The following is a 288358-nucleotide window of genomic DNA, read 5'->3' as shown; positions in this document are numbered from 1 at the left end:
TTATAGAAAAATAAAAGACAATTAAAGCCGCAAGCCGCGTTGGGAGGGGTCCAAGCATTAGCACCATCGCGCCCCCTATGGAGCGATGTTCAAATGGCTTTTTCCTCATGATCATATGCCTTCACCCAACATATCTACTGAATATCATGATGATTGTATAAAATATTGATGACTTGTGGCCAATTTTGTACTAAGAGACGCTGTCGGAAGACTTAGTTGCGTCGCCATGGATTTGTCCTGGCCGCTTCTTGTAAAGGCCTTTACTATGTCGTAACACAGATGGGATGTGGTAACACTTAGATGGGATGTCGTAACACATATATGGCCCAGCGTGTATGTACAGCTGCAGCACTTCCATGCCGCAACTAAAAAAGGTGTCACACTAGTGTTGTCACGATACCAAAATTTTTGAAAAATTTTTTTTTTTGACTTTGATACCGATACCAGGTTTAGTATCACGATAATTGATACTGAAACGATTCAATACTCGGTACCTAAAGATACTGAAATTACCTTAATAGATCAGAAACGTAATGTCCACAAGGGTTGACCTCATTTTCAAATTCACGGTTTATTAAAAACCTGGTTTATTAACAACCTTTAAGTTGAAGCCTGTTGAACATATCAATAAGCATAGGCCTATAGGGTTACAACAGTAAACCATAGAAAACTATATTAAATATATTTAAAAAATTAAACAATTGTAAAGTAAATTATCTTTAAACAGGTCTTTCACTTTAAAATAGATCTAAAAACAGCATGTTTCAATAACAATGCAGCATCTTCCTATAATAAAATATTTACAAATTAGAACAGCTATTGCTACTGAAGTGAACTAAGTCTAAGCTTGCGCTGTATCAACGACGGCGAATGCACAAGCGCAGGTCACCTCACTTGCCAACCTTAGTTGCTACTGCCATCTAGCGAAGATTCTGACGAATTACACTTGTCATCCTCTCAATTGGTAATGCAGGAGACACATTTCCCTGGCTTTTACATTTGACGCAAAACTACCGAACGTCGGAAAATTCTAATACCGAACCGTTTCTTTTTTTTTTTTAAGTACCGAAAAAGTGCTGAAGTTTCGGTATACCGTGCAACATTACGTCAGACACATACCTATTCCAATCCATTGCTCAACTTAGCAGAAAATGCACATTTCAGAGCGCCTCAGAGACAGATAGAATAATAATACACATTTCAAATAATAGATAGGACATTGAGAAAAAACGAAACAAAAGACAAAATATCAACTCGCGACCTGCGTGCTGCTCGCAGAGTAGCCTACCATATTATTTATTTAGACACTGGCATATAAGAACATTTTTGGTTACGCTGACCGATAAAACGCTATTCCAAAAGCAAAATGAGACATGTTATACATTGTTAGAAAGCTTATACTCTCACCTACCGAATAAATGAATTGTCAATCAAGCCAAATTGTACTAGAAATGGCGACAATGCCGTAAGCAACAGGTGTGGTATTATGCACAGCTATTTTTGAAGGTAGCCGACCCAGGCGTCACAAATGCGCGTATATTTCACAAATGGATTGTCCAAGACAATATATGACCACTCAGTCGCAAAAGGGACATCTCTACACGTAAAACCAATGGTAAGATTGTATATTTATTCAATGTTTAGTCCCAGATATTGACTGTAGAATGACATGGTATAATTTTAAAAAACTTTGTCTCGTTTATTTCGTTATTCAGTGAGCAGCGTTTTCACTGCTGTATTGGCATATTTTAGGGCTAATGTCGGATTTATCTTGTTGCTACGGAATATTACATTACATTACATTACAGGCATTTGGCAGACGCTCTTATCCGACGTACAACAAAGTGTATAATCATAATCAGGAACAAGTGTGTCGAAAAACCTAGAGAGAATTACCGTTCCAAGTGCAGGGAACAACCGCATAGTTCAACTTGGACCCTGTAGGTTAAACTGATTAACACAAACAAGAACAGCAACAACGCAGTCTATGCAAAAATACAAGCAATAGTTTTTTTATTTTTTTATTTATTTTTTATTAAGTAAGCAAAAACAAACAAAACAAAAGGGCAAAGGAGGTAACAAAGTCATACAATAAAATGACCTAAGCAAACCAGAACAAAACAGTAGGGAGAGTGCCCTGAGGACAACAAAAAAGAAACTAAAGAAACAAAAAAAAAAAAAAAGAAAGAGGGAAGTGATAGATTAGAGAATGCTGGGAGGGGTCTGAATGAGTGTATGTTTGTTGGGTGTAGGTTTGTGATGTCTGTGTGTGTGCAAGTGTATGTCAGATTCTAAATTTGGTAGGGATTGTGGTGTAGGTATAATGGCGGATATGTTTATGTGAGTGACGGTGAGCATGTTTATTGTGGATGGTGGACAGTCAAAAAGGGGTGATGAGTGAAGTCAGTGCAAGAATTAAGAATGTAGGGTATTAATGAATGGATTCCAGATTATGTCACAGTCAGCGGTTTGTATTTTAATGGAGGCAGATAATTTTTCCATTGATATGTATTCGATTAGTAGGTTTTTCCAAAGTGCAATATTGATTTTTTTCCTTGATTTCCAGTTCATGGGGATAGTTTTCTTGGCGATGATTAGGGCTATGGGGAGTATTCTACTGGATGTGTTGTTTAGGTTGATGTTGGACATGTCTCCTAGTAAGCAGAGTGGAGGGGTTAGTGGGATGTGGCAGCCTAAAAGAAGAGAGAAGTTGTCAGTGATGTCCCGCCAGAATTGTTTTATTGGTGTGCAGTCCCATGTGGCATGCATATAGCCGTCTGTGGTGTTCTGTGTGCAGTGCGGACAAATTTCAGAATCTATAAAGCCCATTTTAAACATCCTTTCCTCTGTGTAATGTACTCTATGAATAATCTTGTATTGTATGAGTTGTATGTTTGTGTTGGTGGATATAGAGAAGATGCTTTTACAGATTTGAGTCCAGAAGTCGGCACCTGGGGTGATCTGTAGGTCTTGTTCCCATTTATTTGAAGGGATGGATATTGTTAAATCGGATGTGGAAATTGTCTTGTAGAATTTGGATAGTAGTTTTTTATTAGTAGTGATGTTGATCAGATTTGATGTTAATGGGGGAAGATCTAAGTTAGATGATTTGATGTTGATTTTGGTCTGAATAGAAGATTTAATCTGGAGAAATTCTAAAAAGTGATTCTGCCCAATGCCGTACTTCTGGACCAAATGAGAGAATGCACTTGTTGTACGTCGCTCTGGATAAGAGCGTCTGCTAAATGCCTATAATGTAATGTAATGTAATGAGACCAGAGTGTTATTATGGAATATATGTTTGAGGTGCGTGATACCTTTACTAATCCAGAAAGGGAAGTTTAGTGGTTTTCTGTTAACTAAGAAATCAGGATTGTTCCAGATGGGAGTGTGTTTTGTGGGTGAGAATGTGGTGTTAGTTATTTGATGAAATTTCCACCAGGCTGTCAGAGTTGTAGCTATGGTAGGGTTTTTGAAACAAGGATGGTGTGCAATGGAGCGACTTATGAATGGTAAGTCTGATATATGGATTTCATTACATAATGTTTGTTCTATGTCTGTCCAGGAGTTGTCGGATTGATTTGAATTGGTCCATTTATGAATGTATTGGAGTTGGTGGGCAATGAAGTAATGGAGAAAATTTGGTGCTTCCAGACCTCCCTTGGTTTTGGATTTTTGTAAAATGGCTAGTTTGATTCTAGGTGTTTTGTTTTTCCAGTAGAATTTTGTGATGATGGAGTCTAGGGATTTGAACCAGGAGGGTGGGGGCTTGATGGGGATCATTGAGAATAGGTAGTTTATCATGGGTAGTATGGTCATTTTGATTGTGGCAATTCTGCCTATGAGGGATATTGGTAGATTCATCCAGCGCTGAAGGTTGTCCTCTACTGTTTTGAAAAGTGGGGTGAAATTGAGATTAACTAACTCTGACAGCCTAGGGGAAATGTTGACTCCTAAATATGTGATATTCCCAGTGCGCAGAGGAAGAGGTGGTGTTTGGACTGCCACATCCCAGCTATTAGGGCTGAGTGGGAGAATGGTGGATTTAGACCAGTTGATAGTGTAGTCTGAGATTTTAGAGAAAGTGTTTATGAGGCGGATGGTATCAGGTAATGAAGAGGAAGGATTTTGTAGGTACAGTAGAATGTCATTTGCGTAGAGACTGATCTTATGGTGTATACTTTTTGTTTGGATTCCTGTGATGTTTACTTTTTGACGGATAGCTACTGCGAGTGGTTCAATGAATATGACAAATGAAGATGGGGAGATTGGGCATCCTTGCCTAGTGCCCCTGTGCAAAGTAAAGCGTTGTGATATTAGTCCGTTGGTGGTGATCGTGGCCATTGGTGATGTGTGCAAAATCCTCACCCAGTGGATAAATGATTCACCAAAAACGAATTTTTTTTAGTGCAGAAAATAAAAATTCCCAATTTACTTTATCAAATGCTTTTTCTGCGTCCAGTGAGACTATGGCTGTTGGTGAGTTTGTGTGAGATGTGTAATGGATTAGGTTAAATAGTCTACGTAGGTTGTTAGATGAGTATCTTCCTCTAATAAAGCCAGTTTGGTCTGAGTGGATGATAAATGAAGTAACTGTGCCGATTCGTGATGCCAGAGCTTTGCTAATGATTTTTGTGTCTGTGTTAATGAGAGGAAGGGGGCGATAGCTTGATGGGGAGGTGGGGTCTTTATTGGGTTTTATTAAAAGAGAAATTGTAGCAGTGTTCATGTCTATGGGCATTTTGGATTTTTGTTTAATTTCTGTAGTTAGTCTGTTGAAAACGGGAGCTAGAATGTTCCAAAAGTGTTTATAGAACTCAGCAGGGAAACCGTCAGGTCCTGGTGATCTATTTTTAGGCATGAGTTTGAGTGCGTTGTGGAATTCTGTTATTGTAAACGGTTTCTCAAGTGCATTTGCTTGGTCTTCAGTAAGTTGTGGTAAATCAATATTGGTTAGGAAAGTGTCAATGTCTTCTTGGGTTGGTTTATGTGTTGATGAGTATAAGTTGGTGTAAAAATCTTGAAAAATCTTATTTATTTCTTCAGGCGTCTGCACGATCTTCCTTGCTGAGTTCACAATCGTTGAGATAGTTGTTTTTTCTTTGTTTCACTTGATTTGATTGGCCAGGTATTTTCCAGATTTATTACTGTATTCAAAATGTTCATGTCTGAGTCTTTGTAGGAGGAATTGAGTTCTTCTATTTGTGTGTTCATTAAGCTGTAAATTGTATTTCCGTAGGTCATTCTGGGTTTGTGCTGTGGGGTTATTTGCGTTGATGTTCTCTAGTTCTTTAATTTTTTGTTCTAAGTACGTTTCCTGTTCGTTGTCTTTTTTTTTCTTGTGAGTGGAATATGATATGATTTTTCCTCTTAATACCGCTTTCCCTGTTTCCCAAAGTAGTGATAGTACTATTTCCGGTGAATCATTTATTTCAAGGAAGAAAGCCCACTCTCTTTTAATATAATTATCAAAGTCGGGGTCATCAAGTAAGGATGTATTAAGTCGCCATCTGTTGGATGGTTTGCGAGAACGATTGGTATTCCAGGTGAGTGAGACGGGTGCATGATCGCTAATGGCAATGGGGTGTATTAGCACATCTGATATTTTGGAAATAATTGAGTTACTGGTTAAAAAGAAGTCAATGCGAGAGTAGGAGTGATGGACCGGTGAAAAGAATGAATATTTTCTATCATTCGGGTGTTTTAATCGCCAACAATCGCCAAGACCAAAATCACTCATGAACTGTTTAATTGTTTCTATGGATTGGCAGTTACGTGTACTGTTAGAATTGTTAGATCTGTCTAAAGATGGGTTCAAGACTGTGTTGAAATCTCCTCCGATTATTATTGGGGGAGTCAGACAGATTGGAGAGAGATGTAAAAAAAGTATGAAAAAAGAAAGTCATCTTTTTTTGGGCCATAGATACATGCAATAGTAGTAGGGGTGTTGTGTATTGTGATATTTATTATGATAAATCGTCCTTCAGGATCTGTGATGGTGTTGTTGTGAATAAATGAAATGTTTTTGTGTATTAAAATGGCTACCCCTCTTTGCCTGGAGTTGAAATGGGTGGATAAGATTTGATTGAATTGTGGTGTTCTTAATTTATGACAGTCAGATTCAGATGTGTGAGTTTCTTGTAAAAGGCATAGGCCTATATCTGCTTGTAGTTTGTTTATGTGGTTGAGTACCTTAAGTCTTTTTGCCTGTGAACCAATTCCACGTATGTTCCAAGTTACAAATTTAAGTGAATTAATGGTGGCAGGATGTGGGAATCTGTTGTTTGAATGGTTTTTGTGTTTTGTGCATGTTTATGTGTGTGTATGGGCATATGCACGTGTGTCTGGGTATGTTTGTGGGTGGATGGGTGGGCAAGTGTTCCTCCATTAGTGTGGAGCATGAGTGGAATGTGTGTGTGTGTGCGTGCGTCGTGCGTGCGTGTACATGCGCGTGAGAGAGAGGGTAGATATGGGCCCTCCCAGAGATATAGTACATGGGTGTGTTTTGGATGATTTTATGGAGAAGAGAAGAGAGACAAAGAAAACAGAGAGTAGACAAAAAACAAAAAAAATGAAAACATAAAATACAATGACATAAACTGTTTTTTTCTTCCCTTTTTTTCATGTGTAATTTTTATAGTTTAAGTGCAAAGGTGCCTGGTGAAACCAAAGTGCATTTTTATAAATACATATCAGCGTTGTTGAGTGAACAGAGAGGAATTAAGGAGTCAAGGGGTGGAAAGAGAGAGTGATTATGCTGGGTGTAGTGGATTAGAATAGCCAGGGGGTTGTTTTTTTGTCACGGAATAGTTTGCCATCAATGTACAACTTGTCGACTGAAATGACTGCTTTTTTTCCTTCTTGCATATTCTGTTTTCTGATTGGGAGTAGTATTTTGCGTCTGTCCATGATTTCTCGGGGGAATTGGTCGTTAAGTCCATAGTCCGTGCCTTTCAGTTGTCTGCCGTGACGTTGTACCAGTTGTTTTTGTTTGAAATGTTCGAATTTTGCTACTATGGGTCGTGGGCGTTTGTTTGCGGGGTTTTTTGCTCCTATGCGGTGTACTCGGTTGTGTCCGGGGATATTTTGAGGTGAGTAATCATAAATTCCTGTATTAATTGTTCTGGATTGTCGTTATGCGTTTGCTCTGGGATACCGGAAGAAACGAGGTTGTCTCTCATGCTGCGTGATTGTAGATCGAGTATGGTTTCTTTCATGTCCTTGTTTTCTTTAGTAACAGAGGCGAACTGGGTTGTGAGGGAGGTAACGGAGTGTTGGAGGGATTTATTTTCTTTAGCCAGTGTAATTTGTTCTTGGCTGAATTCCAGGCTCTCGCGTAGCTGCTGGAATTCCTTATGAAGCACTTCGATAAGCGCAATCCTTGCATCTAGTCCAGAGAGTTTATTGTCGATTGAAAGCAAAATGTCACTGACCTCGGTACAGCATGAATTGCCTGGAGAGCTATGAATGGAGTCTGATGGCCGGCATCTCTTGGACTTTGGTGTGGAGGCGGAATTGTCCTTCTCTCTGGCTTTTTTGGTGTCGCTCATAGTGCAGAGTCGGTTGTAATATTGATCGATGTAGTCCTCAAGGTCTTCCAGATCGAAACGTTGAATTATTCCAATTATTAGGCTAATAAAAAAGGGTATATTTCATGGGAGAAATTAGTTTTTGTTGTTTGCAATCTAGCAGCTGCGGGCTGCCATCATGAATCTCGCACCGGTCTCGTCAGATCTCGCGGTCACAGACGCATCTCCCCTCCGCAGCCCGCAGAATCATACAAGCAATAGTTAAGACAAGTGCATTAACAAAGTCACCTACGAAACAGCTACCTAGTTACAACCCTAAGCTTACAGTTAATTTCGAGATTAAATTGAGAATACGATTTCTCTCAGCATAATGACGGATTTAAAGACTAAACAAACTCACCCGATATTGTCTTCAAATGGATCCATGCCAAAGAAAAGTAATGATTCATCCTCTCAAGGCTTTTACTAACAAACTTTTAGTAGCAAAAAATATCAACTCGCCATCCATGCTACCTGCTTCCTACGCTCAGAGTACCGTATTATTTATTTAGACATTGGCAGAGTACAGCATAAATTGCATCTTTTGTTTATATTCAATATTAGTAATTGCAGCGAGAAACTGCAGCTGTAGACACAAGATAGTTTGTTATGTTATGGTAGCAACGGAACGAAGCGGACTATACATGTATTGCCATCATTGTTTTATTATACCAGCGTGTTTTCGCGCATTTGCACAGAAACTCAAATACTATAAATAAAATGGTTTAGCTATTTCTCAGCATAATGACAGATTCAAAGACTAAACAAACTCACCCGATACTGTCTTCAAATGGATCCATGCCAAAGAAAAGTAATTATTCATCCTCTCAAAAAGCTTTTACTAACAAACCTTTAATAGCCTAGCATGCACTCTAGTTGGCACTGTCTTCCATTGCTTCCCCGACGTTCAGACCCTCCCCTCACTGATAAAAACTAGACCCTACGGTATCGGATTACTTGCGTCGCCATGGATGTCGCTTGCCGTAAAGATGTTTACTAGATGTCGTAAAACCTAGATTTGGAGCTCCAGCTTTTCCGCACCGCAACTAATAAAAAAGTCCAAATGGTGGGCAAAAAATATGGCGGACATAGGTGCTCCCAATGTGGGAGTTATGACCTTTTAAACATGACCCTTTGTTATAGCGCCACCATCTGGCCGACATAGATTATTTTTAGTGCCTGAGTAGTGGGGGGCCATAGGAACCCACCTGCCAAATTTGGTTTCTCTAGGACTTATGGTTGCTGAGCCTCAGACACTTTTAGCGGAGAAAAATAATAAGAATAATAATAATAATAATAATAATCCTAACAAATACAATAGGGTTCCACCAGCTTCGCTGCTTGGACCCCTAATAATAATCCTAACAGATACAATAGGGTTCCACCAGCTTCGCTGCTTGGACCCCTAATAATCCTAACAAATACAATAGGGTTCCACCAGCTTCGCTGCTTGGACCCCTAATAATCCTAACAGATACAATAGGGTTCCACCAGCTTCGCTGCTTGGACCCCTAATAATCCTAACAGATACAATAGGGTTCCACCAGCTTCGCTGCTTGGACCCCTAATAATAATAATAATAATACGAACAGATACAATAGGGTTCCACCAGCTTCACTGCTTGGACCCCTAATAGTAATCCTAACAAATACAATAGGGTTCCACCAGCTTCGCTGCTTGGACCCCTAATAATCCTAACAGATACAATAGGGTTCCACCAGCTTCGCTGCTTGGACCCCTAATAATAATAATAATAATACGAACAGATACAATAGGGTTCCACCAGCTTCACTGCTTGGACCCCTAATAATAATCCTAACAAATACAATAGGGTTCCACCAGCTTCGCTGCTTGGACCCCTAATAATAATAATCCTAACAGATACAATAGGGTTCCACCAGCTTCGCTGCTTGGACCCCTAATTATTAGTTAGTAAATCAGCATGCTTAAGAAATAAGATATTTGCCCAAGGTGGGATTCAATCCTGTGACTTAGTGGTCTGAAGGCCGCAACGTTAACAGTGAGCCACAAACTTACTAGCTGTACTGAGTGGGAATTTTCTTGGGGAAAAAGGTAGAAGTCCATTTTGCGTGTGTATGTGACATTTTGATCGGCTGATATTGGTAAATGATTGGCAGGTGCAGGTAAATTTCGAAGGGGGAGACATATTGTTTGTGGGCTTGTTGCATTGTGAAGATGTAACCGGGCAGGAAAAATAAGAAGGCGAAGGAGAAAACGCGAAATACCCTTAGTTTGGGGCTTTATTGTGCAGACATGTGACGTTTTTGTGAATTCTATCTGTTGAAATTGGGTCAGAAGGTACAGAAATTAATGTTTTTAAGGGCTGATAGTCTGTGGTCATTTTGGTTATTTCTGTAGGAAACCCTGAAAAGTAGAAAACTCTCAGTGCTCTATATGTATGTGGCATGCTGCCCCGCCAAGGTATAACTTGGCGGGATGGCATACCTGCCATCCCAATATATCAGCCTGCCAACACTGTATCTGATTCTGAACCGGATGAAGAAGACAAAGATTCAGGATGTCACATTTACAGACCTTACAGACGTCTCCACTGACTCTGCAGTCCAGTTTGCTCTTCCCACAAATTACAGGTGTGTGTAGCAGCTGTAGCTTGGCCAGTTCACTAGTGAATGACTGTAAAGATGCGGTAAAGCGAATGTCTTGTTGCAGGTTACCTTGAATCTGGGTGGATCACTAGATTAAAATTTTAAAAAGTAAAATATAAGCATTGCTACATTTTTTCCAGAATGATTGTATCCTGCTTTGTTCACTGCACAGGATAACACATGACCCAATCTTTAATGAGGTGGAAACTCATAGACCCAGTATAGTTAGGGCTGCACACACATATGGTTATCACAACATTGACAGAGAAAGGTGGCTGTTTCACTTCATTCAAGTTGAGCTGTGATGGTTTTTTGAGCTGTGAGGCAGATTAAAATCATAGATGTTGAGGTGTGGTATGCAAATTTGGCAGCACATATGTTGCGCTGAATATTTAGCACATATCTTTCATTAAGCTTTTCAAAATCATTCCACGTGGCACTCTTGCAAGCTGGCCATATTTTCAATTGACAGTAAGTAACATTAATGTGAATGACAACAAGCCCCGCCTGCCCCCTCTATTACCCATTCATAGCAGTAGCCTAGGTAACATTGGTGATCTTTATTTTGAATGGTATACATATTTGATTATCTAATTTTACGTTCAACGTGTGCATGCAACAATCATTGAATCAACAAATTGTTCACATCCCTAACCAAAATTCCCATCTGCGAGCTCAATAGCCTGTGCCTCAAACTGGGAACAAAGTGTTTATCTGACAAGGGGGAGCACCTGTTCCTGCAAGAGTATTGTATCACCACAAAGCCCCTTACAACAGCATTAGACAACTTACAGTGCCTTCAGAAAGTATTCAGACCCCTTCATTTTTTCCACATTTTGTTACGTTACAGCCTTATATTCTAGAATTGATTAAATTCATTTTTATTCTCATCAGTCTACACACAATACCCCATAATGACGAAGTAAAAACAGGTTTTTAGAAATTGGACATGATTTGGAAAGGCACACACCTGTTTATATAAGGTCCCACAGTTGACAGTGCATGTCAGAGCAAAAGCTAACCCATGAAGTCGAAGGAATTGCCCGTAGACCTCCAAGACATGATTGTGGCGAGGTACAGATCTTGGGAAGGGTACAAAAAAAATTCTGCTGCATTAAAGGTTCTGAAGAACACAGTGGCACAATGAACACATCATTCTTAAATGGCAGAAGTCTGAAACCACCAGGACACTTCCTAGAGCTGGTTTCCCGGCCAAACTGAGCAATTGAGGTAGAAGGGCCTTGGTCAGGGAGGTGACGAAGGTGACCTGAGGGCCACTCTGACAGAGCTCCAGAGTTCCTCTGTGGAGATGGGAGAACCTTCCAGAAGGACAACCATCTCTGCAGCAATCTACCAATCAGGCCTTTATGGTACAGTGGCCAGATGGAAGCCACTCCTCAGTAAAAGGCACATGACAGCTCGCTTGGAGTTTGCCAAAAGGCACCTAAAGGACCATGGTGGCAGCATCATGCTGTGGGGATGTTTTTCAGAGGCAGGGACTGGGAGACTAGTCAAGATTGAGGGAAAGATGAATGGAGGAAAGTACAGAGAGATCCTTGTGAAAACCTGTGCCTGAGTGCTCAGGACCTCGGACTGTGGTGAAGGTTCACCTTCCAACAGGACAACGACCCTAAGCACACAGCCAGGACAATGCAAGTGTGGCTTTGGGACAAGTCTGTGAATGTCCTTGAGTGGGCTTAGCCAGAGCCCGGACTTGAACTCAATCGAACATCTCTGGAGAGACCTGATAATAGCTGTGCAGCAACGCTCCCCATTCAACCTGACAGCTTGAGAGGATCTGCAGAGAAGAAAGGGAGAAATACCCCAAATACAGGTATGCCAAGCTTGTAGCGTCATACCCAAGATGACTCAAGCCTATAATTGCTGCCAAAGGTGCCTCATCAAAGTACTGAGTAAAGTAAAGAGTCAGTTATTAATAAATTTTTATTAAAATTTGCAATACATTTTTAATAAATTTGCAAAAGATTCTAAACCTGATTTCACTTTGTCATTATGGGGTATTGTGTGTAGATTGATGAGAATAAAAATTAATTTAATCTATTTTATAGTAAGGCTGTTACGTAACAAAATGTGGAAAAAGTGAAGGAGTCTGAATGCTATCCGAAAGGCACTGTATATGGGGATATCTGTTTTAATGGAACCTTACTACTGACCCTTTCAGTCCTGATGTCAAATGAAAGTCACCCTCTCAAGGATGACAGGAAACCTTCCAGATGTTTTTTTTAAAGGTGCATATATTTTTAACCTGCTAACTAGCACTGGCCTGAACTTGAGCCAGAATGGGATTATATGCATTCATTGTGTCTGTGCAATGAAATTCTCAATCAATATATCGTTTGAAAGTGTTAAGACTCATGATTCTATATATATAAACAATTTTACAACTTGTATTGAGTGGACACAAAACTGGCCCGATTGAAATGACAACTCCAGGGCTTGACATTATCATCTGCCACCCGCCAAATGCGGGTAGAATTCGGCAGTGTTGTGTAACTCACCAGCATCTGAAACAATTAAATCAATTTGACGTGATGAGCACTGGGTGCATATTGTGTGCTCATCCTATTACCCAAACCAGGTTACTCTCTCGTGTCTGGCCTCCTCAGTGGAGCTGGGAGTAGGGGAAAGCAGGGAAATAATAATCATACCATTCACTAGCAATCTGACCGTAAGTAAGAGAGTGAAATGTTACATTTAACCCTGAGGTACGGGGTTTATCTAACAGTCTTAATAGTTTTAAAAGTTAACACAAAGTACGGAAATTCAGTACCGTTCCATGTTGTATGATACAAACCGTCTTTAATTTATTTGTTGATTACATTTATATGTTTTTTGTGGCCTATCTATATCAGTGAACATCTATCACAAGACATGTTCAACGTGGATTTGCAATTGTTATTTTGTGTCAGGTATGTTGGATTTTTGGATAAAATCATACCTTAATTTATGTGCTTGGCTAGCTAACACTACCATCCCCCCTTTGTTTGTAGAATACAAGGCTCATCATCATGGATGTTTTTTAATAAATGCTGACAAAAACTTTACAGTTACACAGAATATAAATGAAAGATGCTAAATATTTAATTGATGAGTAGTCAATACAGTACATAACTATGACCTGACACAAAATGACAACCGCAAATTCGGTGCCTGGATTCCAGTTGTTTCTGCGAATTGCAGCGATCCATTTGCTTCTCTTTTCTTTAGCTTTCGGCAGTCTGTAAAAAGATAGCTCCGATTTTTTGTTGAATCTATTTGTACAGTCAATCGCACAACAGCTCTTTCCCATTTTAGATGTGTTTTTTTGTGTTTTCGCGGCATTCAAGCTGAATGCTAACGCTGCCACTCAATAGTCTTTCTGCCACTCAGTGGGTGTAACCGCAGTGACTTCCACTTACTGTGACGTCATGTGCATACCCTCTATTCCCTGGTTCCAGTCTATTGTCTGTTCAATCCAAACAGCTGTATCAGTCGATGTCACATGCCACCATGTAGCCTAAAGTTAAGCCTGAGTTAAATATATGTATGAAGATCTGGTCTGAGTTGAACAAATCCAATCAATTGTTTAAGTAATAGTCTACTGACAACAGGCTAACAACTCCAAGGGGGTGTCTGCACTTTTGCCTGGCTAGCAATCTCAGCAAGCATTCAGCAATTGCATACTGCATCAAAACTATGCGATCTGTTAGTCACTAAACTGTTTACGATTACATACATTTGGATTCCTTGACATACACACACAATACTGTAGCTGAAAAACACTTCCAGTAAAAAAATGCACTTACATATAGCCAAAACAGACTGTTTGCAATATCTCCCAAAATGGTTATTGAATTCTCCCACCATTTGTTGGCACTAAAGAAATGGTAGTTCTGCGTGTTTTACCTGAACTACGTCATTCAAGCTCGATTGCATCTACCTAAAAAGTCTGTGTTACATTTTAGTCCATGTTAGGTTTTGCCCCGCACTCCCCTATAATTGATAAAAAGAAGAACTTGGCCGAAATTGAAACACTGGTAAACATGGCCCCACAAACAAACTGTATACTCATTGTGGTTTTAACTTTTTGTTTAGTGACACTCCACGGTAGTGGAGAGCACAGATTAAGATTCTGTGGCTGTGATGGGAAAACATTGGGCCTCATTCACCAACCATTCTTAAGAAGAATTTTCTTCTTAAAACCCACTTACGCAGTTTTCACGAAGATTCTGACATTCACCAATGTTGTCTTATTTGGGATTTGTTCTTAGGTAAGAACAGAATCTACGCACACTCAAGAGCACACTTAACCACATTAGAGCGCTGACATGTTTGTGCAAAATAATTGGTTATTGCGTTTTCTTCAATTCTACAGTTGTATAATATTATAGGATTTAAATTATAATAATATTTTTATCATTTATAATATTTTTAAATAATTATTTCCATTATTTTACAAAGCATTATGGTTGTGGCAAACAAGCCTGCCACTGGCCACCGAAGTGGCTTTCCAAGGGGCCCTCCAGCACAGAGACACAGGGAAACGATGTTCCAACAGTCCACATTTATTTACAAGGGTCAGCAAGATGTTACAGCCAACTGAGCAGATGTAAAACAGTCATGACAGAGGCTCCCTTTGTGTGAGTGGGGATGGCAGATTTAACCTGTGCGCACTGATTACCTCACTACACACAGGTGCAGCCACTCCTGTTCCTGGGTCCAAATAGCCTAGCCATTTATCTAATTCTTAACCAATTATCCAATTGGCCAGGTCTAATTAGCTTGACCCAGGGCAGGTGTGGCTGCTTAAACCAGCCATCCCCACACCACAATGGTCTTTTAAAATAAACAAACACTACACTAGCACTTCATGGTGGACAACTGGCAAACACAGAAACAATGTACCAGGTTAAATATATCTGTATAATTTTCATTTCTCGATCATAATGTGTGTAAATGATTGTTAACAGTTAGCCTACATGTAACAAGTACCTTCTGTTAAAGGCATGCCGCTAATACTGTAACTACAAACAACAGAGTTTATGCCTCGCTTCCATTGTCGTGCGTTCGGCAGGTCCTCGTCAACTTGTAATGTCAGAAATTTATCTTGTGACCAACAGTGGGTGATCTCATTGGTCCACCTCCTTTACATCCCCAGCGGACATACGTACTGTTCATGTGATAAATTTACCAGCTGCCATGACCGCCCGAACGCAAGCACCTCGTAAATACGACTTGGTCACGTGATAAATTTCCGACTTTACAAGTTGACGAATACCGTCCGAATGCACGATCTGTGTGCACACACGGCCCTGCGGTCTCATGCCCTTTTATGGGGATTGGCGGGCCGTTTACCTATGCTAATTAGAAACAACTGGCATGCGCTTTCAATTTACAAGGACAGTGGGATTCATCATAAGAACACAGGTACAAACAATTCTGCGGTTTAAGAACACGTCATGAATCTGACGTAGACTTTTCTTAGGACCTTTCTCAAGAACAAATTTAAGAAAAAACCAGGAAGATACTGGTGAATGAGGCCCATTGACGATTGCCGTACCGAACGCAGAAAACAACAAGGGCTCAATAAAGGAGAATAAACTTGACAGATGGATGTCCATGATTTCAGAGGCACTTTAGTTTATTTAGTGCTGCGAAAAAAAGAAAATAAGAAAGTAAGCTTGTCGCAGTGTTTGGGTTTAACTCATAAGGTACATGACCCTATGCAGGCGTAGTTTAGTTCTTTTCTAACACCCAATGGTAATTTGCAATTGCAATTTAAGACTAAGTTAAATGTAAAAAAAAATAAACAGTGCATTTGCAGAGCTTCAACGTTGATGTTATTAAATTAATATCAGCACATTATATTCACACAATGCTCAATACCATCAGAAATAGCCAGTTCTCCTCAATTAGGCTATAGATGAGTAATAAAATAATTTTTATTTGCATCGCAAAATTGCACACATTTTATCGCCATTATTTAAAATTGTGATTATGTACTCTTCGTTCTCTGACACTGACACGTGGAGAATATATTAGTGGTAATGATCTGCAATACAGAGATTTTGTAAGTCAAACAATCTTGAAGTGCATGTTTGGTTAAAGATAACATTTATTGTCAGTTGTGTTTTTCTTAAGTGTAGGCTAGTGATTAAAACTGACTTGTCTACTCTACCATCAAATTGACTTTTTTGCATTTCACCCAGAGCCCAAGGTTAGCTAGTCAGCAGAAAAAGAAGTAATGGATTATTTAACGTCAGGAGGATATGAGATTGAGGTCCTCAACCAGTTCTCAAACTTCAAAAAGATTTACATTAAGTACAGTACCCCAACCCCATCTAGCGCACATGTGGAATGGCTGTTCAGTTTGGGAAGATTGATGCTCACCCCAGAAGGAAAAGACGGCCTGTCAAGAGGTTTAAGAAGCTTCTCTTCAATCGTTGTTTTACTTCTGAACAGAAGCTTAATGTGGGGAGATCACTAGCATAGTTAGCTTACCAAATTTCTTTTTACAGTGCCATTAAGTTTGGTGTTATTGGAGACATTTCATGTCACTGAAGCTTACTGATATTGATAATTTGTTATCCTTTGCATTTGGATATATTGGCTGGACATTTTGCTGATTTATTCTTGTCGTTGTTTTTCCTGTGTGCAGCTGTCCTTTATTTGCTTTTGAAATGTGTGCAGTTGTGTGGTTGGGCTGACTCATGGCCACTACTTTGTAGGCTATGGTTCAATACAGGTAACTGCAGGTATCTATTGGTCTTGCTGCGGCCAGGAGATCAGCTTTTCCTAGTTCTCCTAATTGTTTTAATAAAGGGGATATATTTAAAAACATTTTTGTGTCCTTCATCATTTCATGTAGCTGTTGTAGATCTTGGTCTGCTAATAATGGGGTGGACTAGGCTAGACTAGAGGTGGACTCCTCAGTTCAGTTTTTAGTTGGGGGGTTGGGGGGCTTGGGGTTGTGAGTAACAGAATTTAATGTGACAAGCAATGTAATGAAGTAATCTGATTACTTTTCAAATGACTAATAAGTAAAGAGTGCTTAATTACATTTTCAGAGTAACTTGCCCAACTTGCTTTTAAGTGGCTTTGAAAAGATGTTTCTGCCAAATAAACAAATGTGATTTTAAAAAATAAAAAATAATAATAATGTGGGGTGAAAAGAAATGCCCACTGGAAAATATTGGAAGATAGGTAGCAACGAATGCTAATCATACTTTTTTTTCATAAACTAAATGAAATAATCATTTAAAAAAAACTGTTTTGTGTTTTCTCAGATCCCCTTTGTGTAATATTACGTTTTGTATAAAGATCTGAAACCATTCAGTGTGACGAATGTGCAGTAATAGAGGTCATCAGGTAGGGGGCAAATGCTATTTCATGGCACTGTATGTATGTATGTATGTATGTATGTATCGAAGATAATAATGTTTTTAAACATTTGAATTCACACCTCACAAATTCAAAACTAAATGTATTGAATTCACAGAAAAATTCTAATCAGTTAAATTCAATGTGTTCTTAAATTCAAATATTTTTCAACCTTATGTTCTTGCATAGCTCTGACTTGAATTAGGCGTAAGTCCACAAAATGTGATGTGAGCATGAGTCCTCTATAAACACATGCATGACTGTACTGTGATGTGAGCACGAGTCCTCTATAAACACATGCATGACTGTACTGTGATGTGAGCACGAGTCCTCTATAAACACATGCATGACTGTACTGTGATGTGAGCACGAGTCCTCTATAAACACATGCATGACTGTACTGTGATGTGAGCATGAGTCCTCTATAAACGCATGCAGGACTGTACTATAAAATGTGTCAAAGCTGTTCTAATATGCACACTTGATCACACTTGCACGCTTGGGCACTTGGCATGTACGTTCAGTACTTAGCTTAAGTGCGCACGTGTGCCCCATTTCTTGAATAGTCATGCGGTTGCCGGTTTGTATGTTTACTGTAGGAAACTGCCACTGAAGAAATATTAATGTAAGAAATATGTTTGTAAAGATGCAAATGTTTTACTTATATTTTATTCATATGTGAGCATCATGGTGGTATTGTTCATGTGATTATAACATTAGCAGGCTAGGTTAATTTGTCTGTAGTTAGCAAGCCCACATCAAGCTTTGCAGAGCTATTGCCAGCTATTAATAGCAGTATGACTACAATAAATTATTTGAAATAGGGAGCACGGAACTAAAAGTGTTGTCCCAATTGTTTTAAAAATCACCACCCACTTGGGCACTTAATACATACCTGAACATTATATGCAAATTTGCATTCCACATCACAATATGTCACTGAAGTGTGTAAGTACCCAAGCACACTTAGCCAAGTGTGGAGAAATGGGACAGTCCATAAAACTGGTAACATAAAAATGGCTTGCTAACAATGCGCACATTTGTTTAAGGATTCCCGCTATGCTGGGTTCTGCACCTGCCCATTTCTAATTAGCATCACACATTCCCCTGTGACATAACTGGAGGTGGTCTGGGAGGTCTTAAATGGATATACACATATTATCTAGGTAGCATACATGAACTAGCCTAGCAGAACTGGGTAGCCGTAGTTAGCTAGAACTTACCTGACTAGTTACAGAAGTGCTTGACACATGAATATAAAGTACAACTGGCTGCACTCACCCTTTATGCCTCGCTTGGTAGACAGTTGCTATATGTGTCTGCTGCAGGTTGCTCAGATCTCAGGTTATCAACTGGTATCTTTTTGCATTGCCCCTTTTCACAGAGATTGATGATGATTGGCTACAGGTAGAATCGATTGTGTCCACATTCTACTCCTTTTTCTGAATAACCCAGATGCTCTGTGCACATTTGGAAACTGAATTTTTACAAAGTGAACTTTTAACTGTATTTGGGGGATTGGAAAAATGGAACCTGAATTTTTGTGAGCCTGGTGTTTTTTAATATTTGAATTTTTGGAAGCTAAGTTTTTGAGATGTGAATTTTGAGAACCAAAATTTTTTAAATATGTTTTTTAAACATTTGAATTCACACCCAACAAATTAAAAACTATAAAATTCCAAGTGAATTAATTCAAATGAATTTAATTCACAGTTACAAGATTCAAATCAGTTAAACTGATCAATTTGTTCTTAAATTCAAATCTTTTTAAACCTAATTTTCCTCCATATATACAGTTGAAGTCAAAAGTTTACATACACCTCAGCCAAATCCATTTAAACTCAGTTTTTCACAATTCCTGACATTTAATCCTAGTAAACATTCCCTGTCTTAGGTCAGTTGGGATCACAACTTTATTTTAAGAATGTGAAATGTCAGAATAATAGTAGAGAGAATGATTTATTTCAGCTTTTATTTCTTTCATCACATTCCCAGTGGGTAAGAAGTTTACATACACTCTGTTAGTATTTGGTAGCATTGCCTATAAATTGTTTAACTTTTAAATTGTTAAATTAACAATTAAATTGTTAGGGCGACATAGCTCAGGAGGTAAGACCGGTTATCTGGCAGTCGGAGGGTTGCCGGTTCAAACCCCGCCCTGAGCGTGTCGAAGTGTCCTTGAGCAAGACACCTAACCCCTAACTGCTCTGGCGAATGAGAGGCATCAATTGTAAAGCGCTTTGGATAAAAGCACTATATAAATGCAGTCCATTTACCATTTACCATTTAACTTGGGTCAAACATTTCGGGTAGCCTTCCACAAGCTTCTCACAATAGGTTTCTGGAATTGTGGCCCATTCCTCCTGACAGAACTGGTGTAACTGAGTCAGGTTTGTAGGCCTCCTTGCTCGCACATGCTTTTTCAGTTCTGCCCACAAATTTTCGATTGGATTGAGGTCAGGACTTTGTGATGGCCACTCCAATACCTTGACTTTGTTGTCCTTAAGCCATTTTGCCACAACTTTGGATGTATGCTTTGGGTCATTGTCCATTTGGAAGAGCCATTTGCTACCAAGCTTTAACTTCCTGGCAAACATAACGATGGTCATTATGGCCAAACAGTTAAATTTTTGTTTCATCAGACCAGAGGACATTTCTCCAAAAAGTAAGATCTTTGTCCCCATGTGCAGTTGCAAACTGTGTTCTGGCTTTTTTATGGCGGTTTTGGAGTAGTGGCTTTTTCCTTGCTGAGCAGCCTTTCAGGTTATGTCGATGTACTGTAGGACTCGTTTTACTGTGGATATAGATACTTTTGTACCTGTTCCCTTCACAAGGTCCTTTGCTGTTGTTCTGGGATTGATTTGCACTTTTCGCACCAAAGCACATTCATCTCTAGGAGACAGAACGCGTCTCCTTCCTGAGCGGTATGACGGCTGCGTGGTCCCATGGTGTTTATACTTGCGTACTATTGTTTGTACAGACAAACGTGGTACCTTCAGGCGTTTGGAAATTGCTCCCAAGGATGAACCAGACTTGTAGAGGTCCACAATTTTCTTTCTGAGGTCTTGGCTGATTTCTTTTGATTTTCCCATGATGTCAAGCAAACAGGCAGTGCTGAGCAAGTACTTTTGGAACCAGGATGAAAACGTTCCAGGATTTGTTGCATGCCGTGGCTGTGTGTGTGTGCGTGTGCAAGTGCCCTACTGTACATGATGTGTGTGGTAATGCTTCTGGGTGATTTGCTTCTTTATTGGTATCTATTTAATGTAATTAGCTTGCCAGCAGGGGTAGTGCACATTTGGCACTGATGTCAGACTTCTAGTTAATAATTTACTCTACACTAGTCAGATTTATCAATGAAAAAGGAATGCAGTGTACACAAACTCTGAAATTGCATTGTCGAATATACCGTCTGTTTTCAGTTCATATTGCTTACTGTTGTGTTTGTGCAATAGTCACATGCAATCACAATGCCAACCCAATAACCCAGGCCTGCTATGAAATTGGACTTGCTACAAACTCATTCTAGCGTAAAATAAATCTTCCCTACAGCTCTGAGACGTGACATTTAAAGCTGGTGGGTTTCCAGTCACTTAGCACTCATTCACTACCCCCCCCCCCCCCACTCTGTCTTTCTCCCAATCCCTTTTTCTCACTGCTCTCTCTATCCCTCTCTTCTTCCCAATCCTTCTGTCTCCCACTCCCTGTCACTTTCTGTCCCTCTCCCTCTTTCTCAGAAGATGCTGGATGAGTGCCAGGATAAGAGGAGCTGTCAGGTCCTTGTCAACAGCCGCCTATTTGGGACAGACCCATGCCCAGGCAGAAGCAAATACCTCATTGTGTGGTACAAATGCCGGCCAAGTAAGTGCCCCCCTACCCTCTCACTCTTAGTCTGCCTGTCTGCATCACTCGTCTCACTGGAATCCTTGCCCTAATCCTTCCAGTGCACCGTGTTCCATGCCGTGCATTGTCACTCCTGCCTAATCTTTTCTTTGCCTCTCCCATTTTGTCAGGATGCTCAAGGCATTATTCTGGGGAAAGAATAACAAATTTGAAAACTCCCTCCTCTCACTTCCTCACCCATCATTAACACCTCCTTTCTTCCCTTTTATTCACTTGAATAGAACAGGCTGAATAGAAGTGAGAACTGAATATTCCATCCTGGTACTTTATTTACACTTTGTCTGCATGCTCGATCTTGCATTTTTCAGCAGGCCTTTGTTCTTCCTCTCCAATGGAATCTGGCCAACAAAGTTTAAGCATTTTGGTGAGATTTAAATAACAGGTGTCAGTGCTTACACGCATGCAAAAAGCTTGGACCTGCTATTGATAGCTCCTCCTCTCTCTCCCTATCTCTCTCTTTCTGCACTTTGGGTTCCGGGGAGGTTTTACTGAAATTTCCTCCCTTCAACTCTGCATTCTCCCCATTGTCCTTCACTGTGGAGCTGCAGATTAAAGGAATGTTTGGGTTTGTCTGAGGACAACCACTGTACTATTGTGTCTTGTTTGTTTATTAGGGGTCCAAGCAGCGAAGCTGGTGGAACCCTATTGTATCTGTTCGGATTATTATTATTAGGGGTCCAAGCAGCGAAGCTGGTGGAACCCTATTGTATCTGTTAGGATTATTAGGGGTCCAAGCAGCGAAGCTGGTGGAACCCTATTGTATCTGTTAGGATTATTATTATTCTTATTTTTTTTAGGGGTCCAAGCAGCGAAGCTGGTGGAACCCTATTGTATCTGTTAGGATTATTATTATTCTTATTTTTTTCCGCTAAAAGTGTCTGAGGCTCAGCAACCATAGGTCCTGGAGCAACCAAATTTGGCAGGTGGGTTCCTATGAGCCCCCACTACTCAGGCACTAAAAATCACGTACGTCGGCCAGATGGTGGCGCTATAACAAAGGGTTTTGCGTAAAAGGCCATAACTCCCACACCATAAGTTAGATGAACACAAAACTTCATCGACCTATGCATCTGAACATGCTCTACAACTTTGCCATTGGCACTACCTATGTCCGCCATATTGTTTTCCCGCCATTTTAACTTTATCGTTGGGGCGTGGCAGCTTTCTCCACTAAAATGTCAGAGGCTCAGCAACCATAAGTCCTAGAGCAACCAAATTTGGCAGGTGGGTTCCTATGGCCCCCCACTACTCAAGCACTAAAAATCACCCATGTCGGCCAGATGGTGGCGCTATAACAAAGGGTCATACTTTTAAAGGCCATAACTGCCACACCGTAAGTCCGATCAACACAAAACTTCATCGACCGATGCATCTGAATGTGCTCTACAACTTTCCTATTGGGAGCACCTATGTCCGCCATATGGTTTGCACAGCATTTGGACTTTTTCATTAGGTGGGGTGCGGAAAAGCTGGAGCTCCAAATCTAAACGATTACGACATCGAGTAAACTTCTTTACGGCAAGCGACAACCATGGCGACGCAAGTAATCCGACACCGTAGGTCTAGTTTTTAGCAGTGAGGAGACGGTCTGACAGTGCTACCTAGCGTGCATGCTAGGATAGGCTACCCAAAGTTTCTTAGTAAAAGCTTTCTGAGAGGATGAATAATTACTTTTCTTTGGCATGGATCCATTTGAAGACAGTATCGGGTGAGTTTGTTAAGTCTTTAAATCTGTCATTATGCTGAGAAATAGCTAAACCATTTCATTGATAGGTTCTGAGTTTCTGTGCAAACGCGCGAAAACACGCTGGTATAATGAAACAATGACGGTAGCCTAATACATATATAGTCCGCTTCGTTCCGTTGCTACCATAACATAACGACCTACAGCTGCAGTTTCTCGCTGCAATTACTAATATTGAATATAAACAAAAGACGCAATTTATGCTGTAGTCTTCCAATGTCTAAATAAATAATACGGTCCATTTGAAGACAATATCGGGTGAGTTTGTTTAGTCTTTAAATCCGTCATTATGCTGAGAGAAATCGTATTCTCAATTTAATTTCTAAATTGACTGTAAGCTTAGGGTTGTAACTAGGTAGTTGTTTCGTAGGTGACTTCGTTTTAACTCGTCTTAACTATTGCTTGAATGTTTTCATAGACTGCGTTGTTGCTGTTCTTGTTTGTGTTAGCGTTAATCAGGTTAACCTACTGGGTCCAAGTTGAACTATGCGTTTGTTCCCCGCACTTGGAACGGTATTTCTCTCTAGGGTTTTCGGCACACTTATTCCTGGTTATGTTTATACACTTTGTTGTACGTCGCTCTGGATATGAGCGTCTGCTAAATGCCTGTAATGTAATGTAATATTCCGTAGCAACAAGATAAACCTGACATTAGCCCTAAAATATTCCAATACAGCAGTGAAAACGCTCACTGAATGCTCACTGAATAACGAAATAAACGAGACAAAGTTTTTAAAAAAATACCACGTCATTCTACAGTCAATATCTGGGACTAAACATTGAATATATATATACAATCTTACCATTGGTTTTACGCGTAGAGATGTCCCTTTTGCGACTGAGTGGTCATATATTGTCTTGGATAATCCGTTTGTGAAATGTCGGATATTTTCAAAAATAGCTGTGCCTAATACCACACCTGTTGCTTACGGCGTGGTCGCCCTTCTTAGTGCAATTTGGCTTTATTGACAATTCATTTATTCAGTAGGTGAGATTATAAGCTTTCTAACGATGTATGACATGTCTGATTTTGCTTTTGGAATAGCGTTTTCTAGGTCAACGTAACTAAAACTTTTCTTATCTGCCAATGTCTAAATAAATAAAACGGCAGTCTACTTCGCGGGCACCACGCAATTCGCGAGTTGATGTAACGTCTTTTTCCCGTTTTTTCTCAATGTCATATTTATTATTTGAAATGTGCATTCATGTGTTATTATTCTATCTGTCTCTGTGGCGCTCTGAAATGTGCATTCTCTGCTAAACTGAGCAATGGATTGGAATATGTGTCTGACGTAGTGCTGCACGGTATACCAAAACTTCAGCACTTTCTCGGTACTTAAAAAAAAAAAAAAAAAACGGTTTCGTATTTGAATTTTCCGACGTTCAGTAGTTCTGCGTCAAATGTAAAAGCCAGGGAAATGTGTCTCCCGCATTACTGATTTAGAGGATGAAAAGTGTAGTTTGTCAGAATCTTCGCTAGATGGCAGCAGCAACTAAGGTTGCCAAGTGAGGTGACCTGCGCTTGTGCATTCACTTCCCTGATACAGCGCAAGCTTTGACTCAGTTCACTTCAGTAGCAATAGGTGTTCCAAGTTGGAAATATTGTATTATAGATGAATGCTGTATTGTTATTAAAATATGCTGTTTTTAAATCTATTTAAAGGTGAAAGACCTGTTTTAAAGATTATTTAGTTTACAACTGTTTAATTTTTGAAATATTTTTAACATATTTTTCTATTGTTCAGTGTTGTAACACTATAGGCCTATGCATATTAATATGTTGCAGAGGCTTCAACTTAAAGGTTGTTAATGAACCAGGTTGTTAATAAACCATGAATTCGAAAATGAGGCCAACCCTTGTGGACATTACGTTTCTGATCTATTAAGGTAATTTCAGTATCGTTAGGTACCGAGTATCGATTTAGCATTGTTTAAGTTTCAAGTATCATTTCAGTATTGAGCATCGTAATACTAAACCTGGTATCAGTATCAAAGTAACAATTTCGGTATCGTGACAACACTAGCATGACGCCTTTTTTAGTTGCGGCGCAGAAACACTGCAGCTGCGCACACACGCCGGACCATCAAAGTGTTACAACATGCCATCTAAGTGTTATGACATAGTACAGGCCTTGACGGGAAGCGGCCAGGACGTATCCATGGCGACGTAACTAAGTCATCCGACAGCGTCTCTTAGCACAAAATTGGCCATAAGTCATCAACATTTTATACGATCATCATGATATTCAGTAGATATGTTGGGTGAAGGCATATGATCATGAGGACAAAGCCATTTTAAAATCGCTCCATAAGGGGCGCGATGGTGCCAATGCTTGGACCCCTCCCAACGCCGCTTGCGGCTTTAATTATTATTATTATTATTAGGGGTCCAAGCAGCGAAGCTGGTGGAACCCTATTGTATCTGTTAGGATTATTATTATTCTTATTTTTTTCTGCTAAAAGTGTCTGAGGCTCAGCAACCATAAGTCCTAGAGCAACCAAATTTGGCAGGTGGGTTCCTATGGTCCCCCACTACTCAGGCAATAAAAATCACCTATGTCGGCCAGATGGTGGCGCTATAACAAAGGGTTTTGCGTAAAAGGCCATAACTCCCACACCATACATTAGATCAACACAAAACGTCATGGACCTATGTATCTGAACATGCTCTACAACTTTGCTTTTGGGACCACCTATGTCCGCCATATTGTTTGCCTGCCATTTTGACTTGTTCGTTGGGGCGTGGAAGCTTTCTCCGCTAAAATGTCTGAGGCTCAGCAACCATAATTTGTAGTCCAACCAAATTTGGTAGGTCGGTTCCTATGGCCCCCCACTACTCAGGTACTACAAATCACCTATGTCGGCCAGATGGTGGCGCTATAACAAAGGGTCATGTTTAAAAGGTCATAACTCCCACACCGTAAGTCAGATCAACACAAAACTTAATCGACTGATGCATCTGAATGTGCTCTACAACTTGTCTATTGGGACCACCTATGTCCGCCATATGGTTTGCCCACCATTTGGACTTTTTCATTAGGTGGGGTGCGGAAGAGCTGGAGCTCCAAATCTAAGTGCTACGACATCTTCTTTACGGCAAGCGACATCCATGGCGACGCAAGTAATCCGACACCGTAGGGTCTAGTTTTTAGCAGTGAGGGGAGGATCTGAGCGTCGCAGAAGCAATGGAACACAGTGCCAGCCAGAGTGCATGCTAGGCTACCAAGAGTTTGTTAGTAAAAGCTTTTTGAGAGGATGTATAATTACTTTTCTTGAGCATGGATCCATTTGAAGACAGTATCGGGTGAGTTTGTTTAGTCTTTGAATCTGTCATTATGCTGAGAAATAGCTAAACCATTTTATTTATAGGTTCTGAGTTTCTGTGCAAACACGCGAAAACACGCTGGTATAATGAAACAATGACGGTAGCCTAATACATATATCGTCCGCTTCGTTCCGTTGCTACCATAACATAACGACCTACAGCTGCAGTTTCTCGCTGCAATTACTATATTACAATATACTAATTTATGCTGTAGTCTGCCAATGTCTAAATAAATAATACGGTCCATTTGAAGACAATATCGGGTGAGTTCGTTTAGTCTTTAAATCCGTCATTATGCTGAGAGAAATCGTATTCTCAATTTAATCTCTAAATTGCCTGTATGCCTAGGGTTGTAACTAGGTAGCTGTTTCGTAGGTGACTTAGTCTTAACTCGTCTTAACTATTGCTTGTATTTTTGCATAGACTGCGTTGTTGCTGTTCTTGTTTGTGTTAGTGTTAATCAGTTTAACCTACTGGGTCCAAGTTGAACTATGCGGTTGTTCCCTGCACTTGGAACGGTACTTCTCTAGGGTTTTCGACACACTTGTTCCTGATTATGATTATACACTTTGTTGTACGTCACTCTGGATAAGAGCGTCTGCCAAATGCCTGTAATGTAATGTAATGTAATATTCCGTAGCAACAAGATAAACCCGACATTAGCCCTAAAATATGCCAATACAGCAGTGAAAACGCTGCTCACTCAAATAAACGAGACAAAGTTTTTTCTTTAAATTATACCATGCCATTCTACAGTCAATATATGGGACTAAACATTGAATAAATATATAATCTTACCATTGGTATTACGTCTTTTTTTTTCGTTTTTTCTCAATGTCGTATTTATTATTTGAAATGTGTATTTATGTGTTATTATTCTATCTGTCTCTGTGGCGCTCTGAAATGTGCATTCTCTGCTAAGCTGAGCAATGGATTGGAATATGTGTCTGACGTATTGTTGCACAGTATACCAAAACTTCAGCACTTTCTCGGTACTAAAAAAAAAAAAAGAAATGGGTCGGTATTAGAATATTCCGACGTTCGGTAGTTTTGAGTCAAATGTAAAAGCCAGGGAAAATTGTCTCCCGCATTACTGATTGAGAAGATGAAAAGTGTAATTTGTCAGCATCTTCGCTAGAAGGCAGTAGCAACTAAGGTTGCCAAGTGAGGTGACTTGCGCTTGCGCACTCAGCTCCTTGATACAGCGCAAGCTTTGACTCAGTTCACTTCAGTAGCAATAGGTGTTCCAATTTGGAAATATTTTATTATAGATAGATGCTGTATTGTTATTAAATTTGCTGTTTTTAAATCTATTTAAAGGTGAAAAACCTGTTTTAAAGATTATTTAGTTTACAACTTTAATTTTTGAAATATATTTAACATATTTTTCTATTGTTCAGTGTTGTAACACTATAGGCCTATGCATATTAATATGTTGAAGAGGCTTCAACTTAAAGGTTGTTAATGAACCAGGTTGTTAACCCTCTGGGGTCGAGAGCTTCGCCGGCGGAGCTCGACAAGATGAAATTAACTTTCGTTTCTATTTGGATGATTAACTTCACGTGCTGTTATCATACAGACGCAACAAAAACATTGACAGAAACCTTAGAATCGCGACTTTCCAATGCGCCCATTGGCAAATAATATAAATTGTTTTAAATGTTCCAAATTTGATGAATTAGATCATGTATGCTTCGCTAAACTTTACTCATTACTATGTGAATTTCGCTCAGCAGGAAGTCCGCCCAAATCGCATTCACATGTTAACAACATTATAATTACTCTCCATAGAAGGAGACTAAAGGAGGGGCGATGCGAGATCCATGTGAGAAATGCCAAGTCTGCGAAAGCGGGATAGAATGTCACAGAGTGTCGCCTAATTCACTTCTTTTGAGGTGAACATTTCGTTTAATTTTGGAAAATGGTCCGTCCGGAAGCCGACACTGATGAAGAGCGGTGTCATTTCGAACAGCGAACTGATCCAGCTGAGGATCAACTTCATGCGTAAGTATATTTCTTATGATCATATTGGTAAATATGTGTACTGTATTGCAACGTATCTGTGTGTTTGTAGGAATATCCAGCAATGTGCGCGTTTGTAAATTCCCACACTACGAACGATTCGAACTATTGCATCTCAAAATTATAGGCTAGGCTCTCTGCGTCTGGTTGTGTTAGAAGTATCAGGTAGACTGTATGTTTTTCGATCATATTCGTAATAAATAGCTCATGCCTGGCGTGTAGTGGCGTGGCTAGGATTCTAAAACTGATGTCCTTGCACAATCGATATTAGCATACTCTAAGTAAGTTCGGGAAATAGCAATAAAATAACCACTTAGCTAAACAGACCTAGCCTAGTTCAGATTGAGGCATTGTTATTGATGAGTTGCTTGTAGTTTAGTTGGAATATCAGTGTTTATTTAGTTAAGCTAATGTTTTTTCGTTGATAGCTTGCATTGTTTGTAAATGTGTGCTGTATTACATTCTCTGTGTGTTTGTAAGAATATTCACTAATATGCGCGCTTGTAAATTCCCACACTACGAATGATTCTAACCATTGCTTCTCAAAATTATAGGCTACCTCTCTGCGTCTGGTTGTGTTTGTTTGGTTCTTTGTATATGATGTCACATTTCATAAATTTTGTTTTCACTAGTTAGTGGTTTGTCCCTTTTTTGTAAAGCACATTTAATTTTCACCTGTTGAAGGAAATGTGCTATATAAATAAAGTTTGATTTGATTTCACATTTCCTAACAATTTTGTTTTTATTATATTTGCAGAGATGTTGATCAGGAAACACGGCCTAGTTCACCACTAGCTAAGAGGCCAGGCAGACGTTGCAAGAGTACACCAGTCTCATCTCATCTTCCATGCAGTTTACTTCAATAAATGTTCTAAAATCAAAAGTTGTCTTTGTTTCTGTCTTCTAAATGGCTCACTGAGTTTTTGTCTTAGTGGTGGGGAGGCATGCGGCCAGGTGTGAATAGCCTACTTAGCTGGCAGGTATTCCTACCCAATGCATATTCATTACAGAAAGGCCATTTGCCCTCCCATTCTCACCTGTTGTTGAAAAATAGTAGTCACAACACTAACTTTTAGCAATTTATTTTATATTTCTCATTGGATTTGCTAAAATATTTTGTCATCTTTTGATACCCAAGACCTTGAAGAACACATTTCAGTGACCAAAAGTCTTATTCACAATTGTTTAGTGTGTTTTATTTCAACATTCCTGTGCATGTTCAAAACTACTGTTTACAGTTTGTGTGTTTTTAGAGCAGTTTACAATCCACACATGATTATGACCTACTTACTGCTGCCATATTATTGTAGCTGAGTGTGTGCTGAAAACAAAGATATGAAACACTTTGGAATCACTGTATATAAAGTTGATGAAATTTACACAAATGTCAGAGCATCGCACAATCACCAGTGTGCCTCATTTTACCCTTAGACCCCAGAGAGTTAATAAACCATGAATTCGAAAATGAGGTCAACCCTTGTGGACATTACGTTTCTGATCTATTAAGGTAATTTCAGTATCGTTAGGTACCGAGTATCGAATTAGCATCGTTTAAGTTTCAAGTATCATTTCAGTATTGAGTATCGTAATACTAAACCTGGTATCAGTATCAAAGTCAAAATTTTGGTATCGTGACAACACTAGTGTGACGCCTTTTTTAGTTGCGGCGCAGCAACACTGCAGCTGTGCATACACGCCGGACCATCTAAGTGTTACGACATGCTATCTAAGTGTTACGACAAAGTAAAGGCCTTTACGGGAAGCGGCCAGGACGTATCCATGGCGACGTAAATAAGTCATCCGCCAGCGTCTCTTAGCACAAATCTGGCCATAAGTCATCAATATTTTATACGATCATCATGATATTCAGTAGATATGTTGGGTGAAGGCTTATGATCATGAGGACAAAGCCATTTTAAAATCACTCCATAGGGGTCGCGATGGTGCCAATGCTTGGACCCCTCCCAACGCCGCTTGCGGCTTTAATTATTAATTTATTTGTTTACCCATAAAGCATGATTCATTTATTAATAAATCAACAGCCAATTCAGATTCAAGAAATCAAGTGATGTGTTGTAAGTTAATTGTGTCATCGCCTGCTTTCATTTATCAATGAAATTCTCAGTAACAATGGAAGCCAGGACACCCTGTGGCTCTCCAGGGTTTTAGCTGGGGAACCGCCAGTGTAAGGACAAGCCACAAATGGTGCTGTCTTTTGGAATAATAATTGACATGAATGCATTTTATTCAGTATTTTCAGAATTTCCTTTCACAGAAAAGACTTAGAAAGTGCACACTGGAAAAATCATGTGCTTTAACCCCCGATAGGAGATTATGAGGTAAAGTTAGTTTGTGTCCTTTTTTTAAATGTAATTGTACGGTATGTATCCAACATTTTGCTGTAAGGGAAAAGGGATAGCTCGTGATGGATCATTTCTTTCACAGATAAGTATAAGAGCAAGGTGGTCTGTGAGGGGGACTGGCTGAGGCTGAATTGCAAGCAGAGCATGCGGATTGCCATCTACTCCGCCATTTTTGGCAGGTCCCAGCCAGGTGCCCTGGAATGTCCACCCTATGACCAGAAGGCACCAGCTGTAGGTGAGATCTTGGGTATCCTCCTCTTTGCCTTGCCTACCTGCAGCACCTAAATGCAATCTTCTCTCCTGTTTTTCCAAACTACAGCTCCACTGCTTGAATTCATTGTTATTCATTCACTGTATATATGAATTTACTACATACCCTATATGTAACACACTAATGGTAATTCAGTGTGCAGCACATTATACTGTATAACAGGTAAATAAGTACAGTACATATTTCAATGTCATTAAGGGGTGATAGGACTCAGACTGGATGTTCAATGTGTTTGTAAAGAGTCTCAAAAAGGAAATGGGTTAATTTTGGAGAAGGGGAATTACTATTGGTCAGTTGGCACCACTAATGAGGAGATTCATGAGGACAAGGTGGCACAATTAGTTTGTCACAGAGGGTGCATGAAATTGTTGAAGCAAGAATAGGTTTTGCTTTAATAGATCCTGGAAAGCGTGTTGGCTTATACCAGAGTATAGAGTCCCCCCCATTCAGATGGCTGTCAGACCTGGGTTTTAATCAAAGTGAGGTTGATTGTTACATTCCTGAAGAATATCTGAAGAACATTGTTCAATCAGGTCCTGGGGAGATGTCTCTTGGATGGAGGCCTACAAGTATATCGGGTTCCCATCAGCCCTAGCATCTGGGGTGATGCTGGAACAACAGGGGAGAATGGCTGAATGTGGTTGGGTGTCACTCAACCCTGACGCCAGACAATGCGAGGGGACATGCCCTAGAGTGGATCAGTGACATTGCACCTTGAATATGTTTCATAGCTACATCGGGTTTCATTATTTGAGCAATGGAGGGGAAAGCAGTGTTGCATTTCCCTTTATGATGCCGGTGAGCATTCAGGTCTTGACTTTGAAAAGGGGGATGCTGTCCTTCACCCTGTTTTAAAAAGAGACCATTTCAAAAAGATACAAAAAAAACTGCACATTTCAGTCTATTTTTTTTATTACTGGTTCACATGATATTCTTGTTAAATGTATAAGATCTGTCAGTTAAGTTATTCTTATTCGGAAGGGTTTCATTTGTTTTGCATGAAAGTACATCAAAGGGAAAGTCTTTTGTTTGGTGATGTTAAGGGTTCATCAATGAGCTAAGAAAGGTTCACGCATGTGGTGCCTGGATGTTGGTATGAACACACATCCCATGGTTTTTTTTTCAGAAACATTACAGTGTCTCTAATGTAATGCTCATCTTAAACAATAATTGTAAGCTGATAACGACTCAGCCTGAGGTGCCCTAATGATGATTACTGTGTTTCTCTTGGGGTTCCCAGAATGTGCTAGGAGCTGTCAGCATGCAGTTAAGTCGGGGCTTTACCAGCATCCACGCCTTCTATGCAGTCTGATCTGTGATGACAGAGGCTTTTCGTACCCAACAGACAAGCACAAGTTACTGTACATGCAGCCAAACTCCTGAATGAATGGATGCTGCCACCCGGCTTTATCTCAACCTAATACTGCAAGCTGTATTAAAAACAAACAAAGCTAAGAACTCCTAAAAACAAACCAATTGATTCTGGCAGAAAAGACACCCACAATTTCGCATTTGCATGAGCTGCAGGATAATCAGTTTGAAATGGTGACATAAAAATAAATTACAAACCCTTGCTATCTCTCACTGATGTTATGAACGATGAAACGTAATAGCCACGTTAAGAACAATGGGAAGAGAGCTAAAAAAGTGTGAAAGTGTGTATCGTATATACAACATAGAATAGGGTTTTTTCATAACCATGTATTTATACCACCCAAATACATCAGATATTGTAGTAATGGGAAAAGACTGGTAGTTTTTCAAACGAAAGCATAATTATAGAAATTTTATTATTATCCCTCTGGCATTAGGGCAAAATTTACAATTATGTGCATGCATCGTGTAAAACTAGTCATAATGTTATTAAATATGGCTGCATTATCAATCTTCTGTATTATACATAAAGTTTATGCAGGGACATAGGAGTGAGTTTGACATTGGGGGGGATACCAAAGCCAGCTATGGGTATTAAAATGTAGACACATACTAGTCTCATGCATTCTCATCTGCAAGAGCTGGCTTTGTTTTTTATTTATTGTTCTGTATGTATGTGAGATAGCCTATCTCCTAGTCAGTAATCGCCCAACAGTAGACACCCTCAAGTCGGCACAATAATGAAAGTATCATGTTTAATCAACTTAAACCTTATTTAACCCTCTGATATGGAAATGCATGAATTAAATTAATCACAAACAGTTTGTTTTTAGACACATAACTAAATGCATGTGTAGTAAATGTGCAATAAATGTGCCAACTGAACAAGGCTGAATAAGAGCTACTCTACACCTCAACATCGCCTCTCTCTACCCATCCAAAGCCTCTACTGATACTTATAGAATCTATCAAATATATCAAAACCTATTTATTTTCTGACAGTATGACATAAAGAAAGATGGAAAGATAAAATGGATAGTTTGTTCTCAACAGGAAATTATTTTCAGTTAGGTGCAGGCATATGAGAACATTCCAAAAACAAACACATACAGTATATAAAAAAGTCTTTGAATTCCCATTTCTCCCTACCAAAATGTCACTCTCAAGAATAAAGAAAAATATTTGGAACTTCATCATGGAAATTCTGTTCAGTGCAACATTATGTTAATACGAAACGTGTGTCAAACATGGTAATACGATGCATTGCGCCAGATTAAACGATGGACTGGATCTGTTTTTTGGCTGCTTTTGTTGGCTTATTTTTGGATGAAAGGATGCTGGAAATAAATTAAATGAAGACCACCAACTCAGCTACTGGGTCGTCCATCTTTCTAGATTTTACCGTAGATTCATGAATGAACCAAAAGGTTCTATTTTTTTGACATACATAAGACACCCAAAACGGAGTTGATTAATGCATTTTCAATTAATGACGTTGAACAATACATATAAAATTATAATAACTACATATTACAATTTGAACAATGCAAGCAACTTATTTGAATATATTATTAGTAATGGCATAGTATTCACCTTACCTTCCTCCCATACGCCTGCAAACTTCCTTGCAAAATCTCATGATGCACAATTTGAATGGGGTGATTTTTTAAAGATTGGGCTCCATTCAAAAGAATGATATTTGCTGTATTGGGCAAACTTGTTGACTGCATTCCTGCAACATGCCTTTCAAAATAGAAGTACACAGAAAGGGTTTTACAATTATTGGGGGTTTAACTGGGCAAGTTTATCTGCTTCCAATATTGGGGGAGCATGTCCCCCCTGTCCCCCCACTTCCTATGCCCCTGAGTTTATGTGCTCTAACATGCATTTAAGGGTATACAGAGTGGTATACACTTTGAGAACAATTTGTTACCCTGGCAATTATATGGAGAGCTCCATGTAGCTGAAAGATGCCCTTGAGTGATCTGAGGTCCGTTATCAATTTTTCTTGTGAATGGAAGCCTAGAGATATAGATGGAAGATTTACTGAAAAAATGTCAGATTGCACTCGTTCAAGTGAGATCACATCTTATCGCTGTCTGCAATAAAGAAACTAAAATTGACACATGACATTTGCAGTAGCCCCTATTGCAAAATAAATTTGCTGATTTCCTGTCAGCTATGATGCTATAATGCCCTATCACAACATGCTAAGAAAGTAGAGAAAATAGTCTAGTAATACACCATAATTACAGGCTGAATCTTGATAAATCATTAATGTTGACTAATGCTTTCTATCATTACAGTGGTCTTATATTGCAATTGACAGCATATTTTTCAGTATCGCCATCACTGGAATTGTCATCTTAAAATTAAATTAGCCCCTTGGGCTCTATTTTCCAGATTCAATGTCACATGGCATATGGGTGCAGTCAATGGACTGTGCATGCAGTGCATGGGCACCCTGGGCGTGGCTAGTGAACATTTGTATTTTTGTTACCAGAGGTGAGGAGCGTACTGCTCAAAGCACACAGTGGACCTGGAAAATGGGCTGGATTATACTGAATATTTTATCAGTCGGTGAGGTGCAACTGGATTTATTACTAACCAATAAAATTGCCTTTTTTCATTCCCTATAAGAGCTGTGCGCATTGCATAGGATGTACTGCCAATTTCCATACATCTACATCTGCAACGAAGTATGAGGATAAGGCTATACTAATCAGATGTTTCTCATTCAAGTTGTGTTGCGGGAGGTGCAGACTTAGGCTGTCACTTTTTTCAAAGATTGAGTTTGAACAAATCTGATAAATAAGAGTAATTTGTTCAAACTTGTTCAAATTTTCTTCCATCAGAATTAAAATAAAACTAAACATTTATTATGGGCCAGTTTAAATTGTCTGTTAAACCTGTAGCTAAATAGTTTATCACGCTATGCTATAATTACTGTATGTCTTATTAAACAAAATAAAACCAGGGAAGATCATAAAATGCCAGCGATCTGTTCACAACAGTAAAATGACTCAGTGTTGCTCAAATGAAAGAAAGAAAAATGATAACGCATGAGTCCATCATTAATTCACAACAATGGCATGGCTTAAATGAACTGAGTGGAATTGGATTTGGATGTGGCGTTGTCATTTCATCATGTTTTAAATACATTTATTTCAATCCATTGTCTACTTGTTGTCTCCTGTTCAACATTGATTGGACATTGATTACTCATAGACATTGCTAAGCAATGACAGAGTAAGTATATCCCCATGCAGCATGGTTTAACATGTACATATAGAATGTAAATAGATGTAGACGAAGTAGAACCAGGTTTTCACCTCACACATGATTAGCAACTGGCCAACAAATGATGTAAAGCCTACAGAAAATCAGAATGAGTTGAAATAGGTTTCTTTTCTCTTCCCCATTGACATGACTACATAGACAAAAAAGTGTGTTTAATACATGACAAAACCATGACTCATCCAATCCCGAATATATACCATTTTGGCAATAAAACAAAAAAGAAAACATGACCTTCCTAATTGGTTGTACCAACCTGAATTTTGTGCTGTAAATATTGAAGATATTAATGATTTATGCAGTTATTTTTTGTTGGAAAATTGTACTGCATCTCTGTTACAACTGCCCCACACATACTTCACAGTTGTAACATCGGATTATGTTAATGTTTGTTTAAATGGAACCCTTTGTGATCACCTCAAACTTTATGTGACTTATTAGTAGCAGACAAGTTACTCAGACAAGTAATTCAGTAAAATATGAAAATGTATCCCCTATTTGAAATATCTTCTTGACCACAAATGGTAATGACATTCTGTGACCATCAATAATTAGAAATATAGATACTGCTTTATTTAAGTTAGTAATGGATGTGGATGTAATCCATCTACTGCTTGTTTGTTTTACATGCTGTCTGTATTCCTTTAGTCATATTAGAATTTGGTTACATCGTTTTGGAGTTGTGCTAAATTAGGAGGTCGTTGTATGCCGGCTAGTGGAACATGATATAATACACCGGCCGACCAATGGTGTAACTTCATCACTCAGTCACAGACATTTGCGTTTGTAGGCCTGGCCCCACTGTTGCGGTCCAGCCAAAAACCGACTTCATACATATATATTTAGTTATATCAATACAGCCTTATTTACAATATCAACTTTAAGACCAGCAACACGCTCGGAATTATCTCATCACGACCCATTAAATGCAATGGCGCAGACGTTGCTTCACAATTTCAAACTGCTATAACTGCTATTTTGCGTCCTGCAACTTGGGTTACAACAGTGAATATGCACGGATTCCTAGACCTGCTGATAGCGACCACCCTTTCTAATATGAACCTCAAATACGCAAGACAGGACACTTATATGCTAGTAGGACACTTATATGCTTGGTATGCCAGTATGCTAGCAAATTTATGTGAAGTTCCATTCATTTAGGCTATATGGGGTGGTCGATACACGTCCCCTTAGCAAGCAAAAGGTAGCGCTGGACCACCTCTGACTTATTTGCCGGCACAGAAAAAAATTGCGAAAGTACTGAAAAATAACCACTGGAGGATAACAAGGACATTTTTTTCCTACATAAGTATGCAGGTTATTACCGATATTTCGCCTATTTCATATATAGTTGCAAATCAGTTTACCTTTTCCGGTCTGTCGAACAAAGGTGGTCGATAATAGGTGCTCTCACTGTACATTGAAGCTGGGATGTTAGCTAGTTAGCTAGCATCATGCCGAAGTAGGGGAAACACAAGAAATTGTACAGGAAGGAATGGGAGACCAAAAACTTGGATCGCCCCGGTTTTACACCACCCGGTTTCTGGCAAGGTTATGATTTGGGCTGGTTTTTATTGAATTGGGCGTGTTTTAAGTTGTGATTAGGCTGGAAACTGTCAGTCTGATCTAGCAACACTGCCCGGTGCGTATGTAGAGCTGCAGCGCTTCTGCGCCGCAACTAAACCAGGTCAAAACCTAGTATATGGCTGAACCTAACACATGTGATCCGGCCGACCGATGGTGTAACTTCATCACTCACTCAGTCAGCCAGTCACAGACATTCACGTTTGTAGGGCTGGCCCCGCTGTTGCGGTCCAGCCAAAAGAATTAGGCAATCCTTGGCCAAAATGTCTGCAGTACTTGACTAGTTTATACTTTCTTTTGTGAAGATGCTGTTGAACTGAACATGGTGAGAAATGTTTGGCAGAATAGAAAAAAAAAACCTGTTTTAGTTCTAGATGGTTACTTTCTTTCTCTCCCTCTTGACTTGTACCTTAATGTGATCACCATTAGAGTTTTATGACAGAGATACTTGACTGACAGATCATGTGAACAAAATAGGCTGATTCTGGAGAACACAGACTGGGGCCGTGTGCAAGTACTGGGAAAGGGGTGCTTCGGAAGGGGATATGAAAGTTCACAGTGTGCAAAACATGATGGCACAGACTGCTATTTTTTTTTTTACAGCCAGTTAAAATTTATCAGTCAAATTAACTAAGCTGAATTAGTATTTTCTGTGAAAGCCATTAAAAACTTGTGTTTTTGTGTAATAAAGCTTAAACTGGAAGGAACATTCAGTATTTTGAAATATTAAAGCTGATAAAGATATTTACAAGAACATTCTCTTTTACTATATTTATATAATATATTATATATAAATACAATGAAGCCATTCACAATAAATTATATGTTTATTTAAGAAGTAATTAATAATATGAAAGGCTCACTCAGTAATTTGGGTTGCTAATAAAGTACTAATGGCTTACAATGAGAAAAAAGACAAGGATATGGCACTATGTTATAAAATTAGTCTCCTAATTAAAAGAATGATAAAGATCCTTATGAAAAGCACTTCAAGGGGAAAAATAGATATAAAAAAATAAGTGCAGGTCTGACACTACTTGTTCATTTTCCGTCTTCTACATTTCATTCTTATTCTTTGTTTTTGGTATCTGAGTGTTTTATAGCCCTTGCGCAGCTCATCACCATGGGAACAAACTCTTATCTTACTCTGGATAGACTTCGATATCTTACTGATAATTCACTTATCAGTAAGATATCGAAAAGGAATAGTTAGCTATCGTTTTGCAACATATAGTTGAGGCCAAAAGTTTACATACACCAAGGCTAAAGACATTCAAACTCAATTTTTCACAACTCCGCACATTTCATGTTACCATACATTGCCTGTGTTAAGTCAATTAGGGTATCTACCTTATTTCCGTAAGAGGTCCATCCATCCATCCATCCATCCATCCATTCTCTAAACCACTTAATCCAGGTCAGAGTTGCAGTGGCAAAGGGGCAAGCAGAGCAGCCCAGACGTCCCTCCCCCCAGCAACTTCCGCTAACTCATCCCGGTAGATCCCCAGGAAATCCCAGGCCAGCCTTTGGATATAATCCCTCTAGCGTGTCCTAGGTCTACCCCTGGGTCTCCTTCCCAGTAGCCGAGCCCGGAACACCTCCAGAGGGAGGCGCCCAGGAGGCATCCTTGTCAGATGCACAAACCACCTCAGCTGACTCCTTTCAATGCGGAGGAGCAGCGGTTCTACTCTGAGGTCCTCCCGGATAGCTCAGCTCCTCATTCTATCAAGGAGAGTAAGCCCTGCCACCCTACGGCGAAACCCAATTTTGGCCGCTTGTATTCGCGATCTCAGTCTTTCGGTCACTACCCATAGCTCATGATCATAGGTGAGAGTAGGGACGAAGATCGACTGGTAAATCGAGAGCTTTGCCTTGCGGCTCAGTTCCTTCCTCACCACCACCGTCCAATACAATGCCCACATTACTGTGGCCACTGCACCTAGACGGCTGTTGATCTCCGAATCCCTTTTTCCCTACTTGAACTCCTCCACCTGGGGCAGTTGCTCCTCCCTTACTTGAAGAGGGCAAACCATCTTTTTCCAGGAGAGGACCATAGCCACAGACTTGGAGGTGCTGATCCTCATCCCGACCGCATCACACTCAGCTGCAGACCGCTCTACTGCGCATCAAAGGTCACAGTATGATGAGGCCAAGAGAACGACGTCATCTGCAAACAGCAGAGATACCACTCCGTTGTCCACTGGACACACTCAAACTCAATTTTTCACAACTCCACACATTTCATGTTACCATGAAATGACTTCCTGTTTGTGGTGGAAAGAGTGACGAGTGTTTGAAAAAGTTTGTTACAGGATTGTATTGCTTTCAAGTGTATATTTGATATTATTTTGGGCTTTTTGTTAAAACAAAATCCCCATATTAAGTTGAAAGGTGAAGAGGACTGATATCCCTGAGCACCGTGTTTATTCGGCTAATTCTACCTAATCAGCCAGATAAAACGTAAGTCACTTACGAGGTCTAATGGCTGTTTTCTGCCCTCCAGTATCCCCTCTTTCTCAACCTCTCTCTCCCTCTTGGGCTGTCTCCTGCTCTGTGTGCGATATGTTTAGTTACTCTTTCTCCGCCGTTAACGACAGCTTTACCTGTGATAAGTGTAGGTTAAATGCTAGGCTAACAGAGAATATTGCTGAATTGGAAACTTGCATCCGTACCTTACATGAAATTCGAGATAGTGAGAAGTTTATAGAATCCTTCTTGGTTCCGGATGCACCAGCTAGTCTGTCTACAGTTAGCACCCCGGCTAAGCCTTTGCAGCAAGGCGGGTGGATTACAGTTCGAGAACATAGTCGAAAATTTAAGCCACCAGTGCTCCAACGTCCTATTCACGTTTCAAACAGGTTCTCCCCCCTCAGCAACACACCAGCTGTAAAACCTGTTGAAAAAACTCTGGTAATTGGCGACTCTATTTTAAGAAATGTGATCTTAGCGACTCCAGCGACCATAGTACAATGCATTCCTAGAGCTAGAGCGACCAACATCGAGGCAAATTTAGAAGTGCTGGCTAAGGCTAAACGTAAGTTTTCTAAAATTGTTATTCATGTCGGTGCTAACGATATCCGGTTGAAGCAATCGGAAATAACCAAAGATAATTTTAAATCGGTGTGTGAATTGGCGAGACAGATGTCTGGGTCGGTTATTTGCTCTGGGCCCATTCCCTCTTGGCGTGGTGACGAAATCTACAGCAGATCGACATCACTAAATCGCTGGTTGTCTGTTTGGTGCCCTGAAAATAGTGTTGGCTTTATAGACCACTGGAATACTTTCTGGGGGAGGCCTGGCCTTTTGAAAATGGATGGTATTCACCCCTCGTGGGAGGGTGCCACTCTTATCTCTAGTAATTTATTGTATATTCTTAGAAATTCCATTTCCTGACACACCAGCACCATGGCCAGGCAGCAGACTTACTGTCTTACACAGATTTCTGCTTGTTCCCAAAAACTGCTGCCCAGATTATATGCTATTGAGATAGTGTCTGTCCCTCGACCAAAATTAAGCCTTGCTAAGAAGCCCATTAGGGGTGTTTGTATGGCTAATCTGCAAAAAATCAGACCTGTTTATTCTACTAATAATGCGGCTGACCAAACTCAGCTAAAAACTTTGCTAAAAATTGGATTAATTAATATCAGATCACTAGCCCTCAACTCTTGTAAATGAATTAATTACTGATCACCAAATCTTATGTGTAACTGAATCTTGGCTTAAAACTGATTAATATATTGCCTTAAATGAATCCACCCCTCCTGGCTACAGCTATACTCACGTTCCCTGTCTGACGTGTCGTGGCAGTGGTGTTCCAGCTGTATATAATTCAAATATTTTTGCTACTTTGAAATCTGGCTTCAAATGTAACTTTTTTAAAGTGCTTGTCCTAAGTTTTGCACATCCGGACAAAAAAGCAGTCAGTTTTATCCTTGCAATTGTATACAGGCCACCAGGGCCATACAGTGGCTTTTTACTTGAGTTTGCTGATTTTCTTTCCAGCCTGGTTGTTAATTCAGATAAAGTAGTAATTGTAGGGGACTTCACATGGATAGTGAAGGCGATCCTCTCAGATCAGCATTCTTGTCTATCATTGAACCTATTGGCTTCGATCAACATATACATCAGTCCACACATTCTCATAACCATACTCTTGATCTGGTCTTAACTTATGATACAGAAATAGCAAATATAGCAGTTATGCCTAATAACCCTGTGCTATCTGACCATTATTTAATTACTTTCCAACTTTCACAAGTCTGTCATGTGTCACCAGATCCTTCATTCTACCTTAGCCGTAAGTCTTCCTCCAGGACTGCAAAAGCTTTTATTAATGAGCTCCCAGGCTCATTTGAGCACTGTGGGGATTTTCTTGGCTCCCGCCCAAACACATACAAAGATGCAAGCATTAGCTCAATTGATTAGCTGGCAGACAACATAAATTACGTACTTTCCAGAACCCTGGATACTATTGCACCTCTTAAGAAGAGGAAATTCCACTATGAGAAATTAGCACCCTGGTACAATGATCATACTCGTGCTCTCGCCAACTTGAGCGCAAATGGCTTTCTACTAAATTGCAGGTATTCCTCCAGGACTGGAAAGACAGTCTATTAACTTATAAACATGCCCACTCCACATACTTCTCTACTTTAAAGGAGTACCATGGTGGTTGAACGTGACACTTCCCAGTTGTCTTCAGGCAACAACAAAACAAATGTGCATAATTTTTTTATTCTTCAGTCATTTCAATGTACTTTAAAACGTATTTTTCTAAGCCTAAATTTCCCACTATAAAAATTCACCCAAACCGTCTGGGCGTGGTAATGAGAACTGTCAGTTAGCTATGATTGACAGACCGTTCCCCGTTACCATAGCTACCCCCATGATACGCGCTCTCTTTGGGAGACTGAATTTTCACAAGCTAGCTAGCTTAGTAGTATATCAAGTATCGATAGATAGCTAAGGTAAGGACGTTGACTTGTATCCAGTTACAATTTTTGCTATCTAGCTAGCTAAGTTAAGATAAAAGCACAACTATAACGTCCTCATAAAAGCGAACTAGCAAGCTAACGTTATCGATAACATTGCCTTATGAAAGCAAACCTCCTAGCTAGCTAACGTTAGCTAGCTAGCTAAATGAATATAACCAGAAATAATCTAAAGGAACTCTAATTTAAGTGAACCTAACGTTAGTCAAATATTTGCATTCTCTGAACAGCAGGACGGTGTGTCCTGTCAGATTTCTTTACGGGGCGTGGAAATAGGAGTGGTTACTGTATTCGTGACGTAGAAAAATGACAACTTTCTCAACCGGTTGAAAATGGGACGATGAATTTAAAACGCATATTTCTCCAAAAATACAGAACAGACATATTTAATACTTTGCTCATTGTGTTTCTTCAATGCCTCTTGTGCAAATAGCACATAAAACAGAGAAAGTGTGAAAATCACCATGGTACTCCTTTAATAGATGAACATAGAAACAATCCTAGGCACCTGTTTAACTGTTGCCAGACGGACCAAGACTCAAGTTGATCCATGTGTCTCAATATCATTTAGTAGCAATGACTTTATGAATTTCTTTGATGACAAAATGATAAAAATCAGGGACAAGATTCAAAGTTCACCTACCACCCCTCATATAGGGTCTGCCCTTCCATCCGCTCAACACATGGATGCAGAATCTTCAGAAGAATCTTCAGAAAGACGGGTGGCCTATCTGAACTCTTTTGCTCCAATAGATCTCATGGAGTTTAATGCCATAGTTAATTCCTCAAAATCTTCTACTTGTCTTCTAGACCCTATCTCTACGAAGCATTTCAAGGAGCTACTTCCAGTGATTGGAACACCAATGTTACATATTGTCAATGCGTCTTTAGCATCTGGACACATACCACAGACTCTTAAACTTGCAGTCATCAAACCCGTTCTTAAGAAGCAAAACTTGGATGTGAATCTCGAATCTCCCGTTCCTTTCTAAGATACTAGAAAAGGCAATTTCAAAACAACTTGGTTCATTTTTGCACTCTAATCATATATTGGAAGTTTTTCAATCTGGTTTTAGACCCTCTCACAGCACTGAAACAGCCCTGGTCAAAGTACTCAATGACCTACTCCTCGCTTCAGACAATGGCTGCATCTCTGTACTTGTGCTTTTAGACTTAAGTGCAGCATTTGACACAGTTGATCACCTCATCCTTCTGGATAGACTTGAAAATCTTGTGGGCCTTTGTGGACAGGCACTCTCTTTGTTCAGATCATACCTATCAGACCGATATCAATTTGTGCATTTTAATAATGATTCCTCTTATCAATCCAGGGTTAGATGTGGAGTACCACAAGGATCTGTGCTTGGTCCTTTGCTCTTCTCTCTTTATATGCTCCCCCTGGGACAAGTTATTCACAAACATGGCATTAATTTCCACTGCTATGCAGATGACACCCAGTTGTATCTATCAGTTAAACCTGATGAAGTTGTCCAGCTGTCAAAGATCAAAGCCTGTCTTATAGACATAAAGAAATGGATGGCCCAAAATTTTCTCTTGCTAAACTCCAATAAGACCGAGATAATGGTAGTGGGGCCCAAGTCCCTGAGATGCAAACTATCTGACTATATGCTTAAGTGCTGTAATCAAAGATCTTGTTGTTACCTTTGATCCAGATCTTGCATTTGATATACATATTAAAAACATCTCTAGGGTTGCTTTTTATCACTTGAGAAATATCGCAAAAATTCGGAAAATACTGTCCTTACATGATGCAGAAAAGCTAGTTCATGGTTTTGTTACTTCAAGATTAGATTACTGCAATGCTCTTTTGTCTGGATGTGCAAATTCCTCTCTGAAAGGGCTCCAGCTAATTCAAAATGCAGCCGCTCGTATTCTCACTAGAACAAGGAGATTCGAGCACATCAGCCCAGTGTTAGCATCACTTCACTGGTTGCCAGTTAAATTCCGAATAGACTATAAGATACTACTTCTTACCTTTAAAGCCTTACATGGGCTTTCCCCTTTGTACTTTGTACATTTCCGGACAAGTCTCATCCATCCCTGGTGCTCTGCAGCTGAGGAGCTCTCCAACTACCCCAGTGACTTCTGCCACAAAGATGGACTCTGATCCCCCGGATTGCTCCAGCTCCACCTCCAAAAAGAAGGGCGTGCCTGTTGGATTCAGGAGGTCCTCAAAGTGTTCCTTCCACCTTTTGACAATATTCCCAGTTGAGGTCAGAGTTTCACCATTCCTGCTGACAACAACCTGAATGGTGTCCTGCTTTCCCCTCCTGAGGTGCCAAATAGTTTTCCAGAACCACTTTTGGGCTGACCGAAATTCCTTCTCCAAGGCCTCTCTAAACTCCTCCCATGCCCTGGCTTTTGCTTCTGCCACTGCCACAGCTGTGGCCTTTTTCGCCTGCTGGTACCTGTCTGCTGAATCAGAGGTTCCCAGAGCCCACCAGGCCTGGAATAGCCTCTTACTTCAGCTTGAAAACCTCCCTGACCGCTGGAGTCCACCGATGGGTCCTTGGGTTGCCACCAGGACTTGCACCGGTCAGGTTTTGACCACAACCTGTAGCAGCAGCTTCCACAATAGAGGTTTTGAACAGGGTCCATTCAGACTCCATGTCCCCAACCTCCCCCGGGATACAGGAAAAGCTCTTTCGGAGGTGAGAGTTGAAATCGTTCCGGACGGAGTCTTCTGCCAGGTGTTCCCAGCAGACCTTCAATACATGTTTAGGCCTACCTGGTCTGTCCGCTAACTTTCCCTGCCATCTGATCCAACTCACCACCAAATGGTGATCAGTTGGCAACTCTGTTCAAGTCTTCACCCGAGTATTCACAACAAATGGTCGCAGGTCTGATGAAACAACTACAAAGTCGATCATCAACCTTTAGCCTAAGGTGTTCTGGTACCATGTACACTTATGAACATCTTTGTGTTCGTTATGGACAAACCATGACTAGCACAGAAGGCCAATAACATAACACAGCTCGGGTTCAGATCAGAGAGGTCGTTCCTCCCAATCACGCCCCTCCAAGTTTCCCAGTCATTGCCAATGTGAGCATTGAAGTCTCCCAGTAGGACAATGGAGTCAGTAGGTAGGGCCTTTTCCAGCACCCTTCCCACCTTCTCCAAGAGAGCCAAATACTCTGAACTGCTATTAGGCGCATAAGCGCAAATAACAGTCAACGTTCTCCTCTCTGCCACACGCAGTCGCATCAAGGCGACCCTCTCATCCACTGCAATATACTCCAACTGAGTGGCCACCAGCTGGGGACTTGTGAGTATCCCCACTCCCGCCTGACGCCTCTCACCCTGAACAACTCCCGAGTAGGAGAGAGACCACCACCTATCCAGGAGTTTGGTTCCAGAGCCAACACTGTGTGTAGTGGTGAGCCCAACTATATTTAGTTACTACTTCTCATCTCCATCGGACACACAGGTCCCCGCCCGCATCTCCGCTTGCCTGAGGGACATACAGAGCTGGATGGACAATCACCACCTGAAGCTCAACCCGGGAAAGACGGAGCTAATCTTTATTCCTGCTCTATCCTCTCCCCTCCTCGACTTTTCCATTTCCTTAGGGGACACCGTAGTGACATCATCACCCTGCGCCAAGAATCTCGGAGTGATGATGGACAACAGGCTGTACCTCTCCAACAACATTGCAGCAGTAACCCGGGCATGCAGATTTTTCCTATACAACATCCGCAGAATCCGCCCCTTTCTCACCACCTACTCAACCCAGCTCCTGGTCCAAGCAATGGTTCTATCCCGCCTGGACTACTGCAACTCTCTTCTGGCTGGACTACCGGCATCTGCCACCAGACCCCTGCAGCTCATCCAGAATGCTGCGGCTCGTCTGGTCTTCAACCTCCCCAGACACTCCCACGTAACTCCCCTGCTCACTACCCTCCACTGGCTGCCTGTTATAGCTCGCATCAAATTCAAAACATTGGTTCTAGCATACCAGGCAGTCAAGGGATCAGCCCCAGCATACCTTCACAAGATTTTCAAACCCTACATGCCAGCCAGATCCCTCCGTTCTGCTACCTCAGGACGCCTAGCACCTCCCCCTCTTCGCACCTGCACTTCCAGAACACGTCTCCTGTCTGTTCTGGCCCCACAATGGTGGAATGACCTCCCTGTGGAGGTCAGAACAGCTGAGACTGTGACCCATTTCAAACGACGACTGAAGACCCACCTCTTCAGGCTGCACCTCTCCCCATCCCTCCCTTCCCCCCCTGTAAATGACTAAACTTAGGGGTGTAACTAGGCAGCTGTTTAATACGTGACTTAGTTGATGCGCCAGTCTTAACGACTACTTGTATTTTTATTTATTCTTATTTTTCCATAGATTGCGTTGTTGCCGTTCTCGCTGTTAGTGTTAATCAGTTTAACCACCAGGGTCCAAGTTGAACTATACGGTTGTTCCCTGTACTTGGACCGGTACTTCTCTCTAGGGGTTTCGTCATACTTGTTCCTGGTTATGGTTATACACTTTGTTGTACGTCGCTCTGGATAAGAGCGTCTGCCAAATGCCTGTAATGTAATGTAATCACCCTCACACACCAGCTCCGGCTCCTCCCCCACCAGAGAGGTAATGTTCCACATGCTAAGAATCAGTTTCTGTTCACTCGGCAGATGGTGCACGGATCTACCCTGTTCTTGCCCCCTGCCCATTGGGCATTGCACCCGACCCCTACCCTGAACCTTGCGGATGGTGGGCCCACACGTAAGAGGTCATTTCAAAATAATAACTAAGAGACATACTGTCAGGTTACGGGGGGTTAGGACCCAAACGCAGAGTGAGGGAAAACAGAGCCAAATCCTGACTGTACCCCCCCCCCCCCCCCAAAGGGACATCCCCCCCTGGACTGGAACACAGACGGGACAGGGCACAGGCACTGGACTGGAACGCAGATGGGACCGGGCACAGGATGAGAACCCGGACGGGAAGCCGGGCACAGGAACAGAACTCAGATGGGAGCCGGGAGCAGGAACAGAACCTGGACTGGGAGCCGGACGCAGGAACAGAACCCGGACAGGGAGCCGGATGCAGGAATAGAACCCGGACAGGGAGCCGGGCACAGGAACAGAACCCGGACGGGAGCCAGGCACAGGAACAGAACCCGGACGGGAAGCCGGGCGCAGGAACAGAACCCGGACGGGAGCCGGGCACAGGAACAGAATGAGACAGGGACTAGACTAGACTGGAATTGGACAGGACAGGAACTGAAGTGGGACTGGACTCGACAGCAACGGGACTGAGACAGGACTCAGACAGGAACGGACTGGACAAGAGCGGAAACGGACTGGACTAGATAGGAGCGGACTGGACAAGACTGGACAGGAGCGGACTGGACAAGACAGGACAGGAACAGACTGGGCTAGACAAGACAGAACACTGGACTGGACAAAGACAAGACAGAACACTGGCCTGGACTAAGACCTCACACTGGACTGGACTCACCACACGGAACGGACTAACACACAGACACGAAGCAGACTCAAGACACCACATTGGAACGGACTCAGACGGACACTGGAATGGACTAACACACAGACACGGAACGGATTGACACAGGTAGGGAACGGGCTGAGACACAGACAGGGAACGAGCTAACACAGGCAGGGAGAACTAACAGAAGGGCAGACGGAGAGACAAGCAGTCGGGGAGACACACAACAAGACTAACAGATGCACCAAGGGGCAGACAGACAGGGAAGAAGAAAGGGGAACGCAATGACTGGCACAAGGACTGACAGATAGGCAAACAAGATAACAGACAGGCGGACTGACATACAGACAGACAGGTGGACAGGCGGGTAAGCAGCCTGGACAACGGGTCAACAACCTGGGGGGCAGACACACAGGCCAACACACTGGCCGACAAACACGCGGGCAGACAGGCAGGCCCTGGGATGGGGCAACGACGGCTCGGAAACACTAGGGGGCACGGGCACACTAGGGGGTGCAAGAACACTGGGCAGGACAGGCGACCCCTGCTGGAGTCTGCGCAGGACAGGCGGCCCCTGCTGGAGCCTGGGCAGGGCGGACTGCCTCTGCGGGACAACAGGCGGAGCAGGCGGCCCCTGCAGGACAACAGGCGGAGCAGGCGGACCCTGCGGAATAACAGGTGGAGCAGGCGGCCCCTGTGGGACAACAGGCACAGCAGGTGGCTTCTCCGGAGCTCTGGGCGGAGCAGGACGCTTCTCTGAGGCTCTGGGCAGAGCAGGAGGCTTCTCCGGGGCTCTGGGTGGAACAGGAGGCTTCTCCTAGGCGCTGGGAGGAGCAGGAGGCTGCTGCTGCATTCTCGGCTGGGCAGGCAGCTCCTACGGGGCAGCAGGCTGGGCAGGCTGGACAGGCAGCTCCGGCGGGACAGCGGGCTGGGCAGGCAGCTCCTGCGGGGTAGCGGACTGAGCAGGCAGCTCCTGCGGGGCAGCGGGCTCTGGCGCACTGGGCCTGGAGTACTTCTCGGCCAGAGTACTTCTCCCAGTGAAACGCCGTAATAACTCGGCAAGCCCAGAGCAAATCAGCCTACCATGGAGGGAGTCCTTCATGCCGTCCTGAAATAGCTGGCACACAACGGACTGGGGCAGGTCCGTCTGTGCAGCCACAGCGCTAAACTCAGTCGCGTAATCCAACAATTTACGCGACCCTTGGCATGTGTCAAAAAATTTGTCTGCCATATGCCTGCTGGACAGGGGAGCCTGTCCGACGGCAGGACTGGACCCGGAAGCCCTCCCAGCACCCACCGGCTTGCTCTAGACCGGTGGCATGTTGACACAAAAAAACCAAAAAACCCCAGGGAGAACGAAAAGGAAAGAAAAAAAAATTCTCTGCTGGGTCCAGTACTGGCTGGTTCCTTCTGTCAGGTTACGGGGTGTTATGACCCAAACGCAAAGTGAGGGAAAAAACTCCAAACGGTAAATTGAAACGAAGACTTTACTTCTTAATTCAGGAAACAAAAGCAGGGAACAAAAAAGGCCTCATAGGGCAACTCTCAAAAAACACAAAGCAATTCTTCAAAAACAGAAAACAGAAGAGAATCCAAAAATCCCCAAAAAATGCAGAACAGAACTTGGGTAGGGCAGAACACAGGAAAGAGCGCGGGCAGAAACACACAGGCGGAAACACAGAGTCAGAAACACAGTGGCAGAAACATGTGGAAACACAAGGAACCAGCACCCGAGTCAGGGAAGCAGAGAACTTAAATAGGCACAGAGATAAGATAATAAGACTCAGGTGAACGGAGAGACTCACTTTGCTGTCTTTAAGCCATTTTGTTACAACTTTGGAGGTATGCTTAGGATCATTGTCCTGCTGGAAGCCCAAGTTGCGACTAAGTTTCTAGCTGATATCTTGAGGTGTTGCTTCAGTATTTCTAGATAACCCTCTTTCTTCATGATGCCATCTATTTTCTGAAGTGCACCAATCCCTTTTCCAGCAAAACACCTCCACAACATGATGCTGCCACCCCATGCTTCACAGTTGGGATGGTGTTCTTTGGATTAAAAACCTCACACTTTTTCCTCCATAAATAGTGCTTATCATTATGGCCGAACAGTTCAATTTTTATTTCATCTGACCAGAGAACACTAATCCAAAAGGCTATTCTGGCTTTTTATGCAGGTCTTGGAGTAGGGGCTTATTCCTTGCGTGACAGCCTTTCAGGCCATGGTGATATAGGATTCTCTTAATGGTTGATGTAGATACTTTGGTACCTGATGCCTCCAACTCCTTCACCAGTTCCTTTGTTGTTGTCTTGGGGTTCAGTTGAACCTTTCGGACCAAAGTTCGTTTAAACCTGGGAGTTAATTTGTGCCTCCTTCCTGAACGATGCAGTGCCTTTGTGGTCCTAAGATTTTTATATTTGCATACATTTGTTTGTACAAATGTATGCACACTGTTTGTCTTAGAGGTCTTGGCTGAGTTGTTTGGATTTTCCCATGATATCGAGTGCAAAAAGGTAGTGGCTCTAAAGGTAGGCCCTTAAATACAGCCACAGGTTCCAATTAACTCCTAATTAACTCCTAATTATGACAATTGGTCAATCAGAAGCTTCTAAAAAATCATTACATCAATTGGAATCTTCCAGACTGTTTAAAGAGACAGTCAACTTGGTGTATGTTAACTTTTGACCCACTGGAATTCTGATATAGTGAATTAAAGCTGAAATAAATCTGTCTCTAATTGATTGTTTTAAAATTACCCCTGATGTGAACAAAGTAGAAGCCCTAATTGACTTGCCAAAAGAAATGTATGCTAACGAAATGTGCGGAGTTGTGAATAACTGAGTTTTAATATCTTTAGCCTAGTTGTATGTAAACTTTTGGCCTCAACTATAAGTTTTGCCTAACTACCTCAGACATACTTGACATTGCCACCATAGCGTTATGCAAAGTGCAACTATACTAAAGATTGTTGCTGAGGTTACCATGACGCTATTGAAATATGTTAAAAACTACCATGATCCACAAGGAACTTGGTTGTGATTTTGCAGCCAAAATTACTGAATCAGCCTTTAAGGTGTAAGGTCACAAATATGTGATTGGAATGTTCTTAATTGAACATTTGATTGCTAATGTAAAAATCACTAATGGTAACTGAAATAAATTTATATCTAGGACACTCACAGAATAATTTAAAAAATTGAATTCAGTTATCATTTAAATAGGTACTAATTAGGCGATGGAAAGTTGTACTTTTAATTGTGCTTGGTCGGCTGTCAGGCTTTAAAAAAAATTACCATGGTAAAAAAGTAGAGTTTGTTGAGGATGCAGGGATGGAGTTGCTCAAGCTCCTTAATAGGTCTTTCATAGCTACATGAATAATTCCAGCCTCTGATTTGAATGGATGCCGAAAGGTGTCTTCTTCAGAAGATGCACACTCTACCAGGACTGCCATGCAACTACACTAACATCGTCCAAGCCCTGAAAGAATAACATCATGATGCACCAAGCCACACTCTGTAACAGGATCACAGTAACAACGTCTGTTTATGTATTTATCCTGAAAGTCATAGGGGAGACATGACTCACATTGTATGGCAGGTTTTGGCTCTGTTCCCTTAAACAAAAGTCCCAGAGGAGAGCTAAATTTCCTCTATAATAACTCTGAAGTAAATTTAGCAGACCCAGTAGTAGAGTAAATTAACTCACATTAGAGGACATTTTTGTACCCTGTCTTGCACAAAGTGCTGAATGGGAGAAGACTGTAAAGAATGGAATTTTTTTTCAAAGTAAATACTCTCATGCATAACAAGTGAGCTATGAAGATTATGTAAGGGGTAATATACAGCCTCCGAGTGATTTGTTTCTAAATAAATCCTGACAATCTCACAGATGAGTCTTAGTCACCCTGAAGGGGCTTGTTTTGAGAAGACTGACATGCTTGCATATTATCATGCCCGTACCATTGCTACTTGGCAAAAAATGAATTATCAGACACAAAATCAATTAATTTATTTTGCATATTTGTTGCTAACATTGTTAACTTCTGGCACAAATATAATTCTAACAAACAACTGTACAAACAAGGACTAACAAATTGGCCCGCAATGTTTTTAATTTTGAATAGTTCACACTAATTACAAAAATTTAATTGGAAGTTTTTCATGTTCAATGAGGTATTTTTGGGATGTTGTTATCCAGGGTTTGGAGTGTCAGCTGTTCCTGTAGCATGACAGCTTGTAATACATTTCTTTACTTCTTTTCAAGCTTTTTTGCCATATTGCCTAATCAATATTAATAATTACCCACTGATATGAGAGTGCATTCTGACCAGACTATTTGGCTACAGAGAGTATGGACGAGTATAATTGTGGCAGGGCTCGGTTTGCGGGAGGAATTCAGGGCAATTAGAGACCACGCCTACTGGTTAAGTAGGCACACACCTGGATGATATTAAGAATCGATTGAGGATTTAAAAATGTGCTTCTTTCCACAGTAGGCGTAGTCCTCTAATTGCCCTGAATTCCTCCCTCTAACTGAGCCCTGCCACAATAATCAACAGCCATCATAAAATAATTGTCATTATACAGAATTTATAATTTGTGATTTTTGAATTTATCTTTGACCAATCACAGTCAAATATTTGTTACAATTGGACATAATATATTGCCACAAAAACTATCCTTTAACTTAGTGCAGAATGGACAGCCTCCACACTATGCTGGAAGTGTATTTCTTACATCGTTGATACTGACATCATTCACTGGTCAGTCTCTGTCCTAATGCGCTGATCCACCCCTCCTCCTGGGTCAGATTCAGGAATCATAGGGGGAGAAGGGTGATAGGCAGAACGGGAATCCAACAAGACATTTGAGCCTCTGTTGGCAGTCCGGCATGCTTTTGACTGTGGGAATGCCATTAACGGACTCCGGAGAGAGGTCAGATTCCCAGGCCTACTCCAGGAATGTGGCTTTAATCTGCAGAAATCCTCTCATGGTGTATCTATTACAGGTGACAGCCTAGCTTACAGCTGGCCACTTTCTCCCTGACCAGTTTCCACCTGACTAATTGCTGAGGCGGGAAATCAAAGAGCAGGTTAATGGGTACTGTCGCAGAAGATGAGGCCATAACTTCCTGATGCAGGTCTCATTCATGTGAGGGGTTTAAAGTTGTCTAAAAGAGAAAGGATCCTTTTGGAACAGGGTAGAGAAACAGCACCACGGGTCAGGTCCTCTGTTTAGAAGGGCCAACATAGTGTGCCTCGTGATGAGTACTGTGTTTTTGTCAGTACATTTTTGAACCTCCAGAGCTGCTGTTCACATGTGGTGACAAGCAGATGGTATATTGCCATGCAGTTGCATATTAGAAAGGAGTAGGGGAGATTGGGACTGGTTGGCACAACTGCACAACAGGACTGTTATCATTAGTCACCTCATTTTAGAAAACATTTGTGGACATTTGTGGCACTCTGGTGTGCCGTCAGGCGAGGTCAGGTGTGCCGTGTGAAAAATCCTTTAAAAAAATTTTAATGTTCAAATTAATTAAAAAAACCTAAATGAACAAATCACATTCACAAAAGCCAAAAAAAATTAAAACCCCAAAAATGAGGTTCTGGAGCTGAAAAATAATGAAAGATCTGCAGTAAAATGCCTTTTTGGTCATATGGGGCATTCTTTCTTGAACTTTACGTGTTGTTTGCCATTTGCAGTGGCATTAAATGACTGATGCAGCTGCAGCCTCAATATTTATCATGAAAGATTTTTTTATCTGTCATCCATATGCTATCCATGTTATATCCATATGCTGCAATTATCAGCTCAGTATCAGACACCATGAATATAATAATTTGAATACCTTTCCAGGATGGATTCATTGACTTTATAATTCCATTTTTTTAAAAGATTTGAGATTTGTTTTATTTTCTTTATTTATGCATTCAACCACACACATTCACACACATATAAATGGCAGTAACATACAGCGCTTGTGGCTTTTCAGGGTCTTTGATATTTTATGTTTATATTGAAATAACCAAGAAATGCAGTAACATGCGAATGGGGGTTTTAAAGTAGACAACAATACCAAAGCCAAACCACAAAACAGAAGCATGTAGTATGTTCCTATTGAAAAACCATCTCTTGCAGCAAGAGCTCTCTGACAGTGTTTGGACTTAAAAAAAAAAAAAAGATTAGCAGGCTGCGTGTTAGTGATTTGGATAACCGAAGCAAATAAATTCAGAGTGTCCAATTTGCTGATTGATGCAAGGAGACTTGGACAACAATTCCAAAAATGTAGTGTTACAAAAAAAGACTCCACCATTACTTAGTTTCCCTTTGATCTGTAGTCCTTTTCAGTCTTCATTTCTAATAGACAACATCGTCTGCCTTGGGACTCAACATATTGTGGGGCAGCACTGTAGTGTAATGGGTAATGACCTGGTCTTGTAACCTATAAAGGTCCCAGGTTCAATTCCCGGGTAGGACACTGCCGTTGTACCCTTGAGCAAGGTACTTAACCTGCATTGCTTCCGTATATATCCAGCTGTATAAATGGATGCAATGTAAATGCTATGTAAAAAAAAAAAAAGAAGAAGTTGTATAAGTCGCTCTGGATAAGAGCGTCTGCTAAAATGCCTTGTCACACGCCGTGACTACAGCTGGCAGTATACTAAGTAAGAAGAAAGAACTTCAGGATTGAGAACCACCGGCGAACATGTCCACGAACACTGTTGTCGGTATACTCAGCGAGAACACCGCACCGTTTAAAGTCACTCCACGCCGCTGGGGCGTGAATAATTACGAATAAATTACGAGGCAGCTATTAACCGGGGCTGGAATCTCGCCCAGACCTCCGTCTCGCGGCTAAGCCATGGATGTAAAAAGAGAAGGACTATGCAAGATCACAACACAAAACAAAAGGTTTAAAGAGGCTTTAGTTTATCTAGCTATGCAAAACAAGAAAAAAAGGTGAAGGAGATGGTATGTTCGCCCTCTAAATTAGAGTAGGACGGAGAATGAAGAGTTTTGTCTGTACATTCGGCAAATGCGGAGTTTAGGCGAGGGGGTCCACTTTCTCTTATTTCCGAATGTGTGCTAGGCATTTTGATGACTTGCTGAAACGAGCAGCACTATTTATCAAACATGCAGGAACTCACAGAATTCCCATCTCTACAGAAGAGAGATTGGCGTTGATTCTTTGTACATTAGCATGTGAAGCCTGCCGTCTGAACTCTAAACCGTGACGTAACCAACCATGTGATATTTGGACCAATAGCTGAGAGGGGGAGGTCGGAGAACAAGAAAGAAGTTTTCCAAAAGTTCTCCCTGGAGGCCATCGCACACTGCACCGTACGAACCCACAACACCGCGTCTTTTTGTTCTTCAGTTGTTCTCATTGCTTCGTTTTGCTCAAAAAGTTCTACTTCTTACGAAGTATACTGCCTACTTAACCTGGAAGGGACAGAAGAGCTGGACACGGAGATGCGGAAATTCCGGATATCTCCAGCGTTTTATTGCGAGTGAGAGAGAGCAATCAGCACAAACACAAACGAAAAACCTATCTACCTATTTACCTGTCACGCTCACGGGATCTGGGCAAAAACAATAAACTAAAACAACGAAGATAAAATAAATGGAATTATATGTGTCGCTTTTCAGCTTCATATGTGGTACGGGCTCTCTCTCACCGTCATAGGGGATCCCCAGACTCAGACACCTATGGAAAGAAGCACACTTTTAAATCCTGGACTGATTCGTAACATCATCCAGGTGTGTGCCTACTTAACCAGTAGGCGTGGTCCTCTAATTGCCTTGAATTCCTCCCGCAAACTGAGCCCTGCCACATGCCTGTAATGTAATGTAAATATTGGTCTGGAGATAATCAGAACAGCATTCTTTTGGAAAGTTATACTTATTTGGCATAATTTGTCTCACGTTGCTACTGCGTTTTGACTTACTAACCCCATGGACTCGATTATTTACAGAAAATTCCAGACCACATACCACACCAAAAATCATTTGCAGTTTTGCTGAATTAAAGCCATATTCACATATTCATGGCGTGTTTTTCAGATGTGTCTGGCAATTACAGTACACATTTTACAAAGGCAAGAGAGGTGTAGTTCAGGCAGAATAGAGTTCTTGTGCAGAATTTCTGTCTGCTGGAAGGACTATGGTTGTATGTTTGATGCTCTGGCCTCTTGGGTTATGGGGTTGTAATACCTGAAAAACTAAAGATGAATGTGTCACTGAGCATGTGACTTGTTACAGAGAATGTCTTTTTCCATGTATCAGTGAGCATGTGAGTTGGTTTCTTATGTCTGTCAGCCATGTCTTGGTTCGCTATGTCAGTGACTTGTGTCTTGGTTCCATTTCTCAATGAGAATATGTCTTGAGTCCTATTGCAGTGAGCATGCATCTTGGTTCCCTGTGTCAGTGAACATGTGTCTTTGTTCCCTTTGTCAGTGAACATGTGTCTTTGTTCCCTGTGTCAGTGAGCATGGGTGTTTGTTCCCTGTGTCAGTGAGCATGTCTTTGTTCCCTGTGTCAGTGAGCATGTGTGTTTGTTCCCTGAGTCATTGAGCATGTGTCTTTGTTCCCTGTGTCAGTGAGCATGTCTTTGTTCCCTGTGTCATTGAGCATGTGTCTTTGTTCTCTGTGTCAGTGAGCATGTCTTTGTTCCCTGTGTCACTGAGCATGTCTTTGTTCCCTGTGTCAGTGAGCATGTGTGTTTGTTTCCTGTGTCAGTGAGCATGTGTGTTTGTTTCCTGTGTCAGTGAGCATGTGTGTTTGTTCCCTGTGTCGGTGAGCATGTGTGTTTGTTCCCTGTGTCGGTGAGCATGTGTCTTTGTTCCCTGTGTCGGTGAGCATGTGTCTTTGTTCCCTGTGTCGGTGAGCATGTGTCTTTGTTCCCTGTGTCGGTGAGCATGTGTCTTTGTTCCCTGAGTCATTGAGCATGTGTCTTTGTTCCCTGTGTCAGTGAGCATGTCTTTGTTCCCTGTGTCATTGAGCATGTGTCTTTGTTCTCTGTGTCAGTGAGCATGTCTTTGTTTCCTGTGTCAGTGAGCATGTCTTTGTTCCCTGTGTCGGTGAGCATGTGTCTTTGTTCCCTGTGTCGGTGAGCATGTGTCTTTGTTCCCTGTGTCGGTGAGCATGTGTCTTTGTTCCCTGAGTCATTGAGCATGTGTCTTTGTTCTCTGTGTCAGTGAGCATGTCTTTGTTCCCTGTGTCATTGAGCATGTGTCTTTGTTCTCTGTGTCAGTGAGCATGTCTTTGTTTCCTGTGTCAGTGAGCATGTCTTTGTTCCCTGTGTCGGTGAGCATGTGTCTTTGTTCCCTGTGTCAGTGAGCATGTGTTTTTGTTCTTTGTATTAGGGAACCCTCAGAAATGTACCTCCACCTTCACCTTGCCCTGCAGAAAGTGTCCAGGGCTGTAAACCCTAAGAATCTTTATTTTGCTAGAGTATTGTTTTGGCATACCAAGTGTTTTATGAAATAGTGGAACTTTACTCATGGAGTTCAAGTCATGACCCATGAACACTTTACAGTGCAGAACCATCATCAGCTGTTATTGTGCTTTATCATCTGGCACAGAACATGTCTTAGAGTGTATTCCTGTGTTACTGCAGAGTGCCAGTCAATGGGCGCCCTCCAGGTGCTAACATCCCGTTGCCAGGGTCAGAGGAGCTGTTCTGTCCACGCCACCACCCAGGAGTTTGGGGACCCCTGCTACTCTGGCACCCGCAAATACCTCAGGGTCATCTACACCTGTGGTGAGTGCAAAACAAAACCCCTCCTGACACTGGTTCAGTGGGAAGAAAATACAGGCCACACACTATAATGAGGTCATGGGGGACCCTTAAAATAAGGAAAATCAATAGGGAGCAGACGTGCAAGAGCACTTTTGTACACTAGATGGCGACAATCACACAGCAAAGCACACTTGCATCTGGGAAGAGGGATCAACCTTCCCATCGCTTGCTCTCTTTCTCTCTCCTCCAATTTGTGTAAAACCATTAATTTTTTCAAAGGGAAAGTTAATCAAAACAGCAGACACACAGGTGGAAAAGGATTACTCAAAACCCAAATAACCTATTTGAAATTGCACAGATAATGCATTATAAACACATATTTTTTTGTCCTGAAGTTGATCAATGATTTTTCAGGAATTTTTCTGTTTCTCCTTTCTACTTTTTAAACAAAAATGATCACACATTTACAGTAATAAGACCACTTTTCACTAACTCCTCTTACTCTTCATACCACTTTTTAGTCAATGACTATTTGTTGGGTCCATCTGGAATCATAATGAAATGAATACAATGCCATTTCTTTTGCACAATATAGCATGCATGTTAAATTCTTTCTTGACACGGCATTTATTTATTAGCAGTGCTAGAAGCTATGCTACCAGAAGCTGCATTATCTGTTCACCGCCTTCTGCTCACCTTCTCTGAATCTCAATATTCCCTCGCTAAGGCCATGTTTTAGCTTAAGGACGAGTTGTCAGCTAGCATATTGATAAGAAGCAGAATATATATGGACAAAATGGAAAACAAAATTCTGAGTGACTGAATGCACCAGTATCCACCTGGTACACTGCACACAGATGGAGATATTCTGCATGGTTTGCAGTTTATCCATACGTGCACACAGTACAATCGTTCAACATTTACACTGTTGGAGATTAACAGCAGTCATCTGTTAACAGGGCCAGAGAGAGCTCAGCGGCAGGTAGATGTAATCTATGATTCCTGGAAAGGTCACTGGGAGGTCTCCATGTCAGGACACTGCACTGGCTATGGCCCTTGCATTAGTGTGTGCAATGTTCAATTGCGGCAGAGGTGGTAGGCTTGACATCTGCTTAAGATTCCTGTCAGGCAACTAAGAAATGGGTATACCCTGGAATCTCTGCAACAGTATCTACTGTATGCCTGGAAGATAAGGGCTGTGAATTTTCCCTTGAGTTTGTTGCATGCAGGTGTAGGGCCCAGAGGGCTGTGTGGCATCTTCCCAGAAATATCCTCATCTGGGAGTGCCATTGTCACCATCATGGAGTCTATTGGAGAGGACTAGCTAGTGCCTTGAGCCTCCAAGGATGTCATGAACAGCCAAAGCCTAGCCTGGGGCAGACAAGAAATTTGTTGCCCCACCTTGGCCCAGGAGCGTCTTCAAGAATTCAGGGTAAGCTAGGACCAGCTCAGGCTATGCACTGCATTCTCTGGCCTGATACCAAGACCAGCCAACGTTTTGGAGACGAGGGTACTCTTCTCCTCTGAGTCTGCTGTAACCAGTGCTCAGGTAGCAGAGGGTGCTGATCTGGAGTCATGGCACACTATAGACACACTACCTTGTGGGCCCAGATTGTGAACAGTGAAACAGAGTCCTCAGTATTGTTGCACAGGGTGGCCACAGGCTGACAGAGCTGCAATCTGGCTGAGGGGCGGCTTTGCTTGACAGAAGGGGTGCCCAAAGCTGTGGAGAGAGCATTGCCGGGACACATGGCGTTTCTCTCGGTGCCCTGACAAAGCCTGTAATTTAGCCAAGCATGCTAAACATAAGTGGCCATTTAGAATAAGGCCAGGTGCACAGTTGTATGGGGCCTCCACAGTCTGGATGGCATGTTTCAGCCCAAACTGTGGGTCTATATTGTACCAGAAGTGCATCAATGCTGCCAATCATGCAATATGAACTCACACATGAGACATAAGAGAGCAAGGTAGGAGTGAGCTTAGGACAGAATTGTACAGGACACTGTCTGTCTCGCAGCATTAGACATAGGTGTATGGAAACACTCATGAGAAAAATTGGTTCGTCGTCACTCTGTGTGGCAAGCATCTTGCTGAGGTAACAAACAGGGAGCAATTTTGTCAGGTTGCAAACAGGCCTTTGGAAGTGCAAGTGTGATTTAAGACTTTTTACAAAATAGCTATTTATAGGGAGGGGTGGGTTGATGAGCTCTTTTATAACAAAATTACATAAAAAACACTGCTGCAATATTGTTATGCCCGGCCCTAAATAAGTTTACTGCAACAATTAAATATTATCAGAACCTTTTGTTCTAGATGTCTCCCTATCGATTTTTATGAAATAATCCTCCAACACTTTTTGTAGACCTGATTAATTTGTTCCTGCTTTTGTCTGCAGCCTCTCAGATGAAACATGTCTGCAACTATCTGACTCCTCCCCCCCATGCCTCTACTCTCAACTCCCATCCCCCATCGGCTATAAACCCAAAATGTGTGTGCATTTTGCTTTATTTTTTGGCATAGCATTTTTTTCCCCCTTAGAAATTAGATCAGGGGAATCGGGGTGTAGTCCCACCATCTGTTACTTTAATAAAATGCCTATACTGAACATTTATTTTAAATGAATGTGTGCTACATATTTTTTAACATTTTGTTGAATACAAACATAAAAATCTGCACATTGTTTCATCAGTGATCAGCATGTGAGCCCAAAGAATGTTGGCTTCTTTCCAGCCATTCAGCAAAAGTGACTTCCGCCATTGACCCACTTATAATAATGGGCCCCTCTTAAATAATAACATTAGTCTTCAAGCTCAGAATCAAATAAAAACGCCATTAGTATGTGGTTAGTAATTTGCAGGTTTGCTTATTTTTTATGTGCTGCATACCTTTATTTGTTTTAATCGCTCATGGTGTTTTGTGAGGTAAAAGGCAGCTTATTGGCAAAGAATTGTTTGGGGATGTTTAGCCTGGAACATGCTTGAGCCCGCGGCCATCGGCAAAGCCTCCATGGTTCCGGTGTCATTCCTGACCATGAGAGATACCCGCATAACAAATGCTGAATCTGTTCTGGAACTCAGGGAGAGTGCCTTGGAGTCAAAAGCCGCGTTTCCACCAAAATTACCCGGAACTTTCAGTCCCAGGAACTACTTTACCAGGAACTAAAAGGTTCCTTCAGCCAATGGTTGTCTGCGTTTCCACCGGGGTCTAAAGTACCGCGAAGATTAGGCAAATTAGCCCACTGACGTTGTCGTCGGTCCATCTGTCATATGATTTCTTCTGTAACCCCATACTACCACCGAAGTAGCCTACATTATTTTCTAATAACCGGGACAGCCCGGAGGGGTTTATTCCACTTATATACAACGGGTTACCAACAACAAATATGGTTACTTTTGTATTTATTGATTTTCATATATCCTCTCAAACACATTCATTAACAGCAGAAAACATGCACACGTTGTAAACAATTTGCTGTTTTATTACTTTCTCGTTGTCAATTCCATATAGGCTAATCGCAAAATGACAAGAATAGAACGAAAACTCGGACTTGCGTGAAAATGTAAATTAGTAGTGGTACAGCCACCGTTTGCTTTCCTTCGAAGTTACTGCTAGCCGAGCAGCAAAGTGTGCCCTCCAGATGCGAACCATGCACCATAAATGAGTCCATAGTCTTCCTGGTCTTTTCGTGGAATTGAAAAATGGCAGTAAAATTGAGTAAAATTACGGCAGTCTGAAAAAGCTAAAGCGAAGATTACTAGAATTAACCTGTTATTTTACCCGGATAAAAAGTGCGGAAGGTGATTTCCAGTTTGCTTGTACTGTATCACCAATGTTAATTATGCAGAACTACCGCATACCTCACATAACTGTATCAAACGTTTTGAGTCAATTACAACGGGCTAACAAAGAAAATCCGGAAGAAAATATTCAGCAACCGAATTAATTCGTTTGAATGTTTTGGTAGCCTACGTAATATGCTGTCCCAGCACGAATGCTTAGCATTTTATAAAACGAATACTAAAGCAAGAAAAGAACAGAAGAGCACACGTTATAATTCCAAGACGTTGACAGGTTATAACCAAAAGTAGGCTACTGCGCCGCATAACATACAAGTTTGATTTGAAGTTATTATGAAAATAAATTGGTTTGCCGCTGCATATTTTCAAACATGGCGGGTAATGGCGGAAAATAAATACAACACAAATGCTACGAGTACTCGACCAATCAGAAATGTTCAGCGCTGCAAGCTCCACCCAAAAGGTTCCTGTACTTTCGGAAAGTACTACCCCCCGAGCAGGAACGTTTTGGGGGGTAAAACAAAGCCCCCAGAACTAAATTTAGACCCTAGTTCCTGCGGTGGAAACGCACTGAGTTCCTCAAAAGGTTCCTAGTTCCGGGGTATAGTTCCTGCGGTGGAAACGCGGCTAAAGTGTTTGTGCTCTGTTTCATTGACATTAGAATTCTGTTCGAACACTAAGAGTCACGCCCCCTGTCAGCGTGACGTTAATCAAACACCACCCCCCTGCCCTGCCCACGAAATCCCACCACAAGTTGGAAACAAGCACTCATTTCTGTCGGGCCACACAGATAACAGAGGAAGGGAGATCTGGGAAAGAGGAAATTACACAAGCAAACACCGATATTAAGTTGCTGAATTATTGGTGTGGTACAGGAAGTAATGCTTGTGCCCAGTTTTTAAGTTTATTTTTTTTAGTGGCATTGTGGAAGTGTGAGCCTCTGGCTAGTGTTTGCTTAAAAAGCAACCAATTGGAGTTAACACAAGAGAAGATTTTGGTTTTCCAATATTTTATTTTTGAATAATTATTTTTTTCAAACGTTATCATTATTCCTGTCCAAAATTCCATCCAAAATGTAGCCAGGTACATGTCTTTTGTTCTTGGTATCAGAACTATAGGAGCATTGCTAATCCACCTTAACTGATGCAGTCCAAACAAACATCAGCCACAATGTAGACCACGCACAAATGCAAGTAAACAGTCAGACCAGACGTCAAAATCAGGCACCATGAGAGTGGTTCAGAACAGAATCATTTTTTGTGGTATATTATGGAATACCATAAAAAGTATGATGGAAAATTAAGGGTAACATATGCATGACATTTTTGGCAAGAGACAGTGAATAAAGGAACTGCATTTTTGTTCTCTTTGGATCAAAATGTAATGAAAAGAATAACAGTTACAGATTGTATATGCACATATACCGTAGATGTAGAAAATATAGATTGGCAGAGGATGTGTTCATACCAGGCCGGTTTTGAACTATTTCAGAAGATGCATTAATCGAGACAAATTCAGTCTGGGTTTTGGTTTGTGAGCGAGGGACCTACCAGCGGTTACCTTGCTCTTTCTGAAGTTTCTGGAAGCAAAACCCTTCAGCTAAAAATTGACTCTTTCTTGTATCTTTAGCCTTGGGTTTGGAGTCAGTGTGTGGCATTCTGCTGTTACCTCACATCCATGTGAATGTGGCAGCTAGAGCTGCATTTTTTAGCTGGTGAAAAGAGAAGATTTGTCCTCTGGATGAACACATTGCTTTGGAAAGTAGAGGACCTGAGTTGGTGGCTTCAGACAATGGTCTATTCCCTTAGGCACATTGGTCTAGGGGAATGACTGAATTGGAGATTGCCAAAACTAACTTTAAAACTGTGCTTAAGTTAAGGAAAAATGTTGTTTAAATTTAGTCTGCTGAAGAATGTGTCAGAGAAGTAAGGGACTTGAAAGCCTGTGTATCTCTGGGCCTCTGGCTTCCCAACAAAGGCTCTGACTAAACTAACAGGAATGTGTGAATACTTCTCTGGGCAGTTCTTCTTGCCAAAAGGCAGAATAAAACCAACATAGCGCAAAAGTAAACAAGCAGGTGACAGGGACACTACCAAGCCCTGTTTGGTGCTTCCTAGGGAGGCCTAGCCTATCCAGACTGCCTTCCTTGTGGCTGAAATGCAGGCAAAAAGAAGTGTACTGCTTGGTTTCCTGTCTGATTTTTGGATGTACCGCTCATACACTCAAAGCAGTCTGTGCCATCTATTTATTACCAAGATTATTTATTCAGTTCCAGCTTTAAGCTTTAAAAAGCAAATGTTTCAGACAGATTACCTGTGAAGACACCCAAGCCGAGATTGTCTTCAGAAAAAATTGCTGGAATAAATGTAAATGTAAAAGGCACTTAAATGAAACCATGCAGACAGCAGAATGGGAATTCTCAGGGGGTCTAAGAGTAATTGGGCCTGACTAAGGTTTGTGTGATGTTTTGGTTTGATAAGATGGAAGCGAGCCGAAAAAATGGAAAGCCGCCCCTGCTTCCCCAAGACAGCTCTCCATGGTGATTAATCACACTCTGCTGTGGGGCATCTAAACAGGGTTGCCCCTACTGAGTGGCTTTTCATGTCTCTGAATTTACACCCTAAACGTTCCTGGTGAGTTGGCTGATGTTCTGTTCTGGGGCCCACTGGGGGCCCCTCTCCTGCTGCAGTTGCTCAGCCCTTCCTCGGCCGCACTCCCCAAAATCTCTCTGTTTCTCATACACACGCATGCACACAAACACAAATTTGAAATTGGTCTCTGCTTCAGCAAATGCTGCCGTTTATTCTGGAACTGGCACGTGTGCTTTGTGGCTGCTTTCCACTGTTAGGCTCTCCCGGTGTCTGCTTTGTTGGTTCACCACCATGCATAATTACTGCTCTGATTCCCCTAACTTTTGTGTGTGTGTGTGTGTGTGTGTGTGTGTGCCAAACTGTTTCCATCTACCACTTAATTTCCTTAATGCCTTTTATTGGTGGGGCTCTTAGATTTAGCCTACGTTTGTTCTGATCCCTAGAACAAGGTTTGTGCTTAATGATGCCAAAGATTAAAACTAGCAGATGTAAATATTATTTTGTTCCCCCAGTCATCAGTTTACTAAACAAATTGTAATGAAGAAATCCTGTTGAACACTAAGCACTTTTATAGGTATGTGTGTTTTCTGTATTTTATATTACCATGTGATTATTTTATGTTTTTGTATTGTACACAGTTTTAATGCTGGAGGACAAAGTACTGTTTGTGGGGGGGGGGGGGGGGGGGGGGGGGGGGGGGGGGGGTAGCAAATCCCTGTTGTTTTTATGTAAAGAAAAGTTTAATCATGTTTCACTGTTCTCTCTAACTGAAATGAAAACCACAAATTACACTTACTTAGACAAATTATAATATCGCTGCTTGAATAATATCGGCAACGAGACTATTGAGAACTTGTATCTGTAGTAGGATAATGTTTTGTGCTAGCTGGGTATACTGTGAAAAATAAATGACAAAGTAGAGAGGTATGTACCATTGTACTGGTATTTAATTAATTAATTTATTTTTTCCATATTCTCCCCTGTTTAGTCGTTATAACAATTTCCCGTGTGTATCACACAGTCCTGGTCGATGCGCTATCCTCTGTTGGTCTGGGGAGGCTGTAGACTACCGAATGCCTCCTCTGATACATGTGGAGTCGCCAGCGGCTCCTTTTCACATGACAGCGAGGAGGTTCACTGGGAGAGTGTAACGCGCGCGGAGGTTCACGCTATCTCTCCCAGATCCCCTCCCCACTGAACAGGTGCCCCAACCAACCAGTAGGAGTCGCTAATGCAACGATCAGGACTCATATCCTCACCGGCTTCCCACCCGCGAACACTGCCAATTGTGTTCGTAGGAACGTCTGACCAAGCCGGAAGTACCGCTGCCAGGGATTGAACCCAGGTCTCTGCAGTGGTAGGCGAGTGCTTATACCGCTACAAAACCCAGACGGCCATGTACTGGTATTTTTGACTAGATATAGAAGAGGAATTGCTCAGATGTTATTTTCTGCCTTGCTAAAGGCTGCAGTTTGAACCAGCTGCCAGGAAAAGGGTACTAGTAGTGTTCCTTGCTTCGGCCGCTTCTGGGCGTCTTGGGGAGAAACATAATCCAGGCCTGCAATCACAATTCAGTCATAACATATACTAAACCATGCAAAAGTCCTCAAATAACATCCTTTCACTGTGATGGTCTCAGAAAAAAGGAAAGAAATCACATGGCATTCTGACCAAATATCCTACTATGTTCAGCGTGCTTTTGCCCTTAAAAGGCAGCAGTTTTTGAGAGTGAAAACCCTACCTACCTCATTTGCCTTCTGAGTTATATTGAGCTAGGTCTCAAGGCTTTCTAAATTGGGGACAATGGAGGTACTTTATTTTAGCATAATTACAAATAAACAGAGACCTATAATAGCCTAGTGAAGCTCCCTTGGTTATTATAATCACACAGCATGACCCGTCAATGCAAGTTACTCATACCCAAGCTGAGCAAGACCCAAAGTGTTGAATGGCAATAAGCCCTCCTGCTGTCAACTTTATAGGGATGGCTTGGTGTTGGCCTGTTTCCTTGGAGCACCAGAGCCCCATTTTCTATTTTTGTCTGTAAAACAGAGGGGCGTCGCTGTGGTAAAGGCCCGTGCATGGGGGTTTGGCCCCCAGGAGAACTGCTCCGCTGGTGAAGTGCTGATGCTGGTCTCGGGATTGTGCCTCTTCAGCAGATCCGCGGGTTCTGTTGTCATACCAATGCAAGCTGGCAACAGGGACTGGTGGGCTATGGGCACAGAGGGCTATGGACTCGGACTTACGGCTCCCACAGAATTACACCCTGTTGAAAAAGACTGGATTCTGATGAGAGTGTACAGCTAAACGTACTGGTAATCAACAGGTTATTAGTGTTTCCTTATTTTATTCTGCCTGGTGACAAACTGCTACAGTGGAATATAAAAATGTACTTTCCTTCCAGTATTTACCAGATAAGGATAGAGGCAATAGGACAGTTGAATGAGTAGAAAGTTGTTTGAACTTCATGACCTAGTCTGTGTTACTGACCTTTGCTGAAAGCTACAGTAAAAACAGGGTTCCTAATTATGGTTATGTCCTAATCCCTCTCCAAGGCAAGAAGGGTAATCCACTGTGGTTTTTGTGTTGCAAGGTTATTTCATTGTGCCTATTCATTTATGACATAAAAATGGATTTGATGATGTTTCTTTTCCTTCTGATGGCTCAAAATGTTTCATTGGTTCTTCTTAAAACAAAAATCAGGCGCTAACATTTTGCTAGCTAACTTCATTCTACTACAACAGAAAATGTGGCCATAGACCATACCTATACCAAGATGGTGGTGACAAATAAGGTGCAGACGTATGTTGCAGATGAGGAAATTGATCACTTCTGTAAAGTTATCCCTAAAAGAGAACAGTGATTTTATGTGAATTTCTGAATTAAAAAAACATATATAGTGGTACCATATGTTTCAATTGTAGTGCCAATATAGCTACCAAATTTAATCAATCTGTCAACCAGCATTTGTGTAATAAGCCACACCCACATTGATTTTTATCCACCTACTCTGACCATGTTTTTTGGATTATCAACTTTCTTTGCATAACTTTTTTAGAGGACCTTCGAATGAACAAAATGATAAGTTTAATATTGCCATGTGTCTAGGAGACAGTTTAGGGGGACAGGTTTAAAGGCGCACAACAGGCAGCAGAAGATCATTTATTCCCACAAGGAATCTCCCAGGTTTATTTTGTGTCCTGCGTGAATAGCCCAAATATGCCACCATTTCTGGTTTATGGGTGTATCTGAAATGCCGGCATCCCAGGAATTTTCGGCTTGACTGGCCTGCACAGAGCCCTGATCTCAACCCCATCCAACACCTTTGGGATTAATTGGCTTTCCCAATCAGTGCCCATTCTCACTAATGCTCTTCTGGCTGAATCCCTACTGCAATGTTGCAACACCTAGTATAAAGTCTTCCCAGAAGAGTGGAGGTGATTATAGCATTAAAGGATGGTCCTAATCCATATTAATGCCCAGGTGTCCACATATATTTGGCCATGTAGTGTAGCTAAAAATTAGTTGAATATGCAGATAAAAACCAAATGCCGGCGAATATCTTAGTTGCAACACATTGCATATAGCATTTCTGTGGTTAGGGGTGTGTTTTTTATTAAGTTAGAAGATATTAATGTAGCATAGTTGGGTCTACATAGGCTAAATTACAGTGACACAGCCAATTGCCCCCCCGCCCCTTGATACCAGTCGCTAAATGCTGTTTTAATGCAACTGCATGCCAATTTGCAAATGAAAATCCAGTTTTGTACCTGTGTGTTGTCATATTGTTGTTACATTGCCACTATTATAAGTATATGGTTGTTATGAATAATCTTGGTGGCTTGCTTCGCAGGCACATAATAGCATCTTTTCAATGTGTCCTACCTATCCTATTGGCTGCTTTTGTAATTATGACTAGCCAACTGTCTTCAGTTGTCTTTTGTCATAGCTTTAAATTTCCTTCATGATGAAGTTACCATCTCCAAGAACTGGAGATGTTTTCGCATATTGGGCATCTTGGCTTGTGGATCAGATAGGAAGGAAAGATTCTCCACAGTGGTATGTTTTTGTCCTCTTTCTGAAAAACTATGTCATAATAGTAGATGAACATATATGAATTGTGGTTTGTCTGATGGGAAAACTGTTTGTAAAATTTCTGGTATGTATAAGGCTAAGGATGTAAAGGTATACACATATTGCATTACTTGTAAATTTGCAAATGAGGAGTGTGTCTTATTAGCGTATACTGTAAGAGCTGGATGTAATGCAGCATAAAACATATTAATAAAATATTCGTTCATTTACCTGAGCCATAGCTAAGCACTTGACTGTCGTGTGGATCAGTAATGATCTGATTCTTCATATTGTTAAACCAGTGGGAATGGTAGCAATTTAGTGGTCACAGAGGTTGCAGGGAAGCCCCCATTTCCACAAGAGACAGAGTGGGGCCTCCCCTTTGTTGTTTTTGGGTTACCCGCTTTGATCGTTTTGCTCAAAGGCCCCTGCGTTCACATTCTTTCTCTTTGGCAATAATTCATGTGAACAGGCACATGTCTGTCAAATGTGTTCTAGGTGTTTGTTTTGTCTGCTTTGCAAAGCTCACTTTGTTTAGTTTGTTATTGTTTTCTGCTTTTAACCTTTTGAAATGGTACAAAAGGAGAGCTCACAGAGTCACAAAGTTCTTTCTTACTGTCCGTAAGCATGTTCTGGTCAGTGGTAGGCTACATACAGTAAAGCATATGTGTGGTATATGAATGAATATTCTAGATTGATATTATTTGTGTCATCTGTCTTATTCCGACAGCATCTGGGACGGTTCAAAGAAAAAACAGTACATTTTTATTTTATTATTTTTTATTTTATCACTGTACATTTCTGTCTAGTTATAGTGTAATGAAAATTTCAAATGTCCTGTAATATAACAAGTATTTGAATGTTGAACCCTGGGAGGTGTTTTGATGGATGTACCAATTACACAATACTCTAAATACTGCGAATTTTTACCACATTTCAGTGAATAATTTCAATTTCGGATTTTGTGAACCATTTCAGGGGTATTTCCAAAAGCATGTAGAAGAAGCCAGCTTATTTTTGTTTAAATAAACTGTTTGGGCTTTCTGGTTTTATGAAGATAAAGTTTCTATCTTGCTAGGCTCCTTAGCATACATCCAGTACTGAAACTCTGCTGCATAGCAGGTTAACTTTAAATATGTCACATTGTCCCAACCAATCAAATGTTTGTTTTTTTTTGTTAAAAAATATGAAATTGCCCATTGGCATTGGGACTTAAGGGTAGTTTGTGCACAAATTACAAACTGTCATGTGGTGGGTGTTGTTTGGAGAATTTCACACTTGCTGATTGAATTAAGCCATTAATGAATGTACTGTACATAAACACTGTGATTTATATTTTAAATGTAGTTTGTGCCTTGTGAACATTATCAAAGTTTCCACTGACATAGGTAATGTAGTAAAATATTTTGAAATGTTACTATTGTAAGACATTTTTTAACACTGTTACAAGATGATTGGGTCTCATTCACCAATCGTTCTTAAGAAGAATTCTCTTCTTAAAACCCACTTACGCAGTTTTCATGAAGATTCTGACATTCATCAATGTTTTCTTATTTGGGATTTGTTCTTAGTTAAGAACAGAATCTATGCACACTCAAGAGCACACTTACGCACATTTGAGTCCTGACATGTTTGTGCAAAATAATTGGTTATTGCGTTTTCTTCAATTCTACAGTTGTATAATATTATAGGATTTTAATTACAATAGTATTTTTATCATTTATATTTAATAATAAATAATAATAATTTTCATTATTTTACAAAGCATTAAGGTGGCAGGTTCCACCTCAGACGGTGGTTGCCTCAGCGGGAGTTCATCTGTAAATAAATGATAAGAATCAAACCATTGTAGTGACCTTTTATTTTTGGGGGTTTCAATTATGCAATGTTTGGTCTATACTGCAAAAGCAAATGTTTAAATTTTGAATACAAACTAAGCACTTAAGTAACACTTTTTAAACACATGGACATGTTGAAGAAAAGAACGTCACTAGGGGGGTGACACCAAAATGACTGGCAATAATTTTTTTGTGCAGTGTTTTGTGAAGCGATGGGTTTACTCCGATGCAGTTTACTGCCGGTTGATTCAATTAGCGGTATTAATGTGACGAGAAGCGCTCTGTTGTTTGAATGCATAATACGCGCCCTTGCGCCCACTCCCACCAGTATTTTTTTTTTTTTTTTTTGCCTCAGATTTGACATAAAACCATTTTTTTTTACTTCAGCAGTTGTGCGCCCTTCTCCGGATACAGCGTTCACTGAACGAGTAATATCATCCCATGCATCTTTTTTTGTGTTATTTTATATCTACTACTGATGCTACTAAATATGACAGGTCGTTTGCTGTTCACTTCCCGCAGCAAAACCTCCACTTCAGAACTACTGAAGTTTTTCTTACGTTTGGAGTCCGGTGCTCCACCGTCTTTAGATTTTCGTTTGGGAATTATTGACTTTGTTCGCTCTCAACTTTTCTTTTCGATTTCTGTGTGTGCATACGGCCCTCCAGTCTCATGCCCTTTTATGGGGATTGGCGGGGCGTTTACCTGTGCTAATTAGGAATAACTGGCACGCACTTTACACTTACGAGGACGATGGGATTCATCATTTTAAGAACACGTGTGCGAACAATTCTGCGGTTTAAGAACACGTCGTGAATCTGACGTAGACTTTTTTTTTGGAATTTTCTCAAGAACAAATTCAAGACAAAACTTAGGAAGATATTAGTGAATGAGGCCCAATGTTCATATATTACTGCGTATATTCTTAAATTATAATGAAGAGGCAGATGAGCCTGGATTCAATCAACATTTATTCTTAACTAATTCACAATTAAATGCGAGTGTTCTTCTTCAGTTTGACAAGTTCCGTGATCACCAGCAAAAACTGAGTGTAGAAAATATATCATGAGTCAGAATTAAAGACAAATGCTGAATTCAGGTTGCTGTTTTACAATTAAAATGAGAGTATGTGGCTTTGCCATTAATATACACGTTGTTGAATTTTTAAGTAGACACACGAAGCCCTATAATTGTTGAACTTCTCATATGTTTTTCTTCGGAAAACTTAATAGCTTATTTGCCATACATTACCATACATTCATTTAAATATCCTAAATATACTTATATCTCTGTTTCATTTAATTCTCACACCAGCCTAAGCATTGCCTTCCTTTTCCACATTTTACTTTTTAACTTGCTTGTATCCAGTCGGCTTTATCAATCTACAATGCCTTTTAAGGTGTGACATGCAACATGCACTTATCAAGACAACAAACTGGGCTCTAGTTTGCTTTAATATATAAAATTGTGTCATTAAACTTACGTTAGTTGAGCTAAACCATGTTTATGAATTAATCATCAGGTGCTCCTTGAGGAATTCCACTTTCAAAAGGAAAATAAAATATAGCCACCACATTTTTATTTGTAAGTGCATTTTTTTCAGATGGGGAAAAAACCTTGTAAGGATGTCCATTTTGTCATTTTTTCTGTTTTCTTTTTTTAAGAAAGATAGGGGCTAGATTCCCACTTGCAGCTGAATAAAATTCTCATGTAATTTCCTGTAGCTGCCTTCTAACATTCCACCCTCCTTCTTCTCCATCTCCTTCTCTCTGTCTTACTGTAGTTCTCTCTAAACACTGTTGCTCTCTGACACCCCCCTGCTGATTTCAGCCTCATATTTTTGGAGTACTGGGGTGATCAGTCCATGCTCCCTGACTGTTTCTCTTGCATTCCAGCTCTGTAGTAACTTGGGGCTAACTCTATCTTTAAGCTTGGCATGACTAACAAGGGGGAGAGAGTAAGTCAGTGGCAGCACTCTGGAGTCGTCTGAGGCCAGCCTTAACTTTAGGCTCAGCATGAGTAGGGCTCTGCATGACCTGCCACCCTCTCCACTCCTCCCACAGACTGTGAAAAGGCATGGCTGTGCTTTGTTTACACAGAGGTGTAGTCACAGAGCATACCTCCTTAAAGGGATGATCCTTTTTCTCCTCCCCCTCTTTTTTGCACTGGATCCTCCCATCCTCGTTCTCTCTCTCTCTGTCTCTCCCTCCACCCCTTCCCACCATACACATACTTCTGTCTGTGAACACTTTATAACACACAGCGGATTGCTCGAACATGGGTTTGTTTGCGGTGTTTCAGCCCAGGCGCAATGTTCATTCTTCAGAGTATCAAAGAAAGTTTGAGAAAAAGACCCCGGGGGATTCACAACAGTAGACATGAGCCCGTAAGTGTTGCACTTTAGTCATATTCTCCACTCCCTGCCTTTCCTCAAAAGCGGTGCAAAAGAGGGCAGCAATGGGACATTGTTACAAATCATTTGATTGAAAATTTCTTTGATCAAGCTGTATGAAGAATTTGTCTTTGAGAGGGCTGTTAGAAAAAAGATAATGGTCTGTGAATGGTGAGAGTTTTGTATGTTCCTGATTATTTGTTCCATTTCAATTCATTGTTTGGTAAAAAGAAAGAGTCTGTATGTCTAATGACATGAAACCTATATGAATTCCATATATGTTTATAGATGCAATAGATACATAGATAGAACAAGCAAGGACAAGTGTTGTAGCAGAGTGAGATTTACACACGTGCATATTGGAGTAAGGCTCCTGTTGGCTCATAGGACAGATTTTCATTATGAAAGGAGAAAACGGCGCAGTTCCTGCATTTGTTTTCCCCAGATGGGGGTAGTCAGGGCAGGCAGGCTCCAGGGACTCAGTGGGTAGAGAGGTGGTTATTTTGGGGAGTAGAGTGTTAATCCAAGCGGGTTTTGCTTTCCTTTGGCACTCTGTGGAGTTTGTAAATGAGAAGTAAACATCTCTGCTTGGTTCGCTCATCAAGAGGCCAGCAGTGAGCCTTGGATCCGGCATACTGTGGCCATTACTAGCCGATCTGCAGTATGCCAGGACTCATGCTTGAATTTCCCCTGTGTGTGTTTATTTAATGTGACCCCTCCCCCCACTTCCTGCACAAATACACACATTGAACAACACAAACATCTTATGCATGGATTCAATCAACATTTATCTTTAAGTCTGACTCAAAATTAAATATGAACATTAATTGTTTTTTTTCCTCAAACATAGTCAACTCTCATGATGACCAAAAAAAGACAAAACTTGCAAAACTCCATTTGTAAAGGGAAAAACGTCAGGGACAAATTTTGATTGAATCCAGGCCTTAGTCTGAAGGTATGACAGGCAGGCCGAAAAAAGCAAGCAGCAGTAATGTTTAAAGGGCTTGATTGTTTAGAGCAAAGGATTGTAAACTTAAGATCAGAAACCCAACACCCTGCAGTTTTTTTAAATGTTCCTTAAGTACAAACTTTAGATGGAAAGATGCATGGCTGTGGTTTATTTTGATTTGTGGGGTTGGCCCCTTTTTGTATTTCATTTTGTATTCCTGCTTTTATACTCCGGTAAACCTGCAGAGATTGTTGTACTTGGCTCACTTGATTTTAATGTGTCATTGGTCTCTCACCAAACAAGGCAACAGTTAAAAAGAGTACTCTTGCTTCTGAGTGTCAAGTAAAAGTGTGCATTAGTCCTTGCCTAGTTCATGGGCTTGCCTTCAGTGTATTCACCAGGCATCCATCATTGTTTCTTCCAACAGTGTTTCTTCTGTCTGTCTGCTACACATTTTTTTTTTAGATTTAGTAAAAATCACTCTGAAAACACAAGGTAGCGGTTATTTAATTTACGGTTAAAAGGAAAGAGGATGGATACGTGTTATAGTACAGCAGTAATCTGGAGTGTTTGTGCACATTGATTTTTGCTCTAAGATAGGTTTTGTGCAGTTAAACACCGAGAAGTATTACTAATTTGTTCATAGTGCATCTATGATATGCAACATGTCTGAGAATCACCTTTACATTTTGTCTTATTATACGAGGTACACCTACAAGAGCACATTTCATTCACAAATAACATTTATCTGATAATGCAGAATATGTCTTAGCTTGCAGCCTAGTCAAGCTGTTTGGTGGTGAAAAAGAAAGGTGTTTACTCGTTTGGTGTCCTGGTTCATGTTTTAGAAGAAGAGTGGAAAAAAGACAGGGCATCAGCTGTTTCTACAGTGGAAAAAGTAACTTGGAAAAGCAATGTGTAAAACTGTTACAGTTGGCACAAAGTTGACCCAGAGGAAGGGAGGGAGGGGGGGGAGGAGAGAGAGAGAGAGAGAGAGAGAGAGAGAGAGAGAGAGAGAGAGTGAGAGAGAGAGAACGGGTAGGCTATGACCAGGAATCTCTGTCGTGTCTCTGATAACAGAAGTCGCTAGTTGGCTAGTTCATTTTCCTCCCCGTCAGCACCCAACAATGTCTGTGAGGGAGAGGAAATGTACCTTATCGGACCTGTGTTTTGTAGTTGTTCCAATGACCTTTGGTGTGCATTTTTGTACATTGCTTTGGATAAAAGCGTCTGCCAAATAAATGTAATGTAAAATGAGCCCTCCTTTCTTTTTACTCTCTCTCTCTCTCTCTCTCTCTCTCTCTCTCTCTCTCTCTCTCTCTCTCTCTCTCTCTCTCTCTCTCTCTCTCTCTCTCTCTCTCTCTCTCTCTCTCTCTCTCTCTCTCTCTGTCTCTCTTCTCTCTCTCTCTCTCTCTCTCTCTCTCTCTCTCTCCCACGACTGAGCTCCCTCCCACCTTTTGATCTTTTTCTTGAGTCCAGGCAAGCATTTCTTCTCTTTTTTCCTTCTCCCCCCAAGGCTCCCTCATTCTCTCGCGCTCCTGATCGCTCGCTGGGTTGTCTCTTTGCTGCTCTCGCCACAGCCTGCTATAAAGTTTTTTGGGGGAGTTCTTAATAGAAAGAGCAGATGTGGAGCTACTTCCTGCCGCTCTGTGGGTAATAAGCAGCTGCTTTGTGGCAGGTCCCACTCTCCCACCCTGGGCCAGGCTGTCATTAGCCACAGGGCTGGTGGCTAGGGGAACGCACACTGGGTGATCATTGTTTTAGGATTACATGCCTCAGGACTGAGGCTGAAACTGTTGTAAGAGGAGTCAGGAGTGAGCTGCAGTGACCTGACTGTATGGACGTTATGTATCTCGCGTTTCAGAGCTGAAGGGGTAAGGTCTGCATTTCTTTTTGGTTGTTGTTGAGTTGTTTAAAAAGAAAAAAAAAGTTGCTCACATGTTCTGTGTGTAATATGAAAAATTTTACAGAGGACGAGGCAACTGTATGCAGCAGATGTCTCGTTCATCTTAAACTGCCATATTCCCACTACAAAAATAAGTTTATAGGGTATTGTAAGCCTCTCGTTTTGGGCTTTAGGTAGATTAGGACCTGGTTTTCCACGGTTGCACTGTTTGGAGGTAAGAGATGTATGCTATAGGTTGAATGTTCTTGATAGAAATTTTCACCAGTGAGGCACTCAGGATAAGCATTGTGAGTCATTTCCTGCAATTTTAAAACGTGCTCTTTTATGCTCTTCTTTTGCATTTTATTTGCCCATTAAAATCTAAAATATTAATACTTTCTCTTCAGTACTGTCCTTCAGTTATCACCTCTCCCGCCTCTCTCTGCCTCACAGTAATGCTGTCCTTTAAGTACACTGGCTGAGAAAGATAAACAGGCTAATATGATGAAAATATAATACTACAGGGGGGGAAAGAGGTCAGTGTTCAAATGAATGATTCTGAAGTCACAATTTGTTAGAAAAACCAGCAATTAAGTGGAGTTTGATTCTTCTCATCACCCTACCCTCATGAGACTCAATTTCTTCTGAAATCCACAGACCATTTTGTGTTCAACAAGACGTAATTATCAAAAAATGAAGGCAGAAAGTCTGTAATGATGCCTATAATATTTTGTCAAAGTGTTTTTTTGGATCAGCATGCATGAGCCATACCATATAGCCATAATAATAAAAAAGTATAATCAAATTTTTACAACGGTACAAAACGTATATTAATACCAGCTGTAATTTGTGCTGTTTTGAATGTAAAATAATATATATAAACTGTATTTAAAATTTTGCCTCTCTACCCCAATTAATATGATTATTGAATATGCTACACTTAATGGGAAAACATTTGTATGTGTTTTTGCAAAAACATTTGGTTTTCAACAGCCCGTGAGGTCCAGGCATTTGTTACTTTACTGTACACTGGCCTGCTTCTTTTTAAGTCACAGGTCAGGCTGATGAGTTCTGATTTAGTGGTACAAGTGCCCGCTATGTTAAGTTATGGATGAGAGTTATGGACGAGTTCAAAACGAGTGTGTGTCATTGTCTTTGAGGCTATTGTGTGGATTGGACTTTCAACCGACTAGATTTTCAGTTTCTAACATTTTTTTAACATGTGTAATATAATTGGAAATTGATGTTTTAAGTTTTCTAGAACATAGTTCCTAGATAGGTATTTACAATTCTGCTTTTGCTGACTCCTAAAAAGTTATTTTTTCTTTATATCTTCAGCTGACTTTCAGCATGGCAAAAGCACAGTCCACTGATTAATTTCAGAATGCAAAATGTGAAATTAGCAATTTAAACTTCCACTACACGTTTCTCACCATAACAAACTTTTGTGCTTCTTAGGGCCTTGTTTGCTGGAAGCAAAGATCTCTTCGGAGTCCAGTTCTGTAACTGTTTTCGAAGGGACCTTGGTAATGCAACTTAAGTTCACTCTAATGAAAACTGATCTCGGTTCTAATAAAAAGGACTTTCTCAAAGGTGAAGGTAACCAATTGAAATATCTCATGGCATTTGATTGTTTGATGGTGGAGCAGAAAGCTTTTTCCTTGCTTGAGCTGTACATCCTCCTGCTGTGGAGTTTCACCGCATACCCATGTGTGCTCTGTTGGATGGCCTGGCTTTTAAATAACTGCTGCAATCAGGATGGTTTGTTTTCTTTAAAGATCTCAAACAGCTCAGTAATATTTAATATCAGGCCAGAACCTACTGAGGCAGAAACTTGTACTATAACGTTTTATGTACTATGATTTTGTTCATAGCATAGAGAGGGGTTGTTTTGAAGTTTGTTGGCTGTTCAAGAGCCATTTGACACAGTACCCAAGTGTTAATTAAAATTTTGTTTCCACATCCTTGAGGTGGTAGAGCCATGGGCTACATTCTGAAAATTAGGCTGGAGTGGCTTCAGTGCCATCCAGAGTTGGATAGAATGTATCCTAAAATGTAACGACAATCAAAATGGCTACTTTGCAGAGGTATAAGCCATGCAAAAAAAGAGAAAAAGGTGAGCAGCCTGTGCAATACAAAATACTTACAGTGAGCTGCAGAATTTTTGAGACAAAAACTTTTTAATTTGGCCACAATTTTACATTTGTAATCATACAGTGCACATATGTTTAGAGTGCATACTCTCAGCTTTTATTTAAGGGTATTTTTATATGCTTGGGTTTCACCATGTATACATTATCACACTTTTTTAGCTCTGCTAGGTGTGTACTGCAGCCATCTTGCAGCTCCTGCTTGTTTCAGGGGATAGTTGCCTTAAGTTTCCTCTTTTGTATATTTAGTGCATGTTCAATGGGATTTATATCATGCGACTGATTTAGCCAGTCAAGAATTTTTGAGTTTTTGGCTGTTAAAAACTGCCTTGCTGCTTCAGCAGTACATTTTGAATCATTGTCTTGCTGTTGTCTTGCTTTGGAGCCTGTGATTGGTGACAAACACCAATAACAGGCTCCAAAGCCTAGAATCAATGCTAAATACGGAAAGCTACCCTATACTTGCACTAAAGATGCAATTGAACTCACCTGACTGATCAGAACACCTGCAAAGCCATTTGTCCCACATTATGGTGCTCTGAAATGAGAGGACTATGTATAAAAAGTACAGTAGTTTCTACCTGATGAAACCAAAATGTATAAAAATACCTTTATTAAATATCCAATGAGTTTGGAGGCATTTGGTTGAACTTGAGCAGATAAGATGATTCTTTAGACTTGAAAATTAATTTTGCTGCTCCTATCAGCAGTTACATTATCAATGAAGACAAGTGAGCCAGTACCTGTGGCAGCCATACATGCCCAAACCATAACGCCTCCACCCTGTTTCACAGATGGGGGGCGGGGGTGTGCTTTGGATCTTGGGCAGTTTATTTGACGTGCACACTTCCTTTTGCCATCTCTCTGATACAAGTTAATCTTGGTCTCATCTGTCTACATGACCCATTTCCAGAACTCTGCTGGTTCTTTTAGGTACGTCTTAGCAAACTGTAACCTGGCCATCCTGTTTTTATGGCTAACTAGTGGTTTGCATCTTGCTGTGTAGTCACTGCAGTTCTGCTCATGAAGTCACTGACACAACCATGCCTGCCTCCTGAAGAGTGTTTCAGGTCTGTCAGACAGGTGTTTGGAGGTTTTTTTCTTAATTCTTCTGTCCATCAACTGTGGAGGTCTTCTGTAGCCTACCAGGCCCTTTGCGATTGCTGAGCTTACCAATGCTTTCTTTCTTCTGAATGATACTCCAAACATTTGATTTTGGTTAGCCTAAGGTTTGGCCTATGTTGCCAAATCTTTTTTCTTATTTCTCAGCCTCATAATTCCTTAACTTTCATTGAAACAACTCTGGTCCTCTTGTTGACAAACACCAATAACAGGCTCCTAAGCCTAGAATCAATGCTAGATACTGAAAGCTACCCTATACTTGCACTAAAGATGCAATTGAACTCACCTGACTGATCAGAACACCTGCGAAGCCATTTGTCCCACATTATGGTGCTCTGAAATGGGAGGACTATGTATAAAAGTACAGTAGCTTCTACATGATGAAACCAAAATGTATAAAAATACCTTTAAATAAAAGCTGAGAGCTCACTGTATATGGGTCAAAGATGTAATGTGTCCAAATGCAATTTATTCCTGGTATAACAATGAATACGTACACATTTTGTTTTCTGTAACTGTACACGTTCTCCTTTATTGAACCACAAAAATGTTAATGGTGGTTCATGATAGATTTGGGGCTTTCACTTTGATAAAGACATAAATTCTTGGCTCTCTCGATGCAGATTGTGTTCTGTAACTGTACTCTCTCATGCTTTGAACCACATAAGTGTTAATGGTGGCTTATGATATGTTTTGGGATTTTACTGTTTTTAAGTGCTAGTTGGGGAGTAAATGTAATTTCCATCTATCAATCCATCCATCCATCCATCCATTATTTATACTTGCTTATCCTGGGCACAGGGGGTGCTGGAGCCAATCCCAGTGTGCGTTGGGAAAGAGGCAGGAATAAATGTCATTTCGTTTTTTAATTTTGTTTTTATTCAGACTTTTTCTTGTTTTCAAGTTGTTTTCATTTGCCTACAGAAAGTTGTTGAACAACATCAAAAACAAAAAGACAGGCATTACATAATTACATTATTCATGGTACTATATAACATTTCAGCCAGTCTAAATATTGATGTTGAATCAGTTTCAGTCATGGGAAATACACAGAAAATACATAATTTCAAAAACAATTATGATCACTGAATGACATTTTTGGGGAGTGTTGTGTACACATTATTATTACTATCCTGAATCAAACATGAATGCATAGGGAACCTATCAAGGGAGCATTTAATATTATAATATATATAATTCTATATTTTGCCCCTTTGAAATCCTTATGCAGCATTGACCTACATATAGTACAAACACTGAAAAACTGCCTGTCCCTGGTTCCATCTCACACTGATATGTTATGCTGGATTCCAGACAATTTGGTATTTACACTTTACCTTGATGTTTCCAAATTATTTATAACACACTTGAGGGAAAAGCTTTTGCATTTCTAACGTACGGACAATTATCATGTTTCAGTTTCTCGGGCCTTCGCGTTTGTTTTATTCAGATTTATGCTATTCAAGGGCGCAACAATCAAAAGCTGGTAAGTCAATGTATATTATGTTTTCATATTGCCCTATAAAACAAGAAAAATAAAGAATGTATCATAACTGCGCACCACTTAAGCTCATTATTCTCTGTTCTATCCAGTATAGTTCTTTACATCTAAAACAAAATTGGCTTTGTTTCCAGGTCATTGATGTTTCCATATATTAAAAAAAAAAAGTATTAAATGGCCCCAAGCATAAAGAGAAGCATTTCAGTTATGTCCTTGGCAGCTTGTTTCCATGCCCCAGCCATTGATTTGTTATTATGTTAATTTTGCAGTATCGCCTGACTGACTTCTTTTCTGGATGCTAGGTCCACCACATTGACCTAGCTAACCATTTCCTATTGAATGCTGACTATCTGCTCTCCTCTTCGAGAAGCCAGAACTATGAGTCACTTTAGCAGTGAAGCCAAGAAGCCAGAACTGTGAACCATTTCAAGTAGTGAATGGCATTCTCCCTTAATGGGGATAAAGAAGGCATCCTTACAGGATCTGGGTGGTCCTGTCACTGTGCTATATTTACAGGTGATTCATTTGCTTTCCTCACTGTTGTAACAACTGTTTTAATTATTTCGCACACTTTATGAAAGCAATAGCTTGTGTTTTGCTCAGTGTGCATGTGAACACTGCAATTAAACAGGATCCTCTAAATGACTTGCTGCTATTGTCATAGCGTGTGTTTACAAATACATTGTTTGATCAAAATCAGCGCTGGAGGTGTGCCCACATGCTAAACCACTATCTGCTGCTTAGCTTTCACTGATAGAATTTTGCAGAACTTTGCAGGAATTTCTTTAATTAGTGCAGAATACCATATCTAATCGTTTCCTCCTTTATTTTGTCAGAGACACTCTTTTTTGTTTTGTCATCACTGTGCCTTTGTAATCGGTGCCGTTAAGACCTGAAATTTCACACAGTTCATTTCTGCTCATCAAGATAATCGTTCTTTGAATATTTTGTTGACATTTAATACTTAAGGAAAACTCATGGTGCTGGCATAGGCTAAATTTGAAACCAGACAAAGGAACTCAGTTGTAGCCACCAAGGGTAGTCATGAAACATCATTCTATTACATCATTATTGGCTCAGGGCCTTTTAGTCTGGAACTCTGATGTACCACACTTTCACTTGCAATGGCTCAGAGTTATTGTTCTCTAACTAAATAGTTATTTGTTATTATTATTATTGTTATTATTATTATTATTATTATTATTATTATTATTATTATTATTATTATTATTAACAACAACAACAATAAGAACAATAATAATAAATCAAATTTAGAAAAATGTACATAGGTCAACACTTTACAGCAGGCTATTTAATTATTTACTCTTAATTCTTAATTTGATTCCCCTTTAATGTATTTTTCTGAATGTAAGTAACACAGTTTTTTCTCTGTTTGTTTTTGGACAAAATCTAAATCCACAGCTTGCCAACTGAAAGCTTCAGATGACAGAATATATGCACAGTGTATGTATGTGATGTGACAGAAATAGCCACCTGTGGCCATGGTCTCCTCCACTGTGTTCAAGGCAGGGACATTTTCATATATCACCTTGTGCCTTTTATATTCAAGCAGCCACTAAAATAAAATGAGACTGACATTTGTTCATTTAAATCTCATCCTTTTGTCATATGGAAAAATCAGTGGCGCATTCCATACAATTAGATAAGCAACTTTAGTTTATTTTTGACAATGTCCACATGTTTCCTGCTTTACAGCTTGTTTTTATATCTGGGCTGTGAGTATAGGTCCTGCAGCACAGTACTTAGGAATTTAATCAAGGGAGAACTTTCCAGAAGGTGAAGCTGGCCCCAGGTCTAGAAGTTTCTTGAATACTGAGGCGAAAAAGAAAAGGGGAAATTCAGGGCTCACTCCAGTGAGCAGAAAAATAACAACAACAACAAAATGGAGTAGATTTCAGGTAAAGAGGAAAGCAGGAAACTGTATTTATAAAATATAACTGTGTCTAGTGTGTTTAGTCTAGTACAAAATGATGCCCTTGTTCTGGAGGATGGAACATTTTTCGAAAGCTTTCACATTTGTGAGTTTGGAGAGTGCTGAGTATGGTTTTAATCATACTGCTGCTTACTACAGAGTGCATTTCTGCCAAGGAAAAGGGCAGTAATCTATTGGTTTTTATCATTTGCCACTTGTGACAGAGATGCAGGATATGGCTGTGGACCATTTTCTTGCTACACACAGCCTCACCTTATATGTTAGTCAATCCTTATGATCTGGTGAGACCATTAGAGAAGTTCTTGAAGTACTCTGGGATCAAACACCTTTTAACTTCTAGCTGTGTTTGTGTGTGTGTGTGTGTGTGTGTGTGTGTGTGTGTGTCTGTCTGTCTGTGTGAGTGTAGGTGTGTATAGGAGAGTGTGCACACGTATGTGCGTGTGTGGTGGCCACACATTATTTGAGTGTTCATCATATTTCTTCAAAAACAGCTTCGTTACTGAACTGTGCCTACCATCGGACCAACCCAGGCTCAACTTCATGCTTGTCTGACACTGTGGGGTGTCTATGCACCTGAATCAGAGCTGGTCAGACAAGCTCCTCACCCCATCCTCTTCTTTGCAGATATCCTGGTAGCATTCAGGGTTAACAGGAACATGACAGTATTATGACATTTATGACGTGCGGAGCTCTACCAGGCACAATGATAATATGCAACGGAACAATACCAGTGGTGACTGGATTAACATTTTCTGGCTATACTCTCTAGCTAACCTACTGTGGGCAGTAGTCTCAACATGGCAAATAGAAATGCTATTCATTTTTGCGCCATTACATTTTTTTTTTTGCGACACATTTTTTTTACCTAATGTTTTTTTACCAACATACTCAACTATTGGGGAGCTATTTTCTGTTTTCTGGTCATTAGGTGACTCCCTGGTTGTTTAGCCCCTGTTTAGTGTGACATGTAGAGAGGAAATTTTACAGAATCGTGACTGTTAGAGTCCCACTCCAGTGCTGAACATAAACAAAGGCTGAATTAATGTAATGGGAATTCTTAGAGAGCTTGTTAAAGTTGTTATTATAAAAAAAAACATTGTCAAGACAGTAATTGAAAACTGGATTATGTTTTCTTTCTCATCTTATTTTTAGAAATACCCTGACCTAGATAAGCGGGTATAGATAATGAATGGATGAGTTGTTCATTCTCAAAAAACCTTGCAGTGCGTCTCAACTACTATTTTCGTGACTGCAAGTGTCTTCAAATCAGTTTCTATACATTTATACAGTGACACATTAAAATCAACCATATTTGATTACTAGTGAGTAATTTCTTCTGATAGAGGTTTGGTTTATAAAGGGTTAACTGTTTTTTTTAACAGGTAGACCCAGGTCTATCAGTAGATACATTTCAGTCTTGTACCATGGCTTGCTCATTATTGTACACTTATTTGTTTCAACAGTGGAGAACATTAGAGCCTCTTTTTGTATGGGTTAACTTGAAAGCTGAAGAAATCTATTATTAGAGTAAGCACTTAAAAATAGCTTTCTCTGAGCATGCTCTGAGCATGCTGTATTCCAGCAGCTGTTTTTGATAAAGAAACTCTTGCTCAGTTCTGGAGTGGTGGAGTCAGATCCGCTTACATCACCTCCTCCCTCACAGTGAAGAGAAAACACACACTGCTTCTCCGATGTCCCTCCCCTGATCACTACCCTGTCTGACACACACACATACAGATACACGTGCATGCATGCAGACTCACATATGTAAAGATTAGCTCTTGCAAAGACAATCAGGGAGACACAAATGGACAGAAATGCAAACAAATGGTAGGGCACACACCCTCTCAGACACACAAATACATATGCAAACACACACAGGTATGCACACGTACACACACTCACAGCACAAACACACACTTGCGCAAGACCTACAGAGACACCGACTCACGCACTCACAATCAAATACACAGCATGTATCTCAGCCTCAGAATTCTGTCCATTCTGATCCATCCACGGCTGCTTGTATCACCCCGTGGGACTCTCATTACGAATATCACACCAGTCAGAAGAGAGGTTTGCATGCAACTGGCTCGTAGGCCACTTGCCCCAAGAGATCCTGAAATATTTCAGACTCGCTCCAGGGATGGCCTGGACCCTGCAAGCTCTTCTCACCCATTAAAACAAATGGATCCTGTGCCCAGCCAGATTTTATTCTCTCTCGCAATTTGGATTGTATGAAGTTGATCAGTGCTTTGCGGCATTGTTAGGCACAGATGAACATTTTGCAGGCCTCTGCTTGCATTGCAGTCTTCATCCCAGACCAAGGGAGTATGCCACGGCATTACAAAAGATGCCCACTTCCCTAAGCTTGGGTTTTATTATGGTCTAAACACCAGGGTGGCATGTGCATCTGCTGGTATTCAGACTCAACAGACAGACATGTTTTCCTGGCCCACTTCAAATAAACACCTGATTAGTCCCTGTGATCTGCTGCCTTCAGTCACAACTTCATTTATATAAGAAAACTGCTCACGTGAAGACAAAAGCAGAAAAAAATATGGCCTTATGAAAGAACTGCTGTACTAGTGAAACTGCTCTGGATCAGACTTTACCTGAACGCATACTCTCAAGATCAGTCTCAATTTTCAGATAGGTTAAGCAACTGGATAAGGATTTAAGAATATATAATAACAACCCATTCATCCCATCTAGGCTTGTGAGGGTATTTCTTGAACTTTTGATTTTCTAGATTAAAAAGAACAGTTTAAAAGATTAAGTTTTGTATTAAAAGTAATATATTTCAAAATAAAAATACAGAGCCCTTGGGACATTTTTACTTATCTGAAAATATAGTGTGAGTTCTTAAAAAGCCATCAACACTAGTTATAGCTTTCACTGAACATTTGCTGTTGAATATCTTGTCAAGTTGCATATTTGTGAAGTATATTCTGAAATGTATACATTGTTACGACTAATTTTGGTGCGGCTGCAAAAATGAATGGGAATGAATTGGGAGCCAGACAACCGAGGGGAACGGTGATGCCGTTAATGGTCAACAGGGACAGCTGATGTTGTGATGCTGATGCTAGTGTTCACACTATGCAAATTAAATGGGGTAAGCTCCTTAAAATTACTTGTGTTATACCAAAGTGAAACATCCCTTTGAAGTAGTGAGTGTTAGTACTGACTCAGTGCATTCTTCCAGTGATCCTCTCCCACAAAATGCAATTAAGTTTAGAAAACAAACAGTTGAGCAGGCAGGGGTGTATCTTAGTGGTTAGGGGACTGGACTTAAATTATGGGTTTTCGAATTGTTAGGAAAACTGATGTTGTGTACATAAGCAGGGGGCTTGTTTTGGTTTGCCCTCTCACTGTATGCAGTGTGCACAAAGCAAGCAATGCACTATTAAATCTAGAAAGTACAATATAGTTTTTGGTACATGTAGCCAAGACTACTATGAGTGCACTTGCCATTCTATTTGAGTAGAGTTTGAGTGTGAACAAGCATATTCTTTTTCTTCTTCGAGCTGACAAACCACATTAGTTGGGGAATGTATCACTACATTCAGGAAACTCTTACTGCAGCCAACCAATGGTGGGCCTCAGCAATCACATATTCATCAATTTCCATACTCAACCAATCACCTACATGCCACACATTTTCTCATATCCATCCAATCACATACAAACCTCACCAGTGGAGCACTCCAGTGCTGCTGATTACCTGTGCTGCTTTTGAATGTTGCACAGAATTGCGCTCACCCTCTACTGCCTGAGCTACTACCTGTTGTTTGGATCTGCTTCTAGGTGCTGGTGCGTGCATTTTAGTACCTGAAGCAGATCCATTCGGCCCCAAACCAAAATAATTTATTTACATATTCATTAAAATATTCTAAATATGTGAGTTGTCCTGACTGAAATACTGTAAATGGTAATGGGTGGGTGAGGGAGCGAAGGAAAACTGAATACTAACGGGTGTTTGGTGAAGAGAGAGAATAAATACTAGTGGTAATGGGTGGGGTGGGGGAGTAGGAATACTGTAAATGGTAACAGTGGAGGAGAGAGTAGAAATACTGTAAATTGTAATTGGTGGGTAAGTGGGAGTAGGAATATTATAATTGGTAATAGATGAAAGAGAAAGAGAGAGAGAGAAGGAATACTGTAAATGGTAATGGGTGTTGAATGAAGAGTATGAATACTGTAAATGGTAACAGGACGGAGAAAGAAAGTAGGAATACTGTAAATGGTAATCTCAACAACAGCATGTTTTCGACTTACAAAAATGCCATGTTACTCACACATACAATTAAGGCCAAAAGTTTACATACACCTAGGCTAAAGATATTCAAACTCAATTTTTCACAACTCTGCACATTTCATGTTACCATACATTTCTTTTGTCAAGTCAATTAGGGCATCTACTTTGTTTACATCAGAGGTAATTTTAAACAATCGATTAGAGACAGATTTATTTCTGCTTTAATTCACTTAATTGGAAATTAATTGGCACCTGTGGCTGTATTTAAGGGCCTACCTTTAGAACCACTGCCTTTTTGTCCTTGATACCGTGGGGAAATCCAAACAACTCAGCCAAGACCTCAAAAAAAAAATTGTGGACCTCCACAAGTCCGGTTCCTCCTTAGGAGCTATTTCCAAACAACTGCAGATACCACAATCATCTATACAAACTGAGCCCCAAGACAACAACAAAGGAACTGGTGAAGGAGTTGGAGGCATCAGGTACCAAAGTATCTACATCCACCATTAAGAGAACCCTACATCGCCATGGCCTGAAAGGCTGTCGTGCAAGGAAGAAGCCCCTACTCCAAGATGGACATAAAAAAGCCAGAATTAAGTTTGCAGGTGATCACCAGGAAGAAGACCTAGCCTTTGGGAGGAGTGTTCTCTGGTCAGATGAAACAAAAATTGAACTGTTTGCCCATAATGATCAGCGCTATTTATGGAGGAAAAAGGGTGAGGCTTTTAGTCCGAAGAACACCATCCCAACTATGAACCATGGGGGTGGCAGCATCATGTTGTGGGGGTGTTTTGCTGGAAAAGGGATTGGTGCACTGCAGAAAATAGATGGCATCATGAGAAAGGAGGGTCATCTAGAAATACTGAAGCAATACCTCAAGACATCAGCTAGAAAGTTAAAACGTGGTCTTCCAGCAGGACAATGATCCTAAGCATACCTCCAAAGTTGTAACAAAATGGCTTAAAGACGGAGTTACACCAGTTCTGTCAGGAGGAATGGGCAAAAATTCCAGCAAAGTATTGTGAGAAGCTTGTGGAAGGCTACCCCAAGCATTTAATTCCAGTTAAGCAATTAAAAGGCAATGCCACAAAATACTAAATGTATGTAAACGTTTGACCCACTGAAAATCTGATATAATACATAAAAGCTTAAATAAATCTGTCTTTTAGCTATTATGTTGAAATGGTAAATGGACTGCATTTATATAGCACTTTTATCCAAAGCGCTTTACAATTGATGCCTCTCATTCACCCATTCACACATACACTCACACACCAACAGTGAAAGGCTGCCATGCAAGGTACCAATCAGCTCATTGGGAGCAATTAGGGGTTAGGTGTCTTGCTGAGGGACACTTCGACACGCCCAGGGCGGGAGATCGAACCGGCAACCCTCTGACTGCCAGACAAACGCTCTTACCTCCTGAGCTATGTCGAAATTACCTCTTATGGAAATAAAGTAGATACCCTAATTGACCCTAATTGGCAATGTATGGTAACATGAAATGTGTGTTGTGAAAAATAGAGTTTGAATGTCTTCAGCCTAGGTGTATGTAAACGTTTGGCCTCAACTGTACAAAACACTGTCTAGTCATTACAAACTTATCCAGACATATGTTTGCCCCATACTGTACTGTACTATACTGTACTGTATAGTTTTGGGTCAGATAAAGTTTAAGCAAAGGAGTACTATAGCATAATTTATTTTACGATGTAAAATAATAAAACATTTTTTACTAGTGAACAATTGTCTAAACAACATAATAGTAATAATAATAACAACAACAACTATAATAATAATAATAATAATAACGCATTTTATTCATTCTGTGCTTTTCAACACCCAGAGCACTGGATGGACAGAAATGTTCGAACGTAGACTAGTTTTCTAAAAATTATTATTATTTTTTTTACAATTTTTAAGTGTAACACGGCTCAATTGCAGATTATTTTGTATGATTTGCATTTCACACTTTCATGTGACACTTAAACTTTGGATGGCAACATTATTTACAGATGATAAGATGAAAAAAAACAGGGCCAGATCACATTAAATAATTTAGGAAACATTGGGTAGTATTGCTTTGGAATAGAGCTTTAATTTCTTAGCCAGTACTGTTTGTTGTAACTTGGCCTCATTTTAATATCAATTAACGGCAGGCCTAGATTTTGGAAATTTTAATGACTTATAGACAGTGCTTTGTAGGTGTGAGCAACTTGGTATTTTTGTGCATTGAAAGAGAAATTTCTTTTTGTAGGGAATCCTGAAAAGTACCAAACTCTCAGTGCTGTATAGGTATGGGGCATGCCGCCCCACCAAGCTGTAACTTGGCGGGATGGCATACATGCCCTCCCAATAGGTGGGAGAGTGAGTAGGAATACTGTAAATGGTGGTGAAGGGAGAGTATGAATGGGCTACTGTGTAAGTGATAATGGATAGGGGAGGGAGAGCATGAATACAATAAATGGCAATGGGGGTAGTAGATGGATAATCATTTCCCAGTTGCCAGTTTCTCAGTGCTTGGCTCAGGAGTTAGTGTATTCAGTCCAGGTATTTGATTTACCACCAGTTGGCTGGTTAAGTCAAGGGTTTACCAAGTTCCACCGGGGTCCATAAAATCAAATGTTTGCAAAAGTTGTTTTCAATAAAACCCAACAAGTATGTTTTGATTTGATTTCAAATTTTATTCTCTAGCCCAAAAACGAAACCTCAGGGCAAAGTCAGCAGGGTCCTCATAAAATTCCCAGCGCCTCTGTACATACACTTACAACCTTCAGGACTGTACTGTATATCTAAATGCACTATAAAACTGTACTTATAGTGCATTTCCTGTCTTTCGGATGAGACGTTAAACCGAGGTCCTGACTCACTGTGGTCATTAAAGATCCCATGACACTTATCACAAAGAGTAGGGGGTTCCCCGGTGTCCTGGCTAAAATCCCAGATCTGGCTCTCACAAAAAAACTTGCCATCTAATCATCCCCTGATTCAATTGGCTAAAAAAAACGTCCTCTCCCTCCAGTGGAGCTGCTCAGTGGCCAACACTAGAGGATTGTGGTTTTACTGGGCAGCTCCCAGATGTGAATGTGTATGAGTTTGAAGCAGGGCATTCCTGCAAAAGAGCATCCGTACCCAGCAAACCTACCCTGGGTAAATAAAGGTTAAATAAAAATTAAATTAAAAAAAGACATAATGATAACTATGGGCCATTTTATAACAGTTAATGTCAGTGAGATTAAGAGCTCCCTAGGTTCATTGTAACACTTGGTCAGTTCTAATATACTTTTATTGATATCTGCAAGGTTTTATATCATTCTGTTATAGAAAGCACAGTGTATTCATCTTGCATCTTACGTCACTTAAGATCATTTCTGTTGAATCAAATTATCTCTAATGGGCAGTGTTGTCATATTTGCTTACTGCTTACTGATAGACATTGTTTTTTTCATCAAACACAGTCTGTGATGCACTGAATTAAAACAAGATGGGGAGAAAATGTCAGAGAGCGGAATTCATTCCAACACCAAAACTATTGACCGGTTCATCACATCTTTCTTTCATAAGCTTGCCTGGAGTCATAATAGGTGCTGTTTGTTGGACTTTGCTGTCCCAGTTTAAATTGAGTCTGGCTGGGAAATGATTGAAGCCAGGCCTGCTTGGTCAAGCCATTGAAATACTAGTGGTGCATGGCACATTGTTTTAATATGCTTCTGCCAAATTCAGTTCCCCCTGTGTCACTCATGTTATGTTATATAAGGCTAATCCATTTTTTTATTAAGCCAAAAACCTAATATTTTACTTGTCAATGCCCACTGGAGAATATGTTGTTTTGCTCGCGAGTCGGCTAGTTTATTACTCTTACCGCATGCCACTCAGCCAGTGAAAACAAGCACAATCGCATCGGCCTCCAGTGGACTTGAATGCACTTCCTGCTTTGTGCTGCAGACTCCTCATGGCAGCCTCTTCTCCCACAGAACTAAATACATCTGCTCCCCATGCTGATTTCTGTGAAGATCAGAATGGAGCTCTGGATTCATTCGTTAATATTGAGAAATAATTAGCTAAATTATTTCTGACTTATCAAAAAAGTGCCGTCTGCTTCTTCAGATTTATTTCTCTCTGGTCTTTACAAAGTAGGATCATACTAAAAGCCTGTATTGTGTGCTTTCAGTAATAAGAGTAATCCCCAAAATTCTCTGAACCAAAGACTAAAGGAATATAGTCCTAAGGAGTAACCTTCTCAGCTTTTCTTTAATTTAACTAAGATTCCTTCCCAGAATTGCTATGACAAATGAAGTCACCGTCACTAAGTTTTTTCTCATTCATTCATGAATAGTTTTGACACAATTGGCAGATAAACGTATGTTCTAAGGCAAGAATGCTTGTTCCTGTCGTTTCCATCTTGGTTATTTTTCACCCACTGTTTAAATTTTCCATCTTTAAGTCTTTGTGGATTGTGAAAAAGTTACGTGTTTTCTATGATGAAATGTCTGTGCACTCTACAGATGCATGTCTTTTATTACTGGGCAGCTAACATGGCAGTCGTCAGACACGATACCCTGGAACATGTGCAGACAATTAGCCCCAATCAGTGGCCTGTAATCGCTGTGGAGTGGGCGGTCGGCACGTTACGACCGGTGATTAGTGTGTCATTCCGATGAAAGTAGACTCCACGGCTGCCAGTACATCCTTTATTTGCCCCAGTCTGTTTTTTTTGTTTGTTTTTTTGTTGAAGGAAGGCCTTGCCCCTCCTACATCAGGGCAGAGCACCATTAACAGGGAGCTTCAAATTGTAGGCTTTTTCTTCTGTTCTTTCTTTATAGTTCATGTTTGCTCTAGTTAATAAATCTGCCTCAGTCTGAGAACAGCATTGTGTCTTCCAGAAAAGCAGAACAGGCTGTCCAGATGAGTGGTACACCTGTTCTGCCTGTAGGCCATAAATTAGTCTGGTCTTGTGGCTTTGATCTCCCCTCCATGCACCAATATCCTTTTTCTGTCAGAGAACTGGAAATGTATTATTTATGCGCCAGCACAAGACATGCGTCATTTCAGTTTAACAGCTCTTAATCTGAAACAATTCTGTTGTTTTACGCAATATATCCAAGCATTTTGGGTGCAAGTTTCCATGAAGTGCTCTGTATAAGCCTGGTCTTTGAGAGTATGTCATGTTGCTGCACTGGAGTTGAGGCTGTCCCATCTGGTTACAAGTGATTTTGTCCTCATGCTGTTCTGGGGTCTGCCCTGGGGTTCTGTGGGGACAGCAGTCTAAAATGATTACAAATATTTGGAAGAAGGTGAAAGGTAAGGTGTTTTTTCTCTTACCAGTTCTATACAATAGGATTTCAGGACACTGCATAAGCCATCTGCAGTGTTTGCTGTGTAAGCCATAAATTAGTCTGGTCTTGTGGCTTTGATCTCCCCTCCATGCACCAATATCCTTTTTCTGTCAGAGAACTGGAAATGTATTATTTATGCGCCAGCACAAGACATGCGTCATTTCAGTTTAACAGCTCTTAATCTGAAACAATTCTGTTGTTTTACGCAATATATCCAAGCATTTTGGGTGCAAGTTTCCATGAAGTGCTCTGTATAAGCCTGGTCTTTGAGAGTATGTCATGTTGCTGCACTGGAGTTGAGGCTGTCCCATCTGGTTACAAGTGATTTTGTCCTCATGCTGTTCTGGGGTCTGCCCTGGGGTTCTGTGGGGACAGCAGTCTAAAATGATTACAAATATTTGGAAGAAGGTGAAAGGTAAGGTGTTTTTTCTCTTACCAGTTCTATACAATAGGATTTCAGGACACTGCATAAGCCATCTGCAGTGTTTGCTGTGCTGCCTTAGGCACTATGCATTGATAATTTATATCTAAAATCTCATACAGCTTCAGAGTAAATATTAATGATCATTTTGTATACATCCAAACAATTCACCCTGGCCGGAAAAAATGGTAGCTAAGTTTGGGCAGTTTGTACTTTAACCTGAGTCACATATTACGTGGTGGAGGGGGCTGAGGGTATTTTGTGAGAGAAGCGGGGAGTAGCTGGAGCATTTACTATTTAAGACAAAGCTTTTAATACTTTTTTGTCTTTTTGTCTCTTCATTGAGTTCAGTGCAATGAAATTCACAACTCATCTGAAGACCTTTTCATATGGCACAGGCACATAGCTAGGCATAAGCCGATATGGAAAATTTTACCATCAAACTGAGGCAGCTGATTTAAATTAAGTATGTGGGCTTTGTGGTATGTAGGAGAGTCACAATATTCCCAGAATATGACTATCGTAACAGCCACTTATTACAGTTTCCCAGTGCATGTAGACACTACCATTCCATTTCCCTCTCATGTACCTCTCCCATTCAATAAAAGTGGATCATTCAAAAATGTCCAGTAATCCAACTTCTGATCAAACCAACTGCTTTCTAATTTCAAAACAAATGCAGTCCAAATAAGATTCTGCAACGGTATAGTCAACCTTCTTAGCAAAGTCCAGGGAGCTAAATATTTATTGTGCTAATGTAATACATTTTTCGCAGTTGTGTTTTCTTCCTTCATATTTAACTGGGCAATAAATAATGGTCATTAATTCATCATATGCAAACTGAAATTATAACAAACTTTCCAACTGCTACTATTTGCAACATGCACTGGTTTCTTTTTCGCATTAAATGGTTTATTGATAGCAGATGGGTTGTTGGGAAACCAACAAGACAGTTAGCTGGAACCTGCAATTTAACTGGAAATTCATGTTGTTCTGTTCAGTGCATGTATTCTTATAAGTTAATTGATTTAATTGTGTTGCAATTAAAGTGGATAAGCGTGGCCATTGAGGTGAAATTTAAATAATTTATGATGTATAATTTATTATTTTTTAATGTGATGGTATCATAAAAAACACTGTTTTATGTTTCTTCTCTATTTTACTTTTTGAGGCTTTGGAATAAATATTTTCATTTAGGTGTTTATTAGATATTCTTATCCAAAGCAACTTACATAGATTACATTTCTGCAAACAATCCTTTCAGCTGGATATTTATTGATGCAAGTCAAAGATAAGGGAGCAACTGCAGTGCTCTACCTGGGAACTGAACTTCTGGGTTGCAAGCCCAGTTCCTCTAACCTTTATGTCCTGTGTTTTCCGTCATCTGTCTGTGTCTAACCCAGTGTACCACCTGACCACATCCCTCTGAACAAGGAAATTGGCAGGCTTGTGACATCACTCATACTGTATGTTGTGTATTATTCATAGAAAAGAAAATAGGGATCAAAGAACTGAGATCAAATACAGTGTTTGGATTTCAGTTACTCATATTGTATTGTTACATTACATTACATTACAGGCATTTTGTTCCCAGGGTGATAAAAATAGTAAAACACAGCCCCTGGCAAAATGGCACTGTGAGGTTATTTTAGGTCTGCACTTGGGTTTGGAGCAGAGCCTGACTTTGTCTTGGGAAATTTGGTTTGTATGCTTGTTCACTAAGGGACGGAAAAGAACTGCTTGCTTTTCAAAATCTGATTGCATTTCACCATTCTGCACAGTATTCCCAACTCTCTCCAAGCTGTTAGTTGTTTTTCAGATAAAAACATTAAACTGCTGGACAGTGAAACAAATGTGATAAGTCACATGCAGGCTGGACATGGCCCCCCCATGTCCAGCCTGCATGTGACTTATCACATTTGTTTCACTGTGGGGGGGGGGCTCTGTCACATTTGTTTCACTGGGGGGGGGCTCTGTTAATGCAATACACATGAAGGAGGAGAATGCAGCATCCCACCCCCGCAATGTCTGAGCATGAGTCCTGAGTCACAGTACATGTGGAGGTGAAACACAGGAAGAGTAGCAGCATTTTCGGGAAAAGGGCCCTATCAATGATTATTCAGGGTCACAGACCTGTGATTCAGCTCCACATGATTCATCGGCAAGATTGTATTGCCACTCTAACTTTCCACCTTCACTCTCCTCTTCAGTTCCAAAGAAGCTTCTGAAGGAGGCCTCCACCAAGCAAGCTGTGTACCCTCTGCCACCAAGTCTCCATGACCCAAATGTTGTAGGAGACAGTGCACTTCCTGAGGGATCCACACTTGTGACCTCGGACTCTCTGCCAGGTAATAGCCCCTGTGCATCTCTGCAGGTTAACCAAAACCGTGTGGAAAAAATGACGTGTGTCACTATACTGTAAAATCTGGAATCCAAAATACAGTACAGAGAAATTATTTTTGTAATATGTCCAAATAAACATATGCATCACAAAACTGTATGTTTTTGAAGATTAATTGCATGAAAGTTGTTGCAATTAATGTATTTGGAATATACTTTGAAATGTATTTTGATAGGTTCTATATTTTGGATTTTATACTTTGTACTTTTATACTTTGACTTTTTTTCCTTTGAGCAAATAAAATGATGACAACATTTTATTGTTGCTGTGATAGTAATTGTAGTGCTCAGTACATTTGTTGGTTTCATTTAATGTGCTTAACTCATTTAAGATAAAATTGTATGTAAAATGTAACTGGTACAGAAGTAGTCAAATACATTTTATTAATAATATGGAGAGGTATATTAAAAATATTTTAAAAAGTGGTGCATGTCATGAACTGCTTAAATTAAAATTTAATTTAATTTAAACTCTTAATTGTAAACTCTCCAATTAAATTTGATCATGATCACTTGTCTTTGAGTTGTTTACAAAGGACACCCATCATTTGGCCTTTCAAGATTTGGAAATATTTCTTCTCAGAACTCACCCAATGACAGTGTAATTACTCTGCTTGAAGCTACATTTTTCATTGAAACGTGGTATTAAGTCCAGTGGGAGGACTTAAGCGTCAAGACTCCATATTTGCTTTGGATCACCTTAAGAAATTTGATGAATGCAGATCCCTTACTGAACCCTCCCATACTCTGGGTGAAGCAGTCACCAATTATATCTTGCCCTTTGGAGCTACCGGCCACTGCCGACACTGGCATAGTCTGGATTTGATCTGAGACCATGGGGCTCATCCATGCACCACAGCTGGATGCCATAACTGAATGAGCCACCCAACACCCCCCTGATTTTTATTTTTTATTGTATTTCAACAAGTGTACCAGACCAGACTATTGCATGTGTATTTATTTGACGTTCCATCATCCATGTTCACTTTCCTACCTTTCACTCTCACTGTATTAGGTCAACTAATTGTTTTTTATATATAAACTCACTTTTAGCCAATCATCTGTGAAATCAGTAATTTGACTGTGTCAGGATATACAAATTGAAATAAGGTTAAGGCTCTGGGGTCGTGTGACAGAGGGTAATTAGTGCCCCTGATTATATATTCAGAAAACATAATTATGCTGGATGTGTAGGGTGAATATGCTTTTACCATCATATGAGATTTTGCTGGTAGCCAAACGTTTTGTTAAAGCAAAAGTGTTTCCCACCAATTCATGAGCCATTTACAAAATTCACAAGTCTTTTCTTTTAAAATTGCATAGATGACAGGAATTCTTTCTGTCACCTTATTCTTTGCTGGTGTTAGGTGCTGTTTACAAAAAACATTTTCTTTTTTCCCTGTAGATATAACAAAGTTTTAAATATTGAAAAGTTTTTTTCATGATATATCCAATATGAAGCAGCCAGTGTTATGTGTGGTTTGTAAGTAATTTATACAAAACAGATAGGTCAATACAACAATTTTGAAAATTTTTTTAAAAAGTCATTAAATAATGCTGTTTTTCATCACTGACTATAGACATAATAAACTTAACACCAAATATGTGTATACTCTAGTTGCAGATATACTGTAGCCATATGCAGTGCCAGTAGACAGATGTGCTTACTTTACGTGTGTGTGTGTGTGTGTGTGTTTGGGATTTACAGGGAAGAAAAAGAGAGGGAGGGAGTCTGGCTTGTACTCCTTAGAAGACAAGGCCTTTCCAGAAGGCACGTATGACGGCCCTCTCTGGACCCTGAGACCCCCCGTAGATGCCCAGGCAGTGAATGTGGAGATGGCTCTGATCAGCAATGCTCTAGCAGCCTACAACTTCATAGCAGGTATGCATTGACCAGCAATAGGCAAAAGCACACTAAAAGCACCCAGTTTCAATCAAAGCTCAACATGAGAATTTCAGCTGGAACCAGGTGTTATGGTCACAAGACCAAAACTTAGCCCTTTTTCGCCACACACACCAGTGGTGGATTTGGTGTCAGAACAATGATGCCTTGTTTGAAGAAAAGCATCCGGTTCCAATCAAAGTTCTACATTGGAGCTTCAGTTGGAATCAGGTACTATGGTCACATGAGATCAAAATTGAGCTTTTTGGTCACGCATACCAGCAGTGGGTTTGGTGTCAGTAAAAGGATGCTTATGTTGATAAGGATGTCATACCTGGTGTATATATGGGTTTTTGATATTATGGAATGGTTTTGCATCTATGAATCCTGGGGCTCTTAAGTTTAAAATTAACTAAAACTTGTCCTCAAATGGATCTTTCCACAAGACAATGATACCAAGCGTATCTCAATATCAATTAAATTAACCACAATATTACTGTTTTGCAATGGCTATCTCATCTTCCAGAATTGAACCTTAAAATGTAATGCATGAATTTAAAAGGACAGTCCACAAGTGAGACTGAAGGATCTGAAGGATTTTGAAAATTCTGTATGGACAAGTGGTCAAAGATGTTCACTAATATCATAAAACACAAGAAAATACAATACAGTTGTGTTATCCTTGTGGAGAGTGCACAAAATACTGAAAACAGGGCAGGGGGCAATAATATTTTTGGGAAATAGAATTATTACTTGTTAAAAAGTAATTCTCTGAGCAATTGTATTGGTGTGAAAAATCTCCATATCCTACCCTTTTGAGTATATAATACAGCTAATTATCTGTGTTGTTTATTTTATACACTTTTTTGCTTATCTTTATCAAGATAATGACAAAGTGGCGATCACTGAGTTTCTGCACACAATATAGCAAACTACGCACTGATGAGCTATAAGGCAATGATGAGCTATTGCAATGGACTGAATTGGAATTTATTTTAGGTTAATTAAATTTAGTGGTGCACTGAAGTTGGAAGCAGGTAATCCCCCTTCCTCCCTCCCTCTCTCTCTCTCTCTCAAAAGTTTGGGTAATGTCACTCTCTTTTCCACACTGAACCCATTTATATGACATTTATTTAAGGTTCGCACATTATCTTAACTTACCCAAGTGGACTAATGATGAATATAGTTAAATATCTAAACATACCATAAGTGGGAAGACATTTCTAATTTTCACGGTTCCCCTTTCTCGCCACTAGAGGCCACTCTCTCCATGTCCCTAGTGTTTCCCATGCCATTTGAGTTGTAAATATGTGTGTCTTTAACTGCGTTTCCACCAAAAGTACCTGGAACTTTTAGTCCCAGGAACTTTTCAAGGAACTAAAAGGTTCCTTCAGCCCATTGTTGTTTGCGTTTCCACCGCGGTCTAAAATCCTGCGAAGATTAGGCAAATTAGCCCACTGACGTATGAAAAAGCGACGTTGTCGTCGGTCCACCTGTCCTATGATTTCTTCTGTAACCCCATACTACCACCAAAGTAGCCTACATTATTTTCTAATAACCGGGGCAGCCCGGAGGGGTTTATTCCACTTATATACAACGAGTTACCAACAATGACTATATATGTTTACTTTTGTATTTATCGATTTTTATCAATTTAATCACCTGAAATTGAAATATTCTTCCGCGGCCGTTTGGGCACATTTTACCGTTGTCAAGCAAAACTGTCGTTGGTAGTTGGACTTGGACCATTGTTATGCAACAAATAGGATATAACAGGCCAATAGTCAGATTGTAACTGTTTTATATATCCTCTCAAACACATTCATTATGTTTTTATGCGAACATTCACTTTCATGTCTTGACATTTGAGGCGACAGAATGCATTCACATTCCACAAATAACTGGCAACAACAGCAGAAAACATGCACACGTCGTAAACAATTAGCTGTTGAATTGATTACATTCTCATCGTCAATTCCATATAGGCTAATCGCAAAATGACAAGAATAGAACGAAAACTCGGACTTGCGTTAAAATTTAAATTAGCAGTGGTACAGCCACCGTTTGCCTTCCTTCAAAGTTACTGCTAGCCGAGCAGCGAAGTGTGCCCTCCAGATGTGAACCATGCACCATAAATTAGTCCATAGTCTTCCTGGTCTTTTTGTGGAGTTGAAGAATGGCGTAAATGGAGTAAAATTATGGCAGTCTGAAAAAGCAAAAGGGACGATTACTAGAATTAACCTGTTATTTTACCCTGACAAAAAGTGCGGAAGGTGATTTCCAGTTTGCTTTTACTGTATCACCAATGTAAATTACGCAGAACTACCGCATACCTCACATAACTGTATCAAACATTTTGAGTCAATTACAACGGGCTAACAAAGAAAATCCGGAAGAAAATATTCAGCAACCGAATTAAACCGTTTGAATGTTTTGGTACGTAATATGCTGTCCCAGAACGAATGCTTAACATTTTATAAAACGAATACTAAAGCAAGAAAAGAACAGAAGAGCACACGTTATAATTCCAAGACGTTGGCAGGCTATAACCAAAAGTGCGCCGCATAAGTGCGCCGCATAACATACAAGTTTGATTTCAAGTTATTCTGAAAATAAATCGGTTTGCGGCTGCAGATTTTTTTAAATGGCGGTTGAAATAAAACACTGCAAGTAGTCGACCAAACAGAAATGTTCAGCACTTGCGCCCCACCCCAAAGGTTCTGGTACTTTTGGAAAGTACTACCCCCTGAGCAGGGACTTTTTTGGGGGTAAAATAAAGTCTTAATTTAGACCCTAGTTCCTGCGGTCCTCAAAAGGTTCCTAGTCCCGGGGTAAAGTTCCTGCGGTGGAAACGCGGCTTTTGTGTGAGGGTGGGCCTGCGTGCATTTGTGTGTGAGTGTGTCAAAAAGGGTGGCCTGGTATTCCTCATATTCATACGATTCTGTATCTTAAATTGGTTAATATACCTACTGGCACTGTGTTTCTGGTCAGGTCATACCAGAATAGAGCGGGAATCAGAGTGTCACTACTGACTTTGTAACTTGCTTTAATTGTTGCAAATTAGCCATGCTGGCTAAACTGGCACATTTACAGAAATGTTTATTAATGTGCACTGTCCCTGTAAAAATAAACTGAATAAAGTAAAGCTGCCTGATCTAGTGTCTCCATATAGTAGCTCACCAACATTCCCATAATAACCAAAAGCTGTACCTCCCAAAATGAAAATCCTTAATATGTAATGTCTACATAATGCTCTCTATGAGAGAGGGTTCCGCATGGGTTTCCTTCAGGTACTCCGGTTTCCTCCCACAGTCCAAAGACAGTAGATAGGCTAATTGGAGATTCTAAATTGCCCATAGGTATGAGTGTATGACTCGTGAGTGAATGGTGTGTGTGCCCTGCGATAGATTGGCAGCATGTCCAAGGTATATTCTTGCTTCTTGTTCAATGCATGCTGGGATAGGCTCCAGCACCCTTCGTGACCCTGCCCAGGATAGGTGGGTATAGATAATGGATGGATGGATCTCCAAGAGATATTGAGGGTAAAAATGTTTTTAAAAATGACCAATGTCCAATCTACAACACTAATTTGCATAGGATTGAATGTGTCAAAGTTATAATGAATAAGATACATATTTCAAGTAAGATAAGACAATAAGATGCATAAGTCACATGTATTTGCATGTATTGAAATATATGTAACATGCTGTGACACATATTGGCATGTGCTGTATATTTTGGTCTGTTTCAGAGCACCCGGAGAGAGCGGCCCTGTATTTTGTTTGTGGCGTGTGCCTTGGCCTTCTCCTTACGCTGTTTGCCCTGGTGGTCCAGATCTCTTGCCGCACAGACTGCCAGGCCAAGCCTCACAGGAAGCGAGGGGCACGGGGGCGAGGGGCAGAAAGTGCCAGTGATAGCAGCGATGACAGTGACTCCTCAGACTGGGACACAACCTCTGACCTGTCAGCCCGCCGCCATCGCCGCTTCGAGCGGACGCTTCACACCAATGTCTTCACCTCAGCTGAGGAGCTGGAGCGGGCCCAGAGGCTGGAGGAGCGCGAGCGCATCATTCGTGAGATCTGGATGAATGGACAGCCTGACGTACCAGGGACTCGCAGTCTCAACCGCTACTACTAAGCCCGTCCCCAAAACCCCCTTCCTCAGGGAGGCTAATGGATGTGCGGCGATCCTGCAGTTGGCCTGGGGGGGGGGGGGGGGGGTGCCGGCTTTGTGCTCCAAAGGCCATTGTTTGCCAGACCTACAATAGCGGTGGCACCCTCAGATTTTTTGCAGTGAGAATAAGCTGTTCAGCATGTGAAGCTTGGCCTGAAAACTGTGGCTTTGAGGCAGAGATGTGTGCCACCCTTTCATCCCCCCCCCTCTTTATTTTTCCTAATGAAGTGAGGGTCTGTTGGGGGTTTTTTCACTATAGCTATAGGTCAAATTCTGAAGGAGGACTTAAAGTTCAAGGTCAGATTCACTGACCTTAGTAGAGATGGGTGAGTATGGGCCTATCCATTATTAGAGTGCAGGCTCTTGCCCACCACTGCTTTGATCCAGTATTCAAGAGACTGTTTACAGAGACTGGAGACCCATTTATAAACTGTTGTTGGAAAATTGACTGGAGAAATAGATTTTAAAGGACCATTTAAAACTTGCCAAACTTTGAACCAAAAATCTTTTAAATTCATCTCAGCCCTTATGAAATCAATTTTATTTTTTCTTCATATTTAATAGTTTTATTGTAATTTTTGTTATGAAATATTTTTGTACAACGGCAAAGCTTTGTCTGGCACCTCAGGGATGGAATCCTATTGTTTCATTGTATGAACATTTTATTAAGAAGGGGATTATTACATTGCCTGAGTTGTGTCAGCATTTAAATAAGATATTAAAAAACCTCAAAGAGGGTAACATATTTTGTAATTTTTTGGAAACATGCACAGTGTTGTGCCTTAACCAGCTTTTTTAATTTCTTTGGCTGCGTATGTACATTTGTTAAACACACAATCAAACCTGAATTAGGTTTAATTTAATTTTTTGTGAGGACAAGGCATAGCTGAGCCATTCTTTTCAGAAAAAAATGCTTAGTGTTCATGAATCATTCCTCCATTTCACCTGGACATATTTCAGCCAGTGGTTGTCTTGAAAATACATAAAATTCCCTTCTCTTAGAAGGGTTGGTTTAAGGATGGCATCTCTATAAAAGGTTTGTTGTCAAAATTGAACAGTACAATTGCGGTGGCTTAAATGCTGTTGTCACATACACTTCCATAATAGCTCATCCACCCATAGGTGTCCATGGCAGAATGTGAAGATTTTTCTGTCGGACTGCTGTAATCCTTGATTTATACAGTGTTGAACACACTGTATGAATCAAGTGCTGAAATGTTTGAGTCTGGGCTTACTCCTGTTTCTGATCTGCCCAATAAACATGACTTATCACATTTACAGTTGAGTCTACATACACCTAGGCTTAAGATATTCACACTCAATTTTTCACAACTCTGCACATTTCATGTTACCATACATTTCTTTTGGCAAGTCAATTAAGGCATCTACTTTGTTCACATCAAAGGTAATTTTAAAACAATCGATTAGAGACAGATTTACAGTCTTTCAGCTTTAATTCACTTATATCAGAATTCCAGTGGGTCAAAAGTTTACATACCCCAAGTTGACAGTTTCTTTAAATAGTCTGGAAGATTCCAGAAATTGATGTAATGACTTTTTAGAAGCTTCTGACTGGCCAATTGTCATAATTAGGAGTTAATCAGCACCTGTGGCTGTATTTAAGAGCCTACCTTTAGAGCCACTGCCTTTTTGCCCTTTATACCATGGGAAAATCCTAGCAACTCAGCCAAGAAAATTGTGGACCTCCACAAGTTCGGTTTCTCCTTAGGAGCAATTTCCTAGCAAGTGAAGGTACCACAAGCATCTGTACAAACAATTCTATGCAAATATATAAATCTTGGGACCACACAGACACTGCATCGTTCAGGAAGGAGGGACAAATTAACTCCCAGGGCTGAACAAACTTTGCTTCGAAAGGTTCAACTGAACCTGAAGCATAAAAAATACAATGAAGTTTGCAGGTGATCACCAGGACAAAGACCAAGCCTTTTGCAGGAGTGTTCTCTGGTCAGATGAAATAAAAATTGAACTGTTTGGCCATAATGATCAGCGCTATGTATGGAGGAAAAAGGGTGAGGCTTTTAGTCTGAAAAATACCATCCCAACTCCATTTTGCTGGAAAAGGGACTGGTGCACTTCAGAAAATAGATGGCATCATGAGGAAGGAGGATTATCTAGAAATACTGAAGCAACACCTCAAGACATCAGCTAGAAAGTTAAAACTTGGTCACAACTGGGTCTTCCAGCAGGATAAAGCAGCAGGATCCTAAGCATACCTCCAAAGTTGTAACAAAATGGCTTAAAGACAACAAAGTGAAATTACTGGAAGGCTACCCCAAGTGTTTGATTCAAGTTAAACAATTAAAAGACAATGCCACCAAATACTAACAAAGTGTATGTAAACTTTTGACCCATTGAAAATCTGGTATAGTACATAAAAGCTGACATAAATCTGTCGCTTATGTTATTTTGAAATGACCTCTTATGGAAATAAAGTAGATACCCTAACTGACTTATCACAGAAAATGCATGATAACATGAAATGTGTGGAGTTGTGAAAAATTGAGTTTAAATATCTTTACCTAGATGTATGTAAAGTTTTGGCCTCAACTGTAATTAACATAAATGCATTGTAATTAATTCAGTTATCCTGAATAATGGAATGGATTGAATTGTAAAAAAACAAAACAAAAAAAAAGGTCAAAGTATTAACTAGAATCTACAGTTTCTGAATTAGCATTCATGTCGCAAAAATGATCTCGTTATTTTTTTCCAAGGTAAGCTTTTTAAAACCCTGAAGTTTCTATTTGCAAGTACATTTTTTTGCTGTATTTGGCCAGGGGTCATGAGTTTTATATTATTTCTGTATTTTCAACAATGAGATGAGGAGAAAAGGTACATTGTAACAAAATTCTTTAAAAAGTCAGACCTCCAGCATATCATTTTAAAAGAGAAAGCTTTGTGTTTAAAGTGGAGTGGGATGTAAGATATGCCAACGGCCGGTAAACGAGACCAAATATAACATCTGTGCCTAAAATAAATTGTTTAAAAAATAAAGACTTCAGTTAATGTTTGTTTAGCTAACAAAACAACCAATGTGTTTTTCAAAGAAAGATGTCAAGAGACATTTTACTGGGGAGAGAAGGACAGCTAACCTCACTGCACCTTGTCAGGTAATAAGATCATCACACATTCTGCTTTAGAGAGGTAAAGATTATTAATTGGCTTATCAGACTTTCCCAAGTTTACTGCTATAGCTTTGTCTCTAGGACTGGTTTTGGGAAGGGGGAAAAATGCCTCTGGAGAGACAGTTCTACCTGTACTTCACATATCTGTCATAACACAGATAGAATTTACTCCCCTGATAAATTTGATCCTCTGATGGCACTGGTAATTTATGAGGATAACAGCTGGAAGAACTTGACAATTCTTGACCTAATTTTTTTTAAATTTTAGTCTTCTGATCCGAGCCGAAGATTCATTCTGTGTCAGAATAGTGACCACATACGTTACTGTCACAGGATAAGGATTTTAACTATCTAATTATTTATTTTTATTTTTTTAATTATTTGAGGATTTTCTACCAGGCTGAACATTTAGGGATGAGAAGCAACTATCTTTTCTTCATAAACGCAAGAACTTTTCAAAGAACACAGTGAGTTAACATTTTAGTTTATTATTATCATTGTTACTTTTGTTCTCAGAGTGAAAAACTGTCATTGAAACCTCCCCAGCTAAGTAATATGGTTATGCAAGAACATAATCAGGCAAAATGAAAGTGAAAAGTTAATTTGACCTCAATGGTTCAGAGATTAAGTTGTTTGTTGTAATGTGTGAATCCTTTAAGTCTGAGAGCATGCACACATTGTAGCTCACATTGGTTATGTTTACACGCACATCAATATCCTGATTATTGGGAGTAATCAGTATAGGACTATTTTTAGATTAAGTGATTTGGAATAACATGATTTCACTAATAACTGTGTTTACTTTTCATAGTTGTGCTAAGGTCTATGGAATTGATGTAATAAGCCACTCTTGCAATTTGATTAAGCATGAAGAGAGTTTCTTCATCTTTCCAAAAATGATTACTTATAATTGCACCACCACTCCTCACGCTGCTTTGTGTGTTACTGTTCACCATGCTGGTTTAAATGGGAATTGTACAAACAACATCAGACTCTGGGGACCTTTTGCATGCACATTTTTAAAAAGCTAAACGAAATTCAACTGAAAGGTTTGCATGGACCAATAAAAGATTGAGCAGAAATCTGGGTGTCCTAATTAAGTCAAATTTACTTTGATTTTGACCTTACATCGATTAAGATTATCAGATTATAAAGTGATTACATGACAGCTTTCATAATCCAAGTATTGTCATAATTGGGGTAATCAAATAATCAGTGTACATGTAAATATAGCCATTATAAGTCACTAGATAACTGTCTGCTAAAACAATATAATGTAATGTATTGAGTATCAGGTGACTACTGTTTAGTGTCTTTTGGCTACTAAGCTAGAAAACAATCCATTGATTTAAAAAAATCTCTAGAATACATTACCATCTACTTTTCTCAATGGTCTCTCTTGAGGTCCCATATTTTGAATGGACTTTTTGCTTACATTGTTCCGTGTGCATTTTGCAGTCTGATATTTTCTTTAGGCTACATTCAAGCTTCTTGACAATAGACAATTAGAGCTACCCATGCCAGGTATTCAGGCTTAGACCCTGCTTCTGATGTACATTTGTTTATTCGATTTCTATTTGTTTATTCTAGGGGCAACATAGCTCAGGAAGTAAGAGCGGTTGACTGGCAGTCGGAGGGTTTCCGGTTCAATCCCCCGCCCTGGGCGTGTCGAAGTGTCCCTGAGCAAGACACCGAACCCCTAATTTCTCCCAATGAGTTGATTGGTACCTTGCATGGCAGCCTTTCACCATTGGTGTGTGTGTGGGTGAATGAGAGGCATCAGTTGTAAAGTGCTTTGGATAAAAGCGCTAGCCTATATAAATGCAGCCAGTTTACTATTCCAATTTTCCCCATAGTTTCTATGTTATGTAAACATTGAATTGCACCATCACATAGGAAGACATTACAGATATTATTTAAAAAAGAAGACACATGTAGCGTAAAGAAGACCTGGATTGTTATACTGTAAACACTGAATTTGTAACAGCAGAACCATTTAGCAATGTTTTCCAGATTTGTAAATTCAGTTTACTGAAACAAAAAATGTAAAATTCCCTGTTCTTATTTTGCCAAAGCCAAATAATTCCTAAAGAAATTACACCGCACGTCAAGGTTTGTTAAATAGCCAACATCAAGTTACATTATAATATTTTTGTTTTACTACACGAATTATGGAGTTTGGTGCACGCATGATCGTACTAGCTCTCACCTACCGACAAATACTACTGACAGTGTAGCTTAATGAGCAATTATGAAATAAGTCTTTGAAAGTCGCGTTTTTCCTCTTGGCGAAGCTCTGCATGCCCGAATTGTTTGTATACTGTGTTGTAAGGAGATTCTTCCCTATTTAGTGTCATTGGCTGTGTTAGTGTTAGCGGAGACTAGTGGAATTACCTGGCAGCCATCTTTCAATTGTGTCTTTAACCGAAGATCTTCAAATAGTGCTTTGCTGAGAAGCTTCAGAAAGGTAAGTTTTACTTGAAACAAAATAGCGTTAGTGAAACGTAGAAATATCATGAAGACATCGAGCATGCTTTTGAGTTTATGGAAAATGTAATTTCTGATTGTAAACTATGCAGTTCAAAGTTTCGGGCAGGAGAGATTTTGGAATTGCAAGCAAAATGTAGCAAGCTAAAAGGGATGACTGAATCCAGCAAGCATTGGTTCCCATTATGTGAATGATTTGCCGTCCCTATGACAGTCGGCAGGAATTAAAAACATGTCTTGGTATTGCAAGTAGTTCATTTAGCGTTATCGCATCGATTTAAGAATTTGGTGATGCAAAATGTATATTTTGATGTTACGTTGGGGTATTTATATTCTTATCTGTTTTATGCTGCCCTACGTACTGCAAGACATTCACCATTTTGTGTTATCGTGTCTAATACGCTACAGTGTTTAGGAATCCCTGCTAACTAGCTGGACCTGGCTGTGGAATTCTGGATGTGTGATATTGCAGACCGTAGGCCGTATGTGATGCCACTGCAATTGTGGTCTTTGCTTGAATTCTTATTTTGCATTTGAGAGTGGGCTAATATCAATTTCACGCTTTATACTTTGTTCTTGTACACATGACTGTGCCGTCACTTGCTATTTTCGCGATTACTATGGGGACAAAAGTAGCCGGCATTTATAGTTGAAATTTATGTAAAAATGCTGATATTGGCTAATCGTGGATAAAACAGCTGAATAAACTAATTTTTACACGATCATTTTTGGGCCAAAAGTAATATAACTCAAATCACTTTTTGATAAAGGATATCGCAGACTGCATTTTAAATGTAATTGTTGCGCTTAGAGTTTCTCAACGGGTCTGAAAATTAAAGCCCGACCCGACCCGAAGAAAACCCGATTGTCCGAAAACTGCGCAACTTGCATAGGCTCAGACTGCGCGGCACACACAGGGGTGCAGCTAGGTGAGCAGGAACGCCACACCACTGAGCAAAACACGCACTCGAATCAGAAACTCTCGAGGATGCCCTTAATGAAACAGAATGCTTTATATTAAAACATTCACATTACCTATCTTTAATTATTTCGTCCTTTGTCTGTTTTGTGTGCATTTAAAACTGATCGGTTTTGCTTTCAGCGGTCTCAGTGAAGTAAACCGATGTTGCCCACAGCAAGCAATTGGAATTTACTTCTGTTTTTAAAGTTTGTCATGATGTAGGTAATAACATTTTTAGGATGTGTTTTTCATTAGAACGGTCTTAAAATTGTTTACTGTTGTGTAGTTTGCTTATTCTTGTCGAATCGTTGTATTCATATGGTTATTATTAGCATATCATTAGGGTATTCATCACATAGCATACAGAACTTATAGTTGATAGGATATCCTCCCACCCCTGTTCTGTTCCTATATATCATAATCCAAATGATCAACTTAGTAAGTAAGTGCTAGTGGTGTGTCGATCCATGAAGGAACTGGACAGTCTGTCTTGGGTCCAGGTCCAGATCCAGAAAGAGTTAGACTACGTACAGTTGAGGCCAAAAGTTTACATACACCTAGGCTGAAGTGTGCAGAGTTGTGAAAAACTGAGTTTGAATATCTGTAGCCTATGTGTACGTAAACTTTTGGCCTCAACTGTAGCTGCTGCAGCCCTACGTGTCTCCATTCTCATAATGCCTTCGTATTGCAATGATGAACTTGCCTGTAATGAGTAAAGAATTAAACACAATTGGCTTACACTAGTTGGTTAGCCCAGCTACAGCTAAGAAACACTATAGCTTATCGGTAGCATACTCTCTGGTTACGTGATGTAAATAAAGCTTGAATGAAAGGCCATCAGTATGTTATTTCCCAATGGAGACATCGTATTTTTTAGGCAGAGTCGCTAGGTCTGGTCTCAACTCGAGCGATTAAACTGCAGTCACATTCCTTTATTCAAACATAGTATGCTAGGCTATCACCACATTGTTGATAATTCTGGAGGGCAACACTGGTGCTGGACAATGTTGCTGGAAACAGACACAACAATAAATACAAATATAGTCTAGATGGCACGTATGCTAATTTTATTAATGGACGTGTCAGTCCACGTGAATGATCATGTTTCTTGTGATTTGAGAAATTAGCCTAGCTGTGAAGGTTAGGCCCATTTGATCCATGTTACCAATGAAATGTTATTGCTGACATTATGTTTTTCTTAGTTTTATTGAGCATATTGTAATAAAGGTCCTTTAAAATTAATCGTAATTTAAATGGAATATAATAATAATATTTATAAATAACTTTTTTTCTTATGTAAATTCACTTTACGAGCAACGCGTATAGGCTCAATCATTTTAGATGGAGGGGTGGCATAAATTTTCAAGATCCACATAAATAGGCTATTGAATTAAAAAATTGACTGTAAATTTTAGATCACCCCTCCAACTGATTATTTCAACCCTTTGGGTTATTTTCTCTACGATTCTCTCCCAACTTTTTGGTATGTCTAAGTAAATATGAGATTGATAGATCTAAGTTACTTTGATGAGGACAGCATCAAGATGAGTGACTCTTGAAAGAGGAACAATATTTGGACTCATTTTAATCAGGTGTCAGCAACAATTGCCTCAATTTGCAAGAGTCAGATCTCAATAAAAGGGGCGCCCACTGAAAATCTTCAGACGTAAAAAGAAAACATCCTATGCAGCTGACACAGGTCAGAGAAGAACCTGTACCTACTGAAGAAGATAGCAGCACCAGCACTACTTCAGTTAGTGTTGCCACACTGGGAACAGGTAGGGCCACACAGAGCACTTTGACTCATTTTGTCTCAAGGCCCATTTGTCCGTAAAGACTAAGTGCTGTGGATGAGGAGCTGGCAATAATGATTGTCCTTGATTTTCAGCCTTTTACTTTTGTTGAAGACAAGGGGTTTAGAGGCTACAAAAAGGCATTAAACCCCTCCTATGTACTTCCAAGCTGGAAAACGCTTTCCAAAACAGTCATTCCTGAAATGTTCCAGAAGAACTGTGAGAAAATGTAAGAAAAAGATAAAGGTGTGATAAAAGTGCTTCTGAAGTGTATCTTATTACAGACTGCTGGACATCCAGGGCCACAACCAGCTTCATTTCTGTAACATGCCATTTTATGGAGGATTTTAAAATGACTTATTGCCTGCTTGACTGTGTTGAGGTCAGGGGAAAGGCATGCAGCAGACAATCTGGAAGACCAACTTCTGAGGATTGCCTAGGAGTGGAATATCACTGATAAAAGCCGCGTTTCCACCGCAGGAACTATACCCCGGAACTAGGAACCTTTTGAGGAACTCGGTGCGTTTCCACCGCAGGAACTAGGGTCTAAATTTAGTTCTGGGGGCTTTGTTTTACCCCCCAAAAGGTTCCTGCTCGGGGGGTAGTACTTTCCGAAAGTACAGGAACCTTTTGGGTGGAGCTTGCAGCGCTGAACATTTCTGATTGGTCGAGTACTCACAGGATTTTTTTGTGTCTATTTTCAGGCGCCATGTTTGAAAATATGCAGGCGCAAACCAATTTATTTTCATAATAACTTCAAATCAAACTTGTATGTTATGCGGCGCAGTAGCCTACTTTTGGTTATAGCCTGCCAACGTCTTGGAATTATAACGTGTGCTCTTCTGTTCTTTTCTTGCTTTAGTATTCGTTTTATAAAATGCTAAGCATTCGTGCTGGGACAGCATATTACATACTAAAACATTCAAACGGATTAATTCGGTTGCTGAATATTTTCTTCCGGATTTTCTTAGCCCGTTGTAATTGACTCAAAACGTTTGATACGGTTATGTGAGGTATGCGGTAGTTCTGCGTAATTCACATTGGTGATACAGTAAAAGCAAACTGGAAATCACCTTCCGCACTTTTTGTCAGGGTAAAATAACAGGATAATTCTAGTAATCGTACCTTTAGCTTTTTCAGACTGCCGTAATTTTACTCTGCCATTCTTCAATTCCACAAAAAGAACAGGAAGACTATGGACTAATTTATGGTGCATGGTTCGCATCTGGAGGGCACACTTCGCTGCTCGGCTAGCAGTAACTTCGAAGGAAAACAAACGGTGGCTGTACCACTACTAATTTAAATTTTCACGCAAGTCCGAGTTTTCGTTCTATTCTTGTCATTTTGCGATTAGCCTATATGGAATTGACGATGAGAAAGTAATCAAACAGCAAATTGTTTACAACGTGTGCATTTTTTCTGCTGTTGTTGCCAGTTAGGCTATATTGGAAATGTGAATGCATTCTGTCGCTTCGGATGTCAAGACATGAAAGCGAATGTTCGCATAAAAACATAATGAATGTGTTTGAGAGGATATATAAAACAGTTACAATCTGACTATTGGTCTGTTATATCCTATTTGTTGCATAACGGTCCAAGTTCAACTACCAACGACAGTTTTGCTTGACAGCGGTAAAATATGCCCAAACGGCTGCAGAAGAATATTTCAATTCCATGTGATTAAATCGATAAAAATCAATAAATACTAAAGTAACCATATATAGTCATTGTTGGTAACCCGTTGTATATAAGTGGAATAAACCCCTCCGGGCTGTCCCGGTTATTAGAAAATAATGTAGGCTACTTCGGTAGTATGGGGGTTACAGAAGAAATCATATGACAGATGGACCGACGACAACGTCGCTTTTTCATACATCAGTGGGCTAATTTGCCTAATCTTCGCGGGACTTTAGACCCCGGTGGAAACGCAGACAACCATTGGCTGAAGGAACCTTTTAGTTCCTGGTAAAGTAGTTCCTGGGACTGAAAGTTCCGGGTAATTTTGGTGGAAACGCGGCTAAAGTTGCTGCCTGTGTCATTGACAATGCTGCCAATCTAATGCTGGCCATCAAGAAAACAGGCTGGAAACACCTTCCTTGCTTTGCTCACACACTAAATCTGACTGTAAAGAGGTCCTTGGACAAGTAAAAGGTATAGTTGAATACCTACACCGGAGCACAGTTGCCTCTGAGAAACTGAGGAGCACTCCGCTTCAGATGGGGTGGCCAGAGCTGTGTCTCAAACAAGACTGTCCAACCCATTATAATTCCTCATATGACATGCTCAAAAGGATCTTAGAAAATAAAGACCTCATCATCACCACCCTGGCCTTAGTCAATCGCCATCTGTTTACCCTATCCCCAGATGAGTAGGAAGAAGTGGGAGGGGCCTGCGATGTGCTAAAGCCCTTTGAAGAGGTCACTGTTGAAAATAGTGGTGAAAGGTATGTGAAACCTCATGATTGTGAGAGTTTTAAAACATATTATCATAGTTTATATTATTAGTTAAATGCTCTGATTCTGAAGGCCTGGTTTTCACTTTCACAAGCATATCAAAACAAAGTCGTAAAACCTGTCAGTCAAGGGCGCAATTAATCCTCTTGACCTAGGTTGTTACTATGGGAACAAGATGTGACATAGTAGTAGTGGTAGTATCAGGAGTAATAATAATAATAACAACAACAAGAATAATAACACATTTTCTGTGAGGCCTAATTCCTCTTTCATTCTCTTAGTTATGTGACTGTCTCAAAGGTAATACAACTGGCAAGGGGTATTCAAAATATCACAGCAGACAATCAAAGAGTTGGTGGAAACCTCAGAAGGCCTGTGAGAGATATGGTGGAAGCCCTGGGCAAAAACATGGTAAACAGATTCCACAAAATGGAGTACCATTTACTGCTCTCAGAAGCCGCAGCTGTAGACCCCACATTCAAAAAAAGGGCTTTCCATGATGAGCAGCAGATGAGGCCTATCAGCGAATTTCAAATGCTGCAGCGAAGGTGACAATCACCAACCAGCAGGCTGAGGAGGAGGAACAGGGAGCAGCAGCAGAAGCAGCGGGCACCACACGGGAGAGTGCTGTGTGGAGTGATTTTGATGAGCAGGTCTCTGGGCTTATGACCACCAGGTGCAACCCAAATACAGAAGCCATAATGGAGGCCCACGCATTCCTAGAGAACCCTCTGCTTCCCAGGTCTTGCAGCCACATCTGTCCCATCAGAAAGGGTTTTTAGGAAAACCGTGCAGATAATCTCTGAACGAAGAAGCCGCATAAACCCTTCAAAGGTGCGCCAGATTGTATTGCTGAATGCACACCTGCAGGCTTAACTGATTACCTGCAGCTTTTGTCATTCTGTTGCACTATTTTATTTTATGTACTAAATTTTGTTTATTATTTATGCCTGTTCTGGGCGGCACGGTGATGCAGTGGGTAGCACTGTCGCCTCACAGCAAGAAGTTCATGGGTTCGAATCTCGGCTTGGGGCCTTTTTGTGTGGAGTTTGCGTGTTCTCCCAGTGTCCGCATGGGTTTCCTCCGGGTACTCCGGTTTCCTCCCACAGTCCAAAGACATGCAGGTAGGCTGATTGGAGACCCTAAATTGCCCATAGGTATGAGTGTGTGAGTGAATGGTGTGTGTGCCCTGCGATAGATTGGTGGCCTGTCCAGGGTGTATTTCTGCCTCTCGCCCAATGCACGCTGGGATAGGCTCCAGCACCCCCTACGACCCTGCTCAGGATAAGCAGGTATAGATAATGGATGGATGATTTATGCCTGTTCTTTTGATTTTATTTTTGTTTTGTACAATTTGTTCCTTTTGCTATTCACTTTAATTAATGTTAATATTTTCTTGTAATTGTAATATTTCTTGTTTGCATTTTATTTCAGTAAAATAAAACAAAAATATATGTCTCACCACCTCTCTCACAACAAATAGTGATGTATAATGCAAATGACATTAAACTGAGGGAGTGAGTAACATTTTAATTGAATATGAACAAGCTTTAAAACATGTGAAGACAGTAGTTTGCAAGCTGAATGGGTTTTGGAACTTTTGAGATGGTCTAGTAGATGGAGTTATTCAGGATGAAGAGGATAGTGTAGCATGTCACTACATTAAATAACTGCTCACACTCTCCAACCAGCTTAAACAGGAAGGTGCAGAATTAACCAAAGGTGAGCGGTGATGCTTAAGTGGAGGAATTGGCTAGGTTACAGAGGCAGTCCTCAGACCACCAAATCAAGCTTCTACTAAAGCGCTAGAGGATAAAATATTAAGGCTGAGAGACAAACTAAAAAGCAATGAAGCTACAGCCAGCCCAAGCTTAGCACCACCGCTTAGGCACATAACCAGAGTACCAGAAGTAACAATGAGGCGTGAGTTCAAAATCTGTGGTCAGATTGTGGAGAGAGGTCAGAAAGACAAACTGTCTTATACAAATTTGATGCATCAAATTGAGAGTGGAGTGCATAAAGGCTACTGTGAAGAGGAAATTACTGATGCCATTGTAAGAGCTATCCGCCCAGGTCTGAACATTCGGGATATGCTGGAAATAAAGAACGACCTCACTCTCCCCAGCTGAGAACTATTCTTAAGGGGCACTTTAAAGAAGACAGTTCCACTGATCTGTATCACAAGCTTATTAATGTCACCCAAGACAACCGTGAGTTCCTCCAAAACTTCCTATTCAGGGCTATTGAGCTCAAATAGTGGCTGTTTGTTGCTGCTAGAGACGGCAGGTCAGATGAACAGTATAGCCCTGAGCTCATATAGAAAAAGTTTTTGAGGTCAGTTAGTACTGGGCTGTTGAGTGACCACATTTAAGTTCCAGCTGAAGTACTATCTAGAGCAGTGGTGTCAAACTCGTTGCCATGGAGGGCCGTGTGTATGCAGGTTTTCATTCCAACCAATTAATGCTGCCTTAATTGTCCAATTACTCATTCAGCCATATGCGTTTAACTGCATTGAAGCACAGAATATAAGAAAATTTTTATTTAGACAATGCGGGTCACCATAGACGTCGGGTCACCGTTGTGCACAAACCTGCATCCCTAATTCAGCAAATAATTTAACTAATTATATAATCAAGATCTGAGGCTGGAATGAAAACCTGCATACACACGGCCCTCCATGGCAATGAGTTTGACACCACTGATCTAGAGGATCAGACCATCACAGATGAGGTGCTCATTGAGAAAATGAATGAGGCAGCTAGCTTTGAGAGTGAAAGGCAACAAAAGCTGAGAAAGAACACATGCAGCAAAATTACCAAAATGTGTGAATTACAGACTGAAGTGCAGGTACACCAGCAAAGCCATGAGAGGTCAGTAGAGCAGATAGAGTTGCGTGACCACGCTGCTGACACGGATAACAAAGAGAAAGGACGGAAGGCACCAACGGTAAGCACGAAGAAAGAGTCTGAGCTTTATGAAGTGGTGAAGCAGCTTAAGAAAGAGGTAGCAGAAATGAGAAAAGCCATACGTGAGTCACCACAGCCATATCGTCACTCCCAACCAATGGCAAAGTGAGGGTGCAAGGCCTATCAGGAAAACAGCATCGGTGACCAGTGTGACCACTGTTTTAAGTGTGGGCAAGAGGGGCACTTCTCTAAAGGCTGCAGAGCACAAAAGAGAACAAGTAATGCTGACCAGGTAGCCATTAGGGGGCACACTATAATTCACCCATCCATAACACCTCAGAGCCAGGAAGAAAAATGTAGCAGTGTTCACAAGCTGATATGTGACAGCATTAAACACGTAGAACAGCGTGAGGCAGCCACACAGCAGCATTGGGCATCTGTGGAAGAGCTAGAGGGATCCACTTACGTTAGTCACCTTCTCCTAAACGTCATGCCCAGCTTCTAAACCTCATTGGCAGAAAATGCATGGTGAACTGTCTCTTTGATGGTATAGCTACACAGGCTTTGTGGGATACAGGTTCTTAGGTCTGTCTAATTAATGAAGACTGGAGGAAAAAGCATCTTCCACACAGACGTACGGAGCACCGAGGAGATTTTGGGATTCGGAACGCTGATTGGAAAAGCTGTGAACCAGACAGCCATCCCATTCTCCGGATGGATCTAGGTAAGATTCCAGCTTAGGTCAGACGATGCCCCACAACCAGAGCTGTTGGTTTCAGTGCTTGTTGCTCATGACCCTGACGTTGCAGAGGAGCCTATCATCGGCTACAATGTAATAGAACACCTACTGAGGAGCGGGAAAGAGATGCAACCAGATGCTATAACAAGGGCCATGGGCACCGCATTCTCTGTTGACTGTAGGAAGGCAGAGGTGTCTGTGAAGCTCACACAGCATGAGGACACTGAGGTGAGTGAAGGAGCAGTGCAAGTGGGCTGGCAAAGGACAAGCATTCCAGCTGGTCAGACAAAGGCATTGAAGTGTACAGTAAGAACAGGCTTCATATCAACGAATCAGGAAGTGCTGTTCGTTCCAGCTGACAATCCAAGATGGCCAGATGGACTGCGGGTCAACAAAACCATCTGCCTCAGCTGACAATCTAAGATGGCCAGATGGACTGCGGGTCAACGAAACCATCTGCCTCCCAAAAGGTACGTGGTCCAGATTCAGCATCCCTGTCATGATTGACACATGGCATGACACCACCCTGAGTCCACACACTGTCCTAGGCCAGATTGAGAGTGTCAAAGTGGTCTACCCAGCAGAGGCAAAGCCTATTGGAGTGGATGTAGCTGTAAACCACAGCTCAGCAGAGGTGTCAGAGGACATGAGCCGTAGTACAACACGGACAGAGGAGGATGTTGGACCCACAACACACCAGGATGAAGAATTATGGGAGCCTCCAGTGTCCATCAGCCATCTGACGCCAGAGCAACAGACAAGTGTGAGACAGGTGTTGAGAGAGGGAAGGGGTACATTCTCCCGTGATGACAGCGATGTAGGATGCGTTCCATCTCTGGAACTCAAGATCCGACTGAAAGACACCACCCCGGTGCTACCAACAGCATGTAATAAAACTGACAGCAAAGAAACCAAGTACGGTTCCTGGGAAAGCTTGTGTCCAAAGACGGGTACACAACTGACCCTATCGACATAGCACCGGTGCAAGCCTTTCGAGAGAGAAAACCAGCAACAGTGGGCGACCTGCGGAAGTTGTTAGGATTCATCTCCTACTATTGTCCTTACATCCCGAATTTCTCACGGATCGCTAAGCCGCTATCTGACTTATTGAGCATGGATAAGACTACAGCGAGTGGGCGCCAAAGCTAAAAGGAAAGAACAAAGCTGGAAAAAAGAGCCAACAACTAAGGCCAACTTCCATCTTATCACCCTGTTACATGAATGACAAAACATCAGGAAGTACTCTGTGAGCTCATCAAGTTTTTGTCTCAGCCTCCTGTTATACGATATTCAGACTGCACCATTCATCATGCACTGTGATGCATTACATTACATTACAGGCATTTGGCAGATGCTCTCATCCAGAGCGACGTACAACAAAGTGTATAACCATAACCAGGAACAAGTGTGTCGAAAACCCTAGAGAGAAGTACTGTTCCAAGTGCAGGGAACAACAGCATAGTTCAACTTGGACCCTGTAGGTTAAACTGATTAGCACTAACACAAATGAGAACAGCAACAACGCAGTCTATGCAAAAATACAAGCAGTAGTTAAGACGAGTGCATTAACTAAGTCACCTACGAAACCGCTACCTAGTTACAGCCCTAAGCTTACAGTCAATTTAGAGATTACAGGTAGGTAGGGAGGGATAGGGAGAGGTGCAGCCTGAAGAGGTGAGTCTTCACTTGTCGCTTGAAGTGGGTCAGTGTCTCAGCTGTTCTGACCTCCATGGGGAGGTCAATGAGATAAAGAGTTGTGTGTCGTCGGCATAACAGTGATAGGACAAGCTATGGGCAGAGATTACAGGGCCAAGGGATCTGGTGTATAAAGAGAAGAGAAGGGGACCGAAGACTGAGCCCTGGGGAACTTCGGTGGCGAGGGGACGGGGCGGCGATACTTTACCAGCCCAGGCAACCTGGAAGGAACGATCGGAGAGGTAAGACTCGATCCAGTCAAGGACTGTGCCGCAGATCCCTGTTGCTGCCAGGGAGGACAGGAGGATGGAGTGCTCCACAGTGTCGAATGCAGCGGAGAGGTCTAGAAGAATCAGGACAGAGGAGAGGGAGGCTGCTCGTGCGGCATGGAGTGACTCACTGACCGAGAGGAGTGCAGTCTCTGTCGAGTGGCCAGGCCTGAAGCCGGACTGGTGGGGGTCAAGCAGGTTATTCTGAGAGAAGAAAGCAGAGAGTTGGTTAGATGCAGCTCGTTCAAGTGTTTTGGATAGAAAAGGAAGGAGAGATTCCCGGGTGGTAGTTCTGAATGACTGAGGGATCTAGTGTTGGCTTCTTCAGCAGCGGGGTGATGTGGGCCCTCTTGAAGGATGAGGGGAAACATCCAGAAGATAGGGAGGAGTTCACGAGGGAGGTGACAAATGGGAGGATGTCTGGTGTGATTGCCTGAAGGAGAGATGAGGGGATAGGGTCGAGGGCGCAGGTGGTAGGGCGGTGGGAGAGCAGGAGCTGGGAAATTTCAGAGTCTGTGAGGAGAGAAAATGTGGAGAAACGGGGTGGAGGGGGTGGAGGGCCGCAGAGGTGGCGGAGGGCGCAGAGAGGGCAAAGGAGCTGCGGATGTCTGTGATCTTCTCAAAGAATGCTGCAAAGTCATCTGCAGTGAAGGAAGACTGGGGTGGGGGAGGTGGCACGCTGAGGAGAGAGGAGAAAATAGAGAACAGTTGATGAGGGTTAGAAATTGAGTTATAAATTTTAGTTTGATAGAAATTTGCCTTAGCGGCAGTGACAGCAGAAGAAAACTGTCAGGAGAGACTGATAGGCTGAAAGGTTGGATGGATCCCTGGATTTTCCCCACTTCCTCACAGCAGCGCGGAGGCTGGCCCTGGAGGTGCGTAGGATGTCAGACATCCATGGACTGGGAGGGGATGAGCGTGCTGGCCTAAGGTCAAGAGGACAGAGGGAGTTGAGTGCTGAGGAGAGAGATGCTTGCTTCCCAAGAAGGCCTTGGAGCAGTCTTATACCAGAGACATGAAGGCAAGCTTAGAGTCATCGCTTATGGATTGAGAACGCTAACAGCCCCGGAGAAGAACTACCACATTCACTCTGGAAAATTAGAGTTCCTCGCCATGAAGTGGGCGATTTGCGATCGATTCAGAGATTACTTGTACTACGCCCCTTCATTCAGTGTGTACACGGACAACAATCCATTAACTTATGTGCTCACCACAGGCAAGCTTAATGCAACCACTCACCGCAGGGTAGCTGAGTTAGTGGACTTTAATTTATAGACTAGGGAAGGCAAATGCAGATGCGGATGGCTTGTCAACGATGCCTTTGGGTATGGAGCAGTATATGCAGAGGTGCTCACAAGAAGTGAATCCTGAGGTCATAACTCACTCACCAAATCACTATCGCTGCAGTCCGAAGAGCAGGAACCTTGGATGTGTCCAGTCACCATTGCAACAGCATTGACAGAAGAGAAGAACAGCCAGTTACCATCGACAGTTGCAGAGTTATCAAGAGAGGCCTTGAGAAAAGCACAAGAGGAGGATCCAGTGATCAGCAAAGTACTCCAGAGCATGACCACCCAGAAATGGTCAAAGAGGAGGGCGCTGGAGTGCCATGATGAAAGCACTGCTCTCATGAGAGAGAAGAACAGGCTGTTCACAGACTAAGATGGTATCTTGTACAGAGGAACAGCGACCCATTCCCAACTGGTACTACCCAAGCAGTTTCACCAGCTGATCTTCAAGGAGCTGCATGAAGAGATGGGGCATCTGGGAGTAGAGCGGACTTTCCATCTACTCCGAGACTGATTCTACTGGCCTCATATGCAGAGAGACGTGGAGCATTACATCGCAAAAGCGTGTAGCTGTCTGAAGCGTAAGCGTCCCAACAAACAAAGGAGAGCACCACTCCAGAGTATAGTAACCACCTATCCCTTTGAGATGGTCTCCATAGATTTTCTACATCTGGAGAAATGCAGAGGCGGATATGAGTATATCTTGGTTGTGATGGACTATTTCACAGGCTTCGCACAGGCATACCCATGCACTAACAAGTCTGCAAAAACAGCTGCAGAGAAGATCTTCGGTGACTTTGTGCTCAAGTTTGGCTTTTCCTGCTAAATTCCACCATGACCAAGGCAAGGAGTTTGAAAACCAGCTGTTCGCCAAACTTCAAGAATACTGCGAGATCAGAGGCTCCCGAACAAGGGGAACAGCCAGGTCGAACGCTTCAACAGAATGCGTCTGTCCATGCTCAGAAACCTCACAGATGAAGCTTAAAGCAGACTGGAATAGTTCCTTCACTAAAGTGGTCCATGCTTACAACTGTACATGCAGCGAAGCGACTGGATTTGCTCCGTACTACCTTCTCTATGGCAGAAACCCAAGGCTTCTGATTGACATCATGTTTGGCAGAACACCAAGTGGCCAGGGCTCATCCCATCAAGATTACGTGAGAAAGTGGAGAAAACGGATGGACAAGGCCTATCAACTGGCATCAAAATCTGCACAGACAGAAGGAAACAGAGGAAAAGCCCTTTATGACAGGAATATTCAAGGAGCTGAACTGGAACCAGGTTGCAGAGTCCTAATCCGCAATATGAATGAGAGGGGAGGGCCTGGAAAGCTCAGATCCTACTCGGAAGAACGAGCCCATATCGTGCGAGAGAAGAAACTGGACTGTCCGGTCTATGAAGTGCAACCTGAAAATGGCCAGGGCCGGATCGGAATTCTCCATAGGAACCTTCTGCTACCCTGCGACTTCCTTCCACTGGAGGAACAGCCACCAGAAAAACCTGAAAAACCAGGAGTGAAGAAAAGAAAGGGCTAGAAATGGAAATCACTAATCAGAGAACTCGAGAGTAGTTCCGATGATGAAGAGGTATGAAGAGTCTTTACTGGACCATCCTGGATGGAGACTCAGGAACAAGGCAGTTCCCAGATCAGCCTGGATGCAGAGGAATTCCACCCACAGCAGGCCGCTGCAGCGACAGAGCCAAATGAAGAGGCAGATATGGAACAGAACCCTGTGGCACGTGAAGATGGAATAGCATCAGAGAGAGAGGCTGATAAAATGCAGAGAGTTGAGCCTGGTGAAGAGCTTGTCTATAGCCGCGTTTCCACCAAAAGTACCCGGAACTTTTAGTCCCAGGAACTACTTTTCAAGGAACTAAAAGGTTCCTTCAGCCCATTGTTGTTTGCGTTTCCACCGCGGTCTAAAATCCCGCGAAGATTAGGCAAATTAGCCCACTGACATATGAAAAAGCGACGTTGTCGTCAGTCCATCTGTCCTATGATTTCTTCTCTAACCCCATACTACCACCGAAGTAGCCTACATTATTTTCTAATAACCGGGACAGCCCGGAGGGGTTTATTCCACTTATATACAACGGGTTACCAACAATGACTATATATGTTTACTTTTGTATTTATCGATTTTTTCGATTTAATCACCTGAAATTGAAATATTCTTCCGCGGCCGTTTGGGCATATTTTACCGTTGTCAAGCAAAACTGTCGTTGGTAGTTGGACTTGGACCGTTGTTATGCAACAAATAGGGTATAACAGACCAATAGTCAAATTGTAACTGTTTTATATATCCTCTCAAACACATTCATTATGTTTTTATGCGAACATTCACTTTCATGTCTTGACATCCGAGGCGAGAGAATGCATTCACATTCCACAAATAACTGGCAACAACAGCAGAAAACATGCACACGTCGTAAACAATTTGCTGTTGAATTTATTACATTCTCATCATCAATTCCATATAGGCTAATCGCAAAATGACAAGAATAGAACGAAAACTCGGACTTGCGTGAAAATTTAAATTAGCAGTGCTACAGCCACCGTTTGCTTTCCTTCAAAGTTACTGCTAGCCAAGCAGCGAAGTGTGCCCTCCAGATGCGAACCATGCACCATAAATTAGTCCATAGTCTTCCTGGTCTTTTTGTGGAATTGAAGAATGGCAGAGTAAAATTATGGCAGTCTGAATAAGCAAAAGGGACGATTACTAGAATTAACCTGTTATTTTACCCAGACGAAAAGTGCGGAAGGTGATTTCCAGTTTGCTTTTACTGTATCACCAATGTAAATTACACAGAACTACCGCATACCTCACATAACTGTATCAAACGTTTTGAGTCAATTACAATGGGCTAACAAAGAAAATCCGGAAGAAAATATTCAGCAACCGAATTAAACCATTTGAATGTTTTGGTAACGTAATATGCTGTCTCAGCACGAATGCTTAACATTTTATAAAACGAATACTAAAGCAAGAAAAGAACAGAAGAGCACACGTTATAATTGCAAGTCGTTGGCAGGCTATAACCAGAAGTAGGCTACTGCGCCACATAATATACAAGTTTGATTTCAAGTTATTATGAAAATAAATCGGTTTGCGGCTGCAGATTTTTAAAAATTGTGGTTGAAATTAAACACTGCGAGTAGCCTAGTCGACCAATCAGAAATTTTCAGCAATTGCGCCTCACCCCAAAAGTTCCGGTAGCCTACTTTTGGAAAGTACTACCCCCCGAGCAGGGACGTTTTTGGGGGTAAAATAAAGTCTCCGGAACTTAATTTAGACCATAGTTCCTGCGGTCGAAACGCACTGAGTTCCTCAAAAGGTTCCTAGTTCCGGGGTAAAGTTCCTGCGGTGGAAACGCGGCTTATGGCAACAACCAGGAGGAACTGTCCAGTCATGAAGATGACCAGACTATATCCTTTGGGAAAGAGAAAACAAACTCAAACATATACATACTACCCTCTAGGGCAGCCTACAGTCACGTAGATATACTTACCTTGCTCTTTCACACACACACACACGTTCAGGTAGTTAATGTAAATATGAGGGAATGAAAAGATAAGGGGGAAAGCTCCAGTGTAACCTGCTAGTGGGAAGAGAAGTTAAGAGTCCAAGACTTAGGTTAATGAGAGAGGTTGAGTTTTCCATTGACCCAGTAACCAGAGACACTGACACAGAACGGTGACCAAGAAAGAGCAGTCAACGGGAATGCAGAAGAGTTGAAAAGTCTTTAGTTATCAGCAAATGGGACTGAATGCATTGGGGACACTTACCTGTGGTCGATGTCAAAATCATAGATTTTAGTTAATAGTTAATAGGTACAATGGGCCTTCAGTTAGAATACTATACCCGTATATGATGACGGAGAGTGTATCATAGTGCACGATACCAGCCACGGACACAGAAAACACAGGAGATATATGTTGTGTGTGGTCACTGACTTAGTTCAGCAGAGTATCCTGATCCAGTAAAAGCTGTAACTGACTCCTGTGACTAGCTATATCTATTTAATGTTTAAGACATGCTGGGAAATGTGTGATGCCAGGATGACAAGTTTTTGAGAGGAGAGTGTAGGAGACATGAACCCCCCCCCCCCCTTTTATTTTTCTATAGTTGTATATATTGGTAAGGTATTATGTTAATTATCACTATGTAATCAGTTGTGAATATTTATGCACAGGCAGACAGTAGGGCAGATGGGCCAGCTCAGATACACAGGGGTCCTTATCGAATCAGTTAATGTTATTAGCTTCCTAGCTAACGCAAGCTGCGCTGTCTGTAATGTTATTTGAATTGTTGTTTTACAGGTATGTAAGCTACTGCAGTATGGTTAAAACTATTCACAACATTATAGGGATTAACTATATATATTGTAATTTGTTTTGTTGAACATTAACTATGATATTAATCGTTTTGTGTAACTGTATATATAACGTTAGCTGTCATAGCGAAGACGAAGATCTGACAGTTGAGTAACGTCCTTGGTTACCATGACTACCATAGCTAGCTAGCTAGCTACACAGCTAACGTTAATGTTTTCAGCTTTCTAGCTGACGCAAGCTGCATGGTCTGTAACGTTATTTGAATTGTTGTTTTACAGACATGTTAATAAACCCCTTCAAACTACACTTTGGTGTTGATGAGTGTTACATAGACATGTCCCAAACATTACATTACATTACAACTACATTACATGTAATGTCCCAAACCTAAGTCATCAAAAATGTGTCCTTCTAAGGTATCTTATTTGGGTGAAATTCGAAGGCAACGTCTGATCCATCCTTCAGCTAGGCTATCCCACAGGTCTTTGCGATTTCCTCAGACATCTCACTGCTACTAAATTAATGGTGGCTCAGGGGTCATCTGGGTAGAGGTATAAGCACTCGCCTACCACCGCAGAGACCCGGGTTCAATCCCCAGCAGCAGTACTTCCGGCTTGGTCAGACGATCCTACGAACACAATTGGGAGTGTTCGCGGGTGGGAAGCTGGTGAGGGTATGAGTCCTGATCGTTGCATTAGTGACTCCTACTGGTTGGTCTGGGCGCCTGTTCAGCAGGGAGGGGATCTGGGGGAGATAGCGTGAACCTCCACACGCGTTACACTCTCCCAGTGATACTCCTCGCTGTGAGGTGAAAAGAAGCGGCTGGCGACTTTACATGTATCGGAGGAGGCATGTGGTAGTCTACACCCTCCCCAGACCAACAGAGGATAACGTATCGACCAGGACCGTGATTCACATGGGGAATTAGTATAATGACTAAATTGGGGAGAAAACGGGAGAAAAATAGCAACAACAAAAGAAAAAAATTAATGGCGGCTCAAACCAGCGAAGAGGTAGAAATGTGAATATACAGTGAACACGGTCATTTGTTATAGTCACATCTAAAAGTACATTTTAATTATTTAATACACTGGAATAATGCATTTAATGTTTTTAAACCTCGGTCAGTGAAATTGAACTAGCCAGCTAACTTGCTTGTAATCACGTTACTTCCCAATAGAACAACGTAGCTAGCGTTAATTTGGCTTAAAACATACAGCAAACAACTGAAATCATGATAATCTGGTTAAAACCAAAAAAGATAGCCGAACTAGTGGCTAATTATGTAGTGAGCTGAACATAAATCAAAATTTGTTTTCCCTTAAATAGAGAAGCAGAACAATTATGGCTACAAGGACAGAATCCATATTTATTTGTGTAGAGCAGGGGTGCACAACTCCAGTCCTGGAGGGCTGGTCTGCATGTTGGTTTTAGTTCCAGTCGATTGTCTTAGTTTTTCTTTTCTGACAGCTCTACAAACTATGCTGGTTCAGTCGTGTACTTGAGCTCAGTAAAATCTTTAGGATGCACTCGCTTTATGCAGCTGTAGCTAGTGCTTATACAAATGTCAGATCTAAATATGATTGAGATAATTAAATAATTAACATTACATTACATTCATTTGGCAGCCGCTTTTATCCAAAGCGACATACATTAAGAGCCCAAGTTGCCACAAAATCTTGAAACAGATTGGCCCTTGTTGTGCACCCCTGGCGTACAGTCTGTCAGTTGGAAAATTAAAGACGTCAGCTGTGACAGTAAACACTGATCTCGAGCGGGCGCACAAACTTTCTGTGACGTCGTCCTGCCTTCAAAGTGCGTCCCAAATTTGCCTTTTGAGGTTCCTTTACGTTAGGATAATCCCTGCAGAGGGAGCTGCATTCTAAGGACGCAGACAGTGAGGCAGCTTACTTCATATTGGGACACAGCCATTGTCTGCAGTGCTGCCCCAGTAAAGCAACACATTCATAAGCAATCGTCCCACTGCTAAATATTGTGCTTTTTAAAATAAAATAATATTGCTTTACCAATAGATTATATGGCTATCATCAACCCTTTTTGTCGTTTGCAAATGTTATAACAAGCTGACTAACTCAGCGTATTTGCAAGCTAATAGGCTACTTGAGTAAATTGCACAAAAACATGCCCATATAGGTTATTCATTTTTAAATCTAAAATGTTTCGAAAGCCAAAATGTTTTGAAAATATCAGTGAATGGCATAACATTTATTTAGCTAGGAACTAGAGTCTGATGTCGGAATCAGTCACTGCATGACACTTGTTCTTGTTGACAACGAACTGGAGTCAGTGAACGAAGCGTCAGAAGTTGGAGGAATGAAGGAACTGGTGAACGATTCCAGGAATGAATCCTTTTAGGGAACAGAATGAAAGGATTCGTGTCCCTGAAAGGAACTGGAATGCCCACCACTAGTGTGTGAGCAGTGTCCAAAAAACAATTCAAGCTGAAGCTGTATATTTGCGATCTAGTTAGTAACAGCGAATGGGAGTTCTTGTTTGATTAAACATGAATTTTTACAAGTAGGGAGTGCTTGATAGTAAGTCTGAGTGCTTGATAGACTCAAAAAGTTTCAATGAACACAATGGGTAGTGCTCACATGTAAAAATGTGAGTTGAATACACACACAAACCAACTTAAAAAAAAAATTTAAAACCCAAATCAATTATAAATTCTTGGGCCAAATCCAGTCGGGTCGAGTCCGGGCATCGACAGGCTCTGGCTGACTTTGAGAACTGTAATTGTGCTCTCTATGGAGTAAACAATTTCTTGGATTTTAGAAAATAATAATAATAATAATAATAATAATAAGCTGTAACACATGTTGGATGATTGGTAAAAATAACTTCAGTCTCAAAATTTGACATGATATCTCACAGTTTAGAGGTTCATGATGATCAACCATGTGTACACACAACACAGGCTCCAGAGGGCTTCTGTATATTACCCATGCTTGTCCAGGCCCGTCTGTATTATGACTCCTAACAGAGAGCCACTTGATCCAACAAAAACTTGGTTCAACTGCTGACTGTCAAAAGCTCAAGAAATTATTGAAAGGGCTTTCAGGGTCATGAAAACAACGTGACATTTTCTTTAAGGAATTTTAGCAGACCGCAGCAAAATAACGTTGCAGATGTCAATTTTGTAAATGTTATCTGTACATGTATATATGAAATTCTTGGTTAAATATTTATTATGGTGGCATCGACTAAATGTTTAACAATTATTTCAAGTAACTTGGCCCTGAGTTTTTTAATCTAGGATTTGAGTTTCAAGTTAGGATTCAAAGTGGAACCTGTCAGTCATTTAACCCCTTTGCGCAATGCCAAATCTGGCCAATCTTTGCCGATTTAGGGGGTACCCTATTTAAAGCTTTATAACTCCAGATGTGAGCATCACAGAGACTTGAAAAATGGCTTAAATGAAGCAAGACTTTGCACAATTTACAATACTAAGATTTGTTTATATTCACAATTTAGGAAAAACTAAAGTGCCACAAATTCAATTGTCTAGGCAAAAAATAAAAAATGAAATTGCTCTTTTTTAGTTTGCAATGAACTACTGAGATATTGCATATATACAGCAGGTTAAACTATACATGTCCTGGACCAAAAACTCATTGACCACAAGTGTGGATATAAAAATGTGTGAAGCAAAAAGTAAGCAGTGTACCCAAATATATCCAAAATGTCTAAATTATGCATTGCTGTAAATCACAATATAATCATGTATTTCACTACGAATCTACTGTTTTGACTCAAGAAACTCACTTTTACATAATTTTCGAGTGGGAATTACAAGCTTTCCATCAGTACAGTGGCCTAAAATATCTACGGGTCCAGAATCATATCCAAAATATCTCCAAAAATGAGTAAAATGCTTTTTATCCATTATCAAGGAAATACGTGTAACCTATTTAAAGACACTCAAATTTAAAAATAACGTAAATAACAGAAATATTTTCAACAGTAACACTTACATTTGGATGATGAAATCTTGTCTGTGTTCAGTAGATAGAGGCAGAGACAGAATCAATGCTGTCATTCCCCAGTTCTAACTTAGTCCAGAAAACAGTATATCAGCTAGGTCTATCAGCAAACATATGCCTTAGCCATGCTCGTAATTTCTCAAGAATAATATTTTCCAAGAAATGATGAAAGTCATCAATAAAATTTTGCCACGTGCAGTGTCTTTTACTGCTACCACAGACTGAATGCGTAATGCAGCTATAATAAGACAAAACATTTGGTTACAGTGAGCTATATGTAGGTGCCATGGACTACAAAAGACACTAGAACTACAAAGCTCACATGTCCACCTCCTCATTTAACCACGCCTCCTACCACAGCTTTCCTGTTACAGTATTGGCTTACTGTAAATTCGAAATGCGCAACCTTCAATAAAACGAAGGTTGCCGTTGTTTCGCACTCTCTTTGCCATTTTCCTCTCCCTGGATTCGCCTCCCGTCTCCCTCTCGAGTCCACATACCAGGAAGAGTTTGTAAGGCCTGCAACGGAGCAAGGTGCGTATATCATCAGCTACTGGCTGCAGGAGGAACGAGGCACTCCGAAGCGCTCCTATGATTAGCGGTGGTCGAAGAACCGGGAGAGCCACGCACGACCGACACATCCTGCAGAGAAATCTCACGAAGCAAGTGACCTGCAACCCGGATCAGGCTGCGTGTTTTGGAACCATGAGGAAAGGGCGAACAGCTTCCCCTTTTTCAGACTTTGCACTGGAAACCAGGAGACATTTCTAACAACTAACCAAAAGCAAAGGACACTCAAGTAAGGCTGTAACTCTGGGCATAGCACAACTTGCAACAGACTGATTATATTTATGACTAAATGACTAAATGTACATGACGATGCTAACGGTTATTGTGTTTTAATGATAAATGTAAACGTTTGATGTACCTTAACGTTCTACGAAGGTTTCTAAGGTATACCTTTTAAAGGGAAACCGCTTTTTTATGACTATACCTTAACAGTTGCCTTAAGGGACACTTCCAAAGGTACGTCGTAAGTTGGAGCTGGCCTTCACTGTGGTGCTGAAAAGTTTATCAATCGATGCCAAGCGAATCGATTGTCTCACTTGTAAAGGCTTATGAATGACGTTTTAATATAAGAAGTGTTGTCATAATTATTTTACATCAATCTAATATTGCAGAAGAGGAAACTATGCCTACTAAAGATCATCTGCTAATCTCTTTAAGAGTCAAAACGAGACCTTGTGATAGTTTCAACAAATACATGTAGGCTACAAAAGATAAAATAAAGAGCATCAATCTGGACATATAAGCCATAGTCTGGGACTTCTTGGAAGCCCAGGAAAAGGGATATAGGCTACATGTGGGTGAATTATTTTGTTCTGATTGAAACAAAGGTCTAATGTTAATATGTTTTTGTCACACAATATATAGGCAGTAGCAGCATATCCACTAATTCTTGCAGACTTTTCTCTTCAGTGCAAAAATGATCGAAGATGAAACGCAAAAGCGCGTGCGTCTGTGGAAATTGATCATGATTAATTCTATACCGGGTATGCCTTATGAATAGGCCTACCTGTTAAAGTGATATGTTCATCCACCTTGATTTGCTGTTGGATAGTCTTAAGTTTAACCAAGAATATCTTTATTGGGTTGTTTACTGAAAATCGTAAAACAACATGGTAAGAAAGAAATGTTCTGTAATGTTGATATTTACCCAGTGCTATTTTGTTTTATATAGGAGGTGTGAGCTAAAGGAAAGGGATGTAGATAATTTGTCCTGTTTGTTCATTATGAGCCACCGTACCTGTATGTGCGTTTATGGCTGGGCCAATCAACATGCTTTAGTTCCGTCTAGTTCGGTCATGCAAGTATGCTCACTCAATGTCGGCTTTGCTCACACGGGTTTTATATTCTTAATAAACCGGCGGTTTGTTCCAGTGTAATCAGTGTAATCATTGACTCACACACAAACAAACTAATTTCTACAGGGTATGCAGTCAGAAAAGCCTCAGTAAGCTCCACTACGTAAAAATAATATACGCTTATTTTTTTCACAAATTGGATTAGTATTATGGATAGGCCCTATACTTTATTACCATCATGATGGGAATAGACAGGTGAAACGACAACATTCTCATGATGTGCTATGCACAAAAACGTTGTTTGGCTAATAAATTTTCATAAAGTTAATATTAAACTATCTATGTCATTTGTGCCTTTCAGAAGGTATACCTTAGCTGAGGAGGTGCTGGGAAACAGCTCAACAACTAAAGGAAGACCTTAAGGTATACCTTACGATGCACGTAGCGCTAAGGAGGCTCTGGGAAATGCAGCCCTGTATGTTTGGTTGGCTCTAAGCCATCCACTGTGCTGCGTTAGTTTTAATATATGTCACACACAGAACATATCTTGCATGTGATCTATTTTAATTACTAACTGGTCTTAGCACGGCATCTTGTAAAACATACACCCATAGCCATATAGCAAATATCCTTCATCTGTTTGGTATGCTTCATGCGACATTGTTTTTTCACTAACATTGTCTAAGCTTCAAAAGCCCCTCCATACATACTCCATCTTGTCCCTTTTGTTCTCCGTGAACACATGTCCGCGGTTCACAACCCCCACGTAGGAAAACATCCAACACTCCTCAATCTCATACTCACACATACACACGCACACACAACACTTACACACACGTCCACTCACATAGTTTATTATACATCATTGTAAAGAATTGTGCTTTGCCATTTTTGGTACTTTGTGTTTAATAAACTTTATTATATTTACACGGTTGTCTGTATTTGTATTACTCTTGTGTTGAATTGAGTCAGCTGCTGCTAATCAAAAGAACTTAGTAGAATATCTTCACCTCTTAGCTGAATCATTTACATTAATTTACTATTAGCTGAATGTATGAAATTATGATTTGGTTGAGATTGACTATGAATGTGTAATTTTAATAATAATTCATTTAATTATTAATTTAAATTGTCAATTTATAGTTCGTATACTTAATTTATGAGACTGATTATTATATGCTGGCACCACCTGTGAGGATATTGATGTATAACCTCTACATTTTGGTGCCCCACTATGAGAAGTAGCGGGATGTCCCCTACATATAAAATGCTATTCATAAAGTATAATTAGACATATTATACATCAGTATAAAGCTTAAAGCTCTGTCACCTATTAGATCGATTAATTGTCGATCAGGCCAGATTGCACTACAAATGGAGGACAACACTGTAAACAACATGTGGTATTTTGGAAGGTACCTAGGCATCACAAATGAGCGTATATTTCACTAATGGATTGTCTAAGACAATATATGATCACTCAGTCTCGAAAGGGACATCTCTACGCGTAAAACCAATGGTAAGGGTGAATATTAATTCCATATTTAGTTGCAGATATTGACAGTAGAATGACATGGTATAATTTTTGAAAAACTCCTCTTGTTTATTTCAGTGTTCAGTGAGCAGAGTTTTTCACAGCTGTACTGGTATACCTTCAGCTATTGTTGGCTTTATCTTGTTTCTATGACGGAATACAATTTTTTAGTGGTAAAAGCATGTTTTCATATATGCCCAGATAGACACTGTTGTCCAGTGTAACATGCATGGGGGGTGTAGTCACAGATGAGACTACAGGGAGGGGGTGCTTAGTAAATGGACAACCAGCACGACAATGGTGGCGCTTAGAAACCTTTTTACCTGTCAGTTCATAATCAGTTAGAAAATTGTGTGGCATTAAGGCAGTTAATCATCTGTCATTAAACCTTAAAAGTTTAGAACAATTAATATTGGATTTCTGGGGTGCAATTTTTGGTGGGCCAGCAGCCAGAACACACGAGGGGACCCCAGCCCTTATCATACAGGACATAGTAACTCTACGCATGTGTGCCTTCTGAGTAAGGAGTTTTTCTTCCAGAGAATTTCATAGGAAATGCTATAGTGAACTAATTGTAGTACACTTCATTGTTGCACATCTCTCTTGTCCTAATCCTACATCAATTTGTGAGGTCACAGACTAGCATGTACCATCTGAAACATGTGACCCCACCTGCCACTTTTTTGATTCTGTCATACACCAGGTGAGGTGGAACGTCATTTTTCCAGGGGACCACACCTCTTAAGCAGCTGGTGCAGGTAGGTTGGTGATGCTTCACCAGTGATTTAGCTGGATATTTGCAGATTCAGCTATAAGTAATTTTACAAATTAAATGGCAGAGAATTTTAATAGCACACATATTCAAGCTTGAAGATTGTTTTGAGGGATAAAAGGCCATAAAATTGCCTCAGTTGAAGAATTTTTAATATTTTCATTGGCTCATAGAGTTCCTCCAAGGACAAAACAATCCATGACAAATTCATGAAAAAAAATATTTGTCAAAAAAGTGATGTATAACTCACTTAAAAATGATATGTAGTGAGCTTTGCAGATCAAAACATTCCTTCAGTATTTCAGGATGATTGTTGAAAAATCCAATAAAGATTTTGTTTCTGAGGAATTCATGTGGTGCACTTAAAGGAGGCCCAGACGGAGGCAGACTCTCAACTTGTATATAAATCCTCCTCTGCAGCTGAAGGTTTAGCCTAATTCTCTGCCATAGCACTTTCTGTACAGTGGTTCCATCTCTGTCTGTAACCCTCTCTGTTTCCCTCTATCTGAATAAAGTGAAAGAATCCATAAGGAGCAGACAATCCTCTAATTTTATATAAATAAAGGGCTTTTATTTCTGTGTGGTGTCCCCAGTGTAGCAGGCCATGGCACGTACAAAGCAGACTGCTCGCAAGTCCACTGGTGGGAAGGCACCAAGGAAGCAGCTGGCTACTAAAGCTGCCCGCAAGAGTGCCCCCTCCACCGGTGGGGTGAAGAAACCCCATCGCTACAGGTGTGTGTCACCCATTTATTGCACTCTTCATGGGGACATTGCGTTAGCCATTGTTCCATGTTTCATAAGACACTCCAGACTATTGTAAATGCATATATTTTTCTGTCTTCAAACTAGTGAATGAGAATTCTTACCTAAATCTAGAATTATATGAAAATTATGCAAAAAAAGAACAATGTCCCCATAAATTGCCATTTTCAAAGTCAGGCTTGTTTACGAATAGTGAAAGATGTTACCACTGTTTGTGGTGATATTGACGAGCAAGACTTGGCACATTCTCCTAGTGCTGAGCCTCTCTGAAATACTATGATGAAAGAAATGTTCCCGATGATGGTGCTCTTTTAATGTTCCTGAAAGCTACCAGAAATTTTGAGGTGATTCGCCTCACCTCCCTCTTCCCAGGCCTGGTACAGTGGCCCTGCGTGAGATCAGGCGTTACCAAAAGTCCACTGAGCTGCTTATCCGCAAGCTTCCTTTCCAGCGCCTGGTGCGTGAGATCGCCCAGGACTTCAAGACCGACCTACGCTTCCAAGGGGCTGCCATAGGGGCCTTGCAGGCAAGTATACCAATGTCTATTTACACACTCTAGAGCTGGACCATAGACTCCTTGCAGGTGAGTATACCAATGCGTAATCACCCTCCTATGATAAATGTGGACCATAGGCACCTTGCAGTCAGGCAAGTATACTAATGTCTAATCACCCCTTCCTCTTGTATATTTTGACCGTAGGTGCCCTGAAAGTAAGTATGCTAATGCCTAATCACCCTTTCCAACTGCAGAGCTGGACCATAGGCACCCTGCAGGTGAGTATACAAATGTTTAATCACCCTTTCCTACAGCACAGCTGGACCATGGGCACGCTGCAGGTGAGTATACTAATGTCTAACCACCCTTTCCCACTGTAGAGCTGGACCATAGGCACCCTGCAGGTGTGTATACTCATTTTTAATCAACCTTACCTACAGCACACCTGGACCATAGGCACCCTGCAGGTAAGTATACAAATGTTAAACCACTCTTTTGTACAGCACAGCTGGAACATAGGCACCCTGTAGGTGAGTATACAAATGTCTAAGCACCCTTTCCTACTGTAGTGTTGGACCATAGGCACCATGCAGGCACGTATACTGATGTCAAACTTTAATCTTAGCTTTAAAAAAGAAAAAACTGTCTTCCTAAACTGTCCCCTAAAACTCTGAGGGGAGAAATAGGCAATGTAGTTGATTATTGGTTAATATTTAATCTGCAACACCTAGTTTGAAAGTTTGATCCAAGTTTCTTGAACCAGAGGCAGCTATGTTGGACGCTTAATTTGCATAGAACAAAAACAGAGTACATTCTATAAAGGACCGGCGACAGCACCACACCACTCGCCGGACCGCTTCTATCATGCACTGTTCAGCCTGTCCACAGAAAATGAATAGCATACGTTGAGTGCCGGATCTGGTGTGAACCCCCTTTCATAGCCAACCAAAAGAGAATGGTAACACACAGAACGTTTATAATAACCATTGAAAGACAATAACCATTAGCACAGTTATATACATTCAATCATAAAGTTGTTACATTCAGTCTGCTGCTAAATTATTCGGTATGCCCAGAGTTACAGCCTTACTTGAGTCCTTTGGATTGGTTCCATTGTCAGAATGCTTTCTGGTTTCCAGTGTGAAATCTGTAGGAGTTTGATGTGGAAACGAGGCAGCCATTCACCCCGTTCTTCAGTTCCAAGACTTCAGTTCCAAGACTTGTCTCAGGCCACTTGCTTTGTGGGGCTTACTGGAACCACAAGATCCATAGCTTTTGGTGCATGGTAGTTCTTGGTCCACCGCTAATCACGTAGGCTCTGGGGCATCTCATCCCTTTTGCGGCCGATAGCCGAGGGTATACAGAAGATAGCCTTGCTCGGTAGCCGGCCTTGCGAACTCTTCCCGGCCTGTGGGCTGCATGTGACGAGAGAAGGGTGGCGAGGCCAGAGAGAGAGGAAATGGAACAAAGAGCGAGTAAAATGAAACAGTGTGAAACAATGGCGACCTCTGTTTCATTCAAGGTCGTGTGTTTCAAATTTACTGTAAGCTAATACTGTGGTAGCGGGCATGGTTGAATGTGTCACCCTTTGAAGTGGACATATGGGCTTTGTAGTTTTCTGGAGTGTATTTTGTAGTCCATGGTACTGGACTTTGTACAAATGTACTTTTTCCACATAGACTACTAGTAGTTATAATTATGAATGAGTCATGTTTTGAAGTGGAATGTTTTTAATGGGGTGTTGCAGACAGTACAGACGTACTAATTGTTTGTTTGTCGGTAGAATGGGTAGATAGAAAACAGGGCAAGATAACATGAATATAGAAACGTGGTGTTTGCTGTTAAGAACGTTTTTTTAGTAGCCAAGTAAAGAAGTAGTTAGTAGAAATGGTCAGCTGTTGTAACTGTTTAAGAAAATCAACAAATGTGCCGTCATGAAATGCATATGGCTGGCCGTGCATAACTTATGCTAAACATATGCAGTGAAGATTCTGATAAGTGCAAAAACAATAGTTTAAAAGCAGTAGACAATAATTAGTTATCAAATATGTGTGCATGAGATATTAAAGGTTCGAGATTAAAGATCGAGTCGGGATTCGATCCTCCGACTTTGCAATTCTGAGGCAAAGGTGTTAGCAGTGAGCCACCAAGAAAGTAGCTGTCCAAGGTGTGAATTTTCTTGGTGAAATGTGTTTTTAAGTAAGGCAGACTCAGCTCTGGTTGTATTCCATGTGGCCTGGCTATATTGTAGCCGGCTAGAAAATATTCACATTGAAAGCAAATGTAGCCAGTTAACTGAATAATAGAGCCCGACTGATGCCAGATTTTTGGGTCCGATGCCAATACCGATTTTGGAGAGTCCTAGCCCACCGATTACCGATGTTTTGACCGATATTTTGTCAAAAAGGGCAACATTTTCCAGTCAATTTGAAAAATGTATATTTTATTAAAGTTTCTATATTTAAGAACATTTAACTTATAAGCAAACAAATACAAATAAAAATAAACACACAAAGAACTTTTTAGATAAAAAAGTAAAAGATGATATTAAATTAAATATATATATTAACACCATCTTTAAGTGTGTGAAATCAAAATAACTCCACACCTTGCTTTTACTCCTTTCTTTTCCAGCCATCTATAAAAAATAAATTTAAAAAAATCAGTTTTCCAGTTTCAAACATGTATTTTATGAATATTATTATTATTGTTGTTGTTGTTATTAATTTGTTATTATTATTTCTTAGTATCTATTCTCAGTACATTCATTATATTTTCTTATTTTATTCCTACTACATGATCTCAAAGAGTAAGACTATCTAGCGAGCTTCCCTGTCCATAAGAATTTGGTGGTGAAAATAACTACAATGCGCTCTGACGTGTGACTAGATGACACACTCGCTCGCAATAACACATTAGCAATTGACACAGCCTGATTATTATTTCTTCTTATATATTCTCAGTAAGTTAAATGAATTATATTTTATTTTATTTCTACTACATGATCTCAAAGAGTAAGACATTATCTAGCGGAGCTGTAGAGTGAATCAAGTGTAACGTTAGATTAAATTAAATTGACTGGATGAAATAGGCCTACGTGAAAAAAACTACAATGCGCTTTCGTGCAGGTTACCCACGCTAACTGTTGGTTGATTCACTTCTCCAACAGCAATCCTTCTCTCATGTTATCACGACAAAGCTAGATAACATGGCTTAAAATGATCCATGTTAGAAGTGTTTTATCTGCGTTTTTACTGTCTGGTTAGCTTGCTACGATGACGCGTGACTAGATGACGCACTCGCTTGCAATATTGGCTATTGACACAGCATCATATAGTAGCTAATATCATTATCTCAGATGAAAAAACAAATGTGTGATGCATTCAATCACCATTTTATTTTGGCTGGTTATTTATTTGAGAATACAGCGATGTCCTCTGGAAATGTAGATCCTACGCTGCTTATGTGCTCACTGCCACTTCATAAAGGCTTGTTAGCCAGCTAGCTTGCTAAAGTGAACCAAATAATGAGGATTGATAAACATAGTGGTCGTATAAACGCATTTAATGAAAAACTTTCACTAAACATACATACCTTTATTGCAGCAATCGAATCTGTGCAGACAAGTCTTGCAGTGGAGAATATTGGATGAGGCAAGAGTGACAAACGTCTTATTAGAGAAGTAGCGCGTCAGCTGCTGCATTTCACACTTGTATCAGAGCTCCCTCTACTGGACAATTCTTGTAAATAGCAATTACAACGTTCTAACAGACAAGTACAGATAAATAATCATTGTTTTTTTGTTTGTTATACTTATTTAAAAATCGGGACACATCGGTGGCATAACTGCCGATCCCGATGTCGTCAAAAACGTCAAATAATGGCGGATATATCGGCCACACCGATATATCGGTCGGGCTCTACTGAATAATACTGTGTAGGCTATACTTTCGGTGAAGAAGGATCCAGAATAATTCAACAGTTGCAAAAGCAATAGTTGAAAAGTAATAGACAATTATGAGTGAGCAAATTAGTGTGCATAAGAAATGAGTAATTTGGGCGAGTCTCAGGTGGGATTCGATCTTGAGGCTCAGTGGTCCCAAGTCCATGACATTACAAATGAGCCACAAACTTACTAGCTGTCCTGACCGCATGTGTGTGACATTTTGATTGGCTGGTTTAGGTAAAGGATTGCCTGATGTAGGTAAATGTCCATTGGGGAGACATTTAGTTTGTGGGCTAGCAGCATTGTGATGATGTAATCGGGCAGGAAAAAGAAGAAGCAGGATAAAACGCAACATGACGGAGGGCCAAGATGGCGGCAGTTTAGGAGGGAGTGTTCTTTACGCTCTGTCAGGTAGCTTAAGAGGTTATGTGAATTAACAACGCAATTTGACCTTATGATCGTAGCCTATTAATAATTGGATATTTGTGAGGGTGAAATATTATCTTAACTTGAAATTACGAAAGTGGTTGAGGAAAGAAAATCTCGAGCAGTTTACATCTGAAACCACGATAAAGAACCAAATGGAGGGCGCCATGGCGAACGAAACAGTAAACATCGTTAGCAACAACCCCATGACGGCACTTGAAATAAATACAAACTTGGAAGATCCGTTGCTGAATGATCTTAATTGGTATAAGTCAAAGTCAGAGTTAGCAACGGACGTCTCAACACATCAAATCACCGATACTCCTGTGAAACCCCCGTCCAAGAAATCAAAACGGGAAAGCCGAGAAAACTCAGGTGAGGTGCTGGCAGCCATTCGTGCACTTTCCGAAAAGCAAGATGAGACCTACCGGAAAATTTCAGCTATTGAAAAAATGACTGAATCAACTTCTAAACAAATTGAGTTGCTAGCCATTACCGTTCAACAACTCTCCGTGGATGTTAGCCAACACAAAGACGCATTATGTCACATGGAACGTGAGATCAAAGATTTGAAAGCGGAAAATAAAATTTTGAAATCCACTGTTGCTGACTGTCAACGCTACAGTAGAAAATGGTCGCTGAAAATACATGGAGTGAGAGAAGAGGACGGAGAAAATATCAAACAAGTGGTGACCGAAATCTTTGGAAATGTAGCACCCAAACTCCGCGACTCCTTGAAAGGAGGCGTTGACATCGTTCACAGACTTGGACAGCGGCGACAAGATGGATCTCATAGAGCTATCATAGCTTTATTTGCACTGCGTTGGTTGCGAGATGCTGTGTGGAAAGAAGCGAGGGGGTCGAAGTTTCTTCACGATAACAAACTTCGTATTGCGGAGTCACCGGAGGACAAAGCCGTGAGGGAGAGACTTTGGCCCATGGTAAAAAAAGCGAGGGAAGAAGGAAAAAAAGCATCTTTCCGCGGTCCTTTTGCTTTCATTAACGGAAAAAAGGTGGACTTTTCTGAATCACCCTAGTGTTGCCTAATTGATGTCACTGACAGGTCAATCCTTCAATTGCAATTTAACTCTCTAGATCGTTTCCTCCAGAGCGTCATGCGTTTGCCTTATTTTTTTTATAAACCATCTAAGTTCTGATTTAATTCGTTTTCCTAAATGGAAAATGTAGCCTATGTTCTGTTGAAGAGGCTATACTCAATAGGTTTGGGCTGAACTGGTTCCACCCTCAAAGTGTTCTTTTTTTGGCTCACTTATGTTGTTAATCACTACCTCATTTTAGGAGATTTCAGTCAGCAAATCTCTCTAGCGTTCACGACTGTACAGTATTAGTTTTTCTTTCTTTCTTTTTGTTTTTTTTTTCCTTAAATTGTTATGGAGGTTGAGTTTCATTCTTTAAGTATTATGTCCTTAAATGTCAGGGGTATTCGTGATGCAACTAAGAGGAAAGCTTTTTTTTTATTTTGTAAAAGAAGTGAAGTGGATTTAATTTTTTTTCAAGAAACACATTCTAGTGAGACAGATGCTAATTATTGGAAAACGCAATGGGGTAACTTGACCTATTTTAATCATGGTACAAACCATTCAGCAGGAGTCTCTATTTTTTTGCATAAGTTTAAAGGGGACATTTTAGAAAAAGTAGCCTCTACTGATGGAAGGTGGATATCATTGGTGATTAAACAGGAGAACAGTATTTTTATTATTTGTAATTTATATGGCTATAATTCTCATGCTCCCAATAGAATTTTATTTAGTCAAATAGCTGATAAGCTGAAAGATCTTCAAGATAAACACCCAGGTTCATATATAATATGTTGTGGGGACTTTAATGTATCCCCTGATGATTTATTAGACCGATTTCCCCCTAGAATAGCTCAGAGCAGTCTAAACAGAAATTTGGTGCAACTATTATGTACAGATCTATCCTTGACTGATTCATGGCGTTTTTTAAACCCTGATAAACAGGAGTTCACCTGGTGTAATAGAAACTTGTCTTCAAAATCTAGAATTGATCTATGCTTAATTTCAACTTCAGCCCTACATGTTATTAATGAGGTGTCCCACGCTGCTCCCCTAACTGACCATAAACAAATAATTGTGAAACTAGGTTGTGCACAGAACTCAAGAAATCTACGTGGTTACTGGAAAATTAATAACTCCCTTTTGATAGACAAGAACTTTAATAGCGAGGTTGCATACTTGATAAAAACCATTTTTAGAGATACAGTAGACGAAGAAAACAAGAATAAATGGGAATTCTTCAAATTTAAAGTTAGATGCAGTGCAATCAGAAGAAGTAAAGAACTCAAACACATAAATTCTATGAAAGAAGCAAAATTAATGGAAAAACTTAACTTTTTATTGAATAAAAAAGATATCTCTAATGAAGAACAAGTTGTATTAAAAGATATTCAACTTAAACTGGACCAAGCATATCTGGATTTGGCTAAAGGTGCTTATGTTAGATCTCGGGCTAAATGGTTAGAGAAAGGGGAAAAAAATACCAATTATTTTTTTGCCCTTGAGAAAAGAAATCGTAAAAAAAATTCCCTTACTGCTCTTAATATTGACGGTGCCTTATGTAAAGACCCAAAAAGAATTTCTACCTTTGTTTACAAATTTTATGAAGATTTGTATAGTTCTAAATTTAACTCTGTTGCTTGTGAGGCATTTCTTGGAAATATTCAAAGCAAAATCCGTACTATTGATGATCAGTTTAAACAATTATGCGAGGCTGACCTTACTATTGAGGAAATTAAAAATGCTTTATTTTCTATGAAAAAAAACAAATCCCCAGGAATTGATGGGTTATCCATTGAGTTTTACATTCAATTTTGGGAACTTATTAAAGAACCTTTATTTAAAATGTATAAACAGTGTATCAGTCAAGAAGAGATGGTTCCCACAATGAGACAGGGCATTATATCTCTCATTCCTAAGCCTGACAAGGATTCATTACTAATTGATAATTGGCGTCCCATCACTCTCCTATCAACAGATTACAAAATTTTGGCTTTGGTCTATGCCAACAGATTAAGAAAAGGATTGGACTGTTTAATTGCGGAGACTCAAACTGGCTTTATGAAAAACCGTCATATTAGTAGTAATATTAGACTTATTTTAGACTTATTAGACTATAAAGAGGAGATAAATTCCAATGCAGTTATTTTATTTTTAGACTTTTATAAGGCATTTGACACAATTGAACATAAATTTCTCTTTAATACTTTAAATCTTTTTGGTTTTGGGGATAAATTTGTGGGCATTATCAATATGTTATATAAAAACATAAATAGCTCTGTCATACTTGGCTTTAACACTTCCAATAGATTTCAGATTAATAGAGGGGTACGTCAGGGATGCCCAATCTCCCCCTTTTTGTTCATTTTAATCACAGAATTATTATCAATTAATATTATTAACGAAAATACATTAGAAGGGATTTCAATTTTTGGTAGGGAAGTCAAAATTTCTCAGTTGGCAGATGATACCACCCTTTTCTTGAAAAACCAACATTATATACCTATTGCTATTAATTTAATTAAAACTTTTTCAGATGCCTCTGGTCTAAAACTAAACTTAACTAAATGTGAAATTTTATCTTTATATAATTGCAGTGAATCTGTAATGTATGACATTCCAGTTAAGGATTCTGTTAAATATCTTGGGATACATATTACCAAAGATCTTGTGACTAGACAACACTTAAATTTTTTCAGTAGAATAAAAAAAACTAAAAGCATCCTTAATTTTTGGCTTCAAAGAGATCTTTCGATTATTGGGAGAGTCCTCCTGTCCAAGGCTGAAGGCCTATCTCATTTTGTATACCCATCCTTGTCATTATTTGTTCAGGAATCTACAGTTAGTGAAATAAAGATAGAAATATAAATCACACACTTAAAACATTGCCAAAATCATCAAAAAGATTATCTTATGAAAGGTTTATGGAAACATATAACTTTCCAATCCCCTTTAAGGAATACAATTCTGTTATGCGAGCTATTCCTCCCGGGCTAACTCAAGTTAATTAGAAACTACCTTTGCTGTGGTAAGATAGATAATACATTACCAATATTGATGCTGGATGGTTTAGAGCTCACAGACAAAAATGTATCAACAAACATATTCGCCAAATCTTTCAACAAAGAAACAAAGTGGTGCCAAGAGGTAAATTCTACTGGAGAACGTGTATTGAGAATATTTGCTGGAAAAGGGCTTTGCTTCTACCATATAAATATTGCATTTCTAATAAAACCAAGGAGACTCATATTAAACTTCTACACAAAATATATCCAACTAAAGCATTTATAGCTAAATTTATAGATATTGACAGCCTTTGTACTTTTTGCAATAAAGCTGATGAAACTCCTGTCCATCTGTTTTATAGCTGTGAAATAACAAAGAAATTCTGGGAAGATTTAGCATCTTACTTATTTTCAAATTCTAATATTACATATTCCTTCATGCTAAAAGACATTGTTTGTTATTATGATAACGAAAATAATAAAACATTGGAATATGTAGTTAACTTCTTTATTCTTACTGCAAAATTTTTTGTTCATAAACAGAAATTCTCTAACTCCCGTCCTGCCTTGCGTCTCTTTTTGATTGAATTGGATTCACTTCTATCGTCAATTAAAATACTAAAGGACAATAAAAGTCAAAAGTTGATAAAATATTTACAAAAATTTTTTGAAGAACCCCCTGTTGAAATGTAACTGAAATAACTGGTTGTTCTCACTCCTTACCTTTGTATATCGTAATGTATATTCATTTAAATTTAATTATTTGTACCATTACTGACTAGGGAATGTCCATATTCACACAATTCTTTTTCTTACCTTTTATAATTTTTTATTTTTATTTATTTTTATTTATTATTTTTATTTATTATTATTATTATTATTATTATTATTATTATTATTATTATTATTTTATTTTATTTTTTCCCCTATTATTTTATATATTGTTCCATGTCTTCTGTGTTTCAATAAGATACTGTAACATTTGAATTTACATATTGCTGTACTTTCATGCTTCAACCTGTACTTTGTAATTTCTACCAAAAAAAAAAAAAAAAAAAAACGCAACATCCCCTAAGTTTAGGACTTTATTGTGCGGACATTGTTGTTTGTGAATTTTGTCTGTTGAAATGGGGTCAGAAGGTACAGAAATGAATGTTTTTAAGGTCTGAGAGCCTGTGGTATTTGTGGTTATTTCTGTAGGAAACCCTGAAAAGTGGCAAACTCTCGGTGCTGTATAGGTACGGGGCATGCCGACTCACCAAGGCGTAACTGGGCAAATTTTTGATTTGTAATTAAACAATTCACATTTGGTGAATTTAATTTCAGGCTATGTTTACACATTTTTGTTTCATTGTGTAGACATTACAGTATTTTTTATGAATAGTAGCCTTTTGATTGCCTTTGGAATCTGTTATTGGTGTTTATCAACATGAGGATCAGAGGTCAAGGAAGCCATTAATAATAAGAAAAAAAGGACCAAACAGTAGATTACTCAAAACATTGACAGCTTGTTGTACCCGTACCCCAAATCCCTCAGCCTAAACTTAAAAGCTATTATGATTAGTGAGATAGTGAGGTCAGCTTCTGGACATTTAAAACCTTCTGCAATGAATTCCTAGCAAACTGAGCAGCAGACATAAAAGCCCTTTTTTCCCCAATTCTGTGCGTGCTTTGGGGACAGAAAGCAATTGTTAGGTAAATAGCCTAAGGTGGTTGAAATTAGAATTATGGAGTTATTTAGGAGTTGAGTGCAGATAGAACAAGGAGGAAGAGAGAAGGGAGGATCTCCAAGGCCCAGCTAGTGTAGAACACGCTAGATTTAAAGCTGTGAAATACAGCTCTGACAAAAATGAGTATAGATTGGCGAGATTGGCGACACCGGAATTTCCACAGACTTATAAGTCAGCAAGAACAATGTAGTAGTTGAAAGCTCAGACAACACTGTTTCTGAGCAGAACAAAAACTTGAAGGTCCAGCAGAACGGCGATCTATTAGGTGAAGACGCTGAGGGAACAGGCACTTGCCTAAAAAGGGTTTGCCAAAGTTGGGTAAAAAGGAGGAAAAGGAAAAAGAAGAGAGCATCCCCTGGGGTCATCTACCAAAAGTACCTGGCTGGGTACTGCAAGATAACAACTCACACTCAACTTTCTGTTGTTTATATCCGCTGCATAACTGTATGGGGACAATTTTGAAAAGTGCATCCTGGGGTGGGTGGAGTAGGTGTGTCTATCTCATATGCATAATTCTATATGCAAATGAATTTGTACAGCATAGCTACATCTGGGGTGTGGTCAGAGCAGAATTACATTTTTGATAGTGGGCAGCACCAAGATGTTTTCTACCTGTTTTTTTTATGTCAAATTATATTATTTCAGAAATGTTGAAATAACAGCACAGATTAAAATGTTTGATTATAAAGTACACATACAATATACCTTTACAGATAAAAAGTGGTCTAGGATGTAATTAACCTTTAAAAAAATTTTTTTCAACATACTCTACCAAGTGTACATAGTAATTTTATTATTAGGATTATTTACAAACGCTCTAAGATAAATTACAAATTCTCTGAAATTACAAGTGTGCAAACTGACACTTTCCCTGTTTTTTATTTTTTAAATGACAGAACTCCAGGAGGCTTCCCCCAGACCACATTTGTTTAGTGCAGTTCTGATTTCCAGTAGAGCTAGGGTGGTTAGCTGTTTAATGAGCGCTTTGAGAACTTGGAGTTATAGAGTTGACATTTTTATATAAAATTAGCTATGACAGTATGAATCTTCTTTGATGTGTTATATTTCTATACAGCATATTGTCAGCAAAGTGAGGATTAATTGAAATATGTTTAATTTTCCGAACCTAGCCGTTTTAACCATTAACACCCTTGTTTGACGTCCGGTACTCTGAATACCGAACACAAGTGCATCAACCGTTAAAACACCTCACTTACCCAACATATTTTAAAAATATTTTTGTTTGATTTAATAAGGTAATTATTATCAAAGATATGCATTATTAATCAAATCGCTGAATCCATTGACAGAGCAAACTGTTTGGATCGACATTCATCAAAATGTACAACTAATAACCAGGTGAAAATTAAGAAATTTATTACGTTACAACAAATATTCACATCTATTAGAATATTCCAACAGAACCAGAGATTAAACATAGACGCCAGACCTAGATATAGGACTCAGATGCCCACTTCCAACTGTTAAAAAACTTCCTTCCAAGTTGCCCAAACTAAACGAAACTAAAAGAAAGCTGCAACTGGTGACAAATAGGAGGGGGCAGGGACATGGATACGCCCTCTGACACACACACACACACACACACACACACACACACACACACACACACACACACACACACATTCACACCTCAGATAGCAACCCCCCAGTTCCTGCCTTGTCTTATCTCCAGGCTATGCTGACTGAACTTCCTAAGGCTGAGAATGGCCAAAGGGTAAATTACATGTTTGACAATGGCTGTGTCCCAATATGAAGTCAGCTGCCTCACTGTCTGCGTCCTTAGAAGGCAGCTCCCTGTGCAGGCATTATCCTAGCGGTAAAGGAACCTCAAAAGGCAACGAATTCGGGACACACTTTGAAGACAGAATGACGACCACTGAGAGTTCTCAAAACTAACAACCAAACCAAAGCCAACGGCTTTAACTTGTCAACTGACAGACTCTACGCAAATAAATACGGATTCTGTCATTGTAGCCATAATTGTTCTGATTCTCTATATAAGGGAAAACAAAATTAGTTTTACGTTCAGCTAACTAGCCACTAGTTCGGCTACTTTTTTTTTTTGTTTTATCCAGATTATCATGATTTCAGTTGTTTGCTGTATGTTCTAAGCCAAATTAATGCTAGCTACGTTGTTTTATTGGGAAGTAATGTGATTACAGGCAAGTTAGCTGGCCAGTTTTGTTTAACTGACCGAGGTTTAAAAACATTAAATACATTATTCCAGTGTATTAAATAATTAAAATGTATTTTTAGATGTGACTATAACAAATGATTGTGTTCTCTATATATTCACATTTCCACTGCTTCGCTGGTTTGAGCCGCCATTAATTAAATGGAAGTGAGAAGTCTGAGGAAATCGCAAAGACCTATGGGATAGCCTTCCAGCTGAGGGATGCATCAGACGTTGCCTTCAAATTTCACCCAAATAAGGCACCTTAATAAGTCACATTTTGTGGTGACTTTGGTTTGGGACATGCCTACAAAGGAGAAGTATGAAGAATAGTGAAAATGCTGCCGTCTAAGGCAGCTGAGTTTGTATTGGGACACAGCCTATATGTACCCCATAATTCTAATCTTACTATTTTTATGTTGCAGGAGGCCAGTGAGGCATACTTGGTAGGCCTATTTGAAGACACCAATCTGTGCGCCATTCATGCTAAACGTGTCACCATAATGCCCAAAGACATCCAGCTGGCTCGCCGCATCCGTGGGGAACGTGCCTAATCGCAGGGGTGGACAGTAATGAAGTACATTTACTTGAGTACTGTACTTACGTACTTTTTTTCAAGTATCTGTACTTTACTTGAGTATTTATCTTTTTGGAAACTTATGACTTTTACTCCACTACATTTGAAAGATAAATATTGTACTTTTGACTCCACTACATTTCTATGAAGGTTGTCGTTACTCGTTACTTTGAAGCATAGCTTTGAAGTCAGCAGTTGAATCTTTTTTTATTTTATAAAATGCGATTGGCCACATGCTGTGTTCCTCACAGGAGAAAAACCAATCACAGTAGCCTACTCCTAATATGCTGTCGGTCAAGTTCAAAGTGCTTGCTTGTTGCACCAGTGATTGAACAGTTCAGTTTGAACTCGGCGGCGGTAATGATGGCGACGGCAGAAGATAAGGATGATTCTTCGCCACCAGAGCACCCATGGCCATATCTCAAGTCCATGTTTGAGATTTGTGAAATTCAAAAAGATCATATTGTTTTAAATGTTTGCTCTGCTTACCGCGCACGAACTACATCGCTGCATTCAAAAACTCGCCGTCCAACCTGAAAAAGCATGTCGAGGTATGTAAACGTTAGCTAACGGTAGCCCGTTTGCTAATTATGAAGTTGTCTGAGCTTGTAGTGGTTACAGTTTTTATGCTAGGATTGGTCAGATGAAATTTTATGGAATTTGAGCGAAGGGTCATCCAACTGTTTCACATTTCAGGCAATGCTATCTATCATGTGTTGCTTTCTAATAACAGTAAAAATGCATCTGTAAATGAGCTTCTGTAAATGCATCATAGAAACAATACAACAGTGCGTTGGCATTAAAAAGAAAATGTACATTTGAATACTTAAGTATTTTTAAAAGCAAGTAGTCCAGTACTTTAACTCAAGTAAAAATTTGACTGAACAACTTTCACTTGTAGTGGAGTAATATTTGACCAGGGGTATCTATACTTTGACTCAAGTAATGGAGTTGTGTACTTTGTCCACCACTGTTTAATCGCCAATAGCTACATTTCACATGGAGAGAAAAGTCTATATTCTTCCATCTCACTTGGTAGTGATGAGTGTTAGATTTATTCCATATGGAATGTGACTTTGATATGTATGTAGATACATTTAAAATGGGTAATGGGAGTTTTTTGTTTTTTATTTTGGGGGGGGGGGGCAGTAGTTTTACATTTGCAAATCTAATGGATGTTCCATTAATTCATCTGTGGTTGTTTTTTATTGCAATACCATGTCAGCAAGCATACACTAAAAAATTTGGACAGAGCGTAATTTTAAGCATATTAATGCCGTTTTGTGATTTACAGGATGTACCAGCATTTTTTAAATGAAGCAACTGTTGTTGTTTCTGTACACTATATTTTTGACACAAGCAGTATTAAATCATTATTTCATTAGATTGGAAACAAGCACTAGCCATACTCTTCTATACCTTTGTGGTGTAAATGTTGTGCTTTTCTTGAAATGTTTGCAATTAAAGCATAAAGAAGAAATATGATTGGAGATTTTTTATGCCTTTTTCTGTTTACTCCCCAATTTGGAATGCCCAGTCGTGCTCAGACTGCAAGACTTATCACAACTACTGTTGTTGATTCTGGAGAGTGCAGACCAGCATATACACTCCAAGGCAAGTAATGTCAGCACTGCCCTATAGTACTTAAGTTGGGCTTGAACAGACATGAGCACTTGAGCTAGAGGGAGATGCTTCACGTATAAGTGAGGAGGCCTGATCGACCGACAGGGGCACGATAAGATGCTGCCTTTCTGGCCAACTGAATCCCTCCCATCCCTGCAAATCACCTTGCCAGACCAGGCCATGGGGTCCATCCATACACTGAAGCAATCTATTAAAAGGGCAAGCCACCTATTTAGCCACTTGGGGAATTTTTAAAGACTGTTGCAAACCACTGTTATGTAAAACAAATTGTCCATATATCCATCCAGCTATGTAGTATAAACTGTATACATTGTTGACCACACCTTATTTAAATACATTAATATATATATATATATATATATTATTGTTTTGCTGTTGCTGCTGTTATTATTATTAAATTGTTATATTATTAATCATCACAATTGTGTTCTTTCATAATGTATGTCAATGGGACAAAATATCATGGTTTGTAAGCTACAATGGAAAAAATAATGGCTATTTTTTCAATTTCAGCAAGTCTGGTTGTTTTATCGTTTTAGCTGGGAGGTAGCTTGTTGCGTCCTTGGCTTTTAGAGCCAACACTGTGGCTGTGTCCCAATATGAAGTCAGCTGCCTCGGTGCCTGCAGCCTTAGAAGGCAAGTCCCTCTGCAGGCATTATCCTAATGGTAAAGGAACCTCAAAAGGCAACACATTTGTCATGCACTTTAAAGGCAGGATGACATCATGTGAGAGTTGCATGCCTGCTCAAGATCAGTGTTTACTGTTACAGCTGACAAGAATGTTCATAAGTGTACATGGTACCAGAACACCTAGGGCCAAAGGTCAATGATCGACTTTGTAGATGTTTCATCAGACCTGCTGATGAAACAACTTTGATTTGTTTTGGACACTCAGGTAAAGAGAGGAATAGAGCTGTCAACTGATCAACATCTGGTGGTGAGTTGGATCAAATGGTGGGGAAAGCTGCCAGACAAACCAGGTAGGCCCAAACGTGTAGTGAGGGTCTGCTGGGAATGCCTGGCAGAAGAGTCTGTCCAAATGAAGACTCCGAATGATTTCAACTCTCACCTCCGAGAGAGCTTTTCCCTTATTCCAGAGGAGGTTGGGGACATGGTGGTCAAAAGCTGGTCGGTGGATGTCCTGGTGGAAACCAAAAGACCCGTTGGTGGACTCCAGTGGTGAGGGAGGCTGTCAAGCTGAAGTAAGAGGCATTCCGGGCCTGGTTAGTACTGGGAATCTCTGATTCAGCAGACAGGTACCGGCAGGCATAAAAGGCCACAGCTGCGGCAGTGCAGTGGCAGAAGCAAAAGCCGGGGCATGGAAGGAGTTTGGAGAGGCCTTGGATAAGGACTTTCAGTCATGTTACATTTGCCTGGCTCATGGCAATGCAACAAAAGGGAGACCACACAGGGCAAACATTAAACAAAAGTATTTATTAAGAAAATGTGATTTAACAGAAAAAGAATAGGTTTCAGTGTAATTGGAGTCCTAAAGTAAAGGGTAGTGCAATATGGACTGTGTAATGGTAAAATGTACTGAAAACAACAAAACACAGCTGCTGGAGACCAAGGGAGACAGCCCCACTGCCCCAGCCACCTCCTTTATTACTTCATGAGCCTAGACCTGAAGCCAATTAGCCCAATCACACACACCTGCCAGCATTCCACCTGTGATTGAGAGAGAAGAAACAGGTAACACACCCAAGCAAACCAAAAGAGGGGCGTGACACCCCCCTCCAGTCCGAATAGAGCTCTCAAATCATCTAGCGTTTCTCAATTTTGAAGCCGAGGTCGCAAGACACAGTCACCAGCCCCACTCACATCTCCCTCAGAACCTGCTGCCACCACAGGATCAGATGGGGAAAGAGGCAACCTGTTGACTGTGGCCAGCACAACGAGCTTTACCTCCATGGCTGCATCTCCACTGGGCCTAGTCAAATGAGAGTAATAACATTTCAATACGTTTACATGACAAAGTTGTGTAGACTTCTTACAGTTAGGAATATCAATCAGATAATTCTGTTCAGAAACCTGTCGGATAACAGAATAAGGGCCAGTGAATTTTGCTTAAAATAGCGAACCAGGAATAGGCAACAATGCCAACACTTGATCCCCAGGGCAGAACACTCGTGGTTCAGTCCTGCGGTCAAACAACCTCTTCATCTTACTCTGAGCCTCAGTCAAATTTTCACTCGCCAGTTTACCTGCCAGACCATTTACGTAGTCAATCAGATTGGTAGAAGGTTCAGCATTTTTCAAATCATCTTGCAGAACTGCCAATGGGCCCCGCACCTTATGCCCAAACACTAAGTCATTGGGACTAAACCCTGTACTTTCCTGTACAACCTCCCGAGCTGCCAACATAAGCCAGGGTAGACCCTCCTCCCAATCTTATTTTAAGCTCAGTGCAGTAAGAGCGCAGCAATGGTTTCAATGTCTGATGGAAATGCTCTAGGGCCCCCTCTGAGCATGGTAAGCACTAGCTTGGTTGTGCTTCACACGCAACTGGCACAGAACCTCAGCAAACATCCGAGATGTAAAGTTTGACCCTTGGTCACTCTGTATAACTCTTGGAATACCAAAGATTGAGATGAACTGGAACAACGCTTTAACAATTGATCTGGTAGTGATAGTTTGAAGAGGGTAAACAGCTGGATATCGAGTGGTTTGACACATCACTGTTAGTAAATAGATGCAACCAGACTTAGGAGGAAGTGGGCCAACACAGTCAATAATGAGGTGTTCAAATGGTTTACTCACAGCAGGAATGGGATAAAGAGGTGCCGGCTTAATAGTCTGGTTAGGTTTGCCAGTCAGCTGATAGGTATGACATGTCTTAATAAACCTGGAAACATCCTTCTTCAGCCGAGGCCAAAAGAAATACCATAGTACTCTATCATAAGTCTTCTTAACCCTCATATGCCCAGCCACATCACCATGAGCTGTCTCCAAGACCACTTCCCTAAATTTAACAGGTACAACAACCTGGAAAACAGGGTCAATCACAGAACAATAATCATGAGGAAGCCATTTACAAATCAATACCTCATCCAAGAGGAAATAACCACCGACAGAGCTCTCCAGCTCCTCCTCTGGTTGAATCCCCTCAAACAACACTTTCAGTTCAGGATCCTCCTGCTAATATCAGCTCACTACGAGAAACCGAAGGAGGAAGATCAGGAAACTGGAAGACAGAATTCACAGGAGTAAGATTATCAGGCTCTTTACTACAATCAGATTCAGGAGCTGTGCGACTCAGCACGAGTCACGGCATAGGCTGTAAAAACCTCAGGAAACTCCTTCACACTGCTGTCTGGTTCTGTTGACAGAGGCGACCTAGAACTAACAACAGGAGGTGGTGGCACATCACTCCACACCCATCCTCCTGCCAGGTTATTTCCTAAAATTATTGCCACACCCTCCACAGGCAGTGAGGGTCGAACTGCTATGTTTACTACCCCCTGGACAAGATCAGAGTGAAGTTCAATTTCACGCAAGGGGACAGAGTCTGCATCCCCATCCCTCTTATCAAAACACTGCTCCCAACACTTGACTCCTGAGAGAAAGGCAAATTTGACTCCAATATAAAAGACTCTGAAGCCCCCGTGTCACGAAGTATCTTAACGGGCACTTTCTGTGGAATACCCACCAAAGAAACAAAACCTGCTGTAATAAAGGGGCCATAGTCAGAATCCTCATCAATGGCCCGCACAGTCAGGTCCCTGTAGTGCTACTGCTAACTCTTTAGCCACAGGCAGACTGGATACTGAGACTGCCATTGCCACTGGCCTAGAGTGAGAAGCCTCTGCAACCACCGATGCTACTGGCACAAAACCTACAGCAGGCGCTGCAAGAGCCATCGGTCTGACAGGGCCCCCCCCCCCCCCTCCACTGTGAGGTTTTTTATCTCTCAGTACAGGGCATTCCTTTTTCCAAAGGCCCTTACCAAGACAGTAATTGCAAGTCGAGTTAGAATCCACTCTGCTATGACTGCCATACTCCGACTTCAGAAAAGGAGCAGAAGACCCATGACGCCCACTAGGAAACCTAGAAGAGCGGTTTACAGCCATGTTCCCTGTGTTTCGATCATGTTTTCGACTACTTTCGCCACGAGAATGAGTCACTAAACTGAATTTTGTGGGTCAATACAAACTCGTCTGCTAACACAGCAGCCTCAGCTGCTGTCTTTACTTTGTGTTCATTAATGTAGGTGGCAATTTGATCAGGGACAATGTTTTTAAACTGCTCCAAAACAAGCAGATTAGACAAATCATCCAGAGTTTTTACCCCCACAGCCATAACCCAGCGGTTGAAATGACTATTCAATTCTCTAACAACCACAACATGAGTGTTTCTCACTCTTTCCAACTTCTAAACCACCTTCTGTATGCTTCAGGAACTAGCTCATAAGCCTTTAGAACAGCTGCCTTAACAGCCACATAATTTTTCCTTTCAACACCATTAAGAGCAATATAAGCTTCTTGAGCTCGGCCAGTAAGCACACTCTGTAGCAATATGGTGCAGTGGGAATCAGACCAGTCCCTATCTGCAGCAAAACACTTGAACCGTGGATCCCTTTCATTGAACTTGGGCAACAATCTAACCATGCCAGCCACATCAGACGTACGCCCTGTGCACTCCCTGGTGGAGCTAACCAAGTCTGCATCTCTAGCTTCAGATAGTTTGCCCTCTGCAATCAACCTCAAGCGTTCATGTTCCTGTGCCAACTATGCTTCCTGCCATTTCTGAGAAAATTGCTATCTTTCCAATTCCAATTCTCTTTCCTTTTCACGCTCTTGAGCCTGAAACTCCAATAACTCCCTCTGCTGTCTCTGCTGCAATTCTAATATTTCTTTCTGTTGATCAAATGTTAGACCAGGAATACTACAAGACCCAGAGGCTAATCCATAGGGTGCCACACTTGACTGTTCTGCTGGCTTAATGAAAAAAACTTCACCATGCAGTATGCCCTTCTCTATCAGTTCAACCCGTAACGCATCTTTAATTTCCTGTTTCTTTGCTCGTGACTTCACCAACTCAAGCTCAATATCATGATGCTCAACAACTTTCCAACAATTCATGTGACAGAGTTGCCAAAAACTCATCCACAACATCCATAATTAACTTTCAATATAACAAATACAGATCAAATTGGAAATCTGGAACATCCCAATTACAAACTCATACCAGCAATAACTCCCCAGCCCTGAGTAGTGAGTACCTGCACACGCACACAAAACAGAGAAGTAACTACCGCTTACAAGAGAGCTGCCTCAATTTGAGATCTAACTCAAATTTCCCCCTGACTAACCACTCAATGCTAGTCTTCAGTGCGCCCACATGGAACTCTTCTACTACGTCATGTGAGGTCAATCAAGCGAACAAGAACGAGAGTCATGCAATGACTGCTTCCGACTTCGGTCCCCACCGTTTTAAGTGAACTGTTGTTGCTTCGGTCACATGGACAATGTTGTCGTTGGCAAATGGCTACTACAGACAACAAAGCCCAATGGTGAAAATGGTTAAATAGGTGGAGTAGCTGAAGCTTCAGAAAATGGCAAGTTCTCAGTTTAACTTACTAATTAACTAACGAAAGAAACTAATCCGTACATGGAGGTGAGTCGGTTCCTTTTGTTCACCAGAAAGATTTGTTCAAAAGGAACAAATCGTTCATGAACGACACACCACTACAATCAAGACATCCAGCGATAAAGTTGTCTGTTTACTTTTTAATACCTGGGAACACTGCCACACCTGATTAACTAGATTAGTTTTTCCCCAATGTTTTTCAAACTGGAGAAACACAGTGGTAAACTCTCATATTCCATTTAAACATTCCACTAAAATATCTTTCTGTGAACATCTGAGGTGAGAAATAGGCTATGTAATTGCTCACCCTTGATTCTTATTTCATCTGCAACACCTAGTTTGACAGTTTGATCGGTGTTTCATGAGTCAGGTACAGCTATGCTGTACAAATTCATTTTCATATAGAATACTTGCAAATGAGATGGACACACCTACTCCTCCCACTTTTTGAGTATGCAAAAAGTACCCGGATGTATACTGGATTAGCAAAAATTTCTGAGTATGCAATCCAGTTTACTCAACGGTCAGCAGGCACCCCATAATACATTGCGACTACTTTTCCATCATCTGTGCAACAATCATATGGTAAGAGTGCAATTAATAATTTCTGATGAAACCATAAAGCGTACATAGGAACTGGAGGGGGTAGGAGTGGCCAGTCAGTGAAGACTAGGAAGTATCGGGAAACGGCCTATACTCCGCATGTTCACAACTGTTGAGGGCAAAAGTGCTTGCTGCCCTTTCAATTCAATGTAGAAAGGTGACTTAACCAAAGAAAACATCATCGGCCCTTTTTTGTGATAAAACATTTTATTATGTACAGAAGTTTCTGAAACAATGATTGTTTTTGTCCAGACGTCTTGAGAAAATATTTATTAAAACGTGCATATTTTATTACATAATGCATATTTTTCAATCTGCAAAGTGTAACAATCATCAATTGAGTTTCAAAATACCAGCGGGGAAGTTTTATTTTGCCTTCAAAAGTCTGATGTTCCCCATTCACTTTAATGGGGGGAGCTCAATGTTTTGCCTTCAACAAGGAAGTACATGCTTACTTCCAGGGCTTCGCTGCTTTGGTTGGCTGAGGGCGTGCTTCCCCATCAAGTTACATATGCACGTCTATGGATAAAACAACTGTAGCTGCGTTTCCACCCAAAGTACCTGGAACTTTTAGTCCCAGGAACTACTTTTCAAGGAACTAAAAGGTTCCTTCAGCCCATTGTTGTCTGCGTTTCCACCGCGGTCTAAAGTCCTGCGACGATTAGGCAAATTAGTCCGCTGACGTATGAAAAAGCGACGTCATCGTCGGTCCATCTGTCCTATGATTTCTTCTGTAACTCCATACTGCCATCGAATGTTATTTTCCAATAACGGGACAGCCCGGAGGGGTTTATTCCACTTATACAATGGGTTACCAATAATAAATATATATGGTTACTTTAGTATTTATTGATTTTTATCGACTTAATCACCTGAAATTATTTTTCCGCGGCCGTTTGAGCATATTATTTTACCATTGTCAAGCAAAACTCTCATTGGTAGTTCGACTTGGACCGTTGTTATGCAACAAACAGGATGTAACAGACCAATATACAGATTGTAACAGTTTTATCCTCTCAAACACATTCATTATGTTTTTATGCGAACATTCACTATCATGTCTTGACATCCGAGGCGACAGAATGCATTCACATTCCACAAATAACTGGTAACAACATTTATAGCAGAAAACATGCACACGTCGTAAACAATTGGCTGTTGAATTGATTCATTTGACTCTCATCGTCATTTCCATATAATCGCAAAATGACAAGAATAAATAGAATGAAAACTCGGACTTGCGTGAAAATTTAAATTAATATTGCAGTGGTACAGCCACCGTTTGCTTTCATCTTCAAGTTACTGCTAGCGGAGCAGCTAAATACTTGAAGCGTGCACCTCCAGATGCGAACCATGCACCATGCGAGTCCATATGTCTAGTCTTCCTGGTCTTTTTGTGGAATTGAAGAATCGCAGAGTAAAACTGTGGCAGTTTGAAAAAGCAAAAGGGACGATTACTAGAATTAACCTGTTATTTTACCCTGACAAAAAGGTGATTTTTTCAGTTTGTTTTTACTGTATCCCCAATGTAAATTACGCAGAACTACTGCATACCTCACATAGCTAACTGTGTCAAGCGTTTTGAGTCAATTATAATGAGCTAACAAAGAAAATCCAGATGAAAATATTCAGCAACCAAATTAAATTGTTTGAATGTTTTGGTACGTAATACGCTGTCCCAGCACGAATGCTTAATATTTTATAAAACAGCTTTAATGCTAAAGCAAGAAAAGAACAGAAGAGCACACAAAATAATCCTCAATCTTAATTTCTCATCTGTAGACATTAGCAGGCTATAACCAAAAGTAGGCTACTGCACCGCATAACATAATGTTTGAATTAAAGTTATTATTTTGAAAATAATAAATCGGTTTGCGGCTGCAGATTTTTAAAAATGTCGGTTGAAATAAAATGCTGCGAGTACTCAACCAATCAGAAATGTTCAGCGCTTGCGCCCCACCCCAAAAGTTCCTGTACTTTTCGAACGTACTACCCCCGAGCAGGGACTTTTTGGGGGGTAAAATAAAGTCCCTGGAACTTAGAATTTAGACCCTGGTTCCTGAGGTGGAAATGCACTGAGTTCCTCAGAAGGTTCCTAGTTCCTGGGGAAAGTTCCTGCGGTGGAAACGCGGCTTATGGCAGCAACACAGGGGACCAGGGATTGCCATTCTCGGTGAAGCTTATAAACTCCAGTGGTTACTCAAGGTATTGCAGCAGTGGTATTCCAACAAGCAAATTTCCCCATTGAATCCATTCAAAACTATGAATTTACCCTGGCCAAATTAAATTATTTTGGACAGAACTTTTTCTAAAATTTCTTCACACTGAACTAATTACTCTCCAGGCACCGATTTTGTCCCACATAAGAAGATTTATTTAATTCCAGTTTGGTTTGCATGGTTTTACATCAAAGCGCGCATAACTGTTTAGATAAGCATGGCGCACGCCCGCGCATGAACGAGTATGAGACTGTTATTGACTCACCAGAACCGATGTATCAGAATACGTGGAGTATTAAACCATGACGTAGGATTACATGAATCCATCACCATTATTGTTTTCATTATTGTTATTTTGATATATGAATATTATTAATAATTATATTACCTTCCGTAATTTTCTTGTGCCCCTTGTTCATGGTGTTGACTCGTGACAAATAAATAAATGATTAATAATAAAGCTGGAATGTGTGGCACTTAAATTAAGATTTTATTGTGCTGATTCCACCATATTATTTTGAGTAGCCTACATACTAATTCTGATATTGCTACTAATAGCCCAATATCATTAAAAATGTTATTAGTTGTAGTATTTCTGTCTTTGCATCATGATGGTTCTGATGATGACTAATTACATAGGCTATGAAAAATAAATAGGGCAAAATTTAATTTGCTCTTAAATTGTTTCAAATGATTCTATGGTGCTGATCGTGAAGTGGTGATGATGAAGATGATAAACATCATTTATAAAAATATCGATTGTATGAATATAGAATGAGCCTATTTTATCTAGATTTTACGTCATTTTTGCATTTTGACCATTTATTATTTCTTGGCTGACTCATAGTTCAGTGCACTCAGTAGTGAAAATTTGTATGTGTGCTGTGATAGACCGACCATCACATCAATGGCTATCACTTTTCATAGAAGACTGTTGTTTTTGAAGTCACTTCAAGGTACCCTGTTGTTGGCTACTACTCACCGCATTTATAAGGATACGAATGTTGGTTTTTCAGTGGATTTGTCATCTCTTAGTGTGTATTTCATAATTTAAAAAAACACACAGACATAAAGCACAATTAACTGGGGCAGTTTTTAAGTGATGGGTTACATTTATCAGCACTAGGCAATGACATCCTGAATTTCCACCTTGTACTGCTTAGATTATGTTCGTACCTGAGTTATATATATATATATATATATAGGATATATAGAAGGCTTATAGCCTACTACAATCGAATCACCGATCACCTTTAAACAACAGTAGCTAGATAGTAGCTAGCTCCCATAACACAGAATGGCTGAGTGCACACTTCTTGTCTGTAGGATTTAAACCAGTCAGGAGTTGTGGCTGTAGTGTATTATACCATATTGCTATCCGTAGCTGGAGGAACCCAGATGTAGAAAACACTGGTATGTAGTCTGTAGGTGGCACATGGGAGAGGCGAGTAAAGTTGACTGTAATCTGAAGTTCGGGCGTCCTGGCATTTGTTCTTACAATAATGAACAGACATAACATGGTGTCTGAATTAAAACACGGAAAGACACGGCAAAGCATGGCACAGTTAAAACCACCGCCGAATTTGAGTTTACAAGGGAATCTCCTGGAGAATTGGAGAACGTGGCTACAGCACTTTGAACTTTTCTGTGTTGCCAGTGGAGTGGCAGAGAAGTCTGAAACAGTGCAGTGTGTTTCAGACTTCTCTGAAACACACTGCACTGAAGTGTGTGACATTCCTGCATGTCGCGGGAGAAGAAGCCATAAGAGTGAGTAACACATTTGTTATCCCAGAGGGACAGAGAAACAAAAGTTCCAAGAGTATTGCGAGCCCAGGAAGAACTTACCTTATATTCGGCATGTTTTTCACCCGTGCTCAAGGTCAATCCAAAACGACAGACTACGTCACGGACCTAAAAAATAAAGGGAAAGACTGTGAATTTGGTGATCTACACGATTCACTGATACGTGACAGAATTGTCTGTGGGATACGAGACGATCAGGTTAGAGCCAGACTGCTGAGAGAAGCTGAGCTCACGCTTGTAAAAGCAGTCAATGTGTGTCGTGTCAGTGAACTAACGTCTAGCCAGGTGAAAGCGTTTCGTGACGAAGTTGATAAGCACAAAATTGGCACAGCCAGGGCAAGCAAAAAGGGCGGTTACACAAAAGAAAACCCAATGCCCAGGGAAAGAAAAGCGGTTGACTGTAACAGATGTGGCTATAAGCATGAGCAAAGAAAATGCCCAGCCTTTGGTCAAACGTGCAGAATATGCGAAAAGAAAAATCATTTTGCAATAATGTGCAGAGCAAACAGCCAACCTAGACGCAGAAAAATGCATGTAGTGGAGCAGTCAAGACAGTGATGACATGTTCATTGGAACGATAGAGATGAAAAGCATCAAATCAACTGAAACTGCACAAAGTGACCAAGACAGATGGACTGAAGATCTTATAATGAATACAAGCCTGAATCCGCAATAGCTGCGACCGCCCACGTGCATGCATGCACGCACACACCCTCACACAAACACGTGACCTCTTCTTTGGCTCATGACTAACCTTTCCACAAAGTCGTGTGCAAATCTATGAAACTATTCGGGAGTTATGCGCCTTTTGGTGATAGGCCATGCCCATTGCCATGCCCCCTCTTGGTCAATCGGCCTTGAAAGTTACTCAGCTCTACCTTCGGTCATGACTAACGTTCATGCCAAATTTCAGACTCCTGTGGCGAAAACAGGCCACTATGGGGTGGGACACTTTTTGTGGACCAATCGACCAACCAACCGACTGACCAACAGACAGAGCTATAGAGCTGCATTCGCAGCTAAAAAGGAAGGTCACATTCCGACTTGACACTGGGGCTGAATGTAATGTTTTGTCAGCTAAAACTTTTCAAACATTAGACCTCAGAGGCAAACTCCGCACATCCAGTTGCAAGCTCGTCACATATTCACGCCACAAGACGGCGCCATTGGGCAAAAGGTCACTGACGTGTCAATACAAAGATCAAAAACACAACATTGACTTTGAAATAATAGAAAAAGATGCTCCAGCAATACTAGGGAAAGCAGCGTGCCAGAAATTATGTATGGTGAAAAGGCTGTACAACATGGAGAGAAAAAATAACATCCTGAAAGATTTCGAGCATCTCTTTTCTGGACTTGGCTGCTTACCAGGTGAGCACAGCATAAAGCTAGATCCCGAAGTAAGGCCGGTGATACATGCGCCTAGGAGGATCCTAAGGACCTGAACACAGCGATTAGACAAGAGCACTATCCACTACTCACGGTGGAGGAAGTGGTGTCACGCATGCCCAATGCAAAATACTTCTCTGTGTTAGATGCAAACCAAGGGTTTTATCAAATAAACCTGGATGAAGACAGCTCAAAGCTGTGTACGTTTAACACACCCATTGGAAGATACCGTTTTAAGCGAATTCCCTTTGGCATCTCATCAGCAAGCGAGGTATTTCAGAGAGCTGTGGCCCAAATGATCGAAGGACTGGATGGAGGTGGTTAACATAACTGACGACCTGCTGGTATGGGGAGACTCACTGGAACAATATGATCAGAGGTAGGTGAAGCTGCTACAGAGAGCAGATGAATATGGCCTGAAGCTGAAGAAAAGCAAATGCAAATTCAGGATGACAGAGGTCAAGTACATAGGCCATAAACTCAGTGCAAATGGGCTGAGGCCAGATGAAACGAAGATTCTAGCCATTGTGCAAGTACCCCCACCTGCTGACAAGCAAGCACTTCTAAGGTTCATGGGGATGGTCCAATATCTAGCCAAATTTATTCCAAATCTCTCTGAGGTGTCTGCTCCTTTAAGGAAGCTGTTACAGGGAGAGACAGAATGGCACTGGGAGGAGGCTCAACAACAAAGCTTTGAAAGCTTGAAGCAGCTATTCACCGAAGCTCCCATTCTGAAATACTATGATGTCAACCAGGATGTGACCCTGTCCGTGGATGCCAGTTCGGAGGGCATCGGAGCAGTAATACTGCAGGATGGATGCCCTGTGGCATATGGCCAAGAGCATGGATTGTCAACGCAGGTACGCTCAAATCGAGAAAGAGCTGCTAGCCATAGTATACGGCTGCGAAAAGTTCCATCAACATTAGGGTTGGGTTGATTTCCAGTTTTGCCGGTCCGGTCCGGTGTACGAGCTTGAACCGGTTTGACTTTATGCAAACCGACTGAACCGGCATTTGTCATTATGAGACATTCTGGCAAATTAAAAAGTAGCCTACATCAGCAACCTGTGCCGAAGGCGCTAAATCCAACTCGCATTGCATTAGTAATAAGCAATAAGACAACGTGATTAACATAATATTATGTTTGCTTAAAAACGGAGCCACTAGTGTCTGAGTGCAAAAAAAAAAAAGAAAGATTGACAGGCCGTGCGCAATTTCGTGCCAAGGCCAGCAACAAGGAGATCAAATTTCAGTAGGCCAATCAAAGGTGGGTGGGGGGAAGACGAGTGCACGGTGTGTTTTTTACTAGAAAGTTCATGTGTTTTTTGGGGTGACGAGACGAGACATAGCAGAGTTAGTGCCAAAACAAAAACTGCGCCAATATGGCAATATTTTGGATTTGAAGCCGATGAAAGAGGTGCCGCTACACTCTCATTCATGGGCTCTCATTATGTTCTGTCACGCAAATTTTGATCCAGGCTGCAAAAATGATTCAGGTGACGCAATGACATTCTAAAACAATTGTTATACCCATTGTGAAGTACTTAAAGTTTTGTTGCAGCGTCCGTTGCTATGCCGACGCAGCCAGCCTTGCTACATTCTTTGGTGAGAATGTAGCGATTCTAAGACAACTCGGCAATTTCTCTGGTTTAATGGGTTATTTTCCAGCCTGAAGTGCGATTGTATTGGTAAATGGCTACACATCTCATCTAACTTGTGAGTAGTTAACTATCTCCCTGGATATGAATTAAATGTTTTAACAGAAAAAAATAATAAATGCTATTTTATCCACGAAAATGGCTATACAAAAAGGCAAAATAAATGTCGTGATCGTGATCAGGTCTGTTTCGCATCAGGGCTGCAATTCAAAGCAGAGAAACTAATTGTACCACAGCAACTGAGACCGCAGATGCTTAGCAAAATACACGAGTCACACTTAGGTGTAGTCAAATTTAAAGACAGAGCCAGGGATGTTCTTTATTGGCCAGGCATGTCTACACAGATTGAACAAGTGGTAGCGCAATGTGCTGTCTGCAATGAGAACAGGAATAGCAATCAAAAGGAGCCACTGATCTCGCACCCCCTACCAAATAGGCCGTGGGAAAAGGTCGGCACAGATCTGTTTCACAGCAATGGCTCAGATTTTCTGCTGTGTCGACTATTTCTCAAAATACCCAGAGATCATGAGGCTGAGCGACACAACCAGTAAGGGTGTAATAACTGCCATGAAATCCATATTTGCGAGGCATGGAATTCCTGATGTGGTCATTTCGGACAATGGTCCACAGTATTCCAGTGCAGAATTCTGAGGTTTTGCAGAGGACTGGGAGTTCAGCCATATCATACCCAGTCCTGGTTATGCTCAATCAAATGGACAAGCAGAAAGGACTGTGCAGAAGTTGCTTAAGAAGTCTCAGGATAACACTGGTAACTCTTACATAGCAGTTCTGGAGTATCGGAACACACCAATGGAGGGTGTAGGATTGTCACCTGCACAGATACTAATGGGGCGTCGGTTGAAGACAAAACTTCCGGCCTCCACTTCACTACTCACCTCTGAAGGGGCACTCAGTGTGCACAGAAAGCTGAAAGAAAAGCAAGCAAAACAAAAAACCTACTATGATCGCCAAACAAAACACCTACCTGAGCTGCACGCTGGAGAAAATGTCCGAATGCAGTGTGGAGACGTGTGGAAGCCAGTGGTGATTCTGAGAGGGCACGAACAACAACGATCCTTTGTGGTTCGTACACCTGAGAGAAGGATGTTCAGAAGAAACAGGAGACATTTGAGGAAGACAGCTGAGAGGAAGTTTCCAAGTTGCAAGCTTTGAAAACACACAGTCTACTGACAAGGACAATTCAGACTCAGAACGCTCAGCACCCACTCAACACAGTGACACATATGACTTGTCTACTGTCACACAACCTTATCATACTAAAACTGAAAAAAAAAAAATGCAGTGTATTGTACCATATTTCTATCCATAGCTGGAGGAACCCGGATATAGAAAATGTAGTACGTAGTCTGTAGGTGGCACATGGGAGGGACGAGTAAAGTTGACTGTAATCTGAAGTTCGGGTGTCCTGGCATTTGTTTTTACAATAATGAGCAGACATAACAGTGGCTAGCCTGCTAGCTAGATATAATTACGTGTTACAGTCAACTGCCACTGAATGTTTGTATCGCTCGGAAAAGTTAGCCATCTACAACTGTCCTACTGTCTAGCTACCTGGGTGGGGCTAGTCAGTAAGACAGCTTGATAGCTAGCTTGTGAAACCTAATTTAGTTAGCTAGCTAACCACAACTTCTCACTGTATTTCAGTCTTGCTAGCTCGATGTAGCTTTTTCAGAAGTAAACTACATATCTAGCTTGTTAGCTAATGTAATGTACAGTCTTGCTGAATGCTTCTATAAAAATATTGACTGCCTTATTTATTACTGCCTAATTTTAGAAACCATATCAGAAATGGCCACAATGCGTCCTGTAGCTAGCCAGCAACGATAGTCACAGTTCAGCGGCCACTATACTCTAAGGAGGCTTTCACATTAGGGACCCGGATCCGAGTACACTTGACCCCAAAGTCCAGTTCGTTTGATTACTGTGAACACTTGTGTACCGTACCTGGGCACGGATCAACGAACCGTGCCCGGGTCCACTTGAAAAGGTGGTCTCGAGTACGGTTCATGTGTACTCGGGTACGATTCGCATCAGGTGTGTAAATTACTGTACCAAAACACGGAAGTGGACTGTTATTTAGAATGTGACATCATAACTAGTCTGGTCAACAACTGTTCTGTTTCTCACCTTATTGACGAATGCGAGTAGCAGTCAGCGAGTAGAGTTACATTTTTCAACGCCGCCTGACTCCTCCGAAATCTGCGTATGCGCACAGCACGCGCCAATCTCTTCCTCTGAACTGCAAGGTCATAGTTGATAATGTAGGAAGGCAGGCGAGAGGGTCGTTCTTGACATTGTCTCCAAAATATCAATAACAGTAGGCATAGTGCGAAGGTCGACTCCATTGTATGGGCTTGGGATCTTGCGATTGGCGTGCTTTTCTATACTGGAGCGACAACATAAACAAATGTTGCGTAGTTGACGCAAGTGTCAGCCCCGGTGGAGGATCCCTGGCCGAGGTTGGGAGCTAAACCCAAATCCATCACCTGCTCGACACCCTGTGCTCCAAATCCCTGGACGCTTGTTACGGGGAAAAACAGCGAGGGAGGGATTCTCCCAGCGCCTCTCCACCGGAGCCTCTCCAGCTTGGTAATCGCTTTCAAGTTCTGGATGAGCCGGTTAAACCTTCCTCCCCTTTTCACCAAGATCCGCAGCTTGGTCCCTCTCGATTATCTACCCTTCCAGGAGCGGCTGATGTCCAGAGTCAGGGGACTCAGCGTCAGGCTCCATCCCACCGCTGCCCTACTGGACCGCCGGTGCCTCGTGGAGCTGCTGTCTGCTCCCGCCACCTCCATCAGCCGGAGCCAACCCCTCCTCCTTCGACACTCATTATTGGTGACTCGATAGTCAGAAATGTGAGAGTCATTGGAGCCTATATTCTCTTTTTCCCAGGTGCTACTGTACGAGACATCGCTGAAAAAGTCCCTGATATTTTAAAATCCTACCCTGAGGTTGATAGGATCATATTGCACGTTGGTACTAATGACACTCCAAAACAGCAGTCCGAACTGTTAAAACTTGACTTTGTCCACCTCTTTAATACCCTAAAACAGTCCCATAGCAGTGTTTACATCTCTGGTCCAACCCCCACTCTCGGTCGCGGAATGGGGCGCTTCAGTCGACTGCTCAGCCTCAACACTTGGCTTTCGTCTGCATGCAACACCCACAGCGTGCACTTTATTGACAACTTTAATCTATTCTGGCAACGTGATCATTTTTTCTGGGCAGATGGTCTCCATATGAATAAAGCTGGTGCGCGGATACCATACCATAACGTGCCCATCACTCGTTCCAGTCGTGCTGATCGGTCCATCAGGGATTGATGTTCCCCTGGTCCTAGTCCCTATCACAATGGTTCCACCTCGTACACTGTTACATTTTCTACGGGACTTGGACCATAAAATGACATTTTTAACATCCCTGTCAGGATTAGTAATAGTCAGTCACAGGGTCCTGATCGTCCCCGACCCTGGCGGATGTGAGTCCGCAGAAGCGACGTGGACCACGGGAACCTTCGCCCGTTGGCTCGTGCTGCAACGGCGGCCAGCAGGGAGCTTAATCTTCGTTTGGCTCTGATTAATGTTAGATCGCTAGCAAATAAGACTTTCTTACTAAACGACTTCTTCACCTCTCGCCATTTGGATTTTATGTTTCTGACTGAAACCTGGCTTCATGCTGGTGAGTTTACTCCCTTTTCCGAACTTCTTCCTTCGGACTGTTCGTTTTTCAGCTCCCCTCGGACCACCGGCAAGGGGGGAGGGGTAGCGTCTGTATTCAAATCCACCTTCCACTGTCGGCAGACTCAGTCTGACACTTAATCCAGCTTTGAGCTGCAGCTATGTGAATTAAATGTTCTTTCTCCCATGTTGTGCGCGGTGGTGTATCGTCCACCAAAGTTAAATAAGGATTTTATACAGGATTTTTTGCAGACTTCTTGGCCGGGATCATGTTAAAATACAATCGTTTTTTAATTGTTGGTGATTTTAATATACATGTATGCTGTCAAACCAGACCACTCGTCAAAGACTTTTTGAATGTTATCGACTCGTTTAACCTCACTCAGTCGGTTACTGGCCCAACACATGAAAAGGGTCACACACTGGACCTTGTGCTGTCTTACAGCCTATGTGTATGCATCAGTGAAATTTGTGATACTTGTATATCGGATCATCTCCCTGTTTCATTTACTGCTACAGTCCCTTGTTCTAGGGTTACAACTTGTGCTCCTGCACGCCACCTGCGTGCAATTAACCCTTTAAACGTGTCGCAGTTTTCTATTGCTTTTAAAAACTCTATGCTCTATACCCTGGATAGCTGTTGTGATCTCAGTGCAGAGGAGCTTATCACCCTTTTTGACTCCACTGTCGCTCCATTTAGGACTAGACGCTCTAAGCCACTTTCAGAGCCGTGGCTGAATGATACTACCCGCGCTCTCAAACACGCATGCAGACGTGCTGAGAGAAAGTGGAAGAAGGATAAGCTCCATGTCTCTCTAGGAATTCTATGAGACTGCTTATCAAAATATCAGATAGCCGTTAAAACTGCCAAAACAGAATTTATATCAAACCTCGTCTCTCAAAACAGTCATAGGCCTCAGGTTCTTTTTACTGCTTTTAACTCTCTTATAAATCCTTGTGATACAGCTTGTATTGTGCCATCGCCTACACTCTGTGAAAACTTTCTTACATTTTTTATTGAGAAGATTTCTGCTCTTAGATCTCCATCCACCTCCTTTACCCTAGACTCAGACTCTTCTGTTCCTCCTACGTGCCCAGCTGTCTTCGATCAGTTTGAGCCCGTATCATTCTCCTTATTATCAGAGGTAGTTCATCATCTGCGGCCTACAAATTGCCCCCTAGACAGTATTCCCTCTCGCTTACTAAAATAAGTTTTTAATATTGTTCGGACAAGTATTCTTGTTTTGATAAATAACTCCCTTACCTCAGGGTGTGTTCCAGCTGCCTTTAAACATGCTGTAGTGCAGCCTCTCATCCAAAAGAATAATCTGGACCCTTCTGTTTTATCTAACTTCAGGCCAATTTCCAAGCTACCTTTTCTGTCTAAAGCTCTGGAGAGAGTAGTTTTTATTCAGCTTCAAAGTTTTTAGATAATCATGGCATCTGTGAGAAGTTTCAGTCTGGTTTTAAATCACGCCATAGTACTAAAACAGCTCTTTTAAGAGTTTTTAACAATCTTCTTTTAACTGTTGATTCAGGGAGCTCTGTTATTCTGGTGCTTCTAGACCTGACTGTTGCCTTCGACACTGTGGATCATAAGATCCTTTTATCACGTCTGGAACAGTGCGTAGGCATCAAAGGTACTGCTCTTAAATGGTTTCAGTCACACCTGACAGACAGGAGTTTTTCGGTTCACCTAGGTGAATATTCTTCAATTGCGGCCCCACTTACTTATGGGGTCCCCCAAGGCTCGATTTTGGGCCCCATCCTCTTTTCTTTGTATATGCTGCCCTTGGGGTCCATTTTTAAGAAACATAATATTCCCTTTCATTTTTTGCCGATGATATACAAATTTATCTGCCTATAAAAACAAAAAGTAAAGATTCAATGCAGATTTTATTGAACTGCTTAAAAGATATCAAAACTTGGATGGATTTAAATTTCCTCAATCTTAATGAAAATAAGACCCTGATGGTACTCTTGGCCCTTTAGCTTCTGATAATCGATCTTTTGTTAAGAATCTTGGCGTGATTCTTGACAGCTCCCTCAAGTTTGATAAACAGATTAGTTCAGTTGTCAAAGCAAGCTTTTTTCAGTTAAGACTTTTGGCCAAGGTAAAGCCCTATCTCTCTCCCAAAGATTTCGAGAGAGTTGTTCATGCTTTTATTACCTCTCGGTTAGATTATTGCAACTCTTTGTATGTGGATGTAGATCAGTCGTCTCTCCGTCGTCTGCAGTTAGTGCAAAATGCAGCCGCTCGTCTTCTAACTGGGAAAAGAAAGCGTGATCATATTAAACCTGTATTGGCTTACCTCCACTGGCTGCCTGTCCACTTCAGGATTGATTTTAAGATTTTATTGCTTGTTTTTAAGGTTTTAAATTGGCTGGCACCATTTTATCTAGCAGAACTTTTGCAGCATCATACTCCAGTTAGAGCACTAAGGTCGGCCAACCAGATGCTCTTGGTTGTTATGAGATCCAGGCAAAAAAAATAGAGGTGACCGAGCCTTTGCGGTCGCTGCACCGAATCTCTGGGTCAGCCTACTTTTTCATATAAGAACTGCTCAGACCCTAGAATCTTTTAAGTCGCTGCTGAAGACCCACCTCTTCTCGTTGGCATTCAATTCGAGTTGAGCTTGTCACCTTGTTTTTATCTTCTATATAATTTTTTTATTACTATGTTTATTGTTTCCTTTTATTCTTATTTGTATTACTTTTATATTCATTTTTGGTATTTTAAGTTTGTTCAAGCACTTTGGTCAACTGTGGCTGTTGTAAATGTGCTATCTCATAAAAAACAAAAAAAATGTTTTCAACGTACAAAAATGGCAAGTTACTCACACATACAAGACATACCCCGTCTATAACTCATTCATTCAGACTGCCAAAATCCAGACCTGCGATTAAAAGTATTGATATCAAAATGACGCCAAGTTACAGTAGGCCTACTACAAACAATATAGGCTATCTTGCCTCATCGAAATTACATAAGATGTATTCCAAAGCAATGCTACCCAATATTTCCTCAATTCTTTCAAGTCAATTGGCCCTGTGTGTATAAGCATGCACTACATGGGCAGGCCAAACATATGTGTGGATGGCTTTCTCACAGTCAAGATTGATTGAATAGGCGTGTATATGTCCAATTTGTATTGGTATGTATGTATTTCGCTGCCCAGCCTTTCTGTTGCGTGAATGATAGTATGTTTCTTGGTATAAGTCTGTGTTCGTAAATGTGAATGTAACATGCTGCCAGGGAAATGTCCCCATGAGGATAAAGTTGTCTATGTATGTATGTACAATATGTATTTTACATGCAGTACTTCTTGTACGTAGCAAATATACAATAACTTGTACATTTACTGAAATTCAGTTCAGAAGCGATTATAAACATGTTTTCTGGAGAAATATGCTTCCTGTAGTTACTCACCAGCAGTTTTCTACATGAATTTCAATGTGTTCCATCAGGCAATTCGAAATATTTGACACTTTGATCTGACACAAAGTTTGCATGACATTGTAAAATGGTAAGATTAAAAAACACAGGGCCAAGTGACTTGAAAGAATTGAGGAAATATTGGGTAGCATTGCTTTGGAATACATCTTATGTAATTTCGATGAGGCAAGATAGCCTATATTGTTTGTAGTAGGCCTACCGTAACTTGGTGTCATTTTGATATCAATACTTTTAATCGCAGGCCTGGATTTTGGCAGTCTGAATGAATGAGTTATAGACGGGGTATGTCTTGTATGTGTGAGTAACTTGGCGTGTTTTTTATGAGATATCATTTCTTTTTGCAAAGCGTTTTATTATGAGAGTGAGAAATGCGACCCTGTAAGAAACGGTTGTGGATTATGGCTATCCTTGTGTGAATTTGTACAGTCTGATGAGCGTGTACCGTTTAGCAGTTTTGGTTTGCTATATATGTAAAACAGTGGCTGTGAGAAAGGGTGCAGTGGCGTGAGTGTAAACCCAGCATAAACGCAGGTGAAATATGGCCAGTGTATGTACTCACGGATTAGACGGCCATCCAACGAGCCTTGACTGACAAAAGAATCAGCAAGCCCGTAGAATTAGAGCTGCCTAGGTCGCAACTTGTGTACCCTTCTGTCCTGCTCCGTTGTCTGTTATTTCGTGAAGATGCACTTTTAGTGTTTGTAAGGTTTATAAGGCATTTTGATAGGCTTATCTGCAGGTAGGAATCCTCTTTGCTGTTTTGTTAAGCTAGAACCGGAAAAGTTGATAGTGGAGAATAGGAGCAGATGCATATGTGCCAGCAGGCTTTGCATATGAGAAAATAACAACAGTGTGAGATAAATTAGATGAAATGATGAAATTGCGTAGTTGAAACAATATGTTTTTAGCAGAATGGGTAGTAGGTGAAGGTTGACATGATCACAGACTATAGTGCGAAGTAAATGAAGTTACCATGAGCAAGCTTAGTTTCCTTAGCGAACGGTATATATAACAGTCTGTATTAAACATTAGTTGTTGAAGTGGAGGGTTAAATAATGGGTGAAATCTATTGCACTGATGTGTTTTTCTCATGTTCAGTACTAATAGTTATAATTACGAGTGAGTCATGATTTTAAATGTAATGTTTTAATGCGGAGTTGCAGAACGTACATACGTAGTAATTGTTTGTATGTGGCTAGATAGAGAACAGGGCAAGGTAACATGAATGTAGAAACGTGGCATTTGCTGATAAGAAGGTTTTGTACGGTAGCCAAGTGAAGAAATATAGTTAGTAGAAATGGCACAGTGGTGAACTGGTGTATGTTTTGAATAAAAGGAATACATTTGCCGTCATGAAATGCATATGGGTGGCCGTGAGTGAGTTTTGGTAAAGCAAATATAAGCGCAAGAAAACGTTAGTGTAAAAGAGGAAATTATCAGCCTGAGTGCGAGGCGGGATTCAAGCCTTCAACCGGAGGTTTACCAGTCTGTGACTTCGTTAGTGCAGCACCATGCCATAGCTATGCAATGCGTGAAATATCATTAGCAAACCTGCCCGTGGTTTTAAAGAAGAACACAGGCCAGTAAGCACAGAAGAGCTCCCGTTGAATCCATATGGCTTAGCAATATTGTAGCCGGTTAATAACTGAACGTGTATACGTTCGGTGAACGGCGGGTAGATATGGTGCAAAAGCAATAATTGAGAAGTAGTAGACAATTATTAGTGATGGTCGAAGCAGGTTAAAGAAACGTGTTTCTAGCTGGGCTTGAACCTAAGACCCCGTGTTCCCAAGACTGTAACCTTACCCACTAGGCCACAGCAGACTAGCTGTTTAAACAGGAAATGTTTCAGAATAAAAAGGTATGGGTATTTTGCGTGTTTATGCGAGTTTTTGATTGGGTCGTGTAGGTGAAGATTTGGCTGATGTCGGTAAAATGTCCAATGGGGAGACATGTACAGAATTTAATGTTTTTAAGGGCTGAGTGTCTGTGGCTGTTGTGGTTATTTCTGTGGGGAACCCTGAAAAGTGCCAAACTCTCGGTGCTGTATAGGTATGGGGCATGCCCCTGCCAAGGCGTAACTTGGCATACCTGCCATCCCAATATAAAAAACTTTGACTTGACTTGACTCGGGTACAGAACAACATTACTAATGTGAAAGCTGAGTGGCGGGGGAGTGGAGAGGGGTGGCAGTCGTACTCAGGCACGGTACGAAGCAATCGTACCTAATATGAAAAGAGTTTGTCAGACGATTTGAAAGCTTTTTCGGAGCGCACCCCGCGGGTTAACGTCATTTCTCTGCGTTTACCGCGATCCTTCACATTTAGGTACCCATTGCGCACACTCTGGTGCCAACGACCCATAATCAAACATGGCTGCGTCCATGAATTGGCTTCATGAGCCATTGAGCAGCTCCCATAGGAATCCATGGATAGGGAGGTTGAACGTTCTGCCTGCAATGTAATCACAATGGGAGTTCCACGCACAAACATAAAACAAAATGGCATCTGGGCTCACTTTAACAGGTCATTTAAGGAAATATAGAAAATCGGAGTAGATAGAGCAATTAAATAGTTTCAAAAGTGCCCTGATAGTTCAGCGGTTACTCGTTTACTTCAAAAATCAGGAACCATTATGCAAACTTAACTGTTTACGAGCATTTGTGCTTGCACTTAAGGCTTCACCAAAATGAGTGGGGGCATTATAAAAAATCTAACCACATTGAAGGCATTATTACTCATTTCACCACAAGAAAAACTCACTGTGAAATGTTTCAAATGTTAATTGGTTATTAGTTATTGATACGTTTGTATATTTAGGTGTCCTAAAAACGTTACAGCTGCCAGCGTCCTGAGGGACTTTTAGAGGCTGCCCCATACTTTCCGTGTTCCGCGGACAGCTGCGGACTTGTACCGGTTGCGCGGACGCGCACCCGGTTCCATTCATATTACCGCGAGGGTCTGCGTCGGTCTGGTGTTCCACGCATGCGCATTTCCCGATCTACACTCCATTCCAGTTCCATTACCAGAGTGAATGCCATGATACGAAAATTTTCGGTTACGCTGATTTATAAAACGCTATTCCAAAAGCAAAATTAGACATGGTATACATCGTTAGAAAGCTTATACTCTCACCTACTGAATAAATGAATTGTCAATAAAGCCAGACTGTACTAAAAAGGGCGACAACGCCGTAAACAAACAGGTGTGGTATTACGCACAGCTATTTTTGGAAGTACCCAGGCATCACAAATGCGCGTGTATTTAACAAACAAATTTTCCAAGACCACTCAGTCTAAAAAGGGACATCTCTACACGTAAAACCAATGGGAAGGTTGTATATTTATTCAATATTTAGTCCCAGATATTGACTGTAGAATGACATGGTATCATTTTTTAAAACTTTGTCTTGTTATTTCGTTATTCAGCCAGCAGCGTTTTCACTGCTGTATTGGCATATCCTAGGGCTATTGTCGGGTTTATCTTGTTGCTAAGACGGAACACGATTTTTGAGCGGTGAAAGAATATTTTTATGAATGCCCAGCTAGACAATATAAATGTGGGTAATGGCGGATCTCCTGGCACAACTCTCTTCAAAACAAGCATCCATTAAATTTTGTTATCTGGAGCATACGCAGTCGGCGCGCTTGCTCCAGCCAGTTGGAGTTGGTTAAGTTGGAGTTGGCTAGCGACGTTGTTTCAACAAGCTTGTAGATGGCTAAGAAGGGGAAGCTAAAATGATAGCTACTTAGCTAGTGTTAATAAAATTGCAAGTAATAAGTAGCTAACGTTACCTAAGTTCTAGCTGCCATGTTTAAACTACGGTTCATTTCTGCATCAGTCTCACCAGAAGCCTCCCGAGCCAAAGGCAAATACCGTTTTTCAGAGACCGTTATAACGTTGTCGCTACACTGAAGTAGCAAGCTAGAGCTAGACTAACGCAGGTAGACATAGGGTGCTAAAATATTCCTTTGACATGCTTAAATCTAATGTTTTTTAGCTAGCTACAGGCATTTTGTTAGCGTTTCAGCCTTTGGTTGCATATTGTGGCGCCGATTTGTTTTCCCCTCCGGTGGGCGTGGTTTTCAGAGTATGACGCGTTGCGCTCTGTCTTTATGGCGGAGGATAGCGCAGACATAGAGCTTGTAAGTGTAAACGTCACCAAGCCACTCCCCTCGTTTTCCTGCAAATTTGTCAATGGGAAAATGAATGGGGCAATTTTCAATAAGCAATATTTTTAGTTACAAGTCGGGAACCAGTTAGCTATTGGTATGCGGTACTCATGACATATATGACTCATGAAATATAATATCAGCAGCATGATTGACCCATGAGAAGTACAAGGTACAATGTTGTGTACGTTTAGTACACTTAGGAACTACACCGGTACTGTACTCACGACGCACGCTTATATCGTCACGGCTCAGCTGGAACACGCTTGCGCCCTTCTACTTCTAGTGTCACTTTGATATCGTATTTCAATTTAAAATGACTGGAAATAACAGATTTGTTACGATTAAGTTATATTGTTTATTTCACATCATAATTGTACGGTCGTGATGACAACAGGTTTTCCTTTCAGGGATCTATAACATACAACCATAGACCGTATAAAAGAGTAGCCTACAACCTAACATAGGCCTAACTAACTTAAGACGTAATTTCAAATGGAATACAACGTCATATATATTTTTATCACAACACAACAACAATATAGCTAGCCAGCATGGTTTTCGATAAATTGCCGACAATATATTTACTACTTACTATGTTTTAATAAAACTATTTATTAGAAATTGTCTATCTCTTGTCTACTGCACCTGTCTTGTCTAAGTGCACTGAGATTCTGATTTTCACAATGTGTGTATTCCTTTGTAAGTGCTGTGAGCAGACTGAAAGTCTATGTTACACCGAAGCCTTGCGAAACGAAGTTTCATTACATCGTGTACTGTACAGCATATGGTTTGTAATGACAAATAAACCTGACTTTGACAGCTAGCTAGCTACCTGCTGATCCAGCCATTCCTAACGTTAACGTTAGCTAACCGAAACTTTATAAACGATATCTTTCATGCTGGCGCTAACAGACCTGCTAATCTACTCTGGCTGTATATGACCTGCTCTACATGTTTGGATTTGGAATGATTTTCTCCCTTCTTAACATTATTGTCCTGACCATTGAAAAAATGCATTAAGCTAACCAGTGGCACCGCATTTGTCGTGGGTATAGCTAGCTAGCCACCGGTGTTGGGTGCAGTTGGCCCTATCTGCTGGTCCAGAGTCAGTTATTTTCTTCTCCTACTAATGGTTAAAGTTGGGACCTGGGAAGGGAAATCTGATCCCAGACCAGCAGTTAGGGGCAGCCAAGGCACCGCACTTGGCGGGTAGACTTACAAGCACACGTGGTTGTGACGTGTATCTGTGCGACTGATTGATTTAGTGTAGTTCAGGACCACCAGCACATCGTAAATTGAGAGAAATCCGTTTTTTTCCCTCCAGAGATTGAAATAAATATAATCAAGCACATGCTACGGTAGAGAATGACGGTCCCAAAAAAAAAACGTGAGAAATCTTTTATTTCTAATCGCTATAGATATTTTACAATCAATGATTTTTTAAAAGTCAATAGGATTTTAACATTGGGCTGTGACGTCACGAACCAGACGCCCACTGGAGGCAATTTGACTTACAAGCTCAATTGTATCTGCTCGGGTTCGGATTCCAGAGTTGCGCATGTCTCTTTTTCACCATAATTACAAAATGCACCCATTCGTAAAACTCAAATGCTTTATACCACGATGTAGACAAGGTCTTGACGAAGAAATACAAGTAAACACATCATTGTTCAGTCGAGATTTAGCTGTCTAGACATGCCAGAAAACATTTCATAGGGCCTCTTCCACGGCATAGGCTAACTTGGACGAATCGGAATTGAACATTGAAGAAGGCACTGTGCCGAAACGCGTCTGTGCTGAGACGTTCTGACAGAAATAAAAAATAAAATCTGATTATGCAAAGTGCGGGCCTTTTCTTTCAACATTTCATTTCAGCAAAACAAAATCTTTCAGGGGTTATTTTGAATAAGATAGCGAGCGCCGGTTTCTTTTTTTTTTTTTTTTTTTGATGTGCCATGTCGCTTCTTACATAGCCTACCTGTAAAATGACAGTAACGTACTGTCTGTAGCTAGCTTGCTAGCCGACACGCCACACTAGACTCCAAAGTTAAGACAGGTTTTTCGGTTCGGCAGCTCATAAAAACTTGGTTCTGGGTTCTTTATCCAGTTGGTGGTGCATCCCACCACACACCAGCTTTTTTCTGTTGTTTGCTAGCAGACGAAAGTGACAAGGAGGCACCTTTACGCAATACAAAATCAATAGAGAGCGATGAATTGTTTTCCCCTCCGGTGTGGGCGGGACTTAATTGCGCTGTCTCTATAACCTGCTGCCAGTGTACATGTTTTCTGGTGGCTAGGTCACCGGGAAAACTCGCTTGAACAACAATATTTTCACATATATTTTTTTTCTCCAAGATCGTGTCTACAGTATGGTATAAAGGATTTAAGTTTTACGAATGGGTGTTTTTTTTTTTTTTTTTTTAATTTAAATTAGGGTGAAAATTGGGACATGAGCCTGGTCAATTCCAGTCCCCAACTGCAATGGAATTTTGAAGCCACGGGGCTGCTGTTTGAAACTGAGACTGTGAAATTCAGTATTCGTTTTACTGTACGAATACCACAAAATATTGGTTCATGTTGTTAAAGGAAAACACCACCCTAAAGTCGCACAGGTGATGATGCGTTTCCCTCCAACGATAGTGACTATATTGACAATACGTAGCATGTATGACATTATGCATGATGAATAAACTGTCAAAATATGTTTTCTGAAAGATCGCCAAAACAGGTTTGACCTCCCTACCATGGAACCGGTAAATGGAAGCTGTCTCCAGTTCTTGTATAGACTCGAAAAAAATATCTCATAAAAAACACGTTTTCAACGTACAAAAATGCCAAGTTACTCACACATACACGACATACACCGTCAATAACTCATTCATTCAGACTGCCAAAATCCAGGCCTGCCATTAAAAGTATTGATATCAAAATGACGCCAAGTTACAGTAGGCCTACTACAAACAATATAGGCTATCTTGCCTCATCGAAATTACATAAGATGTATTCCAAAGCAATGCTACCCAATATTTCCTCAATTCTTTCAAGTCAATTGGCCCTGTGTGTATAAGCATGCACTACATGGGCAGGCCAAACATATGTGTGGATGGCTTTCTCACAGTCAAGATTGATTGAATAGGCATCTATATGTCCAATTTGTATTGGTATGTATGTATTTTGGTGCCCAGCCTTTCTGTTGCGTGAATGATTGTATGTTTCTTGGTATAAATGTCTGTTCATAAATGTGAATGTAACATGCTTTTAAAGAAGAACACAGGCCAGTAAGCACAGAAGAGCTCCCGTTGAATCCATATGGCTTAGCAATATTGTAGCCGGTTAATAACTGAACGTACAGACGGTACGTCATAATGCATATGGCTTAGCAATATTGTAGCCGGTTAATAACTGAACGGTGATCGGCGGGTAGATATGGTGCAAAAGCAATAATTGATAAGTAGTAGACAATTATTAGTGAGGGTCGAAGCAGGTTAAAGGAGTAACATGGTGGTTGAACGTGACACTTCCCAGTTGTCTTTAGGCAACAACAAAACAAATGTGCATAATTTTTTTATTATTCAGTCATTTCAATGTAGTTTAAAACGTATTTTTCTAAGCCTAAATTTCCCACTATAAAAGTTCACCCGAACCGTCTGGGCGTGGTAATGAGAACTGTCAGTTAGCTATGATTGACAGACCGTGCCCCGTTACCATAGCTACCCCCATGATAAGCGCTATTTTTGGGAGACTTTTCACAAGCTAGCTAGCTTAGTAGTATATCAAGTATCGATAGATAGCTAAGATAAGGACGTTGACTTATATCCAATTATAATTTTTGCTATCTAGCTAGCCAAGTTAAGATAAAGGCACAACTATAACGTCCTCATAAAAGCAAACTAGCTAGCTAACGTTATCGATAACATTGCCTTATGAAAGCAAACTACCTAGTTAGCTAACGTTAGCTAGCTAGCTAGCTAAATGACTATAACCAGAAATAATCTAATAGTCCTTAAAAGGCACTCTAATTTAAGTGAACCTAACGTTAGTGAAATATTTGCATTGTCTTGCCCGTAAACCAGCTGCGCAAACTATGGGTCTCGAGTTATCCATGGGTTTACGGGGCGTGGAAAGGGGAGTGGTTACTGTGTTCGTGAGGCACCAAGTTGAGAACTTTCTCAACCGGTTGAAAATAGGACGATAAATTGAAAACGCGTATTTCTCCAAAAATACAGAACGGACATATTTAAGACTTTACTCATTGTGTTTCTTCAATGCCTCTTGTGCAAATAGCACATAAAACCGAGAAAGTGTGAGAATCACCATGGTACTCCTTTAAAGAAAGGTGTTCCTAGCTGGGCTTGAACCCACGACCCTGTGTTCCCAAGACTGTAACCTTGCCCACTAAGCCACAGGCGGACTAGCTGTTTAAACTGGAAATGTTTCAGAGTAAAAAGGTTTGGGTATTTTGCGTGTGTATGCGCGTTTTTGATTGGGTCGTGTAGGTGAAGATTTGGCTGGTGTCAGTGAAATGTCCAATGGGGAGACATGTTGTTAGTGGGATAGGCGGCAGGAGAAATAAGAATGAGAAGAAGAAGAAGAAGAAAGAGAAGAAGAAGGAGAAAACGCAAAATCCCCTTAGTTTAGGGCTTTATTGTGTGGGCATGTGAAGTTGTTTATGAATTCTGTCTGTTGAAATGGGGTCAGAATGTACAGAATTTAATGTTTTTAAGGGCTGAGTGTCTGTGGCTGTTGTGGTTACTTCTGTGGGGAACCCTGAAAAGTGCCAAACTCTCGGTGCTGTATAGGTATGGGGCATGCCCCCGCCAAGGCGTAACTTGGCGGGATGGCATACCTGCCATCCCAATCTCGATGCAGCAACACCATCTAGCTTTGAAAAGGATCATTAAGATTAAAAAAAAATATATCTATCCCGATTTCCCACTCCCGCATGATCGATCCTTCGCATCATACCGGATCGTAGCTCATGCTATAGCCTATGGAGCCACAAGTTATAATGGAAGTGAGGGAGGAAACCTGCATGCAGCCCCAAAACCACTCAAATATATCCTACTCCTAGAGTTCACCTTCACCAAACAGAATTCCTCGTAATTGTGTCGTTATCCTATGTATGAAGTGTAGATTTTTCTACTTGTATTGTGTGTATTTTTACGGAACTTACATTTTAATATTACATTTTTACGTTCAGCCCTGTGCAATATTAAATAATTCTGTTAGCGTTTGAGGTGGTCGACAGCCCCCCCTCCCAACTCGGTCCGGTCGTCTTGTGCATGTTTATATTATCCATGACAACGACGTTCATTCCGTGGTTGCTAGGATACCTAATATACAATGTAGCAAGGACGGTAAAATGACTGCAGATGCTACGAACAAAGTCTAACCACGATTCAGTGGTTTTAATTCCCGAGCCTGCACTATCACTAGAAATATATTAACTGGTAAACTTAGTAACTAAGTGTTCTGTGCCATGGCTGACTACACAGGACACGGACTGCCCTTTTTACCGGGGAACACTTTCAGAGATATCACGGTAAGACTAGTTAACGTTAAAATGCCGTGAGCTAGTTGTATCAGTGATGCAGAGTTTGCCTTTCCAGCTTAGTTATTTGAAACCTTTCTGTCATTAACACGGGAGTTAACGCTAAATCGGCGTTTTACACCGTATTTCTCAAGAAAGTTTTTTAAAAATCAGTTCGTCGTTGTGCTCCAAGATTGGGTTTAGCCTACTAACTGAACGCGAAAGGTGTTGCAGAAAATATGCTACGTTCGATTGAACTGAGTCGTTATAATGACGGAGTTATCGAGTGGTTTGTATGAGGCATGGGGTGTCTTCATATGATAACAGAACATCCCAAAAGCACGAAACAACTCGAAATATTTTATAAGAATATTACAAAAGAATATTCTGTTAACCTGCATAGCTTACATTACATTATTAATTATTAAATACGAAATAATTATTTAATCTTCATTAGCTACTATACAGTATAATTCCATGCACTGCACTTCTTTAGATTGTTATAAACACACGGGAATGTACACTGCAACGAACTAACTTCTTTATCCTTTCTGGTTTTGTTCTTTTTCACTCCATTAGAAGTCGGCTCAACATAGACCCCAGACTTTGACTTACAAGAATGGCTATGTATTAGCAAAACGCCCCATTGTAGGCATTGGGCAGGCAGCCTTCCTTTCAGACCATCTGAACCAAAGTGAGGTTAACCAGTTGGCTATCCAGAATCTTGCACAAACCCATGAACAATCTCCAGCTGGCCCTTCTACGGAATTCATTCCTGCTCATGTCTTCTTTGACAAGAAGGTATGTTTTACTTCTGTATTTCTCAGTAGGCTAAGGATGTTGTTCATTTGTGATTCATTGCTTAAAACTGAATGACATCACATTATGGAACTGATTAGGCAAATGCCATTGTACGTATAACAATTAATACATTGATCTACAGTGCCCTCTGAAAGTATGTTAATAGTAGAGTGAAATTTATTATTACTGCTATATACTTAAGTATTTGGATTTGAGATCAAAAGATCAATATGAGACAAAGGTACAGACAATCTGCTTTTATTTCATATGGTATGCATATACAGTCCCCTCCAAAAGTATTGGAACAGCAAGGCCAATTCCTTTGTTTTTGCAATACACTGAATACATTTGGGGTTGAGATAAAAAGATGAACATGAGACAAGAGTTCAGAATTTCAGCTTTTATTTCCTGGTATTTACACCTAGATGTGTTAAACTACTTAGAACATAGCACCTTTGGTATCAGACCACCCACTTTTTAGGTGAGCAAAAGTATTGGAACAGAGAGTATTTAAGTAAATGAAAGCAAATAACACTTAATGTTTGGTAGCATATCTCTTGCTTGCAATAACTGCATCAAGCCTGCGACCCATTGACATCACCAAACTGTTGCACTCTTCTTTTTGCTTTTCCAGGCTTTTACTGCAGCCTCTTTCAGTTGTTCTTTGTTTCGGGGGGGGGGGGGGGGGGGGTTCCCTTCAATCTCCTGTTCAGGAGGTGAAATGCATGCTCAATTGGGTTAAGGTCTGGTGATTGACTTGGCCAGTCTAAAACCTTCCACTTTTCTCCCTAATGAAATCCTTTGTTGTGTTGGCAGTGTGTTTTGGGTCATTGTCTTGCTGCATGATGAAGATCCTCCCAATTAGTTTGGACGCATTTCTCCGTGAGTTGGCAGACAGAATGTTTTTGTAGACTTCTGAATTCATCCTGCTGCTACCATCATGAGTTACATCATCAATAAAGATTAGTGAGCCCACTCCAGAAGCAGCCATGCAAGCCCAAGCCATGACACTTCCTCCACTGTGCTTCACAGATGAGCTTATATGTTTTGGATCATGAGCAGATCCCTTCTTTCTCCACACTTTGGCCTTTCCATCACTTTGGTAGAGGTTAATCTTGGACTCATCAGTCCATAAAACTTTGTTCCAGAACTTTTGTGGCTCATCTCTGTACGTCTTTGCAAATTGTAATCTCGTCTTCCGATTCTTACTACTGATGAGTGGTTTGCATCTTGTGGTATAGCCTCTATATTGCTGCTCTCTAAGTCTTCTTCGAACAGTTGATTGAGATACCTTCACCCCTGTCCTGTGGAGATTGTTTGTGATGTCACTGACTGATGTTTTGAGGTTTTTCTTCACAGCTTTCACAATGTTTCTGTCATCAACTGCTGTTGTTTTCCTTGGTCGACCTGTTTGATATCTGTTGCTCAGTACGCCAGCGGTTTCTTTCTTTTTCAGGACATTCCAGGTTGTCGTACAAGCTATCCCCAATGCTTGTGCAATGGCTCTGATCGATTTCCCCTCTTTTCTAAGCTTGCTTTTCTCCCAAAGACAGCTCTCTGGTCTTCATGTTAGTTTATCTTTTATAACACAAATGCAGTTTTCACAGGCAAAACCCAAGGCTAAAACCAAGAGTAGACATTCAGAACTATTTATTGTTTAACCAATCAATCTAACAGGACACATCTGGGCAACAAGAAACACCTGTCAGTCACATGTTCCAATACTTTTGCTCACCTAAAAATTGGGTTGTCTGATACAAAAGGTGATATGTTCTAAGTTGTTTAACAAATCTAGATAAAAATACCAGGAAATAAAAGCTGAAATTCGGATCTGTCATCCCATGTACATCTTTTGACCTCAAACTCAATTGTCTTCAGTGTATAGCAAAAACAAAGGAATTGACCTTGCTGTTTCAATACTTTTGGAGGGGACTGTATGTTGTACCATTTTACAGAAACGGTTGTCGTTGTGTTGAGTTTCAGCTGTCCAAAATGAAGTTAACGGATGAACTTAAAAGTATATCAAAGCAACAAAGTCTAATATTTGGTTGCATAGCCTTTAAATGAAATTACTGTATGAAGTCTACGACCTACTGACATCATGCTTTCACTGCAGCCGCTTTCAGTTGATACTTGTTTTAGGGGGTTTCTGTCTCTAGTCTCCTCTTCAACAAGTGAAATGCATTCTCAATTGGATTTAAATTTGGCAACAGGCTTAGGCAGTCCAAAACTTTCTTTTCGCAAAGAGGAATGCTTTCTAACTGCAGGATGAAGTGTTGGCCAATGAGGTTGGAGGAATACATAGCCAGACAAAATTTGTCTGTACACTTCCAAATTCATCCTACTGCCACCATCCTCTGTTGCCATGTCAATAAAGATGAGTGAACCTGTTCCAGAAGCAGCCATACATGCCTAAGCTGTAGCACTACCTCCTCCATATTTCATAGATACGGTGGTATGCTTGGGATCATGGGCTATTCCTTCCTTTCTTCACATTTGAGCTTTCCATCATTTTAGTAAAGGTTTATTTTGATCTCATGTGTCCATATAACTTAGTTCCAGTACTCTTTATTCTACCATTACCATACTTTTGGAGGGCACTGTATATCACAGGTGCGTAAGACAGGTACGGTACTTTTAATCAGGGCTGCCCAACCATGCTCGTGCAGATCTACTGTCCTGTAGGTTCTCTTTTCATTCCTAATTTTGTGCACTTGATTGTACTAATTAGCAGCTCGAACAAGATCTCTAGCTGTTGACTGAGGTGTGCTTTTTAGGGTTGGAGTCAAAACCCTACAGGACAGTAGATCTCCAAGAACAGAGTTGGGCAGTCCTGCTTTAAACCAACATAAGCAACTTTTTTTGGTCTCAGTTATTATTTTTAGAAATCAAACATTAACACAGCTTTGGGAAATTACTTTACAATTATGTTTTAATTTAAATCCAAGAAATGTTTTTATAAATAAGGCCCCTGGTGCGACCACACACAATAGCACAAGAAATTCCCTAAACCCTACAGCCTGATATTTCCGATTAATACAACTGAGGAAAATCTACACTGCAATAAAAGTTTACATAAATGTTATGAATAGCTGTGTTAGTATAGAATGTTGTGTTGGGGGTTCTGGGACCATCTGGGCAGTTTTAGAATGGGGGTATTCTGGAGAAACTGGTGGGTGAGGACCAAATGGATTCTGTTTTTCCTTGTGATCACAGGCAGGGTGCTACAATGCGTTGTTAAAAACAGCCACTTGTGTATGTAATCTTGGTGATTACACTGAGTAAATATGAAATGTATATTCTTCAAGTGGAATAATTTGTAATTTTCTTCAAGACACAAAAGAACAAAATAATATGAAAGACAGAGCTACTGTATGTAATGTCACAAAGAAAGTAATAAGGTCTGTCCAGTAGAGTCCAATAATGACAACAATGCAGGATGAAAACCTTCTAGCAATTGTAGAATTGTTATGTACTGTAGCTATAATTGTGACATTTGGAAGTCATAGAAAATGAATTAAATACTGAAATTTTAACAAAGATTTTAATAATTGCCACAGAGACGGGACTGTTTGAAAAACAGGATAAAAAAATGAAATTGGAAATGGGCATTTTAGAAGGATTCACCTGCTTTAAGTATTAAACAAAGGTGCCACGATCGTTCACAGAGCTTGTATACTGCTTCCTTTTCATGATGTTTTATGTAACATAGTTCCACTGGCCCTGAGTGCGGTCTTTTTGGATAAATAAACAGATTGTTAATAAATAAATCATAGGATAGTGTCTTTGCATATGAGGGGCAGAAGTCACAAAAATGATTAATTGAATGCTGAATCAATTAAAATGCAATTAAATTAAACTTTGAATAAGTGCAGTCAAATACAAAATTGCATCAAATAAAATACAATTTAATTAAATATTGCATCAAATAAAATCCAATTAAATTAAATAGTGTATTTGATCACCTTGACATTCATTTATTCACTAATAGTTTAATCATTTCACTGCGCTGCAATTCCAATTGCCAACACTTTTATCAATTCACTGCTGCTTTCACTACCATGTTTATCAATTCAATGCAGCTTTCGACACCACTTTTATCAATTCAATAGCAGTTTCACATTTTCACCCAGTGCCAATTAATTTATTCCACCCACCAACGTAGCCTATGTATGCACTCAATGATCAGCTGTTGTCGGACTCACCGGCCGTGGGATTTTGCACTCACCTTAGGAGGGGCCAGGCGGTGAAGCCATAGGACATGCATATTTAACTAGACAGGCAAGCATGCCTTCAGATAACCTAAGCTTGTGAAGTCCTAGAAGTAAGCCCGTCCTGTGCCTGCTGAGGGAAAACATTGGAGCTCCCATGAAATATAAATAAATACTTTCCCAAGACTTCTGAACCAAAACAACCATTGTTTCACAAACTGCTGCACACAATGAAATCTGTGATCACAAAAAATGGACCGATGAGGATTTCTTTGGTTGTTAAATCACCTTGGATTGCACACACTTTGTTAATCCAATTATACAATTAGACTTCTGAAATTTTATTTTCAAATGGTTTTCAAGCTGTATTAGGATCTGTTACAGACATTAGCAAGTAAAACTAAGAACAGTCTTTGCCACTGAAACAACAGGGGTAAGTTTGGGTCCTAAGAGAGCTACAATCCAGATTGTTTTGCACTGGTACTCCTTACCCAATCAGGAGATGCTGTATTTGTCAAGGGTAATCTGTCCATCGTGCTTGGTAAAATATTTACTTTACCCATTTTAGTAGTCTTTTAATCACTCTGTATTAAGGGTATGGGCGTGTATTCAGGGTGACTGTGTTGAACAAATTAATTATCCACCTCTCTTCTCCTTACACACCCTTTACTTGCCACACAGGTGCTACGTTTCTATGGATACTTTAAGCAGGTGATACTCCTGTCACCTTTGGAGCAGTACAGAGTGCGCCCTGTGATCATCAGCTACTTCCTGGAGGATGACAGCTTCTGTGTGATTGAGCCAGAGGTGGAGAACTCTGGGATGCCACAGGGAAAGCTGATCAAAAGACAGCGTCTGCCGAAAGACAAGCAGGGAGATTTTTACCACTGGAAGGACCTGAATGTGGGCATTGACATTTCTGTGTTTGGAGTCACCTATCACATAACTAGCTGTGATCAGTGCACAAAGGTAAAGATGAGTCATTACATGATCTGGCATCATAACCAACCCCAAAACACATTTAAACAGGCATACAGGTAAACCGGTTAAATTCAGTTTACCTGTAAACATTGAGCAGCCAATTGTCCAATTACGTTTGGTCACCCAATATGGGAGAATTATACATAAAAAGGGTTGCAATTCCGACATGGATCACTGGATATGGATGTAAATACCCTTGAGTTAAAGCTGACAGTCTTCACTTTATTCTCACATCCATTACTTCATGTAAAATCCATTGTGATGGCGTACAGGCCAAAACAACAAAAATTGTGTCACTGTCCAAATACTTATGGAATGCACTGTAAATCAAACGTTTTGGGACATATATAAACACTCACACAGCGAAGTCCAGAATTAATGGCATGCTTCATGAAAATGAGGGGAAAATCTGTATAATTTACAAAATAGAGAACATAGATAATTAGATATATTTTATACTCAAACATATGAGAAACTATGTTTCATTGAGTAATGACATTTGTTCCTCAAAAACAGGTGTCAAAATAATTGGTACCCCTTAACATTCTTTCAAATGAAATCAGAGTTAAATGAGAAATAAAATTGTACTTGTTTAAGTTAATCTCAATCTTAAAGAATTGTAATGTGGCCTTCAAGGCATAGGTAATATAAGAAATGTAAAAATGCATTGCGTCCATGATAGTCGGTGAAATCACATCGCAACGTGCCGGGAGCACGTCAACAGAGGGATGCATACAAGGAAAAGCATCTCCTATCTACTTGCACATATGATAGTGGATCATTGATGCCTTGGAGCTGTTTTGCTGCCAGTGGTCCATGGGCACTGGGTAAAGATCAATGGCATAATGAAGTCCATCCATTACAATGACCCCAAACCTCTGAATCAACACAGAAATGGTTCTGTGAAAACACAACCAATGTTTTGCAATGGCCATCTCTGGACTCTGGAAAAGTGGTTCAAGATCCCTCCAAACTAATCAAACCTTAAGAAAGGCTCAGTACTGTTATCCTTGCTGGGGAAGCCTGCACCATGTACTAATCCCAGGAGTGGAAATAATGTGAAACCTATATTTTTGGGGAAATAGAATTTTAAAAATGTTTTATTTTGGTTGGTTCCTTTGAATTATAAATTAAGGCTGCTTATTTATGTGTGGATTATGTCTGTGCTACCTGCAAAGCAGCCTACAGTACAAGCATTTATATAGTAGTTTCCTGATACATTTCTGGGAGGTGTTAACAAGATACTCAAGATAGAATTTTTGCTCATCCAGGAAAAAGGGGTTTATTGTTTGTAGTGCAGTTTTTACAGCTAATTCCATGTTTGGTTGTGGTATAGGAGTTTTTGGAGAGTGAAGGGATATTACTGAACGAGCCTGAAAAGATTCCCCCTGACCCCTACACCCAGCGGCGGACACAGCCCCAGCAGGCCTACATCACCCCCTCCGATTTTGACAGCCTAAAGCAGTTCCTTTCCATGGACCGCAAGGTGACTGGAGCCTGAAATATATCACTCACATAGTGATTGAATTCTGTCATTCTCTTAGCAAATCTCCAATAGGTAAGGGGTAAATTATATAAAAGATGATGCATTGCACAATCCTCTTTCTTCATTTTGGGATCTTTGCGCAAACTGTCATCTCAAACACACTTTGATATACATGTTTGATGGGTTACATTTTATGGTTATGGATATTTTGTAGTTCACAAAACATGCTACAAATCTGTCTTGAAGTGATTCAGACCTATTTATCGTTGTCAGTCTAGGTTATTTTCAAAAATCATTATTCTTGCAGCATGAACACTGCCATTCAAATTAATCAGTGATTTTCTGTTTTTTAGCGTCATAGACTGAATTTGGCAAGGTTATTTTGCTCTCGGTTTTCCAAGGTACCAGACCCTCTGAATGACTGGAAGTGAGGTCAATTCCATGATACATGCAGTACCTGGGGCATACAGAAATGCAAGTCAATCCTCAGGCAAATGTTTTTCTCTGCAAAGTGAGAGGAGAACTGACTCTTGATCTTCCGCCCAGGTGCTGCGTTTCTTTGCCCTGTGGGAACACTCAGACTCTGTCCACCGGGAGACCCGGCCTGTCATCATTCACTATTACCTGGGGGACAACTCTGTAGAGATCCGGGAGACACATGAGTACAACAGTGGGCGGGACCCCTACCCCGTCCTGCTGAGGAGGCAGAAGGTGCCAAAGGATGTAAAGCCCAAAACAGGTGAGCAGACCTCCATTACCCTTATCCAGACACATGCCTCTGTCCCACTCACCTAAAAGGAGAGCTGCCCAAAAATCACCCATTGACTCTCCATGGGCTTGGTGAAAAGCATTTTGAAGCCTGGTAAGTGTAGTTTGTGGCTCCATATTGCACAAATTGGAGCCAGAGACTGCAGTAGGGACATGAAGCCTGGTTGTCCACTAAGCACATGAGATACAGTGACCAGGTAGTGACGCAAACTGTCCCTGATTTGTCCACAAAATGTTACCGTCTTGTCCAAATAGCACAATAACTTTAGACGAAGAGAGCTATAAGAATTGTAAATTGATCGGATTATTACGAATCAACCAACGCACTATTTATTAGCTAACATGCTTTAAAATTTGTGATCTAGTTGATCTTAAAACTGCACAGGTAATGTGCAAAGCACAAAATAATTTGCTTCCTAAGTGTATTCAGGGCTTGTCTGAAATTAGAGAGAGCCAGTATGAATTTAGGGGAATAGGTATGTTTAAAAAAGCAAGGGTAAGGACAAATATGAAAAATAGATGTATATCTGTAAAAGGGGTTAACTTGTGGAATAGTTGTGATAAGGAATTAAGAATGTGTAGTTCACTTTGCAAATTTTAAAAAATGTTCAAAAATAATGTGGTAAACAAACTGAAGTATGATCATTATTGTGTATGAAAGTTTGGAACTTTTGTTTTTTTTCTGTTTTGTTTTGTTTTTGTATAGCCTAAACCTAGTAGTGAATGGGTTGCCTATTAGAATGTGTTATGTAAAAAGGGTAGGTATAATAAGTTAAAACTTCAGCCTACACCTTTTCGGTCAATATTTTTTGTTTTCCTTTTAATTTAATGCCTTATTGTTATTTATTTATTTCTATGTGCATTCTTTTTGGAAAATTGTTAATCAGGACCGAAATAAATTACTACTACTACTACTACTACAAAGAAAAAACACCTATTGCGACTACATTTTCTTGTGGAAAAAAATGATTGACTTCATATTTTGACTGAATACTTACCACTGACTTACATTAAAACGAGTGGCTGAAACACCTATACTAGAGCCAACCGCGCTGGTACTAGTGAGCAACATTTCTCAACAATATAAGGAAGTGAGGTTCAAAAATGCAGTCCGGTTTTGGCCCTGTGGTTGGGACCGGTTCAGACTGTAGGACATCATCAGCTGCAGGGGCCAGAATTCAGCTGCTAGAGGGCTAAAAGGCATTATGACATCACAAGGGTCAACATTCTGCCATTCATTTTCAATGGGATATTTTTTTCCCCCAAAAATTGGAGTATCTCAAAGATCCAGGAAACTGAAATCTGTTGTGTTGTTTTAATACTTTTTTTGTATTCACAAATGGCCATGGGATATTTTAGAATGATTCTTGAAAAAAAATATGTATAAAAGCCTGTGCCAAAATGAGCTTGCTTTTCCCCTTGGTCAAACACCAGGTTTTCAATGAGAGGGGTTACACCTTTGTGTTAGTTACGTAACAAAGGTAACCTTTTCTACATGTAATATATAAATGAGGCGCTTGCCACTTTTGTGTGGCTAAGGCAAGATAGTTTGAAAATTCCTAAGCATTGCTCCTTCTCTGGATGAGGAGAAAACAATAACGCCTTTTTCTTTTCACAAAAATGAAGAGACCTACAAAAAATGGTTTTATTTCTGGAGCCCATGGGCACTGCAGTATTACAATAACCTGTACAGTTAGTATTTACAAGGCCCATTTTCACCTGGAACTTGTCACAGAACACGGTGGATCGGTTAGTAGGCATGCTGTTAGCTAGCGACAATTAAATAGCTTTCAAGCGTATACATGTGGAATCAAAGAGTTTCTTTATTTGGGTGTAATGTCTGGAGTTTGAGACTGCTATTGAGTCTAATGTTAGCGTACAGTATGTCAGTGTTACCACGTTATTACACATTGAATGATCTTCAGGTTTAATTGTACGATGGTACAGTTTATATTGCTTTCTTTTGTTTTGTCTGGTTGTATAAGGCTACTAACTGGCTCTAACTGACTCTAACCTAGCTAGCGATGAGGAATGGTTTACGTATGACGTGTCTTATGGATATGAATGTTAATGAGCGCAGGATACACGCCCACCCTGTCCTTGTCTACTGAACAGGTCACAATAATCTAATGGTGTTTATTACAATTTAATGGTTATAAGCTTTTCTGCAGCAATGGAAGTGAATTAAGCCTTGAAGGTTGATGCAAAAAATTCCTACAGGTGTCCCATCTTTTGTTGATAACTTACAAACCCTCTGGCTGTATAAAATCAGTGTTCGAACTGACTGTATTACTATACCCTCCGAAGAATTATTTGGAAAATATTGCACTGCAGAAAGTAGTATATTGCTATCAACTACAATTAACAAACGAAGACAGACAGATCATTATGACCCTTAAAAGTGTAGGTCTTTCCTTTAGAGAAATTGCAAAGCAAGCCAAGGTGTCAGTGAGTAAAGTTTCCTACACCATCGAAAGGCACTTGGAAACTGGAGGAAACTCTGACAGGAAGAGGTCTGGCAGACCCAAAGCCACAACAGAATCAGAAGACAAGTTTCTGAGAGTCAACAGCTTGCGTGTTGCACAGGACAACAGCTTCAAGCACAGCTTAACAGTGGTCGAAGTAAAAAAAGTCTCAGTTTCAACTGTGAAGAGAAGACTTCCAGCTGCAGGTTTGACAGGTCGAGTGGCAGTACAAATGCCATTGCTAAAATGGAAAAATAAGAAAAAGAGGCTTGCTTGGACCATGAAGCACTGGCAGTGGACTACTGAAGACTGGAAGAAGGTCTTATGGACCGATGAATCAAAATTTTAAATCTTCGGTTCATCACGCAGGGTTTTCGTACGCCATCGAGTAGGTGAAAGGATAGTTCCTTAGTGTGTGACACAAACTGTCAAACATGGAGGAGGAAGCGTGAAAGTCTGGGGCTCTTTTGCTAGATCCAGAGGTGGCAACTTGCACAGACTGACTGGCACCCTGAACCAAAAGAGCTACCACAGCATTTTGCAGCGCCATGCAATACCCTCTAGTCAACGCCTAGTTGGTCTGGGGTTCATCCTACAGCAAAATAACGACCCAGAACATACTCCAGGCTATGTCAAAACTATCTTAGAAAAAAAGAACAAGATGGTAGGCTTCAAATAATGGAATAGCCAGCACAGTCTCTGGACTTAGGCCTAAGCCTCATCGAGCTGGTTTGGGTTGAACTGGACAGAAAGGTGAAAGCAGAGCAACCTACAAGTGAAACACATTTGTGGGAACTTCTGCAAGTGTTGGGAAGATCTTTCTGAACAATATTTGATTTCCATTGCAGAACGAATGCCACGAGTGTGTTCAGCTGTTATATCTGCAAAAGGTGGCTACTTTGATGAGTCAAAAATTAGAATAAATTGTGTTAAACAGAATGATTCCATGATTTCTTTTTTTAAATCTCCAATTGTTTATTTGTTCTATGCTTTAATTTGAGACAAGCGTGTGAATTTCAATAAAAACTGGAAAAATGGAGGTGTTCTAAAACTTTTTACCAGTAGTGCATGATATGTATAAGTAGTGTGAAACCTTTAGGAGTGTAGGAGGAGATAGGTGTACAAAAACTGTCAATAATAATAATAATAATCATAAGCCAGAGGAATAACAATAGTGTGCTTTTGCATAAGTGCAAGTACACTAATAATAATAATAATAATAATAAGCCCAAGGAACAAAAATAGTGTGCTTTTGCATGAATGTAAGCACACTAATTGTAATAATAATAAGCCCAAGGAATAACAATAGTCTGTTTTTTCATGACTACAAGCACACTAATAAGCCCGAGGAATAACAATTGTGTGCTTTTGCATGAATGCTTATTAGTATGGACAATAACAAGTTTGCTTCGCTAAAGCAAGCAAACTCATAATAAGTATAAGTATGCAAGAGAACAGGCAGTGGGTTGTTGAAACAAACACACTAAGGTTTCCTGCACCTCACTGCAATGTATGGTAAACTGTCCGGCTGACCTGTTTTTCAGAGCCATTCCCCAGCTGTGTCCTGGAGGTATCACCCCAGGAAGTGCAGGAGTATTACTCCCCAAAAGATTTCTCTGTGGGGGAACCTGTTAGCATCATGGGAAGACAATTCCTGCTGTACGACTGTGATGAGTTCACCCGAAACTACTACAAGGAGAACTTTAGCGACACCCTGAAGCCCCTCCCGGTCATATCCAAGCCAATCCCAGACATTAAGAGGGTATGTACTGCTGACTTTGACCATTTTGCCATATTCATCCCTACAAAGTGTCAAGGAGACCAGACATTGCCATAAATGTCCTTTTTTAACTTAGTTGCTTATAAATATCAAGCAGAAAGCATGGCTTTCCGGTAGCTTAGCCTGTAAAGGTGTTACAGTTGCAGAGGAATTCTGTAGTATTTCATAATGTAGATATTTCTAAAACAAGCCTGGCAACGAAATAATTACAGTACATTGTTTGACCTGGGGGTGTGCTGTGGTAGGACTCAACTGGCCTCATCTTGCCAGAGTAACGTCAACCAGGGTGCCTTCCATAAGTAATAGACAGCTATTTAGAGTGATTATGGGGTGACATTAAACCTCTTGATTGCTGGTGGTCATTTTTCTTGAAAACAAACTGACACAAAAATATGATTTATACTGCTATGTATATGCCTGATCTCATTTGATGAGGCAATGGAATAACATGTCAGAGGCTTGCACTGTGGCTAGTTGTGCATACACATGGGCTGTGTCCCAATACAAAGTCAACTGCTTTCGTATTGAGAGACAGCCATGGTCTAAAGTTTGTGTGGAGTTATGCATTTTTCCTTGTCAAGTTAAAATACAATTTGTTTGTGTGTAAATAAGTGAATGCACAATTGATATAAGGCCCCAGGTGTCTGTATGTTGTCATGGAAAGAATAGTACAATTTGCCATTCTAAATGGGAGAAAAGGGGCAAGCTGATATCCTGAGTATACCTAGAGTACTATGCTGGACCAGAGTGCACTACTTGGAAATTAAGCATCTGTCCTTGCAATATGGTGTATATCCTGTTTTATCATGTAATTGATTAAACATATTTTGAAATAAAACTCTAAAGACTTAAAAGCAGTTGCAGAAACTAAACTGTTTCCTTCAGAGCCAACTTAGTGGCCACGCTGTGAGTATGACAAGAGAATGCCTTATCCCCACTAATGCCAAGCCCAGGCCTTCGGCTAATTAATAAGTCAGACTGATTCCCAGATTGATATCTACAGGAGATCCCCCCATACAATGGCTTTGGTTCTCTGGAAGATTCCCTTCAAAACTGCAAGTCTCTTATCCCTGAGCCACCCAAGAAGGATCTCTTGAAGATGCTGGAGAAGGACGGCAAAGTGCTCAGATACACAGCCAGACTGGTGAGCTGCTTGTTCTTGGCTGAGTCCCCAAATTTTTTTTTTGCCTTTTTAGGGTACATGTACATTTTAGCTGCGACTGTGGCCTCACGGCTTAAAAGAGAATCACTTGAGGACCCTGCCCCCTGGTGGTACCAAGTATGCATTTGAGTCACTTTTCCCTCAAATTATGTGTTCTGAAGCTGGTATTTGAAACTAATTCCATATGATCTTGAGCAGAGTCACAGGTTAAAATGTAGTTTACATTATATTTTACTTAGAGATGGGCTGTAGTTCAAATAACTAATTTGAAGTATGTATTTCAATAACATTTATACATTTGTATTTGAATTAATCAAACAATACCATATATTTTGTGTCAGGATACTTTTATATGTTTAAATACTCCTAATACATACTGGTAATTAACTTTTGTGCTTGTCCTTGGAATCTGCCATTTCACATGAAATTAAAGTAACCCACAACCTTTTATTTTAGAGCTGATTAGGAATTACAACCTGCACTTAATTTTTTTAGGTTTGTTAAAATTATTTCATTTAAGACAATGCAAATCATATAAAAAATGAGGACACAAGAAATTTGATTTCCCAGCTAGTGATATGCACAAAATGATTTATTTAATACACAAGAACCTTGGTTCTTCAAAGATAAAAAAAGACACTTTCTACCTTGTACTTATTTCTTGCATTTCACCCTTCAAGCTTATGGGAGAGCCATTCATTACTGTCCCATGTTCTTGTTGAAGGTCGCAGTTATGACTCCACTCTGGGTTGGAAACGCCTTGCACTTTAGGTGAAGTTAAGAGTGTGGTGTTATTTGAGAAAATATTCATCCTTTCACAGGGAAACACAGTAGGTGGCAGAGTTGCACAGGGCAGGTTCTGTTCCAACAGTTGGTATGATGGTGTGTACTTCAATAACTTCATTCACATTTTTTTTTTTTGTGATGGGGACGGGGGGTTATTGTTTATGTGTTGAATTCTTTCTGACCTGCTCCGGAATAAAATTAATGGTGATGGCAGGGGTGGCCAACCCCTGGTCATGGAGAGCCATGTCTTTTTTTTGCAGGTTTTGGTTTTCACCATATGCATAAGCAACAATGGACCCACATGAGGACTCCCAAGATCAGAATATACCATCACTGGGTTATAGCGGGTATCGCATTGTTTGTTTCTTTCACAGGACTCCCTAAATCCTGATGACAGTGGCCGCCGCTTCATCCTGTCCTACTTCTTGTCCAATGACACAATAAGCATCTTTGAGACAAACATGCGAAATTCTGGGATCATAGGAGGGAAGTTTCTGGAGAGGACCCAAGTCCACAAACCAGGCAGCACTCCAGAAAACCCCCAGTACTACGGCCCTGCAGACTTCGCCATTGGGGCCACTTTGGAGGGTACATTCCAGTTTGATCTTCACTTGCGATCAAGAGACCAAAGCAGCACTCTAATATATTTCCTCAGTTTATAACATTGATTCCTAGTCTGAAAAACCTTGCTCAAAACTACATTATAAATAGAGACTTTAAAAGAACAAAACCTTAAATTAAGAAATTAAGTAGGTTTCATTTGCGCAGCAGTTTTCATTCCTGCCTTTGGAATGCTGCCAGAAATTTTATTGTTTTCACCTTAAAATCCGAAAGCAATTCAGATCCCAAAAACTATTTGAGATGAGGTAACGGTGTAGTCATCTGCCTTAATTGATCTTTTCTGTGCTGAAAAACAACAGATTGAACACATCCGCCTTGTAGCTCCTCACAGAGCAAATAATTCAGAAGTGTCTTCCATTATGCAGTAACCCAGACAAATGATCAAACATCAATAGATTAACATAAAGCCATCTGACAATACATTATTTCCACAGTGCCTATTGGAATATGTAGTCATTTTGTTACGTAGAAATTCTTGTCTAATTTGGTTATTAGATTCTCATTTCTAATAACCTGTAACTATTTTATGCACACACATATATATATATATATATATATATGCAGTGCCTTCGGAAAGTATTCAGACCCCTTCACTTTTTCCACATTTTATGTTACAGCCATATTCTACAATTTATTAAATTAATTTTTATTCTTTTAATATTTTATTCAATCATATAAAAACAATACCCCATAATGACAAAGTGATAACAGGTTTTTAGAATTTTTTGCAAATTTATTAAAAATAAAAAAAAACCGAAATATCACATTAACGAAAGTATTCAGACCCTTTACTCGGTACTTTGTTGAGGCACCTTTGGCAGCAATAGAGCCTCCTTGGGTATGACGCTACAAGCTTGGCACACCTGTATTTGGGATATTTATTTCATTCTTCTCTGCAGGTCCTCTCAAGCTCTGTCAGGTTGGATGGGGAGCTCTGGTTAGGACACTCAAGGACATTCAGACTTGTCCCAAAGCCACTCCTGCATTGTCTTGGCTGTGTGCTTAGGGTCGTTGTCCTGTTGGAAGGTGAACCTTCAGCCCAGTCTGAGGTCCTGAGCGCTGTGGCGCAGGTTTTCATCAAGGGTTTATCTGTACTTTGCCCCGTTCATCTTTCCCTCGATCCTGACTATTCTCACAGTTCCTGCCGCTGAAAAACATCCCCACAGCATGATGCTGCCACCACCATTGCTTTACCATAGGGATGGTAATGGCCAGGTGATGAGTGGTGCCTCGTTTCCTCCAGACGTGACGCTTGGCATTGTGGCCAAAGTGTTCAATCTTGGTTTCATTAGACCAGTGAATCTTGTTTCTCATGGTATGAGAGTCGTTTAGGTGCCTTTTGGCGAACTCCAGGCGGGCAGTCTTGTGCCTTTTACTGAGGAGTGGCTTCCGTCTGGCCACTCTACCATAAAGGCCTGATTGGTGGAGTCCCGCAGAGATGGTTGTCTTTCTGGAAGGTTCTCTCAGAGTGGCCATTGGGTTCCCCACAGCATGATGCTGCCACCACTAGCTCTGTTTGGCTGGGCAGCCAGCTCTAGGAAGAGTTTTGGTGGTTCCAAGCTTCTTCCATTTATAAATGATGGGAGCCTTCAATGCTGCAGAAATTTTTTTGTACCCTTCCCCAGATCTGTACCTCGACACAATCTTGTCTCTGAGGACTACAAACTATTCTTTCGATTTCATTGCTTGGTTTTTCCTCTGACATGCACTGTCAACTGTGGAACCTTATATAGACAGGTGTGTGCCTTTATAAATCGTGTCCAATCAATTTAATTTACCACAGGTGGACTCCAATCAAGTTGTAGAAACATCTCAATTTTGAGTGTCATAGAAAAGGGTCTGAATACTTACGTAAATGTGATATTTCAGTTTATTTTTCATAAACTTGCAAAAATGTCTAAAAACCCATTTTCACTTTGTCATTGTGGGGTATTGTGTGTAGATTGATGAGAATAAAAATGAATTTAATCAATTTTAGAATAAGGTTGTAACGTCACAAAATGTGGAAAAAGTGAAGGGGTTTGCATACATTCTGAAGGCACTGTATATACATACACATGCAATATATATATATATATATATATATATATATATATATATATATAGTGCAGTCTTAAGTATTTGCACAGTGACACACTGCAGCAAAGGGCTGTAATTCCTATACAGTTCAACCGATCTGGATGTAAATACCCTCAAGCTTCAAATTGTGCCACTGTCCAAATACTTAAGGACTGGTACATCAGGTAATTGGACAAATTAACATATTAGTCATACTTGGTTCTTTGTCGCAAATCCTTTGCATTCAATGACTGTCTTAAGTCTGCAACACATAGACATATGCTGGGTATCTTCCCTGGTGATGCCCTGCCAGGCCTGTACTGCATCCATCTCTACCTTTAAATCAGCTAAGTATTTATCCCCAAGAATCCAGGTGAGTTAACTATGCAGTCCTCTTCAAATGATGGATTAAGTATTCAGTAACAATAAAATTAACAGATTCTGTTTCCAGGACTAAGTTTTGCCACCCTGGTAAACCATTTCCATGTAAAACCCTGTATGTCACTGTCCCCCAATCAGTGTTTGGACGCCGTTTTGTCCTGTTGGATGCTGATCTCTACGTCCTGAATTACCTGGAGACCATTGCTGATCAGATCCCATCTGAAACCCTTGACTCCCTGTACCAGCGCCTGCGTCCAGAGCCCAATAAGACCCAAGCAACAGGTAAGCCCAGCTCCATCTCAGGCTTGAACTACAGGTAAACCCAGCTCCATCTCAGGCTTGAACTACAGGTAAGCCCAGCTCCATCTCAGGCTTGAACTACAGGTAAGCCCAGCTCCATCTCAGGCTTGAACTACAGGTTAGCCCAGCTCCATCTCAGGCTTGAACTACAGGTAAGCCCAGCTCCATCTCAGGCTTGAACTACAGGTTAGCCCAGCTCCATCTCAGGCTTGACCTACAGGTTAACCCAGCTCCATCTCAGGCCTAAACTACACATTAGCCCAACTTTATCACAAACCCTGTTCCATTGCTGGCCTTAACCACAGGTAAACCCTGCTCCAGCTTTCCTAGACTGTGTAAGGAATAGAGAAATCTTCAAAGCAAGAGTCAACAGCTTTAGTCCTGGAGAGCCAGGGGAGCTACATGTGCAGTCAAATACTTCAATTGGGGAATTAAGTGATAAGTAACAAAAAAAACTTAAACCTTGAGGCCCTCCAGAAATAGGTTTGTGGATGCTTGCTATATTTGAATATCTGTCTGAACTGTTGTACTGAAATGCACGATGACATATGCAAGACAGCATTCACTCAGCATGCCAGTTCATTTGAAGAAGTTCAAACAGAAATTAAAAGAATCCATATTACTGCAATAAGTGACCCACAGGACCTTGAGTAAACTATTTTTCTGGGACTTGTGGTTAGAACGACCAGTGGGGTCCTCAGAGACCAAATCTAACACAGAGTAAGGTTGTACACCACCTTACTTGGTTGTACATTCATTCTCACCAGTAAGGTTGTAAACGAGGATGGCTGTTCAGTAAACTTCAAAATTTTCAATAGAAATTTTCCAAGGGAATTTTGTCTTTGTGAATTTATCTTTTCAGTTTTCCTGAACACAGGAGCACACTGATGTCACAGTTTGAATAAAAATTTAAAATGGATAGATGATTAGTAATCTTTAAACAATTTCCTAATCTCTCTGTTTTTATGTATAATTAAAATTGTTTTTAAAGCCATACTATGCAGGATTTTTTATTTGAAAATATAAAATAACTATGCGAAGGCATATTTATGATGCACTGGCAATCTCAGTCTTTACACACTTTAGCCAAATGTATGCACCTTTTACCTGTTTGTTATTCTAAAATGTGTTTGGGCTGTTTCTATGTGTGGTGCTCTTTTCTGTGTGGGGAGGGGTGGGTGTGGCTACAGAGGCTGTGGCTTGGGATCAGATTCCAATGAAGTGTTTACGGAGTGTGGCACAGTGGGTAAGGAACTGCGCTTGTAACCGAAAGGTCGAAGGTTCGAATCCCGGGTAAGGACACTGCCGTTGTACCCTTGAGCAAGGTACTTAACCTGCATTGCTTCAGTATATATCCAGCTGTATAAATGGATACAATGTAAAGTGCTAAGTAAAAAGTTGTGTAAGTCGCTCTGGATAAGAGCGTCTGCTAAATGCCTGTAATGTAATATTTCTAGTTTGCTGCAATGGCAGATGCTATATATACAGCAAAGCAAAAATTAAAAAAAAAACAGACAGGGTTCGTTCAAAAACCAGAGTCAACCTTGGAATTACTTTGGTGCCATCAGCTGAAGTTTGCCAAGAGGATGAAAACGCTGAGTTGGCCTGTATGTAACGTACATTGCTTTTAGCTATTTGCCTTACACAGCTAGATGCCCAAGGTTGGGTAGCTTTTGCATCAAATTCTGTTTTATCAAGATGTCTTCACTCCCTATGGAAACTGCTGTTACTGTTTATAGTAGCAACCTGGCTATTTGGTAATTCACCTGCACTTATTTCAATCAGGGGAAATTAATTTAATACAGCTTGCATGCCATCTATCTAATGTTGCATGTAGCTAACTTCACTAACAAAGCAAACAAAGTCGCTAAATAACTTTGAAAAGGCTACGAATAACATCATGAAAAAGTCATTTACTTTACAAATATATTAGCTAGCATTGATAGACCCATGGCCTACTAATATCACTTATTCCACACGCGTTTCCATGTTTACATGCCAATTCTAGCCAAATGTCCAGGGGGGTATTTCAGAAAGCAGGATTACCGAGTTAGCTGGATAGCTACGCAAAGTAAAACCCAGAACAGCTCTTTTTTCAGTTCATATTACAGATGTGGGGGGGGTTCCGAGTTTTATTCAGTGCAGTTATCCAGCTAATTCTGTAATCTTGCTTTGTGAAACAAGGCCTAGAATAGCTACAGTTGAGGCCAAAAGTTTACATATCTAGGCTAAAGATATTCAAACTCAGTTTTTCACAACTTTGCACATTTCATGTTACCATACATTTCTTTTGGCAAGTCAGTTGCCAAAGGGCATCTACTTTGTTCACATCAGAAGTAATTTTAAAACAATCGATTAGAGACAGATTTATTTCAGCTTTAATTCACTATATCAGAATTCCAGTCGGTCAAAAGTTTACATACCCCAAGTTGAGTGTCTTTAAACAGTCTGGAAGAATCCAGAAATTGATGTAATGACTTTAGAAGCTTCTGATTGGCCAATTGTCATAATTAGGAGTTAATTGTGGCTGTATTTAAGGGCCTACCTTTAGAGCCACTGCCTTTTTGCCCTTGATACCATGGGAAAATCCAAGCAACTTAGCCAAGACCTCAGGAAAAACTAGAAATACCGCCTCGTGGTTGTATGCCTCTGCCAACCAGTAGCCAGTTTCGATATAAAATGTCATCACTTCATCAAGGCTTCATGCATGTGATAATTCACTCCTTCCCTGGTTCCTTTTCCTGGCTAGATTGACCATTTGGATATAAAATGTCATCACTTCATTTTATCCTATTAGACATTTGTGTAAAACTGTGTCATAATTAGAGTATGAATTCTTGAGTTATGGCCAAAAACGTGTTTTGTGAGGTCACAGTGACCTTGATCTTTGACCACCAAAATCTAATCAGTTCATCCTTGAGTCCAAGTGGACGTGTGTGCCAAATGTGAAGGAATTCCCTCAAGGCAAAAACGTGTTTTGTGAGGTCACAGTGACCTTGACCTTTGACCACCAAAATCGAATCAGTTCATCCTGGAGTCCAAGTGGACGTTTGTGCTAAATTTGAAGAAATTCCCTCAAGGCGTTCCTGAGATATCGCATTCACGAGAATTGGGACAGATGGACGGAAGGGCGGACAGATGGATGGATGGATGGACAACCCGAAAACATAATGCCTCCGGCCACGGCTGTGCCGTCGCAGAGACATAAAAATGGTGGCGCTCCACAAGTCTGGTTCCTCCATAGGAGCAATTTTCAAACAACTGAAGGTACCAGGAGCATCTGTACAAACAATTGTATACAAATATAAAAATCTTGGGACCACATAGACACTGCATTGTTCAGGAAGGAGGTACAAATGAACTCCCAGGGCTGAATGAACTTTGGTCCAAAAGGTTCAAATGAACCCCAAGACAACAACAAAGGAACTGGTGAAGGAGTTGGAGGCATCAGGTACCAAAGTATCGACCATCCACCATTAAGAGAATCCTACATCGCCATGGCCTGAAAGGTTGGAAGAAGCCCCTACTCCAAGACCGGCATTAAAGAAGCCAGAATGAAGTTTACAGGTGATCACCAGGACAAAGACCTAGCCTTTTGGAGGAGTGTTCTCTGGTCAGATGAAACAAAAACTGAACTGTTATAATGATATATATGCGCTATATATGGAGGGAAAAGGGTGAGGCTTTTCTGAAGAACACTACCCCAACTGTGAAGCATGGGGCAGCAGCATCATATTGTGAGGGTGTTTTGCTGGAATAGGGACTGGTGCACTTCAGAAAATAGATGGCATCATGAGGAAGGAGGATTATCTAGAAATAATGAAGCAACACCTCAAACCATCAGCTATAAAGTTAAAACTTGGTAGCAACTGGCTTTTCCAGCAGGACAATGAACCTAAGCAATAAGGATACCTCCACAGTTATAACAAAATAGCTTGAAGACATCAAAGTGAAAGCATTGGAGTGGCCATTACAAAGCCCTGACCTGAATCCCATAGAAAATGTGTGGACTTAACTAAAAAAGCATGTCTGAGCAAGGAGGCCCACTGAGTTACATCAGTTCTATCAGGAGGAACGGGCAAAGATTCCAGCAAAGTACTGAGAGAAGCTTGTGGAAAGCAACCCCAAGCGTTTGATTCAAGTTACGCAATTAAAAGGCAATGCCACCAAATACTAACAAAGTGTATGTAAACTTTTGACCCACTGAAAATGATATGATACATAACAGCTGAAATAAATCTGTCTCTTAGCTATTATTTTGAAATGACCTCTTATGGAAATAAAGTAGATACCCTGAAATATTGAGTTTGAATGTCTTTAGCCTAGGTGTATGTAAACTTTCAGCCTGAACTGTAAATACCAAATTAGGAAAAATACAAAATAGCTGCACCGGCACTATGGAGTAGCTACCATATGATGTTCCCACGCACTAAGGGGTACACTCAGTGTAAAGATAGTTAGAACACTGCATAATTACTGTTACCATCTATATGGAATCATTAATTTAGCTAAAAATGCTATTTGCAATATCTCTGACCACCTCAGATCTTCGCTTGACATTTTGTTTGTAGCGATCGAGGGTGTGTCATCATTGGAGGTGTAGGTGGAGTTGAGGACTAAAGTGGTGTGAGTGGCATTTACAGACACAGTCTACAAAAAGGCTGCAAAATCCTACATATCATACCTTTAAAGTGCCATGAACAAAGACGTCCTGTGATCTGACATTTTGGTTGAGCAATTAGGAACCCTGTAACAGTGACAGACAATCAATGCACAGATCACACTTTAATCACAGGCACACTGGGAAAGCAAAAGCTTTCAGTCATCTTTCAACAGCTATTCAACTTGGCAAATTGAGGGCACGTGGTAATAACATGCAAAACAATCTAAAAATACTATTGATGTCTCAAGTCTACAGAGTTAAGCTATATAATGCCTAATCAGTATATGGCTAGATGTTCACATTTGCTAATCAGTGTTAATCAATGCAAGTTCACACATATTCATGTATGAATAAACCGCAGATGCCAAAACGTGCTCTTTATTTCAGTTTTGACCTCGTTAACCTTCTTTCATTTTCATTTTGTTGTACAATTCACATACCATTCTAACAAATATATATACAATAACAAAGGCAAGAGGCAAAGGATACATAAAGTGAATCAAAATCAAATAAATAAATTTTACTTAATTCAGCTCACACCTCTAACTTCAAAAAAAAAAAAAAGCATTTTTGGCTGGACCGCAACAGCGGGGCCAGCCCTACAAACCCAAATGTCTGTGACTGAGTCACTGAGTGATGAAGTTACACCATTGGTCGGCTGGTCCAGCCATATACTAGGTTTTGACCTGGTCTTGTTTGTAGTACATTTATACTGAGGGCGTAGAGAATGAAATATTTATGAATTCCCAAAAATTCCTATTTCCTTGGAAAATTTCCCATATTGAAAATTCCCAGAATTTTGCAACCATACTCACCAGATCATAGTTTATAGACCAACAACTAGCGAAAGAATGGACTGAATAGCCGGTTACAATTTCATTTTAGATTTGCACTCGGCTCCTTACACCTCCAAATGTTTTTTTTTTTATTCTCCAACAGATGAAACTGTGGAAACCATTGAAAACACTTTGTGATGAGTTGCACCTGGCAGCAAACCCCCTCCCTACTCTCATTCATGACCACACGTTGCTTGCCACTTCTCTGATACAGCTGCACAGAAGCCACAACGACTACGGGAATTAAACAGTCATGTTTGACGGAGCAAATAAATGCTATGTTGAGGCGAAAAAAGTTCAGCTTTCTGTTGCTCTTGTACTTCACTGCTGCACGATACAGATGATCATAGGGATGTTTGGATATGTATGAATTGATGAGTAGAATCTCACACCTGAACACCACTTTGAAATGAAAAAATGACAAGTCTTAGAATATTTCACTGGCCTGAACTCAGTTTATTAAAAAGATAAGACATTGTAACTTTAACTCCAAAGTGCACTGTAGTTTGAAGATTGAATCTGTAGTCTAGTTTATAAAATTATAAAAAAAAATATATTTCATACATTGGTCGAACCAGAGCATAATTAAGTCAAATAAATAATCCCCCAATTATATATCATCTCTGAAAACTTCTTCCCAGGCAGGCAGGCATATTGATTAATTTGTGTTATACATGTTATTACGTAGACATTGGGCCGGAAAATTCCAAGAGCATATGTGGTGCTCATACCTGTCTTCTGTGCATACCTGCAAGTGACACTAACTGGACTGTCCTACAGTGGGCAGGTACACATTTGGGCTGCAGCTGCAGCTGAAGCCCTGCACTTTCAAGAGTCGCACGGTCACCCATTTGTACCAATCCCTGTCATTTCCAACCTTGCTCAATACTCCATCCGGAACATGTCAACATACACCCAATTCAGTATGTTTTAATTTATTCCTAGGTGGCTCATTTCTTATCTTGATGTTAAGTAGAAATGGATTCACTTATGAAAGGGCAATTCCATCTCAAATACAGAGTTGCATCAGATTCACAGTTGTACAAATATCAACATTTAGTCTGGTCCCTGTTCTGTGCAGGCTTCTGCGGCTCTGTCTGTCAAATCGACAGAAATTTGATGAGCATGTATTTCCTGATATGCTGACCATGGAAAGCAACAGAGAGCCCCACAAGACACTAGAAACATGGTGTAAGCTGTATGTGATTACTCTACCAACTTTCTGGGATGTAAACATTATGTGAACACAGAAATTTAAACCGGAAAACAAAAAAACTTCCATGAACTATCCAATCTAACAATATTACCAAAATCTAACCTGGCATATAACTATCATATCCCTGTAACTATCATTATTTTAAATAAAATATATTTTATATAGTGAAGTAACTGAACTGTGTGGGGAAAAAAATATAGCCTACAAAGTATGAAACCAGCTTCTGAAAATGAACACAATTATGAAACTGAGGAAAAAATGTCCACACAAAATTTCTTTCCATTTTTTTTTTTACTTAAAACTTCCGACTGATGACCCCATCTCATTAAGGTAAAGGAAAAAAAAATCAGCTGTTTTTATATTTTTCACAGTCAACTTACTGTTTTCAATCACTTTGTGTCAATAGCTTGGCACTGAACTGCTACAGGTAAATACTTAATAAATGATATTAAGCTCTGACATGTTTGATTCCATTGTGATTTTTACACAATTCATGAGTTTAAAAGTAGAAGCAATCCACATATCATGTTTTTCTTGGACTAAAGACTCCAAAAAGGGGATTATTTTCTGATGCGATGAATTCTAAATCAAGCACGTCAACTCTTAAACATTTCCAAAGCAACTTTTATGTGTCTCCAAGTGAGACCGAACTCTGTGATACTGTCCCATATCCTGGCTGAAATGGTGTTTAGCCTGAGCCCAGTTCATAACTGGAAGAACATGGTCTTATATGCATGAAGGAAGTGCGTTGGAATGGTAAAGAAGTCTTCAGGAGTGTGGGGTGATTGTGCAATCCACTCTGTTGTGACAAGTTCTGCTCCATTTCTGAGCTGACACCTGCTTTTCTGTATGCCATCCCTTAAGAGGTTGCAGCGGTCTGTGAACTGACGGGGCATCGTTTCAGGGGCCACTGACAATCCCAGCAGCAGCTGCACTCACAGTTCACCTTCCCCAGTAATACTGAGCCAAGAAAGCAAAGCCACTTCAGTACGTCAGAGCCAATGTTGAGATATAAAGCAGGGGGAATTTGGGGGGTCGGGGAGAGACATGCGTGTATGCAGAATAACACAGTAACACAGGAGCAAGGCCCCCAGTATATTAGAGGAACAGCTCAGCCATCCTGAAAGCACTGAGGGAGATTTAGGTGAGAGACAGTTAGTGTGAGTTTCAGAAAAAAATAAAAATAAAAATACTGATATATATCCGTCAAGGACATTGGCCGTCGCTCCCAACGTGATGCCCTGGTTCCCATGACCTGGGCACCGGTGGCATCGCCTCGGGGCGCCAGCTTCAGAAGGCACAACCAATAACCTGCTGATTTCCCATTTCATACCGGTCAGATCAGAGGGCAGGGTTAAGGAGCTTTGATCTTCTTGGGTCGTGGCGAGGCACCATTCTCCGCTTTGATTGTGCCGTTCTCGTGCCCACCTGGCAAATGAAAGTACAGTGTTGGAGGTTGATTTCTTGTGGCTGGTAGGTCTGGGTCTTTGGGATATTTGAGGCGTGGAACTCACCGCTGTCTCTCTTGGTGGTGCGGGGTGGCTGCTTAGCTGCCACTCTCTTGCGGGCGGCCTGCTCCTGCCTGAACTGGCGCCAGCGTCTCAGCTGGAAGCGAATCAGCTTCCAGAGCAGCCAGGCCTGCGTCAGGCACCCCATCAGCAGCACGACCATCCTGCAGGGGGTGACAGAGAGCAGACTGTGTCAGCTTGTGTGTGTGTGTGTGTGTGTACGTACGTGTATGTGTGTACATCAGGGGTACTTTAGGCATCACCTGATGAGAAGTGTGTTAAAGTTTCCAGCCTCCCAATCCAGACCTTGGCTCTCCACTCGAGCCAATCCAAATCCCACTGCCAGGAACAGCAGTGTGAGGCTCACCATGCGTGTGAATACAAAGCCCACCGCCCACACATCGAACCTGCGAACACAAGTGCAGTTAAGACACCGTTAGGGCTGCCTAGAGCAGACTGCTCCACCGTGCCTTCACCATACATGCATCAGAGATGTGAGTTATCCTGAATAATCACGAGATACTGATTTTAAGACCCTAAATGTCCCAACCAGAGTCATTAGGTACATACACTACATTTCCAAAAATATGCGGACACCCCTTCTAATTAGTGCTTTTGGCTATTTCAGCCACACCCATTGCTAACAGGTGTATAAAAATCAAGCATACAGCCAAACAGACTCCATTTTCAAACATTAGCAGTAGAATGGGTCATACTAAAGAGCTCAGTGGCACTGCCATAGGATGCCACCTTTCCAACAAGTCAGTTCAAATAAGTGCTGTTATTGTGAAGTGGAAATGTATAGGAGCAACAGCAGCTCAGTCGCGAAGCGGTCAGCCACACAAGCTCGCAGAACTGGACCGCAGAGTGCTGAAGCATACAGCACGTAAAAATCATCTGTACTTGGTTGCAGCACTCACTACGGAGTTACAAACTACCTCTGGAAACAACATCAGCACAAGAACTGTTTCTAACTGTTCAAGTTTCCAAGGCCTAACTATTTTTATTATTATTATTTTTTAATGACGTGCCGCATTTTGGACTGCTTATAGCAGGAACTCAGCAGTAAATGCAAACATTTTGTAAACAAACAATAAATGTAAACAAGTAATGCCCAATAATTAAAACTGTGGGGCAGAGGGCAACCAAAAAGAAGTAAATGCTTCATCCTAAAAGGTACAACATAATAAAGGCATCAGATGGCAATCTAAAAGCAAAGACAGTCTTATAATAGGTCTAAGCAACTATCATACAAACAGACTTAAATTTTATTACATAAATGTCCACTTCTCACATTCAAAGTGCTTTTCATTTTGTTTATTTTGAATAATTAAAAGTATTACTTCTATATATATATTTTTATTATTACTACGATTTATTCCTTGAATCTACCAATATGAATGTGTATAGGCCTATGTTATTGCCTGAGGAAAAGGCAACAATTTAGTCCAGCTGATGGGTAGTTATAAGCTATTTAATGATTCACATGACAGATTGTTCAATAGATATTTTACTTAAAATGATTACAAAACTATTTAGCACCTGACTATCTTATTCACTGGTTCATTGACCTGCTTGTCATATCTCTATCGACCTATAGTTAGGCAGTGCCATCTTAAGGCCTTTGGATCAGCGGAATTATGCGATTTCGGATCAGTCGCTAAGTCACATCGTCATTGGCAGCAGGCTTCCTTTGTTATCCCACTTCAGCATCTTATAACACTGGCGCTTCCATCAGAAGAGGTACTCTTTTTAACATATATGTTGTGCAGAACAGCCGTGGCGCTAACAACAGTGCGGACCCTTTCAGACTCAATTCCCATCTCTCTGTGCAAACAGTGAAACCTTGAAAAATTAGAAACTGAATTTAGTATGTGGTATGGCACTGATTGCGCAAGAGGTCTGTAGTTCTTGCACTTTTATTTGCAACTCGCAAGCGATGAATTTTAGTGAACAAAGGTATTATGATCTGCCAGGTAAAATCCTCGCAAATCACTTTTGTGAAACAAGCTCTAAATAGAATTGATCACTTAAAATCCCCGCTTGAGGACTCCTATGCAGCACTCAATGCTGCATCGTGTTCTTGTGTGCACGTTATTGTAATGTTACTCCTGGTCTGTCCTAGGTAATATACACCACCGGTCAAAAGTTTTAGAACACCTCCATTTTTCAAGTTTTATTGAAATTTAAGCAGTTCAAGTCCAGTGAATGACCTGAGATGGTAAGTGGTAAACTGCCAGAGGTATTAAAAAAAAGTTTAGGCTACCAAAAACGGAAAAATAATGTAAATATAATATATATATATATATATATATATATATATATATATATATATATATATATATATATATATATATATATTATAATATATATTATAAAAAAGGCCTTTTTCAGGGAACAAGTAACGGGTTAACAACTTACAGCTTTTCTGAGCAATGGAAGTAAATTAAACCTTGAAAGCTGATGCAAACAATTCCTACACGTGTCCCAACTTTTGTCGATTACTTACAAACCCTATGGCTGTATAAAATCAGTGTTCGAACTGACTGTATTACTATACCCTCCGAAGCATTATTTGGACAATATTGCACTGCAGGAAGTAGTATATTGCTATCATAATGGTGAGAAAAAGGCAATTAACAAAGAAAGTCAGACAGACCATTATAACCCTTAAAGGTGTAGGTCTTTCCTTTTGAGAAATTGCAAAGCAAGCCACAGTGTCAGTGAGTACATTTTCCTACACCATCGAAAGGAACTTGGAAAGTGGAGGAAACTCTGACAGGAAGAGGTCCGGCAGACCCAAAGCCACAACAGAATCAGAAGACAAGTTTCTGAGAGTCAACAGCTTGTGTGAAAGGCGGCTGACAGGACAACAGCTTCAAGCACAGCTTAACAGTGGTCGAAGTAAGCAAGACTCGGTTTCAACTGTGAAGAGAAGACTTCAAGCTGCAGGGTTGACAGGTCGAGTGGCAGTACAAAAGCCATTGGTAAAATGGCTAAATAAGAAAAAGGCTTGTCTGGGCCATGAAGCACCGGCAGTGGACTAGTGAAGACTGGAAGAAGGTCTTATGGACCGATTAATCAAAATTTGAAATCTTTGTTTCATCACACAGGGTTTGTATGCCGTCGAGTAGGTCAAAGGATGGTTCCTCAGTGTGTGACACAAACTGTCAAACATGGAGGAGGAAGTGTGATGGTCTGGGGCTCTTTTGCTAGATCCAGAGGTGGCAACTTGCACAGAGTGACTGGCACCCTGAACCAAATGGGCTACCACAGCATTTTGCAGCGCCATGCAATACCCTCTAGTCAACGCCTAGTTGGTCTGGGGTCCTACAGTAAGATAATGACCCAGGACATACCTCCAGTCTATGTCAGAACTACCTTAGAAGAAAAGAACAAGACGGTAGGCTTCAAATTATGGAATAGCCAGCATAGTCTCCGGACTTAAACCCCATCAAGCTGCTATGTAGTTATCGCCGTTACTATTAGTTATCACTGTCCAGTCTGAATAAAACTCATTTTTGCAGTAACCTAGCTCTGAAAAATGTTAATAAGCTGCCTAGCTAGGCTGTCTAATGTCTAGCTAGTGAGTAACAACCAACAATAACAAAAAAAAAAAAAAAAATTCTTCCTAATGTAGCTATTAGTTGTTAGTTGTTCGTTTCTAACAGCCACCTAGCTAGCTAACCAGATATAACTTCAAAGACATTAGCTGGCTAATTAGCCAGACAATGTTTTTGTTGTTGGTTGTTACTCACTAGTTAGACATTAGACAGCCTAACTAGGCAGCTGACTAATATCTTTCAGATCTAGGTTACTGCAAAAACCTTTATTCAGACAGGACAATGAATATGAAACAACATTTAATCCGGTCAACATTTAACGAACACAACTGTCTGTCAAAAATAGGGGAGACGCCCACAAACAGCCGATTGTGGGGACGCGACGCGGTGCCAGGCGGCCGTCGCCACGTATAGTGTGGCTTCACCATAAGTCATGGGCAGATCCATACCACTGTGCCACCATGTCAATTATCTCCAGACAACCTGCATGTTTAATGAATGGACACCTTTTCTATTCATATACAGAGATTCATCATTCATAGAAAAATGCCAGGTATCCCAGATGCTCTCCGAAAAGTCTCCTTAGTGCGTGCAACTGCTTGCTGGGTAGGAAAATGGACGTGGTGTGGCAAGCAAGCCTTCAATACCAAGCCTCAATGGATTGCCATGCAATCAGATGATTTGTTGGATCATATCCCCTAAAGTATTCTGAAAAGCACCACTTGCATAAAATCTTATACTGTGCTGGTAGCAACTGCAATGCCGAAGACAGTGCACCATTAGATATGTGCTCCAAGTGAGGTGAGAGGTCATCAATTAATTAAAACAGCTCAACCTTGCTGAAACGAAAGTGTTCAATTAACTCACTACAGGCATGCATGTCGAGAGGATTTGTCTGATGTCTTAATATTCTCTTGTGTCTGAAAGTGCGCTGGTTGTGCAGTCTATAAATGTGTCATTCAGAGGTTGTCTTTAATTTTGCAAAAAGAGGTACCCAGGCAAATAGTCCAAAAGTTTCACGTATGCCTACCTCGTAGTAGGCACAGAATTTGCACCCATATGTAGCGCTATGCCCAGTTGGTGCGAGTTGTATTTTTTGCATCTGACCTTACACACATTCCAAGTTGGACGTAACCATAAGACCAGGTGTACGTCCAGTTGGTACAACCAGCCCCAGGACTTAAAACAATTCAACGGCCTCAGTTACTCACAGCTTGTGGTGGCTCTCATCAGTGAAGTAGAAGAGCCGAGAAACATGGAATCCCAGCTCAGACATGTACTGCAGGAAGAGCAGCACCAGCCCAACTCGAGTCAAACTGTGAGGCAGAGCAAAAGGATAAATGTGAGTGAGGGAACTCAAATGATGACAGAAAGGGAGAGCAACACAGAAGGGTGTGAAAAACAAGGGGGAAGAATGTATAAGAATGTCAAAGTGGTGCCGAAAGTCACCGCAATGTAACAAGCTTTATAACAACCAAGGAAATGTATGTATTCATGACATCCTATATACTCAGACGATAAAATGCTAATAAATCCCATAATTCCCATTTAATGAACTCCAAGAAGAAATATTGCTGACATAAGCATAGCTCGAAAATGCCAGCTATTCTGAAATGTTTCAATATTCACACCAGTTAACAGTTGACAATCCAAAGAAGGTTCAATTATCCTCTCAGGCTTGCATAACTTTAGATGGAATTATATTTTCTAAATCAGTCTCAATCATATATCAGCCCTGTACCTAAAGCTATGCATGCATTAGACATTGAAGATTAGACCACCTGTTCTTTTTTTTCCATAGGAGATTGAGAACACTGATCATTGGCTATGAATTAGGATTTTGATCTGCAAGACAACTTTATTAATATTTCCCATTTTCCATTATTTTTAAGATGAAACAAAAAATAAAAAAAACATTTTTAATAGAAGGAAGGAAGCTCCACAAAACCAAGCAACCTTGAAGATGAAAACTGGAGGAAACTGTATGTTCATCTCATTTCAGTCAAAATAGCTGGTGCCAGTGCCCACACATACATCCTGCTGCTTCTGACAGCAAAAGTGTCACCAGTGACTGGACAACAGCATTAAAAGCAAGGCAGAAAAGCAGTGTAGCAGTAACATGAGAATGTAGATGTTGATAGACTTGCTCATAAGTTATACAACTTGCTGGTCAGTGAAAAAAACTGATGCATTTCACTGTAAAAACTAAATTTTTAAATAATTAACCCCTTCGTTCAAGCCCCCTAGTGGCACTGGCATGCCTAGATTGCAAGATTGCTCAATTCGAACATTCACTGCTCCTGCAAGTAAACTATGAGTAGAAACAACAAACTGTGTTTTAGCTTTATTAGTACATGTTACACTACAACAATGCTAAATACAGAGTTTCTAAGTACAACCATTGTACCCACCCCCAGATAGGGTATGGCTCAACTCATACCGTTCTGACAGGCAGCAATACGAATCTATGAAGAATCACAGATCTGATTTTGCTTCTGTCACTAAGGATGTTCCACAGAGTTCGGTGCTGGGTCCTCTCCTCTTCATTATTTATCTGCAACCACTGGGTCAGATCATGCGTTGTCATGGTGTTAGTTTTCACTGCTATGCTGATGACACACAGCTTTGCATAAGTTCCAAACCCTCCCCCATCTCTCATCAACTGTTTGCAGGACATTAGAATTTGGATGACCCATAATTTCCTCAAACTTAACGGTGACAAATCTGAAGTCATGCTTATAGGGTCTAAATCCACACAATTCAAAACCCCAAACTTTTCCATTACTATTGACGGTTTCCCCATCCCACTTTCCACTCATGTGAAGAGCCTTGGGGTCATTCTAGACTCCACTCTCATTTGAACCTCATGTAAAACACATCACCAGATCTGCCTTTTTCCATCTCTGAAACATATCAAAACTCAGGCCCACCCTGTCCTACTCCACTGAAACTCTAATCCATGCTTTTGTAACATCTCAGTTGGATTATTGTAACACTATTCTCACTGGCATCCCAATAAGATCAATACGCAAACTTCAATTAGTTCAAAATGCTGCAGCACGAATACTGACCCACACAAAAACATCCTGTACAAACTTCATTTGCTGCCAGTAAAATTGTGAATACAATTAAAAACCCTCCTGCTAACCTACAGTGCACTTCATGGTTTAGCTCTGGCCTCTCTCACTGATCTTCTCCTGGACCACACACCCACTCGCTTGCTTTGCTTCTCCTCTGCAAGACTAACTGTCCCCACTCCACTCTTGGTGATCGGACTTTCTTCTGTGCAGCACCCAAACTCTGGAACACACTCCCTCCCCACATACGTAATGCTGAGACTCTCCACTTTAAAGAAACGTTTAAAAACTCACCTCTTCACACTAGCTTTTGACTGAACAGGACATAGCTATCCACATCCTCATGGCACTTTTATTTATTTATTACTATTATTTATTGTACTTTGTTTTTTAAATACCATGTCCTGGAAGTGCAGTGTCTGTCTTTTCTAACCGTTTTTAATACCATGTACGTATCTGTAGTGTCCTGTCATTCTTCTATCCATTTTAATACCATGTAAGGTGACCTTGAGTGTTCAGAAAGATGCCTGATAAATAAAATGTAATATTATTATTATTATAGTGTCTATCTAGGAGTTCATAAAGCGACTAGAGCGAAAATATAAAGCCAACAATAGCCCGAAAGTATGCCAATACAGTGGTGAAAAACTGTATTGGTGGAAAAGTGATGGAATAGCGAAATAAACAAGGGATTTTTGTGGAATTATACCACATTATTCTACTATCAATATTTTCAACTAAATATAATGTATAATACACAATTATACATTGGTTTTACATGTAAAGATGTCCCTTTCAAGATCCAGTGGTCATTTGTCCTGAACAATCCATCTGAGAAATAAATATGCAAATAGAAAGCAGGAGCAGGTATTTACAACGACCACAAGAAAAACCCACTTGCATTTTTTATGCAGGTGTAAATCCTTTTAGATGTCTATCCTCTAGAGGACAGTACACGCTTTCCAACCGTATATGGCATGTTTCATTTGAATTTTTATTACAAAGAATGAGAGCCCCACGTATCTGCATGAGTGGTTGCTTCAGCACAGCATTGTGCATAACATAACATTACGCAGTAATATACAAGCACCAGTTAAAACGCACTTGTTTTTTCCTTCAGTTTCTGGAAAAATTGACTATTTCTGCCAACTCATCAGCATAGCTAATGCAAATTCTCTGGGAGTGGGTCAGAAGAAAAAGAAGCATGAAGTATAGCTAGGATATACACAAACATGTACATGTTACTGCTTGTAACATTTCAATTAATTTTAATTAATCAAGTAATATTTTTGATATTGCTCTATTCACATTGGTCACAAGACACAACTGTTAGCCTTTGCCAATAATGCTCAGCACATTTGTACTGGGGGCTTACCAACAGCCCTAGCTGTTAGTATGGGATGGAAATGGCATGGAAAATACTCATTAAAATTTATTGTGCTGATTTGTGCTAGATGAATGTGAAATCTCTCTTGGAGTGATCATAATAGTAACATGTCATCCCATCCCCATGAAACAAAAGATTACATACTGTAGAGAACAGAAAACCATACAAATTATTACATATTTAGGTATGTGTACCACAGTGTGTTTTGCATTGTCTTAAACCATCATAAAGGGGCAAATGGATGTTCTGTAAAATGCACAAAAAGGATTTCATTCATTTTTGGAGACATTTTGGATATGTTTTTGGACCCTTATATATCTAAGACCCATATACTGATGAAAAGACTTGAGAAATATGCAAAAGTGAGTTTCATCAGTCAAAACAGTTGATTTATAGCATTACGTCATGTTATGATTCACAACAATGCAAAATGTAGATATTTTGGATAGATTTGGAGACTCCAGGGTACACCCCTTACTTTTTGCTTCATAGACCTTTAGTAGTTCTGTATATCACCATCATTTTTTGCATACTCGTGGTCAAGGAGTTTATGATCCAGCACAAGGTGTAGTTTTACCAGCTGTGTGTGTATATATATATATATAATCTCTCAGTATTTCATTTCAACCCAAAGGAGAATAACTTCATTTTTGCGAAGATAATTATTCTGGTGGCACTTTTTACCTAAATTATGAATATAATCTAAGTTAGTACTGTAAATGTACTGTACAACAGCTTAAGTCAAAGAGTCTTTGAAGCTAAAATTTGGAGGTATAAAGCCTTAAATAGATCACTCCCTAAATTGGTGAGGATTGTCCAGATTTGGCATCTGCGCAGAGGGGTTAAAATACATGTTATATTTCCCACGATTTTTGAAGAACAGCGGGATATTTCACTTTAATAACTGTGGATTAGTAGCTCTGCTCAATGTGCTTACTTTAATAGATAGGCCACTGCAATGTGTAGCAGGTATAGACTGATGTACTTCAGCTGACGAGGGATCTCTTCCTGAAATGGACAAATCAAATAAATACAACTTTTTCAAATGCAACAAATCAAAAACAACTGTTTACAACAATGTTCACAAAACACAATGGCTGTGTGTGCATGCAAAAACCCCCACCCCACCCAGAATGTTTTCAAAACTGCATTTTCTACTGTGATTTCTAATAAACATCCCACAAACAAAAACACAACACACCAGAAATCACGAAAGCAACAAAATTCAATAAAAAATGTCAAAATAACAAAAATGTCTTTCACATTAGAAACTGTTTTGCACATTTCAGGTTGTCAAGTCAGTATATGTTACTGTGCGACATTCTGGCTCTCCTCACTCACCTTCCTCACTTTCTGGAAGTAAAGTTCAGGCAGGGAGTGAAGCCAATAAGCCAGCTGGAAGAGGTAGAAAAACTTCACCTGGAATCTGGGACAACAAAAACTTTGTTCAACTGGTTAAACAGGATGAAATGTCCAACTTAACAGGTGGATGAAATCCCATCCACTATAGCACTACCACAGCAAGGGCCCTTTTAGTTTATACTAGACTCTACTAGATCCATCCTCAACATAACTACAAAAGCTGATTTAGACTTGCAAACATGCATGCAGAGCAAAATACACTTTGTCCTCAACTCTGAGAAACAAGTTTACATGCTCTTCCGCAAGTCTTACATAAATTTCTTTTGCTGACTTCAGTCTTAACTAATTTTGTATGACAAACAAATACTGTATATGGTTATTATTCCGAATGGCTGAAGAGATCCATGTAACCGCACCTAAGATGAACGTGAGGGTAATTCTCCCATAGGCTGCTGAGATTTAGAAGATATCCTTCCTGGATGTAAAGGGTGGTGGGGAACAAGAAAGAGAATTAGAAGACTGCCATAAACAATAAAGGGTGGTCCTGCTAGCCAGTTCAAATAATCAATCCATGTATGCTTCTATCCATATATATATATATATATATATATATATATATATATATATATATATATATATATATATATATATATACACACAGTTAAAAAAAGTTTGCAGCTGTGTACTCGAGCACATTTGATTTGAAATGAAACAATGAATATGAGGATAAACTACAGATTCTCAGCTTTATCAATTAAACAATTTTATCAAGTGATCCATGTAGGAATTACTACCCTCTTTATACATAGGCCCTGATTTTAGGGGAGGAAAAAGTAATTTGGACAATTGGCTCCATCTTGCATAATTAATGCACAAGAAAGCTAGAAATTATACGTTTTTCTGAAATTAGCTGGACTGAAGATACTCTATTTACCATAAACATTAAATCATTTATGCTTCATCAAGGACACTTCAATGCAAGCTGTATGAAATATGACTTGATGGGTTTGTTTTCCCAAGATGGGTCCAGCCATCTCACCGAGAGAAGAAGGTAAAAACTCCACACAGAGGACACCAGGTAGAATACACACAGTTGTCCAGACTCGTTGAACTTGGTGTTCTTGCTCTTTGAAAGATGGAGTCTCCTGTTTATTTTCTGAACAGAAAAATCAAAGAGGGTGTGATGCATCTGCAACTTGAACATACACAAATAATAGCACTTGCACAAGATGGCTAGACAACCACAAGGACATTTTCTGACTGTGTCTTGGTATTACAGCATTCTGAATACATCGACAGCACTAGACTACAAAAAATACATTGGGGTCTGATGCATTTTTATAATTGGTCTCACAGGCAGCAGTTTGTAAATGTACTATTGTGGCTCAGGGACATTTAAAATGGTGATTTTAATTTTCACTTAAATCTCCATAAATACAAATAAAGGTCTTGTATTGAATAATTGACTGTGGTTTGCAGTCCTGCAGGGCACATAACTGGACGTAACACTGTCCGTGTAGAGAGGGATTCAGTCCGTCCACAAGTCTCACTGCTCAGCAGTGATCACCGTTGGTCATTCTGGCACCTACAAGTCTGCCTGCATGACTTGCACATGAAGTGCCGTCATCCAACTGAAGGAGTGGCCTGACTTCACATGTCTGTGGAGGACAACTTATAGCTTTCTGTCCTCTCCTGATCTTCAGACAGTCAAGAGTAAAGTAATGAACATGGCTGGAGAATGATTATGCATTTCACATTAGGAGAAAAGGGGAAACAAGCATCAGGAACATGCATGCAATTGGAACAGGTATGTTGTCTAATGTACATTTACCACAATTGCATTCTAGTTTATTTCAGTGGCACACATGAAAGCACATGTAATTTACACAAGCATAGTTCACTCTGGCTTAAAGTGTCTGAGAATAACTACAATTTAGTCAAACATGAATCAGTTATTTTAAATATGATAAAAGCTGCTCATCGAATTAATCTAGCTCCATAATTGGCATAGGTCCAGAGCATCACATCCACAGAATAACCTTCCGAAATCAGCACCTCCGCCTTTGCCAAAGCAGCTAGTTACACAGCTCATTCATAGTCCTGTAGGAAACGACATTGATTTACTATAAAATTTGTGAATATTGAAAACCAAAGTTAACAAATACATTCTGGTCATTACATTACAGTCACTTAGCAGATGCATTAATCCAGAGTGAGGAACAGAACTGGAAAACCACATACCTCTCAGGAATACAAAAATGCAATACCACCACTAAGGCACAGTTTTAGAATGATAAAATATGCTTCAAGGGGAAATCCAAAGAAAGACTGAGGAAAAAGTAAGGTTGTCTAGAAGGGGTTAGGGGAGCTTTGGAGCAATCTAAAGAAGTGATTCTTCAGTCTGCTTCAGAACATGGGCAGGGTTTGTACCGTACACTGAGACGTGACCTGGACATGCAGGTACACCTGAATTTTATGCCAGATGACAAGAGATAGCAGAACACAAGGGTCTGTGAAACAGGTAGTTGAATAGGGTCCAAATCTTTTGAAGACATACAACTATTCGTTAGCGCAAATAGTCTGCTCCTCCAAACAGCGAATCATGTGCCTGCAGCTTAATATATATAGCATGCAGAAAAGCTCAAGAGGTTTAGTTGTTGTTTGATCAAACATTAGAAATGAACAAAACACTTAATGCAAGTGACTTTGACCATGGTATGTCTGTGTTGGTGCCAGAAGTGGTGGTTCCAGAATCTCAGAAACAGCTGCCCACAGGGATTTTCATGCACTACCGTCTCAGGAGTTTACAGAGAATGCTGCAGTAAACAAAAAATATCCAGTGAGTGGCTGTTCTGTGGAGAAGCAAGGTCAGGTCAGAAGGGAATGGGCAGACTCGTTCAAGCTAACAAAGGCCACAAATTCTCAAATAACATCTGTTTACAACACTGGTGTGCGGAAGGGCATTTAACATTGAATTGGATGGGCTACAGCTGCAGAACATCACACCAGGTCAATCCTGTCAGCTAAGATCAGACTATGGTGAGCACCAGTAGGGTCGGAATTGGGCGTAAACAGTAATGTAATGGTGTGGGAAATGATTTCTTGCCATACATTAGGGCCCTTAAAAGTGCAGCATGTACATTAAGAACACTTTTGTTTATATTTGGTTTAAATTTCCTTGACATCGACAGATATCAATACATTATAAACTTTAAGAAAAAAAACGGACTCTGATTGCCCCAGGTTCCCGAAATCAGCTATTTCCAAATTTCACCGCACCTGAATCAACTAATCAGAAAAGCTCTCTGCAAGGAGGCCAATCAGACTTTGTAGAAAAGATTATGACCAAAAAGAAATAGAACCAAGTGAGAGACAAGACAAGAGCGAACATAGGTTTATCTTTTCAGCAAGACCTCAGGAATAGAAGGGCTCCAAAAGTGACATTGAGCTTGCAGTATTTCTGCTGGACAGGTAAATTTCTTGCTTGTTTCATTTTTGTCGGAATTTATCATCACCCCAAACTGTGTAGTCGGAAAGCTAGAAAATGTTGGCTAGTTTGCTGATGTATTTAGCTCACTGTTATAGCTATGCTGTATATAACGTATCATATTGTAGCTTATCTGTAGCTAGCTAGCTATGTTTATAGTTGCCTATGCTGTTCAGGTGAGGAGGAAGAAAAATATATAATTGCACACTCCAGTTCGAGATGCGTTTGGTTATGTTAATTTGACCAATGTTTCGCTCATAACTTTGTCTGGGTCTCATACAAGTAAAAACACCAGTGTCTGCATTTATTAACTGTCATTAGCCCATAGCTGTAAATAAATACTATAGCTATGTTTATGGTTTATGTTAAGTATGACATTATGCATTTTATTTTCTACCTGTGAATGAGCATAGGCGGTTTTACCATTGGTCATAGGTAGGCAACTGCTTGGGGCCTCGTCCGCGAAAAAGGCCTCGTGAATTTGTTTCCTTTTTTTTTTTAATGTATAAAACATTTTTCCTTTCTTGTCACTCCAAACGAATGATAATGTGTAATAGATAAAAATAAATCTATCTACATGTAAATGTGGGCCTATCCAATTAAATATCTATATTTGCCAATATTTATTATCACCCACATTTCACATTGAATGGACTATTCCACCTTGACCTCCCTGCATTTGCGCCTAATCAATGACGTTGAAATTCGAGTGGCTCAGAGGCAGAGAGTCACTATGTTACCATGAAGCGTTTTCAAAGTGGATTTGAGAAGAGAAAGAGGAAGAAGGAAGATGCCCAGTTAAAGGAAAGTTTGCCTAAACTGACGAAATTCTTTAATAAAACAGCCAGAGACTCCACGACGGAGGAGCAACAAGTAGAGTGAGAGCACCTATTATCAACCACCCTAACCGCTAGTGTATTTACTTCGTATAGAACTGGACATTGTTTTGTTACCTATTTAAATGTAGGCCTAAGTCCTGTAAAAATACACATAATAAATAGTCTAAATGTAAAAAAAAAAACAATTTCATACATATACATTAATACAGCCTTATTTACTATATCAACTTTAAGACAAGCAACACGCTTGGAATTCTCATCGCGACCCATTAAATCCAATGGCGCAGACGTTGCTTCATAATTTCAAACTGCTTTCCTAAGGGATATTTTGCATCCTGCGACTTGAGTTACAACAGTGAATATGTACAGATTCCTAGACATGCTGATAGCGACCACCCTCTCTCATATTAACCTCAAATACGCAAGACAGGACACTTATTCCATTCGTTTATATGGGGTGGTCGATGCACATCCCCTTAGCAACCAAAAGCTAGCGCTGGACCACCTCTGAGTTAGGCTAGCTATTTGCCGGCACATAAAAAAATTGCGATAGTACTTTAAAAAATAACCACTGGAGGATAACGAGGACATTTTTCCTACATACCTAGGTACAAGTTGTTACCGATATTTCGCCTATTTTTTCATATATAGTTGCAAATCAGTTTACGTTTTACTGTCCGTCGAACAAAGTTGGTTGATAATAGGTGCTCGCACTCTAGCTGACGTTACAACAGGTGTAATGTTAGTTGAAGAAGCTGAGCTAGCTAACGTTAGCAGCCTTACTGCTGCCTCAGCCTGTTGTGCACCCACCGCACCTACTACAACTTCTAGCGCTGTGTCTGCTGGTTGCGGTGAACCAGCTACAGTGTAGGAGGAAAGTGTCAGAGGCGACATAGACAGACAGCAGCAGCCCACCACAAACCAGTCACCCGCTCGGACCGGGAATTTTACCCCTAGAGAATAGTGGATGTTCAAATGCTTTATCAAAAAGCATGTACTATACTTTCGTCTTGGAAGAATTAAAGATTATATACTTATCTTTTTGTTGCCATATTGTCTTCTTCTAACTGACTGAAGATCATTTGAAGTTCTTCAGTTAGAATTCTCATTTGGTCTGTCCTTTAGTTCTGTGGCTTTGTTAACTGAAAAGAGCTGTCTCCAAATAGTTTTCGTTCACTAGCTATGGTTGCATTAAGCAAAATGGAGAAGGGGCTCACATTGGTCTTTGCCTGAGGCCTCCAAATCACTAAAACCGCCCCTGTGAATGAGGCATGATGAGCTTCACTCTTCCTACTTTACAAAGCTCTTGTCCTCTCTACAGTACTCAGATGACAGTCAGCATGCATGCGTTTGGAGGGAGAACGTTTTTTTCCAAACCCTAGGTCTCTCCCTCGTTTCTGCAAACCGACATACTGCACCTTTAATACCAACAGAGCATCATTTGAAGACCACAACATAGCTACGCATTGCTGCTGACTACGTGCATTCCACAATCTACCTTTTTTCAAATGGATACTTCCAGCAAAATAATGTGCAATGTCACAAAGAATGCATCATCTTAAGCTGGTTCCACAAACATGACAGTAACTTCAGTCTACTACAATATCCTACATAGTCCACTCTCCAGATCCAAATCCAATACAGCACATTTGGGATGAAGTGGAATGGGATGTACACAGCATGAATGTGTGGTCCAAAAATCTACAGAAACTATGTGATGCAATTGAGTCAGCATGGACTAAAATCCCTAAAGAAAGTTTCCAACACCTTGTTAAATTCATGCCTCATAGACTTCAGGCTGTTCTGGAGGCAAATGGCAGTCCTACCCTAGTAGACAGGTGTACCTAGAGTTGCCAATGTGTGCCTGTGGTGGTACATGAAAAGGGGAGTGACATGGCAGAGTCTGGGGAGGTTGTAGATCAGATCAGCACAAGCAGTAGCATTTTGAATGAGCTGTAGGGGACTGATGAAAGAGGCAGGTAGACCAGCAAGGAGGGAGTAGTAGTAGTCAAGGGGGGAGATGATCAGTGCCTGGCCTAACAGCTGGTTTGAGAAGGTGATGAAGAAGTGGAATATTCAATCTACAAGGCAAAGCAGCAACTGCCATGATATTTGCAGAGAGGAACAGTTTGTCATTGATTTCAGTCAAGTGGGGCTTCAAACTGATAATCTGACATCCAACTTGAAATGTCTTGTAGGCAGGCTAAGATGTATGCCAAGACCAGTGTATTGGATGTGCAAAAGGAGAGAGAGTGCCACATTGGCAGCATATGAATGATAAGATAGGGCATGGGAGAAGATGACACCAGGTAGGAGTTCCTGAAGCTGTGAAATTGCACCCCTTCATGCAACCTGGAAGGAGTGACAGTCAAGGTAAGAAGCAAACCAGTTGAGAGCTGTGCTGCACATCACCAAGGTAGACAGGGAAGACAACAGGAGTTGGTAGTGAACAGTGTTATATGCTGCAGGGATGTCAAGGAGAGCAAAACAGGAGAGAGAAGCTGCCTTTCTGTTGTGGATCTCCTTGCTGACTGCAAGGAGGGCACAGAATGGTGAGGGTCTAGAAAGTTGTTCTGTTATAGAAATGGACAGAGTTGGTTGAAAACAGCATGCTGAAGAGTTTTAGGAGACAGGGAAGGAGAGAGTCAGGCCGTAGTTCTCAGTGAGAGAGGGGACGAGGGTGGGTTTTTGAGCAGGGGGTAATACAAGCCTGTTTGAAGACTGCAGGGTCACATTCAGTGGACAGAGAGGGAGGGTGGGGGTATTGAGTAGGGAGAGTGGGGTGGTTTGCCTGGAAAGAAGGTTGACTTATGTCGGAACACTCCAATTTAAAAGAATGACAGGACGGTTACCGACATCTGCAAAAGAAGGTTAGAAAGGTCATCAGCATCAAGGGTTGAAGGAGTTGGATTTAGTAAGAAGAAAGTAGAGGCCAGTTTGCATGGGTTATAAGATGAGTTTTCAATTTTTGTTTGATAGAAGTTTGTCTTGCTCCCCTGTCAGCTGTGACAGAGGATGAAAATGCAGAGAGAAGCAAGTAGTAAATGGATCAGCAGGGTCTCTGGTTGTGCATCATTTTTCTTCTGCAGGTAAGGTTATCCCAATAGCATGGATGGTATCAGTCAGCCAGGGGTTAGGAGAGGATAGACTTGCAGGTCTGCTGACAAGTGGACAGAGAGAATCAAATGCTGACAAGTTAAAGTAGAAGAATGTGGCTGCAGCAGTATCGGTGGAGATTTTGGAAAAAGATTCCAGAGAGGAAAGGGATGTAGTAACAGCAGAGGAGAAGGTAGAGGGAGAGCGGCTATGGAGGTTGCTAGTAAGCACAGTGACAGGATCAGGTAGAGGAGAGAGGGGCTCAGACAAGTGTCAAGGAGAAGATGAGACAATGGCAATTGGAGCTCTGCAGGGGGTGACTGCCTGGTTGGGTGCAGAGCAGTTTCTCAGTGTGACCAGGTCCTGATTTCATGTTTTGTTAGTAGAGGTAGAGTGCAACTATCATGATATTCTGTCATGTTTTTCACCATCATGCAATGAGATGAAAAGAAATACAATCAGTTAATGCAAACTGACAAGCAATATTCACAATTACAACTAAGCACTACTACATGTGCCAATACCAGCACTACCCATACTGCTAAAGGATCACATACTCACATCTAGCACATACTCCTGTACCACAGCATGGATGATGATGGCAATGAGGAAGTAGAAGAGGATGGTGACACAGTCCCTCCATCCATAGTGATATAAGGACATTTCCCCCTCTACAGACAGCAAGCAAAAGGAAAGGGTAACAGGTCAGCAACAACTCAAGCAGAGGAAGCTGGGCACTTTATTCAGTCCCCCTTCTTTTCCTGGCCATGTTCTGAAGAAATCTTCTGGGCTTTCAAAACAAATTTCTGGCAAGACATTAAGGGCAGCTCTCAAGGACTCAACTATCTAGATACATTACATCAGCAAATATATATTGGATGACAGACAAACAAACCCTCAGGACGCTCTAGTTAATATGCATTAATAATCTATCACTGTTCAAAGAGTAAACACTGGCCAGGACAAGCCATAGTCCAGACTATGCAGTTCTAAACTTGAACACCTACTCTTAAGCATCTTGAAAGTGAAGGTAATTTTTCTGATTGGTTTCATGCAATCAGACAGGTTCACAACAGTTTTAGCCAGCATTAGTGTTATGGGTCAATGGCTTGACTCCCCTAAATTTCTCTAGTTGGGAGTCCCACCTACACATTATGCCCGAGATTGAAACAAAAGCAATTAGGCTGCTTAAACACATAAGCAATTCATACCAACCACATTTCAGTTGTTTTGTATTCAATCCAAAATAACCTTAAAGCTCTTTAAGACTGAAAAATCCAAGAAACAGGAAGAAATATGGCCTGAAAATTATTGTGTTTGGGCTGGAGGACTTTTTTAAAGAGCAAGTGAATTCAATCTTACCAAATAATCTGTTTGCCTGTCTCCATCTTCGAATTCTCAATGTTTTAATAGAATTAATAAAATATAACTAAAGAAAGAAGTTAAAATAATTTCATAAGTAGGGGAATACCATACTTGATTAATGTAACACTTTCAGAAAGATAGCCATTAAATAATGTAGTAATTTCCCAGTGTAAACTTCTATATTTTGGGCATATGGTATGCATTGCCAGCACCCATACCACCACGCACTCTGCTCCTGCCGACTGGCTGAAGCTAAGTAGGTGTGGGCTTGTTTAGTACTTGGATGGGAGACCACCAGGGAATACTGAGTTGCTGCTGGAAGTGGTGTTGGTGGCCCAGCAGGGGACAATATTCTCTCAGGTCAAATAAACCCCAATGCCCCAGTGCAGTGACAGGGACAATGTGCTGTAGGAGATGGCGTCTTTCGGATGCGACGTTAAACCGAGGTCCTGACTCACTGCGGTCACTAAAGATCCCATGACAGTATTCGCAAAGAATAGGGGGTTCCCCGGTGTCCTGGCTAAAATCCCAGATCTGGCTCTCGCAAAAACTTGCCACCTAATCATCTTGATTTAATTAGCTAAAAAATGTTCTCTCCCTCCAGTGGAGCTGCTCAGTGGCCAACAATAGAGGATTGTGGTTGTACTGGGCAGCTCCCAGGTGTGAATGTGTGAGTGAGAAGCAGGGCGTTCCTGCAAAATAGCATCCGTGCTCAGTGAACCTACCCTGGGTAAATAAAGGTTAAATAAAAATAAATAAAAAATCACTTCTATGCAATAATGAAAAGTGAAACAAACATTGAGAAGTCAGAAGTTTTTCAGAGAAAAACAATTTCAATGACAGCATTCCATGAAATAAATTGACCAAGTTCAACTTTTTAGTAGACATAAACGGTATATGCGCCAAGTTAAAACTGCTGGCCACTAACAATACCCCTTCTCCTTGTACACCAGATCCCTTGGCCCTGTAATATCTGCCCATGGCTTGTCCTATCACTCCTATGCCGACGACACGCAACTCTAGGGGACACCTTAGTGACATCATCACCCTGTGCCAAGAATCTCGGAGTGGTGATGGACAACAGGCTGTCCCTCTCCAAGAACATCGCAGCAGTAAGCCGGGCATGCAGATTTTTCCTGTATAACATCCGCAGAATCCGCCCCTTTCTCACCACCTACTCAACCCAGCTCATTTAACAAGCACCCCCTCCCTGCAGTCTCACCTGCAACTACACCCCCGGCCCATGACATAATGGACAATACTGCCTATCTTGGCATTCATAAAAACATTCTTTCACCACTCAAAAATCGTATTCCGTCATAGCAACAAGATAAACCCAACAATAGCCCTAAGATATGCCAATACAGCAGTGAAAACGCTACTCACTGAATAATGAAATAAACAAGACAAAGTTTTCAAAAATTATACCATGTCATTCAGTCAATATCTGGGACTAAATATTGAATAAATATACAACCTTACCATTGGTTTTACACATAGAGATGTCCCTTTTGAGACTGAGTAGGCATATATTGTCTTGGACAATCCGTTTGTGAAATATACGCGCATTTGTGATGCCTGAGTACCTTCCAAAAATAGCTGTGCGTAATACCACACATGTTGTTTACGGCGTTGTCACCTTTTTAGTACAGTCTGGCTTGACTGACAATTAATTTATTCAGTAGGTGACCAAGAAGCTTTCTAACGATGTAGGCTATAACATGTCTAATTTTGTTTTGGGAATAGCGTTTCATAGCTCAGCGTAACCGAAAGTTCTCATCATCGCATTTGCTTACGCATTCACTCTGTAGTAGCAATGAAAGACACTGAACCTGACAATACGTTACCAATGATTTTCATAATTTCTTGGAAAATATCATTATTGAGGACTTCTGAGCATAGCTAAGACATTTGTTTGCTGATAGACCTAGCTGACATTGTTTTCTGGAGGAAGACAGAAAAGGAGAGATCTACAGCATTGATTTACTGTCTCTGTCTCTATCTACTGAATACAGATAACATTTCATCATCGCTATGTAAATATTACTGCTCAAAATATTCCGGTTATACAAGTTATTTTTGAAATTGAGTGTCTTTAAATAGGTTAGTTGTATTTTATAATTATGATATTTCACACTAATGTAAGTGTTCGTTAGTAGATTAGTAGTTTTTGTGTTTCATACACCAGATATGACGTGAAAGTTGGAACATTGCCAAAATGTGGTGGACATGTCGTCCCATCCCCATACAAGAAAACCTTACTGTCCAGTACAGAAATACATAGTTATATGTGAATATGATTTACAGCAATGCATAATTTAGACATTTTGGATCGATTTGGAGACGTTGGGTACACTGTTTAGTTTTTGCTTCATAGATCTTTAGTAGTTCTACATATCCACCCTTAGATTTTATGAACTTGTGGTCAAGAAGTTTTTGAACCAGAACATGTTTAGTTTAACCTGCTGTATATATGGGATCTTTCAGTATTTCATTGTAGTTCATTTTTGCTTTTTTGCCTGAACAATTGCCTTTGTGGCACTTTATTTCTTCCTAAATTATGAATATAAACTAATCTAAGTTAGTATTGTAAATGGTACAAATGTCTTGCTTCATTTAAGCCATTTTTTAAGTATCTGTGATGCTCACATCTGGAGCTATAAAGTTTTAAATAGGGTACCCCCCAAATGGGCAAGAATTGGCCAGATTTGGCATGTGCGCAAAGGGGTTAAGAAAAAAATGGCAGTCACTGCAACAAGAAAAATGCATGTAACCAAATGATCTATATGGTGTTTTGGATTGTTTTCATAATACATAATGTCATCTGAAGAAAAAAATGGTTATCAACGTACAAAAATGCAAGGTTACTCACACATACAAAGCACTACAAATCATTAATTCAAACTTGCTAAACCTAGGCCTGCCATTAAAAGTACTGATATAAAAACAAGGCCAAGTTACAAGAAGCAATATTGGCAATATTATCACACACAAATTAAACAAGCAGTATTCCAAAGAAGTGCTACCCGATGTTTCCTATTTTAGTAACTTGGTCCTCTGTTATTTTATTTTTTATTTTTGATATCAGTACTTTTAATTCAGATATCATTTCTTTTTGTACTGTGTTTGTTATGAGTAAGTGATAGGCTAATACTAATGCGTAGGCGATAAGAGAGACATGCATAGACAAATACATGCGAACACACATACATTCTAGCTGAAAGAAACACATAGGCATGGATTCAGACATTTTTCATTTACCATGAATGACAAAAAAATTAAAGCATGTGTTATTTTTAAATGGAAGTGTTTTTAATGGGGTATTTTGTACACGACAGACCTACTAATTGTTTTTATATGTTGGTACAGGATCTATAGCACTAGCAAACATTAATTTCAAAGTGTGACATTTGCAGGGTAGCTACAGTAGCCGTGGTAAAAAGCAGTTAACAGCAAAAATGGCACAGCTGCTAATTTGACTGTTCTCACTAAGAAAATCGATCTACCTGCTGTGAAGACATCCATAGCCTACGGCTTCCCCTTTGTGACTTATTGTCAAAATGCGAACAATACCCATTCCTAGTCATGAAACAATATTATGTGGAGTTTGCATGTGAAATGATGGAGAATGGATTCCACAAATATCAATGAGTTTCCCTCACGGATTATATAGTTGCAAAAGCGACAGTTTTAATTCTGCAGGAATTTATTAGTAAGCAAGCAGGCCAGTGTCTTAGGGGGGATTTGAACCCATTCTTCCAAAGATCCCACAGGCAAACGCGTTACAAGTGAGCCGCTTTACTGGCTGATCTAGCTGAATGTCCAATAGGGAGACATATTCTTTGTGGGCCTGGAACATTTAAGATGATGTAATTGGCGGGAAAAAGAAGGAAGAAGAAAGAAGTATAAAAAAGAATTAAAAAGGGTAAAATTTTTTTATTGTGGACATGAGCTCTTTGTGTTGACATGAGCTCAGAAAGTACAGAAATGAATGTTTTTAAGGGCTGAGTGTCGGATCATTTGTGGTTATTTCTGTAGGAAACCCGGACATGTGCCAAACTCTGTGCTGTATGGGTATGGGGCATGCCGCCCCACCAAGGCGTAACAACATCTTCAAATCAACATCCTCACTTGGGTCCATGTACAGGTCTGCTATTAACAAAAGAGCTAGATGGAAGTAGGCCTAAATTATACCATTTATAAAGCTGCACAAGCAATGTAAACCAAATACAAAGATTTGTGTCTTTAAACCAAGATAGTTACAAATATAACCAAACATTTTAATCTAACTTAATAAGCGCTGGGCTTGTCCCGGTGATTTTTCTTTTTTATTTAATCAAATGAAACAAAAAATACACTCCTTGTTTCTGAATGCTGAACTGGTACTTAGTCATCTTGAAGTTGCAACTGTCCATTTCCATGGTTTGATATCATTCTGTGCTACTGAGACCACCAAACTAAATTTAGCATGCTTGAACATGTTTGATGCAAACAAAAGTTTTAGGCAGGTTTTTTAAGGTATAACGTTTCTCACTTCTCGTCACGGTGTCTCAATATGCCAAGCAAAGTACTGTTTATGGAGATAAGACCACTGATTAAATCAGAGCGTTTGATTGAACTACAAATGTCCTTAAAGTAATAATCTCTAAGATTTTCATTAAAATAAATGTCTGTTAAGTCACTATCTATCGCCGAATTAGGTAACACAACGGTGATTGAGCCTATTATATTAATTTATATTATTATTAATATAATAATTTATGATTAAACAACTGAGTGTCTGTGGCGACATTCCTGGGAAAAAATCACAAGCGGCGCATAGTTAGTGACGTGTTTTCCATCACCCATCAGTGGTTGGTCCGCCAGAAAGGGCAGACGGAGCTAACGCAACAGGCTTGCTCTTCAACTCACTTGCGTGTGAGCGGTGTACTGGTTTTTCCGGTGTATGCTAGCGTTACAATAACAGAGAAAGGGGTAGGTGTTTTTGTGTAACATGGTCATATTTGTTGATGTAGATTTCGGATTACATTTGATGACAATGTAACGTTACTAAATTACATAGCCTAGCTATTTGCACAGCTAACGCTAGCTACCGGACCATGGCAAGAAAGGCAACATTAGTTTAGACAACGTTGCGCACAGTATCCATCTCTCATATCAGGTAACGTTGCGTTAGCTAGCTAATGTAATTAACACAATTTAATGTCAGCTAACAATTAGAAAAAACGCTAGCTAATGCTACCGACTGGTACCGACCTCGCAAAACGTCTCTTGAATGCAATGCTACCTTGTTGCAACGTTGCAATGTAGCTAACAAAAGCCCAATTCAGATCAATGATTCGCTACGAGACTGGATGCAACTTCCAAGACGTCTGATTGTAAACGTTCTAACTGCACTTGGCGATTTGACAAGGTGGGTCTTTTGAGACCCCAGGCAACGGCTTCAGACGCTCTGCAACTAACCAGTTCACACCGCTGCAATTTTCTCTGCAACATTCTAAAACCGTTTCGTCTCGTTGCGAATCATTGATCTGAATTGGCCTTAACGTTACCGTTATTTACATTGCCATCAAGTTCATCAATATATTATAATGATCGGAATAAAGCCGTCTTTACACAGAGCATTAACCAGGGGTATAGGTGGAGCAAAGCCACGTCTGATTTCAGTGTAAAAATGTCAAACCGGAGAAAACTAAATAAAAGAATACAGCAGTATGGATTAGCGTTATTATTTTATTACGCTTCCTCATATGGTCCTTCAGCCTTGCCCTTTTTTGATGAAATCTCCTTTGTTTTTGCTTTATTATTCTTGTTCTGATTGCTAATTTAACACCCAGCTCCGCTTTATTCTCGAACAGTTTGCTAGCAAAACCAGAAACACCAGCGGTAACATTTGCAAGGCAGTTTCAAAAATATCATACAACAATCATTCACGAGAAAGACTGTTTAGTGTGCACGAGATACATAATTGTACGAGCCACAGCGAATCCCGCAAATTCTTTTTTGCAGTGTAAAGATGTTCATACCGTGGATAAAGAACGTCTGTGGAAATTGATCATCACTAATTCTACCCCAGGTCTGCTACAGCATTTTAACCCAGCTCGGCAGTGTAAAGGCAGCTTAAGTTAGCCTAATGTTAGACAATGAATGAGTGTGTACATAACGTTACTTTTATAACAACCATTTTTTATTCAATAAATAGTAAGTGTTATAGTTGGCGTGGCCCAGGTGCCAACTGACTGACGTCACACAGGCGACACTGTTTGGGTCCGGTTGGATCTCTGGGAAGGGAGGTCCAAAAACACACCTGCAATTACTGCTTTTCGCCATTGGTACCGCCAAATAGAACGAAACAGAAATCTTCGAGATTGTAACTTTAAAGGAGTAACATGGTGGTTTTCACACTTTCTCGGTTTTATGTGCTATTTGCACAAGAGGCATTGAAGAAACAGGATGAGTAAAGTATTAAATATGTCCGCTCTTTATTTTTGGAGAAATATGCGTTTTAAATTTATCGTCCTATTTTCAACCGGTTGAGAATGTTATCGACTTAGTGCGTCACAAGTACAGTAACCACTCCCCTTTCCACGCCCCGTAAAGAAATCTGACTGGACACACCGCCCTGATACAAGTGTGCTGTGAAGTTTAGGTAGCAAACAACAAGGCTGAATCCTTCTGATGTAATTTACATAGAAACTATACGCTCAGATCGCCTAGTTTCACTCACTGTGGCCAAGCGGAATCAATATCGTTTCAGAAAATATATAACTTTAATAGGTTTAATTCAATCTTCTACTGGGACTTTTTCCGTTTATTAAGGGTGTGAAAGAAAATTTCGGTGCCACTGACTATAATCGAATGCTTTTCAGATTTACCGTTCGATTGAGCAAATACCATTCAAAGTACATTTTTATGGATTAGTGCTGTCCGATTGTGCTAGCTACTTCACGTTAACCTTGTACGGCGATCAGTAAAGGCTACCAGCACAGTACCACTTAATTCTTGTCACTTCTATCACCACTCTAATGAACTAAAAAAAAGGCGACAAACTACCTTTTCTGTGAGAAATGTATTGTCGAGCTCACGCGCATACACTGCTGGTGACATTCTAAAGCTCTGTTTTGCCCTCCCTACTGTCAGTCAGATTGCTGTGATAGCTCATTCTAAATCATATTTAGGGACCCATGGATAACTCATGACCCATAGTTTGTGCCGCTGGCTTACAGGCAAGACAATGCAAATATTTGACTAACGTTAGGTTCACTTATTAGAGTCCTTTTAAGGACTATTAGACTATCTCTGGTTATATTAATTTATAGCTCGCTAGCTAACGTTAGCTAGCTATGTAGTTTGCTTTCATAATATAATGTTATCGATAACGTTAGCTAGTTTGCTTTCATAAGGACGTTATAGTGGTGGTTTTATCTTAACTTGGCTAGCTAGCTAGCAAAAATTATTATTGGATATAAGTCAACGTCCTTAGCTATCGATACTTGATATACTAAGTTAGCTAGCTTGTGAAAATTCAGTCTCCCAAGATGAGCATGTATCATGGAGGAAGCTATGGTAACGGGTCATGGTCTGTCAATCATAGCGAGCTGACAGTTCTCATTACCATGCCTAGACAGTTTTAAAGTGAACTTTTAAAGTGGGAAATTTATGCTTAGAAAAATATGTTTTAAAATACATTTAAATGACTGAATAATAAAAAAAATTATGCACATTTGTTTTGTTGTTGCCTAAAGACAACTGGCAAGTGTCACATTCAACTACCATGTCACTCCTTTAAACATTAAGTGTGTTTGAATCCAGCATGATGATTCATCACAAGCAGTAAATAAACATCATATTTGGAAAGAACAACCACAGAACTTGACTGGACTCATCTCACATCATCACCAACCTGGTCCAGCACATAGGTTATGTGCCAGACAAGCAAGGCATGTGCATTACTTACCAGGTGGTAATGTGCTGGTGTTGTATTGTGGAAGGATAAAGAGGAATGCAGTTTTTGCAGTTGCCTGAAAGAATAAAACAGAAACATAGAAACTGATGTTTCAATCCTGATTGCTATTATACAACAAAGGCTACAAAAGAAAGGCACAGAAAAAAAACATTTTTCATGAGCATTTAAAAACATTTAAGCTGACAGCTGACAGGCTTCACACTTTTAATTACTACCATTTTCAAAAGAGAGGAGAGTGCACGGCTATATTTACACCACCTACAGGAGACACAAATTCATACTATGCCTCAACTGAAATCGTATTTTAACGACTGGTATGACATGTACTATAGAAAACTGCTACGATGCTTGAGCGGAGTAGATAAAGTAATGATAATTCATAGGAGGTATTTTTGTAGCAAAACAATAGAATGGATTGTAGAATGGATTCACAAATCTGTAGAATGGACTCACAAATCTTTATTCAAAGTTGAAATACTGAAGATTGGAAAAATGTTGCCTGGCCTAATGAATATCAATTTCTGTTGTGACATGCAGGCGGTAGGGGCAGAATTTGGCGTAAAACAGCATAAATCCATGGATCCATCCGACCTTGTGTCAATGGTGCAGGCTGGTGGTGTGGAAAATGTTTTCTTGGCATACACTAAAGGCGCGTTTCCACCCAAAGTACCCAAAACTTTTAGCCCCAGGAACTACTTTTCAAGGAACTAAAAGGTTCCTTCAGCCCACTGTTGTCTGCGTTTCCACCGCGGTCTAAAGACCCGCGAAGATTAGGCAAATTAGTCCGCTGACATGAAAAAGCAACGTCGTCGTGGGTCCATCTGTCATATGATTTCTTCTGTAACTCCATACTACAACCGTAGTAGTACATTATTTTCCAATAACGGGACGACCCGGAGGGGTTTTACCGTTGTCAAGGAAAACTCTGGTAGTTCGACTTGGACCGTTGTTATGCAACAAACAGGATATAACAGGCCAATATACAGATCGTAACTGTTTTATATATCCTCTCAAACACATTCATAATGTTTTTATGCGAACATTCACTTTCATGTCTTGACATCCAAGGCGACAGAATGCATTCACATTCCACAAATAACTGGTAACAACATTCATAGCAGAAAACATGCACACATCGTAAAAAATTTGCTGTTGAATTGATTCATTCGACTCTCGTCGTCATTTTCATATAATCGCAAAATGACAAGAATAAATAAAATGAAAACTCGGACTTGCGTGAAAATTTTAATTAATATTGCAGTGGTACAGCCACCGTTTGCTTTCATCTTTTAGATTCCTTCAAAGTTACTGCTAGTGAAGCAGTTAAATACTTGAAGTCTGCCCTCCAGATGCGAACCATGCACCATAAGTCCATGTCTAGTCTTCCTGGTCTTTTTGTGGAAGTGAAGAATCACAGAATAAAATTATGGCAGTTTGAAAAAGCAAAAGGGACGATTACTACAATTATCCTGTTATTTCACCCTGACAAAAAGTGTGGAAGGCACTTTTTTCCAGTTTGTTTTTACTGTAGGCTATCCCCAATGTAAATTACGCAGAACTACCGCATACCTCAACTGTGTCAAACTTTTTGAGTCAATTATAACGAGCTAACATATATGATGAAAATATTCAGCAACCGAATTAAACCATGTGAATGTTTTGGTACGTAATATGCTGTCCCAGCACAAATGCTTAATATTTTATAAAACAGACTTAATGCTAAAGCAAGAAAAGAACAGAAGAGCACACGTTATAATCCTCAATCTTAATGTCTCATCTGTTCCAAGACGTTGGCAGGCTATAATCAAAAGTAGGCTACTGCGCCGCATAACATGTTTGAAATAAAGTTATTATGAAAATAATAAATCAGTTTGTGGCTGCAGATTTTAAAAAATGGCAGTTGAAATAAAATGCTGCGAGTACTCGACCAATCAGAAATTTTCAGCGCTTGCGCCCCACCCCCACAGTTCCTGTACTTTTGGAAAGTACTACCCCCCGTGCAGGGACTTTTTGGGGGGTAAAATAATGTCCTCGGAACTTAATTTAGACCCTGGTCCCTGCGGTGGAAACGCACCGAGTTCCTCAAAAGGTTACTAGTTTCTGGGGAAAGTTCCTGCAGTGGAAAAGCGGCTTAAGTTCCTTGATACAACTGAGCATCACTTGAAGAGCACAGCATAGCTATCCATTGCTGCTGACCATGTGCATCTCTTTATGGCCACAATCCTCCTTTTTTCAAATGGATACTTCCAGCATAATAATGTGCCATGACAAAGTATGCATCATCTCAAGCTGTTCTGGAGGCAAATGGCGGTCCTACCCTAGTATATAGATGTATCTAATAAAGTTGATGACTGTAGGTAGCCTGTGGAGGTACATGAAGAGGGGAGTGACATGGCTGAGTCTGGGGAGGTTGTAGATCGGATCAGCTGGAAATTTGCAGTGCTTGGAATAACAGCTGGGTTACGTAGGTGGTGAAGAAGGGGCACATTCTTCAGATATTACACAGGAAGAATCTGCACACCAGACAAACTGCCATGATGTTCTCAGAAAGGGACAGTTTGTCATTAAGTACCTCCAGGAGATTCCTGGAAGATGCAGAGGGTGACACTACGGAGTAATCTAGGGAAGTAGAGAATCAGTAGGGCCAAGTGGAGCTCCAGCTGATAATTTGACATCCAACATGAAGTCTTTTAAGCAGGCTAAGATGTAGGCTATGCCAAGACCAGTGTACTGGATGTGGGACAGGAGAGAAACAATTGCATATCAGCAGCATAGTAATGAAAGGACAGGCTATGGGAGGAGATGACAGGGCCAATAGACTCGGTACAGAAAGAAAAGAGGAGAGGGCCAAGGACTCTGCCCAGTGTGACACTAGGTAGGAGTTCCTGAAGCTGTGAAACTGCACCCCTTCATGCAACCTGGAAGGAGTGACAGTCAAGGTAAGAAGCAAACCAGTTGAGAGCTGTGCTGTACATCACCTAGGTAGACAGGGAAGACAACAGGAGTTGGTAGTGAACAGTATTATATGCTGTAGAGAGGTCAAGGAGACTAGAAACAGGAGAGAGAAACTGCCTTTCCGTTGTGGATGTCCTTGGTGGCTGCAAGCAGGGCAGTCTCAGTTGAGTGGTAAGCCTTTAAGTCAGACTGGTGGGGGTTATTTTGTTACAGAAATGGACAGACTTGAAAAGAGTTGAAACAGCATCCTGAAGAGTTTTAGGAGAAAGGGAAGGACAGAGACAGGCCGTAGTTCTCGATGACAGAGGGGGCGAGGGTGGGTTTTTGAGTAGTGGGTAAAACAAGCCTGTTTGGAGACTGCAGGGACATATTCAGTGGACAGAGAGGAGTTCACCAGAGAGCAGATGAATGAGAGGATGTCAGGAGAGACTAACTAGAGGGGATGCAGGGATGGGATCTACGGAGCAGGCAGTAGCATAGAGAGAGAGCAGGAACTGAGAAAAGAGAAAGCAGAGAGAGAAGGGTGGGGGTAGATGTCAGTAACCAGGGGAATGTCAACGTGGTGGCCAGGGGTGGCACCCGCCCCCACTGAAATCTGATTGGCCACCACGGGTGCTCCCCCCTACTGGATCTGGCACTTGATAGGTTTTTAGGTTGTCAATCATGTCTTTTTAAAACTCTCGACTTCCAGCATGTTAGCCTACTGCAGCCATGTGTGACAGTCTCGTTCAGGCAATGTGCCAGTGAGTGAATCGGAGAAAGCCGCCAAAATCGTGAACCAAGCTGTTCTGACTGGACTGGATCACCAGCACCACATCTGATGGTCTATAGACGGGTCACTTGAACAGACTGGTAACGTTACCTTTGTTAAATCGTCATGTTTGTTTAGTTTGATGAAATAAAACTAGTTAAGTAACAAAAAGAAAGATGATAGCTGAAGTTGATATATCGTTAACATTAGTACCAGACACCTAGACTAGTTAGCTACTGCTAGCTGAAATGGGCTAGCGGTTAACATTAGGTTAGCTGGACAGAAAAACGTTCTAGCATTCTCAGTTGTGTTTTATTCTGTAACGTTAACGTTAAATTAAGCAGCTTGAATGTAATGTCCTTTTAATTAAAATCAGTTAACCTCTTAGCGCAAAGCCCCTAGTGGTCGGCATGCCGGCGTGCCGAGATCACTGAACTCAAACATTCAGTTTTACTGCAACCAAAGTATGGGTTAAAACAGAAACGCATTGTTTTAGTTTCATTAGTAGACGATACACAACAACTATGCTGAATACGGAGATTCGCACTGCCACCATTGTCGCTCTGGTCGTTCATTTAACATGCGCCCCCTCCCCGCAGTCTCATGTACAACTACACCCCCCACCCATGACATAATGGACAACATTGTCTATCTTGGCATTCATAAAAATATTCTTTCACCACTAAAAAATCGTATTCCGTCATAGCAACATAGATAAACCCGACAATAGCCCTAAGATATGCCAATACAGCAGTGAAAACGCTGCTCACAGAATAACGAAATAAACGAGAAAAAGTTTAAAAAAATGATACCATGTCATTCTACAGTCAATATCTGGGACTAAATATTGAATAAATATACAACCTTCCCGTTGGTTTTACGAGTAGAGATGTCTCCTTTGAGACTGAGTGGTCATATATTGTCTTGGACAATCTGTTTGAAATATACGCACATTTGTGATGCCTGGGTACCTTCCAAAATACCTGTGCGTAATACCACACGTGTTGTTTACGGCGTTGTCACCCTTTTTACTACAGTCTGGCTTGATTGACAATTCATTTATTTAGTAGGTGAGAGTATAAGCTTTCCAATGGTGTAGCTATAGCATGTCTAATTTTGCTTTTGGAATAGCGTTTTTAGGTCAACATAACCAAAATTGTTCTTATCATCGCATTCACTTACGCATTCACTCTGTGGTAGCAGAAAAATACGCTGCACCTAACAAAACGTGGTCAACGATTTTTAATAATTTCTTTGAAAATACTATTATTATTAAGGACTTCTGGGCATAGCTAAGCCATATGTTTGCTGATACACCTAGCTGACATCGTTTTCTGGAGCAAAACAGAAGAGAATAGAACAGTATCATTGATTTACTGTCTCTGTCTCCATCTATTGAACATGGATAAGATTTCATCATTGCTATGTAATTATTACTGCTCAAAATACTTCGGTTATATAGGCCTACATTATTTTTGAAATTGAGTGTTGTTAAATAGGTTTGTGGTATTATATAGTGTGGATATATTACACTGCAATGTAAGCGTTAGTAGTGTAATAGTTTTTGTGAAGCATGCAACAGCGATGATGTGAAAGCTGGAACATTGCCAAAACGTGGTGGACGGCTGAAAATTGTTTTCATATCATCCCATCCCCATAGAAGAAAACATATGAGAGTACAGAGTATAGAAATGCACACAAGAGTTAATTATTACACATTTAGGTACTGTACCGCATTGTGTGACAATGTTTGCATTATTTTTTAATCGATAGCAATGTTTCATCTTAAAGTTACAATCTCGAAGATTTCCATTACGTTCTCTTTGGCGGTACCAATGGTGAGAAGCGGTAATTGCAGGTGTGTTTTTGGACCTCACTTCCCAGAGATCCAACCGGATCCAACCAGTGTCGCCTGTGTGACGTCAGTCAGTTGGCACCTGGGCCACGCCAACTATAACACTTACTATTTACTGAATAAAAAATGGTTGTTATAAAAGTAACGTTATATACATACTCATTCATTGTCTAACATTAGGCTGTCTTTACACTGCTGAGCCGAGTTAAAATGCGGTAGCAGACCTGGGGTAGAATTAGTGATGATCAATTTCTACAAACGTTCTTTATCCACCTTTTGCCCACACTGCAGAAAAGAATTTGCGTGATTCGCTGTGGCTCGTGCAATTATGCATCTCGTGCACAATAAACAGTCTTTTTCGTGAATGATTGCTGTGTGATATTTTTCAAACTGCCTTGAAAAATGTTACGCCTGGTTTTTCTGGTTTTGCTAGCTAAACTGTTCGAGGATAAAGCTGAGCTGTGTGTTAAATTAGCAATCAGAACAAGAAGAATAAAACAAAAACAAAGGAGATTTCATCAAAAAAGGGCATCAAGGTTGAAGGAACATATGAGGAAGTGTAATAAAATAATAACAACGCTAATCCATACTGCCGTATTCTTTTATTTAGTTTTCTCCGGCTTGACATCTTTACACAGAAATCAGACAGCTCTGCTCCACCTATACCCCGGCTTTATTCCGATCATTATAATATATTGATGAACTTGATGGCAATGTAAATAACGGTAACGTTAAGGCCAGTTCAGATCAATGATTCGCAACGAGACAAAACAGTTTTAGAATGTTGCAGCGGTGCGAACAGGTTAGTTGCAGAGCATCTGAAGCCGTTGCCTGGGGTCTCAAAAGACCCACCTTGTCAAAAAATTTTAGAACGTTTACAATCAGACGTCTTGGAATTTTGCAAGTTGCATCCAGTCTCTTTGCGAATCATTGATCTGAACTGGACTTTAGTTAGCTACGTTGCAACGTTGCAACAAGGTAGCATTGCATTCGAGAGACGGTTTGTGAGGTCGGTATCGGTCGATAGCGTTAGCTAGCGTTTTTTATAATTGTTAGCTGACATTAGATTGTGTTAATTACATTAGCTAGCTAGCTAACGCAACGTTACCAGATATGAGAGATGGATACTGTGCGCAACGGTGTCTAAACTAATGTTTGCCTTTCTTGACATGGTCCGCTAGCGACCGTTAGCTGTGCAAATGGTTATGCAATTTAGTAACGTTACATTGTCATCAAATGTAATACAAAATGTAGGCTACATCAACAAATAATGACCTCATGTTACACAAAAACTTTTTAGGGTTCCAAAAAACACCCCCCCCCCCCCCCCCTTCTCTGTTATTGTAACGCTAGAAGACACTGGAAAAAACAGCACGCCGCTCACACACAAGTGAGTTGAAGAGTGAGCCTGTTGCGTTAGCTCAGTCTACCCTCTCTGGCGGACCAACCACTGATGGGTGATGGAAAACGCGTCACTAACTATGCGCCAATTGTGATTTGTTTCCGGGAATGTCGCCACAGACATCTAGTTCTTTAATCCTAAATTATTATAATAATAATAATATAAATTAATATAATAGTCTCAATCACCATTCTGTTACCTAATTCGACGATAGATAGTGACTTAACAGACATTAAATCTTCGAGATTATTACTTTAAACCTTCATAAGGGGCTCATTTATATGCTTTAGCCTATAATGGACAAAAAGCATTTTATTCATTTTTGGAGAGATTTTGGATGTTTCTGGACCCCTAGATATTTTAGACCACTGTACTGATGGAAAGCTTGTAATTCCCACTTGAAAATGATGCAACGGTGAGTTTCTTGAGTCAAAACAGTTGATTTGTAGTGAAATATGTGAATATGTTGTGATTTACAGCAATGCACAATTTAGACATTTTGGATAGATTTGGAGATGCTGAGTACACTGCTTATGTTTTGCTTCATAAATCTATAGTAGTTCTACATATCCTCCCTTAGATTTTATGAATTTGTGGTCAAGAAGTTTTTGACCCAGCACATGTATAGTTTAACCTGCTGTATATATGCAATCTCTCAGTATTTCATTGCAAACTAAAAAAGTCCAAATTCATTTTTGATTTTTTTGTCTAGACAATTGCATTTGTGGCACTTTATTTCTTCCAAAATTATGAATATTAACTAATCTGCATTAGTATTGTAAATTGTACAAATGTCTTGCTTCATTTAAGCCATTTTTCAAGACTGTGGTGTTCACATCTGGAGTTAGGCTATAAAGCATTAAATAGGGTACCCCCTAAATGGGCAAGGATTGGCAAGATCTGGTATGTGCGCTAAGGGGTTAACTGTTTTGCATGTGTGAATGCATAACGTTAACGTTACAGAAAATATGACTGATTCTGTAGCAAAATGACGAAAGCTAACGTAGCTAGTCAAATTTATTATTGTTTTCATGTCCACCTCTGTTTGGTTCTGTGCCCCACTTGTGCCCCCACTACTAAATTTGTCTGGACACGCCACTGTCAGTAACCTTCCTGTCAAAGAATGTGGAAAAGTTGTCTGCAGTCAGGGTTGAAGGGGTTGGGTAATGGAGTAACGAGAAAGTAGAGAACACTTCACATGGGTTATGGGATGAGTTTTAGTTTTAGTTTGATAAATGTTGGTCTTAGCAGCTGTGACAGAGGACGAAAATGCAGTAGTAAATGGATAGGTCAGCAGGGTCTCTGTTCGTGCATCATCTTTCTGTTGCACATAAGGTTTTCCCAATAGCACAGATGCTATCAGTCAGCCAGGGACTAGGAGAGGATAGCCTTGCAGGTCTGCTGACAAGGGGACAGAGAGAATCAAGTGCTAACAAGAGAAAGGAGAAGAGCGTGGCTGCAGCAGTATCGGTGGAGAGTTCGGAAAAAGATTCCAGAGAGTGAAGGATTGTAGTAACACCAGAGAAGAAGGTGGAGGGAGAGCAGTTGTGGAGGTTGCAATGCACAGAGACAGGTAAGTAATGTGAATTCTATGGAGGTATTTTTGTAGATCACCAATCTGTAGAATGGATTCACAAATGTGCAATTGGTTTCACAAATCTGTAAAATTAGGGTCTTGTTACCCAGTGCAATCTCCAGGCAACGTTTGTTGGATGCAACTGAATTGCCCTAGGATTGCTTTGTGAAACATCACTGCAATTTACTTGCAACTGGGAGGCAATTTCACTTGCAATCGGTTTCGAGCAGGTCAACTTCATGCAACCGATTTCATGCAATAACCAATCATATAGGCCTACATGAGTCATGAGTACAGATACAGGTTGCATGCACACTGAAGCACCTAGGTTTTAGTCTATAACATTAATTTAACTAATATGGTGTTTCGGGGATTCGTCCTTGTTTTCAAGGAGATCAAAAATTTGGAATGCACATAAAGCTTTGGATTTCCTTGTTGAAAGCAGAGCCAGTGACATAGGACAAAACACAGAGACTAAATTCCCTACAAATAAACCAAAATAAACACCATTAGAATGTATCGGCACAATATTGAACAAGATTACGTAACACATTTTATTCTGATTGGGGATTGACTACAATTTATATTTCTTGCGAATTGCCTCGTGTGATGGTGTTATTGCTTGAAATAACAGAGACAACACATTTCAAGCAACAAAAGTGGCATGGAAATTGCATTGACAAGAGCCTAATGTGAGAATACATTTAAAAAAACAGCTGCAAACTTGCACAACCACAGCAAAGACAAGTAATTACAACCTCTCAAATCTGCCATTGCAACCTCCCAAATGCTACCCTGCATATCATTTGGTGTAAATGTGATTTGTACGCTTGTGTCTCCAACTTTCTTCAATCAGAGCCTAGCGGGAGGAACGACCAACATTTCCCTGAACTACATTGTTCTCCTTGCTTCGATCATAAGTTAATAATAATAATAATAATAATAATATTACCTTATTCATACATTTTAGTTATATAGCGCCTTTCTCAGACCCTAGGTCACTTCACAAAACATAAAACAGGTCAAACGATATACAGAGAAAAAACATAAAAGTAAGAATAAAATAAATAAAATACATGCACTGTCAATAAAATGACATGGAATCATAAAGCACCAAAGACTAAAGAGATAAGAGGCAGAAGTGGGAGTAAATTTGAGAGGATTGTTAAGAGGGGGAATGAGTACAGTATTGCTGGCGTGATAGGTATGCATTTACCTTTATAGGTAGCTATAGGTATGCATTTATGCATTTGATACTACTGCATTTACATGTATGGTGGTAAGGTATTCCAAGGTCTGGGGGCAGTGGCACAAAATTATCTAGCTCCCATGTTGTCACCATCAATACTGAATTTGGTTAATGTCTGCTCAAATTTGGAAAGCTAGCCCACTAGCTAACCAATGTTACATCCATCAACATGGAATGTTAGCGAGCCAGTGAGTTCGGATAATGTAAATAAAAAATGTAGGTTTTGCTAGCTAGCTAATGTCATTACTTGCTAATTCTGTCATGAATGTTAAAGTCAGACTGAAATTGCTTTGCTTATATTTTGTACTACCCTTGGTGGTAAAATAGGCAGTGTCAGCTGTATTATGAAATCATTTACAATTTATATTTTTTTGTTTTGAATTATAGAAACTGGTGTTTTAAAAATAACTGCGCTACCTACTGTGCTTTTCTCCACATTTTTTAAATTGCTGCTTCTTGACGTCAGGAAGCGGTCTCATTTGCATGCAGCCTATCACAGCGTGTATTTGCTTATGATTGACATTGAGGGCTAGGCTGCATTTTCCACTGTCAAGTCTGGCAAACACGGCACCTTGCAACACTGCTATGTTGAAGGATACACTGACTGAAGGATACGGACTCACTACACGCAATCCCGAAGGACACAAATGTAAAAAACAAGTGGGTAGAATTTTATCAGGTTCATTAGTGTCAAACAACACAAGTCTGCATTTTAAACCAGACGACTTTTTGAATTGGGCGCAAAAACAGAGTGGATTTTGCAAAGAACTGCGACTGAACCCTGGAGCAGTCCCCACAATTCGATCAAGCACAGTACGGAGCAGTACGGAGGATAACCACAATAATATATTATAAAATTTTGGATGTATAATTACTGAGTGTATGAATTACCTTCGCCTGGTTTACAAGGAGGATAGCTAACAGCTACATTCACTAACGTTAGCTGGCATAACTGAAAAGCAATCTTAGTATAAACATAATTATCACACAAAATATAAAGCAACAATTCAGGAAAGCTGAATATTATTTATCTAGCTAGCTACGGAGATTTGTTGACTTTGTGCAATATGACAACTCATTTAGCTTTACCTATCTACTGAAATGTAGCCTGTCACCCTATTGTTTTATCTTGATGGCTGTCACAGTCAACATTTTCCCACCATCTGCACTTTTATTTTTTTTCCTGCCATCGTAATTTGAGTTCGCCCGAGTTCATTGTACTAGCCTACTGGGAGGGAATGCTGACTTCAGCTGTCTACTTTTCTGTCATTTTAAAATGTATTTTTAAAATAGCTTTGCAGTTCATTGGTAAACAAAGTGATGTCGCTTGCCAGACCGAGACACGCACCTGTGACGTGGGTTGTCAAACGGAACCAAGACGGGGTTTCAGAACAGTGGGCACTCAGCTCGCAGAACACACACGGTTAAACAGGGAAAGCAAGGGTATGCCTAGCTTTTTTATTACCAACAGCGTACTGTAAGGTAGGGCATTACTGACGTTACTTACAACTGCTTCATTCCTCAGAGAATCAGCAGCATCAACTTGCTAAGTAACAACAAGGTTTAGCCTACATCCTGCCGGTCACTCTAGCTGTAGTCTCAGCCTCAGACGGTCCGCCCACTAGCTGTCACTCAAAACGCAAGGAGTACGCCTTCGACCCTGCCCACACAATATCCGACCTCCATAGTAACATGATAGTAACATTTTTATGATGTCCAAAAGTATTAATTTTTATCATTTAAAAAAAATAATAATTTCAAAACCATTTAAAAACAATTTTGCAATGGTATAGAATATAAATAATGATACAGTATTTCACATTTCAGTCCGGCTTTAAAAGGTCCAGGAAACTGAAATTCTTTCCTGATCATGTGTTGTCTTAATACTTTTTTTATTTTATTCACAAAGGCCAAGAAATATTTTTTAAATGATTCTTGCAAAAAAAAAAAAAAAAAAAAAAAAAAAAAAAACTTGCTTGCTTTCCCCCTTAGACAAACGCCAGGTTTTCAGTGGGCGGTGTTATCTGGGTGCTAGTTACAAAACAAAAACCTTAAGTCCAGTGAAATCTTTTACACATGTAATATGCAAATGACGGTCTTGCCACTTTTGTGCGGGTAAGGCAAGCTAAGTGGAAAATGCCTAAGCATTGCCCCTCCTCTGGATGTGGAGAAAGCAACACCCTTTTTTCTTTTAACAAAAATGGAGAGACCTACAAGAAATGGGTTTTAATTTTGGAGCCCACAGGCACAGCAATATCACAATAACCTGTAATATTTCATTTAGTCTGGTAGTGTAAGGTTACTGCTCTAACTGACTCTAACCTAGCTAGCGATGAGGAATGGTTTACATACGTGTCTTACAAATATGAATGTTAATGAGCGCAGGATACACACCCACCCTGTCCTAGTCCGCTGACCAGGTCACAATAATCCAATATTTTAATTGAATGGTTATAACTGGGTTAAAATCATGAAAGAAATATTAAGTCTATCAATTGTTACCATGTCTGGGGAATATAACCACAATTTGAATGAAGTCGCCTGGACCTTTAACAAGCTTGATTGCTAAATCAAAGCAGATTTAGATGGAATACCCTGTCCTAAATTCTGAATTATTGATCCAGCTAACGCTACAAACTCTTGGTAAATTATTTTGATGCAACATAAATTAAATCATTAAATATTAGCTAGCCATTACAAGTGTTGCACACATTGATGTTGGTACCCATTACATTGACCTCCCTGTACAAATATGACAGAACATGATGGTTCTCCTTGCATTTTTTAAAGTTTTTATTTAAGGAATTGGTTATAGATGACAGGTTCACTTCTTAAAAGTAAAGTAACGGCTGTACAGCATAATCCCGAATCTGCTTTTTTGATTGGTTCGAAGAAAAGGCCCCGACTCCCCCCACGAGATAATAATAATAATAATAATAATAATTATTATTATTATATTATAAATACATAAATAAATAGTGTATTTTTAACAGATCAAATTAAATACTGAAGTGAACCAATAGGCTTCAAACTGGTCAGTGTAGACACCTGGCCACTAAATCTAACCATCTGGAAGATAATGAAGAATTCAAAGACAAACCAAATGATAACGAGCCAAACCCGGATTGTGTTAACAACCGCTTTTATTTTATTGTTTGCAATATATCACAATAAACTCATGGGGATATTATTCTTCATTGCACGCATAGGTATTTCTTAGATAATGTGTTTTAAGGGGCTAAATAATCCCTCTAAATATGAAAAACACCCAATTAAGAAAAATTAACTTACTCCAGGACCGAAATTTGGAATCACTACCGTACTCAATATGACCAAGTTTCCATGCAGATCGATTAGTGAACTGTTAGAAAATAGCTTGAAGGTTAGCTTATATTTTTGCAATATTATTTCCCAAATTAAAATAATGTCCCAAATATCCGGAGGTAAAAAATGGCAAGCCGGCTACTAGCTAGCAGGTCGTCTAAATACCTTTACGTAACGTTAGCAAAGTCAGCGAGTGCAGGTACTCTTTGTAGATAAGCAAGTTAGAATACATTACAATACGAGTGAGACTTAGTCAGATAGCTATGTTACCGCCCCGTTTGAAGTTTTTCACAGAATCTCCATTGTCAATGTAAGTGCCGTGATGGCTTGGCTAAATTACAGCTAGCACTTCTGAACGAACACCTGGCATTAGGGAAATAGTCGGATAGCTAGTCAGCTTTAGATCTGATAAAACACAAGTACAACGAGCGATCACAGTTCGTGACCGTGCTGAGTCGAACCGCTCTACTCTTCATTTCCATTCCAGAAAAAGGGGACCCCAGTCCAGTTAGAGAGACGTGGCACTATCTGAGTACCAGTTCAGTGGAGTTCAAAACTTCGGGCGAGGCGCTCGCTGGTTAACAGCGTATTGTTCGCACATTTAACTGGGTGCACCTTGACTAAAGCCGAAATACTAGCCTTAATCATACACTTAAATAATGCAAAAAAATATCCAATGCAAATAATGTAACGTTAGACTAGCAATCTACGTGGAAGCTATGTCTCCCTGCCTGTCTCTATCGTGGAAAATCGATAGTAAGGCTAATTATCCAACGTTGGCTTAAGAAGATGATGTATAACGATTCCCAACGGCTCAGTACGGCACAAAAACGTTAATATGTTAAACTGGATAAGAAAACTCTGGGTCCGGAATTTCTTGATGTAATGTTAGCTGGCCACCTTAGCAAGTAAACGAATAGCTAACTACGTTTCAAGCTAACTTACTGTAAGTCACATACAAAACGCAGTGATTTAATTGAGCAATCAGGTTAAATTGCTAATCGCGTTATTTTGCTAGAAAGGGAATCCGTTTTAGTCTCAAACTACAATAGTTATCTTATATTGTAAATGTATTGAAGCGGTTTCGTAAGGTAAACTTTGACTGTTTCCACCACTAGTCTTCGGTCTGTAGACCGGTCTAAGACGAACATAGCTGGCTAACTACGTTAGCGCTAAGACCACATAGCTAACCTCCCTGAAAGAACATACATATTTAGAGAAAAAGCAGCAATCAAAAACAATCTCACCTCAAACATGAGTCCAACCAAAATGAATACCACCAAGCAAAATACGATGTCTGCATGATTGTGAATAAAAAATTCCTGGCTGAAAAATGGGTAACTTTTGTTCCTTCTGCGGAAAGCCATTTTTGCGTCTGCTGGCCAGCTGTTGTATTTTGCCGTACCCGAAAGCTTTCTAAGTAGTTTGGTGGTTGCTAGCTACGAAGTTTAGGACTCTAGAAAGTTTTGCATCGTTTCGCGCACGCGCAATGTCGCATTCTCTTAAAGGGAAAATGTTTTATGGGAGAAAATAAATTGGATCTTAAAGGGACATTTTCCTTTCTGTTTTAATTTAGGCTACGTTTAGGATTTTAGCCTTACTCAAAAGAAGCTTCGATGATGTTCATGCTTCCATTCTGTTTTTGAAAAATAATGGGGCAATAGCACATACCTGCAACCTCTACAAATGATACATTTGCGACAAACAAGGAATCATTTTGATTTCTTGATCATGCACGGAGAACACACAGGAACCATTTATATTTTACATTTGCTTTCGTTATGTTTGTCCACTCAGTTTTCCCTTTAGTTTGTCACCTGATTGTCTGTCTGTATGTGTGTGTGTGTGTATATATATATAGACAGGTGACAAATTAAAGGAAAAACTTGAATAAATGAGTGGAGAAACACAATGAATGCAGATGCTTCCATACAGGTGCACTGCATTATACAATTAAGCAATTAACATCCTATCATGGTCTGCGGCGTGTATAAAACTGCTCAGCAGGCCCAGTTGACCTCAATTTTGGATCAATCATGACAAGAGGAACAGATCTAAGTGACTTTGAAAGGGGGTTCATTATTGGGGCACGGATGGAAGGAGCTTCAGTCACAAAGACTGCTGAACTGGCTAGTGTTTTAATAGGAACAATGACTAAAGTGACACCTGCCTTTAGATCTATGAGAAAGGCATCAGTAAATGGGGCCAGAAATTGTGGCCAAAAGCACACATTCAATGACGGTAATGCTTGTGCATTAGTGTGATGTGTAAGGAAAAACAGAAGAGCAACTCTTCCCAGGTGACTGAGAATGTCAATGCAGGACCAGATCAGTCTGTCAGCCAGAACAGTTTGTCAACAATGACATAGAGAAAGATATTATAGTAGGGTTTCAGTGCGTAAACCCCTCATTACAAAGGCAAATGCAGATTTGAGAATTCAGTGGTGAAAAAACCATAGGCACTGGCCTACAGAGATGTGGAAAAAGGTGATGTAATCAGATGAGTCATTCTTCACTGTATTCTCGACAAGTTGGCGAGTGCATGTGTGGCTTACACCAAGAGACAGGTACAGGCCTGAATGCTTGACCCCAACAGTGAGGGGGGTTTGTTGGCTCTGTAATGCTGTGGGAGGCATTTTCCGGGTCCACTTGTCCCTTTAGAGGGAAGTAACTGCAAATCAATATGAAGTTTTTCTGAGTGCTGAGTGATCACCTTTATTCTATGATGAAACATTTTTATCCTGAAGGGAGTGGTCTCTTCCAGAATGTCAATGCCCCCATCCACAGGGCATGAGGGGTCACTGAATGGTTTGAGTATGAAAATGATGTGAACCATATGCTATGGCCTTCACAGTCACCAGATCTCAACCCAGTTGAACACCTATGGGAGATTTTGAACCGATGTGTTAGACAGCGCTCTCCACCACCATCATAAAAACACCAAATGAGGGAATATCTTTTGGAAGAATTGTCCATCCCTCCAGTAAGGTTCCTGAGACTTTTTGAATCAATGCCAAGGCACATTGAAGCTGTTTTGGAGGCTCATGGTGGTCCAACACTTTATGTAGGTTTTTCCTTTATTTTGTCACTCATCTTCATCCATTATCTATACCCCCTTATTCTAGGCATGGTCGCAGGGGGTGCTGGGGCCTATCCCAGCATGCTTTGGGTGAGAGGTAAGAATACATCCTGGACAGGCCCCCAATCTTTCTCAGGGCACACACATTCACTCACCATTCATTCATACACTCATACCTATGGGCAATTTAGAGTCTCCAATTAGCCTACCTGCATGTCTTTGGACAGTGGGAGGAAACCGGAGTACCTGGAGGAAACCCATGTGGACACGGGGAGAACATGCAAACTCCACACAGAAAGGCCCAGGCCGGATTCAAATCAATATGAGTAATCTTTGCTAATGTCATCTGAAAATCTCTGTGATGGGGGTCTGAAGAAGTGCTTGAGAAAATGTGTGGAATACTTGTATACTTTACTAACTCCACACAGAAAGGCCCAAGATGGATTTGAATCCAATACCTTCTTATATATATATATATATATACACACAGACAGGTGACAAATAAAAAGCCATTATTTATTTTAAGGAGAAATGTTCAATTTAGGTTTCAAAGTTTTTTTGTTCTTTCTGTAGTTTGAAATAAAGCCAACATAGTTTTGAACTTGAAACCTAAGTGTAACTTATGTAAAGTCTCTGTCTCTTGTATAGTGTGCTGCCATGTGGATCTCTTTCTTTGTTCTCCCCATAAAATGTTCCCTTGATCTACCAGATTATTACTTTCCCCCTCCTTTCATACAAGGGTGCTCATGAGAAGAGATTAGGGTTTCCTGCTAGGTTGATGTAGTGTTTGTAAGACAGTAGTTGATATTACTAAGCTCCATAGCCATGATTTTTCTTATCAGCGTCATAGAAGTTACTACACGGCTGACTGTGTATGTGGATCAGAGCTTTCCAGCAAACATTTATCATTCAGAATTTCACAACGTTTTTATCAGCTTAACTGTATAACTTTCCAAATATCAGTAGCAATGATAAGATCTAACGAATAGTCTTCAACCTATACGCCGTAATTAGGAATGCTTTTGAACCTCAGAAGATGGTGATATGTGGTGATATCAACCACAAGCCTTCAAACTTGTACATAAATGGTGACCTCTGGGTCAGTGTACTGTAGTTAGATACCAGCACTACATACAAAAAGATTTAAGTGTTATACTTGGTGGTTGAAAAGGGGGCCCTTTTGTCAGATTTCTATGAAACCTGGGAGGGGCCATGCAGGTATTTCAATATTTTACCCACAAATAGGTATACTGGCTAATGCATCAATAATCTAACAAATGGCACAATTCAATAAAATGACAAATCAATAACCTTTCATGTGCATACACTACAATTCAAATCTAAATGAAAAACCAAAATATATATATATTTAACAGAATTCTTAAATATCCACAGTGGTGCAGTGGGTAGCACTGATGCCTCCCAGCAGGAAGGTTGTGGGTTCAAATTCTGTCTTGGGCCTTTCTAGGGAGGGGGGTTGTAAAGTACATATGTTCTCCCTGCGTTCGCGTGGGTTTCCTCCCACAGTGAATGTTGTGTGTGCCCTGTGATAGATTGGCAGCCTGTCCAGGATGTAATCCTGCCTCTTGCTCAATTCATGCTTGGATAGGCTCCAGTGACCCTGACTAGGATAAGTGGGTGTAGATAATGGATGGATGTAAATATCCAATCAAAAAAGGTGAAATGTATTTATTTCACTATTAAAAAATTGGCTTATGACCAATTTATGTCTTAGTGGGGCATACTCCAAACCTATACAGAACGTTTTCAACATAATTAACTACAATTACCACAGTTTTTGGTTAAAAGTTTTTTTTCCAGTGAGTAGTACATGTATTGACACTAAAACCTTTAATAATTATTAATATTAATATTTACAACAGCAGTGCTATTAACAAACATAGTATTCATCCAGCATTAATATACAGAGCAATTGTTATATGGATAATTCACTTGCTTTCTGCCTTCATGTAATACAAACGTGTGTGTGTTTTACAGTGAGAAAACGGCAATGATTTTTGTGAGTCTAAACAAACAGCGTATAACTTGAGAAAAAATTCCACATTTTCACAAGCACTTCTTCAGACCCCCATCACAGAGATTCTCAGATGACATTAGCAAAGATTACATATATTCATAACACATGGATATAAAGATCACATTCTCTTGAAATGGCAACACGGGTAGTATTGCTTTAGAATATGGTTTGTTTTGCAATATGGTAATTTTGGTTGAATTAATTGCAATTTAATTGTAAACTGGCACCATTTTATATAATAATAATTTGGTATGCAGATGGATTAGTAGGAATTGTGTATTTTTACTGATGTATAGAGTATAGGCTAAGAGTCATCCCACGAAAAATGGACCGGACTGTCAAGCCTGTACCTCAGAATCCCTTCATTTTTAATATACATATTTCTTACCTATCAGTAAACTAAAACTGAGGCTAGAGCTCCAGATACAAAATAGTTATTGAAAAAGAAATCAGATCATCCAAAATGGCTTCCTTTTACTGAGGCATCATTTTCAGATGTCTGTAGCTCTGGGAAAAGTAGGGATAAAAATTGCATTCTTTTTGATAAGAATACATGGGTAACCAAAATAAGTTTATTCATACCTTAAAAACAAGTAAGCTATGCAAAATTACGGATATAAACGTATACTGGTGATACATCTTGAACAGAAGAAAATCACCTGTGTGCATATTTTTTCAGCCTCATTCTTTCATCCTCTCATGGAGATATTACATTAACATTAAATTACATTTATTTGGCAGATACTTTTATCCAAAACGACATACAATAAGTAAATACTGAAGGTCATTGGAACAAGTAGAAAACACGGGTCCAATAAGGTACAATTCTGATTATGTAACAGTTATTCACAGCCATGAACAGATTAAGTCCTGTTCACACAGTAAGCATAGGCTAGGTCAGAAAGTTATGGTAAGGCAAACTATGAGGCATGACAACAAGCTACGACATCAAGATAATGATACAAGTGCAATATAAGTACAAGTGTTACATGAAAGAGCTACAGGAACAAATCAGAAGGATAAAAATGATAAGAGTGATTCTAGATTGGGAGTGCCCTCCAGAGTAGTGATAGTTAGTCCAAGTATAGTCTGAAGAGATGCGTCTTCAGACCACGGCAGAAGGTTGGCAATGACTGAGTGGTTCCTAAAGGAACAGGGAGTTCATTCCATGACTGGGGAGCTAGGGTGGAGAAGCTTGGTGGTAGGGATGGGCGAGAACCATTCACTCGGATGGCAGGGAGTGCAAGCCGCTCTGCTGCAGCAGAGCAAAGTGGTCAAGCTGGTGTGTAGAATTGAATCATGTCATGGCAAGCAGGGCCTGTCCTGCTTGTATATTGTATATGTCCATTTAGCATCTGTGTCTGATATTTATATTGGTTGATGTATCTAAATGTCCAATGAGGAGATATATTCTTTGAGGGAAAGAAGAATAATAATAAGAAGAAAAAATGCAAAATCCCCTAAGTATGGGGCTTTATTGTGTGTGTGCTTTATTTATTCAATACACAAAGGCTGCCTTAAGGAAGTATGAAAAAATGTAAACATAAGGCCAAAAATGACCTAAATCCTGGTAGAATTTTGATGGAGAGACCCCTGTGCCTATGTAATTTTATTTTATTTTTTTTCTCTCCAATTTAGTCGTTATACCAATTCCCCATGTGTATCACGGTCCTGGTTGATGCGCTATCCTCTGTTGGTCTGGGGAGGGTGTAGACTACCACATGCCTTTTCCGATACATGTGGAGTCGCCAGCCGCTTCTTTTCACCTAACAGCGAGGAGATTCACTGGGAGAGAGTAAAGTGTGCGGAGGTTCATGCTCCCCCAGATCCCCTCCCTGCTGAACAGGCACCCCGACCAACCAGTAGGAGTCGCTAATGCGACGATCAGGACTCATATTTGTAATCAATTGAAGACATTTATTGAAGGGTATTTTTATATATTTTATTTTCAGCATGTAGAAATTATAGCACTTTTTTTACATAACATTAATATGCCCCAAACATTATGGTGGCCCCCCCATTTCAGGGCACCATAATGTTTGGGAAATATTAATACCATGTAAAGTAGTCAAGTTTAGTACTTTTTTGCATAGCCTTTGCATGTAATGACTGCTTGAAGTCTGTGAACCGTAGACATCACCAGGTGCTGAGTATCCTCTCTGGTGATGCTCTGCTATGCCTGTATTGCAGCTATCATTAGTTCCTGCTTGTTTCAGGGCCTAGTTGCCTTATGTTTTTTCTACAGCAAATGAAACACGTTCAGTTGGATTCAGAACAAATGAATTACTTGGCCAGTCAAGAATTTTCCAGTTTTTGGCTTTGAAAAACTCCTTTGTTGCTTTAGCAGTATGATTGTGATTGTTGTCTTGCTGTCGGATGGAGCGCCGCCCAATGAGTTTGGAGGCATTTGCTTGAACTTGAGCTGAGAAAATCCTTCTGTATCCTTTAGCATTCATTCTACTGCTGCTATCAGCAGTTATACCATCAATGAGGACAAGTGAGCCAGTACCTGCGGCAGCTATACATGCCCCAACCGAAACCCCCCTACGTTTCACAGATGAGGACCGGGGGATTTAGATCCTGGGCAGTCCCTTTTCACCTCACATTTTGCTCTTGCCATCACTCAGACAAACCGGTGAAACTTGGTCTCCACAAGACCTTTTTCTCTCAAATCATTTTACAGAGTAGCAGAAAAAGGGCAAAAACAGAGCAAGAAGAGCAAAAACAGGCCTGAAACCAGGGCCGGATCTAGAAGTGGGCAGGGGTGGACAATGCCCACCCAATTGGTCAACTTCATTCTGCACTCTCTTGACTGTTTTTTTAAGTGTCCTGAACTGATGTTGCCCTTACATTACTTTTGTAGCAGTAAGATTACATAAATTCTAGGGTGAGTTTTTCCCTATATCCTTGTGCTAAAATTTACTGTAAATCCACATTTTAAAGCATGCTGCCGGACCCCCCTAGGGGGTTCGCATCTTTGTCACCTTTTTCACCCTTGATCAGTTTGCATCCCTGTACACCTTCCCTGCCCATTTCGCACCAACACAGTGCAGTCAGCAGTGTAGTTCATGCTGCTGAAAATCATCTAAGTGATCCGAATAATAGTGCACCATCCCAACCAATACTAAATGTATTTCCTAACTAATGTTTAGTCAGATGTCTCATTCATTTAATCCGAGCTGGTACCGAAAACACTAGGAAAACAGCTCAGCACTGTAGTATAGCCCACTGTGTGAAAAGGTGCCCACCCCAAATTTCTAATTGCCCCCCCAATCTGAGCAGTCTAGATCCGGGCCTGCCTGAAACCCCATATATTAAGCACAAGAGATTAAAAAAACATTCCCAGTGGAGAGAAAAACCCTCAAACGATGGGGAGAAAAAACTCCTTGATGGGAAATTTTTTTTGTGTGGGCTATAGAGGGGGACCCCATTCACCATTGGCCAGCCTGATGTAAAGCAGTGGTGGAACAGAATGTAACAAAAATGTAATAAGGGATCTGTCACAGTAAATAAAATGGGTTGAGCAGGTTTCAGTTGAGGTAATAATCTAACTGGAATAGTAGAAGACCAAATTGTATAGTTCAGTATATTGCAGTTTAGTGGGGCCCGGGTGATACATCTGGAGCTCCAGACTGCATCAAGGCATGGGCAGGGGAGGAACAGAGCTGCAGTGGTCCAAGTCCATGGAGCGAGGGACAGGGTTGGAGCGATCCCATGAACTCAGGACAAGGAAACAAGGCTGGAGCAGTCTATGAACTCAGGGCAAGAGAAAGGCAGGAGCCCCAGAGGAAAAATAAACAGAGCAGATAATATAAAGACACTATAAAGATTGTCAACCGACAAAGTAAGTGTAGTCTCTGTGCCAAAAAACTAGAATAAACACTTGGACACAACCTTCATCCAGAAACTACACAATCCTCAGCCACCGAAATACAACCTATGATGGCTAAGGCATCCACTACTGAGAGCACTCTGACTGGAGGCCCAACCCTATTTCAATTTATATAACAAAACTACTGTAGATCTTTCTTGGCCTACCAGACCCTTTGCGATTACTGAGCTCGCCAGTGCTCTTTCTTCTTAATGATGTTCTAAAGAATTGATTTTGACAAGCCTAAGGTTCGACCTGTCTCTGACTTTTTTTTTTCTTATTTCGCAGCCTTATAATGCTTCCTTGACTTTCATTGGCACAACTCAGATCCTCATGTTGACAAATGCCAAGAACAGACTCAAAGGCAATCAAAAGCCTAAAACCAAGACCAGATACTAAAAGCTCTCTTACACCTGTACTAAGGAAGCAAATGAACACACCTGACCAAGCAGAAACACCTGTGAAGCCATTTGTCACAAACCTTATGGTACCCTGAAATGGGGGGGGGATATGTATAAAAAGTGCTGTAATTTCTACATGGTGAAACAAAAATGTACAAACCGCTGAGAATCTGCACTTCAAACACGTGAATTGTTAGATTACAAATCTAAAACTGTGGAGTACAGAGCCAAATTAAGAAAAAACGTCTTTGTTCCAAACATTATGGGGCTCACTGTAGGTATGTTTTCTAATGTTTCCCTACACTTCCATAAGACACCCAGTCTAGTGATCTCTTTGTAAAACTGGAGTATTCACTGTATGTGTAATGTTAGCTTAAGGTTGACCCTCATTAGGCGAACTGCCACTTCGGTGGTGCTAATAGAACTTGGCTGCACCTCATTCCTGACTGCATCACTGCTATGCCACTCGTGCATTAACATTTTGGCAACCAGTATGCAAAGGCAGCCGCACCTGCAGCTGACCTAAACATGTTGATTTTCACAGTGAGTGTGTGTGTGCGTGCATTTGTGAATCCTCTGTCATGAAGCAGCTTTTCTACCAGCCTGTCAGCCCCAGCCTCAAGAATTACATAAAAAAGATCTAAAGTAAATGTAATGGTGATTATTTTATAATTCAATGCAAGTGTAATGGAGGAAAAAATCATATCGAAACCAAAAATAGTTAATATTTTTAAAAAATCTAATCAAACATCAAACAAATCAAACATAAAATTAAAAATGAAATTAATAAAATTTAAAAACACTAATCGCTCAGCACCGCAAGCCATTTACCTGTTATATAGATGGTTAATTTAAAGACCAGAAGTTGTAAACAATTTATACAATTTATCAAGTTTGCAGTAATATATACTGAAACAGGGTCAGATTTCTGCTGCTGACTTCTGGAGTATAGTAATAATAAAATGACTGACCAAGAAACACAAGATTAAAAAACTGCTGTTGCTTCCCATAAATATTTGGTCGTTTTCATTTCATCAAGAAATATTTTCTCATTAAATCAGTTTAAATCATTAATCATCGGTTAAATAATAGAGACGGGCTTGCATGTTTTGTAGTTCATCAAGGAAGCTTCAAAAGTGAATACTGAATCACTTTGCGTATAGTTTAAACAATAAAAAAAATGAATCAGCACCATATCATACCATAACCAAGTACCAACACTTTATGTACATTTAACATAAAATATTAAAATGTTCACAGCATCTTCTGTAGCCAAATGTACACAGATTTAGTTTAGACTGGGATTAACCATTTACCAATACAAAAATAGCACTTGCATATTAAGAGTTCTGATCATTCATACACTGTCTTGAATAAATGCAGCAGTAATCTTAAAAAGAACAATTTGCAAAGCTGACATTTATTAGTCTTTCAATTGTGATATTCCTTGCAATACGTATGAGTTTGTCTTTCAGATAATTGCAGAGCCCAGAACCTTTTATTAAATAAGATTTTATTAAATTAGAGCCATTGCTAAATTAAATGTCTATAAATGATCATTCCTAGTACCACAATGGCTATTACTGTCATGCACATGAAATAAGCCCCCCTGTGAAGCATAAGAAGTGGTAGGCAGTGATGGAAGAGGTTTCATGAATGCAGTAACAGAGGAAAGCTACAATGAGTTGTCACTCTGAATTTTCTGATCCAATCAATCATAATTTGCACCCTGCAGCAAAACCATTATTTGACCAATGATTGCTGAGTATGTCATATGTCATGAAATCTAACTCTCATCACTGGTATAGCGGAAATCAGGGAAGTGGTGCTCAACCCGGACCCTGAAATGCACACATTTATGCTGGTTTTTGTTCAAACCTTAATTGCATTACCTGACATATCATGAGCTGTTCATTTTTAAGTAGACATTAATGCCTAACAAGGTATGATTAGCCCTCTTAATTATACCTTCATCTATGTCAGAAACAGATATTCATGATAGAACAAAAATGAAGATTTCACATTAATTTTAGGACCTTCAATCAGTGAGATCAATTCTCAGTCAACTAATGCTTTCATTTCATGACTATGATGTGGAAAATGATTCCTGTTAAAAATTTGGACACCTGATTATTGAAACTTAAACACAGGATTCAAAATTAACATTTGTCCTTAACTTTGATTAACAATTAAAAGTAGTGATCATAGTTTGGCAAGTTCAGCAATCACTAACTTGCCAAACTGAGTTTGTGAAGGAAAAGTGTAATGCTTGAGTTTTCTTGAGTCAAATGTTAAGGACAAATATTGATTGAATACTGGCCCTCAAGTGGAAAATTAAGATATGAGATCAATGACAAAGCAAATGTTGATGAGCCAAACCAACACTGTTAAAAAAAGTTTAAGCTCAAAAATATGGAACACATATTTTCACTAACCTTAATTCATTACAGGGATGGGCACAAGTACTCAAAGACCTGACTGCTCAAAGGACAAGGATTGCACGAGCACTCTACTCATAGAAAAAATACTTGAAAATAAATTCACGTGAATTCACGTATTTAGCTTCATCTTTCGTTTTCACATGGCAGCTTTAGCAGTTTGTTGCTTTATGGGTAATGATGCTAGTTTCAGGAATCCTTGCACTGCAGCATCTAGCTAATTCAGCAGCGGTTGTGACCTTGAAGTGGTGTTTTTTTTACATTGCTGGCCTCATGATAATTACATCAAAATGTGAGCTTTAAAGTCAAGTCAAAATTGTATACCACATTGAAACTCCATGTTTGGATTTTTTTAGTCGACAATACATTTAAGTTTTTTTTTTATAGCTTACTGTAATTTCCCATGTACAATAAAACATCTCTTAGCACCGCCCCCATAGTGCGATATATACCAAAGAAGGAAATAAAAAACGCAAAATCCCTGAAGTTTCGGGCTTATTGTGTGGACGTATGAAGATGTTTGTGAATTCCGTTTATGTCAAGTCAGAAGGTACATAACTTTATGTTCTTAAGGGCAGAGAGGTCTGTGGTCATTGTGGTTATTTCTGTAGGAAACCCTGAAATTTCCAAACTCTCAGTGCTGTATAGGTATGGGGCGTGCCACCCTGCTAAGGCATAACATACCTGCCAACCTAATGTACTATAATATGCTTAATAATCAGTATAATTAAGGCGGGGTGTCTGTCACGGAAAATATTGGCTAAAGCCACAGTGGTCACAGCAAAGTTATTGAAAATCACGAAAAACTGAAAAAACGGCAGTGTTTTCTAAAAAAACATAACTTACTAAATTCATCGATCTTGTGCAAAACAAAATAACATGAACAAAAAACAAAATCAAATGCGCAACTGCAGCAACAGTAACAAGTGTGTGTAATTTCATTAAAAATCATTGCCAAATTTCCGCCATATGAACAGATACCAGTAAAATGCATTGATTGACCAGTGCAGATTTAATCACTTTGGTCCATTACGGAAACAAAGCATGCTTTTTTTTTTACTTTACCAAAACATTAAACACATGCTCAAATTGTATTAGGCCTATAAAATAATAAAACTGGGTTGGGCTACCATGTGTCTGCTTTTATTTCTTTAAAGTTTGTTTTGGTACAACAAGCTGTACATTGTGAGGTTTGAGACTTTGATGAAGCACACTGCCACTGACACAGGGGGAAGGAGAGCTCAGCAAAAACTGTTGACGGGGGCCGTCAAACATTTCATTACAACAAGGAACGGCATCTGGATCCCAGCTCATTTTTATATCTGCATTGTCACACTTTGTTTCTCCCAGCATTTGGCAATATGGTAAAAGTGCTATGGTAACAAATCCCACTGTATGCTATGTTAAGGTTGGCAGGTCCCATCAAAAACTGCCAAAAAGTTATGGAATACAATAAAAAAGAAGGAAATTGGGAAGATGGGAAATTAAACAACAGGCGAAAGTCATGGAAAAGTCATGGAAGTCCAACCCGGCCAACCAGCCCCAGGCCCCCCACCCCCCCACCCCACCAGTGAAGGAGCACTCTTCCCCCTGGGTTCTCGAGCACTGAAAATCATTCAAATGCCCATCCCTAATTCATTATGTGATTTCTTTGAACAAAAATCAGCACACAGGAGTTTGCAAGGACCAGGAAAAACACCATAGACAACAAGATTACTTATTATCATATGTGGCACTGCATAAATTAGTGTCCAGCTGAGTAGTTCAACACATAAGTATCCTCAACAATGAATTGGTAGGATGTTCACATAATAGGCTTTTTATTGCTTGAAAAGCGAAGACTGATCTCCAGCTGAATATGCAGAAAGTTTGCACTGACTTCAGCTAAAGATACAGTTTTAGCAATGTTAATTATTTGAGATCTTTATTTTCTACAATTTAATCTGATGGTGAGCTTATTATTACTATTATTAGAATCAAGTGAAAATAATGAATGTATACTTGTTTCAAAATGAGCTAAAATATGAATAACAAATTACAAACAGAATAATAAACCTACAAAAAGTAGAGTTTCAGAGCAGATTATTATTTTTCCCTTCAGGACTATTTGAGACACTGGGGATTCACAAAACAAGCAAGTACTTGCAAAAACAACTACTTGGAAAAAGAAATTTACATGAATATATAGTTTAAATATTTGAAATATTGGTACCTTAATTAAAGTAAACAACTGTAACAATCATTGAATAGCAAGAAACTCTCTTTTAAAAGGCGAGAATACACATCAGTTAAAAAGAGAGGCATAAGAAAGAATCGCACAAAAAGGTTAACTTGCCATGTTTAAGCAATGGTTCAAAACATAGGTCACATTTTTGGAGTCTGCACCGGACAAAATGCTTTGTGAAACCAAAGACTGTCCGATTTCCTATAGAAAGAGAACTCCCATACATGTGGGACATTTGTGCTTTTGAAACCTCCCATTATTTATTCGTCCTTTGAGTTCCCTTTCTGCTCAGGTTTCTTAAAAATACTTCCATCTTCTTCTTTTCTTAGCGGCACCAGCTGCCTCCTGGGGCCCCCAAGATGGTGAGCTGGTTGTTCCTGAGCCCCTGGGTCCAGTCTTGGGGTGGATGTGTACCGGGGTTCAACTCTGCCCAAGAAGCCCCTGAAATCCCCATGCAAGCCTTTGTCACCTGTTATGGGGCTGAGTTCTGGCAGGTTCTCCAGGCCTGGGTTACTGGTGCTGCTAGGGGACTGGGGGTCAGCGCTGAAGTACAGAGTGGAGCTAGACTCGGTGGGGCAGAAGTTAAGTTCGGGGCTGTCCCCCAACACAGATTTGCCCTCAGGGGAGCCCCTCTTGAAGTCAGAGGCAGGGGACCCCAAGGGGCTCTCCATCTCCAGGCTGTCATCCTCTTCCTCCTCTTCTTCCCGCTGGCCCCCTGGGGAGGTGGTGGCTTCGCTGATGCTCTGGAATTCCTCCTTGCAGTCTGAGAGGGGCGCCGTGGCCTCTTTTACCTCCGATTGGGGCGAAGGGGGTGAGGGGACACCTCTGTCTTTGATCTCAGGGTTGCACTCCTCCACATCCAGTATGGCAGCCACTCCTCCAGCACCGTAGGCCAGGTTGATCTTAGCCAGATCACCCGTCTTGAGCGCCAGTCGGATCAGCAGCCAGTGGTGGTGCCTGCACTCCCTCCCATTGGGTTTGGCACCACAGGGCCCAGAATGTTCTGCCAGGGAACCTGCTAGGCCAGGGAGGACAAAGCTGCTGTTGTTGTGGGTGTGGTCAGCAGGGACAGGCAAGCTTTTGTCGCCCAGTGAGAAAGAGGACTCCCCCCTCTCCAGACATGCGCTGCTGATGTGACCGTGGCGCAGGCTCTGGGAAATCTCGGTGGATTTGGGGTGCAGGAAGCGGTAATACAGTACCAGTGAGGTAGTGCCTGCAGCAAAGACCCAGAGGATCACAATGAGGAAAGGAAATTCAAGGGGACAAAGACATGTATTACCATTTCCAAGATTTTGTATCAACCTAGTTTTGTGGCTCATATTGTTCTCCTTTATAAAATATACCTAATGCAGTTGTAAATTAAAACAAAACAATATAATAAGAGATTCTAATACTGGGTTACATTATGCTGTCTGGGAGAACCATTTGAATTTTGAAATTCTGCGAAATGTAATTTTTGGGGAAACAAAATGTGTATTTTTTATGCTTTCTGCCATATCATATACAGCCACATTCATACTGCCTATGTGGGAGAGTGTAGACCAGCATGTACTCTCCTCTGAAGCATGTGATGTTGTCGACTGCTTCTTTTCATGCTGCAGCCAACAAGCCAAGCCTGCACAGACATGGTTCAAAGGGAAGACACTGCAAGTGCAGTGTTAGAAAGCGGACTGTATGAGCCTGATCAACCAGCGGGGCTTGTTAGAGAGCGAGCGAACCCACACTAACCCAGAGCGACTCTACTGCCAATTATACATGCCCCTAGGAGCCTATGGGCCACACTTAGCACTGACACAGTTGGGATTCTTTCACAGACCGCAGGGTCCACTCACATGCACTAGAATAGTGAATGTCATCATTAAAAGGTTAATTATTTTAATGTCATTATTAACAGGATAAGCCACCCAGAGCACCTTGTAGTTTAAAATATCTTTTATAAATGGCATTGGGCTTCATAAAAACACAGTTTGTCACAGCACAAAAGACACATCGTGACCCAGAGCAGAGATGGGTATGCTATGATCTGAATGAGTTAAGCCAAGCTCCAGACCCCCAGTGGTTTAAAATGTTGCAGAACTGTCTGAAGAACAGAAATATTAAATCCTGATCTCTGGTTAAATTTAAGGCCCGAATCAGAGTGATTTCTACACAACTGGGGATAGAATGGTCAGGTTTAAAGAAAGCTGCTAGGGAGAAGATTATATCACAAGTGCATGTTTTTTTTTTTTGCAAAGATGATTGTTTCATAATCTGTTTCACACTTAGTTAAAGTTGTAGCAATAGTCAATCAACACATATAAATAGATGTTGTACCTTAATGGCACAGTGCCCAGAATTAGGGTTTGTGATTCTGGACGAAAATGGCTGAAATGCATCACCCAGGGGAATGCTGAATCTTAAGCATGATTAAATTTACATAAGCAGCTCTGTAAAAATATACTGAGAGCCAATGTACCAATGCAAGGAATCACTGACATCATTACTGTAACAAAGCTAGTATTGTTTGGTTGGGTTAGGCTAGATTGTGTTGTTTTACTTTTCATATGAAAATTAGGCATGTGTATTTATTTGAAAAGGTTAAACTGGATGTAAGTCTCCGCTGAGTCAGATCATGAATGAAGTCTCACTTTTTATGCAAGGCGGCTATATTTAGTGCGACTACACTCAGTCTGACTAATTTAAAACATTAACAACAACAATAACAACTACTCTATAATCAAGGCCAATGCACACCAGACCAAGAAAGCAAATTCATTAGGAGCAAACGGGTAATAACTGTGACATAAAGTGCGGCTGTTTCATCTCCTTGAGCACTCACAGCTGCACATCATAGCCCTGGCTCTTCTCTAGCCTTATCCACTGATGGTGGAATCACCTTCCCCAATCAGTGAGGAATGCAGATTAATTGACTGTCACAAAAGTCTAAAAACATACCTTATTTGACTATACCACAATGTTTCAATTAAAAAAGAAACAAAAACTCCTTCCCATTACTTTGCAGGCTTAATGCACGCATCTTGACAATGCTACTTACCGTATTATAGCTCTGTCTTTGTGGCATCTACTTACCATGTGAAACATAATTTAAATACAGTGGTCTCAAACATTGCCATGGAGGGCCGTGTGTATGCAGGTTTTCATTCCTACCAATTAATGCTGCCTTAATTGAGTCCAATTACTCATTCAGCCATATGCATTTAACTGCATTGAAGCACAGAATATAAGCAAGTTTTTATTTAGACAATGCGGGTCACCATAGATGTCGGGTCACCATTATGTGCAAACCTGCATCCCTAATTCAGCAAATAATTGAACTAATTAATAATCAAGATCTGAGGCTGGAATAAAAACCAGCATACACACGGCCCTCCATGGCACTGAGTTTGAGACCACTGCTTTAATAGGTCACTTAGGCTAAAAGCATTTTCCAGTTATCAAAAAATTATTCCTGAAGGTTTACCTTCAGGTAATTTCCAGCTATGCCCACTTTTTCTGTTGATAGAACTGATAACTGATATGATTTTCTTAATCCCCTTCATGAATTTATAAACCTCAAATCCTTTACTGTCGCTTTGGTATTTATAAAGCAGTGTCTTAATGGCCCATACAGGTTTATTTATTTATTAATTTTCTGAATCCAGTAGTTTTAACCACTAACACCCTTGTTTAATGTCCGGCACTCCGAATACCGAACCAAGGACAGTTAGAACATCTCACTTTTCCAACATGCTAAATAAATTTATTTGATTTAATTTGGTAATTATTATCAAAGATATTAATTCTCATTAAATCGCTGAATTCATTGATAGGCAGAGAAAACTTGGATCAACCTTTACCAAAATGTACAACTCAAAACCAGATTCAATTTACAAAATGTATTAAGTTACAACAAATATTCACATCTAATCTAAAGAAGAGGTTCAACTACCTTAATAAAAATAATGAAGGTTACAGACATGGTCAAGTTACAGTCACAGAAGAAAAGAATGAAAGAATGAAACTGCAGTGTATTTTTCCCAAAGTAATCCAAGGATAAGCCAAGACTGAAATTTAAAAACCAAAAGACAGCAGCATATTTCAAAAGACCGGAGATGAATTGTAGGTTGCCAGACCTAGATGCAGGACTCAGATGCCCACTTCCAAGTAACAGTTAAAAACTGACTTGCCAAATTGCTAAAACTAAAAGGAGGGTGCACATTTTTACCTACTGAAGGGTGGGGGGCGGGGGGTACACCCCGTCAGGGAGGATGCAATGAGAACTGCTTTCTTCCCTGTTATATGTATTATTACTGTTTCAGGTCAATTTATCATATAACACACCTTATTAAGATTATAGGGAGATTGACCCTCTCCTAGTAAGCATTAGGGTCACATTAAATGTCAATATATTTTAGGGAGGGATGGTTTTGGTTATTATGGGAATGTTGGTGAGTTACTATGCGACACTAGATCAGACAACAATTAAACCAAGTTACAAATTCAGTAGTGATACTACTCCCACTCTATTATGGTATGACCTGACCAGAAACACAGTGCCAGTAGATATATTAACCAATTTAAATACAGAATCGTATGAATATGAAGAAGGCCAGGACAGCTCTGTTGACACACACAGACACATACATTCACACGTCAAATAGCTACCCCCAGTCCCTGATCTGGGTCTTATCTCCAGGCCACGATGGCTGAGAGCTTTGAAGCTTCCCAAGACTAGAGCAAGTCAAATGGGGAATCAGATGTCTGACAAAGTATTTCTTACCCACGAGGAAACTGCAAAGCACAGCTGTAGGGAAGCTCATGCTTTCCCATGTTGCCTCACTCAGGAAGTCTGAGGCTGAGAGGAGAAGTGTGGCATTCTCCAGCAGCATAACCTGCAAGGAAAAATTGGTGGGTTTTTGAGCATTAACTGCACACTGCTCCTGCCACTGCATCTCTATTGGGTTCAATCAGGACTTTGATTGGCCACTCCAAAACTTTTGTTTCTTTACAGACAATCACATGTGGACTGGCTTATATGTTGTGGATCACTGTCCTGCTTCATAACCCAAGTACTCTTCAGCTTCAGCTCACGGACAGATGACTGGACATGCTCCTTAAGAATTTTCTGGCACAGAGCAGAATTCATAGTTCCTCCAATAATGGCAAGTCATCCAGGTCCCAAGGCAGCTAAGCATCCCCACAACATCACACTACCACCAAAATGTTTGACTGTTGGTATGATGTTCTTACTTTATGTTCTTGTTGGATTTGCTTTACACCAGACATAATGGGACCTGTGTTGTTCAAAATCTTCTACTTTTGACTCATATGTCCGCAGAACTTTATCCCAAAAGGCTTGGGGATCAGCCAGCTGCTTTTTTGCAAATGTGAGATAAGCATTGGTGTTTTTGTTGGTTAGCGGTGGTTTCGGTCTTGCTACTCTCCCATGAATCCCATTTTTCCCCCAGTCTCTTTATTATTGTGGAGCCATGAACACTGACCTTAGCTGAGGCTAGAGGATGTTCTTCTAACTTTTCACACTTTAGATCGCATAGCGCATAGGTGGAAGCTTAGCGCAGGCTTTATTAGAGCTTTTTGTTTGTTTATCAGCAAATGCTTTGCATAAAATACACTGCAGTAGTGATAAAGGGCACTATATTATTAAATTGTTTATGATTCAATTTTAAAAGCTTTCACTCATGCATTATGCGAAAATGCAAAGTGAAAGTAAGTCAGTACACAGTAGAATAGCTAAACCGTAGTTTCAGCTAGAAGGAAGCCGTAAGCTATGTTCGAAAACTATGAAGCTTTAAGAACTTGACACTGTAAGATTACTGTAATGTATACAGGGTTTCCAAGCAGGGGCAAAAGTCACGATGGGTAAATCTTAGAGGGTAGTAGTGGCTTGTTTTTAGGCCATTAATTCATTCATTAATGCATTCATTCATCAACCTGCTACTGGAATGTCTAATTGAGAATTGTATCCCTGTTTGTAAAGTAAGAAGTCACACTTCGCGTTTGACATTCTAATTACCTGCATAGAAATTCTTGTTTCAAATTCTCATGAAAATGCTTTCAGTTCAATGGAAATAACGCATAATGACTTTTGCTAGCCTGAAAACAAAGAGCAGAGTGATTGCTTAGGGATCAGAGGGGATTTCAGCAATATCAATAGTATTAGCAGTTGTTTGACTTGCTGCAGACAGTTATTGGAATATAAAATACTATAATCATCAATTGGGGGTGTCAGTTTCAGCCCTCCTTTCAAGATGGGGTTTTTTGCATCAAAGTGCAAAAAGTCTACGCTTTACAATGGTGTAGCGTCATTGCAGTGCACACTGAATCAGCAATAATTTCAGAGAATGCTACTTTTAGATGCCTACGTCTAATTGGGGGTTTAAGAAACTAAAACAGGGAGGGATTCCTACAAAAAGCCCTGGATTTTAAGTGGGGCTCAAGGGGTTAATATCAGCAGATCTTTACACTTCGCTAATACCATCAAAGACTACTCTAAATCTAGTAGTAATCTGTGTAATTAACTACTTTAATCAATTAAGTGATGAGTAACAACAAAAATCCACCAAGCCTGCAGCTCTGCAAGTCCAGGGTTGGCAAAAAAGATAAGGGTTCAGCACAATCATAGATCATTTTATCAAGAACCGAAGCACTCATAGCAAATTTTCAGGGGCAATGAAAACGCCTCTACATCATAATGTGTGTGCTCATTGCCAGTGCGAGGACAGGACAGCGAGGTGGGAATGAAGCCTACCATGTAAAAGCCAGCCATGCGAAACCGTGAGGAGCCATCTTTAACGTTGAGGAAGAAGAAGACATGCACAGCTCCCAGGATGCAGTTGAACAGACGCCAGCGCCAGGGGCTGATACAGATGTCTGTTTGCTGGGACACCATCCAGAAGGAAGCAGTCAGCCAGTGGAAACCTTCCGGTCGATGAAAACAAAAAGCAGATGCTTTGTATCAGAGATAGCACAGTTAGTGTCACTGAGCAGCTGAGGTGGCACTTGAAAGCACCATAGATGCTGTGCCGACACCACGCTAAAAACATGATGTTACAGCTTTTGTTTCAATGAGCGGTAAACCATAGATAAAAAATTCTCTGCTGGAAGGAATATGAGGAAGCCAGAGCCAACAGAATAAACCATTCATTTTGCACAGACTGAATCACAACATATTGAATATTCCATCAATGGAAACAAAAATAGGAGAAAAGGTATGCTATTAATTACAGAATATTCGTAATTTGGTACAGCAACTTCACATAAACAAATTAATAAATTTAATTTACATAAATTAACTGTCATATGTAAATCCTGAAAATATATAGGCATAGGTATTATGACTCATAAAATGCACCATTTTCCACAATTCTGAACAAAACAGCTTTGTACAGAGAAATGGCACTTATTTAGCTCACTATATAAACATTTTAGAGTACTTCATGTACAAAAAAAATATCACCTGGCGTATCAACTGATAGACTGTAAATTCAGTAACTCAAGAATGTTCAAGAACTCCGAGATAAGACTACATACAGTGCCATGAAAAAGTATTTGCCCCCTTCTTGATTTCCTTTATTATTGCATATTTGAAATTGTCACTGAATGGTCTCAGATCTTCAGACAAAATTTAATAAAAGACAAAGGGAAAATGAGGAAACACAAAATACATTTTTAAAATTATTATTTAATTTATTTAAAGCGTGTATAGGTGTTTGATAAAGTTTTCATTAGATAAATTAAATAATAATTTAAAAAAAAGTGTTTTGTGTTTATTCAGGTCCCCTTTGTCCAATATTACATTTTGTCCAACAAAGAAATGATAGAGGAAATCAGGAAGGGGGAATATACTTTTTCATGACTCTAGCTGTATTCACTAAACAGAGCACTATTTTCACTTTCCACCATTTTATTTGAGTGTCTGAATTACACACTATGTAATGCTCTCAAAGAACATGCAGTGTACAAAGCATGTACACCATTTATGTAAAAAAAAAACGGCACAGTGCAATGCTTTATCTCTGATCTGGCACTCCGGCAAATTTAAATGTGACAACACACAACCGATAAAGATTAATAGTTCAAATGCAACTTTCCTTCATGGAAAGATTCAAGAAGAGAAAGACAACAAAAATGACAAAACGTTCACTATTGTTTATTTAGGTAAATTTGAGGACAGACTTGTGCTGTAAATTATGATATTTATGATAGGCCACAATGATTACGCAAAACAATTATTCATAAGTGACATAAATCTCAATTTACAACACCCTACACCCTATAGTGTCCTACTGAGTGTTTCCCATGTAGAGAATAGTGAATGAGGGAGCGATTTCAGACACAGCATATGATATCGTTCAATACAACAATTTGATGTTCCAGGCCTCCAGGCCTCTGCCTCACCTATAACTCCGTAGACCCACCAGCGGAAGATTCTGGCAAAGAACATGAGGCTGCAAATCCTGGCACCCAGCATGCCCACCCTCCACAACAGCTGGCAGAGCAGGGCAGCAGGGGGCATAGCCAGGTGACCTGGTCGGATCAGGCAGCATGCCCGACTGTACAGGACCAGGGCCCAGGACAAGGACAGCAAGCAGAGCCCACAACAGAAAGACACTGAGAAAGAGCACACATAAACACACAAGCCACCGATCAGCAATGTGCACTGTAAGTCTGCACAGCTGTTACCATCACACGGACTCGCCAATATTAGCAACCAAGTGTAACAGAGTACCTGACCACATTTTTGACAAAATGTCTTGCTTTTATTTTGACACCTTTTAGAATTAACTGATTAACCAGTTAGTTGAATGTCATAACTGAAAAACTGAGAAATCAGTCAAAAATGTTTTTTGTTGTAAAGCAAAAAGCAAAAGATGGTTTTTACTGCTTAACCAGTTAAACAGTGAAATGCAACTATGGCTATCTTTCGATCAACCATAATCAACTCACAATGAACATCAAACAGAAGTTTGAAAAAACAAGACCAGGTCAAAACCTAGTAGCTATATGGCTGGACCAGCTGACCAATGATGTAACTTCATCACTCAGTCACTCAGTCACAGACATTCGCGTTTGTAGGGCTGGCCCCGTTGTTGCGGTCCAGCCAAAAATCTTGTGTACAAGTCAGTAAATGTGATAAGAATTAACAAAACATTTGCAGGTGGTAAAATGCATGCACGTCCAATATTTACTTATAGTATGTGCCTCTCTTGAATTTTGCTTTGGTAAAATGTGATAAAAGAGGGGATCACTGAATTTGCAGTGATCTTAGTACATTTTCCCTAGTGTTAATTGGTTGCAATAACACAAATAATTGACTCTGACTAGGCTGTCATATAAACATCCAACCAAAAGTTCTCCCAGGATTTCAACATCCCAGGCACACCTATGTGCCTTTTAAAACACACTGTTACATTTCCTTTTTAATGGATGTCAGGCGCACCAAAAAAAACTGGGTTGATATTAAACATTGATTTTAGGCATAAGAAGAACAGAGATATTTCTGTAGACTTAAGGCAGAGTGGGAAAATTAGTTGCATGGAAAACATAAAACACAAGAAACAAACCTGCACTGGTATACAATGCAGTCCGTAGGTATTTGCACAGTGACATAATTTCAAATTCAATGTACTGAAGTACACAGCCAAAACAACAAAAATTGCGTCACTGTCCAAATACTTAGAAACTGCACTGTAGCTTGTTTTTAAGAAGCCTGAAGCCATTACAGTACCCTGCTTCTGAGAGCTGAGATAGGATGCCTACCTGGTGACAGCAGGCCCACATCAGTGGTGACAAGAACGTATGTCTGCAGCAGGCTCTGAGGAAGGGTGAGCAACAGTGCCTCCAGCAGGCGGAGGGCAGACACATCTGCTTGCTGCATGACTGCAGCACCAAGCTCGCCTGTAGATCCATGCATGTGCCACACAGATAGCATGCAGTCACCAAACCTGCAAACAGTGGACAAAAATGAGGAAAAATACCAGGCCTACATTTCTTCTAATTAAACTAATTTAAGCTTACGGCAGCCATAACAGTCATCTAAAATGTAACGATTCATCATTAAATTACATTTCATTTGTTAATCGGGCAGATGTTTTTGTCCAAAGTGACTTACAAGGCTAATTTGGCAAACAAAACCAAGAACAAATATCTACAAGTACTAGAACAGAGCAGACAATACACAGTAAAATGGGACATTTAAACGTAAAGCTGATAGGACTTTGCCATTAGAGAAGTGAACTGAATTAAATACTAAATGCATGAAAATGTGACAAATTGTCCAGAGTACAAATCAGAATTACATTAATATCAGAAGGCACTTAAAGCAAATGAATACACAAAATATAAACAGTTGTCCAAACAGAGTTGCAACTGTAACCGTAATTGTATGGGCAGAAATTAGTGCCATCTGAAATTAAAATAGCATAACTTGAAGTTGTATTTCACCATTTGAAATTTAATGTTATGCTTTGAAACTGAATTTGAGCTTCATTGCATTCAGTTTTCACATTTAAGTTCAAGTTAAAATTTCCCTGAGTATCAAGTCTACATGAATAGGAGTGGGATGCACTTATTTAACAGAATACATTATTGCACACGTCTAAGTGCCTAGATATAATGCCAAAAACAGTGGTGCTTTGCATACCTTTTGAAGATGCCCAGGTGCAGAAGGTGAATGAAGAAGAGGAAACATTTGCGCTGGTCTCCATCGGCGTGGTACCACAAGAAACTCAAGACCTGGGCAGCTAATCCCGGCAGGATGAGGCCAAGAGTCAGCCCCGCCCACAGCATATGGCCAAACCATAGGTAGTACACAAAGCAATATATCACTAATGAAAGGCAAAAAGATGAAGTTGAAAATGACTCATCAAAAAAATATGCAAAATCTTAGAATTGTTAAACAAGCACAGGGCATTCCCAACTACATTTTCTAAACTGTTTATTGTGACAAATAATTCAACTTGCTGCTAAATATTTTGGTATGAAAATTTTGAACATTCATAAAACTGAGGAAGCACAGTACTCAAACAAATAGATGTTCTTTTAAACAACATCAGCTAACGAATTAAAAGCATTGTTTTTAATCGGTGATGGATTTTACTAATTCGTTACTAATCATTTTACTGATAAGTAGGTATCAGTGATAATGAGGTTTTCAAATAATAGATAAATAGGCTACTTTCCATTTTTTAATACGATACACTTAAATCGGCCTGCTCACTGCATGCATATTTATGTACACTATATGTGTAGGCTAAAGTGATTATCTGAGGAGGTAAAATCGATGATTAATTGATCACACATCTAAAGTCATTCTCTGTCATCTATAAATTCTCCGACCTCGTGGAATGGTTTTTCATATGTATCCTACAATACTGCTGTTATCTGGAAATATATTAAATATGACACTCGAGCTTCGCTCGAACTTCTGCAGCCGATTTCAGCTTGAGCAAAAAGGCAGTGTTTTAGACGCGCCCTGGTTCTCATTCTGGAGAGCCTTTCTACTTTTTGCTCAAGAGAAAGACATTTCTGCATAGACGGCAGGGAACGCCCCTTTACCCCAACCAGCTCATAAATGAAATTTCAAAAAGGCGCTCGCAAAGGCTCAACCGCAATGCACTCTGAGTAGCATGCTGGCAACTAAAATGTACAGAATAGTCCGCCTTTGTCATTAGCCTAACCCAAAATATTGTGCGTGCTTTTTTCAGTCTACTAGGCCACACTAGAAATCAAAATTAACCAGGCATATTAGTAAAATGGCAACATAATAGCGTAGCCTACATAATTTAAAACATAGCCTTACGTCGAACGTGATGTAGCGCAGATTGGAGCTAGAAAGACCCCGCATAACATAAAAACTCAATTCAAGCTAACTCTACCTTTTTTAAATTATAAAGAACGGCTATTATGATTTTCATTTTGTGCAAGCTTGCGACACTTACATGCAGTTCTCTCGGCCAGAATAACGATTGCGGACACACCGAAAAGGAAAACTTGGCACCATGCGGTCCAACGTCCCCTTCGACCAACCGATGGCATCTTTCGAGCGACTGTGTCTTGGTCAGTTAACGTTTTTATCTTAAACAAACATTGTCGGTAGAATTAACCCTGGACATCGTGTTTCCATTCATCAACGGAGGATCCGCTTCTTTCTCCTTTCGTCGATAGTATCTGACGTCATCAGATAGGAATTAAAGTGGCAGGCTGGCAGCATATTGGCAAAATTATTCTGTCCTCCCACATTATAATGACTCCTGTGCTGTTTTATGTATAAATACAATAAATTACTAAATGTAATCGCACAAGCAAATATTTCATCAATAAACACCATATTAGAAAGAAATATATGAAACGATTTATTAAAATACGCCACAATTCGGTGAATTTGTTTAGATTAGCCCATTACCACTGATAGTAACGATGGAAAAACGAAGGTCCAATAACGTAGACCTAATCCAGTTTCACATTAGAGAAATGCTGTCACCTCAAAACCTGTCGTTGTATTTAGATAGGCCTATTTCTGGCATAGGCCCCCTATATTATATTATATTATATTATATTATATTATATATTAGCCAATAGTATTTCCTTGTTCATTATTTTTGCTTCGACGGAAATTCTATGGGCCTAACCTAAAATAAGGGATCTTAGTTGCTCAGCCCTACATTACTCGCTCATAGTAGCGCAATTTACTTTCCCCCCAAAAATCTACTGCAGTGCTATCAGTCACTTTCATATTCAGATGTGGCTTCTGTTAGGCCTATCCGAAACCCTGAGCATACTTCGGATAAAACAAATGCTAGGTTGTGCGTTATACTCATTGCACATTTAACTAGACAGGAAAGCGCTTGTGAAGCCCCGGAAGTAAGCCTGTTGTGTGTTGAGGGGAAAACATGGGAGTTCCCGTTTAAGTGAATGGGACTCAAGATTTTTGAAGGCAAAATAGAACTTCTCCGATGGTATTTTGATACTCGATTAACGATCGTTACGTTTCATATGAAAAGCAGATAGTGAAAACATGTAATAAAATAAGTAGGCCTAGCTACATTTAAATAAATATTTCCCCAAAACCTCTGGACCAAAACGACCATTAGCCTATTTCACAAAACTGCTAGGCTAGTAAGTAAGTAGCCTAAGTAAATTTTATTTGTAAAAATTTGGCTATAACGAAACTTATCAAAAAAATTGACCGATGAGGTTTTCTTTGGTTGTTAAATCACTTTGGTTTTGTACATTGAATTCAATGAGCTGCAAGCTCTTTAGCCCTCAAATGCGCAGTGGAGGATGTTTCCCGCAACGTCCGAGTCTCACCGCCTGGCCTCTCCAAAGCTCTCCAGTTCCTATGTACACTGTATGGTTATACTCTTTAATACTAGGAAGGGGCCGCTGTTACTCCATTTGTTTTACTGATTACCTCCTCAAGGTGAACGACATTTCACAAGTTCAGTAGCCTGTTTGCGAAGTAATTGCATGCAAAAGAACGAATATGCTACTAAAACAGTATCCGAAAGAAAAGTTAATTACGTTCATTTATTTTATATTTACCTATTTAGTTAATTGAGTTGGTTTATTAATTGTTGTTCATCTGCGCCATAGCCTTTTTTCGAAAGAAAGCCTTCCGGATGACACCAAAACATAGCCTTTCTATCTAAGGCGATTTAGTGAATAGGATCTTCATTTGAAAGAAAGAAAACATTAAATTAATATAAGCTATAGCCTACCTTAGTATAAGATGAAATGATACAGCAGCTAAAAATACATTTCCTGCAGGCCTTTATCATTTACCAGAAGTTTTTTACTCGGTGCGACTTTCACGGATTATATTTTCGCATACAATTCGCCTAGGTATTTGCTGAAACACTTGGTTGGCTCATTGCTCAAGGGTACAACAGGAAAGGCACATGCTGAATTGAGAAGTGGTTGATGTGAGGATTTTCGACTGATGATTATCTCATTTTTTTCTCTTTAAAGAAGAAAAAAAACGCAAACCAGTTCTTGTAAAGAGTCCTTATGGATCCTAGTGAATTTTTACATAAATTCAACTGCAAATGCTGAGAATTTCTATCAATACTATTTCTATATTTTGACAATATAAAATTGCAAGGCAATATTTTCTTGAGAAAAAGAAAGTAAAGAAACAGATATTAGAGGTTAATCTAAAAGTAGGGTACATGAGATGTAACATGTGGGAACCTTGAACCGGAGCCTTTGAAAGGTGCAGAAAAGGGTCTGATACAGGTTTTAACCAGTTCGTCTCCACTATATATCTTGGCAGTTATTTTGACAGCATTATCACTGAAGGAGATAAGCTGTCTGAGGAATCGCCATGGCGCCGGCATGTCCCCCCCCAGTCAGACAGGCATCCTCGACTAGAGGAGCTTTGTGGGGAGCAGGGGTTTGTGTTGGCAGGACCCCAGTGCTCTGGTAACTATCGTACTTTCTCCTCCAAAGGCACCGGGCCTGTTCACACCTTCTTTCTGTACCCACCCTTGTCCCTCTCCGTCAGTCCCTATCCTTGGGTGTCGCCCTGATTATCCATTAGTATGGTTTAAACTTGGGGGAAAGATCCAATGAGAAGCTAATGCATTCTACGTACAGATACATGACAGTCATCATTTGTGTTGAACTGTGGAATAGGTAATCATTGCATGGTATGTTCAATGTTATTGGAAGGTTATAGGTGCACTACAGGTGTGGCTTCCAGCAGTGGCGGCGGCACGCTGTAGCACTGTGGACCTAGGCCCCCCCACTTTTTTCATTGGCCCACAATATTTTTTAGAACTGAAGCACTTTTTTTTTTTTAAAGCAGTTGAAAATGTCTATTCATAATAACCAATTAAACACTACGATCCCTGTTGTCATGCCTATGATATAAACACAACACACTTGTTGACCTATCAAAAACTGTAGCATCCACAGACTGAGACAATCACATCTGAATACAGCAGATCAGAAGACGTTGATGTTAGCAGGACTGTACAGTTGTAGGCCTACAGTCCGCTGGTAACGTTACAGTATAAATATCTTTGTTCCAGTCGCAAACCTGCAAGATGTAAATAAATATCGAACCTGCTAGTAACCTATGAGTAACGAAAATCAAAATGTCAAAACAGTCCTCCCTTTTTCAGTTTGTGAAAAGAATTAGGAGAGAGCCATCGTCACCACCGGCACCCCAGCTGCCAGATGAAGAAGCAGAACTACTTTTACCAGCGTATTGTCCTTAACTAAATTAATGTGACACTCAATCTTAAATAATTTGGCCCACTCACAAATTATCGTGGCCCACCCACGATTTGAATCCTGCCACCGCTACTGGCTTCCAGATGCATCCTAAGAAATATTAAACATATTAACTATTCAAAGTCCATCTTAGAAGGTGTGTCTCCAAATATTGCTTAAGTCAAGAGTACAGAGTACAGCTAGCTATATCTCTAAGATGACCACAACAGCCTGGTATGCTTGTGCAAACAAGATTGCATTATTATTCATAACTGACATTATTAATTCATTAATAATCTATAAAGGTATACGTTTGTTAATATAACACTTGGGAAATATCCCAGAGATTGGAAAGTAGTACAAAGTGTTATTATTATTATTGTTGTTGTTGTTGTTGTTGTTATTTGGGCAACTGCTGAGAGAAAGCTTATTTGTGCAATTATAAGATAGTCACACAGTGTGCATGTTTTTAGATGTGTGCCTATTGTCAGCATCTTACACTGTAAATGATCGGTACATGAATCATAATGTTAAATTTCAAGGCCTGCTTGGATGCAGATTAACACAATAAAAAACTGTCTCATTAACCTTGAATAGATGTAGCAATAATTCCTCTCTGACGTGCTAGTTGCGAGCTTAGACTACTGATGCTGATAATGTCAAGTACACAGTGCCGCTATGAAGCCAAAAAATGTAAAACAGGCAAGAATGTGAAAGATGTCTGCATTTTATTGTTATTGGTTTCAATACTGACATGTACAGTATACAAATTGACAGCCTATTTATGTAATTTGACCTGTGAATTTCATTAGTTGAACAAGCAGTCAGTCAGTCAGTCTGAACTTTGTGGGCTGTTTTGAGTTTTTAGACTTGATAAAAGGGCTGTAATACATTTGTAAGATCAGTGAGAAGTTACTGTGCGCAGAGAAAAAGATGTGGAGGGTGCTTGTCCACTCCTGTGGTCCGAATCCTGTGTCTGATGTGCACTTTAAGCGATAAAGTGGTCAGAAATAGGTCAGTGACCAGCCCCTCAAGCAAGCAGGCCACACACAGAGACAAGAAAAGTGTAGATGACCATCCTGTTTATAACAATCCCAATTTTGCATAATTAAGCATGCTCACAACACTCATTTATCTGCTACTGTGATTCTCTTGTAAGGTGCTTTTCAGTTGCATGAGCAAACAACTAAACTTTGTGAAATGGTAGGGGTGTGAAGGGAAGGGAAGCAGGGGACACTGACACATTTGATTTTTGATGTAGTGACTACACCAATTCTACAGCCTTTGACTGCCAGCCTTGTGGTATACCTTTCTGGGAAAACTGACCTTCATATACAGATTCATGGCATGCAGAAGAAAAGTTTAATGAATGGAACTGCATTGTGCAGTGTGATGTGTTCGCCTCCTGGGTGACTCCTCCAGGTTCAGCTAAGCGTCAAGGTCCAGCTAGTTGAGAGTGCAAGAGGACATGGTTGCTGAATGCTTGTCTTCCCATCAAATCTGTACCACCTTCACTGCCCCCCAGAAAAATTTAAATAAACACATGAAAATCTTGGCCAGTATTAAAGTCAGGATCGTCTCAACCAGTGATCTTGGTCACATGTCAGCATGGGAGCAAACAGTGCTTGCTTTTTATTCACCTAATCTTCAATGTTGTAAAAAGTCAGGGGACCTGCTTTGACCACTAAATTCAAAGGCAAACATAACCACAGGAGTGGTTGCGCTCATGGGATATAAATCAACATTTTGGAATTGACAGAACCTGATTGCAGTTTCGCATCTTGTTAACATATATGAGTTTAAAAAGCAAGAAAACTTAGCTCAAGGATGCAGTAGACAAGTGTGTGTGTGTGTATTTAAAAAATACAAAAATACAAAAAAAGATATATAATTTATATATATATATATACATTTCCAAAAGTATGTGGACACTCCTTCTAATTGGTGGTTTTGGCTATATCAGCCACCCCCATTGCTAACGGGTGCGTAAAATCAAGCATACAGCCATGCAGTCTCCATTGACAAACATTGGAAATAGAATGGGTCATACTGAAGAGCTCAGATGCCACCTTTCCAATAAGTGTGTGAAATGTCTACCCTGCTAGAGCTGCCCCAGGCAGTTGTAAGTGCTTGTGAAATGGAAATGTATAGGAACAACAACAGCACAGCTGCAAAGTGAAAGGTCACACAAACTCACAGAATGGGACAATTTTAGACTTATAAAAAATAAATAAATACTGAAAAAATTCACATATTGTTAAAGTGCATATTCTCAGCTTTTGTTACAGGGTATTTTTCACCATGTTTAAACGAAAGTTCACACCTACATACATTTGGATTCCTTACAAACATAATACAGTCGCCAAAAAACACTTCCAGTAAAAAATGCAGGCCCCTTAACTTTTTCTTGAACTCTCCTCTCATGCCATTTCTGCCTGCCTGAAATACGACGTTCAAGCTCAATTAATATGGTATATATTAACATATTAATAAAATGGTATTGTTAAAACTTTTAACCAAGTACAAAATTAAAACCATTATGTATACATCCTCCACAGCTAAATATCATTCCTTTGGTAATGGTAGATGGCACTCTGGTTTGGATGCTACAGAGTTGTTATCTCTATCAGCTATTAAAAACATAAGAGAAAAGACATTTAACAATGAAAAAGAAAGTACACATTAACTGTTGGTGCGAAGCATTTAGCTACTGGTATCTTAAGCAGACAGGATTCAAGCATCATTTTCTCGAATCCACATAACCACTGCTACGTTAATATTTCCAAATTAGGATTGTAATGAGATAAAGTACCCAGATTACAGTGCCTATGCACAAATATAATGCACTATTGTGAATCAATCAGAATTTAGTATTTTTCTAAGCCATGGTATAATTAAGCTGTAAGGCAGGAAAAGCTGTCAGGCTAATAAATCTAGCAACTGTCAACTGCCAATATCTTGTTAAAGGTGCACAGTGGCAATACACATAGTAAGGTGAACAGGTGAATAACACATAACACAGCTGGAATGCTGTACTGACCAATCAGCATCCAGGACCTGACCTTATGATATATATATATATATATATATATATATATATATATATATATATATATATAATATAATACATAGTGGGCAGTTACAGCAGATACATGTCCTTGTCAAATTTGAGTTATTGTTGTTGTTTTGAATTACAGTTCCAATTAGGCTATTTAAGACAGTCTGGCCATTAAAGGAAGCAGAAATGTTCAAAGATGAGAGTGTATATGTAGACAGTGGGAGTAAATATGTTTAAGGACTGGCATTCCTCTTGCAGAGCCTTGCCACCACAGCATCACTTTATCATCAGAGATATGCATTAGAGTAGATAGCAGGAGCTATAACACAAGACGTTTTGTCCAGCATGTCATGTTTACTTACAATGATAAGGTATGATGGATCCCTGTAAGCAAAAGATCCCCCAGTGCACAATAGCGGGCACTTAAGAATTAGCAAAGATAAGTGCAAATCACCTCATAGCTCACATGGCAAATTCTCATTAATGAGGTTAAAGTGGAAAGCATGCACTGAGCCCAGTTCCTTCATATTGAAGTGGCAGTTTGAATGTTAGGAGTTCATTCCTGGCAGTTTGAGGAGTTCAGGTCCTGTGTTTCCCAAGAGGCAGGTTGCCGATGGTGCATGCTGGCCATACTTTCATTTCCCCAAAATTGCATTCTCTGCTTGTAATTATTTTGATTTCCCCACAGTTCTGCATTGTCTCATTTATATAAAAATGGTCAAGATTTTTACAACTTAATTTAAATTCATAATCAAGACCAAGTCCAAAACTATGGAACTGATTGCAGCTTTGAATTAAAAAAAAAGAACTTACTCAAGTTAGATACCTTGCTAATAGGTATAATATCAGTATACCCCATTTCAACAGGCAACCCTGTGGCTACAAGCACAAGAATTCTCTGTGGTCCAATCCTTCACCTTGCCTCATGCTTTGATCTTCAATTTGTAGAAGTGAACGCCTCCTTGTCTGCACGCTGTATGTACCATGTTAGTTTACTCTTTACTCTTTTCTGGCTTTCAGCCAGTTCCTTGCCATGGCAAGCTGAAGAGCACCGCTTCCAGTTTTCCAAACCAATTAAAAAGATGGATGAGGATGTCTTTTTTTCTCCCCAGCACAGTTGACTTGGACACAGCTCTAAATAGTAAATTGTAGGAAGCATTTCACAAAAAAAGTGGCAGTTGGTGTGTGGAGGAGTAAAGTTATAATAAGGCTACATTCTCTTTTGGCCCTTAAACCCTGCTGTTTTTTGGTGGTTTTGCATACCTTGTAAATTTCATTGGGTTGATTTTTGGCCTGACACAGCGAATTGCATGGGGACTTTTATTTTTTTGGACATTTAAAAATGTAACGGTTGACCATGCTGCATTGTAATTTTAAGTATTACATCTCATATACATTTTTTGTCAAGAAAGGAGGTTGGCATGAGAAATGTAAATTAGAGCTCTCATTAGGGCTGTCAAACGATGGTTCGATATTCAAATGCTTTTCAATTTAAAAAAAAGACATTCAAGCGTGAAAAATAACATTTGAATTTGAAAAAAAAAACCAATTATTTATTGCAACTTGGGTTGTATTAAACCAAAAATAAGTCTCGCATTTTAGCACTCTGTTGAAAACTGTTCTCTGTTGAGTCCTTACAGAGTTATATGGGTCCTTGCTATGCCATTACGTAATGGACACAACACTTTAATTTCACCCCTGGTTCCTTGGTACGATTGGAACGTGTCTTTTCCTCTTCTGGGAATATACTAGTGAATAAAAGAGATTAGCACTGGCCTCTTTTCAAGTGGATTACTGCTTTTTGGCAAATAACCTGCAGGCCTGACATTGGCATAAAATGTTTAAACATTTAAATTAGTTTTACGTTTTTCTTTTTTCCACGCTAGTATTTTCGGAGTTCTAGCACTTCGGTAGAATAATAAACTATGCTGATCTTCTCTCAAGAAGGTCCAAGAAATTATCTTTTAGTTTTTAATAGCACTTTATTGTAAATTATCCATCTGGATCATAATTCGTGTTAGTCAGATTTCTCTATATTGTGTTTTTATTTAAACAAACACATTATAAACAGGGGTTGACAAACTGCGACCTAACTCTACAGGAAAACCCACCAGAAACCTGGTCTGAAGAAGAGTGAGCAACGAGCATAAGCCCATCACAAAGCTTGTAGCAGATTCTTGCCATAAACTGATATGCATATAAACTGACCGGCCATTTTCTTAGGTACACCTATCTATTACTGGGTAGAACCCACTTTAGTGTTCAGAACAGCCTGAATTCTTCACAGCATAGAGTCAACAAGATGCTGTAAACATTCCTAAGGGATTTTGGTCCGTAGTTATATAACTCAATAGCATCATGCAGTTCCTGTAAATTTTTGGGTCACGCTTGCATGCTGCGAACCTCAAATTCCACCTCATCCCAAAGGTCCTCCATTAGATTGAGATCTGGGGACTGTGCAAGCTATTGGAGTAAACTGTCACTATCATATTCAGAGAACTAGCTTGAGATAATGTGTGCTTTGTGACATGGCACATTATTAAGGGGCCTAATGTGCAGGCCATTGGAGTAAACTGAAGTCACTGTCATGTTCAGGGAACCAGCTTGAGATACTGTGTGCTTTGTGACGTAGAACATTATTAAGAGGCCTAATGTATGCTAAAAAAACATACACCAATACACCAGCACTGCCAGCCTGCACCATTGATACTATGCAGGATGGATCCATGGATTCATGCTGTGTATGCCAAATTGACCGTTATATCTCCATAAGTCCCACCCTCCTTAGTGATTGTTGCTATGTATGACAAATGAAGCAGATGGAGTCAGCTGGCAGCATCTACTTGAATTACCATAAGAAACCACAGATGGGTTTTAAAAGTATAATCTATGTATCTTCACAAAGTAGTTTGCCTGATACAATCATAAATAACGTATAAATAGGAAATACGTCAAACCATGGGTGTAGGACCCATTATAACTATAAAATAAGTAACGTGTGTTTGGATGTATGTACATGCATTATGCTTTATTTTTGTATTTTTTAAAAATTGAGTTTTTTTTCTAGATGCCTAATTTTTTTTTTTTTTTTTGTAATTCAAAGGATTATTTGTGTGCCTCCCTGACATAAGCGCCTGTAAGATTTTATTAAGTTGTTTAGACAAAGTAATACCACTCATTATAATTTAGTAGCCATGTGATGCTAGCTCTTGTGCTACCTAATGCTAACTTAGCAAGCTAGCTCTTTATAGCTACCTGTATATTACCAATTTTTCTGAAAGTAAAGGTTGTGTTACTTAGCGGTACATATTACAGTTAAATCAATACACATTTGCTGTATCATTTACATAGTCATTTGAAGCTGCTATTTACAGTGTATGTGGTGAATCTGTCAGATATCCTACCCAGGGCACATTATGTAGAACGCCATTCATTTTTTGTTCAGCCAATGGAAAAATAGCACAGAAATACCAGTACCGTTTCTAACTTCTGATTGGGTGGGCAGCCACGGGTTGAAACAGCTAGTTTCTCTGATGCAGTGTAGCCTACTGCCAATTGATTTAATTAGCGGTATTAAAGAGCATATTGTAGGTTGGAGACCTCAGTGAATCAATGTGTAGGAAAATGATGTAGGAACTAGATGTTCATAAAAATATACGTATATATACACACTAGTGACTTCTGGAGTCGTTTTTTTGTGAGAGAATTTTACTTCGGCATCTAAAAAATGCCAACCCGGAAGTGACGTAACAGAAGGGAGAGCGGTCAAGTTGAGCAATAAGAAGAATGGATCTCAACGCTAGTTTTGACCAGAGACTGTAAAAAATATGGACAAAGCTACTGTGACGTCACCCATTGACTCTCCGTGGGTCTCTAAAACACGTTTTGAAGCTCAATGGCGGGCGCGGCCATGTTGTCGATTTGGAGCCAAAACCATAGAGTTAAGCGGTTCTGTGTTTTTACAATGTGATTGACAGTCCGGTGCGGAAAAGCCCATCAACCTGAACGAACGATTGCAGAACGAACTTGAGGCTAGTTTACTTACTGTCTGCCGTTATGTTTTAAAATATATTATCAAATGTTTACGGAGTTTAATTTCCATCCGTGACTGTACTGTGTCACGTAATCACGTTGTATGACATTAATAATACAATTATGTTCAGTTAGCTTCAATTTATGTTTCTCAGCAAAACAAATATGCTTAGCTAGCATATCAGCTTGCCAGTGAGCTAGGTAGGCTATCCGTGGTTAGCTCACGCATTAGCAATATGAATCACAGGCCAGGGAAGAACATCGACTACACTGATGGTCAATCAATCAGAGATGTGTAGGCTACTGGTGATTTGACTAGGCTAATTTTCATATAACTGTCTGGTAGACCTGCTGTTAACCGAGCAAGTTATCGTCGTAGGTTTTCGCCACAGTCAGTTAATGAGCCAGTAACTGCTACTAGCCTACTCCATCGCCGTTTGTGGTGTTCACTTGCTGGGTGACGCTAGCTGACCGATCGTTCGCAAGTCACTTTTTACCTAATAAAAATTAACACTGTCAGCGGTGATTAACAAATCTACCAAGTATTTTACTAACTGATCTGCAGGCGTGTAAATATGACAACGCACTTTGTACAGCAAGTTTTCCACCTGGTGCATGAAGACAAAAATAATGTACATTGAATTTCTAATTATTATTAGGCTATTATCCTTTTTTTCTTGTAGATCATCAAAACCAATAGAGAAAAGCCTATATACGCAAGGAGCCCCCAGGACCGATTCTGAGAACCACTGTCTTAAATGCTCTTGTCGGTCTCTTAAATGCTAAAACATGTTCATTTCTAAATGCCAGTCTTACAAAGATAGTTAATTTCGTTAAATTCTGTGTGTGTTATTTCATTGTGTCTTGTTATCCAGCAAATAAACCTTAAGACTCTTAATTCGCTTCGTGAAACTGAAAATTTTGCAGTGTTTATCCAAAAATCGGGATTATAGTAGCATTGTCTCATGCGTGAAGCATGGCCCAGGTAGACATTTACGGAATGTACACGACTGACAAGCTGTCAAACACGTTTGACAGATTGAATATTTGCCAGTTATGGTCGTCTAGTGCAGCTGTAAATCACACACGCCATAATGAAATCACTACGAAATGGGATGCCTGCATTTTCTGGCTTCGCACAGGTGAACCGTGGTCTGAGCCGCAATGTCAAGGCCAAGAGGCGCCACCTCTCACCCCAGTGACCATAGACTGTAGCCCCTAATGTAGCTTAGTCCTCTGCAGTAATCAGCAAGTGACGCGAACTGTACCTCATTGGTCCACAACAAATATTATAACAGTGCCCAAATGACACAATAAATCATGAAATCGACCCATGGACAGTCATAAGACAAATAAAATACACATATTGTGACTATTTGTACTCATGAGAAAAAATTATTTACTTTGTATTTTGACCGCATTTGTACCGTAGACTTACATGGAAACCGGATATGAAAACACCTATACTGGAGCCAACCGTAGTGGCGCTAGTGAGCAACCAGGAACAACGAGACCAGGAAATGAGCTTCAAAAACGAAGTCTGGTTTCGGCCGCTTGGTGTGAATGCACCCAGGACGCATTGAGGACGCATTGAGATCCGATCACTCAGACCACATTCGGAGGTGGTATGGGACGCATATGGCCACATTCTTTCAGCAGTGTGTACACGAATGCGTCCTGGGCCACATTGAAGGTCCGCCTCTCAACTGACGTCTAGTGTTGTGTCGTTCGCGAACGATTCGTTCAAAAGAACGAATCTTTTGGGTGAACATTATACGGTCTATGGGGTGAACGAACTTAACTGAATCACTTCCTGAAGCGATTTGTTTGCGAACGTGAACTGGTCGTTCACTGACTGTCTATCGTTCGCAGACTATCAGTTCAGTGATTCGTTCACATACGCCCGAATCATTCGCGAACAACACAACACTAGCCCGAATCGTTCGCGAATGACACAACACTCGCCCAAATCGTTCGCGAATGACACAACACTCGCCCGAATCGTTCACGAACGACATAACACTAGTTTGTTCCTCTTGGATAATAATAATGGATAATAAATGGATAATAATCGAACATCACTGTCAAGTGTGCTGTTTATTTTCAATTAAATAACAGATATACTTTGGCTAAGATCTATCTACTTAGCCAAAGTATATCTGCACTTTCTCTTTCAAGCAGCCGTTAGAACAAGTCACAGTATAGAAATCAGCATCTAGGGCTAAAATAACCCATTTTGGGAAATTTAGTGAAATGAAATGGCCATAGCAAACACATTGCTTAGAATAAAATCGACACGAAAACATGGCTCTTTGGCTATTAAATATTCTGTGGGAAAATGCTCTGTCTATATAGCCACAGATCGACAACATCCAACTGCAAACCCATAACCCCCCCCCCCCTCAACTGCTGATTCGGTGAACGAATGTTTGGAACGAATCTTTTTAGTGAACTGATTCTACTGATTCAGTACACTGAAAACAACTGCTTTGCCCATCACTACTGACGTGCTCTGCCTAAGCGGAAGTACATACTCATTGGCGCGCCAATGACGTCATATGTGCAAAGTGCAAAACAACAAGAAGAAGCCACACTGAATAACGAAATAAACGACACAAAGTTTAAAAAATGATACCATGTCATTCTACAGTCAATATCTGGGACTAAATATTGAATAAATATACACCCTTACCATTAGTTTTACGCATAGAGATGGACGGAGTGTAGCACAGTGGGTAAGGAACTGGACTTGTAACCGAAAGGTCGTAGGTTCGATTCCCGAGTAGGACATTGCGGTTGTACCCTTGAGCAAGGTACTTAACCGAAATTGCTTCAGTATATATCCAGCTGTATAAATGGATACAATGTAAAATGCTATGTAAAAAAGTTGTGTAAGTCGCTCTGGATAAGAGCGTCTGCTAAATGCCTGTAATGTAATGTTCTTTTTGAGACTGAGCGGTCATATATTGTCTTGGACAATCCTTTTGTTACATTACATTACATTACATTCATTTGGCAGACGCTTTTATCCAAAGCGACGTACAAAAGTGCATTTTCATGATCGTAGACAACTGCTGAACACGGGTTCAGTAAGGTACAATTACTTATTTTGTACAGCTATTTCTAGCCGAGAACAATGAACACTATCCTGGTCTAACATCTGCAAAGCCAACTAGGCAGAAGAATAAGCTAAAGTATTAGGACAAATACAAATTACCAAGAAGTGCAGGGATGGGGCAACATGTAACAAGTGACAGGAAAAAGGGTTTTTTTTTTTAATTTTTAATTTTTTAATTTTTTAATTTTTTATACAGCGTGGTGGTGGTTAGTCTAGGTATAGTCTGAAGAGATGAGTCTTCAGGCCATGGCAGAAGATGGATAGTGAGGGGGAGGTTCGGAGAGGGACGGGGAGTTCGTTCCACCACTGGGGAGCTAGGGTGGAGAAGCTCTGTGATCCCTTTGGGCGGGTGGGAGGGGTTACAAGGCGCCCTGCTGCCGCAGAGCGGAGTGGTCGAGCAGGCACATAGAATTGAGTCATGTCCTGCAAGTAGATGGGGGCTGTCCTGTTGGCGGCAGTGTCGGCAAGGGTCAGGGCTTTGAATCAGATCCTGGCAGCGACCGGTAGCCAGTGAAGTGATCGCAGTAGAGGAGTGACGTGGGAGAATTTGGGGAGGTTGTAGATGAGTCGGGCAGCGGCATTCTGAATCATCTGTAGTGGCTGTATGGCACAAGCTGGCAGGTTTGCAAGGAGAGAGTTGCAGTAGTCAAGGCGAGAGGTCACCGTAGCCTGGACGAGCAGCTGGGTGGAGTGCGTCATCAGGTATGGTCGAATCCTCCTGATGTTGTACAGGAGGAATCTGCAGGACCGTGATGTTGCCTTGATGTGCTCCTTGAGGTCCAGTTGGTCATCTAGGACCACCCCCAAGCTCTTGGCAGAGTGAGAGGCAGTCACTGTGGTGCCATCAACCGTGATTGAGAGTTCACGAAGCAAGGAGGTCTTGCACGGGAAGAAGAGCAGCTCAGTTTTGTTGAGGTTGAGCTTCAGATGGTGGCTGGCCATCCAGGTGGAGATGTCACCCAGGCAGGAAGAGATCTTATCATTGACCTGTGTGGCCGAGGGGGGGAAAGAAAAGAAGAGTTGTGTGTCATCTGCATAACAATGATAGGAAAAGCCATGTGAATTAATGACTGAACCAAGAGATCTGGTGTATAAGGAGAACAGCAGAGGACCCAGTACAGATCCCTGCGGCACTCCCGTAACAAGTGGATGGTAGGTCCTATCTGCAAGCTAGGAAGCGAACCAAGACAGGGCAGTCCCGGCAATTCCCATCCCAGCCAAGGTGGAGAGGAGTATTTTATGGTTGACCGTGTCAAAAGCTGCAGACAGGTCAAGAAGGATCAGGACAGAGGAGAGGCGTGAGGCTCTTGCAGTGGCAAGTGCCTCCGTCACAGCTAGGAGTGCAGTCTCTGTTGATTGCCCGGATCGGAAGCCAGACTGGTGAGGGTCTAGCAGGTTGTTCTGATGGAGAAAAGAGGTTAATTGTTTAAGAACTGCTCGTTCAAGGGTTTTGGACAGAAAGGGTAGAAGCGATACGGGTCGATAATTCGTTACATCGGAGGGGTCTAAGGTGGGTTTTTTGAGAAGTGGGGTAACACGAGCCATCTTAAAATCAGAGGGAACATGACCAGAGGAGAGAGAGGAATTAACGATGGAGGACAGATAGGGAAGGAGCTCGCTGGAAATGGATTTTGTGAAATATACAGGCATTTGTGATGCCTGGGTACCTTCCAAAATAGCTGTGCTTAATACAACACGTGTTGTTTACGGCGTTGTTGCCATTTTTATTACAGTCTGGCTTGATTGACAATTCATTTATTCAGTAGGTGAGAGTAGGCTATAAGTTTCTAACGATGTATAACATGTCTAATTTTGCTTTTGGAATAGCGTTTTATAGGTCAGCGTAACCGAAAATATTCTTATCATGGCATTCACTCTGTAGTAGCAGCAGTAAAAGACGCTGCACCCAAAGAAACGTTGTCAGCGATTTTTCGTAATTTCTTGGAAAATACTATTAAGTATTATTATTGAGGATTTCTGGGCATAGCTAAGCCATATGTTTGCTGATAGATTTATCTGACATCGTTTTCTGGAGCAAAACAGAAACGAATATAACTGTATCATTTGGTTGGTTCTCAAATCGTGTAAGCTGGCTTTGTCCACGACGTTTGAAAATTTTGAAAAGCGCATTGACGTATTAGTGCGTCAAACATCTTGAGCGATTTGGTTTGCCTGGAACACGCCAAGGAATAGACCCAGTCTGTTTTTGTTTTGATTTTGCCCCAGTGCCAAGGTCTTTGCAAACTACTTCTTCTTCTAATTTCCGGCAGACTAGGCACAGGTGGTGCATTTCTGCCATAGACTGTATAAAAATATACCGGTTAAAAACATATATATAGGCTACCAGTAACAACGCATTTGGTCTTTGCAAACGAAAATGATGTATGTGTTTATTTGTATATTGAGCGGGGAAGTGAGATCCGATCACAAGTGGTCACTCGAGATGCATGTGGAGACGCATTCTGATGCCAGGTGTGAACTGGCATCCGTTGACTGAATCTAGACACAATCTGGATATATCTGGATACAAAGTACAGGTCTGAACAGGGCCAAAAAATTTATCCACAACAGACAATTTACCAAGTTTGTTTCTGGCTTGGGGAATGGAATAAAAATAAACCCAACAGCAGCCATCTACAGAAGCTTCGTAACTTGTAGCTAGCTAAAGTTTTTTTCCACTATCATCTAGACTATACTGTTGCAGACAGTCGGAGCTACATGTCGGAGGAAGGAGCTGTTTCTGAGCAGCGATTGGTGGACTGCAGTGTCAGTCATTCATTTGCTCAAGGTCAATTCTGACCCTACCATCTGCATGGTGCAGAGAAATCAATATTCGTCAGAGCAGGTGACGCTTTTTTCAGTCTTCAGCTGTCCATTTTTGGTGATCATGTGACCCTTGTAGCCTCATCTTGTGGCTGTTTGTAGCTGACAGGAGTGGAACCTGGCATAGTCTTCTGCTGCTGTAGCCCATCTGTTTCAAGGTTTATTACAGATGTCCTTGAAAAAAGCTGTTATTTGAGCATTTGTGGCCTTTCTATTCGCTTGAACAAGTCAATCCATTCTCCTCTGATACCTCTCATTAAGGTGTTTTTGGCCACAGCACTGGCTCTCACTGGATGTTTATTGCACTATTCTCTGTAATCTCTAGAGACTGTAGTGCATGAAAATCCCAGGAGGGCAGCTATTTCTGAGATGTTAGAACCACCACATCTAGCACCAACAATCATACCGTAGTCAGAATGACTTAGATTCCACATCTTGACCATTCTGATTTTTGGTTGAACAAAAAATTAAACCTCTTCATCATGCCTGCATGTTTATGTATGGAGTTGCAGCCTCATGTGTTGTTTGGAGGAGCAGGCTATTTGCATTAATAAGTAGGTGTACCTAATAAAGTGGCCAGTTTGCTTGTTTCCATCATTATTTCTCAGTGTCTTGGTGTAACCAACAAAATTTCCTGTGGGGGTGTGTCCGAATCCAAATGCGGCATTCGTAAATGCACAGATATATATTGTATGTATGTGTATTGTAATGCATTGTATTTTACCACTTCCCAAAGTTGACCAATGATAAAACAAGGACTTTTTTATTTCAAATATTTCCTTTCAAAAAACAGGAATTTTAAAAATTCAACCAACCTGATGTAACCATTTTCAGGAATCAAATGTATTTTTTTCATTGGGTGAACATAAAATATTATTAACCCAAATTGAACGGCAACAACATCTTTGTCTGCACACACATTCCACAACAACATCATGACCCCAAAGAAGTAAAACTTCACTGAAAAAAAAGATGAACTGGTCGTTCACTGACTGTCTATCGTTCGCGAATGACACAACACTCGCCCGAATCGTTCGCGAATGACACAACACTCGCCCGAATCGTGTATTTTCATGTACATTAAAAACTGAAATTAAATTCAAAGAGGAGGCTTGAACAAAAATAAACATGCTCATCTGACATAAAGGCATGCATCAATCTCATCAATATAGGAATCACATCACTTTAAAATGTTTGGCCAACATCTGTATGATTTAGGCAGTCATGTTTGAATGTCTTGTGGTACATGCTGGGAAAAGTCAGTTAAAATAGATATTGGGCCCTGAAGAGTAAAATAAATAATGCTTCTCCTTCAGCAAAGCTATAGTATAGTATAAAATACGATGGCTGTTCCGACACTAGCCTCAGTTGCTAGATTAGCTGGCTTTGTGAAAGTTCACAGCTCATTTGTTTCTTTCTAAGCTGTTGTTGCTTACTTTGTTCATATATAGCAAGCTACCAGACTAGGAGAGTTAGTTAGCTCCACAAATGAAAAAATAAAAAAATTAAAAATCACAAGACAATACATTTACACACATTTTAAAAAATGACAACAGAACTGAAGTGGGGAGAGGTGCACTACGGGATACAATTGTGCAGCTTGCTGTGTGACTAGCTGATAAAAATGTGCTATTTCCTGTTGTCAGAAGTGGAGCAGAGAGAGAGAGACATCTGCTAGGCTACTACTAATATCCATAATAATATCCAAATATGACAGATCCTGTTATATGTGGATATAAAGAAGCTGTGCTCCAGTTGCAAATGTGTAAATACATTATCATAAATATGTATTTTGGTGGTTATTTTTCATTATAACAAGACACAAGGCATTTTTTCAATGAATAAACCCAAAGGACCTTGAATGAGTTGATAATCATTGTTACCCTCAATGAGGGATTATTTAAGATAATGATTATTTGAAACCACAGATGACTTTTCAATATTAACAGACACATCAGCGTAAGATGCTACCAAAAACGCTTCACAAATCCCTAAACATTTGGCCAAATGGATTCAGAAGGAGGTGGTAATGAACCTGACTGAAACTGGCATTGCAACTGATGCTAAAGCGCTCTTCTGCATTTTAGCTGTCAATTGAAGACAAACTTTGGACAAAAATCAACCCCAAAATGATTAGCTTCTCTTTCTGCCAGTTCTTTATAAGCTGAATTTTTCCTTTCTTTAGTAATTTTTGTTGCACCCAAGGCCACAGCAGCCAGAAGAGAGATTTAGGGAGTGAGGAAAAGAGTGAGAGAGAAAGCCAGGGGAAAGAAAGCAAGCACCTCAAAGACACAACTCCCCTCTCACAGCCTGTATTTCAAGGCCAGAATTCTCACCCTCCTCCTGAGCTGTGAAAGGTCAGCACTGATATACATGCAACTGTTGCAAATCTTTCCTTATCAAAGTGCTGTGGAGAAAAACAAAGATAACAGCGGCTCCATCCCCTCATTCCTGTTTTTCGATGGATCTGTGCTTAAACCGTACATGCAGATTCACATTTTAGAACAGGAATGATTTGGACTATCGGTCAAATAAAGCGGAAAGTAAATTGGAAGTTAGATCATGCAACATGCACTTTTCTTGATGCGCAGTATGGTAATCTGTTTTCCAATCCGTTTACTAATTGGTTACACCAGTGGAAATTTTCTGTTACAATAGCAATGATATGAGATGAGATTATGTGACTTGATTGCTCCTCTCTGTACTCATTACATCCTGGATTTTTCTTGTTTCACCGTGCATCTGATTCCTAGTTAGTAATTCCTGATTTGACAATAAGCACTACCTGTTCAGGGACTGAGTATCTCTTATCCCAGTGTCTGGCCATTTATATTAGTGCAGAATTTATGACTTTTCAAGTGAACCCTGTAGCACTAAAATGTGTAACAATGATTTAAGAGCAATCTTTAAAATCTTTAATGTGTGTTCTTCAGTGAGTTTTAGTGGGACAGTTTCAGTTTAGTAGTATTAAATTGACAGTAATTTAATTTTGTATAATTTGTATAACAAAAATGTATACCCTGCTGCCTGTACCACCAAAACAAGTTATTATTAATTGCACATTTCAAAAAAAAGGAGATCAATGATTGAATAAACTTTCGTATTAATGAAAGTATTTCCCTTTTTGAAATACATGACATGGAATCCTCTGATGGGAGATGGGGTAAATATCTCATGATGGTTCTCAAAAAATTACACAGATCCTGCTGTGTTGAGCAGACAAAGTCAAGGCTTAAAGACCAGGGATTTAATTAACGGAGGGGATGTCCTAAACCGTTCAATCTCACACTCACGGTCAACGCATTTCCTGGGGTTTGAGAGGCCACAAACAAATTGTGGCAGACAATGTTAATTTTATCTAACAAAAAGTACCAAAATACCCTTTGTTTTTAAATAATATACAATAGTAATAATATTATATACAATTATTTTATAAGATTTTGACCAAAAAATTATTCAAAATCTAAAAACATTCTTTCAGACAGCCAATTAATACATTTTTAAGGCCATTTTTGCATTATCATATACATGCTTTTTCATTTGTATCTCATTATTGTTTTTGATCATTTTTATCCCATTATGAAATTAAAAGTCCATTAAGCTATTCATCATAACTTTCATTGACAAAATTAAGACAGACGAAGGTGTCTTTTTGTTGCAGCCATAATGGCGGACTGGCAGTGGGCTTCCACCTCACACCTCGGAGCCCTGAGCAGACCGGCGCCCAGCTTGCGGAGGTGGCTGTTCCCACAGCAGGGGCCTCCCTATCAGGGCCTGTCTCCGGCATTCTGCCCCACGGCTCTGACGTAAGCCTGTCCTGATAAGGGGGTCCGCCCGAGGGGCGGGGGGGTTACACTAACAGAGACAGCCCTGGATAAGGCCAGAGACAGATAAGAAGCTTGACTGTGGAGTCCTATTGTTCCCAAAATCTTTGCAATTCCCCTTTCTGGTGTCATGCACTCATCCTTAAAAATACCCAAAAATATTAGTCTCCTTATCATATCTTTGACAACCAAAATGGATTGGCCAAAACTTCAGCAAAACTTTTCTGCTTTATTCCATATCCTTTTTATTACTTTTAATGGAGGTTTTTGGTGGGGCAGAAGTGGGATTGAGAAGTCACAGTTTGGGATGGGCCATTAGAAAATTTAGTAAAAACTTGTGATGGCTCAGGATTTCAGATACCTCTTTATCCTATCAGTTCCATAAC

At 40.2% G+C, this 288358-nt stretch overlaps 5 protein-coding genes and 1 long non-coding RNA gene across 19 annotated transcripts in view; 3 read left to right on the top strand and 3 right to left on the bottom strand.

Annotated features, from left to right (window-relative positions):
* Window positions 1-101126, top strand: part of LOC118229935 (protein eva-1 homolog C) — a 173289-nt gene extending 72163 nt beyond the window's left edge. For 5 of the 7 annotated variants that reach the window (XM_035422496.1, XM_035422495.1, XM_035422492.1 and 2 more), the window contains 6 exons: window positions 21313-21436; window positions 31015-31167; window positions 57537-57680; window positions 94141-94278; window positions 96039-96212; window positions 99964-101126. In XM_035422496.1, coding sequence (XP_035278387.1) covers window positions 21313-21436; window positions 31015-31167; window positions 57537-57680; window positions 94141-94278; window positions 96039-96212; window positions 99964-100349 — 1119 coding nt within the window. In that variant the 3' untranslated portion in view covers window positions 100350-101126. Of the gene's footprint in view, window positions 1-6620; window positions 7092-21312; window positions 21437-31014; window positions 31168-57536; window positions 57681-94140; window positions 94279-96038; window positions 96213-99963 lie in introns of those variants that run through there. The other 2 variants (XM_035422497.1, XM_035422494.1) reach the window with 2 other exon arrangements.
* A 4562-nt stretch (window positions 101127-105688) lies between these two features.
* On the top strand, window positions 105689-144954 carry LOC118229955 (histone H3.3A-like). Of its 6 annotated transcripts, none has more exons than XM_035422563.1 (7): window positions 105689-106001; window positions 111140-111218; window positions 128693-128754; window positions 130569-130623; window positions 131236-131369; window positions 131772-131925; window positions 144659-144954. In XM_035422563.1, exons 5-7 carry the CDS (start codon window positions 131242-131244, stop codon window positions 144785-144787), a joined length of 411 nt encoding a protein of 136 aa, XP_035278454.1. In that variant the 5' UTR covers window positions 105689-106001; window positions 111140-111218; window positions 128693-128754; window positions 130569-130623; window positions 131236-131241; the 3' UTR covers window positions 144788-144954. The 6 variants fall into 6 exon arrangements, with proteins under 6 accessions (XP_035278454.1, XP_035278452.1, XP_035278455.1 ...); XM_035422560.1 differs by having other exon boundaries at window positions 105691-106001; window positions 131231-131369; XM_035422561.1 differs by lacking the exon at window positions 111140-111218.
* Window positions 144955-148054: 3100 nt separating this feature from the next.
* On the bottom strand, window positions 148055-173216 carry LOC118230535. Its single transcript, XR_004765865.1, has 5 exons — window positions 173023-173216; window positions 160701-160808; window positions 156711-156776; window positions 148276-148384; window positions 148055-148122 (listed from the first exon to the last, which is right to left on the bottom strand). It is a non-coding gene; the product is annotated as an uncharacterized LOC118230535 (long non-coding RNA).
* A 3148-nt stretch (window positions 173217-176364) lies between these two features.
* efhc1 (EF-hand domain (C-terminal) containing 1) lies at window positions 176365-200168 on the top strand. Its single transcript, XM_035422367.1, has 10 exons — window positions 176365-176586; window positions 177154-177375; window positions 182268-182555; window positions 183904-184053; window positions 184600-184792; window positions 188831-189048; window positions 190070-190210; window positions 191389-191602; window positions 194213-194356; window positions 199977-200168. The coding sequence occupies exons 1-10, from the start codon at window positions 176524-176526 to the stop codon at window positions 200009-200011; spliced, it is 1668 nt and encodes a 555-aa protein (XP_035278258.1). The 5' UTR covers window positions 176365-176523; the 3' UTR covers window positions 200012-200168.
* Window positions 200169-200308: 140 nt separating this feature from the next.
* tram2 (translocation associated membrane protein 2) lies at window positions 200309-243339 on the bottom strand. The gene is made up of 11 exons (XM_035422368.1): window positions 243099-243339; window positions 228731-228794; window positions 219970-220079; window positions 213026-213142; window positions 212403-212461; window positions 211966-212050; window positions 211562-211632; window positions 207372-207476; window positions 202861-203004; window positions 202604-202761; window positions 200309-202517 (listed from the first exon to the last, which is right to left on the bottom strand). The coding sequence occupies exons 1-11, from the start codon at window positions 243216-243218 to the stop codon at window positions 202444-202446; spliced, it is 1107 nt and encodes a 368-aa protein (XP_035278259.1). The 5' UTR covers window positions 243219-243339; the 3' UTR covers window positions 200309-202443.
* A 12403-nt stretch (window positions 243340-255742) lies between these two features.
* On the bottom strand, window positions 255743-269289 carry xkr5a (XK related 5a). Of its 3 annotated transcripts, none has more exons than XM_035424083.1 (7): window positions 269210-269289; window positions 266544-266727; window positions 265661-265845; window positions 264299-264511; window positions 262650-262819; window positions 260661-260772; window positions 255743-257114 (listed from the first exon to the last, which is right to left on the bottom strand). In XM_035424083.1, exons 2-7 carry the CDS (start codon window positions 266687-266689, stop codon window positions 256162-256164), a joined length of 1779 nt encoding a protein of 592 aa, XP_035279974.1. In that variant the 5' UTR covers window positions 266690-266727; window positions 269210-269289; the 3' UTR covers window positions 255743-256161. The 3 variants fall into 3 exon arrangements, with proteins under 3 accessions (XP_035279974.1, XP_035279972.1, XP_035279971.1); XM_035424081.1 differs by lacking the exon at window positions 269210-269289 and adding an exon at window positions 267841-269024 and having other exon boundaries at window positions 266544-266643; XM_035424080.1 differs by lacking the exon at window positions 269210-269289 and adding an exon at window positions 267841-268929.
* Between the last annotated feature and the right edge of the window lie 19069 nt (window positions 269290-288358).

The sequence above is a fragment of the Anguilla anguilla genome, chromosome 6 (genome assembly GCF_013347855.1).
Source record: "Anguilla anguilla isolate fAngAng1 chromosome 6, fAngAng1.pri, whole genome shotgun sequence".
Lineage (NCBI taxonomy): Eukaryota > Metazoa > Chordata > Actinopteri > Anguilliformes > Anguillidae > Anguilla > Anguilla anguilla.
Note: the sequence above shows the minus strand (reverse complement) of the source record. Positions and strands in the feature narration are given on the sequence as shown.

Bases quoted from the DNA above. Each gene is read 5' to 3' on its own strand.
- efhc1 (XM_035422367.1), top strand. From the start codon at position 176,524: ATGGCTGACTACACAGGACACGGACTGCCCTTTTTACCGGGGAACACT. The intron at 177,376-182,267 runs GTATGTTTTACT...CTTGCCACACAG, and splicing joins ATGTCTTCTTTGACAAGAAG to GTGCTACGTTTCTATGGATA. The intron at 189,049-190,069 runs GTATGTACTGCT...TGATATCTACAG, and splicing joins CAATCCCAGACATTAAGAGG to GAGATCCCCCCATACAATGG.
- tram2 (XM_035422368.1), bottom strand. From the start codon at position 243,218: ATGGCTTTCCGCAGAAGGAACAAAAGTTACCCATTTTTCAGCCAGGAA. The intron at 228,795-243,098 runs GTGAGATTGTTT...TTATTCTTTCAG, and splicing joins TGGTTGGACTCATGTTTGAG to GCAACTGCAAAAACTGCATT. The intron at 202,518-202,603 runs GTGAGTTCCACG...TTCATTTGCCAG, and splicing joins CACCACCAAGAGAGACAGCG to GTGGGCACGAGAACGGCACA.
- xkr5a (XM_035424080.1), bottom strand. From the start codon at position 267,937: ATGCCATCGGTTGGTCGAAGGGGACGTTGGACCGCATGGTGCCAAGTT. The intron at 265,846-266,543 runs GTATGCAAAGCA...CACTGTTTGCAG, and splicing joins CACCTGGGCATCTTCAAAAG to GTTTGGTGACTGCATGCTAT. The intron at 264,512-265,660 runs GTAGGCATCCTA...GCTCTTTCTCAG, and splicing joins TGTGGGCCTGCTGTCACCAG to TGTCTTTCTGTTGTGGGCTC.
- LOC118229955 (XM_035422564.1), top strand. From the start codon at position 131,242: ATGGCACGTACAAAGCAGACTGCTCGCAAGTCCACTGGTGGGAAGGCA. The intron at 131,370-131,771 runs GTGTGTGTCACC...CCCTCTTCCCAG, and splicing joins AAGAAACCCCATCGCTACAG to GCCTGGTACAGTGGCCCTGC. The intron at 131,926-144,658 runs GCAAGTATACCA...TTTATGTTGCAG, and splicing joins CTGCCATAGGGGCCTTGCAG to GAGGCCAGTGAGGCATACTT.